General features: G+C 43.4%; 2 protein-coding genes across 4 annotated transcripts; one reads left to right on the top strand and one right to left on the bottom strand.

The window, feature by feature from the left end:
- The first annotated feature begins 9727 nt into the window (after positions 1 to 9727).
- On the top strand, positions 9728 to 20001 carry COMMD8 (COMM domain containing 8). Its single transcript, XM_074992715.1, has 5 exons — positions 9728 to 9836; positions 12490 to 12645; positions 14186 to 14338; positions 15988 to 16143; positions 19640 to 20001. The coding sequence occupies exons 1-5, from the start codon at positions 9792 to 9794 to the stop codon at positions 19658 to 19660; spliced, it is 531 nt and encodes a 176-aa protein (XP_074848816.1). The 5' UTR covers positions 9728 to 9791; the 3' UTR covers positions 19661 to 20001.
- Positions 20002 to 33016: 13015 nt separating this feature from the next.
- GABRB1 (gamma-aminobutyric acid type A receptor subunit beta1) lies at positions 33017 to 224487 on the bottom strand. Of its 3 annotated transcripts, XM_074991802.1 has the most exons (10): positions 224408 to 224487; positions 224192 to 224283; positions 223526 to 223593; positions 116437 to 116657; positions 68829 to 68911; positions 45613 to 45750; positions 45372 to 45524; positions 43895 to 44130; positions 35317 to 35340; positions 33017 to 33385 (listed from the first exon to the last, which is right to left on the bottom strand). In XM_074991802.1, the coding sequence occupies exons 1-10, from the start codon at positions 224485 to 224487 to the stop codon at positions 33017 to 33019; spliced, it is 1464 nt and encodes a 487-aa protein (XP_074847903.1). The 3 variants fall into 3 exon arrangements, with proteins under 3 accessions (XP_074847903.1, XP_074847904.1, XP_074847905.1); XM_074991803.1 differs by lacking the exon at positions 35317 to 35340 and having other exon boundaries at positions 33017 to 33364; positions 43889 to 44130; XM_074991804.1 differs by lacking the exon at positions 35317 to 35340 and having other exon boundaries at positions 33017 to 33364.
- Between the last annotated feature and the right edge of the window lie 33539 nt (positions 224488 to 258026).

The raw sequence follows: 258026 nt of genomic DNA, 5'->3' as shown, positions 1-258026 counted from the left end.
GAAGTTTCTCATCTCTTACTTAGTAGCCTACTAACTTGCCCTTCCTTACTCTATTTAGTTCACTTCACTGAGCCCAAGTAATTAGGCTTTAAAAGGGAAGCCTGGATTTCACTCTTACAGCTTATATTTCATATATTATATTGCATTCCTGATTCTCTACATCCCATTTAAATTAATTTACTAAGTAATATTACAGTTTTCATGCAAATTTATATTCAATTGCACCAAACTATTTTAATGCAAAGTTCTTAGTGGTACATCATTCCCCTGCAGAATGCTGGAGTTGAGCAAAACTCCAGCTTCTAAAAACTGGAGAAAATGCACAGTTAAAGTTCCTCATGCAATCTCAAATCTGCCCTTTTTCAGCAGTGCCATTATATACCTCATTAACACATGCACATCCTTATACTGCTGAACCCACAGTGGTTGAAATGTATAGGCCCTTCTTTTCCTTTTACAACCCATTCACTCTCACCCAGAGGAGTCCATCTACCACTACCGAAGGACAAAAGGAAGAAAAGTCGGGGGAGGGGGTTGATTTTTCAGGTTGCTGTCTTTGAGCAATCCAATGAAAGGGACAGCAATAGATCAGAATTCCAGGCATTAAGGACTGGAGCTTGTCCACAAGCTGCTGTACCTGACTCTTCTCCAAGCTATAACCCAGATAAGTTGTCTTATATTTGCTTATGTCAAATGTCGTTGGGCTTGCAGTTAATCTAGCCTTGGGACCAGAGTACTGGAGCTGCTTGCTTCAGGTGGTCCTCCCAGCTCTGGCTTTAGATCAGGACTGTATCGAGGTAAGCATTGGCACAAATATTCATAGAATCATAGAATGCTAGGACTGGGAGGGATCTTGAGAGGTCAGTGAGTCTGTGCTCACGAAAGCTCATGCTCAAAACTTTTCTGTTAGTCTATAAGGTGCCACAGGACCCTTCGCTGCTGCCCCTGCAGTGGTGGCTCTTGTGGCTTCTGTCCCACAGAGTTGGGCTTGGATTCCCACTGAAAGCACTGCAAGCTGACTCACAGAGTTGCAGCATCAGTCACTCACATTTGCCTCAGCCACCCCTTCCCACCATGGTGGAGGGCAACCTGGTCCAAACTTGAGTGGCCCAATCACTCCTTTTGTAAATGAAAACACAGTTATTTGCAGTAGTTAGGTTACCTCCCTTGCTCAAGATCCTTACTTCATAAGACTGATGAGGAGTTACAGTGTCCCCTTCTAGGGCTTCCCCTATAGCCCATCTATTGGAGCTTGTCAAAATAAAAGAATACACAATAGGCACACAAACAGACTGTGAAACAAAACTTTTATTAACTAAAGGTGGGGAAGAAGGGAAGTGGCAGGGAGGATTAATGTTATCAGAGAGTAGCTACAACACTCACTCCGAACACACATTCACATAGGTACAACAGAATCATAGAACACTAAAACTGGAAGGGACCTCATGAGCTCATCGAGTCCAGTCCCCTGCCCTCACAGCAGGACCACATATTATCCAGACCAGTCGTGTCCAAGAGAAATTTAACTGATCACCACAGCCCGCCCGCCTGCAGCCAGGTGCCACCCACCCAAGAGATGATGCCCTCCCCGGGCTCAGCAAGGAATCCCCTCCCCAGAAGATTACTCTTTGGCGCTGCACAAGCCACCCCAGGCTGAAGCTGTGCTCCAGTTGGAGCCGCCGCCATGTGAGGCACCCGGGGCTGCAGCTGTGCCGTGCTGACTTGCCCCACGATGTGGTGAGGCATGTGCATGGAGCGGCTGGAGTTGCGCCCCATATGCGTGGCTCTCCTGAGCCACATTTCACCACGCTATGCTGCCCTGTGTGCCACATACGGTGAACAGGGAGCGTATTGGACACTGCGGATCTCAACCATCCCTCATAGGTGTCTCTCTCTCTTTAATATCTCCAGTGATGGACAGTCCACAACCTCCCTAGGCAACATATTTCAGTGTTTAACCACCCTGACCGTTAGGAAGTTTTTCCTAATGTCCAACCTAAATCTCCCTTGCTGCAGAGTTTGAGCCCATTGCTTCTTGTCCTGTCCTCAGAGGCTAAGACAAACATTTTTTCTCCCTCCTCCTTTTAACACTCATTTAGGTACTTGTGAAACACTATCTTGTCCCCTCCCTGTCTTCTCTTTTCTAAACTAAACAAGCCCTATTCTTTCCGTCTTTCCCCATAGCTCATGTTCTCTAGACCTTTAATTATTCTCGTTGCTCTTCTCCCGACCATCTCCAATTTCTCCACATCCTGCTGGGAGCTATGAACCAGCTGGACAAAAGTCAACATGTATTAAAAGATGGATCAGCAGCAATGCAGCATAAAAGCAAAGGAACTGCAGCAAGCATATCACAAAATCAATTGCAACCCTGCCGCTTTTACAATGAACTGCGTGTTATACTCAGCATGCCTCCACTAGCACCCTACAGCCCACTACCTGGTTGGGAGCAGAGCAGCGTAAGCCCCGACACTCTGGCAGGAGCACAGGCAGGGCTGGAAGCAGGTGAGGTCCAGAGAACCCAGGTCCACTTGTGGCGATGCCCCTGTTCCAGGCCCCCACTGTGGATTTGCCAACTCTAAAATGATTTCCCAATGACAGGTAGCAAGCTGGCACAAAAAGCTTTCAGAAAACAATACCCATTGGTTCCTCAACTGCCAGTGTACTTTTAATTCTGGTGTGCCTGTGCAGAACAGCTGAGTCAAACTCAGCCCACAGATTTAGGAATATGGCCTTTTTCATCCAAAAGTTCTGCAGCCATTGCTACAGGCACCAATTCCATGTTCTATTTGTGTATGCAGTATCCCATATTTGAAGTTAAATATATGAAGCATAAATCTGTTTACACATCTAGGTGTGCTAATAAAGGCCATTAGTAATACTCGGGAAACTTAATGTCCCAGTGCTCATGACAATGATCTGTGGATAGTCTTGTTTTTCCTGTAAACCAGGATTATGGTTGATCCTGCCAAGAAATGTGGCCAGGTCACCTGATGCTGGAACACATTTTAGACATGGTAATTTTCCATGGGGATGTGAAAGGGTTGAAACTGAACACAGAGGATTCCCACCTTGGGCAAAATCTACTAATTGGCAATAAACGAAACAAAAGGCACAGTTGCCAGACACCAAGAAACCCCCTGCTTATCACCCAGATGACTGCTGATAACACCTAAGACTGAACAGGGAGAAAGCTCGAACCCAAGTGAGGAGGCTTCCTAGCTTGTGAGAAAAAATAATTAAAACTACTGGTAGGGTAAGAAATTGCATAACTAATTTCTTAAGAGCATGTTTTGTTTTATTTGGCTTAGTAACTTACTTTGATCTGTCTGTTATCATGGGCAACCACATCAATCCTACATTTTATATTTAATAAGATCACTTTTGTTTATTATTAAACCCAATGGCTGTGTCTACACTAAGACAAAACTTTGAAATGGCCATATCACAGAATATTAATGAGGCACTGAACTGAATATTCAGCACCTCATTAGCATTAGGATGCTTCCAGATGCAGCACTTCAAAAGCGTCGCTTGGCGCAGCTACACGAGGGTCCTTTTCGGAAGGACCCCGCACATTTTGAAATCCCTTCATTCCCCTCAGCTGAGAGGAATAAGGGGATTTCTAAATGTGCGAGGTCCTTTCAAAAAGGACTCCCATGTAGCCACATGGTGCTTTTGAAACGCTGCAGCCAGAAGCATCCTCATGCTAATGAGGCACTGAATATTCAATTCAGCACCTCATGAATATTCTTCGATATGGCCATTAGCATGGCCATTTTGAATGTTGTTTTACTGCACACACAGCCAATGTAAATAAATGTTACCTTGGGGGACAACAGCTGCTCATATCTGTCTTTCATTGAGAAAGGGAGCGAACAACTTGGGAACTTTCTCTGTGTAAAACTTTCACGTAGAGTAAGATGGATTTATCTGGGGTTCTGGTCCCATAGGACTGTGCACAAGGGTGTTGTGTCAAGCCCCTATGACTGAGCCTTTCCAGATCTGAGTTGCTCTCAGTGTCTATTTCGTTCTGCTGTGGGCTGTAACCCCAGCAACTCTGTGTCTTTGCTGGACGAGACCAGAAGTTCTGGCTCAGCAGAACAGAGTGGTGAGGCACCCCTCACGAGAGGACAGGTAGGCGGGCTCAATGCTATGATCAGCTTGTCAGGTGACAGCTCTGTGATCAAACTTGTCACACTGAGCATCCACTCTCAGACCCTCCCTTGGAAAATTGGTGCATGTGGCCACCGTTAACCTGAAATACAATGTAGCCTCACCAGTCAGTGCTCATTTCTACGGCCCAGAAACAGCAAACACACACCTGCAGCTGCTGTGTGACTATTACTAACAACTTTGAGTTGGTTATTGCAGGGTGATCAGGGATCTAGAGGGCGTAGTGGACCACAAACTAAACATGAGTCAATAGGCTCTCTATCTTTAGGACACTATGCTAAGGACTTTACAAGGGATCTTTAGGTAAGAAATTTCCTACTCTGCACAGGCACAGACCTTTGAAATAGCTATGCTAATGGCCATTTCGAAGATTACTAATGAGGTGCTGAATTGAATATTCAGCGCCTCATTAGCATTAGGATGCTTCCGGCCACGGTGCTTCAAAAGTGCCGCTTTCAAAAGTGCACGGCTTGGCACGGCTCCACAGGGGTCCTTTTTGAAAGGACACCACACCTTTCAAAATCCCCTTATCCCACTCACTGATCAGAATAAGGGGATTTCGAAAGATGTGGGTCCTTTCGAAAAGGACCCTGTGCAGCCACGCTGAGCCGCGCGCTTTTGAGAGCGGTGCTTTCAAAGCGCCATGGCCAGAAGCGTCCTCATGAGGCACTGAATATTCAGTTCAGCACCTTATTAGTAATCTTCGAAATATAGCTATTTTGAAGATTTGTGCCCATGTAGACACAGCCAACGGCTGCATCTATGCTTGCATTCTTCTTTCAAAAGAGCCATGCAAATGACAGTAATCAAAAAATGCAAATGAGTCACTGATTTACACATCTGGTGCCTCATTTGCATGTTCCTTCAAAAGAAAAAAAGCAGCGTAGAGGTGGGTCTTTCGAAAATAAACCCCATCTTTGAAAGAACCCTTCTTCCTGAAACAAAATAGAAAGAAGAGTTCTTTCGAAGACGGGGTTCACTTTTGAAAGAGCCACATCAACTCCACTTTATTCCCGTCCAAAAGAAGCTTTCGAAAGAATACGCAAATAAGTCACCAGAAATGTAAATCAGTGACTCGTTTACATTTTTTATTTCCCTCATTTACACACCTCTTTGGAAAGAGGAATACAACTATAGACACAGCCTAAAGCTATCTAGGAAAAGAGTCAAAAGGTATCTCTGAAGTCAGCTGAGTTTGGAAGGAAGAATAAATGGCTTTGCCCTATCCTTAATTAGCAAGAAAAGTAAGGGGCTGTAAGCATCCCTGGAAGATTAAGACCCATCCAAATATATTTTAAACTGCCAGATCTTTTCCCATTAAAAAAGAAAAGTCATGTGGTAAGAGAGAGGTGGTGCTAGTATATGTTGAGTGTACCAAGAAGGTTTCTGTGAGCTTTAAATTATTCATTGATATTGATACACACTCTGCAAGACATTTTTTCTAGTGTATCTACACTAGAAGACTAGTATGCGCAAATAGTTATAACAATTAATGACACATATTTAGCACTTATCCAGTGCTTTTACCCATGGCTCTTTGGCCTAGGTAGGTGCCAGACTGTCACAGCAAAATTTTATTGCCAGTGTGGGCGGGGGCGGGGGGGTGCGTTCCTAGAGCCACATTAGGAAACTAGAGTTTTAGTTTTGGTCTCAAAGAGCATAAACATTTTCTAGAGAATACTTAACTTACAACTGTAATGTATTAATATAACTGTTGCAACAATTTAAGGTGAGGTTTATGTTACAGAATATAGACTGTATGGACTACAGAGTAAACTGATAAAAATGCTGTGACCATCAGTTCAGTGCTGTTTAGTGAGCTTATTATAACCTGAAAGTATGTAAGAACAAATAAAGGTACAGTAAACATAATTTTTGACTGTCAGCTTTTTAGTACAAAAGAACAAGTTCATATTTAAGCTTTGTTGGATTCCTGGTCTAAATCAGATTGGTTCATTGATTGCCATTAGTGCCTCAGGCTTGGTCTACAAAATTTTATAAAGATGCAATCATACTGATATAAGGCACTGTCCGCCAGTACACCTATCCCTCAATTTACAAACATAAATCGTTCCATGAAAACTGTTAGGAAGAAGATGAAAATTCATAAATCAAAAATGAAACTCCCATTAATTTCAATGCAAAAAATTCTTACTGATTGCCAACTCCCAAAAAACACCCAATATTTTTTTCCACATAGGTTACAATACTATACAATCATAAAAATAACAGTGCTATTTTATTGCTTTTTATGACACTTGTTTCTACTAGTCTGTTCTTACATAGCGGTGAAGGTGGTGATGTTGACACGAGTTCCATGGGATCATACACATCATCATTGGAAACAGCTATGTAGTGGCTTCAACCTCCTTAACTGGGGTTTTATCTTCAGCTTTTGAAGCTGAGGATCAGTTGATGGTGATGAGGGGTTAGGAGGAGGTGATGAGGTTGAGGGTTGAAAAAATGATAGAACTGAAGATTATGTTGCAGCCCTATTTTTCCTGTCGGTACAACTCCTAATAGCATCAAACAACTTCATGAATTTGTTGCTTGCATGCTGAACTCTTCTAAGTTGGGGTTGTTGTCACTGAGAATTTGTGTAGCTGCCTCCAATGCACTGAACAATTTTGACTGTTTTAATGTCCTGAGTTTTTTTCTGGTTCATCCAGTTCTTCCTCCTCCTTTTCTGATAAGCTTTCTGTATTCAGCTGAATTAATTCTTCATCAGTCAATTCTTCACCATGTGACAATAATGGGTCTTGCACATCATCTGTGTCTACCTCATTGGATCCTGCTTGAGTTACCAGTTGCATCACAGAATTTCAATGTTTTTCACTTCACCCTCAAAACCACAGAAATAATAAACACATTTCAGCACTAGCTGTTTCCAAACACCATTTAGGATACTCTGACCAATTTTATTGCAGTCGGTTGTGACATTTTCTATAGCCATCTTGAAGCTGCAGTTCCACAACTGCTTAATTGCTGGTTTGTCTTCTCCATCTGGTGCAGATACGAAATACCTCATTACCAGTTGCAGACAGTAAGCTTTAAAGGTAGCAATGATGCCTTGATCGGAAGGATGGAAGTTGACTGAAGGATGTCAGTTGTATTTGGGGGTGAAAAAACCACTCAAAAATTATCACCATCGTCTTCAACATTGATAGGGTGAACGGTAGCATTATCAAGGATCAGCAGACATTTATTATCCAGATTATTTTCAGCACAATATTCGGAGATGAATAATGAAAGGTAGGTTGCTATGTAATCCACAAAAACCTGCTTTGTCACCCATGCCTCTCAATTAGAACACCACACCACAGCTAATGATGCCTTGTTTAAGCTCCTCAAGTGCCCTCAGACATTGCAAATGGTAAACAAGGAGAGGCTTCAATTTCATGTCTCCGTCCGAATTTCTACCAAGAAGTAATACTTGTGCAAACCTTCAAGGTGTTGAAGTCAGTGGAAGCACTCCTGGGTCGTTTCTACACAGGCCACTTTCTTCAAAAGTGGCATGGTAATACACGGCCCGAAATACACTAATGAGGCATGGATGCAAATACCCCACACCTCATTAGCATAACGTCACCTGATTTGGAGTCCAGAAGACCGTTCTTCCGGACTCCAAAACGCCGTGTAGAAGCGCGGCCCCGGGGGAGCTTCCAGAAGGAAGTGCTTCTTCTGGAGGCCCTTTCTTCCCAAAAATTTTTGGGAAGAAGGGGCCTCCAGAAGAAGGACTTCCTTCTGGAAGACCCCCTGGGGCCGCTCTTTTAAACGGCATTTTGGATTCTGGAAGAATGGTCTTCTGGACTCCAAATCATGTGATATTATGCTAATGAGGCACAGGGAACTTGCATCCACACCTCATTAGCATATTTCGGGCCATGTATTACCATGCCACTTTCGAAGAAAGTGGCCTGTGCAGAACCAGCCCTGTTGAGCAAGTGCACCACCAAGAGTAGGGTAGTATGGTCTAACTACTGCAAATAGCTGTCACAGCTGTAAGTGGAACATAGATTGACTGAAGTTTGTAGTGCAGACATACACTCTGGGTGTGCATTCATTGTCCCCTTATCTCCCCCCACCAGGTTTTCTTCTTCTCCCCAGATTGTCTTTTCTTCATCTGGACCCTTAATTTCACCCTGCTTTTAATCACCTGCAGTTTTGTTTTGTATCAACACTACCCCTGCTGTTCTGTTTTATTACATGTGAGACTGTAATAACAAGCTGACAAAACAGACCAAAATTTCCAAAGGTCAACAATGCATTCCTGAAAACACCATCCTGGTCACCCAGGGTGTACATTTGTTCAATCTGGCATGTACATTTAATTATCCCATCAAACACCATTTAGATTTAAATTTTGAAATTAAATGTATAATTTTTCAGAAGCCAGTATATTGTTTTGGAAACTGATAATGTAGCAAGAACAGCAAATGTACACTCTTAAACCCACAGACTTATTAATGTAGGAACTATCTCAGGTGGACAGACTGTTTCCCTTGATAAGAACAAACACCACAGTAGGCCATCCTAGCCCAACAGTAGTAATGTTGGTTGTCTGAGCTTTGTTTACACTCGAGCGTTTTGTAAACAAAACTGGGATTTTGTTGACAAAAGTCATGGAGCTGCTACACACAAAATGCATTTGTCCACAGAAAGCATCAACCAAAAAAACTGTGTAGATGCTCAGGAGGGGGCCCTTCTGTCAACAGGGGGGAGCCAAAAGATCAATCCACTTTTATGTCTAGACATCATCTGTCAACAGGAGTTTTATAGCAACATCTCATCCGACAGTAGCTTCCATAGACAGATGCTTCTAACACAGACATAGCCTGGGATTTTGCTGCACTTACTGCCTACACAAGTGAAACACAGGATCCTGCAGTAGGCCAGACTGAAAACGTGCCAGTTACAGAAGCTTACGCAGTTCAAAGTAAGAGCAGTTCCCAAGTCCCAATGCCACAACTCTTCACGCCCCGAGGCTGCCCTCTCCCGTCCCGTTTGCATGCTGAAGACAGCCTGCACTGGTCTCTGCTCGGGTAAGCGCCCCTTACTGGGGCTCTTAGCCCGGGCTCCCCGCCCACCAGCTGCTGCTGGGGGCAAAGCCCCGTGCACACCAGCCGCTAGTAGTGACGTGAGATCCTCGTCCACATGTGCCGTGCCCGGCGGCGGGGGGTTTCTCTTTCCAGCGCCCCGCAGCCCGGCTGGCAGCGCCACACCGAGAGGCCGGCCCCCTCCGGGCACGTGTAGCAGAAGCTGCCTGAAGGCGCCGCACACTCCCGCCCAAAACATCACATGCCCCGCCCCGCGCACCGTCTACCGGACCCACAGGCCGGCGCCATTCCCCTCACCTGCGCCGTACCACACCCCTCCCGGCACCGCCCATTGGCTGATGCGCCCAAACAAACTCCGCCCCCGCCGTTGCTCACGTGCGCCTCTGGCTCCGCTTCTTTCCGTCCCGCGTGCCGCGGTCTCTGCGCATGCGCTCTACAGCTTCCCTCCCCCCCCCCCGCTTATTGTCTCTCGCGGTATTTTGGGGGGAGGGGGAGGGGTAGTGAGGTCACATGTTCGCTCTAGCTCCGCCCCTGACTCGGGCCTAGGCGGACGGGAGGATGTTGCTGCTGTTGGAGAAGCTTCCGCCTGATCAGGTTCTGAAGGTGAGACCGGTCCCAGGTTCCCTCGCCCGCTCGTGACCTGGCGCCCGCCTGGCCTCATCTCGGGGCCGGTGCTCTGAGGCGCGTCACAGCCCCATTCTGCACCTCAGCGAGCTGGGTGCATGGCCAGGGCTGAGGCCGGACTGCTCCCCGGCGGGTAGCGCAGCACAGCCAGTAACGGGAGTCGGCGGGACGGCCGGTAAATACGGAGCAGGTGCCAGGGTGGCTCCCTGTGCGCGGCTGACAGGAACCGTCCTGCCCGGCGCCGAGGCCCGCCCAGGTGCTACAGTTGGGCTTTGAGGGTAGAAATGGGTCGTCGTTTCGGATTGCAAGTGGTTGGTGATTTGGGGAATGGCTGTAGTGACAGTGGCTGTGTCTACACTAGCACCCCCCCTTTCGAAAGGGGGATGCTAATGAGGTGTTGCAATGAATATGGAGCACCTCATTAGCATAACGGTGGCCTCGGCACTTCAAGGCCGTGTCTACACGTGCGCGCTACTTCGAGGTAGCAGCGCCAACTTCGAAATAGCGCCCGTCACGGCTACACGTGTTGGGTGCTATTTCGAAATTGAAATCGACATTAGGTGGTGAGACGTCGAAGTCGCTAACCCCATGAGAGGATGGGAATAGCGCCCTACTTCGAAGTTAAACGTCGAAGTAGGGCACGTGTAGACAATCCGCGTCCCGCAACATCGAAATAGCGGGGTCCACCATGGCGGCCATCAGCTGAGGGGTTGAGAGATGCTCTCTCTCCAGCCCCTGCGGGGCTCTATGGTCACCGTGTGCTGCAGCCCTTAGCCCAGGGCTTCTGGCTGGTGCTGCGGCAGCTGGGGATCCATGCTGCATGCGCAGGGTCTGCAACCAGTTGTCAGCTCTGTGGATCTTGTGTTGTTTAGTGCAACTGTGTCTGGGAGGGGCCCTTTAAGGGAGCGGCTTGCTGTTGAGTCCGCCCTGTGACCCTGTCTGCAGCTGTGCCTGGCACCCTTATTTCGATGTGTGCTACTTAGGCGTGCAGACGTTCCCTCGCAGCGCCTATTTCGATGTGGTGCTGCCCAACGTCGATGTTGAACGTCGACGTTGCCAGCTCTGGAGGACGTGTAGATGTTATTCATCGAAATAGCCTATTTCGATGTTGCTACATCGAAGTAAGCTATTTCAATGTAGCGTGCACGTGTAGACGTAGCCCAAAAGGGCTGCTTGCGATCACACGCGGCTCGTTGACACGGGGTTCTTTTCGAAAGGACCCCACACACTTTCAAATCCCCTTATTCCTATTTGGTTATAGGAATAAGGGGATGTCAACATTTGTGGGGTCCTTTCAAAAAAGACCCTGTGTAGACAAGATGCACATGATCAAAATGTGGCACTTTTGAAGTGCTGTGGCTGGCAGCATGCTAATGAGGTGCTGAATATTCATTTCAGCACCTCATTAGTATTCTCTGATTTGGCCATTAACATGGCCGTTTAGAAATTTTGTCCAAGTGTAGACAGAGCCCTGCTATTTATGTTGTACCTTCACAGAACAAAAACAGCTGTCAAGTAGCTCTTCAGGGACTAGCAGAATGGTTTATTAGGTGATAAGCTTTCGTGGGGCAGACCCAGTCCTTCAGAGCTGCAAATTCTGATGAAAGTAAACTGGCAGATTTCCAAATCTGAAGAAGTGGGTCTGTCCCAGGAAATCTTCTCATCTAATACATCATTTTGTTAGTCTTTGAAGTACTATTTGACTTCTTTTGTGTTTTGGGAAGATACAGCATAGCTCGGTTACCTCTCTGTGACTTAGGCTGTGCCTTTGATTTTGAAGATTCCAAAGTACTTTAGAGAGATCATTGTAGCTCACTCAGGTGGAACTCTGTGCTAGTTTAATAGCACATAACAAAAGATGGAAAATTGAAGGAAAAACACCTCTTCTGATGAAGAGGCATGATGTAAGTATCCTGTTTAATGCATGGGAATTAAACATATCCTCTGTAGAGTGTTGTGTGATGTTTGATAACTTGTAATCAGGACCACTTTATTTTTAATTTATTCTTAATCACCTTTTCCAAAATATACATCTAACTGCATGTTATCCCTTTACACCCTTCTAGGATGGCATTCATTCAGCATCCCGTTGCTGAGGCACAAGGGATATCTGAATTGTCTAATGAAGTTTTCTCCTCGGCTACGTTTACACCAGCCCCTTCCTTTTGAAGGGGCATGGTAATGAGGGAGTTGTGAAGATGCTAGTGGGGCACTGCCATGAATGCGCAGTGCCTTATTACCATAATGGTGGCTGCGCGTAATTCAAAAGTGCTGCTTTCAAATTGCGCACTTCCCATGTAGACTGGGGCCTTTTGAAAGGACTCCCCAGACTTCGAAAGCTCCTTCTTCCTAAAACCAAATAGGAGGAATGGGCTTTTGAAGTCCGGGGGATCCTTTTGAAAGGTCCCCATCTACGTGGGTGGCATGTGAATTGAGCACAGCTGCCATTATGCTAATGAAGTGCTGCATATTCATAGAAGTGCCTCATTAGCATCTTCCTGACTTGCTCATTACTATGCCCCTTCTGAAAGGAAGGAGCTGGTGTAGAGGTATCCCTTGTGTGGGGTAATAGTGTTGCCAATGCACTCTTAAAGCTTCAAGGGGGTTGTTTGTGTTTTTTTTTTCTCTCCAGTTCCTTCATCAAGTAGTTGATGGTATATGTGGCCGTGCATATTCTCGATATCAGGATTATAGCAACATTTGGAATTTGACAGAATGGATGGAGATTTTAGAAGAAATAACGGCATATTTCAAAACTACAGTTGGCAAAAATCTGTCAGATGAAGAGGTGAAACTCACACTTGATTAGATTTGGCTTTGTACAATAGAGCCTAGTGCTATTGTTATTCTCTCTTAAAACGCACACACACGAGAGAGTGGGAGTTTATATGTTAAATATAGGACCTGGATAGCAATAAAATAGAGGACAAATTTTAATCATCTGACTCTGTTCCCTGTCTACCATCCTTTCATCCCCCTTTATTTCAGGAATTCTGTTTCAGCTCCCCTAAGCCTCTCCCTGTTTGAGGTTCTGTGTTTCCCCCATTCTCACCTCTTCATGGTAGGGGCTCTGTGTGTGTCCTGGTTCTGTGGGGTTCATTCCTCCTCGTATGCTGGGGTTATGTATTCCTTTTCCCTTTAGGACCTATAGTTCCCTATGCTCCCCTTCAAGGGTTTGTCTGTATTCCTTGCCCCAGTGCCAACTTTATTCCATTCCAGGGTTCCCCATTCTCCCCACTCATGTCAGGAGATGTGTGTGCATCCCGTTTTTGTCTCCTCATGCCACGTGGCAGAGTTCCTCATGGTAAGGGCTCAACAAATTTTCCCTCTCCTACACCCTGTTAGGGCCTCTGGCTGCTCTTCCCACTTCCCCCCTTCCTCTTCAGTCTCTCTTTTTTTTTGTCTGCTTTCTCCCATCAACCAACTTTCCTCAGTTTCCTTCCTCCCTCATCCAGGGTTTTTGTGTGCCTCATTCCTTCCCCTCCTTTGCGCCTTGGATGTGCGTGTGTTCCCATTTCCTTTCCTTCCTCATTCACTGTGTAGGTGATAAGTCATCCAGAATGTCACTGAATTACTCTATTGTGACAGTGAGCAAAAATAAGATGGGGGTATTGATATTTTCGAAGGCCCAGTGTTCTTAATTTAGAGGAAGACCTGTAGGTTCTTATCAATACAAGTTAGGAATTTAATTATTTTATGGGTAGCAGGGAGAAAGCAGAATGCTAGCTCTAGAGTGCATGTGGACAGCTGAGTGAAATATAAATATATGTCCTTTCCAGCTGGCACTGGAAGAGTTACCTTTTTAAGGGCAGCTAAGTAAATTACAATTGGAACTTTGCTTTTAAGAAAGGCATCGAAACAGATAAATAGTGTCCCTTTGCGTCTAACATCTGAATTATATTGTATTCAGTCTACAATTATGATGCTAGTATAAAAGGAGATAAAAACAAATAGTCATGTTTGTGTGTGCATCATAGGCAATGCATGCATATGGGGGAAATCTGATAATCTGGCATTGATAAGGAAACTACCTTTGATAATTTTTTTAATGTATTTTTCCAAGCCACAAGGTTATTCATTCAGTTGAATCATTGTTAACAACAACAAGTAAACAATTCACAAACTTCCCTGGGTATAAACAAGGTTTGATGGTTGCTTATATCCATGGTCTGCTATTGTGGCTTGTTGGGAGAGGCAAGGGCACAACTGCTACATGGAGTTATATGCTGTTTACCTTGTTGGCTTTTTACCCATTACAACTATTTTCAATTGTAAATAAAACCTGTTTTGATTCAGAATTAAAATTCTCTTTTTACTGGTATTTGAAGGCTGTTCAGCAATTGAATGATTTGGGCTCAAGCTATCAAAAAGCAATCACAAAATGTTTGAGAGGCAGAAAAGAAGAAATAAGGCATGCACTAGTAGAAAATGTAAGTGCGATCTCTTCTGCTCAGCTACAGGATTTTGACTGGCAGTTAAAGGTAAGACTGACATTCTCCCCGTCCTGTGCTTTATGAAAATTGGCTTAATCTAAATAAGCATAACACAGAGGTGCTTAGGTTACACGAAAAAACAACAAGAAGTTCTGTGGCACCGTATAGACTGACCGATCATTTGGAGCATAAGCTTTCGTAGGCAAAGACCCATTTCATCAGATGCATGCAGTGGAAACATTCCTTTGGTTAAATGTTACTGTTAACAATTTCATAGGACAAGCTGCTTTCTCATAATTGTACACTACCAAAATCAAGTTGCAGGCTTTCTGTATCTGGTATATGGTACTTCTACCAAGTAAATGGAAAAATGTATGCTGTATTTGCTAGCCAGCATGAAAAATACCTGCACCGCTCCATATCATGCAATATAAAGGAATAAAGCTGTGTACCATATTTAGTCGCAAAATATCAATATATTTTACAAGTTAATTTAAAAAAAAGCTCATGCCAAGGCCAATCAAATAGTAGAAAAACATTGACGTGCCATTTGACCAATGTTACCAATATTTATAAAATTATTTCTTAAATAGTATTTGATCAGCTGCAGAGTTTGTTGGGAACTGGGGGGGAGGAAGGAGAGGGGGAAAAGTAAGAATGGCCATACTGGGCCAGACCAGTGGTCTGTCTAGCCCAGTGTCCTGTTTTCCAGCAGTGGCCAGTGCCAGGTGCTTCAGAGGGAATCAACCCAACAGCTAATCGTTGAGTGGTCCATCCTCTGTTGTCCACTCCCAGCTTCTTGCAAAGGTTAGGGATGCTTCAGAGCTTGATTTTTTTTTTTTTTTAAAACATCATCCTGGCTAATAGCCATTGATGGGCATATCTTCCATGAACTTATTCATTGTCCTGGTTTTCACAGTACCCTCTGGCAAAGAGCTTCACAGATTGGCTGTGCATCTTTGTGAATAAATACTTCCTTTTGTTTGTTTTTTAAACATGCTGCCTATTAATTTCTTTCAGTGACTGCAAGTTCTTGTATAATGAGATGGTGTAAATAATACTTCCTTATTTACATTTTCTACATCGGTCATATTTCCTGGTTCTCTCTCCTTTCTGGTACACTTACTCTGGTACTGGTTCAACAAGTACCAGTGTATTTGGGTCTTTTTGTAATTAATGTTCTCAGCTCTAGTGTCCCCCTTTTTACTTTTTATCCTTCATGCTCACTAACACTTTCTCAGCATATTGCCCTTTCTAATTTAATTCTGGCCCATGTTGGATGCATAGTTCAGCTGCAGTCCAGTGAATGACTTGCATGCAGGATTATTTGAAAAACTAAATAGGCAAACAAGCATGACAGGGTTGGACGGCCCAAACTGTGATCTGCTTTAAAAAATCCGATAGCAGAGTTCATGCAACCCAGGTTTAGAGGAATGATTTTGAAACACATGGTTCAGTGCTGTTTCCTGTAACAAAAATGCTAGCAGTCCATCAATTTTGTGTTAACAGACTTGTGCAATGGAAGGAAAAACAGTTGTTTGCTCAAGAAACAATGAAAGGTTGCAGCTTCAAAGATGATGGGTATAATTGACAAGAAAAACACTTAGCATTTATTCTGACTACAATTTCAAGATGAAGTGTAATATGGTGGATGTAACATTTAATTGTGATACTTTAAATCATTTTTAATTTTATAGCTTGCTCTCTCCAGTGATAAGATCTCCATGCTGCAAATGCCACTTCTTAACCTTGATCTGGATGTGAGAGAAAATGGTGAAATTAAGCCAGTCTCTGTGGAAATGAATAAGGAAGAACTGCAGAACCTAATAAACGCTCTTGAAGCGGCTAATAAGGTACTTACTAACTACAGACTTTTTATTACATCCTTTCTTAATTAAGATCTAAGTACTAAAATCACTTTTATACTTCAGTATTCCTGTTCTTTGGTGTTTTGTAAACATCGTATAGGAAGTGACTTGGTAGTGGAATATGCTTCTGTGTAGCTAGAGCTTATTACTGTATTTGTTTTTATGTTTTTAGTGGGCTTGCTGGCACAGATCTATAAAAAATTCTCTTTTTTTTTTTTTTATTGAACAGTTAATCTCTTTGCCATGAACGCTAGTTGATTTTTGATCAAAATGTTTTCCTTTTGATATTTTATCCCCACATGAAGCTCTTTGGCCTGGGACCAATATTTTGCATGCCACTTTTATATTATTTTGTTTCATGGTGTTTGATTGCTGTGGTTACCTGTCTGGTTCTATGTAGCAAGGCTGAGTCCTGGATATTGCTATTTAACAAAATATTCTTGATGCTGTGCATTAGAGTAAGTTCCATGTCAAAGTTCCTCATTCCTTATACAGAGGGGGGGAATGCTTTAATCACAACAGACAGTGGAGAGAAAGGATCAAAATGTCCTGAAAGTTGTAGAGAGCAGAAGAGAGTATGAGAAGAACAGTGATTTAGCTGAGAGTTGTATACAGAATGATTTGAAAACTTGAATTGTGTACTGAGGTTACCACTATATCTGATCATGAAAAATGTCATGTTAATGGAAACTAAATCCCCTGGAATAGTTCCAAATTGTATAACGGAAGGAAAAGAAAAAGGGAAAGGAAGTAACTTAAACAAGTTTTGAGCAATGTGATGATCGGGGAAGTGGTAGTATTGTCTGACTTGTACTTTTTATGAGGGTAACCTCCATGGATTTGGAGGCATCCTCAACCAAATTGCAGCTTTATTCAGAGTACTTTATAAGATAGAGTGGTTAGTTAGCACTGTTGATGAAGTACATGCTTCATATAAACAAATATAATAGTAATAAGAGCTAACTGCATAGAAGTATGTTCCACTACTAAGTCACTTCCGATGGGGTGAATAGTCAGACATCTGAATTGGAGTTTATTCTCAAGTTCGACAATTTATGCCTTTGTTTCAATAAAGGTAGCAATCACCTTAGGCATTACAAGGACAGTTTTCCCCATCTTTGATATTCGTTGTGACTTAACTTAATAGATGCTTGCAGTAAGTAATTTTCTTCCCCCTTTTCCCCCCATTTGTCACCCCTGTTCTGTCTTGTGTAGCTGACTTGTCGGTTTTCATTTATTTTTTTTCTATCTTTCTATTAAACTCTCGTTGTGCCAGCCTACTTCTATGAGCTTTTCCAGATCTGAAGAAGTGGGTCTGTCCCATGAAAGCTCAGCACCTAATCATTTTGTTAGTCTTTAAAATACTACAGGACTGCATTTTTATTTCCTATAAGGTGTTAGCAAAACATTAGAGAACAGGAGTAGTATAGTGTAGAAGTGACTTTTAGTACTTTTTAATCCGAGGAAGTGGGTTTTGCACACACAAGGTCATGATGTAATAAATTTGTCTTTAAGTTGCCACAGGACTGCTCATTGATTAATAATGATGGTTCACAAACTTCTGTCTACCAGTAGAATACATGGAGAAATCACAGAATTATAGAACACTAGAACTGGAAGGGACCTCAAGAAATCACTAAGTCAGGCCCCTGCCCTCGTGGCAGGACAGAGCACTATATAGACCATCCCTGATAGATGTCTATTTAACCTGATTTAATGAAATTTCAATGGTCTAGTTAGAAGGTTGCAATATCTTAGGTCAAGAATTTTTTTTAAAACTTAAAAGTGAATAGTTCTTTGGCTGTCTCTTCACAGTCTCTGTCTACAGAACCAGTTGAGCAATAAAATTTTTGTTCACAGGGACTTAACCTCCCTCTCCCCTTCCTCCCCCATGAACAAAAGCTTTGCCAGGGCATGTGCTAGTCACCTAATGTAAACTGTGTTTTATCAGCAGAAGTGCTCTGCTGCTGACAAAGCAAATGTTGCTGCTGGCTAGAAGAGGTAGAAACTTTTTATCAGCTACTCTGCCGAGCTTTTAGCAACAGACATGGTTATGTTCGTCTTCATCAAAGACTGTTGGTGTCTGATTCCTCTCTCTCACTATTCCTTTCCATCTCTCCCTGTCCAGTGAAGAGTGGCTTAGATTGGTGCCAAGCTGGTCTGCAGAAACTACTATATGATCTACCCATTCTCTGTGGGGTCTGCCTCTCCTGTTCAAACCGTCCATTATGCTGAACAGCAGGGTCTTGATTTTTCATTCGTCGTTCGTTCTGCAAATATGCCCAAATAGTTGTAGCTATGGTTATGTTGCTGAAAGTTTTATAATGTAGCCAAAGCCTTAGTGGCTCTGATTTGCAACCCAATATCTTGAATGACTTTTCAAGAGTGCTTGGCATTGGGGAAATCCTGGTATGTAATTGAGTACTTTTAGCATCAAATGTTAAATGAGGTAGAAGAATGACAGTGATAGTACAAGTGGAACATCTCTAATATAGCATTTTCTCATGTGGCAACATCCATAATCCAGCATGATTTTAGTTAGCTGGGCGACCACATATTATGTTTACAGCCACCATGTTTATGGTGTTTTGTGCTGTTACTTAGCTGTAATTTACCCCTAAATATCTTCTAAGAGCCCAGTAAGCAGTGAAAGTGTTGGTAATGTGCTAGACAATATTGACTTCCCATGGTCTGGCAGAGTCTCTTGTCTGGATTGAATCTGCAATGATTCAAATAAAAAAGGGCATATCGAGAGCCATAACAAATAAACCAGTAATTGAGAAGGTTCAGTCAGGTCCGAAGGTGCCAGAGAGAGAGGTTCAACCTGTGCTGGTTTTTTTTTTTTTTTTTTTTTTTTTTTTTTGTTAAGTGATGGCACAAACACATCTCAGTGTAGTAGGGCCAGGACTGGGCCACCAAGCAATCTGCCAGCTATTTGTTGGGCTGGTCATCTTAATCCCAGCTGAAGCAGATGTTCCCATGTGTGTCCTGCTGTGGCCAACAGCCTTTTCATGCTTTTAGAGGTAGTTTTGTGGCTACCTATAGGAACTGCTGCTTCTTGGCAGATCAGACTTCTTGTCAGTTCACAGATGTTCCTGTTTGAGTCTTCCCAGAGCTGATCACAGGAGCACTTTTCTGTCTCTGTGTACCCCACAAATTAAGCCAAAGGAGCAGCTGCTCTGCAAGATCTCGACTACCCAGCTAGGGCTCCTTTTGCCCAGGCTCCAGCAGACTCTAGCTTGCTTGGCTTCTCAAGGTTGCAGGGGAAGGTAAGGTAAAGATATGGTGTGGAGGGCACCCTCCCATATTTGAGTGCAAATATATCGGTAGGTTTCTGCCTCACACAGCAAACATAGGACACCATTCATAGCATTAATCCCCACTCCAAATGACTCTAAAGGTTTTTTCCAGATGTCTTGAATCTGTGACACTGGGCCTGTTTGTAGCTGAGCCTCCATCATCTTTGAATTTCTTTTTGAAGGTTGTTTTGCAGCTGAAATGATGAGATTCTGATTATCAGTGGCGTCTGTTGGAGACAGTTCCACAAGAGACTGCAAAGAGAATGAAGATATACTCTGTAAAGTGGGAGAGTGATGGTACTATTAAAATACTGGTTTAAGCAAGCAACACTGATGAGGACCAGAAGATTTATCACCAACTTGATGGAAAAAGAGCCTACTGTCCACTAGACTGAAAACACAATTGCCTTGTAGAAAATGCTGAAGTTGTGTTAGGCTTATGAAATGCTACAACAGCATTTATGAAAACTTTAAGTGCTTTGTTTGACTTTGGAGAAGAGATCTTATCAATGTACATAAACTTGTCTTTGTTCAGAATAAGAAATCTTGGCTACGCAGTTATTTATTATACAAGTGTCATATGCATTACTGTCCTGGCAAGGATAAGCATACCAGTGTCCTGGAACATAAATATTTGATACTTTGGAATTGCAAAATACTAAACAGTTTATGCTTCTGAATATTTACAGACCTGTAAACACTCAAAACCTTCTTACTTGTTTCTTGTGGTTTTCATTTAATTATCTTCTACTCTGAAAACTGGACCAATATCAGAGTTCTCAGTATAAGAAACACATGGCTTTTAACTGACAGGTGTGTCTCATAAAATAAATTTAAGCTAGTTGCGGAATAGTAGGTCAGCTATTTTTAAAGGTTATCTGGGAGCGTGAACACTGTATAGAGGCTATCAGAATAGTCTCCCAGCACAGCATAGACAGTTTTCTGCAGGGAGGTTTAGAGAATAAAACAGAATATTGTATTGCCTCTACGTAAATCCATGGTCCATCCACTTCTTGAATAATGCATGCAGATGGGGTTGCCAGATCTTAAAAAAAGGTACTTTGGCTTTGGAAAAAGTTCAGAAAAGGGCAACAAAAACACTTAGGGCTATGGAATGGCTGCCATATCAGGAGAGCTTAATAAAATTGGGACTTTGTAGCTTGGAGAAGAGACAACTTAAGGTGGGGGTCGGGGTGGTGGGGAAGGATATGACAGTAGTCTGTGAAATGACTGGTGTGGAGATAGGGTGTCACTATATGAAATTAACAGGTAACAGGTGTAAAATCAATAAAAAGAGGTACTTCACAGGGTACACAATAAACTTGCTGAGCTACTCGACAAAGGATCTTTGAAGACCAGGACTATAACAGGGCTCAAAAAAGAGCTAGACAAATTCATGGAGGATCGGTCTATCCGAGCCATTAGCCAGGATTGGCAAGGATGATGTCCCTAAATTCTGTTTGTCAGAAGCTGTGAATGAGTGATAGTGGATGGATTGCTTGATGACTTACCTGCTCATTCCCTTTGGGGCACCTGTCATTGGCTGAGGTCAGAAGACAGAATACTGGGCTTGGTGAACCTTTGATCTAACCCGTTCTGGCTTTTCTGATGAAACTGTTACACATCAGAGGTTGGTAGGATTTGGACTACACACAGAATTAGGTTAAAACTTACATTTCTGCGGAGAAATTATGACACCCAAACAGTCTCATTCAAATTATTTACTATTGAAACATGTTTACTTCTATTTATATAAAATATTAAAAAATCCATTAATTTTACTCACAATGAACTGTAGTGAGCCATGTTATCTGGCTTAACAAGTTTTTGTGACTGTCTTTCAGCAGGAAGATGCAGAAGTGATGTAAAGGGGCAGGATCCTGCTCTCATACTCTGATAACAGTGATTTATGACATAATAGGACCCAAGACTATCATTCATTATAATGGTGAGGTTCCCACTGATTTGCGGCTGTGGGGGAACAAGACCTGAGTTCAGTTTTACATCTCCGGGCTAAAACGATCAGTTGCTACAACATTCTGTAGGCCAAATCTTCACCTGGCATAATTTGATTGTAGCTTCGCTGTTAAAAGTCTAATGGAGCTTTGCCAACTTACATCTCTGAAGAAGGTGGCCCTCAAAGGAAACATTAGCCATGCCCGCAATGTTCCCTTTAATCTTTTCCATCCATGTGTGGATTTTTTTCCATCCAGGTTCAGAGTAAATTTTTGTGTGCACTGAGGCATGTGCAAATGTGTGCTTCAAACAGAAATACAAAATCTAGCCGTGGGCACTGTGCTAATCAAGTGAGTGGCATTTTAATTTTTCCTGAATGGACACACAAACACACAGCTTACAGGGAATGCAGCCTGCTTTAGGTGTCTTTAAGTTAGTAAAGTGAATTCCTTCATAAGTTACTTTAATTACTGAATCAAAATTTATATTTAAGTCAGAAAAAGAAAATATTTTTTCTTTCCACTATGGATAGTATTTGTAATTAAGTAAATGTGTAAATTACTTTTTTTTTTTTTGCATATGGCAAGCTAATGAAAAGCCATGAGTCTCCCCTAATAGTGTGGTCAGAATGCTACATAACAGTTTCAGAAATAATGGAAAATGAGTTAATTTTACTGTGTCAAGCAGTTTGTTTTTGATGCAGAGAGATGCGCTGGATTTTTCTGATTTGAAATATTACAATTTGTTATTTGCTCAAAAATATTAAGATTATTTTTGCTTTTTTAGCCTTGTTTTGTCTCTTTGTGAAATGAGTGAACAGGGTTGCTTATGGGGTTATCAATCCATTATTGATTTGAGTATATACATTTAATGGGTTAGGCTATCATATCAATAACCCTAAGGGTTGCACCTTTGGATCCTGCTGAAAGTATCAAGACTATCATTAAGTAAAAAACAGCTGCCATATAAATGTTTATATAAATGTATGCTAGTAAGTCAATTCTGCTCAGCAATTTGCAGAAGACAACCTAGCTTATGTTTTTCACAGTTTGTAAACGCCATGAATGCATTACAGAAAGTTTCTGAATGCTTACAAGATCTCTACTTCAAAGGATATAAAAATGAAACAGTTAAATTGGTACAGGAATATGCTTTGATACAAGTTTTCATGCTGATGCAGAGATCTGTTCAAAAAGATTGTAAATAAATGTGTCAAAACAAAGGTTTCCGTATTTTTAAATAGACTGCAAATGAGTGTATTGTTTGAGTGTACAATCTGAAATATGGAAGATCAGATGTTCAGCTGGTACAAAGTTAGTTTTAAAATCAAGCATTTATTTAAAAATAGTGCTTTTATTTGGTTGCTAGTAAGCTACACACTAATAAAGTTTGCATACTTACATTTTATATTACACGTTTTGAAGCTATGCAAAATGGCTTTATAATTACACTGCAGGTGTATGTTATTTCCTCTTCAGCATTTTCTTGTTTGTGTCCTGCCATTTACTGCAGCATTTAACAGGGAAGATTAAAAAAATCTTTTGTATAGTAGAACCTCAGCATAATGAACATCTTGATGCAGGTTGTAACTCTGAACATAATGTTACAGTTTTTCTGTCAGAAGTTTACAACTGAATATTGACGTAGTACAGTCTTGAAACTACTCTGCAGGAAAAAATGCTGCTTTTGAAACTCTGCAAATTTATCTATAACAAACACAGGAACAGTTTCTGTAGCATGTCATTTTTTTTTTTTATGTTGCCCCCTTATTTTTAGTAGTTTTGTTTTAACATTTCTGCTTCTGTCATGATGTACTCCCAGTTCCAAATGACATGTGGGGCTTTAGAGTTCAGGTCATACCTCTGGTGTTCTAAGCTGAGGTCTTATTTATATATTAAAAAAATGAAAAGCCAGCCTTGCTGCTAGGATGCAGCAATAATAAAAATGTGATAATTTTTTATATTAAATTCTGCTACATTTTGAAATTCATGGGAAATGTATTTCTTACACTCCTTAAGTATATGCTATATATATACAATTTTAAAAGCAGCAAAGTGTCAGTGTGATCAAAAAGCAGGGAATGAACACTTAACAGGGTTGAGTAAAGCCTAGACAGGACAATTGTTATAGTTGTATTTTGAAGGAAACATGGAAATCCTCACGTCCTTACAAAGGACAAAACCATCTGGTGTGTAAGGCACATAATGACCAATAGTAAACATAAAAAGAAATGCATCAAAAAGCAGCAGGAGAGAGAGCCTGATTTTATATAGCATACTTCTGGATGGCTGTAGCCACACTTGGCCAAAACTTTGAAATGGCCATGCAAACAGCCATTTCGAAGATTACCAATGAAGCGCTGAATTGAAATATTCGGCGCTTCATTAGCATTAGGATACTTCCAGCCATGGCACTTTGAAAGCACGTGGCTTGGTGTGGCTAAAGGGGGGTCCTTTTTGAAAGGACCCCACTCCTTTCGAAATCCTAGGGATTTCAAAAAGGACCCCTGTGTAGCCACACTGAGACGCGTGCTTTCGAAAGCAGCGCTTTTGAAGTGCTGTGTCCGGAAGTGTCCTAATGCTAATGAAGCGCTGAATATTCAATTCAGCGCTTCATTAGTAATCTTCAAAATGGCCATTTGCATGGCCATTTTGAAGTTTTGGCCAAGTGTGGCCACAGCCGATGTGTGATGGAAAGAAGGAGCTCCAGGTGAAAGTAGGGTTAAGAAAAGTTGTTTTCACAAAGTTGTGATTGGACATCTGGAAATTACATGTGAAGAAGACATCATACCGCCCAGCAGGTTTTCATATGGCATCGTACTGCACGTCATAATCCCTGCGTGAGCTGCAAAATGTGGCCAAAAGGGGCAAATCTGACAAATGTGCCTTGTCAAAGGAAAGCAATTACTTATTTTGTGGATTGTAATGTAAAGAGAAATAGTTTGTCATCGTCATCAAATTCAAGTGTCTGTACCCTGTGGGAGCAAAATAAAGAGCACTTTGGAAACATTTAATCCATTCTTAGCTCACAAGGAATGGTAGGAGAGCCCGCTAGTGTTAGCACAGAAACTGATGTATTTCCGTGTTTCTCTGTATGTTTTCAGGCCTTATATTCTTAATCTATTTAGCCAGTTGTACTGTTCTTATTGCTATGGTATTTGTGTGACCTAGAAAACCATAAATCCATTAATCTCAACAGAGGCTCACTTTGTTTCGCTCTCCCCATTTGCCAGCACACACATACATACAAACACATGAGATATATTAAAAATGATATTAATCTAGATTATTTTTCTAGCTGGATCCTACTTCTAGGGCCTGTATGTTCACATGAGGCATGTGGGCACCAGAAGTAGGATCTGTGTGGACAAACCATCTCAAAGAACAGTTATAATAACAATACATTATGTGGTTGACTAGATCAGTTAGAAAAGTTGTTCTTAGACTACAACAGAAGAGTCTAGCCCTTTGCAGATCTTGCTCTTTCTTTATTATTGTCTGTGCCACAGGGTTGGTTTTATGCACATTTGAAGACATGACTTCCCTTTGAGGTCACTTTTTCACATTGTTTTCTGGTTTTGGCAATTGCACAGCTACTTCTGCAATTTTACATGATTTGCCTCTCCAAATTTAGACAAAATTCCCATTTAAATCAGTGGAAGTGTAGTCTGAATAACAGCTGCACGATTTGGTCCATTTGAGCTGAGTTGAGTCATTGTATGTAACAGTCACAGTGTTGAAACTTGTATGGCAATTGTCATATATATCAAAATGTGGACTTTAGGAAAATAACTCAAATTCAGTACTGACATGGATATTTGTGGCAGCAAGATTTTCTAAAAGTACCTTGTACCGATCTTTTAAGCGTGTAATAAAAAAGTAACAAATATAACCATGTACAGTAGAATATTTGAACAAAAATCCCAAACAAAAAGGGTACGCATAGTGCATGTGTTGTATGAATAATTGATTTCAACATGAAAAAAGCATCTACACAGATTCACAGACAGACCTGCTATTTGAATCAGAAAATGCAGTGTATCTTGATACAAAGTAGAAAAGTAATGAAAATTCATGTCCTCCCTTGACATTAATTAGTTTTCTCCAAGTCTTCCCTGGATTTAAAGCAAAAACAAACAAATAAACAACTCCTCAACAAAAATAATGCTTTTCTTAATTAATCACTTAGGACTTGATACTGCTCTATTGAAGTTGAATGGGAGGTTTACTATTGATTTTATGGATACAGGGTCAGATCCTTAAGCTGCAGTTGCAGAAAAGTATTACCACAACAAATGTGTTTTTGTAACAAAGCAACTGAATTATCTTTATTATTAAATATTGCAATTTATTTGAGCCTTCAATTAAAATATAAATTTCTGGTGTTAGTCTGCCCCTGGTTCCCAGCTCCCCTTCGTTGGCTGGAGTCATGAAATTGACCAAGGCTGCTACCCTGGTCAGCTTGCTGGCTCTACAAGGGGAGGGGAGCTGGGAGCCAGGCTGCTGCCTGGTTCCCAGCTCCCTGTGGTTTGGGGGGGGCCCATGAAATTGACCAGCCATATGCTAGTCAGTTTCCTGGGTCTCCCAAGCAGTGGGGAGCTGGGAACCAGGCTACCACTTGGTAGCTGTCTCCCTGCTGCTGTGGGAGCTGGGAAACTGAGCAGTATGTGGCTGATCAGTTTTCTGGGTCTCATAAGCGGCTGGGAGATGAGAACCAGGCTGCCCCTTGGTTCTCAGCTCCCCACCACTCTGGGGTCTAGGAAACTGACCGGTCCTGGTGGACTCATCAGTTTTTCCTAGCTCCTACAAGCCCAGGGGAGCTGGATACCAGGCTGCAGCTTGGTTCCAGTCTCCCTGCAGCTTGTGCAAAACTTTGAGTTACATGGGAGTTGCAGGATTTACTGTATTTTGGTGGTTCCTGGGGTATGCCCACACAGGGATCAAACACCAGCAACTGGCCAGGGTCAGCTGATTCAGGGTCATAGGTCCCAGACACTGAAGCTGAAAAATCAGAGCACTGGAAGCTTCCAGCCTTGCAGGGTCCCAGAGCTTATGCTTCGGCCTGAGCCTGAACATCCAGTGCTTTTTTTATCTCTGCAGCCCAAGCCCCATGAGTGCAAGTCATGTTATTTGGGTCAATCATGGCCATGCTGCAGGTCTTTTATCACTGTGTAGATGTAGACCCATAGCATGATGCTAGTAGGCTTTTCAACACTACAAACCAATATGACTTCAATCAGGCTCTCTGGCTCTGTGGAGTCTTGGGACTAGGTCAGAACTCTCCATTAGCACAATTTGCATGTAGGTGGAAGGGGGCTAGCCTTACGCCTGAGTTCAAAATCTGAGCTTACATTGTGGTGTAAATAGTCAATCATACAGACAGTTAAATGCTGACTTTAGACTCAATCCTGAATTTTTTGCATATCCCAAACTCTCATTCAGGCCTTTTCTCAGCAGATAGTTGCAATAACAAATGTTTATCACTTCTGCTTTGTAAACCCACCACTTCTAAGTACTACTTTCCAATATCACTCTAGAAATCAGCTAACATTATTGTGCCTGCTAGATTGATGTTAGACAAATCAGATTTTCTTAGTTTATGAAAAAAAGAGATTTGAGAACTGGATCAAGTTCTCAAATGAGACTGTCTAGGGCTGGAGACCAGCTTTGTAGCCTTTTATCTCACCCCTTTATTTTAACCAGTTACTCAAGCCCCCCCTCTCACCACATAGTTTAAATGGGAAGCTGCTTCTTTTACAATATTGCATTCCTAATGCTAGAGGGCATTGTACAAAGGTATAAATAGCTGTTCTCACACATCCCCCTGTATGACCCAAAATGGAGTCCAACAACAGGCTGCAAATACTAGTCTACTCCTGGTTCCAGAAAACATGTCACCAAAATGGTGGCCCAAAGTAAGAATACCTGTTTCTGCTTTTAAAGATAAGGGTAGTTATGAAGTGTGAAACAAGCCAAATCTGCGCTATGTGCACTGTAGCTGGGTTTTGGTTTTCATTAAGACTATCCATTTCATAGACCTACTCCCTAGGTTTTCACAGTCTCAGTGATTGCTTTCTCCACCAGGTTTCCTCTCCCTTTGCATCATCCTTACGAGTCACAGTTGTGCACAAATGGCTTGTGATAGATGAAATGAGGGAAGGCAGAACTTTTATTATGAATTAATTCAGTCCATGCCCTGGCTAGGATAGAGGCAAACAATAGCTTCTTCTTCAACATTTAGCTCTGGAAAGTCCCAACAAATCAAGTTCTCCTAGCTGATAGATTGTTTGGAAAAAAAAAATTGGTTGCCTCTACTCAGGTGTAGAGCTTAGTGTTTCTCCTTGTAGGCTTTCTATCAGACATTTTGGTTAAAGCTGCTCACAGTGAAACTAGAGGCTAAACTTTCCTAAGCAGGTTACCACAGTGCTCTGTTTTGTCATCTGCCTATTTCAGTTTGTGACAGCGATCATTAGGGGAAATGGTTTGGTTTTGCAGTGCTTTCAATATGTTGTTGGCATCCTTCTTTGTGTCTCTTTTGGAACTCTGTGGTATGATTGATTTGTTTGGGAGTTGGATAAGAACTAGCTGGGTGAAACTTAATATAGATCAGGCATAGTCTGTAGTAGGAGTCTATAAGAAAGACATGTTGGTGGATGAGGTGAAAATATCTACCCTTTTAATTGAAGGCAAATGCTCACTTTTGTTACTCAAGTGTGCACCTTAGGAGTCACTCTGTATTTTTGTCTGCTTTTGGGTGTCCTGGATAAAAACAGTGACCCAGAGGCTGTTTTTTGAATTCTTCATTGGTTGGTAAGGAATTTGCACTTCCTTCCTAATAAGGACTTTGCTGCAGTAATTAATTTATTAGGTCTAGAAAGGATTTTTGGAATGTGGTCTAGCTGGGCCTATCCTTGAAGATTACTGGGTACTTCTGTTAGTTCAGAATCTGGTTGCCTGCTCACTTTAAATGTTTCATGCATGGAGCCCCAGATGCCTGAGTGCCACAGAATACATTGCCTTCATCTGGTTTATTTCCAGGTTCAACTTAAGATGTTGAGTTAGATTTATGATTTGAGTCCTTTGTATCCCACAAATGTTTTCTGTTCATGCTCTACCCACCCGCCCTCGGGTGCCCTGGACGTTCAGATCAGCTGAGTCACTTGACTGGATAGTACCTAGATCTGATTGAGGTTTTTGAAAGGGAGTCTTCAGGGTTGGGCTCTCCATTGGAATTAATTTTCTCTTCTTCATTTGAAAGATCCAAAAATGACCTTCAGAACATGTTACAAGGCCTAACTCAGGCCTTTTTTTTTTATTTTTTCAAGGGTGGATAGGTGTTGGAGTCTAATTTTTATGGTGGTTTGTTTTATAGTTGCTGGAACAATATATGTGAAGTTGTCATTATTTTGTACATGCAGTTGGAAGTCATGCTATCAACTGAGAAAATTCTGCTTTGTCCTTTTTAATATATATTTCACATGTAATATGGAATGTTTTCTTTGTTTGACATGTATTGGGACAAATTCTGCAATATTTACTACTCTTGCAAAACTGCTGGCCACCGTGAAAGTCGATGCGGTATTTGGCCAATTTAATGTAATACAAGATGGTGAACAGAGTATAGAGCCAGGCCTTGGTTGTCTTTTATTAACACAACTGCACCTGAGTTCTAGCATGGTGGTGTAACTGCCTATGAAGGAATGCAGTCATTGAGCTACCTTGTTATAAAGTCAAGGATGTGCATCCCCCCCTGCATGCGCCTAGCCATATGAGGCCTGCAATTGAGATGAATGGCTGTGGGTGCTAGTGTCACACATTCTTCTGTTCTTTATGGAATGCAAACACTGCAATCATGCCATCCGTAATGAGGGTAGATAGGCTTCTTGTGTGTGTGCCTGCATCCTTGCCCATCCACAGAGGATCAGGCACTAGCTGGTTCATAGCACACAGCTTACAGCTCCGTAAAACCACTCTAATTTATGTTGAACTACTCAGATGGGTAGCTGTGTTAGTCTGTAACTTCAAAAGCAACAAGCAGTCCTGTGGCACCTTAGAGGCTAAAACATTTATTAGATCATGAGCTTCTGGGGGTAAAACTCATTTCATCAAATGGGCTGGAGTGGAAATTACACAATCCAGGGTACATAGAGCAATGGAAGTTACCAGACATTAGTAGGGCTAGTTAATGAAGCAAATTAAGTTTGACATATTTCATTCATAACATGGGATCTACAAGAGAGAATATCAAAGGTGGGGAAGTTGCGCTTGTAATGCATCAGCCAGTTAAGATGTTAATTGAAGCCTAAATTAATGGTGTTAAATTTGTAAATGACTTCTAGTTCAGATGTCTCCTTCTGTAATCAGGTGATAGAGTTCTTTTGTAGATGAATGGCTACTTTTAAAATCCATTATTGAACGTTCTCGGAGGGTAGAGTGTTCCCCTATAGGTTTATATGTGCTATCAGACATCAGGAATGGTTTGTGTCCATTTATTCTTTGGCACAGAGACTGTCCGGTTTGGTCAATATACATGGCAGAGGGGTATTGCTGGCACTTGATGGCATATAACAGATTAATGTATGTGCAGGTGTATGAGCCTCTGATGTGTGGCTTATGGTGTTAGGTCCTGTAATGGTGTTGCTTGTATAGATATGTGGACAAAGTTGGCAACAGGGTTTGTTGTAGGGGTAGGTACCTGGGTTTGTTCTTTAGTGGTGTGGTGTGTGGCTGCTGGTATTTGCTTCAGGTTGCCGGGGCGGGGGGGGTCTGTCTGTAGGTGAGGACTCGCCTGTCTCCCAAGGTCTGTGAGGGATCATTTTCCAGGGTAGGCGGATTGTCAGTGTTGCGCTGGAGAGGTTTAAGCCGTGTTTTATTATTCTGTGTCTGTTTAACTCAAACATTTTCAAGACCGAAAAATGTCTTTATAGCACTTAATTTTTGTGTGCATTTTATATGCTGTGTTGACGGACTGTTATCACATCCCAAAGTATTCTTGTTATTTACTATGACAATCATCTATAGGAAAACATCCTGCAAACCCTGTGTTGGCTAAAGTCTGTAACTTTGGATGAAAGGTAGCACCATATGCTGATTTTCATTTCAAATTGCTATGGCAGTGCAAGCTTTCTCTGTTTAAAAAGATCTCACGTTATTTTAGGCTGGGATGCTGGCTTACAGGTTTCATATTTACGATCTGAAGTGATAGTTTGATATGGACTGTATATATTCTGAACAATATTGATTTGTATACATCCAGGTTTAACTGTATTAAAAAGATGCAGTCCTGTGTGTATTTTGTTTTAAAAACTGAAGTAAGTCAGCAAAGCTATTCTGTTGCAATTTCCACACCAACAGTTACTAGTCCAGGCCCTCCACAGTTATGTCTTTTTTTGCTTTCAGAAATTCTATTACATTTTCTGCCTTTTTTTTTTTTTCTTTGAGGTTGGTGGATAAGATGTAGGTTTGGGGTCTGATGCTGTGCTACACCTCTCAGAAGTCATAAGGAAGAAGGTGCAGTCTAGGAGGACTGATTACAAAGGTGACTTTAGGACACTGTGCTGTGAGTAGTTTCAAGGGCTACTCTAATTTATCACAGCCTTAAATGGCTGGCTGTGGGCTGCTCCACAGCCCAGAATAGGTGCAGCACAGCAGGCTTCAGCTATTCCTGCCTCTGATGTGGCCATTTTCCACCAGGTAGTCTAAGGCTGTGTATAAACCCATACCTCTTCTGTGGCTGGAGAATTCTCCAGAGGGTCCTCTATGAATTTTTTGTGCTGCTAGAGAGGAGGAACAGGAGCCTGTTTGCTGAGCTGGAAGAAGGGCCAAACCTTTGCATGAATATCAAAAAAGTACTATTTTTAGATTGCCTTGTCATAATAATAACAAAAGCATACCAAATGACAAAATGTCAACTAGTGGAAAGGCAACCAGATTAAGAATATTAATTCATTCCCTTCCATCAGAGATCATGTATAAAAGCTTTCAGATGGCTCCTGTTAAGGGTTATCTTTGTTAGTCACTTGCTTTTTAACCAACTGATATTTATCTCAGTATTTCTTTTCATGAATGGTAGTTGACTTAATCTCCATAGTTTTGCAGCATTGCTCAGTCTGTGTGTCTTGCTTTCTTAAAAACATGATGAACCTTTTCCATTACCAAATGAAGATAAAATGCTGAAGCAGAGCTGTTGTGCTAAGCAGCAAAGTTAAAACAATCGGGAACGTATGAAGTAGTGCCTAAAGAAAGGGAGAAACGAGGCAAAATCCCTCTCAGTTTAGACTGTTCCATAGTACAAATTGAATCTCTTTAATTTGGAACTCTGTCATTGGGCAACATCCATAATCTGGCATGATTTTAAGTGGCCGTTCAGCTAACTATCATGGGTCTGGACAAGTTTCCCTTGGTCCCATAAAGCTTGTTTCCAGCCACCAGTCCTGGCTCTTAGTATTCTGGGCTGTTTTTCAGCTGTAATTTACCACTAAATGTCTTCTAAGAGCCCAGTAAGCAGTGAACGTGTTGATAATGTGTTAAACCATATTGACCTCCTGTGGTCTGGCAAATTCTCTCATCTGACATCAGTCAGGTCCTGAGGGTGCCAGACGAGAGAGGTTCAACTTGTAGAATAGTTAGTAGCTAGCTGGAATTAATCCATTTAATATTTTAATACAAAATTCCAAATGATTAAACTTTGTTTTCAATTCCCTACTTCACTCCTTCAGGGAAATAACAGGCAGATCAGCTATTTTCTTGATGAACTTTCAAAGGGATTTGGGCCAGGAGTGATGGAAGCTCCCTAAAAGTGGGGGGTCATAGACCCTGATTCACATCACTGCCTGGAGCTTTCTCTTCTCCCCAAGGCCCTGCCCCCATACCACCTTTTCCCTCTGAGATCCCTCCCCTCATTGCTTGCTCTTACAGACAATAAAAAGTGGGAGAGTACTTTTAATAATATTGGAGCCAGGGGTCTCTGACCCCTCCTTTTTCTGGCAACTCTGCTTTGAGCACCTGGCATTCTTACACTCCTTTGAATATTCTAGCCTGAGGGTAATGATAGTTGAGATTTATGTGCCCTCAACTGGTACGTCCTGCAAACATTGTCAAAGGCCAGCCCTAGCAAAACTACTCAATTTTGAATAGTACGACATATAAATTAAACATAGTCATTAAAACAGGCATTTTTTCCACTTCAAGTCCTATTTATGTTGGGAAGCTGTAACTTGCCAAGTGCCCAATTTGAGACACTGTACTGTCTTGTCTGACAGGTGTTACTCTACCAGAATGTGGTGGAAAATAAGACAACTGTTCATTTAACTGAAAAAAACAAAAAAACCCAACACCACATAAAAGAAGGTATAAAAAATGTTGAAGTATAAGCAGAGTGCTTATTTCCTTGTTGAAGTTGCTCTGTAAGAGCAGATCTCAAATAATAGTAGGTCAGAGTAGACATGTACTCTTTTGAAATGAATATGGTTAAATAATTTTAAAACAAGCACTGTTCAATGACTGAGTATCTTACCTTGGAAATGTAGCATAATAGCAGTCCTTGAGGCTTAATAAAATGAAAGTAAGAAAATAAATCTGGAGATGAGATGATCAGTGCATAAATTAGTGGACGTAGTAAAGCCAGTAAATGACATTGAAAAGAATAAATGTGATAGGAAAGACCATCCTTGACCATTTGTCTATGGAATTTACATCTGTCAGATCTGGGATTTTGACTCTGAGCTGTGAGGCCCTTTTCCGTAAGCACCCCTTTTTATGAACCATGTGTCTGTCCAATGTATTTCTGCTATAGAGTTCTCTGCTTGAGACAGGTCTTCTGTACTGGATGCTGGCACTGTCATATGAATACATGGTGGCTCTTGGGTCACTGAGACCTGTGAATGCTTCTGAGCTGCTGACTTCATTTCTTAATTCTAGGGTTGTAAGAAGAATGTTTCCATGGGCATCAACCTGTGGCAAGAAAGGAATATACTTTAGAAAATTTATCCAGTTAGGTATCTTTGCATCAGCAAATTTGCAAAGCTCACTTGATTTTTACAAATGAGGAAGCTGCTTCAGGAGCATCAGCTAGTATCAGGAAGGATAGAACATCAATAGGGTAAAAGAGACTAAGCATTACCTGAAGGTATTGATACTGTTCCCCATCTGCCTGATGCTGAAGATGAAATGAATTGTTGAGTGGTTAAATATATTTAATCATGAGATTTGGGAATTGATTCTTTCCATTATTGGGCACAGTTGCTCCCCTTCCTAAAATTCTGCCAGCTTTACCCTTAAGGCTCAATCTTTGTTGTAAGAACGTGACAGCAACTTAGCAAAGTATGTCCGGTACTGCTGACACTGACATGTACTTTTGCTGAAAAATACAACATGCTGTCTTTTTTTTTTGTCTTTGTCTTTGTGCTCATTTCTAAAACTCTCTACCTTGCTGAAGTCATGCTTCATCTCAGCAGGCTCCCTGCCCAAGAAAAATGTCCAAGGCTATGGATGTGTCTTATCAGTGGATTTTTAACGGGCGTGCATTTCAATTTGTTCCCGAATTAGTTGTTTCAATTATTTCATATTCAATATTTATGCAGTTATGATTGATCGCCTGCAGCACATAGTTGTTGCTGCTCCCAGATTAGGTGACCAGAAATTTACAAAGGGTGGGCACTTCAGGAAAAAATAATAAATGCCGCAGCTGTATTTGTATCTCAGAAGCCTTGTTGATGTTGGTAATAGAGAATATGCCTACAAAAGAAGGTTTTTCTAGCAAAACTGGGCTTTTGATGAGAAAATCCCACAGGGCATCTACACGCAAAATGCATTTTGTTGACAGTTTGTTGACAAAACTCGGCATATCCACCGGGCAGCGTTATATCTCTCTGCATTCAGGTATAATACCTTTCTTGACAGTTTTCTGTTGGCAAAACAGCCTTATTGATGTGTTAAGGCCCTTTTGTTGACAGACAGGGCTTCCAGTTCACTGGGCACCCCTGTCTGCGAGCTTCTGGTCAGCCGTTCTGTTGAGACAGGGCTGGGCAATCTGGCTGCTCTCTGTTGAGAGAGCAGATTGCTCTTTCAATCTGCTTTTATGTGTAGATGCAATCTGTCAACAGAAGTTTTGCAGGGAAATCCTGTCCAACAGTCATGTCTGTCAACAGATGCTTCTTGTATAGACTTATCCCTAATCTTTTGCAAGCCACCTCACCACCTTGCTGTGAATGAAAAGCGAACAAAAAAGGGTGCAGCCTGGTCAAATCAAATAGTTGATTCTAAATTCAACTAAAATGGTCACAAATGATTTACCCCTCCACCACCTTACTTTTCACCCTTCTTGAGTTTGCATGTACTTCTGGGTGGTAAAACTTCTGTTAGGGTATGAATCCCTTTGGCATATCCAAGGCAATATCCTAGTTTTGGAAAATCTTAGGCATATAAATATCTGAGAAATCTATAATATTTCATACTGGACAAAGATTCATTCTAGGATTGTCAACTTTGTAATATTTAAAAACCAGACATTCCAGTACAGGTTGAATTTCTCTAATCTGGCAGTCTCAGCACCTGACTGGTGCTAAACCAGAGAATTTGCCAAACCACAGGTGGTTAATATTGTCTAGAAGTATTACCAATGCTTTCCCTGCTTCCTGGGCTCTTAAGAGATATTTAGGGGTAAAATAACAGCGCAGAATACTGAGAACCAGGACTGGTGGCTATAAACACACTTTTTGGGACTGAGGAAAACTTGGCCTTATCCACAATAAATAGACAGCCAGATACCTAAAATCATGCTGGACCACAGATGTTGCCTAACTTGAGAGCTCAACTTGTAAGAGTGCCAGAACCTCCTCTGCCCGGTCCCTTTACCCTGAGGACAAAACTTTGTTCCTGCCATGCCATGCCCTTCCCTCTGAGGCCCTGCTCCCATTCACTCTTCTTTCCTACTTCCTCCATCACTCACTGCCTTCTGCCTTTCCCCCTTCCCTGTGCCAGTTGGAAGGGAGATGCCTGCAGAGCCAGGGCTGTGAGCTGCAGGTACCCAGTGCAGATAGTAACCATGGCCTTATCTGCTAGTGTAAATGGTATCTCAGTCCCTCCCTCCTTCCCCTGCCTGCACTAAGTGGACATTGGGTGCCAATCAGTAGATCTGACCACTGTTGGGTCCCCTTTTCAAACAGACTTTCTGGTCAAAAACACACACACCTGGCCACCCTAATTCATTGAGGAAACAGACCTCAGTCATACCATTGTTGAAATCTGTCTATCAGCTTTGAGAATCAAAGCATTCCCACGGATTGAACAAGTACCCATCCTCTATGTTTCCTTGGAACACACAGAAACACATCTTGAATGCCTATAGGTCACTCTAGCCTTTGTAAAGATTAGAGCAGAGGCTCTCAAACTGGTCAGTGGACTTCAGTTAGTCTGTGGAGCAACAGTGAGTGGTCTGCAGAGAGCAGGTGGTCATTAAGGGCTTGACCCTCAGTGACACTCTTATCTTTTGATGCCAGTAGGTAATGGATTGGCTCCACAGCATTGGGTTTGCTTCTTTCCAGTCATTAAAAGATGACAAAATGCATGAAATGTATCCTTAATATTATTTTTCTGAGATAGGCATTGCTGTAGTTGCTATGGAAATGCCAAGCAGTTGTGAATCAGTGCAAAATCCGCAGAGTAATGAATGGGAAGGAAAGGTGTCCCCAAGAAAATCTTTTTTTAAGATGTGGGACTTGCAAGGGAAAGGCTCGTGAGCCTCTGTATTAGTGACATGAAATAACTCTTTTATTAAATACCAGTTGTACAAACAGGCGATTGGTTCTTGCATTGTTTGTAAGCAATGGAAGATAGTCTCAATTTTTTTCCTAGCTCCTCCCCTAGACTTTTATAACATTTTAAAATATAATTTTAAAGCTTATTCACTAGCTGATCCTGCTGCATGTGGCTGCAGCTTGATTTTATCGCTATTTGAAGAATGTTACCAGAGTGCAACTCTTTGCCAGTGCCATGCTAAATTATTTGTTCATGCTGTCACCTCAAGGCAAGGCTGTTTGGTTTCTAACACCCTCCAAGCTGGAGTGCAATATTTGATAAAGCCACAAGAGTGGAGTTATGGACAAATGATTACTTTCTAGCTCGAAATTGTTGCAGTACATCATCTCCAATCCCCCTCCTCTTCCTCCCATCATGTTTAATAGTAATCTTAAAACACTTGACTTTTTCAGAAGTCTCAAGGACTTGAGATCTTTGTATACAAGAAGGTTAGGGATCTTGAGAGTGCCATGTGTAGAGGGAGAACCATGTCAACATAGGTGGGCAAAGACCTGCTTCATCAGAGTGGGTCTTGGCCCACAAAAGCTTATGCTCCAAAGTATCTGTTGGCCTGTAAGGTGACACAGGGCTTCTTGTTGTTTTTGGAGATACAGACTAACTAGGCTACCCCTCTGATACGTAAACTTAGACTATCCCTGATGGGTGTTTATTCAACTAGTTCTTAACTTCTACTGGTGTGGATTCCATAATATTCTCTGGTAGCTATTCCACTGTTTAAGCACCTCAGAGTTTCCCTTGTTGCAAATGACGCTCATCACTCATTACTGACTTTGAAGCCATACAGTTAACACCCGTTATTGGAAAATTTAGGATTCTGTTTCTCATCATGAAAATTTTTGAAGGAGGTGAGATGCAAATGCCAGAGAAGGAAGAATCCACCAAAAGTGAAAAATGGTAATGCCTCAACTTAAGGAAATATTATCCAGAAATTACTTTATTCCAAGAAATCCATTACCAATGTGAAGGAGTAAAAGATTAAGATATAGATGGTTCAGGCAAGAATTCTGTGTATTCAGTCTGATTTTTTTTTAAATGATTACAATTTTGGAGCTCTGAAGAGAGACCATATAGTACAGATATAGGGGGGAAGAGGGAGGAAAGGGTGATACGATGATTCCACTAGACCACAGTGCTGTTACCTCAGGAGGTATTTAATTTTCTCTGCATTTTTTTTTTCTGATTGAGAAACAATATTTTGCTTGTTCTTCAAACATCAGCAAGAGGCTTTAGTTGCCATTAAGTTACTTATCAACATAGGTAGAGATGAAACCCAGGAGCAATCTCCACCATATTCTTTCAAGAAGGAATTATGAGAAAAATGCTATGACAGTTACTCCTGAGAATCTTCCATAAAAACTGTGAGCTTTCCTCTACAGGGCAACATGTTCTGGCTGTGTCAGATCAAGTGAAAAACTGGATTGCAAGTTCAGGCAGGCCCACTAATGGTGGGAGGGGGTTGCAGGGGAAGGAGGTTAAAGGGGACAGTTGCCCCTGGGCCCAGCCTTTCAATGGAGCCCAGAGCTCCAGCTGCCATCACTGCTTCTGTGGCAGCAACAGCTGGAGTTCTGGGCTCCTTGGAATTGCTGGGGCAGCGCAGCTGTGGTGACATGTGACCTGGAGTAAGTGGAGGGGAGGGGAACCCAGCACTGCAGTCCTGGTGACACTGATGGCCAAATGCCTTGAGCCATGCCTCTTCTGGGGCATGGAGCTGGGCCTCCCTACCACCTTGTTCCAGGGCCTGTGGTAGCTCTCAGTGGCACTGAGTTCAGGATGTGGAAGTGGTACGGCATGGAGACCGAAGCAGTCTTTCAAAGAGGTTCTAGGAAATTTAGGGCTTCGTTCTGGTAAGGCAAAACCCACACTTAACCTCCACCTAGAAGTCCATAAGAAGCTCATCCAGATAGTCTGGGTTAAGCAGGGTTTTACGTAGGATGTCCCATTCTACTCCATCTTCAGCTTTTGAGGGGTTTTAGAAATAGTCCCTAACTGAGCATATCACAGAAATCTAGCCTGGAGGTGATACAGTAACAAGATCTGTTTGAAGGATCGTAAGTTACACTCCGGGTCTGACGCAAACGAAAAGGCTGTTTCGGTTGCTGATCATCCAACCATAAAAGGAAGTTCAATCAGACATTCAAGTTGTGAAGACAAATAAAGAGTGGACAACTGCCCTAAATAAAAGGGGAAGGCCCAACCTTCACCCATCTTCTGCTTTCTTCCACAAGCCCTCTCTTTTCTGCTTTATTGGGTTTGAACATCATGCAGCTGTTTATCATCCATGCTCAGACTCAGCCAAACACTGAGGAAAGCAATTGGCATAATTTGAGTGAGAAAAGATACAGCCGAGTGTCAGCTGCAAATTGGTGCCACTAAAACCTATGCAAGGTGCATTCAGTCCAAAATGAAGATAAAGCCCTGTCCCAAGGAGATAACATTCTGATGGAGAACTAGATATGAGAGAGCCTTTGGAGGGAGGAAAAATGTTAAACTGTGAAATAAAACCTCCCAAAACTTGGTAAGGAGCTGAATATATCTCGTAGCTGTTTTGTTACTGTAAAATCCTCTGTGTACATTGAGGGCTTCTGAGTTGTGAAATATAGAATCAGTTGCAGCAGTAGGGTAAGCATCATTAAGTTACTCTATTATAGCTTCTTCTTATAAAGACCAATAAGTCTAAGTCCTTACAATTTAAATTGATTCATGAGGGTGCTTCCTTGTAAACCAATGTATGCTCATAGTTTACTGCAAGCCAAGTAGCATATGAATTGCTGCTTGAATTTGTGTTATGAATGAGCCTGTTACCTTTTTAAATGAGTTTTTAAATCATTGTAAGCTTGCTGAGTTGAATAAATCAGCAAAGCAATTCACCATCTTAGAATTATAGGTTGCACAATTCAGAGCAAAGTGTTTATGATGATGTCGAAGAAAAATACCCAAAAGACAAGCGAAAAAGTTCAGTCATAAATGTGGAACAAGGTCAGTAGCAGATTTGACCCTTGTGTTTTTCATAGTCGTTTCAGAGTGTACTAAACTTCAGCTTAAAGTATGATTTTTTTATTAAAAAAACAAACAAAACATTCCAAAGTATAGCAGAGGTTTAATTACTGAGGTAAAACAAGAATATTACCAAGCATACTGGCAACCACCCCTAAAAATCTCCAAATGAGGCTTGTTTGCAGAGAGACAATATAGGTGAGATAATCTTTTATTTGAAAGTGTCTTAGATCAGACACTCTGCTTTCCCCAGACATGAAGAAGAGCTCTGTGTAGCTTACAAGTTTGTACCTGCCACCTACAGAAGTTGGAACAGTAAAAGATATTTCTTCATCCACCATGCGTGTTTCACATTCTGGGACTAACATGGCCACAACAACACTGCAGACAATCTCTAGCTGGATTAATTTTAAATGGAAATATGTTAATTTCAAATTAAAGCTTTGTACATTTCGTGTTCCTTTAAAACACAAATATATATTTTATTTTTACCACCCTCAAGACCCAACCCAGGACTACATTTGGTTGTGCCTGTCTCAAGAGCAGCCTAAGAAACAGATTCTGATTTGGTCACAATTTGCCTTTTAGTTTTGTGGACTGTATTCCAGCCTTGTACGTAGCTCAGACCACATCCTCTGGTGCACAGCCACATTTGTGATGGTCAGCCCACTAGGGATTTGCGGGGGAGGGGGAAACACAACTAAGGCTCTGCTCACTCACCTATTTCTGTCTGTCCAGTCTTCACCCACCTGCAAGGGAGAATGTGTAACCCCCTTACTTTCCTGAATGGGCATGCAAAATGCCCCACAATGAGTATTACTAGTTTGGATTAACCCCTCAGCGTTACCTTTGAGAAATACTCCTGGTGAGCGATGAATAGAATAGTATCTAGAGAGACACACTGCCTTTATCCTTCGCAAACCTTTTGCCATCAGACATATTGAAACTTGAAATGTTAGCCAGGATCTTAAAGTGATGTTTGCCTTGCATAGAAGCCTCTTGTGGGAATTTCTTTAGGTAGGGTGACCATGTTTCCCTATACTGATTATGGGACACCTTGTAAAATTACTTGTATTCTAGTGAATTCAACAGCAATCATTTGTTAAAGCTTTCAAATGTGTATGAAATTGACTGAGCTCCTGTTAAAAAGAAGCACTGTGTAGCCAGATTCTTTTTATTTACTTATCAGTAAGATTTTAGAGGAGGATGACACATACCCCCTAATCTACACACACACACAGAGTCCCATACATCTCTCTCTCGTGTGTGTGAGAGAGAGAGACTGACTGACTGACAACTGACCTGACCCTCTCTGCCCAGCACACTCCATCATCCATGCCTGTCTAGGCCACTGGGAAAGGACCTAACTCTCCTGGTACCTGGCACCACATCTTCTCAAGGCAACGTGTGGGCAGGGGGAATGCAGGGTCACATTCTCCCTCCTCATTTTGGACCGGGGTCACATCTTTTGGCACTGTATGGGAGGGAAGGAAAAGGAGCTGATTCCAGGTGCAGGGAAAGAGGAGAAGGGAAGGGATGACGGGGCCCATGTCTCTGAAGAGCACTTCTATCCCTTCCCCACCACTCATGCCTCATGGGGCTAAAAACACCTTGTCCCTTCCTGCCCACACAGCGTTGAAAGGCAGTTAATGCATCCAGGCCCCCAACGTAACTCAGCTTCCTACCATCCTCCAGTTACAGCACAGGCAGCAAGGGGTTAAATCTTAAGCACTGTACACAAGGGCACAGGGAACCTGACTGTAGTGGGTACAGCAAACCCCATCAGGTAAGTGTCTCCACTGGGGAGGATGCCTGGGGGTGGAGCAGCCTTGTTCTCCATGGAGCACGACCCAGGGTTGGAGGGCAGGTGAAGAAAGTGCTAACTCCCTCTCCAGGAGGCTGTTGTGTAGCCTGCAGGAATTGGGACATGAATAGGCTGGAACTTGGTTCCCACTCCCACTCCAGAGCTTAGCTGAGGGGCAGAGAGGCTTCCCCATGTCAGCGGTATACAAGGCTTTAGAAGGTGCAGGCCTGGGCCCCTTCTGACCAACAACGCAGGCCAGGGGGCCTTGGCCTTTCCTGGGGTGCTGACCCAGCCAGAGGCAGTGGGTGAAGGAATGAGATTGTCAGCCAGGTCACTGGTGAGCTGAGCTTTCCTACCAGGGACTAGTTTTCCACACATCACCAGTAGTGGGATGCCCCATACCAGTGGGGCTGTGGGGTGTGTGCAAAGGGGTATAGCAGGGAGAGGACAGCAAGAGGGGAAGCATATAAAGGGCTGATAGCTGGGCAGCAGAGGTGATGTGTAATCGGCTGCCACCTGGCCATGCTCGCCAGCCAATGCAGTTCGCAGTGCGCAGCCAGACCTGTCTGGAAATGAGACACAGCAGGGCTCTGCTGGCCTGAGCCAGTGCACAGTGAGGGTTGCACTAACAGGCCAGCAGGTGAAGTGACTGACCATGCATGCTGCATCTTTGCTTTGTCACAAGCCTTGCACACCCACTTCCACTGTCAGCCACTGGACCCTCCACCTACCAACAGGGGTGGGCTTTGTGAGGGAAGAGGCTGGCAAGTAGGGGTCCACCCAGCAGTAGGACCTGTCTGTCCTGATGGAGGGAGGCTGAAAACATTGGACAATTTGCCTGTTTTCAAGACGATGTTGGGATACCTGCAGGAGGGCTTAAGTATGGGTCTGTCTCTTGAAAAACAATATATCTGGTCACACGTCTGTAAGCCATTTCAAACTGGGATATCTAAAACCACGGCAAGTCATGTCTGAATATCAAGCTGTTTAGAATGTTAAGCAAAATGTCAGAAATCCATCAATGTAGCCCTTTTAGGAATGAGTGTAATTTAATAGTCCCCTACAGTAGGGCAAGGACATTTACAGAACTACAAAGGGGAGATATGTTTTGAGAATTTTTCAACCATTATTCATGTACAAAGAGAAACGTACACTGGTGTATGGAGACACTACAACTGTGTTACTCCTTTGGCTGTTTTCCCAGATAACTAAAGCTATAATTAGCTCCCCATGAAAAGACAATAAGAGGACAGGAAGATATAAAAGATTTTAAAAATATTTTATCATCAGAAATAGAACCAAGAACAATGAGAGATTATCTGTAATGGAAAAAAAATCCTTCATGTCCAAAAATGTTAAAATAAATTACAAATGGAACATTGAAGTAGGACTATGGTGGTTCTATATTCCTCCTCTGTCAGAATGTGGAATCAAAAACACTAAAAGTGGAAGATCATAAGACCATTATCTGCATCCAGTTTGTTTTCCATATGGTGGTCCAATTTCATAATCAGTTTGTTGCCCATCTCTCAGTATATCTAATGGTCTAGTATCTACCCTAGGGTGCAACTCATCTTCTTTACCCAGGGCACATCTCAGGTAGAAGTAAGTAACACTGTTAACCTGGAGAGAAGGAGAAGAACTGTTATGTGTGAACAAGTTTTTAGGGTGGTGACTAACATGGGTATATGATATGGGTCCTTATTGTAGAGGAAGCCACATCTTGTGGTTGCACATACTTACTGCTGCTCTTCTCTCTCTGAAAGCAGCTTCCTGTATTTTGGTACTGACCATTAGGGCATTGCTGGAATGTGAAAGACATGACAATATTCTGCAGATTAGGGATCAGATGAACTACTGCAGCTCCACCAGTCCCATTAGCTTCCCACCTGCAGCTCTGATCCTGTATAAAATTGAAACACAAAGCCCACCTTAGAACATCTTTATCCTCCATATTGCAGGTCAAAATTATACTTATGAGGACCATGCATGCAGTATGTCTACAGTCAGCAATGCAATAACAAAATCATTAATCCACAGAACTCTTCAACAATTAATTTAAATGCTGTCTGTCACATGCATGGGTCGAGTGTGTGCAAAAGACAATTGTTCAATTAAGGAATTGTCTGATAACTGACATTCTTAATTCCTGCTATACCTCTGCTAGTTTATGATCAAAGTGAAAATTTTAATCTGGCTTTGGTGAACCTTGGCAAGATGTAACTTGTGTCGCCAAATCTGTTGGAAAAAAATGTATCTTACCTTCATTCTGTGGACCAGCTACAGTGTAATCTGCTCATGTACAGGTTCCACACAGCCAGGGCTGATGCTGGAGAATTGGTGCTTCGCTATTTTCTTCAGGGGCCCTCTCTGTTCATCTTCTGCCTGGATCAGAATAGCTTTGGGATGTTTGAGGAGAGGTGTGAGTGTTTGAAGCTGACTTCTGTTAGCTCATTTTCCCCCCATCTCATCTGAAAGCAATATGGGTATGGACAGAACCTCCAGCCAACAATCTGTAGGTGGGTGCCTTATGCCCTTAATGGAGCATGGGTAACACTTTATGGAGTACCTGGGAGGTGGCAGGGTCTTGAACTGTATTTCCATGTAGCATAATAGGTCAGTCTGTATGTTTTTGGATGAATGTAGATAAGTATTTTTCCTGGCCAACAATGAGGATGACGAGGTCACTGTCATCAAGGGCAATGTAGTGCTGTATTTCAGCTGAAGACTGGATAAATCATTGAAGTGATTCCTTTAGTATATACAAAGCTTTTTGGAAATTTTCTGTTAATGCTTTCACTTATGGGTGCATTTCCCTATTAGAAATAAAAATATAAGAAATAATATCATGAATCAATTACCTGGACTTTATTCATCTCTGGTTTGCCCTTCTCATCACTTGCCTTCTCAGCTGACTTTTTTTGACGTTGAGGGCCTTTTCCAAAGAATATGTAGTTTACAAAGGCATATTCCAGCAAGGCCAGAAACACAAACACAAAGCAGCCCATTAGGTAAATATCTATTGCCTTTACGTAGGGAATCTTTGGCAGTGTTTCCCTGAGGTGAGTGCTGATTGTGGTCATGGTCAATACAGTTGTGATTCCTGTGAAGTTTAAAAAAAATGTTGCTAAGGCAATGCTGATATGTTGTTCATCACACTGAAGGCATTAAAAGCTGTATCGTTGCTCAAACAAATTGGGGTTATGACATAATTAGCTTAATTATTTCATCAGATTCCTAACCACTTGAGGGAATGCATTTATCATCTAGCAAAAAATATTACTGAGCATCAAGACAGCATGTGTTATGTAGCGTATTAGGTTTATGTACATGATCTGGTAGGGAAGGGGACCAGTTAGGGGGAAAGGGGGACATTTGAAATAGGAGGTACCTTCATTAAATGATATTGAATTGCAAGCTTTGCAAGCTTTGGTGGGCCAACCCCTTTGCATTTTCCATGGCAAGAGGGACAATCAATTACCAAACACTTTGTTCTTCTCCAGTTGCCTGTCTCATTTGTACATTGCCCTGTTTTTTCACATTTAAGACCCTTTCCAAAGAATATGTGGTTTACAAAGGCACATTCCAGTGGTGTCTGGTGTCATCGCTACAGGGCAAGGATGTTATGGAGAAGACACTTGGTTTTGTCAGGTGAGGGAATGCTGCTATTTAGATTCTTAGAGTAGTAATCCTGCCTGTTTCACATAGAGTGGAATTATATTGATCATTATCCTTGAAGTCAGAGTAAGTGTCCTAGCCAGAGGAAAGGTACTTTTCAGTGAGAATAGAGAGTTGAGGGGACAAATGGAGACTCTGAATGGAATGGTGGACACAGGTATAGGGAGATAGCACTTTTCACTACTTTTAAAAAGAGATTTCGTTTTGTGAGGTGAAACTTTTCGAGCTCATGGCTTTGTAATTTATCAACCACATTGTGATTAATTTTTTTATTTTGGTCTATGAGAATAAAAACATTTTCTATTGTGTTCTAATCACAGGTCATTAATATAGCTAATGAGTAGCTCTAGATTTACTTGGTCATGAGTGCAGTTAAATGAAACTGGAAACATGTTTTACTGCAGTTAGCCTTTGAAAATATTATAGTCTTAAACCACAGACAGCCCTTATAAAGTATTCTAAGAGAACAAAGACTTCCGGTCAGACTGCTCAGGTAAAATTGTAGTGAATGGCATGGTGTCATCATATAAGTGGGTGTATGGGTGAAACACACAGTCAAGTTTTCAGGTGCTATACATCAACATAGTCCCACTGAACTCAAAGGGGCTATGTTGGCTTATACAAGTCAGTACTCCAGCCACTTTGATAGCTTTGAAAATAAATTACCTAGGGCAACTCTTGCAGCAGAGGCATCGTAGTTGATCCAAAAAGATACCCATGATAGAATAGTGATCAACGTGGAAGGCATGTAGGTTTGTAAAATGAAATAACCAATATTTCGTTTAAGCCGAAAACTAAGTGATAATCGAGGATATGCCCCTGAAAGAAAGATAGAAGTGACATTATGAAAACTTTAGCCATTGATACTTCTGTGTCAGGTGTAGTTTTTGCAATATCCAGTGCTTACCTGTTGTAAATTCCACTTTCTTTGATACCATTTTGTAATCAACAATTGAGAACTGTGGGAGCTCGATATTATTAACTCCTGTTACAGCAGATTCCCCTCCATTCCAGTAAAACTCAATATCGTCAGTCGTGTATCCATCTAGAACAAATAAACACAGTTTGACTCCTCTTTTATTTTTTGCTCAGTTGATTTTCTAAACCCTGCTTTTTAATGAGGTAGACGCCATCATGTATTTATTCCGGATTTGGAATGATTGACTTTAAAAATGTACCTCCTTGAATCAAGAGCTCAATGTGGCTTTACATGAGTTCCAAGTTGCACGAGTCATTCTTTCTTTTTAAATGAGAGGCAATATCTAAGAAAATGGATATGCAGAAGAATATAAATAAAAGTAAAAGAAATACCGTAAACCCTCAAAATACGTGGCTTCAAGTTGTGCATAACTTGCTTTAACATGAGTTAAGCAAAACTTGAAGCTGCTCTGTAGCCCCTTCCTCCTGCCTTCTCCGAGCCATGTGGCTGTCAGCCTGACAGCCATGCAGCTGGAGGATAGCAGGGAGAAGGCTTTTAGCTTGCCTAACTGCTTGCAGCTGTGAGCTGGGAACCAAGTGGCAGCCTGGTTCCTGGCTGCCCTGTGCTGGTGGAAATGGGAAACTGACCAGTCATGAGCTGGTCAGTTGCTTGGGTCCTGCAAGTGGCGGGGAGATGGGAACCCCTGGTTCCTGGCTCCCTGTCACTCTGGGAGCCAGGAAACTGACCAGTCCTAGTGGGCTGGTCTGTTTCCCAGTTCCTGCAAGTCCAGGAGAGCCAGGAACCAGGGGGTAGCCTGGTTCCCTCTCCCCACTCAGCTTGCGTGAAAATTTGAGTTATGTGGGGCTTGCAAGAATGCAACCCCCTTGTAGCTCAAGGTTTTACTGTACAGGACAAGCTGACAATACCACGTGAAATTAAGGTTGCCCAACACCTCCCATTAGAGCAGCAGTGGGCAACCTAGACTAGTGAGTGATAGTATTTGTGGAGTGTGCCGACTGAAGCATAGCAGCACTTGGATTGTTTGCAGAGGGAGTGCATGGCTCCTACAGTCAGTGTTGTGTGCAATCAGCATGCACATCACTTCACGTGTCCTTGGTTTATGTGCTTGCCCCTTGTAATAGGAAAAATAGGAAAAAAAAATTACACAAGCAGAAACCAGTGGTATCAGGCAACCTTGCACTTGAGCAACGGTAAGCAAAATGTCTGGCAGGCCACATGTAGAACCCTAATGAGCCATATGTGATTTAGTGTGGGCTAAACATGGCTCTAAAAATAAGCTAATTGTTCACTGAACTGTTCTACTGTACACTTTCCTTTGGCAGGTGTTCCTTTTCATGGTGTGATTTTCTTTCCCCCTCCAGGCACTTATACCTGTCACTGTTCATAATGGTTGAATTTTCTTTTGTCATAGAAAAAAGTACTCATAATCAGACAATGTTTATGCTGGTATCCAAACAATGTAATGAAATCCGTAATTTATTTCAAAACACGGTCAAAATCTGGGACTCTGAAGTCCTGAGTAATGTTTTTATTCATAAAAGTAGTGTGTGTGATGGGAGAGGAGAGTGAGAGAGAGAGAGCAGTAATATTTAACTACATTACACATAGTTTAATTGAATCCTACTTATTCAATTATGTTCTGCTCCCCACAACCAAAATATTCAGGTGTGATCATAAATCTTCATCCCAGCCCAGTCGTATTCTTTCAAACACGGAAGTAACATTATTTGAGCCAATATATAAACAAAAAGGATTTTTAAATGCATTTAAAGAACATTAGAGGTTTGCAAATATTTAACAGACTTTAGAAATCTTATTCCATCATTGTCATCTTTCTTCTCTTTGAGTAGATGAACATTATCAGAAGAAACAGCACAAGAGGGCACTCAAGATCTGTTATTTTTGTCTGCTGTCTGCATCCATGCAGTCCCTGAAGTTTTGGATCGAGTTTCATTTATCCTTCGGACTTAATCCAATATTGCATCCTATGTATGAATTTAGGATCACTCACCCATGCAAAGTTTCTACTTTAAGGAATTACTCTCACTAGTTAACTGTGCACAATAGCAGTTAGTATAGATTAGCAGATAGTAACATTTCAGGCTGAAAATTTAAGTAGTTTAATATTTGAAATTGTAACTAACTATTAGACTACATATAGGCATTTAATTTTGTGTTTAACAAATTTCCTAGATACTTTCATGGAGCATGTGGCGTGTTTTTTTCACCCTGGCACCAGCAACCTGCCGCTATTAATCAGTCAACTGATTCTCTTAAGCTGGGTCTACTCTACAAATGTGTTCTGTTGAGAATCTGTCAACAGAACGCAGCACTTTTTCCAGCAGAGCTCTGTCTTGACCATATGAGGCATAGAGCCTCTGTACACAGATAGTGTTGACGAAAAAATAGTGTAGATGCTCTGAGGGGACCTCTGTCGACAGGGGCTTCTGGTTCATCAGGCTGCCCTGTTTGCAGAGCTTCCGGTTGTCTGTCCTGTCAACAGAGGGCTGGACAGTCTGGCCACTCTCTGTCGACGGAGGGCATTGACAAGTGGAGCCTGTATTAGGTGTGGACGTGTTCTGTAGATAGAGGTTCTCTTGTGAAATATCTGTCGAGAGTGACTTCTGTCGGCAAAACTCTGTAGTGTAGACACAGCTTTAGTTTTGATATTTTTTTGTCCATTTAAAAGGTGTTAGGCAGTTCAGGCGGAAAAGTGCTATTACAGAAACAAATAGATATATTCAAACTTCTTGCCTTAATTGAGTTAGTTTGCTGAGAACAAAAGTCTTTTTCCAGCTCCCATATCTCTCTGGAAATAGTAGAATTGATATTCACTCACTTCAGTATTTTAAACTCAGCTATTTAGACAAAAGAAAATCTATTGTATAGGGACAATACAGCATCTTTATATTACATTGACAGTGCAGTGTTGCAAAGATGCTGCAATGACATCTTTTTAGATCAGCATATGACAGGATATTTTGCATGGATATAGACACAAGTTCCATATGTCTGAAAAGTAACTACACTTAAGTAGGTTGGGAAAGAAGTCATGGTACAAATCTTTGCTATTCCAAGAATAATTGCAACAGAAGTAGTTTTACTGTCATCATGAGACATTATATGAGTAATGTGAATCATAGAATGCTAGGACTGAAAGGGACCTTGAGAGGTTATTGTGTCCAGCCCCCTGCCCTGATGGCAGGACCAAGTACAGTCTAGACCATCCCTGATAGACATTTACTGAACCTGTTCTTAAATATCTCCAGAGATGGAGATTCCACAACCTCCCTAGGCAATTTATTCCAGTGTTTGACCACCCTGACAGTTAGGAACTTTTTCCTGATGTCCAACCTAAACCTCCCTTGCTGCAGTTTAAGCCCATTGCTTCTTGCTCTATACTCAGAGGCCAAGAAGAACAAGTTTTCTCCCTCCTTCTTATGACACCCTTTTAGAAATCTGAAAACCACTATCATGTCCCCCCCAATCTTCTTTTTTCCAAACTAAACAAACCCAGTTCTTTCAGCCTTTCTTCATAAGTCATGTTCTCTAGACCTTTGATCATTCTTCTTGTTCTTTTCTGGACCCTTTCCAATTTCTCCACATCTTTCTTGAAATGCGGCACTAGAGATTATTCCATTTCCTCATAGCTTCAGGCTCTCTCCACCCTCTCACCACTTACAACTATGACCCCTTCCATAATAAAATAATATTACATCTTACAGGTATGTCTACAGAGCAAAGTGATTTCGAATAACAGTCTTTATTTCAAAACAACTTTTAGTGCCTCCACAATACAACTGCTATTTTGAAATAATTTTGAAATAGCAGTTGGCTTATTTTGAAAGAGAGAAGCCTCATTCCATGAGGAACAGTGCCTATTTTGAAATCACTATTTCAAAATAGGTGCCGTTTAAACAGGGGTTAGAGCCTACTTTGAAATAAGCCATAGTGCGTTCAATGGCTCTATTTTGAACTAAGCTCTTTGTTTTTAGATGTTGTATTTCAAAATAGCTAAGTGTTATTTTGAAATGCATTTTTGTGTGCAGCAGCATGATTTTGAAATGAGTTATTTCAGAATAAGGCTGCTGTGTGGGCATACCCTACTCCACCATTCACATAGGCTATTTTTAACATAGGATCCCTGCCTCATTTAGTGCACTAGATGAATCTGCTCTGGAAATGGATGAGGTTGTACAGTGAAGGCTATGTATAGGACTCTCCCCCATAAGGTTCTTCAGTACGCAACCTTTCTACTGGCTCCTTTTTCCTTTACAAAGATGTGCACGAACATCAAATATTGTTTTTGCTGCAATTTAGTCTTTCCAAGAATACAGTCCTATGTGTACAGGATCGGTATGCAGTATCGTGACATGATTCATTGCTCAGCAGATTGATGACAGTTTTATCACTGGCCTTTATAAATCACGTTTGTACTATGACCGTGTCTAAGCTGAATTTTAACCCGGCCTCCAGTGCCCTGGATTCTTCAGTTATTCTGTGTAATTGATTTAAGTTTAAACTCTATTTCTAAAGCCCTGTTCTCAGATTTTGCTTATCAGTGAAGAGACTTGATTTTAATTATCATCATAATCCATCTGATGAAGATGACTGAAAATTTAGATTCCCCTCTTCTCACAAATTAACCTTTCTGAGACATTTTGGTTTTTTTACTCCTCCGATGATTGACAGCAGCGATATTGACAGCATTCTTTGGGTCTTTATTTTTTTAAACAAATCACGTGTGACATTTTTGCCCCTTGTTAGTAGAAACACCATTCCATGCTTGTACTAAGTGGATGTTGTGTGTGTAACTGAGGTAGTTGTGAACGTAATATTTGTACACAGATGCACATTTGACATTTAAAAATCAGCCCTTATGTGTGCAATGGTCACCCACTAGTTCCTACAGATTTTGAGCCAGCTGTTCAGCCGGTAATTTGATATAGCTCCAATGATTTCAATATGTACTTCCATGGAGTGGCGCCAGTTTATACCAGACAAAGTTCTAGTCCTTTGCTATCCCTTGTTTCAAAATCTTTTCTTTATATCAGGGGTTCTCAAACTGGGAGTCATGACTGCTCAAGGCATTGTGAGGTTAATATAGGGGTCCTGGGTTGCTAGCCTCCCCCCCAAACTCTCTGCTTTGCCTCCAGGATTTTAAGTGGTGTTAAGTACATAACTTGACTTATAAGGGTGGAGGGGTCAAACTCAGAGCCTTGTTATGTCAAAAGTTTGAGAAGCTTCAGGGGTCAGCAACCTTTCCAAGGCAGAGTGCCAAAATTTGACCTTTTGACCTTTATAGACGGTCTGAGGCTACGTCTACACGTGCACCCAACTTCGAAATAGCTTATTTCGATGTTGCGACATCGAAATAGGCTATTTCGATGAATAACGTCTACACGTCCTCCAGGGCTGGCAACGTCGATGTTCAACTTCGACGTTGCTCAGCCCAACATCGAAATAGGCACAGCGAGGGAACGTCTACACGGCAAAGTAGCACACATCGAAATAAGGGAGCCAGGCACAGCTGCAGACAGGGTCACGGGGCGGACTCAACAGCAAGTCGCTCCCTTAAAGGGCCCCTCCCAGACACACTTTCATTAAACAGTGCAAGATACACAGAGCCAACAACTAGTTGCAGACCCTGTATATGCAGCACGGACCCCCAGCTGCAGCAGCAGCAGCCAGAAGCCCTGGGCTAAGGGCTGCTGCCCACGGTGACCACAGAGCCCCGCAAGGGCTGGAGAGAGAGTATCTCTCAACCCCCCAGCTGATGGCCGCCATGGAGGACCCCGCTATTTCGATGTTGCGGGACGCGGATCGTCTACACGTCCCTACTTCGATGTTGAACGTCGAAGTAGGGTGCTATTCCCATCCGCTCATGGGGTTAGCGACTTCGACGTCTCGCCGCCTAACGTCGATTTCAACTTCGAAATAGCGCCCAACACGTGTAGACGTGACGGGCGCTATTTCGAAGTTACTGCCGCTACTTCGAAGTAGCGTGCACGTGTAGACGCAGCCTGAGTGCTGGTGAGACTTTTTAAAGTCACTAATAGTCCTACTTACAACTGCTTCATTAATAAATTAAGATGCGGATCTTTACTGTTTAGGTGGCAGTTGGTAGTATTAGCTGGTCTTTTGTTAATCCACAGCAGTATGGCTTTGAGCAAGCTTCTGACTGCATGCGGGAGGAGAGACAGGGCTGAGCTCCCACCTCATGTACCAATGAAAATAGGCTCATGTGCCACTCTTAGCACCCTTGCTGGGGTTGCTGCCCCCTGCCCTGCTTTACAGGGTATACATCAGATAGAAACCATTGTTTTTTTCACTGTCATTTGTCCTCTTAGTCCACATTTTGTTTCCCATTTTGGACTGCAGCACTCCCCTAGTATTTGTAATATGTGCTCATGTCACTGCAGGGCCATAATCCTGGATGAATCATAACTCAGTTTTGACCTCACTTTCATGGGGGGAGTTCTATAGCTAGTGGCTATTTATCTTTTTTTTATAGTATCGTAGAGAAACTTAGCCAGGGAGATCCTCTGTTGATTAGCCACTGCCATTTTCAACCCCTCTTTCCATTCCACTCTGTTCAGAGCAGGGATAAGAAGTGCAGTGCTTGAAGTGTGGGACACCATTTACATCTACCACCATTGTTAACAGTGGTGGGGCAGAGCTGGTGCTAACAGTGGTGGGGAAAGTTTTGCAAAATTACAGCAGAAAAGGAATAAAAACCCAGTTCTCTAGTCTACCATATGGTGTAGAGGAAATATGTCAAAATGCCTGCAAAATGCAGCAGAGGTTTGGCGGTGAGGGTGGAAATTTGGGGTATACTTCAGTGCTTATTTATTAGTTGTATGAGATGTTATGCTGTGTTTTTTTAAAGGGATATAGTCAAATATAAAGGGCAGAGTGGAGGAAAAGGAAGCTGAGGTGTCATGAAGTCTTTAGAATACAATATACTATCAATCTGAAGGAAAGTTTCACCCTGCAAAGTCAAAATGAGAAGACAATGAGAAGAAAGTGTTGTTATAATGGAAAATTGTAGTCCTTACTAACCTAATAGGTGTTACTCCTGTGTGGCCTATAACAGTGATTAAAATTAGAGAGACCTAATGCTGTTCGGAGCCATGTTACCTTTCAAACATTGGGTTCCATCTTATTAGAGACAGGAGCAGAGAGTGTCCATGCACTGAAAGGGTGCAGAGAGGACTACTGATATCATGTCCACCAAGCTGGCCATTGTGTTGTGGTGGCTTCTATCTTGTCCATCAACCAGGGATTGAAGTGGGGTCTTCAGAGCTAGCTACATACCCTCAGACAGCTTGAGCTAAAGCCCTTATACGGGGGGCTGCAGTAACTCTCTTTTTTCTGAGGATCAGAACAGCAACTTTGCTTACCAGTGGATTACACTACCAGATATCAGAATGATGGGTGGACTGAGAGGACTACAGAAGGGGAGGCATTCCACATAGAGAAGCTCCGAGATCTGCAGGACTTGGGCCAAATTTCCTTAGACTCTGCACAAGTTCCACCCTATCTCCCTAGCCCAGCAATGGGCAGCCTAAGCCAGTGAGTGGGCTGCGTGACTGCCCAAGACAGTCACCTGGAATAGGGTAGTTTTGCTAAGAGTGCTTGCATACTTAGAATCTGTAGTGTGTGCCAGTTGAACCATAGTAGCACTTTGGCTGTAGAGGGGGCACATGGCTCTCGCTGTCAGTTTAATGTATAATCAGCATGTGCCTCACTTCACGTGCCCTTGCTTTAAGAGCATGTCACTTAAGTAACATTGGTATGAAAAAAACCCTAGGTGTATGGAAAGCAGTGGGCTCTGGTAACACTGTGCATAGCCTGCAGTAAAAAAAAAATGTCTCTTGGGCAGAGTTCCCTGTAGTCTGAGGGCTTGGGCAGCCACTTAGGAGAGATTCAAATGCCACCCAGCTGGTTAGCAGAGTGCCAACAAAATGTCCACACAGAGAACCCCTGCCCTAGCCTGAATAATGTGAAACATGTCCATGTTGAAGCAAGTGAAGTGTTTGAATTAATATCCCTGTTGCATGGGATTTTCCATGAAATCCAAGATCCTTTGGTATGAAAATTTTGAATTCAAATACAGAAGTGATGCTGTGTATGGCTGGGAGTGGAAGGAAAGGGGATATTTTGAATAACACTGAATTTTTTTCTCTTCAGATAACAGTAGGATTTAGAAGAAGGCTTGTCCTTTCGGTAGCTGAGACATTCATATCTATTTTTAGACAGGAGTATGCAGGAACTAGATGGCTTGAGAGAGTGGGTCATAACTGTGTTGGTCAACATTCATTACCACCAGATGGTGGTAGAGTATATTCTATGAAATGAGCTGATATCTAGCTCAACTTTCACTTGGGCCCCCATAGTCCAGCGGTGGGTAAAATATGGCCCATGAACTGGATATGGGCCATGGACTGGATACAGCCTATGGCTCACTAGAACTCTGGCAGGCTCCCTGCCTGCTGCAACCCCAAGCTGGGCAAACCAGCTGGATTATGGGGCTGTGTGTCTCAGAAACTGGCCAATGGGATCTGTCTGGGCTGTGTTTGCATGTGCATACCATGTGCAGTGCCCCTCTCCCCCCGGGTACATTGTGCAGAGATGCACATGGCCCTAGCTGCTGGTTGCTTTGAGCAGCCTGAAACTATAGCAGGCAGGAAGCCAATGGTCCCAATGGACTGCTGGCTGGGGAGTCATCTAGGTAAGAGTCTTCCAGCCAGAGCCTACTTCTGGTAACCCATATCCTCCTGCACCTCTCCCCTGAGGTCCGAATACGGTCCTACACCCACCCCCTGCTGTAGCCCAATCCCCTGGCCCAGGTCACAACCCTCATCCTTTGCCCAAACTCCCCAGAGGCTTGAGTCTCTGGGGCTGACATTCAGATGCCTTTCACAAGTAACACTTTCAGTTAACAAAAAAGCAGTCATGTGGCACTTTAAAGACTGGCAATGATTTATTAGGTGGTGAGCTTTCATGGGGCAGATCCACTTCTTCTGATCTGGAAATGGTTTAACATTTAGCTAAAGATGCTGATGAGGGTAATAACATGATGAACCTTTTGTGAAGACTGAAATGGTCAATGCTTCCTTTTTAAAGTTTTCTATTCATTCTGGTTTGCTTATGCTCAGCGAAGTTTCTAATCCTTCTTGAAAATAAAGCTAGGAGAAGTAGCTGTATGTGGGGGAAGTACTAATACAACTTGTGCTTATGACTGATAACTCCCAAGTAAAAATGCTGTTCAAGTTATGACCCTTATAAGACAAGTTATTGTCTATACCTGGGAGAGTTGTATGTGAATATACCTGATCACTCAGGAACGTGAATTTATACTACATTCATATTTAACATGGATGTAGAAGGGTCATAAACAATCAACTGTGCTTTTGTCAAATAAATAATTGAGTCACGCGTGCTCAGATATTCTTGGCTTGGTCTCAGCTTTCACAACCTGAGCTGAATCTATAGATATCTGAATCTCTCGGTGTATCCTCCATTTTGATTACCTACCTAAACAGCACTTCACATCTTGGCAGAAAGCCAGTAAATGCATAAACCATGTTAAAGGGCATAAAATACCAAGATGATTGTATTATCTCTAAACAGTGCATGTCTGGTTTTCCAAAATGTGAAATGACAAGGTTCACAGCTTATTCTGGCTGCCTCTATCTAAAGAGATTTCATGTTTCCCCTTTCAACTAAAAAGTTGCCAAGAGGGATGACAACAGACCAGCAATCCTGAGTTCTGGTGACCTCAGTGTCTAAGGTTTGTTTTCCCTGTTTGTGGATGTGACTGTCAGAATCTGTATGTCAGAATGCTTGGGGAATGTAGGCACATCTGGCAAAGCTCTATCGCTCACAAGGATTTAATAGTCAGCTATCGTTTTGGTAACTAATGAGCAGTGGAACAAGATCAATTTAAACACCCTTTGAATGCCATTGGGTCATTATGCAGTCTGAAAAATATTGGTCAGATTTTTGCTTTCAAATGCCTATCTGCATCTCCAAATGAATGTAGTGAGAGTCTCGTAAGCTTATTTAGCAGCAGAATCTGGACCAATACCTTGAGATTCACAAATGGGCTTGTGCAAAGAGTTAGGCTACCTTTCCCATATGTAGTCTTTTATCTCCTGTGGAAGGGTCCGACTCATCTCTAGTTCAATTCCATACTTCCCTCCCTCCACCAGAGCTTCAGTTCAGAGAAATGGGCTGCGTTTTTCCTTTTGACCTAGCATTAGCCTGGTCACATGACATAACATCCTAATTCCCGGGCCTGACTGAGGTGGCATGGAAAAGTTTCTGTACAAGTTTTTGTTGCCTCTGTGGCTACCAAGAGACAGTGCAAGCCAGTGTAAATTAGAGCACTCCTGAAGGCTACTCTAACTTACACTAATAGTAAAAGGCATGGGACCATTAGCATACCAAGGGGCACTAGACCATTGCAGCAAAATGGCCAGGCCCCTTCCCTGGGACCCATTCCTACTATGCCTGTTATGCTTTGGTTACAGCCACTGCCTCAACTGACTAGTTAGGACAGATTACCAATCCATTTACACTGCTAAAGCAGGGCACAGAGAGTGCAGTGGGAGCAAGAGTGTCTAGTACTTTCCCTTTGAATCTGCTAACTTGGTTACAAATTACTTTTGCAGATGAAGGGTGAACACAATGATTATTTCAATTATTATTTCTCTGTTTCTATCGGCACCCAAGGATCAGGTAGTCACTTGCAGGGACAGAAAACTTGGTTGCTGCTTCAAGAAGCACAGAAGTTAAATTCCACATGATGTAACAAAAGTGGAGGGAGAAGATTCATGGACTTCAAAGCCGGAAGAGACCATCATGCTCATGTAGTCTGACCTGAACATTGGCAGGCTACAGAACCTTACCTACTCAGTCCTGCAAACCTCCAAAACCTCTGGCTGAGCCAAGTCCTCCAAATCATGGTTTAAATACTTCAAGTGACAGCGAATTCATTGTTTATATTAATGTAACCCTGCAAGTGACATGTGCTCCCTGCTACATAGGAAGGTAAAAACTCCCTCCGATCTCTACCAATCAAACCTGTGGGAAAATTCCTTCCTGACCTCAAATATAGAGATCAGCTAGATCCTGACCCACTAGACAGATACTCAGGAAATAATTCTCTGTAGTGACTCAGAGCCCTGCCCATCAAGTGTCCCATTTCACATAGGCACCAAGTGGACTATGTTTATTATATATCTCTTCACAATTTTTATGCATCTATATGTACAATATTTAAGTGAAAGGATCCATGAGTCTAAGATCCAAGCTTGTTGAGAAGCCAGCTGGCTGGCAGCTCCCTGCTGCCACTTCCTTTTGTTTAGTTTTAAACCTGCTGCCTCTTCATTTCCTCAGGTGATCCCTGTTTCTCGTGTTACGTGGAGGAGTAAATATTTACTTTATTCACTTTCTCCACACCGTTCACCATTTTATAGACTTCCATTATACCCTCTTACTGTCTTCTCTTTCTTAATGGTTCCTAACATTGTTAGCTTTTTCGACTGTAACTGCACATTTAGCAGATGTTTTCAGAGAACTATCTATGATAACTCCAAGATCTTTCATGTGTGGTAACAGCTAATTTAGATCTCATCATTCTGTGTACATAGTTAGGGTTATGTTTTTCTACATGCATTATTTTGCATTTATCAACAAAGAATTTCATCTGCCACTTTGTTGCTCTACCAACCAGTTTTGTGACATCTGTTTGTAGCATATTAGTCAGCTTTGGCCTTAATTTTCTTCAGTGATTTTTGTATTGCCTGCAAATTTTGCCACCTCACTGTTCACTGCATTTCCCATACCATTTTTCATGAATACATTGAATGGAACTGTCCCAGTACAGATCCTTGGGGGACACCACTATTTCTCTTTCTCCCTTCTGAAAACTGACCATTTATTCCCACCCTTTTGTGTGCTCTCTTTAACTAGTTACTGATCCAAGAGAGGACCTCTTAACCTATCACTGCTTACTTTGCTTATGAACTTTTGGCAAGGGACCGTGTCAAAGTCCAGATACACTATATTCATTGGATTGCCCTTGGTCATGTGTTTGACCCCTCAAATAATTCTACAGTTACAATTCTACCTCTTAAAACCCATGTCTGCCATTCGGCACACACAAGTTGATTTGCCTTTTGTATTAATAACTTATTGTTCCACTTTCCCCTGACTTCTGCCTGTTTTTCCTGTCTGGCCTTAGACTGGAAGCATAATAGAGCAGCGACTTGTCCTTGAGTGTTTGGAAAGTAGCTAACAGTTGATGGGATCTAAATAATAAATAGTTAAAATACTACACTCAGGTCTTAATAGCTCAGTTGAATTCATTCTGGCAAGATGTTTTCAGAGAGCTGATTGGTATTCCAAGAGTGTCCTCTCCAGCCATATACTATCTTGTGTGAAATATTGAGTGGAGTCTTAAAGGTGTGTGGATATTGTTTCAGTCCTGTTCCAGATACAAAAGAGATTTTTTTTCTAGGACAATGGAAAAGTTATTGTAAATATTGCCCATTTCTTAATATCCAAAAATAGGCTCATGCTGTATGTCTTACTCAATTTGTGTAGCAGGGTGTGAAGATGGTGCAAAATGAAAGACTTCTTCTCTGCATATATTCATAAATAGTACAGGTTGAACCTCTCTAATTCAAAACTGTCTTGTCCAGCAACATCTGTAATTTGGCATGATTTTAGTTAGCCAGATGACCACTTATCATGGGTGTGGCCAAGTTTCCTGTGGTTCCATAAAGTTTGTTTCCAGTCACCAGTCCTGGATCTCAATGTTCTGTGCTGTAATTTAGCTGTAATTTACCTTTAAATGTCTTCTAAGAGCCCGATAGTAACAGAGAGGTAGTAGTCCGTATTCTAACAAAGCAAAACAGCAGTCATGTAGCAATTTAAAGACTAACAAAATACTTTATTAGGTGATGAGCTTTTGTGGGAGGGACCCACTTCTTCAAACCTGAAGAAAGCTCATCACCTAATACATTATTTTTTTAGTCTGCAAAGTGCTACATGACTGCTGTTTTGCTTTCTAAGAGCCCACTAATCAGTGAAAGTGTTAGTAATGTGCTAGACAATATTGACTTCCTGCAGTCCAGCAAATTCTCTTTTCTGTCACCTGTCCAGGGTGCTAGATGAGAAAGGTTCAATTTGTATCATCCTTCTGGCATCATATGAAGAAAACACTTACATGGCAATCTCAAGTGAATAACTATTGTTAAGAGTAGAAATGGGGACACAACTGTTCCATCAGTTGTGAAATTTCACACTAGCCAAAGATGTTAACGAAAGGGACACTTCTGATACCAGGGCAATTTAAAAAGTTATATAAGTAAACTCCAATTCAGAGACAGACAGGTTTAAATTTTTTGCTTCAGGACCTGATGTAACAGCCATGGGATAATTGCATTTACCTCCTAAGCATCACTGCTCATTAGCAAGTAATACAAGTTTTGAACTGAAAGGCTAAGATCATAGCAACATTTACTGTGTTGACATATGCAGAAGAACTGGTCAGCTCTCAGTAGCTGATATGTGTAATATTTTGAGGACACAGAATACCTATGCAGGTTTTACACTGACTCTAGTGCATGGACCTCAGAGGCGAAATTGCACAAAGCTCCCCTCCTGGAGTTCTGTTCAGAGGGAGGATGGGGGAATGGGTGGGTTTCTCTTGAAAAGGATCGAGTAGTTAAGTCTCTCAGCCACTGAGATTTGTGTGAACCTCAGAGGCACTATCGAAGATCAGGGTCATCCAAACAGACATGTTACCTAACTTGCTTTGAGTTACACAGGTTAACACATATTTGAGACAATGCAACTCCCACGACTGGATGTCCACCTATTGCTCTTCTGACAAAGGCTTATTTGAGTTTACAGAAACGTTTACAACTGGTTACTGAATAAACAGACAAACCCAAATGCAAGAACATAACAATTGCCACTCAATGACAGTTTGAGGCAGTGGGAAATAAAAGGAAGTCTGCTCCACTAGGCTTTGCAGGACCCCAGGAGAAGTGATGCAAAATACATCTGGTGAGGGGAGAGTCTGACAATTGAATATGTCAGGGAGGCTTTTAATTAGTGGATGTAGAAAGATTTAAGCAACCAAGGAAAGGGGAAATGCTTGTCAGAGAGGTTTAGTCAATTAGCAGGCCGTGGACTTAGTTAGAGAGGCATTGGGCCTTGCAGTTGTATGAGTGGTGAGCAAAGAAGGGGTCACCAATTAATGGGTTGGGAATCACTGAGTATGTGCTCCCAGAGGTCTTAAGAACATAGGGCTGTCGGAGTGTCGAGTGTTGTGCAAACACAGGTTTGGCACATGTACAGGTTGGGCCTTAGCGGCCCTCTAGCTGTTAGGGTGACCATCTTTTCGAAAGGCAAAATCAGGACAGGAGCCCTGTCCTCCTTTGTGGCCCCAGTCATTGGCCAGGCTGTGAGTTGGGGCCAGGCTGTGGTAAGAGCTGCCCAGTGAGCTGAGGCCACTGTAGAGAGCTCTGGATTCTCCACCTGCCATAGGCAGAGGCTGAGGTGCCTGAGAGTAGCCCCTGCCCTGTGTTCTCTCACACTAGGGTGCACTGCACAGAGCTTCCCAGGGTGGCTCTTACGACTGCCTGTCTCTGGATTCTGGACTCGTCAGAGGAGATGAGGAGCAAGGGTGAGGCCTTGTGATGAGGGGAGGTAAGGCCTACTTCAGCACCCCCAGCACCACTGGGAAGAGATTGGCAGCACCCCTGAGCCTCGAGCAGCTGCAGAGTGTCGCCACAGAAAATCTGGCACAGATGCTATCCCAGAGTCATTTAGCCTGGGACTGGGAATTCTTCATCTTGGGGCTGTCCTGCCCCTTTCAGGGTGAATGCTCACTCAGCTAGGTGTGATAGTTGCATCAGGCACTTATGTACTAAATTTCTCATGTCTGCAGACAGGCAGGTCCCTTATCTAGGAAGGCTTGAATTTAAGACCGTTCTTCATCTCTAATAGGAAAACCTTTTACTCTGCAGCATAGGTTCCTACCACCCAGGTAGTTCAATTGCAATTCTATTCCAGATCAATGCAATCTTGTCTCAAGCATGGAGCTGTGATAAATCTGTTCAAATCTCATTCTGTCACAACTCTCTATGTCAACAGAAAAGATAATGAAGGTTTAGGTACGAACACAGTCCTTCTTTCCTGACAACAAACCACCTACGGAGTTCAGTGGAATACCTTATTGATTCACTCCAATATTACGTTAAATTGGTTGCTGTTTCATTCAAGTATTATGTGTATTTAGCGATATGGTTGCCTCTACATTGTACGGAAAAAGACATAAAAACCATGGAGAATAACAGTAGGGAATGCCTTTTGTCATGCTGTAGCTGGCTTAACGAAACACTACTCTCTAACTGCCACCTCTTTGTATTCAGATTTGGGGTACAGTTATCTTTGGATCTCCTCTATCCTAACTCATTGATTAGGATTACAAAAAAAGAAATCACCTGACATAGTTAAAAACCTGATTCAGTGTTACATAGACAAGTCTAAATAATTTTAAATTGCATTCTGAACCGTACTGCAGTCTTAAAGTTGTCACAGATTTGTAAGGGACTACTCCGATAATCTGCTCAGACTTGATGCATAGCAGGCCATAGAACGTCACCCCAAAATTTCTGCATCAAGTCCATAATTCTGCAGAGCTGGCATACAGTTTAGTCCCATCTGTCTTGCAGTAGTGAACCACATTTCAGCTGTGTTGCAGGGCTGCTGCAATATAACAGTCACTTCAGTAGAGTAGAGTTCATACAACTGAAGCAGAGCCTTTTCTCCACCCTTCACTTGGCTGAATGCAGGCTAGCTGAAATTTGGTCCTTAAGCTCCTGCCATGACAGTGACACTAGAAACCCCAAAGTGAATGGAAGGAGTAGGGCATTGGTATGTCAGCCTTAGGCCTGCCTTGCCTTATGCACTGGCTAGCAGAGCTGGGTCAAGGTCTACATTGTCAGTGCAGCACTATAAAGGAGTAACTGCAGCAGCTGGAGCTGCTGTGTGCTGTTATAACCCATTGCTGAGTTTAGGTTTCAAGGCGCCCTCTATGTCTGTCCACAGAAGAGTTGTTGCTGTTCCAAATAGGGAATACTGGCTTGATACTCACGCTGGAGCAGCTCATGGTCTTAGCTGTGGAGGTCCCCGATTTAATCCCTGGTGTGTAAACCAAGATGGTGGCTGTCACACACGGAGGCCTGGCTTTTCCCTTGAAAAAAACCTCAGGATTTAGAGAACAAATTGGGTGAAATCATGTAGTTCTGGGTACAGAAACAAGAATAAATTAATAATCTTTTCTATGCCAAAACAGACACATTTCTCTGGGTAACAATGCTTGTTATGGGGTAATGGAAGCGATGGCAATCCCTCATTGATGAGTATGATCATCTTCCAAGGGAGTTGTGGGTTCTCAGGTGGCTGATAAGGCCGAAGTTCTATTACAGTGAGGACAGATGTTTCCAGGTACAGCAGGAGGCTATTGACCTTGACTGAAAGCCAGTCTCTCGTTCCTCCTGTGTTTCTTGTCCCTCAGCTTGTCGGTGAGCAAGTTCAAAATGCTGGGGACTATCACATAGGACTTCTCTCCATTTTGAGTGGTCCTGGTCAAGTGTCTCAAGTGTCGATGTCAGTATTGCACATCTTTAATTTACCCTTCAGCAAGCTCTTATAGCGCTTTGGTTGTCGTCCTACATCATGGTACCTTTCTTCCAGCTGTGAGAACAGACCTGTTTTGGGAGGTGATGGTCTGGCATCTGGACAATGTCACCAGTCCAGCAGAGTTGCTGATAGATGGTCATTGCCTTGATATTGGTGAGATTTGCCTCTTCCAAAACACTAGTGTTGGTGTGTTTGTCTTCCCATTTGACCTTCAAGATCTTGTTGAGGCAGCATTGGTGAGGCCTTCAAGTGATGCCTGTAGGTTGTTGGGATTTCAGACTCATACGAAAATGTTGGGAGAATAACGGCTTGATAAATAAGAAGCATGGTATCAGAGAGGTAGCCGTGGTAGCCGTTAGTCTGAATCTTCAAAAATGTAAAGAAGTCCTGTGGCACCTTATAGACTAACAGATATTTTAGAGCATAAGCTTTTGTGGGCAAAGACCTGCTTCATCAGATGCATGAGTGGCATGGGGAAGCATGGTGAGTCTTTGAATGTTGTAATCTTCAAAAAGCCTGGGCCATAAATTTTTTTCTGACAAGGGCAGAAGATGAATTGCAACGATCCATGCCACAACGTTGCCTGCAGCAGAAAGGAGAGAGATACCACAATGGTTTTCACAATCTGCTTTCTTGAAGAGGGTAACAATCAGGGTGTTCCTCGTTTCACTGGGTATCTCTTCCTTTATCCAGATTTTAAGGATGAGCAGGTAAAGCTGCTGAATTAGCTCAGGTCCACCATCTTTAATGATTTCAGCAGGATCCCTTCTGGACCTCTGCCTTGTTTTTCTTCAACTGCCCAATGGCATTGTGTACCTCATACAAATTGGGAGGGTCTCCAAAATCATTCCTAGAAGGTCTTTGGGAGGTTCACTCAAGGACATCATCTGCAACCATGAAGTTAGGGTTAAGAAGATCTTCAAAATATTCCTTCCATTGAAAATTGATGGCTTTGCTGTCTTTCAAAAATATGGTTCCATCCTTAGAGTGAAGGGGGTTCATGTAGCCAGACATGAACACCCCATTTGGCCTTTTCTTCTTCTCCCCCCCCACTGGGAGAGACAGAGAGAGAGAGACAGAGAGGGAGACAGGCAGCCTTTGATGCCCTGGGAACGCAGGTGTGCTGTCTCACCCAGACAGTCTACCATACACAGAAACCAGACAGTGAATGGGCTAGCTAATGGCCGCCCTTCTGGCTGATATCGGTAATTGACACGCCTGATCACTGCCCCAGGAAGAACGGGGAACCTCCGCCCATCACCTCCAAGGTGCCCAATTGTCCACAATTCACAGGTGCAAACTGAGCCTTGCACCTTCCCTGGGAAACCTGAGGTTCAAACACATTCCTCCCCGATTGGCCACTTGAGACCAGGAAGAAGCCTACGTGACCGAAGGGGTATAAAGAGAGGTTTGGCAGCCCACCCCCTTTGAGCTCCAATCACCTACACCTGCTGGCCAGGTCCGGTATTAACTCCCGAGACTGGGGACGCCTGGTTCGTATCTACTTCTTCCCGAGGGATTGAGAGAGAGATTCTGGGTCACACCGGATCTATGAGGCAGGGGTAAGAATTACACCTGTATTACACTTCTTTCCTATAGGAATTGAGGGAAAGACTCTGGTTCCACCAGGTCTAAGAGGCAGGGGTGAAAATCACACCTGCAACGTGCCTTTCTTGTGTACACATTACTTGTATTAGTTTAAGCTAGCTAGTTTGTCTAAAACTTTTCTTAAGTTAAATTGTGTTGTTTCCCCTTTAAAAACTGCGAGTACTAACTTGTACTTTAATCATTTGTCTTAGTTAAATTGTTTCTATCTTTGTATAAATAAAAAGTAATTGTTAAAGCCTCTAATAAGTGTAATTTTCCTCTTACTGCTGTACCCGAACTAAACGCAAACCAAAGAACCCAGCCTGCCCTGGCTGCTTAGCGTAGCTGCCGGTGCGGCATCACCCCCTTTGCCCCACCGGACCTTTAGCTGGCACCTGGGCATCGGCTCACAGTTCATGCCATGACAAGCTGGCCCTTAAACAGTCTTAATGACACTGAAGAACCAAGTGTGTTGTGGATGTCTGCAGGATGGAACAGTGGAAATAGTGGTCTACACAATTAAAAAAACCACACCCTGACTTCAAAAAGCTTTATAAATAAATCAAAATAACGTATTGGCTGATTCTGTTCCATTAGCAAAATCTGCTAATTCTGTTCCTCTTCCTCCTCTCTGCCAGAGGCGTGATGCCAGATTAGATGATGGGTCCGTAGTCTGATCAGTATGTCAATTTCTGCTCCTATCAAGAGTGGCTGTCCTGACAGTTTTCTACAATATATTGAATTTACTGAATAGTAAAATCCTGAAGGTGAGAATTTTTCACTTTTATATAATGATTTATATGTTCAGAGCATTGTAATTAGCTGATTTTCTGACTCCCTCTGTGTGACAGAATGTCTGTTTATATTGACACAGTATAATGGGTTTGTCTTGTCTATGGATAACCTAGGAATAAATTGTACATTGTGCAGCCTGACTCCTATGGAATCTTGTAAATCAGGCATAGAGCAGCCCCAGGACTCAAAATGGCTCGCTGTGGTATGTATGGTGGGTCTGTATGGGCTGCAGCTATAGTTATCCCAAGGTGGGAAACGATTGCTCCAGAACCCTCCTCAAAGTGCACTCCTACATGCATCTCCCCGTCACAGTCTGATCCACACTGAAGAAGTAAATTATTAATCCAGGTGTACGACAAACATAAAAATATGGGAGTGGCAGAATGAAGTGTGAGACGTTTCTGGGACCTTCTTCTCTTAGCAGTCAGATGAGTTTTGCAGAATCACTCGTTTTTTAAGGAGCTGCCCAGCAGCACCCATTTCCCTGACCATGGGACTTGATGAGCATGTAAAAAAAAAAATCATGAATCAGTCACAAAGATCAATTTCCTTCTCTTTGTTGGCATTTAACATCTGTGAATAGCATGTGTGAGGAACAGATGCTATTTTCAGTGCCGGTCTAAAATAGTGATCTGACACCCAGCCATTAGTAAAGCAATCTCTCTGGCTTTTGTTTGTAATCATTGGCTCCTATTATATGTTTATATAACTGCATTTGTACGCATACTCCCTCACACCTTGTTTCATCTACAGGTAAACTTAGATCAGTTTAGCTGTTGCTCCTGTGGAAAAATGTCTCTCTAAATTGAAAATCTAGTTGTCTAACACATCCCTCAACAAGTTCTTTACATTCTTAATTGTCCTGCAAGTGTTCTGTTTAAATTTGGATGCTGCTGGATAATTTAGATGCTCGGTTAGGTAAATAGCAGTGCACAGGCTGTCCCAAGTACTTCTGTTCATATTTCACCCTGTTTCTAACATGGCTGTTACCATATTTCCTCTTGAGTCAGCCTATGAGGACAGGAGGTTGGGAACTAGTCCCCATTTGTGGCCCAGCAGTTACAGAGCATGCTAAAATGGGTGGGCAAAGAATACGAGGCCAGTCGTCAGCTGGTGTAAATTCTGTGAACATTGTTGAGGATCTGGTCTTCATGAATCTGGTCTTCACAACTTTCATGCTACTCAGAATATGCTACTGCTGTACACCTAGTGGTTCATTCTAGCACTGAGTGGTGATATTGGTCTCTTTGCTATCTGCATCTCTTTCATTAAGTTACGTGGTTTTCATGTGTTTGCTATCGGTGTGGAGGTTACACTGATGTATCAATAACACCAGGGATGATGGTGGTAACTCACAGTTTGGTGAAGCTGGACAAGAGATATTTTAGAAGTTATGGGATTTTCAAAAGCAGTCAGCAGTAGCCTAACTCTGCTACCACTGAAGGGAATGGGAGCTTTGATAGCAAAAGAAGAAAGATGATAATGACAATTGGGAATTTGTCATCCCAAAGTGGTGATAGCTTTTCAGTGAGGATTTCCATGATCCAACTTGTCTTTAAATTTGGTCCCAAATGTATAGATTCTTGCAATGGTAGAACAGAGTGTTGTAAAATTGAGATGAAATGTTTTCCAGTTGTCTGGATGGAACGGCTTGATACATTATGTAGTGTGTGATTTCTAAATGGTGGTTACTGCTGCAGGTCATTGGTGTTCAGGCTACTTCAACTTGCTTAATGCAGTTTGAAATTTAAGCCGTTTGCTTTTTGTCTAACCCTCAGAGGTTAAGGACAGTAATTTTTCTCTCACCTCCTTGTAACGACCTTTTGGGTACTTGAAAGCAGTTGTCATGTCCCCTCTTAGTCTTGTCTTTACCAAACTAAACAAACCTAATTGGTTCAATCATCCCTTTTAGTTCATGTTTATTAGACCTTTAATAATTTGTATTGCTCTTCTCTGGACCCTCTCCAGTTTCTCCACATCTTGCTTACAAAACAGATTATAAAGTGTACAGTGCTCACTTTATATTTATTTTTTTTCAAATATTTGCATTGTAAACAAGAAAAGAAACAGTCTTTTTTAAATTCACCTAATACAAGTACTGTAGCCACGGCGTCCTACCCAAGGTTTAACAACTGATGCGCCTTTCAATTTCTGAGAGGGATAAGGGGTGGAGCATGCTTTCAAATTTTTTTAAAGCCACATACTGATGCAGAAAACACAGAATCTGAACCACCAAAACAAAATTAACCTTCTGCTGGTGGCATTTGCTTTGGATGATGAAGATGAATATGCATCTTTTGTCCACGTTGCTTTGGATCGTCATTGAGCAGAATCCATCTTCAACATGGACTCATCTTCTGGAATGGTGGCTGAAGCATGAGGGGACGTATGAATCTTTTGAACATCTAGCATGTGAATTGCTCACGATGCCATCTACAACAATACCATTCAAATGCCTGTTCTCACTTTCAGGAGACATACTAAACTAGAAACAGGCAGCATAATCTCCTGCAAATGTAAACAAACTTGTTTGGCTGAACATGAAGTAAGACTGATTGGTCTTTAAGCTCTGAAGTTTTATATTATTTTGTCAGTGCAGTTATATAATAAAAATCTACTTTTGTAGGTTATGCTTTTACAATAAAAAGATTGCACTACAATACTTGTATGAGGTGAACTGAAAAGTACTATTTCTTTTGTCATTTTTACAATATTTGTAATCCAAAGTAATATGACATGAGCATAGTACACTTTGTAATAGAAATCAATATATTTGAAAATGTAGAAAAAGTCCAAAATAATTTTAAAAATTTTAGTTAGTATTCTATTGTTTAACCATGTGATTAATCACAATTAATTTTTTGCTTTAGTCAGGTAAGTTAACTGATTATTTAACAGTCCTAATTTTAATTAAACCTGTAGAGTGTTCATTGGCTTGAAATCATCTTAGTTAAAAAAGTTTTTTATTTCCAGGTAGACTATTTGTAAAATCAAAATAAACTGATCTTCCAGGGGAAGCAGCAACAGCAAAGTACTGGAAATTACTCCCCTCTCATCTGTCCTACATGCGTCTTTATAATATCAAAGTCATTCCCCTCTCTGCCTCAGTTTTCCCATCTATAAAACTGGAAGAAATCTAACTCATGAGCATGTTGCATTACTTATTTTTTATATCAGAGCTGATCGTGCCACATTTTTCCAATCTTCTATTGGAAAATGCAGTTGTGTCAAAACTGAAACGTTTTGAAGTTGTGCAGATTTTCACATTTTTTGCTGGGGAAGATGTAGAAACAAATGCTAGTTGCAGTAAGAGATTAATACACTATTACAGTCCTTTTACAAAACTTATAATGTGACAACTGGAACTATTTCATTGAAATTACTGCAACCTTTTGTTCGAGATCATCTACTTTGGTAGTTTTCAATTGGATTGGCTTAGATAAGGTGTTTTACGCAGCCAGCGGATTCCCTTCAGACTTAAGTAACATTGCAAATATACAAATGTCGTTCTATAAATCTCACCACAGAGTTTTTGTGATTCTGTTATCTGTAGAGAAACATTAAGTTGAAAGTAAAAAGAACTTAATTGCAAGGAGCTTGATCCTATGCTCATTGAAGTCAATGGCAAAGGTCCCACTGGATTTAAAGATGTAGTATCAGAACCTCATTTTTACAGTGACTTTCACCTAAGGTTCTAAAAGTGCTTTGCACATGTTTACTATTAGTATTACTTCCACAGATGAATAAATTGACTAGGGTAACTTTCCCAAGATACTATGACAATTAGATGATGGAGAAGAGAAAAATCCTGATTTCAGGGTTCTGATCTTACCATTACAGTGTATTCCCTCTATTGTGCCAGAGACTTTCACAGGAATTTGATAATCTTGGATCAGCAAAATAATGTGAATTAAATGTGGTTCATTTTATTCAATTCATTTTCAAAGCAAATAGCTAAGAATGCAGTAGGGCTGTCAAGTCTGTCCTAGACCATTGAAGAAGGTTACCAAAACAACAAATTATATTCAATCCAAAGATGAAGTGTGGTCAACCCTCTCCCTCCAATAACTTACAACTTTCAATCTCTAGTGTGCAGTTCTGTTCATCCAGGGGGTATCTGCGTAGATCCATCATGCAAGCAGCTGTAGTTGTGATCCTGTAAGATGGAAAAGAGATGGTGTTGTGAAACAAGTCCTGGACCTGGTTTCTGCAACCAAATATTTTACTTTTAGAAAGGGTAGCTTTTTTTTTTTTGGTAAAAAAAAACCCAAACACCTGCTAGCCACATTCACAGGCTCTTTGTGTCATACAGAATAGTGAATAATACACAGGGCTGGCAATGGGGGCTATTTTAAAGGGCCCAGGGTTTTCAGTTGCTGCTGCTGCTTCTGCTGTGGCCACAGCAGTGCCCATAACTCTGAGCCGTCCAAATTGCCATAGGAGCCTTGAAGAACACAGTCTGGACGGTGGTGATGGCTGGCTAGGTGATGCTAGTTTCCAGCCCCACCCTTTCCTCCCAAGGCTCCCACTTTTCCCAGGGGCCGTTGAAGTCTGTCATCAGCCCTGATAATATGTAATTGTATGTCTGGTAGCCATGTATTCCATTAAGAGAATCTATCAGATATTAAAATACACTAGCAAAATTCCTGTTGATAATTGCAGCTCAGTACATAAGAGAAGCTCTGATGTTTTAGTGAAAATGCCACTTGGATGTTTCCGTTTGAGATTAGTGGTTAAGATTTTTTCAAATTATATTGCGAATGTTTGTTTGTTTTTCTTTATAACCTTTGCATTAAGTACCACTTAAAATGAAAACTTTCTGATCTATCTTTCCTTACTGTTGCAGTACATTTATATTTAACACTTTCATATAACAATTTTCATCCATACTTTAAATATTAGTGAAGGCAGCGCTTTGAATAATAGGTGACCTAGCATATGCTTTCATAAATCAACCCCATCATTTATCTGTGATAAATACAGTAGACCTTTCTAAAATGGAACTATATGCTATCGAAGATGATGTACTATAACCTAGAGATCATATTCTCCTCCAAACAATGGTTTTCTGTGATGATAACCACAATATGGGCAACTTGCTCCTTCTTACTAATGAAAACAGTCCTGGAGAAGCAATTGTGGCATTTAAAATGAGACTGGACCTAGTACTAGTGATTCTGCTGGAGGGAACAATCCTGCACATACAGGGATATATATTGGATGATCGAGGAATCCTTTGTCATTTTTCACTTTTGTGATTCGATAGTTCAGAAAGGGTGAATTCTTATCTCTGAGCTGGGGAGATAGGTATCTCCCTATCGAACAGGAATTTGGAAGTTACTGAAATGGGTAAATAGCAAAAGGCAGCATTGAAATGAGGGACCATGGAAAACACTTGAGCTGTCTCTTTGTGGGGCCAAAAGTTTCTGGCAGGTAGACAAAAAATGGAATTGCCTATGTCAACATTTTCTTTAAGCAAATCAAACATTGATGTAGTATTTCTCTTTGCCTGGTGTTTGCCATTTGGGTTGTAATTCAGTAATTTATTCTTAGAATATGTTTGGTGGTTTCATTTTTATGATTGTAGTGGAACCAGCGTTCTTCCTTTTCTTTGGCTAGGCCCCAGTATTGCAGAGAACTTGAGCAGGTACCGAATTGTAAGCGTTCAAAACCAATAGGGATATTGTCAATGGGATGCAGGATAAGACACATCGCTAAGACACAAGAAATTGGTGTTCAAATCTGAATGTTACCTGTAGTCACTTGATGTTTTTAGCAAATGTTACCCATGTGAATTAGTAGCCTAAGTTCTATTAATTTTCAATGAAACTTCAGGTCCTAAATGGCTATGTCTCTTTTGGAATTGTGACTTAGGCACTTTTGAAAATTTTGCCCCAATCTCTCAATAGTTAGTTCCCCATCTGTAAAGTAGGGGATAATAGTTCCCCACCTAATGTGTATTGTGAGGATAAGATTAATTAATTAATAATTCTGAAGTACTCAAACATACAGAAGAAATTTACTACTCTATGCTGCATGTTGCACTGTGCTGAAAGTGAAACAATTAAAGTACTGTCCTGAACTGGAACAATTATCTGCCATAACTATAAATATGCTGCCTACCTTAGTGCCACAGTAGCTTTACATGTATATTTATATGTACACACACACACATACTTTTAAATATTATACTTAAGGACTAATTGCAGACAGCATTGAGCTGTGAGTCAGACCATTATGAAATTTTGGAATAGTTCAGATTGCCTATTGCTGGTGCAATTTGTTCGGAAGGTATGTTTGCATTGTAGTCTTTCTGGAGGGCTGGATTTGAGAGTCACTTGATTTTGCATTTTAAACTGAATTGCTGCCCTTAATAGGGGTGTGTTTGTTGTTGCATTCAAGGACTTTAATAGGAACTACTTTGTATCATCCTTGTGGCAGAGAAACATTTTACCAAAGGACACAATGAGAATGCACAGTAAAAGACATTCATTCTTTCCTATTTACTAATTCGATACGCAACTTCATATATTAACATTGCTCCTTTTAAATGTTTTTTATGAAGGTTACAAACAGCTTTTTTTGTTTTGTTCCTTGTTAATTAGCCTTACCTTAACCCAATCTACTGCAAATGACCAATGCAATCTTTCAGTCACCAATGTCCGTACGAGATTTCCTGGAGAAGAGTGCAGTAATCGCGGAACTATAGGGCCAGTTTGCTTGCCTATGATTACAAAGTGGGATTTTTCAAAACCACCCAAGTGACAAAAAAGAGTACATGTCCCATTGACTTATGATGGGGTTTGTCCTCCTGAGTCACTTGGGTGCTTTTGAAAATTCCAGCTGATAAGTAGTAGTAAATGTTATGCCTATTTACTTAATAGTTTCATGAATTTTATGTTGATGCAACTAACCCATTGTCAAGAATGAAATAATGATTTTTCGTTGATTATTTTATAAACCTTGGTTTTAAGTATTTCATTGAGCTTTTTTATACAATTACCATGTAAAGCAAAATTAACTCTTTTGGACAGGGACCATCTTTTCATTATGTGCATTTACAGTTCCTAACACAGCGAGGCCCAATCCTTAAAGGAGGTTTTAAGCACTACAATAACAGAAATAAAGCAATAGCAATGTCCTGCAGTTTTTGTGGTAAGACACTGTATATATTACTATTTGGAGCCTGAGTGCAGTTTGCAAGAAGAAGGTTTAATAGGTAGCTTTCCTCTACTGCATAAACCAAATTATTGGCTTCAGCTGTAATTTATGGCAGTGAGTGTCACAAGTTATATCTTTTTACCCAGTACATGTCTCCTTAAGTCAGCTTTAAATTTGGTGCTCTTAATGATCATTGCCTTTCCTCCTGCTCTTTTAATGTGGGAGAGGACAAATAGCAGTACTGGAGTTACAAAATGAATGGTGTAGAGACAGTAACTTCTATCATGCCTGCAAGATATGGTATCGCACACATCAGTTGGTGTATTTGAGGGCGAAAGGTTGATGAGTCCAAAGCACAGTGTAAAAACAAAAAAAAAAATAACACAACTCTAACAAAAAAGGTCTTCTGCTCTCTACCCCTTTTTCTTTTGTTTTGTTTCATCCTTTGTGCTATAACAGTAGAGCTGAATGCTAATGAGACAACCCTTCATGCAATACCAGGCAGTCATTTTCAAGTGATGAGTTGCGTACTGAACGCAGTGTAAATGGGCTCATTATTATTCATTTCTACTGAGGTCAAATGATTCATGAACCACTTTGTGAATCTTGAAAACAGTTAATGAATCAGAGGGTTACAACCAGGGCTGCTCACAGAATTGTGGAGCCTCTGAGCCAGGGCTGGTGGCAGGGCAGCTCTGCACCCCTGGAACGGGCAGAACCTCAGGCAGGAGGGACTGGGCTGGTGGCTAGCCTTCCCCAGCAGCCCGTTAGTGCTGCTTGGCCTGTGCCACCTGGCTCTGCAGCAGTGATTTAAAGGATTGGGAACTCCAGCTTTTCCCATAAGCTCCAGGCTTTTTAAAATCAATTCACCCTGCGGCAGCTGCTCCTTTTGTTGCTCCCCAGCCCTGACAACAGCCCTGGAAAAATGTCAAGATAAAGGTCAGCCATGGCTTAGCTCCCTCTCCTAGCTGCTCACTACGCAGCTGTGTTTGAACTCTCACATTGCATCAATGGGTCTCTCTACTCCCTTGCTCCTGGGCAGCCCCCAGCCTCTCTGACCCACTTTCTGGGCAGAAACCTTGTTTGGGGGCTTTTCTAAGGAATGGGCTCCAGGACCAGTACTGACCCTCCAGTGTACCATCATCAGAGTTCCACCCTGGTTTAGAGTTTAACCCTTCAGAGAACACTGCAACTGAAGCAGAATGCACACTTTTACAGAGGGTTTTCTAAAGCAGTAATTTATTACTCATAGACAAAGCACAGGACAGCATGGATCAAAGCAAAATAAAAAATGCCAATATGCACTTCCCTCCCCCAGAATCCTCACCATTCTGCAGCATTCTGGTGTGTATGTGTGCGGGCGGGAGTTGTTGGTGTTGTGAGTGCCCTCAGTTGGCCCATGTCCTCTCTTCTGGGTCTCACGCCTCCAGTTTCAGTCTTCTCTTCCTGTTCGTGATGCACCTTCTGATTCCTGCAACGAGCTTTCCGAAACTTGTTTGGATCCAGCAATGAAAATATCTTCCAGCTGCGAGATGTCCCTTTGTGTTGAGATTGTGTTGGTAAGAGTCAGTGCTCAAGGATTACACACACATGAGCTGTGTCTACACGTGCACGCTACTTCGAAGTAGCGGCAATAACTTCGAAATAGCGCCCGTCGCAGCTACATGCGTCAGGCGTTATTTCGAAGTTAACTTCGACGTTAGGCGGCGAGACGTCGAAGTCGCTAACCTCATGAGGGGATCGGAATAGCGCCCTACTTCGACGTTCAATGTTGAAGTAGGGACCGTGTAGACGATCTGCGTCCCGCAACGTCGAAATTGTGGGGTCCTCCATGGCAGCCATCAGCTGGGGGGTTGAGAGACGCTGTCTCTCCAGCCCATGCGGGGCTCTATGGTCACCGTGTGCAGCAGCCCTTAGCCCAGGGCTTCTGGCTGCTGCTGCTGCAGCGGGGGATTCATGCTGCATGCACAGGGTCTGCAACTCGTTGTCGGCTCTGTGTATCTTGTGCTGTTTAGTGCAAGTGTGTCTGGGAGGGGCCCTTTAAGGGAGCGGCTGGCTGTTGAGTCCGCCCTGTGACCCTGTCTGCAGCTGTGCCTGGCACCCTTATTTCGATGTGTGCTACTGTGGCATGTAGACGTTCCCTCGCTGCGCCTATTTCGACGTGGTGCTGCGCAACGTCGATGTTGAACATCGACGTTGCCAGCCCTGGAGGACGTGTAGACGTTATTCATCGAAATAGCCTATTTCGATGTCGCCACATCGAAATAGGCTACTTCGATGTAGGCTTCACGTGTAGACGTAGCCATGGATGTGTTTCTGTCTAACACCAAGTTGTATAACTTTATGCCAAAATCAGAGGCCTGTCTACCTGTTTAGTTTAATTCACTTTTAAGTTTTTTTTTTTCCTCCAACAATTTTCCACTGCTTCAGCCTCAGGCAGCCAACCTGTGTGAAACTGGGTTTTTCATAGGCTGCAAGGATCCCATTTCTTGAATGGAAGGCTGTTCAGGCTAATGGGCTGGGACATATGGGGTACCAGCCTTGTCAGGAAATGGCTGGTTCAGTCATTCATTCGAGCATTCGATGATACAGAAATTTTGTATTCTTTTCATCCTTTTTTCATATTTCAACCTTTAACTGGGTGTCTAGTTGACTTAATAGGAAAGAGAATATGCTCTGAACTTTGATGGTTTTAGTTTATTTTCCTCATAAGCAACAAGAATACATCTCTATTAGGTTAGACACGTAAAATTCCTTAATTACCAATTGACTAAAATAAACCTTAGGAAGCAAAGAACAAAGTCTGTTCAGCACAAGGTACACTGTCAACTCAAACTGGAACCAAAATTGGGTTTCTTAAAACGTGTTTTTACTAAACCCAAGACCCATATAAATATAGCTCTGATTTTTCTCTTAACTACAAAGGAAACAGCTGTTAGCATAAAGAGAAATAGGAATGTTTTTTTAACTAGCTAATATCTGGGAACTGCTATGGGGCAGTGTGTGTGATGACTTTTGAAAAATACAGTTTGGGACTGATACTGCTCTTGTTGACGTCAGTGGAAGCAGACTCAGATACTGTCTATGAGATTCTGTGCACAGCCTGTCTTGGGAACAGGTGTGTTCTAACAGCAGTGGGCTTGGAGTCTAGAGACCTGGGTTCCATTGTCAACTCTGTCAATAGCCTGCTGCAGGACATAGGTCAAGTGACTCCACCTTTCTGTGCTTGATTCCTCTTCTGTTCTCCTCCTCTTGTCAGCGGTGTCTGTTTAGCTCTTCAAGGAAGGGGCTGTCTCTTACTACATGTTTGTACAATGCCTAGCACACTGGGATCTCAGCTGAAGACTTTCGGTATTACCATAACAGAATTTCTCTGCATGTATTGTGATACAGTTTTAATTGATTTTTCCAAAACATTTCCCAACTTGTCTTCAGGAAGATTGTTGTTTAACAGACTGTATTGGAATTATGTAATTTTTTTGTATTTTTCAGGCAAAGGAAAAGGGCCAGCTGCAGGAATTTCGTAGGCAGGAAGGTTATCCCTAAAAATCTCACTGAACATTCATTCATCTCTTGTGACATTACTGAATTGTGGCAAGTTGCTGTGAACATTTACACGTGACTAGTCCTGTTATCTTCACTGGAACTATTTGTGTGTGTGAGAGTTGGCTTGATTTCCCCTTCCACCCTTTATCTGCTGTTTTTCCACTTACATGGCAAGTGGGACTCTCTCTTACTATGTGTATGTCTACACTGCAATTAAGAAGCCGCAGCCGGCCTTCGCCAGCTGGCTGGGGCTTCAGGGGTGTTTAATTGCAGTGTGTACTACTGGGGTTACAATAAACACAGAAACAATAACATGAAGTGTAGCTATTGCTTAATACTTGGTCAGAGCATTTCTTTACAAGACCGTTGCTAAAAAGTTGTTGTCTACTCTTCAGGGCCCTTTACAGAGGAAAAAGAAGCAATATTTAACATAGCATGAAAGATTAAATATGGAGCAGACCCAGAGTGTGTGGCTCAGGGGATGAAAAAAAGCCCCTAACCCTTTGAATTAATGGAGGTTGTGGGCCTCTCTTCCTTCCCTCACCCACACAGGCAGTTTAGCTACTGCACCTTTATCAGAAGAGGCAAGAGAATAACTGGTACTCACAGGCAAAATAATTCTTGAATGGGGTGAACAGATCTTGATTAACTGGAATGCTCCATGATGTTTCCTCATCTTTGCTATCCTCTACTACTTCCTCAACTTTGCCAGTCTGTGTCTGATGGGCTCCATGCCTCACGTTGGAGACTTCTGTGTAATGGATCAGGGAGCCAAAGCTCTCAAGGTTTCTACTTTCCTCAACTTTGCTATTGTTTACAACTTCCTCAACTTTGCCAGCCTATTGTGTTCTAGGCAGATGGGCACATACATAGCCAGCTCTGACAGTGGCAATAATCACAGGGTTGGACTCTAGGAAGCATCCTGAGTAGACTGGAAGCCAAATTTATAATGGTTTCCACTTTTCTCAACTTTGCTAGCCTAGCGTGCTCGAGGCAAATTGGCACGTAAATAGCCAGCTCTGATGGTGGCAATCACCAAAGCATCCTGATTCAGGGGCAGGCTTTGGAAAAACGGCCATTTGTTTTTAAAGGCAGAGGGAAGTGAGGGCAATGCACTCTGGGAAGATGACAACATACACCTACAACCACTTGTGGTGCATTTTTCTTTTCCCATAACACACTGGCAAAAAAGAAAACCCCAAAATGAAATGGGGCTGCAGGAACTGTGAGAGAGGTGCCCACAATGCACTGCTGTGACAGTCAAACTTAGGCAATTTATTGGGGACACACTAAATTGACTTTGAGAGCAGGTGTGGACACTCAACTTCGACTTCACAAAATTTAGTGTTGAAAAGTCGACTTTAACAAATTCAACTTTATTCCCAAGTGTAGACATCTGAGAGAAGCTAGAGGATGGGACGGGAGGGATTTGGTGTCAGCTAAACATCAGTTTGTCCTTTGGTATTGCAACACTATGGTGAAACATTCTAGTTTTCTTAGTCATGTCCCGTCCCAAGGCAAGAGTCAATGGGAAATATACAGGATTTTAAGTTGTGTGTTTTTTTTTTTAAAAGACAAAAACCCAGAGGCTCAGAAAACACTTAGTACAGAATCTAAACTATCTCTTGGTACCTAACAGAAATTATAGCCATTTACAGAAGTTTATTCCCAATTCTGATCCCCAAGTTCACTGGCATCATAGCTGAATGATGCCCCTGAAATGCCCAATCATGCAAATGGTTAATCATTTGAGTGGTCCCACTGAAGTCAGTAGAACTATTCTTGGGATCAGGGACTAGCTGCATTAGTAAGAGTTTGTAGGGCAGTGGCATCCGAAAGAAATTTCACAATCACCACAGCCCTCCCTGGCAGCCAGGTGCTGCCCTCCCTAAAGCCAGACCCCAATGTCAGAGATTACTCACCAGAGCTACACTGTGCCAGCTGTGGCTGGAGTTGTTGCTGCCTGCATGTGTGTAAGCCATGGCTGCAGCTGCTGCCATGTGCACAAGCGAGACGCGCCTGGAGCCGTGCGGCAGCCCACCAGGGCCATAGGAGCCTGTGGTGAGGAGCTGCCTCTCTGCTGCCGCCATGTGCTTGTCCCCCTGCAGTTTTGCTGATACCTGTTCTGCATTTTTAAAAAAATGGATGAATGCACTTGATCCTGAGCTGCCGTCTCACCTCATTGTGCCTCTTTGACATGGGCAGAGGGGGTATCAGGAGGGAGGGGAAAAGCGAGAAAGCACAGAGATTGGGAGTAGGCAATAATTTTTGATGGGGGACCAACCCAAGAATTTGGAAAGTGGTCAAGGGTCGCATTCTTCGGTGATATTAATGGAAGTGTGGGGTCCGGGATGGAAGTTGGGTGCAGAAGGGAGCGTGGGGGGTAAGGGACTGGGGTACAGGGGAAGGGTGTAGGATCTGGGATGGTGTTTGGGTGAAGGAGGGGGTTGTGACCTGGGGCAGGAGACTGGGGCACTAGAGGTGGTGCAGGCTCTGGGATGGTTTTGGGGCATGGGGTGCAGGAGAGGATTGTGAGGCAGGGTGTAGGAGGGGGTGTGGTGTCTGGGAGGTGATTGTGACCTGGGTCAGGGGTGCAAGGGCTGGCTGCAACCGGAGATTGGGATTCAGGGTCAGGGAGGGGGTATGGATGCAGGAGCAGGGGTGCGTAAGGTTTGGGCTGTGACTTGGGGCAAGGGTGCAGGGGGGATCGGGGGAAGGAAGAGGCTGTGGTATCAGGTGCAGGATCTGGTTGGGAGGTGTATAGTTAGGTGGTTCCCGGCCAGCAGCCCAGCAGGCTCCCCGCCTTCTGCACCCTCACATGCTGCTCAAAGCAGCCAGCTGCGGGACCCATGTGCTCTGCACACTGTGATCACCTTGGGGTGGGGTGGGGGAGAGGGATATCCCTTGCTGCCTGCTTCAGAAGCATGGTCCAGGCAGCTCCCATTGGCCAGTTTCTGCAACATTGTGCTAGGGCTGGGGGGCATTGCATGAAGCCCCCTGGGTGGGGTGGTCGACCTGATCCAGGGGATTGTCTGACTGGATCCAGCTTGCAGGCTGCATTTTGCCTGCCCTGACATAGACCTTCCTAGCTGAGGAATCAGTTACTGTCATTTATAATAAAGCTTCCTTACCCCATTTTGGCAAGGTGAAGGAAACTTAATTGACTAAGAATGGGAACAATTAAGGAACATTAGCAGCCTGCCTTTTTAGTTGTCACATTTCCGTTCTGCCTCAGGGATAGCACCTGCTTCATACAGCACTACACTTCCCCCGCCAAGGATGCAGCAACAGAGTGGGGGCCACAGAGAATCTCTCTCACTTGTCTTCGTACAGGCAGGTACCCAGAATTCCCCCATGCCTAAGCTTGTTCGTGGTAATGATTTCAAATCTGCTCTTTGGGATTTTACTGTTAATGTTAGAGGGAAATAATAAAGGTAATGCCTGTTAATGTGCCTGTATTGTATCTGAGATAATGTTCAGCCTATCTTTAGGACTTTGCAATTCACTGTGAAGGTGTAACATTCTCCAGTTAATACTCATCATTAGACACTTGCAGAAGTCCCTGATTCTGTATTCAGAGGGCCTGAAATTAGCTTTAGGATCTGGATTCCCTCTTACATAGGAACTTACTTAATTCAATTAAATAATTGGACACATGGAACCTAGTCTTGTGGCGGTTGGAGGGTAAATCCTGAAGCCAGTAAATGGAGATGAGGGATAACAAACCTGCCCCGGCAGCCAGCCACTCCTTGGCCATGCAGGAGATCTTTAGAATGAGAGGTTCTAGGCCAACACCACTAGGAGTGAGAAGTCTTGGAAAAACTCAGTCCTAGGGAGAATGAACTGTTAATACTGCACTGATCACCCATTATAACTGCTTGAGATTTGGGGAGCAAGTGATCATACCCTGATCTCCTACTTTATTGGGAGAAATCATGGATAGAGTTGTTTAGGGACTGCTTGGGTGTCATAAGACATGTCCCCTATTATTTGTGGTGATGGCTGCAGTGATACTAGGCTTGAGTTTATTTACATTGAAAGTCTGGAGATGTGTGTATACTGGAGACCCTCCTGACACCTTACAAAAGGAAAACAATATCTACACCATACACTTGAGAACTTCCAGTAACTCATCTCTCCTTGAGGCTTTCAACCTCCTTCCTCATACATACCTCATCTTCAGTATCAAGTTTTTTGTGAATTCCTGCCACCCTCTCTGCTGTTGTCTGCTCATCTTCCACTCTATCTTGGTGCACCTCCATATTCCCCTTCTATCTTTCAGTGCACAATATCAAGGCCTTTTTCCTCTTCTCTCCTGCACCCATTGTTGTTCGCTTCCCTCTTTCAAAGGCTCATCCCTTTCATCCAACTTCCCAGTACTAATCTGCTCTGGCCTCATCTTCCAGCTCAAGACAGTCCAAACTGGGTTTAAAAACCTGTGGCTGAAACCGTAAAAATAAGAATAGCTCTCCTAAGGGCATTTTGACCCTTTCTTTCAGTTAAGTGCTTTGCTGGATTGCATGCACTATACATAAGGTAGGAATATGTGGGGAAACTCAGTTACTTAACTACCTGCTTAACTTTAATCAAACCAAAAAAGCAGTCATGTAGTACTTTAAAGACTAACAAAATGATTTATTAGGTGATGAGCTTTTGTGGGATGGACCCACTTCTTCAGATCTATAGCCTTACCAAAACAGACTCAATATATAAAGCACAGAGGTCCAAAAGTTGTTAGACAAATCAGAAACATTGTTATCCAGGTTGGCAAATAAAATAGAAGAGCAGAAACGGGGCTGGGTGGGGAAGTTAAGTGAGAGGACAAGCATCAAAGTATGCGAAAGAGCCCTAATTATGGGTCAGATAATTGCCGTCCCTTTTCAAACCATATGTTAATGTGTTGAATTTGAATATGAATGTTAGTTCCAAACATTCTCTGTGTAGATGGTTGTTAAAATCTCTTCTCCAGAACACAAACTCTCAGGTCTTTAACAGAATGGCCCACTCCATTAAAGTGCTGGATGACAGGTTTGTGTATTTGCATATTTTTGATGTCTACTCTATGTCCATTCATTCTTTGGTGAAGAGTGTTTGCAGTTTGCTCAATATACAAAGTGTGTGGGCATTGCTGGCACATGACGGCATGTATGATGTTAGTTGATGAACAGCAGAATGTGCCCCTGATTCTGTGATTAATGTGGTTATGTCCAGTGATGGTGTCTCCATAATAGATATGTGGACAAAGTTGGCAACGGGGCTTGTTGCAAGGAAAAGTTCCAGGATTAATATTATTGTGATATAGCCTGTGGCTGCTAGTGAGAATCCTCATAAGGTTGGGAGGTTGTCTATAGAAGAGAACAGGCCTGTCACCTAGGGCCTTCTGGAGTGTGGCGTCCTGATTTAGGATAGGTTGTAGGTCTTTAATGATGTGTTGCAGTGGTTTGAGTTGGGGGCCATAGGTAGTAACAAGTGATGTTCTGTCATTGGCTTTTTTGGGCCTGTTTTGGAGTAGTTGATTTCTGCGTATTCATCTGGCCCTGTTGATTTGTTTTTTTACTTCTTCTGGTGGGTAATTCAGGTTTATGAATGTTTGGTAAAGATCTTGTAGTTTTTGTCCTCTGTCAGTAGGATCAGAGCAGATGTGATTGTATATCAGGGCTTGACTGTAAATGATGGATCTTGTGGTGTGTGCAGGATGGAAGCTAGAAGCATGTAAGTAAGTGTAGCTGTCAGGGGGTTTCCAGGAGACAGGGATATTGGTCCGGTCATCTGTGATTTGTACTGTAGTGTCCAGGAAGTGTATCTCTTGTGTAGAGTGGTGAAGGCTGAAGTTGATGGTGGGGTGCAGATTGTCAAAGTCTCTATGGAATTATTCTAGAGTCTCTTTATCGTCGGTCCAAATGATAAAGATGTCATCAATGTATTGTAAGTAAAGGGTGGGTAATAGCAGATGACAGCTGAGGAATTGTTGTAAGTATGCCTATAGTCCTACTGGCTTTGAGGGTGATTTGTATGTTGTTCATCACACTTGTATAGTCAGCCAATGTCCTTCCCCCAAGGAGTTTACAGTCTGGCAGAGACAAACCACTAGTGTGTGTAATTTTAGGTTTAAGAATGTGAGTCATGCCACTGAAACCATGTTTCTTGAATTATAAACTCCTTCAAGCCCAGGGCACTGATGCTGTATTTGTGGAGCTCCATACGGCTGACTCACAATGAGATGTAGGCCTTGAAGTTAGAAACTCCTGGAAACTCAGGCTTGTACGCAGGTTGCGTGTGCAAAGGGTGCAAACACCCTCACACAGGGGCCACCCCACACCTTCCTGCTATGCTTCCACCCTGACCCCTCCCCAACCAGCCCGGCCAGAGATTATCAGGATGGGGGGCAGGCAGTGGCAGCAGCAGGCACCATGAGCGATTGCCACCCAGTGGCCTCCTTCCTCCTGCAATCCCCACATGGCATTCTGTCACTGCATCCCAGCTTGCTGCGGCTCACTGGGTTAATTTGCTCGTAAATTATTCTCAAGATAGAAAATATTAAAATACCATTGCTATTCATGTTTAACATTTTAGAAATAAATAGCTTCTTAGGTTGTTACCTGTAAGATAAATTTCAGCACAGAGGGCATTTTTCCTATGAGACTATAAACCTATGAAAATAGAATTTATAATAAAAACCCTTACAGCGCTGACTATAGCATAACAAACAAGATACTATAAAAAAAACCACTCGAGGCACAATTTACTGCAAACAATGGTTTAGTCTGATAGAGAGAATCAAATGGAAAATGTTCAGGATAAAATGGTCCAAGAGAAAATAAAATTGGATGACTGGTTTTTCATCTTGAATTTAATAAAAAGAATGGTGATAAAAATCTTTATAATTATACAAAGAAACTGATATAAAGTGATCAAACGCAAGAAGTGATGTTTTTCTTGGAACAGCTGCAAGGAATGCTTTGCTTGCTGCTCCGAAGTTGCTCACAGGATGACAATGGCAACTTTTAAGGTTTCAAAAATTGCTTTGGGTCTTCATGAGAGCAAAACCTAAACCTTTTGTAGGCTTTTGTGAAAGCTGAATTATCAAAATTGGAGCTTTTAACCTCAGGAACTGGTAGGGTGTATATGTGACAGGGTGGTGAGGGAGCTCACCAGAGGACAGTGGCTACCAAGGTTCAAGACCTGCCTATTTCAAAGAAGAATTTTATCGTCTCAGTTCATTACATATCAGGCAGAACAGGGACTTGCATCTGGGTCTCCCACATCCTCAGGGCCCTAATCTCTGGGCTTTACAGTTCAAGAGAGGTTCTGTCACTCCCTCCCCTGATGAAAACGCCTCCAATGTCAATATCTCCAAAAAGTTTCAGCTACAGAAAAGCTTCATCTCACTAGAGCTGGTCAGATCATCTGTGATAAAGAGAGCCTTCATTTTCCACCTTCCCTTGCAACCTGTAGAAGATCATAGAATCATAGAACACTAAGACTGGAAGGGACCTCGAGAGGCCATTGAGTCCAGCCCCCTGCCCCAATGGCAGGACCAAGTACTATCTAAACCATCCCTGATAGACATCTATCTAACCTGTTCTTAAATATCTCCAGTGATGGAGATTCCACAACCTCCCTTGGCAATTTATTCCACTGTTTGACTGCCCTGACAGTTAGGAACTTTTTCCTAATGTCCAACCTAAACCTCCCTTGCTGCAGTTTAAGCCCGTTGCCTCTTGTTCTATCCTCAGAGGCCAAGAAGAACAAGTTTTCTCCTTCTTCCTTATGACTCCCTTTTAGCTACCTGAAAACCGCTATCATGTCTCCCCTCAATCTTCTCTTTTCCAAACTAAACAAGCCCAATTCTTTCAACCTTTTTTCATAGGTCACATTCTCTAGACCTTTAATCATTCTTGTCGCTCTTTTCTGGACCCTCTCTAGTTTCTCCACATCTTTTTTGAACTGCGGTGCCCAGAACTGGACACAATACTCCAGCTGAGGCCTAACCAGCGTAGAGTAGAGCGTAAGAGTGACTTCTCATGTCTTGTTCACAACACACCTGTTAATGCATCCCAGAATAATGTTTGCTTTTTTTGCAACAGCATCACACTGTTGACTCCCATTTAGCTTGTGGTCCACTATAATCCCTAGATCCCTTTCTGCTGTAGTCGTTCCTAGACAGTCTCTCCCCGTTCTGTATGTGTGAAACTGATTGTTTCTTCCCAAGTGGAGCACTTTGCATTTGTCCTTATTAAACTTCATCCTGTTTACCTCAGACCATTTCTTCAATTTATCCAGATCATTTTGAATTATGACCCTATCCTCCAAAGCAGTTGCAGCCCCTCCCAGCTTGGTATCATCTGCAAACTTACTAAGCGTACTTTCTATGCCAATATCTAAATCATTGATGAAGACATTGAACAGAACCGGTCCTAACACAGACCCCTGTGGAACCCCACTTGTTATACTTTTCCAGCAGGATTGAGAACCATTAAGAACTACTCTCTGGGTACGGTTATCCAGCCAGTTATGCACCCACCTTATAGTAGCCTCATCTAAATTGTATTTGCCTAGTTTTTTGATAAGAATATCATGAGAGACTGTATCAAATGGTTTGCTAAAGTGTAGGTATACCACATCTACCGCTTCTCCCCTATCCACAAGGCTCGTTATCCTATTGAAGAAAGCTATCAGATTAGTTTGACAAGATGTATTCTTTACAAACCCATGCTGGCTGTTTCCTATTACCTTACCACCTTCCAAGTGCTTGCAGATGATTTCTTTAATTACCTGCTCCATTATCTTTCCTGGCACTGAAGTTAAGCTGACTGGCCTGTAGTTTCCTGGGTTATTCTTATTCCCCTTTTTGTAGATGGGCATTATATTTGCCCTTTTCCAGTCTTCTGGAATCTCTCCTGTCTCCCATGATTTTGCAAAGATGATAGATAAAGGCTCAGATACCTCGTCTATCAGCTCCTTCAGTATTCTAGGGTGCATTTCATCAGGCCCTGGTGACTTGCAGACATCTAATTTTCCTAAGTGATTTTTAACTTGTTCTTTTTTTTATTTCAACTTCTAACCCTACCCCTTTCCCATTAGCATTCACTGTGTTGGGCATTCCTTCATCAGACTTCTCAGTGAAGACCAAAACAAAGAAGTCGTTAAGCATCTCTGCCATTTCCAAGTTCCCTGTTACTGTTTCTCCCTCCTCACTGAGCAATGGCCCTACCCTGTCCCTGGTCTTCCTCTTGTTTCTAATATAGTTATAAAAAGCCTTCTTGTTTCCCTTTATGCCTGGAGCTAGTTTGAGCTCATTTTGTGCCTTAGCCTTTCTAATCTTTCTCCTGCATTCTTGTGTTGTTTGCCTATATTCATCTGTAATTTTTCCTTGTTTCCATTTTTTATACAATTCCTTTTTTATTTTGAGATTATGCACGATCTCCTGGTTAAGCCAAGGCGGTCTTTTTTCATATTTTCTATCTTTCCTACACAGCGGGATAGCTTGCTTTTGGGCCCTGTAACCAACCAGGCTCAGGTTCCCCAGGAACGAGGCTGCACCCAGAAGGCGAGTGCTGTATTTGGTTTATTGAAAGCGCGTGACACCCGTGACGGCAGCCCTGGAGACGCCACAGTCACCAGTGGGGGAAAACCCAACACGTTGGAGCTTCGCTCGGGGAGAGGCTCTGTAACAGGCCTCCTAACACTAGCTGATAAAGCTCAACTCATTAACATAAGATTGCCTAAAATTGCCTATGCATTTCTTATCACTATCTCTTGTGGCCTACTGCCAGCGTAGCCTTGAAGTTTTGGCAAGCGTGCTTTGCTTTCAGTTGTTGCCATGGCAGGGTTAGTTGTTTTGCAGCTTTTCACCTTGCACAGACTGGTCTGTTTGGAATTTTCCTGAGGATTCACAGAGGAGTCGGACTGCACTCTCGACCGTTACAAAGTCTTCTCGCACCCTACAGGCCCTTAATAATGTCCCTTTGAAAAACCACCAGCTCTCCTCAGCTGTTTTTCCCCTCAGTTTTGCTTCCCATGGGACCTTACCTACCAGCTCTCTGAGTTTACCAAAATCTGCCCTCCTGAAATCCATTATCTCTATTTTGCTGTTTTCTGTTCTACCTTTCCTTAGGATTGTGAACTCTATGATTTCATGATCACTTTCACCCAAGCTGCCTTCCACCTTCAAGTTCTCTACCAATTTCTCCCTATTTGTTAAAATCAAATCTAAAACAGCTTCCCCCCGGTAGCTTTTTCAACCTTTTGGAATAAAAAATTGTCTCCAATATAATCCGAGAACTTACTGGATAGTCTGCGCCCTGCTGTATTAGTTTCCCAACATATATCTGGATAGTTCAAGTCCCCCATCATCACCAAATCTGGGGCCCTGCTTGACTTTGTTAGTTGTTTAAAAAAAGCCTCATCCACCTCTTCCACCTGGCTAGGTGGCCTGTAGTAGACACCTAGCAGGACATCGCCCTTGTTTTTTACCCCTCTTAGTCTTCTTACCCTTAGACTTCTTTGGGCTTTTAGGAGCAGAACAGGGTCTCCCCCCACATTTGAGAGAGATGAAATCAGATTGGAAAAGATCAGGGAAGGGCTACTAGGGTGGTCAAAGGAATGGAGAAGCTGTCTTATGAGAGGATACTTAAGGAGCTTGGCTAATTTAGCTTAACAAAGGTGGAGGTGAGATGCAGTTCTAATCTTTCAATATATCAGAGGGATAAACTCCAGAGAGGGAGCGAACTTGTTTAAGGGCCACTGTGGGCACAAGAACAAGTGGATATAAACTGGTCACCAGAAGTTTAAGCTTGAAATTAGATGAAGGTTTCTAAACATCAGGGGCGTGAAGTTCCTGAACAGCCATCCAGGGTGGCAAAGCACATAAACTGTTTCAAGACTGAATTTGATGGTATGATAAGATCACCTACCATGGAGTATGGCTTATTGGCAAATACTATTAGCACATAGCTCCAAGGGCTGAAAGTGGGAGGGCTCTGAGTTCCTGCAAAGAGTTCTTTCCAAAATGTCTGTCTGGTGGGTTTCATCTACTTCCTCAGGGTCTGAACTATTGCTATATTTGGGGTTAGGAAAGAATTTTTCCCCAGGTCAGGTGGTCAGAGACCCAGAGGCTATTTTTGCCTTCCTCTGCAGCATGATGCATGGAAATATGGGCTGCGTCTACACATGCACGTTACTTTGAAGTAGCGGCGCCAACTTCGAAATAGCGCCCGTCACGGCTACACGTGTGGGGCACTATTTCGAAGTTGAAGTCGACGTTAGGCGGCGAGACGTCGAAGTCGCTAACCCCATGAGGGGATGGGAATAGTGCCCTACTTCGAAGTTGAACGTCGAAGTAGGGCACGTGTAGACGATCTGCATCCCGCAACATCGAAATTGCGGGGTCCGCCATGGCGGCCATCAGCTGAGGGGTTGAGAGACGCTCTCTCTCCAGCCCTTGTGGGGCTCTATGGTCACCGTGTGCAGCAGCCCTTAGCCCAGGGCTTCTGGCTGCTGCTGCGGCAGCTGGGGATCCATGCTGCGTGCACAGGGTCTGCAACCAGTTGTCGGCTCTGTGGATCTTGTGTTGTTTAGTGCAACTGTGTCTGGGAGGGGCCCTTTAAGGGAGCGGCTTGCTGTTGAGTCCGCCCTGTGACCCTGTCTGCAGCTGTTCCTGGCACCCTTATTTCGATGTGTGCTACTTTGGTGTGTAGACGTTCCCTCGCAGCGCCTATTTCGATGTGGTGCTGCCCAACGTCGAAGTTGAACGTTGACCTTGCCAGCCCTGGAGGACGTGTAGACGTTATTCATCGAAATAAGCTATTTCGATGTAGTGTGCACGTGTAGACGTAGCCCTGCTGAACTGAACTAGAGGAAATCGAGAATTGTGTGTAACAATATTTTGAAAACATGCTTAGAGGATTTCATGAATTCAGCCGCAGGTTATGGACCTGTTGCAGGAGTGGACATGGCCTGAGAGGTGCAGGAGGTCAGACTTGTGATCAGGATGATCCTGGCTTTAAAGTCTGACTCTATGAGAGAGGCTAGAGTTGGGGGGTGTGATTGACAGTTTGAGGAGACATACTTTGGTTAGCTCAGTCCTTCCTGCTACTACCCATAGCTACATTCTATTTCTAGCACATTTGCTCAGCCAGAGTTAGCATGTATATGTCTTCGTCTCAAGCTGTGAATCACATCCACAGTTCCAACTATAGATACATATACATTATGGCTCCTGTGTAGCGCCCACAGGGTGTACTAGTTAGTAGTAGCTCAGCTTCTTCAGGAACCAGGCTGCCAGAGAGAAAGGGACCAGTGGAACACACTGAGCTAAGATTGCTGCTGTTTTGGTTTGCGCCGGCAGTATCGAAGGGTGAGCCAGTTTTCTAGCAGTTAGAAATGGTTTGGAAAGGGGAAATCCACTATTCCTAAGCCTTTATTGACCATTCAGAATGGTTATTTTTAAAGAGAAGTGAACTGAATGTTCCAGACTCTCATGGTTGCCATGGAAACCTTTCCAATAATTGAATCTCTGAGCACAATTTTTCACTACGCCCTGTCTGTCAAATATAAGTAGGAGACAGGATTATGGTTTTGGATTACTGGTCACAGAATATCTCATGACTAAGGTATTAAATAGTTACTGACTTATATGTTATTTAGCTTGTGTTTATTTCTAATAATTTATTGAAGGATACAGATGAAGGCAAGACTCTAAGTCTTACATTATATTCATAGCAATTTGCAGCATAAAAAATCACTCCCCTATGGACTTCATTATAGTGATTTTAAACTCTGTAGACAAAGGTCAAAATGCAATAGAAGATTAACACAGGCAGTTAGGCTTAAAATTGTTTGGCCTTTTAAAAGTATTTAAGATGAAGTTGATTTGAAACAGAATGTGTGGCCCTAGATGGTGGGGTGTGGTGGATCTTTACAGGCATGGCTCAAGTGCCTCTTACGCTCCTCACTGGTGGTCTCCAGTTGTGAAGGACATGGCTCTGAACTGTGTGGTGTTTTCAAAACCTCTGGAGGTGTGATGAGGCCAATTTGTGAAAGGGGAGATGTTGGTTTGGCAGCCACTGGCTGCCCAGCCTTGTGTGTAGCTTAGCAATGAGTTCCAGAGAAGCCATTATGAATAAGCGTAATGTCCTGCCACCAGAGCCTTTCCCAAAGGATGAAACAGTGAAGAAAGGCTCTGACAGCTTCCTCCTGCTGGATCTTCCTCTGGTGCAGAGAGCTGTTGGAACCTTTCCTTTGTGGCTTCCCTTGCCAGAGCCTTTCACTGCAATGTGTAGCTGTACACAGGACCATCATGAAGGGGTGTGTGTGGGGCCCCAGGAGTCTCCACCACCACAGCTCAGGCTTCAGCCTGCCCCCACTATGGCCTCCCACTGGGGATTACCTGGGGCAGGTGGCAGGGCAGAAGCTGCAGTGGATTGCCTCCTCCCCAGCCTCCCTCTCTTCCAGCACTGCACTGAGCATGAGGCACTCACCTGTAGCCTCCTGGTCTGCTGAGCCCCACTTCTGCATGGGAGGCTGAGTGGAGGCCTCACAGCCACAAAGAAGCTGGTCTTCTTCGGCTGGGAGGCCCTGGCCGAGCACCTTGTGGTGAGTGGGGAGGGAGAGGGAAGCCAGGGAGGAGGTGATCTGCTGTGGCTTTTGCTCTGCCAACTACCCCAGGTAATCCTACTCCTCACGACCAAAGGAGGAGGTGGGGTGGTTGCTGCGGGGCCCCTGAAAGTGTGGGTCCTGGGGTGGCCATACCACCTCGTCCTATGGACAGGACAGCTCTGGCTGTACATCACAGTGTGATGTGAACGTAGCCTGAGTTTTCACGGTGACATGTAGCTTACAGCTACAACATGTACCACCACCCATGTAGATGAAGCCTTACTCAGATTGAGCAGAACCTTATTCGGAGAAGTAGTCTCACTGATTCCAGTGGGATTAGTCATGGAATAGGGCATGCCTTAACACTAGTAACAGTGGTAAAATTTAACTCTCATCAGTGATTTTTGGTTTGTGAGGTTTCAAGTGAACCTTTTCTTTGGCTAGTATCAGAGGGGTAGCCAAGTTAGTTTGTATCTTCAAAAACAACAAGAAGTCCTGTGGCACCTTATAGATTAACAGATATTTTGGAGCATAAGATTTTGTGGGCAAAGACCTGTGTTGTCAGATGCTGTGTTCTTTGGCTGTGATTCACAGGAGTTTTTGCTTTTTAACTGCTGGGTTCATATCAACCCAAAAACTCAGACAAATTGAGTGACTTGTCTAAAACCAAACATTTTGCATGGTCTCCATGCTAGCCCACACCTGGACACAGGATTGCTAGAAAGGTTCACAAATCTTAGCAATGAATCTCAGTTGAGAGAGAGCTTTCATGGGCCATGCCTTATATCAAGGGTACACATATTAATAGGTTTTGAAGGGTTAAAATTCCTAATAGGTGTTCTAATGAATAGTTCATCGGTGGCTATTGCTATATCTTGGGTTAAATCTCATTGAAACTGGGGGGGTGCAACTGATGCCCTTCATTTAAAATTGTCGTAAGAAGCCATTACACTACTTTTTGGAGCCAGGTAGCTGAAACAATAGGGGCCACCAGCCAAAATACAGGCCGTGGCTAGACTTAACATGCTTTAGCAGCACCTTTACAGCAGATCTGTGCAGACACTGAATAAAGTGATGGAAGAAGTTCTCTCGTCAGTGCAGTTAAGCTGTCTCCTTAAGAGGCAGTAACTAGGTCAGCAGAGCTACATGTCTTGGGGCTGTGGATTTTTCACCTCCCTGAGAAATGTAGCTATATAAATGTACATTTTTCAGTGTATATCAATCTCTAGGCACGTTGTAGCCTGAAACAAAAACAAAATCACACCGGAACATCTGGGGAATTTGAACTGTGTGGATAGAGGAACTTCACTGGGTATTTTTAGAGGGGGTGGGTGAGTGTGCGAGAGGGGGAGAAAAAGGAAGAAAGATGTCTGAGCGGAAAGTTAAAGACACAGCTTGGAGAGAAGCGTTGGGAGAGTGTGACCTTGAGAAAAAGCATAGAAAGGTCATTTAGGCTCAGTGCTGGCTGAACAGGCTTGAGATTCATGAATTTAAAAGAAAACACAGACTACTTCTGTTGGATTCCTACTGTGTTCAGAGCAACAGAACTTTGTAAATGTACAGAACTGCTTCAAAGAAATGCTATTCTTTTCTTCCCTGGAAGAACCCTAGAACTTTTGGCTAACTGGTCAAGTCGAAAGGTGGGGAAGTATATGCAGACTGTTAGACTCCACAGTTTACTTAACAGTCTCAATGCACCTTCTGCTGATGTGTTTTTGACTGTCCATAATGCGTAATATTAATGTCAGGAATATGCATATTTTGTCTAGAAAATATTTATTAACCCTTTTCATTTAAGTGCATTTCATAAGATTTTTGGACAACTTTCTAATAGTCAGAAATCACAATTCAGTAAAAAGTTCCAAATCTGGTTCCAACTAATTACTTGAATGATGAGTCTCGCGATTGGATTTGGCTGCATAATTATGTCTTGCTATGTATATTGTGAGGATACTCAAGTGAACCTAAAGCGGCCAGCTGCTGCATCTAATCGACAACATGCTGTGATTAATTCCCCTAGCCAAATGAGAGTAAAATGAAAATCTTACATTAGGAATGTATGCAAAAGAGGTTTGTCTTTCCCAGAACATTGAGCTCCGTGGAAGCGAGAACAAGGAAAAGAGGCTGACTTGTCAGACAGCACCAAATTAGGAGGAATGTTGACATTACTCCCTATGGAAAATTACTCCCTACGGACAATGGAGTAAGATGCTCTATCAATTGACCTTAATTACAAAACAAGACCCATAAGAAATGGTGATTACTCTGCCCAAGAGAAACTGTATCATTATGTATATAATTAGCCCCTAGATACTGGTGGTAGGCTATCTATACATCTCTCATAGAGCTGCAAGGAACCTGGAAAGGTCCTCAAGTCCTGTCCCCTGCACTCACAGCAGGACCTATCACCATCCCACCCAGATGTTTTTTTTTTTTTTTTTTTTAAATCTAGCCTGCCCTAGAACCTTGCAAGCACCCCCCTCAAGAGCTGAACTCACAACACTGGGTTTATAGGGCCAATGTGCTAACCACTGCACTCTTCCTTCCCTCATGTATTAACTCTATTTAAAATAATAAAAAAGGAATATAGAATTAATAAGTACTATTTAGTTAACCATAGGGTGCTAGTTTTTATGTATATTATATCATGTCTTATGTATGTCTAATATACCATTTACTATGGCAAATCTCCATTCCTTTATATATTTTTAAGCATCATCCCGCTTAAATCCCAGTTTTATGCTGGTATTGTGAGATGCACAGAAATCAATGACTTTGTGGTGGCAAAAGAAGTGGTTTCATTGTGCCTTGAACCCTAGATCCTCCTGCCTGCCAGAAAACAGTCTCAGGTGAGGCATATGTATTGAGAGAATGGCATGGTTGTGTCTGAGGAAATCAATTCTTTGAGAAGAAAATGCTAGCACCCGCTTTTCTCAAAAAGCCGACCAAATGAAAAATGGCCTTTTTCACCATCATAATGCTTAGCCGTTCTGAGGCCCTTGAGTACTGAAAAGGCCATACGGCTGTTTCAGGCATTGCAGATCTGAAACATGTTCCAAATTTTCTGCGAAACTGATTTTCTGTTTTTGACTTGCTCTAATGTTGAGGTTTTGTTTTATTTCATTTGTTTTTGGGCTTCTGTTAGTGCTCATCAGCATGTTATCTCTCTTTACTTTTCTACCCTAAGCACTGCCCTGTGCTGTATTGCACTTCATATCCAAGAAACATCTAACTAGTTAGTTTATGTCTTACTGGTTCAAATAGTTAATGTATGTGCCGTGTATAGCACACATCTTCCCAACTATACTCGTGACTCATCATCTCTGAAACATAAACCTAAAGCAAGCATACTAGCTCACTGTGAAAAACAGTCTCTTCCAGAATGAAACAAATGTAAATCAAAAAGGAAAGACCCCTGTGCAGTCCATAAATATCTAGTTGCACTGCATGAATTCTTTCTGCTAGATATTAAGACCCCCTTATATTGTATGTGGACATTTATAACTACGTAAATGTGGATGTGTGCTTTTTAAACAGCATAAGAGAATAAAGAGCTCCACAAAGGGGCATGTAGTGTCGCCATTCAAATACCCCACAATCAGTTTTGGTTCCGTCTTGGCAACGTTAAAGCAGAATAAAACTTCTGAAATGCATGAAATGTGCGACAGCCTGGTGAGTGGATATGTTGCTACTGGGGCGTGTGAGGTTTTGTATGGGGCTGCAGGGTTGCGGGAATGCATCATGGTGAGGGGATGGCTCGAGAAAGGCAGTGAAAGGATAGATTGGGAGAAGGGGCTGGGTGGGAAAGGGATGAGAATTCAAGGGTGATGAGTTGGACTGGGATATGGATGGAGCAGGGGTTGCAATGGACAGACTGGGATGAATAGGCTGTGGATGTCATGGGAAAACATGCAAGGCTTGGAGGGGATGTTCTGCCGGAAGAATGCTGTGTTCCATCTGTTCCATCAATTGTGCCTGTACCAACTCCATTAACCTCCAGTGCACTTGAACAGGAGAACCAGAGGTTAATCTGAAAACAATGGTGTTACACAGATGTAAGGACTCAACCCTTCAAGGTGTTGCTAAATACTCTGGCCCTGCTCCAGCAAAACTACTTTCCTTTGAATCCATAAGGAGTCCCACAATCCCACTCAGTGCCCAGATGAATTCCCCTCTCACCAGCACTGCATGAATTCTCCGAGACTGAACGGGTATTTCGAATTACCAACATAGCTTGGAGCACACGTGTAATGTACATGTGTGTACAAGAAGCAAGTACTGTACCATCATATACAGAGACTTAGCCATGCCCTTTTCAGCCCCATTACAATCAAGTGGCCCCATAAGTAGTACTCATGTTTCTGTTGCTGCCTTGAACCTGATGTGCTTTCTCCATATTGGACTCTTGTTTTATTCTTTTCCAGGAAGGCGCTCTCTCCCTGTTCCTGGTCCTCTCCTTTCTCCTTCTCTGAGTGAGCTTGTAACTCAGCAGACTCAGAAAACTCTATTTTCCCATTCCCTGGGATTAAGTCTGTAGTTAATTTCAGATTTCTACAATCAAGATGTGGCTTTTTTTGTTAAAGATGCTTCGGGGCAGCCACTCTGCAGTTTCATTCTCCCCACCACCTCAATCAGCTCTCTGAGGGAGTGTTGTAAAAGCCAGTTAATGGCTACCTCTCTTATGTAATAGGTTCAGGGCTCCTTCAGAAAGGCTTCACTTCCATTGTGGTACTCCTTGGGATCTGCAAATATCGGCATCTTAAAGGCTTTTTTTCTCAGTATGGGATTTGAGTAAAATAATTCTTAATGGTGATCTCAGCAGCTCACCTGCACTGCTTGGTGTACCAGGGAAGCCTCAGCATGGACAAGACTTTGATGGCTTATGTGTCAAGTCAACCAGCTTCAGCTGAACCATTGCTAGCACAAACAGTAAGTTTTTCCTCAAACTTCCCATTGTAGACATATGTAATGTCTTCAAAGCCTTTTCTCCCAAGTCAAAATCTTAGGGATCTGGGAGGATCAGTAGCTTTGGAACAGAAGCTCCAACATCCAACACAGAAAAGAGAAAACTTTCAGCCAGAAAAATAAATTCATGTATATGTGTCTGGGGAGGGTTCACCTCACTGATCTCATGCTGTTTCTTCCCTCACTTTCCCTGAAGGCTATTTCAGCACAAGTGGTTTGTATACATTTTCTATTTTCAGGTGAATCTTTTCATTTTAATTAGCAGCTATTTCCACATTCCTTTCAGTGACAAGGTGAACCCTCATTTCACCAGCACTACACGATTTCTCAGAGATTGAATGGTAGTTTGAATTACCGAAGTCTCTGGTTCCACTTGCAGGCAAGGTGCTCCAGCTACAACCTCTGGCCCCACACTGCTGGCCACCACTCCATCCCTGTCTGGCCCTGCCATCACTGACTCTGACCAGGCTGTTGGACACTGGCCTGGGGATGCTGGTCCTGGCCCCGGCCCCATCCCCAGTCTCTCTGGTCCTAGAACATCCATGGTCCTGTTGAACCATGGATGTTGCTGGATGAGAGAATCCTGGACTTGAAAGGTGCAACCTGTACCATCAGGTATTCAGGGACACCAACATGTCCTTTACAACCCACTTATGATCAAAAACAGACCTTTGTTTTCAATGGAGTACTGCAGAACACGCTAAGATGAGGTAGTGAATAACAAGAGCAAATTGTCTCAGAAGGAATACATAAATGAGATGGAAATAATGCATTCAATTATTTCTCCTGAATTCTGTGACAGACAGTAATGTTTAGGTGATGAGCTGCTGTTTCTCAGAATGTTAAAACACTGAGTTCAGATTTAAACTCTATTAAGTTCTTACGAACAGCCTCATTTATTTTCCATTCAAAAGTTATCCATCACCCATCAGATAAAACCAACACAGAAGATGTTTACAATATTTAACTTCTTCTATGTTGTTCCACTCCCTCTCTGGTAATATTTCATGCCTCACCTAAGTATGGGGCGGTATTTAAAGGATTTCACTTGTTTATTCTTTGTGATAGGGAAGCATTGTGAAATGAGAAGCTGCTGCCTGGCCATGGAATATTATTGCCCTCTAGGTTTCAAGATTCAGCAATTCTGTTCCAGCCCCCTGCTTTTGAAGAGTTGAACCATAAAGGGGGATGTGATCATTGTATATGGGTATGCTTTCAATAAGACACACACATTTAAGAATTTCTGAAAGAAATCATTGCTAAAAAGCACTGCCATTTTTTTAGAATTTTTCATCTTTCCTCCTTCTCTTGTATACTTATGACCTCCCTACCTGTATGCAATTTAAATTAGGCTGTATTTTCTTAGGACAGGGAGTAACTTGTTTCTGTGAAGCACCTAACATGTTAGTGGGCATTCAAAATAGCACTTCTAGGAACTACCATAATAGTGCGTACCCTTTATAAGGAATTGTCTTCTGAACTGCATCTGTTTACTTCCCTTTCTGTGGAGAACAGTGTGGTTTATTTAAAACAATTAATTATTCCAGTTAGAACTTGAATACATGTTTTATAGACTGATTCACATTGACTTCCTTTGTCTGCCTCTGGAACATTTTTGAGACATTCATAATTTCTTCAAATAAACTTGTTCAAGATTGCTTGTAGATGTTGAGTTTTCCCATCTGCGTGTCTGCAAGCAGTTCACCATAAATGTCCATAAAATGGTACTGAAATTCTCTTTATTGATTGGATGTTGAATTCCTGTAATCAAGGAGAGGGTCTGGAATCTTTCTTGCACTGGGACCTGATAGCTCAGAATAGGATGTTTCTTACTGTCTAACCTCCTTTATTCTAGTTCACCCAATAAGCCTTAATTTCTGTTTGTCACTTTTGTACAGAATAACTGCGTGTGTGGCTTTGGCTGTGAAAACTGTGTTAATTTTTTTGCCTGGCACATTTAATTACCTTTTTGATAAGACTGATAAGGAAGTTTGAGTATCCTCACACCTTTATTGAATCAGGGAAACCAGTCCCATCAAGCATAATGTGTGCCCCTTCTATAAATAGTTGCACCTGAATGTTTAAAATTTATTCTGAGTACTTGGATATGCAAGCTTAACATATGATTTCCACATGGAAGCAAAACTCATTGATTTCAATGTTCATGACCAAAGGGCCCAGAATGGCTGCAAGCAAGTCAGAAGTGAGTTACTTGAGTGAAAACTTGTGAGGGAAGGGTGTGTAATAGTCAACTTCCTTCAGTTATAGTCTCTTAGGCATGCAAGAATGTAGTTTTCAACAAAAGGATCTTGCTATTTTCACTGATGCCTTTAAAATAAATCGTTTCACACTTAAATTGCAGAGCAGAAATTTGCAGTGGGTTATGGAGTCTTTCATGTCTATATTGATAGTTCAGATCCAGCTCAGGTCAGTCGTGATGAGAGAGGGGTTTTTATCTGACAGCAGCTTGGCACTCTTAGTCAGGTTCTCAGTGGACATGGGATCACCCCCACAAAACAGTCCCCAAGAATTTAAGTTAAGTGGCAACCTGGTAGAAAGACTAGGTAGACAGGCCAAGGACTAAGCTGGTCTGAAGATTATATTCTCCTCATAGTTTTAGAAAATGTCCTTACAATTATACCAGGTTTTACAGGAAATATGAGAAAATCCTAGTGGACGCTGACTGAATGGGGCCGGAAACCCAGACGTCATGCTGCTATGCTTTGTGCTGCAAGGTTAGATCACTTGCTGCGGGCTTCGTGTGGAAAGGTATCCTACTGTGGAGGATGGAATAAGGAAAGGCCTCCCCAGAAACCTTCTGAAAAGGATTAAAGGATACGTCTAATGAGAGCTTTGTAGAGATGTGCAGGGAGGAGTCCCACTCTATTTCCAAACATGTTAAACTTTTTCCGGGGAGCCCTGCTGTGCAGGCAGAATGGCCACTATTGTACCCCTCAGGGCAGCTCAAACAGACAAAACCCAATTACATTTACCCACAGTAGCATGACACTGCCTTGTGGCGAGAAAGGGGTTGGCCAACCCCAGTCCTCATGAGATTTCCTGAGAGATGCACACAGGGAGTGCCCTTTGCCCACTCTGCGTGTGCCCCCTTGCTTGGTGGGAGAAGTGCATGGAGGCAGTGGCTCATTGAATTAAAATAGGCGGGGCTGGAGGTGCCTGGCACTGGAGAAGGGCATTCAATTAGAGCTCAGGAGGGCTGGGAGGGCCTGGCTCTACAAAGTTTTGTATAATATAATGTGATGAATATGGAAAGACAACAACCACAAGTGTGGTGAGCTTTGAATTCCTATTGGACACCACTGCTCTAAAGGGTAGGACTATAACAGGGTTTAAAAAGGAGCTTGATAATTTCATGGAGGGTAGGTCCGTTAATGGCTGTTAGCCAGGATGGGTAGGGAATGGCATCCCAACTCTGTCAGAAGGTGGAGATGGATGGCAGGACAGAGATTGCTTGCTTGATCATTACCTGTTTGGTTCACTCCTTCTGGGGCACCAGGCACTGGCCACTGTTGGCAGACAGGATACTGAGCTGGATGGACCTTTGGTCTGACCCAGTATGACCGTTCTTATTCTAATGAGTATTTGTAGGAAATATTTAACTATATGCTCCAGTACTGTCAAATTAAAGCCAAAGACCCCCTTTTTAGCCTTATCTGATTTTTTTCAGGGTGACTGAACATTTTTCTTTCCCAGCTAGTGTGCCCTCATCATGTTTAGTGTGTCAATAAACTCCAGCAGATATGGTAGCTCATGGCGTATGACATCAATTGTCATCTGTTGGTCTGTGCTGCCAGATTAATCAGGATTACTGTGCATAGGCTTTTACAAAACAGGGAGCGATTTATCAGCGATCTTAGATGTTGCAATTTAAAGGTGTGATGAATTTAATATATGTATTCAAACCCCAAACAAATCAACAGCTAACCACAAAGAAAATCTAAACAAACGTGTATGTGATCTCCCAAACCTGCCAAATAAGAGACATTTTCACTGATATGTTTTTCAGAATAGTGTTAACACATTACAGATACGATCTCTGAACTACAGATACAACTGAGTCTTCTCAGAGTGTTGCAAGCAAAAGCAGAATCATCCAGTTGTTCCTAGACAGGATGTGATCTGTGTACATACATCAATAACCTCCTTCATGGTACTGTATTGCCTTTTACTTGTAAAATTATGTAGAGCTGTTTCCTTCAAAAGGAAACCATGGAGCATGACATCACTTAAACTGAGTCTATTCCAATCAAAATGATTTTTGTGAAGTCTGCGCCTGTTTTTACATAAAACCAATCATCTGATTTGTGTCCTTTGATCAGCATCTTACAGTTAGTACATATAAAAGATAACATAACCTGGGGAATAGTAGAGGCTGTTATTCAGATTAAGGTGTAAGGCTTTTTTAAAAAAGCCTGTAAGGCAGCTGACCTCAATTTGGCTACGTCTACACGAGCCCCAAACTTCGAAATGGCCACGCAAATGGCCATTTCGAAGTTTATTAATGAAGCGCTGAAATGCATATTCAGCGCTTCATTAGCATGCAGGCGGCCGCGGTGCTTCGAAATTGATGCGGCTCACCGCCGCGCGTCTCGTCCAGATGGGGCTCCTTTTCGAAAGGACCCCACTTACTTTGAAGTCCCCTTATTCCCATGAGCTGATGGGAATAAGGGGACTTCGAAGTAGGCGGGGTCCTTTCAAAAAGGAGCGCCGTCTGGACGAGATGCGTGGCGGCGAGCCGCATCAATTTCGAAGCGCCGCGGCCGCCTGCATGCTAATGAAGCGCTGAATATGCATTTCAGCGCTTCATTAGTAAACTTCGAAATGGCCATTTGCGTGGCCATTTCGAAGTTTGGGGCTCGTGTAGACACGGCCCTTATCTTGTGAGATGCTGCAGCTTGGATTCTGATGTTACAGTTAGGGTCACAGAGGCATAGAAAGTAAGGAGAAACTTTCAAAAGTGTGGTCTCCCTTTTCATGACTATAACTGAAGAGCAGGAGAAAATGTAACTATTTGTACTATGAATGAGCTGAATTGAGTTTTTATAAGGGAAAGGTGTGAATATTGATTTGAACACCAAAATTTATCTTGCAGATTCCAAATGCACCCAAAACATATTTACCCAGAGCCCACCCTTGGCCATAATTCTTCTCTCACATTTAACAATATTTGGGCTGACCCTTGAGAAATATGGAAAAATATTATGATTTATAGACTTGATACTTAGGTCCATATTTTGAAAGATGAGCACAGTCAGTGGCTGTGCCCACAGAATAACCTATAAAACCCATAAGTCATGTTTATGTACAGTTAGCTAATAGCATCCCTAAATACTATTTTTGTGTGCAAAACTACCCTGCTTTCCATGGAAGCTTTTAGGTATAAATACTCTGTAGCATGCATTTTGACACCAGGTGTGAGGAAATATTGAATGTTGTGAATGCCTTCAAATTGCCTCCCTTTGTCATGATTTATATAAGAAAACAGCTCACACTTTACATGCAACTTGTTTTCACAGACTGTAAATTGTGTTCCTGGCTGGTCTCTGGGCACGACCGTAGCATAACAAGAAAGTGGTCAACAAATCTTGGAAGATGTTCGGTGTCATAAAGGATCAAGTGTACAGTTGACCAAACGTTTCAAGAATTTGTCTTGGTTCTAATGGACTGTTTTACTTGTTCTCATTTTCTGTTACAAACACAAATCAGAATTAATTCATATGGTTTTTAAATATGCTACTCAAAGCCTGGAATGAGACTTGGCAATGGAGTTAGAGCAGGAACTGGTTTCAAAGAGGAAATTATTCTAGGTGGATTAGTAAAGGAGGCAGTCTTTCCACGTGAAGAAGATTCCTTGTCACTTCAGAACACTGGAATGTAATTAGCATACTCCAGTCTCTGAGGCTAAGGCTACACATTTGTATTCCAGAATAGAAAACCCCATGGGCAAACACCCTGCTCAAAATAGCAGGGCTAGTTTGGGCATGATATTTTGTTCCCCCTACCCCTTGTCGTACGAGGGGTAGTGGGAAGTCTGAAATAAGCACTTATTTCAAACTCCTGTGCAGTGCAGCCTGCACCAGGTTCGAAACCAGTTCACTCAGCATAAATTGTGCAATTTGCACAATGCAAATTGCGTGAGTTATTTCGAGATAGGGCTACTTTGTAGCCTTAGCCTGTGTATCTGCCTGGGGCATGGAACACCTGACGTCCTAGATGCTCACAGTGTGCACAGACTGATTGCTTCCAGAGAAATGGTACACACCAGCTTTCCACTTCCACCTCTGGTCACCACTGAGCTTGACGCACAGCACTTGGATAGGTTTATAGTGAAAACAGGAAAAGGTTTGTTTAGCAAAGTACAGAGAGTCAAGTGATAGCAAATAGAAGCATTGATAACAGAGTTACATATTAAATAAAGCCCCAGAAAGCATTCTAGAGAACAGATTTCATTACTAAGACATGGCTCACTGGTGCTTTCCAGACAGGCTGTGATATGTTTTTCGTAAGACAACACAGGCTCTCAGCTTGTCTCCTAGATGAAGGACACTGATGGGGGAGGGGCACTCAGCTACATAAGGGCTGTCGTGTGTTCTTAACCATAAGCATCTTTGGCTGATTGCTGTTTTTCTCCTGGCTTTGCCCTTTTCTCTATCTTTTCATTAGCAACAGGCTCAGTATTCAAAGAGCCTGCCACTGTGAAGTAGGCAGTATACTAAGACCGGACAGAGAATGGTCTGTTATCCCCTGTCTGAAAGGAACCCGTGTAAGGACTCTGATATCCTGGTGATCCATCTTCCCTAAAGCACGTACTTGCCAGGATAGATGGAAAACTTTTCAAACCCTATCCTTTCACACATTTCACCTGGATTATGATGACCAGCAGGGTGCTGCCCCTCCGTAGTGACCTTACATGCCACCCTTTGGTAAACGGATACGGACAAAGCTGACCCAGAGGATCCTGTAAAAGTCTCTATACCTGCTGTGCTCTGCCAGTTGGCATCAAAAGGTTCCAGAGACACAACTGCCCAACGAATTCCACTGTTGCCTGCCTCTTCTCGCCACCCCGACCTTTAGTGCTTCTGCTGTTGTTCTACTTTCTTCTTCTCCCTCAGAAGCCCAGGGAGCCCAGGGGCTGCCAAAGAGGAGATGACAGACTCTGAATAGGAGAGGGGTGAGGTGGGAACAAGCTGTGAGAGTGAGGGCCCATGGATGAGAAGGGAAGGCAGCAGAGAGGAACAGAAGGAGCAAAACCAGTACAAGGCTGGACCCGCTTCCTGTTGCGGATGTGTTGGCCCAGCAATGCCATCCTGTTCAGCCCTCCCCATCTCCTGTTGACATGGGGGCAGCTGTTCCTTACCAGCCTCTTTTTGGTGCTTGGACAGGAGTAAGGGTGATGACCAGAAAGATCAGACCTACAGGAGGGGCATCTTTTTCTGTTCCAGCCAGCCATTGACCCTTCTCCTGCAGGATGCTTGTGTCTATGGTAGCACGCATAGCTTTTAATACCAGTGTAGCTGAGAGCTCTGACGCCAACCAGCTGAAACATTTAAACTCTCCCTCAACAGCTTTCCTACTCTCTTGCAGTTATGGACAACAAATGGAGCTTGTAACATACCTTAAACCCTCATTAGACCATACTTCTTGTGTTCAGGGGCTATACTGGTCACTCAGCAGATAAATTGGTTCATTTAAAGGTGGGCAGCTGAGACACAGCTTGCAGCAACCCTAATACCATAGCTGTGAATGGGAAAGCCCCACTTCCCAAACCATAAATGGGGGCAGGGAGGCAGAGTAGTCACCCGATTCTTGGGCTCCACTATAATAGGGGCCATTAATAACCTGTGAGCTGTAGGAAAAACAGTGGCAAATATTCAGCCCTAGGAACTGATTTATATGTTTAAGGCTATTTTAACGTTTATAGGCTTTCAGAATAAAGGAATCCTGAAACCAACTTTTATGGGCCCCAGACAACAGGTGACATGAGCCTACTAAATGGAAGAATGTAAATCTTTCCTGTTTCAAGTAATAGTTCTTGTTCCACCTGGGGTGCTGTACTCCAACATGATTCTTAATTATATGAAGCTGCCTGCAACCACTACAGCTGTTGGCAGTGACATATGGAAGATGGGAGATAGCTTCTTGGCTTGTTTGCAAAGCTACTTTACCACCCCCATGAATGAATACACTGCATGTTGCCCTGTGTTTTTCTACAGAGTGAAGTAAAAGAAGCTTTTTATATATTACTTTCACCTTTGCTAAACTACAGTCTCTATTGACTAGAATTATCTGGTGGCACAAAAGGAAATCTTTTGTACTTGCATATTAGCAATAGCAGATTATGCTAGCCTGCTCTCAGCAAGGCGCAACAGCTCCTATCCCTCAAAGACATCCAGGGAATCCACAAAAAACCAACCAACCAACAAACAAACAAACAGGAAAAGCAATGAAATACCAAGTGGGGAATAACTGGCAAGGGAGTGGTACTCCAGAAAAGGATATGGGGGTTATAGTGAATCACAAATTGAATATGTTTCAGCAATTTTGCTGTTGTGATAAGTACAAGTGTCCTTCTGGAATGTAAGAACAGGCGTGTCATGTGTAAGACACAAGAGGAAATTGTTCCACTCTGCTTTGCATGGCTGAGACCTCAACTGGCGTCTTGTATGCAGTCTTGGGCACCATGTTTTAAAAATAATGTAAACAAATTCGAGGGAGTCCAGAGTAGAACAACAAAAATAAGAAGTTTAGAAAACCAGACCTATAAGTAAAGGATGAAAGAAACGGGCATGTTTAGTTTAGAGATGACTGCAGGGGGTGGGGTTATAACAGGCTTCAATGAAGTAAAAAGTTGCTCTAAAGAGGATGGAGATCCATTGTTCTCCAGGGTAGACCAGAAGTAATTGGCTTAATTTACAGCAAGAGAAATTCAGGTTGATATTAGGATAAAACCTTTCCAACTATAAGGACAGTTGAACACTGGAACAGGTTATTCAAGGAGTGTAAGAATCTCCATGTTTAATAAGAGGTCAGCCAGATACATGTGAGGGATGGCAGAGCCACACAGCATCCTGCCAGCCCCACATTTCCAGGTCTGTGAATATGTTTATTGTATCTGCCGACAAAACTACTTTCACATCTTAAAAAAAGCAGCACTTGTGCTCAGAAAATACTACAAAATACTCCTAACATGTGACAAGTAGCAGAGAGGTAGCTGTGTTAGTCTGTGTCTTCGAGAACAACAAGAAGTCCTGTGGCACCTTATAGACTAACAGATATTTTGGAGCATAAGCTTCGTGGGCAGCGGGTCTTTGCCCGTGAAAGCTCATGCTCCAAAATATCTGATAGTCCATAAGGTGTCACAGGACTTCTTGTTGTTCCTAAAATGTGAGTTCACTTACTGCCAGCCCAGCTCTGGCTCATTTTGGCTCGGCTGTTCTGGTCTAAATTCAGTTGCAATGGAGCGAAGAAGTGAATAGCACAATGAGATCTGTGGCCTAATCTAAACTTTTGTATACAAAAAACTGATAGCTGCAGGCTTTGTTGGTGCAGCTGGAAGAGGCCATGTGCAAACATGGCCATGAGATACATGGAGAAAAGACTTTGAAATCCATGGGATCGTTATTTCTATTTACTGGTCTGCTTAGCATTCCAGCAATATTCAGACTACCAACATGTCATATACAGTGTGTGGATAGAAAACAGGTGGACTTGTTTGACTTCCCTCCAGAGGTTTTTGCTCCAGGGCCCCTCCATAAATAAAACTCTATGGAACTATGACTTCCTTGAGACCAGGACCATTTTTTCATTTATGTTGCACAGCGCCTTGCACAATGGGGCTGGAGTCTCTGTGTTACCACAGTACAAGTAATAAATAAGAATACAATGGGATGTCTAGAAGCAAACCCTAGAGAACTGTAATGGATCTGAGTCATCCCCCTTGTATCTGTCCTGCTGTGGCCTGGCCAACTGTACTGATGTCAGCTGAAAGACTCCCACTGATATCAACATAAGTTAGCTCAGGAGGACCAATGAAAACACTGCTAGAAAGTGATCATGCAGTTTCAGTGGTAATTGCCTTGCACTTCTCAAATGAAAACAAACTTTTAACCAGAAGGTGACACTTCTGAAGTATGTGGAGTATGTTAATTCTTACAACACACTGGACAAAACGCTGTTCTCATTTATCAGTGACAGTCAGAGCTGTGATGGGCAACACTAAACACATTTGGAAGTTCACTTCAGACGCATTTATCCAAACATCTTTGCTCTGTAAATCTCGCGAATCAGAATAATGACATGTGCTGCTACAGGTTGCACCTCCCTGGTCTGGCACCTTCAGGACCTGTGTGGTCCCCATTTTTGGGGGGCTGTCTGTGGCTCTAGCCCTGGCCCCATGGGGCTGCCGGGACCCCGCTCTGGTTTGCCTCCTGCTCAGCTCTCTGGCCCTGCCGGAGCAGGGACACTGCCAGATCAAAGAGTGCTGGTGTAAGGTGGTACAACCTGTACTTCTCTGGGTGGACCAGATGGAGAATCTACTTTCTAGTGCAGGGGTCAGCAAGCTTTCTGAGGCGGAGTGCTGAAATTTGACCTTTTTGACCTCTATGAATGATCCAAGTGCCATTGATACTTTCTGAAGTCACTAACAGTCCTACTTACAACAGCTTCATTAATAAATACATTGAGATGCAGAGCTTCACTGTGTAGGTGGTGGTTGGTGGCATTCACTGGTCTTTTGTTGATTCACAGGCAGCTCGGCTTCGAGCAAGCTCCCAGCTACATGAGGGTCGGGGCTGAGCTCCCACATCGCATGCTGATGAAAATGAGCTTGCACGCCACTCTTAGCACCCTTGCTCGGGGGTATCTGATCCCTGCACTGGTGGCTGGGTTGTATTTGCTCCCAAGAAGTACAGAGGGGTTTGCGTGAGAGGGTGTACACGTACGTACACAAAATCCAGGTTCATCTCATCAGGGGCTTGAGCCTATTTTCCTTTTCGTTATCTGAACTGGTTCATATGTCCACAGACTGTAGCGTAAACCAAACCTGCATACTTCCCCGTAAAGAGCTGGCTCTTGATATAATGGTGAAAGAATAACAGGTACGAGTAGCAAGTGAAGCCATGTGATAGATGCTAGACAGTAACAACGTGGTCTGGTAGCTCTGCATTTGACAGGGAGTACTAGGAGGCAGAACTGCTGAGTAGAGACAGCTCTCAGACACCAGCTCATACGAGAGACCCTCTCCTGGGAGAGTCAGCCTGTTGGGGATCTGCCCACAGACAGGTTCAGTGTACGTGTTGTCTTGTTTTTTGCACTAGAGCGGGAAAGGAGAGTCAGTCCATCTTGGATGTTTTCCTAATGCATTTGGGAGAAAGCCTGCGACAAGCCTTTTGCTCTTTCTATTCATTCAGAAGGTGGTGAAGAAGATAAGGCAGGGCAAAGCACAGTTGATTCTGGAATATGGCTGTTGCCAACTTTCATGCTGTGAAATAAGCAACTCTTGTTTTCAAGATGAGCCAAAAAGAAAACTAATCCCATTTCAACACACAGCCAAAACCAAGCCCCATCTCTCTCAAAATCCTAATCTATGTGCCTGGATCCCTGAGCTGCATTCTGTAGCAACGCTGCACTCCCCTGAGGTCTATCCAGCTGCTGCTGGTGCCTTTGCCTGGCCGTCACCAATGTGTATTGCAGATGAAGACAGTTGTTCCTTGCCCCACATAGACTACGGTCTAAACAGACAAGACCAAGACAGGATTGCCATCCCCATTTTACAGACAGAAAATTGATGCCCAGAGCAATTTACCCAATGTGGACTGTTCTCCCTTCTCCTGAACTAGCCCACAAGTAGCCAGGGGGTTTCCCTGCCCTGGGCACTGCATTGTGCCATCAGAGGCAGCCCTACACTAGCCCCACTGTAACTCCAGCACAGAGCTCCTACTGTAATACGCCCCCAGGGCCAGACAGGGTCATCCCTCACCTCTGTGTTTAAAAAATAAAAAAAAATTCTTCCCAGAAATAACTATGAACTCCCAAGAAATGAGAATAAATAAAGTGAAAGTGTTTGATCCATTCCTTAAACCTACCAGGCAGATGGTGGTGGTGGGGAGAGGACCTCAGGCCAAGCTCTCTGTTCGGGTACAGCCCTGCAGCAGCTTCTGTCACTAGAATGGCCCTGGCTGGAGCTCCAGAGCTGGGGGCTTCAGCCACACATCTTCAGTCAGGGTCAGGGGCTTCTCCCTCCCTCTCTCTCCTGGTGCGGCTTCTTCTGGAGTCATGAATGGGGGAAGGTGGCTTTTTCTCCCTCTCTTCCCCGATGTGGCTCCTGCCAGGCTCAGGGCTTTTCCAGAATTTTTAATACACTCCAGAATAGTATCCTTTTCCTTAACGGCATCACACTGTTGACTCATTCAGTTTGATATCCAGTAATAATCAGATCCTTTTCTTCTGTACTGCCTCCTAGCTTGTTGTTTACCTTTTTGTAGCTGTGTATTGGAATTTTTCCTTTGTGACAATCAAAGCAAGTTGATTTCTATGAGCAGGTGCTGTATCACTTTTCATGGCTAATTGTCCTGTATTCCGTATGGGGTAGAGAAAAACAAATAATCCCAGCGACTTTGCGCTTAATTGACTTTCGTCTTGTTGATTTCAGAACAATGCTCTCTAAATTGTCAAACTTATTTTGAAGTCTAATCCTGATCCTCAAAGTGCTTTCAACCTTACCAGTTTGGAACCATCTGCCAATTTCATACTCCTGCAGTGCACTCAGTTAGCCAAGTCATCAGTGAAAATGTTGAATAGTACTGGACTCAGGACTGGCCCTGTGTTAATCTTGAGGCACATAAACACTTCCATGCATCTGGCACGTCATGGGTTAAAATGCTTACCATGCTCTTGGCTGATATAACTTGCAGGCTGCGTCTACACGTGCACGCTACTTCGAAGTAGCGGCACCAACTTCGAAATAGCGCCCGTCACGTCTACACGCGTCGGGTGCTATTTCGAAGTTAACTTCGACGTTAGGCGGCGAGACGTCGAAGTCGCTAACCTCATGAGGAGATAGGAATAGCGCCCTACTTCGAAGTTCAACGTCGAAGTAGGGACCGTGTAGACGATCCGCGTCCCGCAACGTCGAAATTGCTGGGTCCTCCATGGCGGCCATCAGCTGGGGGGTTGAGAGATGCTCTCTCTCCAGCCCCTGCGGGGCTCTATGGTCACTGTGGGCAGCAGCCCTTAGCCCAGGGCTTCTGGCTGCTTCTGCGGCAGCTGGGGATCTATGCTGCAGGCACAGGGTCTGCAACCAGTTGTCAGCTCTGTGTATCTTGTGTTGTTTAGTGCAACTGTGTCTGGGAGGGGCCCTTTAAGGGAGCGGCTGGCTGTTGAGTCCGCCCTGTGACCCTGTCTGCAGCTGTGCCTGGCATCCCTATTTCGATGTGTGCTACTTTAACGTGTAGACGTTCCCTCGCTGCGCCTATTTCGATGTTGGGCTGAGCAACGTCGAAGTTGAACATCGACGTTGCCAGCCCTGGAGGACGTGTAGACGTTATTCATCGAAATAGACTATTTCGATGTCGCAACATTGAAATAAGCTATTTCGATGTTGGCTGCACGTGTAGACGTAGCCGCAGTTTTGTGCAAGTCTGTTTAGAGCAGCCAAGGACCTGGCCCCTAATGAGTTTAAAAGCTCCTGAAAATCAACGTTTGAAAACATTTTTGTTCAAGTATGTAAAAGTGGTTCTCTGTGACTGTCTGTTCTCCTCCCTATCCCTCAAGTTTTGAAGTTCAAGCTTCATGTGTCTTTCCTTTCCCTGCCCCAGCCAACGAACTGAGTGCTTCCCCCCTGCCAGACATCTTCAGAATGAGATGATTACCTGGTGCTTCTCACATGGCACTTTCTTATGATTTCAACAGCACTCCCTGGCTTTTACCTTGTAAACAGTCAGATGTTTTCTGTCAGTTCTGCAGCTCCAACAGAAGCCTTTATGTGGCTCAGTGCCAAAGCAGTATTTTATTAGAGGAAAATCTCTTCAGGAGCTCACAGGTGAACGACTGAGGATGTATCTTCTGTGCAGGAGAGCCAACCCAGTCAGTGTCAATCTTCCAGGGTTTGCTTTCATGTACCTTGTAGGCATGCACAAAATCAAACTATCAGGGGTCAGCAGTTGACCCCTGTTCTCCTCAATCTCACAAGGATTAAGGGAGGCTGAAAAGAGAGTTTCCCCTGTTGACCTCCCTCTGGGAGGACAGCCAGATAAGACACGTGTAGATAAGTTGATTCTAGCTATACAATTGCTGTAGCTAGAATTGCGTACCTACAGTCAACTTTAATGTCTAGTATAGACATGCTCTCAGGCTTGTCAAAAGGAGGCTGCCTCTCCCACTTGATAAAACAGGAGAGCTTATTTGAATAAGCGAAGTATGAGACTTTTATATAGATGCATTATTGAGATGAAGAATAAAAAGAACAATCAAGAGAGTTTATTGTTCTGAGAAGGTGTTATATGACACTTCAGCCGCGTCTACACGTGCACGCTACTTCGAAGTAGCGGCACTAACTTCGAAATAGCACCCGTCGCGGCTACACGCGTCGGGCGCTATTTTGAAGTTAACTTTGACGTTAGGCGGCGAGACGTCGAAGTCGCTAACCTCATGAGGGGATCAGAATAGCGCCCTACTTCGATGTTCAACGTCGAAGTAGGGCACGTGTAGACGATCCACGTCCCGCAACGTCGAAATTGCCGGGTCCTCCATGGCGGCCATCAGCTGGGGGGTTGAGAGACGCTGTCTCCAGCCCCTCAGCTCACTGGTGGCTGCGTGGAGCGGCCCCTTAAAGGTCCCCTCCTCCTCTCTTCCTGTGCAGGAAGCTGAGGGAACGTGCAGGCTGCAGCCTGCACACGCGGCCAGCCTGCACCACCCTCAGCCCCCCCCACAGCTGCGATGGCTGGCCAGCAGCCCCCCCAGCGCCCCCAGGGGACCCCCCCCAAGGGGAGCCAGGGCAGCCAGGCTGGCAAGCGGCAGCTGGGCCCCTCCTGGACGGAGGCCGAGCTGCGGGACCTGCTGGGGCTCTGGAGCGAGGAGGAGGTGCTCCAGGTAATGGGGAGCAAGAGGCGGAACGCGGATGCGTTTGCTCGGCTGGCCGACGGCCTGGCTGCCCGGGGTCACCCTGCCCGCACTCCTGACCACGTCAGGAGTAAGGTCAAGGAGCTGCGGCAGGGTTACTCCCGGGCCCGGGATGCGGCCAGCCAATCTGGGGCCGCCCCTGTCACTTGCCCCTTTTACAGGGAGCTCAGGGACATCCTGGGCCCCCAGCACACCTCCTCCCCTCCGGCCACCCTTGACACCTTGGCCGATGAGCCCCAGCAGGCCCTGCAGACGGAGTCCGCCCCGGAGGCAAGCCTCGCACCCCGGGGGCCCCCCCCGGAGGCCACCCCCGGGACATCGCAGCAGGAGGAGGAGGAGGAGGAGGAGGGGGGCTCCTCCTCCGCAGAATCCGGGCTGCAGATCCTGCTCCTGCCATCCCGGAGCAGGAGCAGGGCCTCCGCCCCCTGGGGATCTCCGGACCATGGGAGCGGACTGACAGGTAGGTACCCCCCTCAGGTGGACACCCCTGGGCTTGAGGGGCGGGGGTAAGAGATATGTGTCCAGGGCCCCCCACATGCTCACATGGCCATGGCCCCAAGGACACCAGGGCCATGGCCCTCACAGCACTGCATCCATCAGCCCCTGCCCCCCCGACCTCGCATGACAATGCCATGCCCCATCCCCGGGCCAGGGGGGAGCGGAACCTCGAGGGGCCCCTGGGAGGAGGGGGTGGGACACCCCGCAGCAGCAGCAGCATGTGATGGAGTGGGGGGAGTGCCAAAGGGAGACTCAGGCTACATATGAGCAACAACAGCCGAATAGCTCCCGGGGCAAAGGAGGATCCTGGGGCTACAGCTGGCAGGTGACACCTCTGCCCTGAACAAACAGGAGGGAGGAGCCGAGCTGGCTTGGACTTGGGGGGCGAGGGCGGGGCCCACAGGTAGAGGCTAGGGGAAGGGAGAGCTGGAAGGCAGCCAGTCTGAGGAGGGGGAAAGCTGCATCCCAGAGGGGCACCCCTTGGGGTCTTCTCCCCAGGATGGGTTGGAAGGACTGTCTCTTCCGACAGCTGGTGCTGTCACTCCTGGGAGAAACTGGGCATCTGTGGCCTAAGAAACCTCTCCTGCTGTCAGACCCTGCGGGGTTAAGTGAGAGTCGCTCCCACCAGGGGACGGGGTGCAGGGCAGGGGGACCCCTGAACCCCATCCATCACAGCAGCATCTCCCGGGGACGGGGATGGGGAACCTGCAGCACAGGGCTGGGGGGACAAAGGCCACGGCTCGGGGCCCACACTAACGCCTGTCTCCATTCTTCTTCCCCCCCTCCTCTCCTGTGTCCTGCACCTGCACCATCAGAAGGACCGGAAGAGAGCGCCGGCGAGGCGTCAGTCGTCCCGGAGAGCCCTCCGGGACCATTGCTCCAGGCCAGCCCCTCGGCCGAAGACCGACCGGCCCCCACGGTGGGCTAGACGGCAGACCCCGTGCCACCAACCGCTGATGGCGACGGACCCCCAGCTGCTGGCCATCCACCGTCGGCAGCTGGAGGTTGCGGAGCAGCACCTCCAGCTGCAGGAGCGGGCGCTGGCCTGGCGCCAGGAGGCATGGGGGGCCTACATGGAGACATTTAACCGCTTGGTGGACTACCTGGCCCCCCATGCCGCGCCGGCTGCCACATCGCCCGCCCTGCCTGCTCCTGCAGCCCCACCACCAGCTGCTCCGCCCGTCGCCGTCCCGTCCGCCGTCGCCCCACCACCCACCGGCGAGGGCCAGAGCACCGAGGGACCCCTGGAGCCACCTGACACTCGCCGGCCACCGTACCTTCCGGTCCAGCCCGCTCCCACCCAGCCACGGACCAGGCTGCGACCGCGGGAGGGCTCCCGGCCGCCAACGCCCGGTGCCGGGCTATAGGGGCGAGGGGCCTGGGACGTGGCCCCCCCCCTTGTATATAGTTGGACCCTCTTCTTTTCGGCCCCCGGTTTGCCCCGTCCCCCCCATGTAAATAGTTCTCCCCTTTATCCTCCCTGGTTTTCTTTTGATTATTGAGGACTGTTGTTTCTTTGTATTGTTTTATTTTTGTACATATTGCTTTTGTTCAACATGTTTGTACATAGTTTTTGGTTTTTGGTTCAAATATTTATTTACAGTTCCAAAAAAAAGGTTCGGAAAGAAAAAAAAAGTTTAAGTTCAGCCACAAGTGCGTGCTGTCATTTGTCCAGGACAAGTGGGAGGGGGGTGCGGTGGGGTGCTCCATGGTGTAGGCGTTGGGGCAGGAGTGTGGTGGAGGAAGGGACGGGCAGTAGGGGGCCTGAGCAGAGTTCACCCCGCGGCCTGTTCATCAAAGTGGGCCCGCAGGGCCTCCCGGACCCGGGTCCCCTCGGGGTCCACCTGCCGACTGGGGGCAGCAGGTGGCTGGACGTCTGCCCTGCCGGCCTCCGCAGCCCAGCCCTGGAAAAAGGTGTCCCCCTTGCTCTCCACCAAATTGTGCAGGGCGCAGCAGGCACCCACAATCAGGGGGATGTTGTTGGGGCTGGCATCCAGGCGGTCAGGAAACATCTCCAGTGTCCCTTCAGGTGGCCAAATGAGCTCTCCACCACCTGGCGCGCATGGTTCAGGTGCTGGTTGAAGCGCTCCTGGCTAGCGGAGAGATGGCCCGTGTAGGGGTGCATGAGCCACGGCCGGAGGGGGTAGGCCGCATCTGCGATGATGCAGAAGGGCATGGTGGTGTCCCCCACAGGGATCTCCCGCTGGGGGATGTAGGTCCCTGCCTCCAGCCGGCGGCACAGGCCCGAGTTCCGGAAAACCCGGGCGTCGTGGGTGCTGCCAGGCCAGCCCACATAAATGTCCTGGAAACAGCCCTGGCTGTCCACCAAGGCCTGGAGGATGACAGAATGGTAGCCCTTGCGATTGAGGTATCGTCCGCCACTGTGATGCGGGGCGCGGATGGGGATGTGAGTCCCATCCAGAGCCCCGAAGCAGTTGGGGAAGCCCAGGGTGGCAAAGGCGGAGATGGTGGCATCTAGGTCCCCCAGCCTCACGAGCCTGTGCAGGAGCATGGCATTGATGGCACGCACAACCTGCAGAGAAAGCACACGGGACAGCACCAATGAGGGGTGAGCAGGGTGTGCGTGGCCCTGCCCTGCCCTGGCCCCCCTGGCCTGCCCTGCCCTGCCCTCCCCTGCTCTGGCCTCCCCTGCCCTGCCCTGCCCTCCCCCCGTGGGTTCGCTTACCTCCATGAAGACAGCCCCGACGGTGGCCTTGCCGACACCGAACTGCTGGCCCACAGATCGGTAGCTGTCTGGAGTGGCCAGCTTCCAGACAGCGATGCCGACCCGTTTCTGCACTGTGAGGGCACGCCGCATGGCGGTGTCCTGGTGCTTGAGTGCGGGGGTGAGCCACTGGCACAGCTCTAGAAATGTCTGCCGGCTCATCCTGAAGTTCCTGAGCCAGTGGTCGTCGTCCCACTCCCCAAGCACCAGCCGCTCCCACCAGTCGGTGCTGGTGGGGTAGCTCCACAGCCGCCGGCGTGTGAGGCGGGGGGGGCGGGGTGCTGCAGGGGTAGGGGTTGAGCCCTGCTGCCCTGGGGGCATATCCTCCTCTGGGGCAAGGAGGTGCTTAGCTGCCTCCTGCATGGCACGGAGCAGGGCAAGCCCTGCTCCTGCCGGGAGGGCTGGGTGGACCTCTAGCTGCTGCTACTGCTGCTGCTGCTGCTGCTGGGGGTCCATAACTGCAGCGCCTGGGGTCTGTGTGCCTATGGCTCCTCAGACCGCGTGCTGTGCAGGCTGAGTGTGTCTGGGAGGGGCCCTATAAGAAAGCGGCTAGCTGTTGCCCCGGAAGCGCTAGTCCGCCCGGTAACCCTGTCTGCAGCTGTGCCTGGCATCCCTATTTCGATGTGTGCTACTTGGGCGTGTAGACGTTCCCTCGCTGCGCCTATTTCGATGTTGGGCTGCGCAACGTCGAGGTTGAACATCGACGTTGCCGGCCCTGGAGGACGTGTAGATGCTATTCATCGAAATGGGCTATTTCGATGTCGCTACTTCGAAATTAGCTACTTCGATGTAGCGTGCACGTGTAGACGTAGCCTTCATGTCCAGTTGTCTTATGTTCAGTGTGTGGGAGAGGAAAATAAATAATGCAAAAGAAGTGAAGCTGCTGTTGACAGTGCCAACATTTGAAGTATCTTGATGCTCTATACACCATTATCACATAGTAGAGTCTCTTGGAAATAATTGCTTTCAAATAGGGCATTACCATTTCTATCTCTGTAAAAAGACATTTGTGTGTGCGCCTATTTCTACATGCCTAGAAGCTGCATTTCTAAGTACAGTTGTACTCAACAATTTACAATTTGTGCATGCACTGACTGCTCGGTTGCCTGTTATGTTGTTGTGGACTGCGTTGGTCCCAGGATGTTTGAAGACAAATTTTGAGGAAATACAATTTATTGGATCAGCTCATGCTGGTAAAAGAGACAAGCTTTTTAGTTAACACATAGCTGCTTCTTCAGATATGGGACAGGCACAATGTCACAGCTACATGCAAGGGAGGAACGTATAAGGAATTAACACCAGATACAAGTACCAAGCTGAAGCAGACATAGGAGAAAGGAGGGTTAATGGCTTACATTGTGGCAATGAGCCATACATCTACTAACTTTACGAGGTCTATTATTTTGGGTGTCTAGCAGAATTATGAATTAAAGCCCCAAGACTATCTTTTCGAAGCATTGTGCAGGTTTACATTGAAGATGAGGAGTCAGATCTAGAGTGATCAGTGCTTTTGGAGTTTAGCTGAGAGTGTGGTCATTCTCATTTCACCCAGATGGTTGATTTGGGGCCACTTAATGGATGCGGTCTACCACTGGTTGTAATAGGCATGTAGGACCATGTTGTCTTGAAAGGTGTGTGGTCAGGGGCTATTCATCATTGTGACCTTAGAGGGATATCTGCAGGTTTTACATCTATTTAGACAAATACCCAAAGTCCTCAAGTTCATCATCAGAAGAAAGCTCCCCACAAACCAGGAAACACCAGTTCAGAGCTATGTCAGACTCAGCCATAACAACTAATGCAACACTTGTAGGTGTGTCTTCACCATTATGATGTACAGTATTCCTCACTGTGCTTCTTTCAAAATCCATGGGTCCTACTCATGCCTAAGATAACGTGGTGAACCTCATCCAGTGCATTAAATGTCCAGATGGCTATAATGGCTAAATCCAGCCAGCCACTCCACTCATGAACGAACTTGCACGGGAACGTAAAGCAAAACCACTCTGAAATATAACTGCATGTCTGCTTTGTTGCCCTCTACCTGCAGTGTGTCCATTATCTCCTGCAGTAAACAGATCTCTGTCAATGGGAGAGATTCTATGCTGTATCTTCTGAGAGAGTCAATACAGTAGGTGTATCTTAGGAGGAATAGGACAACAGTGGCTTAATGCCACTTCCGTACAATATGGAAGCCAGGATGCTGCAGGGACTGAAAGAGTTGCTTGCATCCTTTGGAGCAGCCGCCAGGGCTTCCCCAAGGCTGCCTGTGCCGTGCAGAATCCCTATAGAACCAGCTCAACAGGCAGAACTCCTTTCCCTGGACATGTCCCAATGGCCGGGCAAGTGCGTCAGCCCGATGCCACTCTATACCAAGAGATTCTCATCTAATCAGCTGTGACACCCTAAAATTGCTGGAATAGAGTGTGGGGGAAAGCAGGGGACAGAACCTATTCCAATCTGCCAACTAGCATAGAAAATATATTTAGACAGCACCATATTAATAAAAATCCTTAGGGCGCTTACTAGTTACAAGTTAAAATAATCTCAGTATGGTAAATGGTTCATACCTAAATACATCCAGGTTTCCAAACATATATTTACAAATAATTGAAAATGTCCTGTGATGTGTCCGTAGGATGGTTGTACTTTAACAGCCCTCAGACCTCTTTATTTACTGATTTTTTTGATGGATTTTATCCATGTCTTCCAAAGCCAGTTCTTTGGAAGTTGTGAAGTCAAAATGCCCATTACCTTCCTCCTCTCTCAGTGCTTGCAGGATACTGATAACTCCATTTGATATTTATGCTTGTAGTTCATTAAGGGTAGGTCTACACAAAACAGTTACTTGAAAATAACAGTCTTTATTTCAAAATAACCATCCTAGCCTGTACACAACACAAATGCTATTTCAAAATAATTGTGAAATAACGGTTGGCTTAATTCAACGTAGGTAAAACTCAGTCTGTGAGAAACAGAACCTATTTCTCAATAAGCCATAGCACGTCCAATGGCTCTATTTCAAAGTATGCTCTATGCGTGTAGATGCTCTATTTTGAAATCGCTAAGTGCTATTTCAAAATTCATTTTTGTATGTAGCAGTGTTATTTTGAAACAAGCTCTTCCGGAATAACTTACTTTGAAATAAGGCTGCTGTGTTGACATACCCTAAGACCATAGTCTGGTGAGGCTGGACAAATGGGTCAGGAGATCTAAATCAGCCACGTGAAAGGATGAAGCCAAACACACACTAAAAATTCCATCACTGGAGAGCACAGAAGAGTGCCTCTGTGGATTAGATATTTTATTGTACATTTCAACTGCTTCTTGGTTTTAGATCAGTGCACCCTTACTGTGCAATGCTCAGCTCTAAAAGTCATTCCACTTCATATCTCTTCACTGCTTGACTAACACCGTAATACCAGACTCCACAGGAACACCAACATGCCCTGAAGAGCCAAGAGATATGCAGGTATTAGACTTTCACGACAGTCAGGCCGTGTCTACGCTTGGTCAAAATTTCGAAAGGGCCATGCTTAATGGTCAAATCAGAGAATATTAATCAGGCACTGAAATGAATATTCAGCGCCTCATTAGCATGCTACCATCTGCGGCACTTCAAAAGTGTCGTGTTTCGATCATGCGCGGCTTGTCTACATGGGGCCGTTTTCGAAAGGACCTCGCAAACGTTGAAATCAGTGGCTGGCAGCATGCTAATGAGGCGCTGAATATTCATTTCGGTACCTCATTAGTATTTGCCGATTTGGCCATTAGCATGGCCCTTTCGAAATTTTGGCCAAGTGTAGACACGGCTCAATAGTTAAATACATAAATTGTAGTGTTGTGAAAAAATACCTGGAGGTTAGCTATTGTTCCTGTGCTGTAGGTGGATATTTTAGTTACTTAAACCAGTGAACTGCAGTAAAATTTTCAGAATAAGTCAAAGTAATGGAAAATATGTTGATCATAAATCATGCTGTAGATCTACTACCAAATACATGTATGTAATTATTCCAAAAACATGAAACATAAGGTGAAATACTACATACCGTAGGCCATAAAGGACTGTTCCATCAGGATGTAGTCGAATCATTCGATTTTTCACTGTAACCCCGTGAACAAATGACTTCTTGTCATTTTGGAAGTAAGTGTCTGGCACCCAGAGCTGGTCAGCTACTCTGTTGTCCAAAGTTAGGTTCAAAGGTATTCCAGAGTAAGACAACCTTTTGTCTCTCCAAGACTGCTGGAAATACATTGTGAGTGTATAGTCCTGGAAGCAAAAAAGAAAAAGGGTCTTTGAATAGTTATGCATTGAAGTTTTGTAGCAAATGCATATCTGTATTCAGTAATCACATCTTTGACTCTTGAATGTTGAGTTTCCGTCTGCTTACAGATGGTAAACTGAAATATCCTTCCAGTCGCTGCAAACTGAGAGACGCCTCAGTATATTCTTCCGCATCAAATAGAGCAGGGGTTTTTAACCAGGGCATGGGCACTCTACGGGTATATGTAGGTCTTCCAGAGGGTACATAGATATTTGCCTGGCTTTGCCTAATAAAAATCACTAGCAAGGTCAGCACAAACTAAACTTTCAATGACTTGTTATAATGCTCCATATACTATTCACTGAAATGTAAGTACAGTAAACCCTGGAGACACGCAACCAAGTTGCACGTCTCAGGTTAATGTGACTGCCATCCCTGACAAGAGCAGGAAAACTGCTCCTGTTAAGGGTGGCAGCTTGACTCTTGTCTGCTGCCCCTGACAGGAGCAGTTTCCTGGTTCCTGGAGTGCCAAGGAGCTGGGAACCAGGTGGCCGCCTAGCTCCTGGCTTCCCTCTGCTTACAATGATGAGAAACTGACCAGGACAGCAGCCTTGGTCAGTTTCCTGGCTCCAAGGAGTGGAGGGGAGCCGGGAGCCAGGCTGCCTCTGGTTCCCAGCTCTCCACCATTCCTGGGAGCCAAGATATTGACTAGCCCAGGTGCACTGGTCAGTTTCCCGGCTCCTGCCCATCTAGGGGATCCCATCCCATCTCTCTTTGACTTGAGCGAAAATGTGAGTTACGCGGGGGTTGCAAGAACGTAATCCCTGTTTAACTTGAGGGTTTACTGAACGCTATTTGTAATCTAGTTGATTTTTATAATTATATATAAAATAAGAAAGTAAGCAATTTTTCAGTAACAGTGTTGACTGACATAATTGTATGTTTGTCTGATTTTATAAGAAAGTAACAGCAACGAAGGGTCCTGTGGCACCTTATAGACTAACAGAAAAGTTTTGAGCATGAGCTTTCGTGAGCACAGACTCACTTCATCAGATGCTGCTCTTCATCTCACTTTATCTCACTTCATCAGATGCTGATCATCAGATCCAGCATCTGATGAAGTGAGTCTGTGCTCACGAAAGCTCATGCTCAAAACTTTTCTGCTAGTCTATAAGGTGCCACAGGACTCTTCGTTGCTGTTACAGATCCAGACTAACATGGCTACTCCTCCAATATAAGAAAGTAGTTATGAAGTGAGGTTAACTTGTGGGGTACACAAGACCCATTAGCCTCCTGAAAGGGGTACAAGAGTCTGGAAAGGTTGAAAGCCACTGAAATTTCTCCCTGCCTCTGACTCTGCTGATTTTTTTTAAGGGTAGCTAGTTTTTAAAGTAGAAAATGCCAAGAATTTCATACTCCATGGGGTTCTTAAAAGATAACTACAGCTGCAACATATGAACTGTCAAAGTTTCCACCCACCCCACCCCCTGCCCCATTCCAAGTACCAGGTTGTTTTTCACTCTGCCATAACTGTGTAGCAAAATTATTGACTGTGCCAAATGTACTTCCAGAGGAGAGTTTTCTCTGCCGAGGGAGAGGGCTTTATGCTTGTCAGACTACCAAATCCTAACTTGGACTGTAATTTTGTTTGAAGAAATAAGACACCATAAACTCTTTGATGTGATGTTTTGCATTCTTCACCTACCAGGACCACTCACTGTACAGTTATAAGGAACGTATGGTTAACCTGAAAACCATGTTTTCTCTCTGATAATGATGTGCCTGCTATAGCTATGAATGATAAGATCATACCAGCATCCCACTTGTGCACCATTCTGTGGGGAACTCACATTCATGTTGTTCCCAAAGCCGTGTAAGACTGCTGCTTAGATATAGCAAAAGAAAACCACTACAGATTTTGATCTTGAGGACAAGAGGGTTTCCTGGTTCCTTTTTTTTTTATCCCCTGGGTCCTGTCCACAAAACCAGGGAGCAACAGGAGACGGAGGAAGTCAGTAGAGCATCTTTTACTTCCCAGACTTCTGTCCAAGGCTTATGATTGAAAGGTATGGCAGGGTAGAAAGACCTATTTGTCCTTGAATCCTCCTCTGTAGGTCTTTAGGAGTGACTGAAAGCTGGTGGTGGGGGAGGGCAGGATAAACCCAGTTTTCCCCCTCTCTGTCCTTTGTCTGGCACAGTGGAGAGGGAGCTAATGAAACCTGCTTCACTTTCTGCAGCCCTGCTTTGTCAGGAAGAAATGGGAGTCTGCGACAGAGGGAGTAATAGGAGAGGACCTTCTTCATGTCCCAAGGCTTCTGTGTGAAGTCTGAGGACGTATTTAAGAGGGGCAGGCAGAGGTGAAAGTAAAGCGGTGCACCTCAGTGCGGAGCCCTGGGAAGACCTGTCTGGGGGAGGAGGTGGTGTGCACTCCCAGAAGGGGCTCTGCTGCCATGCTAAGCGGCAAGCAGATGAACAGGCTGGTGGAAATGTTTCCCACATCAGTCCAGGGACTGCTGTAGACCTGAGCTCTCCCCTCCCAAGGACAACCTTTTGGGCAGGGCAGGGGTGCAGAAGGCTCACCCGCATTCCTACCAGTGTTGGTTGTTGCTTGCTGTTTCCCTCCCTATCACTGTCAGGGAGCAAGAGGTCAGCACACAGAGTCCCTGCATCCCTCTCCCTCCAGGCTGGTGTGGGGAGGAGGCAGAGGAGGGAGTCATCCATGCTGTGTGCTGTCCCCTCAGTCCCTGACAGTGATGGGAAGGGATACAGTAAGCAACGGTGGGGGGACGGGAGGCTGTCATATTGCACCTCCCTAGCCCCCTGCCTTGAGGCCCCACAGGGCAATAGAAAAGTACCTGCTACAGAAGAGACCCACAAGCAGGCAGAAGTATATGATGGAAGGGTCGGGGTAAGGATGAGCATCTGGTGGTGCTGCTCCTGAACTCATCCACTGTCCCTTGCTGACAAGACATTTGAAAGCGTTGCAAACAAGCCAATTATCTGTGAAAACTCCGTTGCAAAAACTCAGGCCACCCCATGTAAAGGGGGTTGTATCAGAAACTTAATTTAAAAATATTCAACTTAGAAAAACAAAGATGTCCTTGAAAAATAGTCCAGAGGAGGGAAGGCAAACTTGTTTTCTTTGTTTCACACCCAATCTAAATTGCGGGCTCAAAAGCCCAACTTGAATTGCAATCTTAAGTTCATATTTATTTATGAATTACTATTATCCTCTGAAAGGGCATAGGGGAAAAAACCCTGAAGATTTAAAATTATGTGAAAATGGAGCAGAAAATGAACTTAGAACAGTTGAGGCAGGTGTTTGGACAGGGGAAGAGGGAGAAGGAATAATTAGAAGTTCAAGACATAGGGTTTCTAATTTTGGCAGCCTTTTTCTTGGTGGAGGTCACAGAGGAATAATGAAAAGTGGTTCAAACTGTCAGTTTAGTCATATGGGTTATTTTATTTAGGTAATTGTCTTTGTTTTGCCTCTGTGGTAGTCTTGGTAATGCCACTGGAAGTAAAGTACCATGACACTGAGAAAGAAGCCTGGAGTTTTAAATATAAGAATGGACAAGATAGACCTTTTCAGATCAGTAAAAACCCTACATGCCATAAACCTCGGTCCTAATCATATTGAATGGGCTACCACAGATGCACTAAAGTTAAACACATCTGATGAAGTGGGTCTTTGCCCACGAAAGCTTATGCTCCAAAATAGCTGTTAGTCTATAAGGTGACACAGGACTTCTTGTTGTTCTTGAAGATACAGACTAACATGGCTACCCCTCTGATAAAGTTAAACACATTGCTCTGTATTTCCAGTTGCTTTCTCAGAACTTAATTTAAAATCCCCCTGAAGTCAATGGAAAGATTCCAGGGGAGTGCAAAGAGCTTTGGATGAGGCCCTTTAAGCTGTAGCACACTGAATGAGAACTTTCTGTTAAGCCTACATTGCAGTCTGACTGTTTGCTCAGAATTGTGGCCTTCTGGCAGTATTAAAAGACTTCAGGCACCAATGTTTCTGAGAATGCAAAATGAATGGTTCCATCTGCACTTACACAAGAATAGCTAGAACTCCCGGGTTTATTTTGTTTAATAAGCCCTTTGGTTGCCAAGATAAAGATGTCAAGAATATTCTGTGCTTCACAGCTGCATGAATAGTATTAATTCCATCTTGTATGCATATTAAAGTTTAATTAAATTGCATTTGTGATAATAAAATTGTGACTTAGTCTGCCAGTGGTCAACAAATTGTAATTAGATGTTAACGCTTCAATATTTCAACAATCATTTAGTTGATGAAGTTAAAAACATCCATTTCTTACACTGCTTACATGTTATCTATGCCTCAGTAGGAATGGAAATAACTTGAAGTGTACACTGAACTCCAGCCAACTGTGTTGTTATATGCCATAAGAAACCATGTATAAAGATGATTAAAACCCAGTCTACTGAGCTTAATAGAATGTTTTGTTTCATATGGAGCAGGGACTTAGTGGATTAGTCATTCTCCCAGGATTTGCTTTTCCAGATATCCGATTTATGGCAATTGACCAATACCATGCTACAGGATGTGGGATATGTTTTGCTTGCGAGTTTTCAGGAGTGTCTCTTGACAAGAACTGTGTGATTAGTCAATTTTTTGGTTCACTGGCCAAACCAAAACATCCTCAACCTGAAACATTTTTTCCATTTTCTTGGCAAAACAAAAGCTGAAAAAAATGCTGGTTGAACATAATGTTTTGTTTAGAGCTGAGGCATTTTAAATGACTTCAAGAAAAGCAAAGGAAATTTGGAAATGTCGTTCGTAAAACTGACACCAGAGGAGGTATTCTCCCCTCCAACGGTCTGCAGCCCCAGGGCTACAGTGCTTACCTGAAATGTGAGAGATTGGTGTTCAAATCCCCACTATTTCTGATTTAGAGGAGAAATTTGATCTTGGGTTTCCCACATCCTGGCAGAGTACTCTTAACATGTATCAAGGTGCATCACTTCTTCCTCCACTGGTCAGTGGTTTTCTAAAAGGTGCTTAAGCCTCTTTGAATCTATCCCAAATATTTGGGATGTGGGGAGGGGAGCTTGTGGTTCACCCCAGACCAACGTGGAATAGGATTAGTGGTCTGAGGAGCCAGTTACCCTTAGGCTGCCTTGGTGGGGAGAAAAGGTGCCGTAAGATTGACTGAGAATGAAGCTCACCTGGGCAGGAAGAGGCTGGAGTTCTACAAAGCCCAGGTGCTGAGGACTGTAGTGACGTTAGCCTGCAGCCACGCTTCCTGATGTAAGGGGTGGGAAGTAGGAACCTGAGAGCAGCAAGATTGGAAGCATCTGGAAAAGGAGCAATAAGATCTGAAATAGATAGACCTGAACTGCTGTGGGTTCAAGAGTCTCTGGATTGGAACCCTGGGAAGAGAATGAGCTCATGTTCCCCTACCCATTACTGTGTAAATAGCGCAGTCCATACAGTGGAGATGAAGACTGCCTGAGACTTTGAGGATGGCTAAGCTGCAAAGGAGAGGCGGTACAGCTCCAGACTAGCAGGGAGGCAGCCATGGTGAGCAACCACCCGATGAGATGTGGGATTGGTGAGCTAAATCTCCAGATGAGCCAGAAAGGGACATTACCAAATGCTGAACAGCGAACCCCCAAACAGCTGAAGCTGTTCAGTACATTCATATTGATTCCCCTGAAACTGTGTTTTTCAGTGAATAATTTATTAATCTAACAAAGTTTGTTCAGCAGTGGTCATCGTGTCAATCCTCCCAGTTCTTATGTGTAGATGGGAGGAGAATCCTGAAACTTTTCCATTTTAACATAGGCTCATAGTTCTGAAAAAGTCAAGAAGAAAAATTTTGGAACAGTTATTATACCTCTCCATGATATTTCTTGTATGATAAGTTCAAATATTAAGATAAAAACCCATGAAAGTTATAAAGTGAATTAAGTCGAGTAATTTCTGCAGCATTGATCATTCATGTCTTGAACCATTTCTCTTGTAGGATGAAGAACTATTTATTTAGCAGGCTAGGTTTAATTTCAAATGATGTTGAATATCATAATTGCAAGGGCCTGTCAGATTTCTGTGAGATTATGGCATTCTAGTTCTTGTTTGCACTCACACAGGAAAGATTCCCTGCTTCCCAGATTTTTCTATATTGGTATCTCTGAATGATGATCATTAATGGATGCTGCTTCTGTATGGGGGGGAAGCTTATTGGCCAAAGTTCCCAAAATGTGTTGCTGCAAAAGAATGCTAAAAAAGAAAATAAAAAATTACATGTGTGTGTATATATTTGCTCTATAAGCAGTATCAAAGATCATGACACACTTTCACAGCCTATTTTTAAAGCTGAAAATAGAGCTTGTGATTGGCAAATTAAACTATGATGGAAACCAAATCTCTGCAACAAACCTTGCTGCCAACTCTGCTCACATTTCTACATCAGCAATATCATCGCAGGACCTAACATCAACCATACCATCAGGAGCTCCTTTACCTGCACATCTACTAACATAATTTATGCCATCATGCGCCAGCAATACCCCACTGCGATTTACATTGGCCAAACTGAACTGTCTCTATGTAAAAGAATAAATGGACATAAATCAGACATCAGGAATGGCAACATACAGAAAGCTGTAGGAGAACACTTCAATCTCCCTGGACACTCAGTAACAGATTTAAAAGTAGCAGTCCTACAACAAAAAGAAATTCAAAAATCAAATGGAGAGAGAAATCTCTGAGCTGCAATTCATTTGCAAATTTGACTCCATCAACCAAGGATTAAACAGAGACTGGGAGTGGCTGGCCCCTTACAAAAGCAGCTTCTCTGCTCTGGAAGTTCACACCTCCACATTAGAATCTGACAATGGGCCACATCCCCCTCGTCTTTCTCCTCTCTTGGGCTACGTCTACACTATCCTCATTTACTAATGAAGTGCTGAAATACATATCCAGCGCCTCATTAGAATGCTGGCGGCTGCGGCACTTCGAAATTGCTGTTGCTCACCGCCACGCGGCTCATCCAGACAGAAAGGACCCCACCAACTTTGAAATCCCCTTATTCCTATCAGCAGACTAACACAGCTACCTCTCTGACACCTGAAAGGGTGTATATAATGGAAATCTGCAAAGGAACATGATTCTCTTCATAGGTGCATAACCTCAATATGTCACTAACATACGATTGGATAATACATGCAATGTAATCAATGGCAAAAGGCAAAATTAAATGATTGGTTAATAAGTGTTACTTGTAACCTAGTGTTGGCTCTTTCGTTGAATAGCCCACAACTGACCTTTTGTACTTCAGAAGTTTGGAATAAATTGGGGTATAATTGAATAGATAACCATCAAGGTGATTGATCTCAAGGATGACATCTGGTGATGACTGGTGGTGATAGGCATATAAAAACCTATGAAATAATTACCAAGTTGGACCTAAGAAATACTGCAACCTGGATTCTCAGGAAGGGTGACTATAACATTACTTTTCCTTTCTGTGCTTGTGCTGATTAATCCTAGATGCCTAATCTTTCGAGTAATCAAAACCTGTTGAGCATAATCATTGGATGTCTCATAAATTAATGAACTGAACAGAATCCTTTGCAAAGTGTACATCCATATTTCCTAATAATGTGTAATTAATCAAGTCACAAAAAGATAACAGTGACTGGTATATGTTCGTGTAATAAGAATGGTTCATAATAAATACAAGCAGAGCAGGATGAATGTCAATGTTTAGGATAATTGTGTGACTCATGTTTTGTGGCTTGGGAGCCAGGGACATTTCCCTTTTCTAATAAAACAGGTTTCTGTAGACTCTTTGTAGCTGTCTGGCCCAATCAGTTATTTTGTTTTGCATCATTTCACAAAGGTTAATCTCTGGATTTCCCAGCTAAGCAAAGTGCCCAATAAGGATGACATCAAATGATTATTCTGTAACTATTAAAACTTTACAGTACCTGAGTAAGACAACAAATAATTCAGCCAAAAATATTGAGAAATATTAACAAATGATGTCACAGACAGGTTCCATGGTAGGAAATGGGGACTTTGTAGACTTCCAGTTCATGGTCCAGAACATCTCTTCCTCCCTCCTCCTCACTACTCAGGAATCTGGACTTTCAAGCATTAACTAACAAAACCCACCGTAACCTAGTTTTAAGGCAATAAAATGATATAGCACCTATACTAGAATTTCTTGGGTAGACTAAAGCTTTGCATAAGACACCAATGAAATGCTATCAAACCATATGACTAAACTTGTGTTTTTTAAATGGCACGTTTGAAGTGAAAGTTTAATGATGACCTGCGTCCTAGCCAGAAGAGTTCCCATGGGCCAATACAGCTTCAAACTCAAGAGCATTTGATGAATTTCAAAACTTTCATGATTTTAGCAGGGACTTCTAGGGGGTCTCTAACTTTGTTTTGACAGTATCCCAAAATCTCAGCTCTCTGAATAGAAAAGAATAAAACAAGCTATTTAACTTTTGTTTTTAAGAACTTCTGATCCTGAGTTAGAACAGCAGAGTATCAAATGCAGAGTTTTTTAAAGTCTTTTTCAAAATAGATTGAAAGGATGTATTAGAAAACTCCCACGCTTCCAAAGCCTTTTCCTTTATTTTTATCAGGTTTTATTCAACACAGTACTGAACTATATTTACATTTTGAGGGGTGGTGGTGGTCTCTGCTGCTCTCTGATTTCCAGTTTCAAATGAATTATGTGGTTGACTCATCAATTTGGTGTTTGTAATTCTCTGTATTAAAATAAAATAAAAATAAAAGCAGGTAACCCAGGAGGTTCCATTTAAAATTTCAAAAAGGTTTGCCAGGTTTAACATGCCTCTTACTGGGAACTGATGATGTTATTCCGTTCAGTAACAAACGTCTGCAATCAAAGATTTTAAACCCTCTGAACTCTTTTTAGATTTTAAATTCTGTGTATGCATATTTTGGTTGATGGGCTCAGACTCTCTTAATTTTTTGGTTGGAAGAGAGACATAGGGAGTTGATTAGGTATTTTTTGGTGGTGTTAATGTTTGGCTTACAGTGTTGATAGGCTCAGGTCAGAGACAAGAGAATTACACTATGTAGATATGTAGATATACCTGTGTCCTGCCACCTATAATATGATTAGAATGTGTTGCATCAAGTGATGAATATTGGGGATAGGAAGAAACATTCTCTGGACTGAAGACTAAAGCAAGAAATTTATTTCTCTTCTCAGTGCTGACCTTTTCCATTCTGTGCTGGAATAGTTGGGCCATTGAGCTAATCAAATTCACAGTTTTTGTGCTTTCTGACTAGTTAGAAACCACACTGAGCAGTAGTGTGCACAATAAATACTCAAATCACTGCATTTGGCAATTCATTTCAAACTCTCACCTTAGTCCAGATTCATAGAAAGGTTCACTAAAAAACATTTTTGAAAGACACTGACACTGTTTTTTTGAATTAAGCTAGGCTAGTTTATGATTTTTTTTAGTGAAATCAGTACTTTTGAATAGTTTCAAGACCAAACCTGCTTTAAATAACTGGAGATTGGCAGAAACAGAGAGCTCTCATTGGCTTGTTTCTTAGGTGACATTTGAGCAAAATGCACCAGTAAACGTCAGCCCAGTAGCCTGATGTGGCAGTAAATGGAAGACAATCCTGTAGTAAAATGCAAATTGCTTTCATTTTTCAATAAGTAGCATCTTTGAAAATGTAGGGCCTCTTGATTAATAGAGTGAAAGAAATACGGATTTTCACATATTCCTGCTGAAGTACAAACATCAGTGATCAATACAAAGGAAAATAGGACACATTCTGTATGACATCAGTTCTGTTAAAATGGTAACACTGGCACAGATATAATTCTGATCCTCCTATCCATTTCATGCTATTTATATCAATCTGCTCATTTCTTTCAAATCAGCTTTTTGAAAATGAGGAAAAAAAGTTATTTTTAGTTCAAATAAGCTCCAACACACAATAAAATTCATTTGGCATCATTTCATGGAATGTCATCCTTTTGAAATGAGAAAAATAGCTACAGTTTGGACTGGTTTTGAATGCCATCTGTGGTAGAACACTGCAGAGCAGACGTTTTGTATAATCAACATCTGAAAGAGGATTGCAGTATTTTGTGGCATGTAGCATGGACAGTAGTTACAAACAGGATAAATAAGCCCCACTTAGGTTAAAAAATTAGGCAAGTGAAAACCAAGGACACGACTTCCATTTCTCTGAACTAACATGTATTCACAAACTTCTTGAACTCCTTCTTGTCTGAATCCTAATCTGTAGGTCAGCTGTTCCCAAAGGGTGGGTTGAGACCCCAGAGTGGGTCATGACCCTCAAATGGCATTGCCAGAACTGGCATTAGACGTGCTGAGGCCCAAGGCTGAAGAGAGAGCCTGAGCATGACTGCCTAGGGCTGAGGGCTTTAGCCCTGGGACTCACATTACAAACTCCTCCCCCATCAATCAATCAACACTGATTGATTCCACAGCCAGATCTGCACAGCAACCTGTGTGTGTGCACATGTGGGTATTCAAAAAAATTGTTAGGAGAACATCTCAATATTAGAATTTGACCCTGGCTCCAAATCCTGGCTTTGATTAATAGCACAAAAATCATGAGGACATAATATATATGTTAGGGAGGCGAGGAGGGAGTGGTAATATCTGTTATTGAACCATCTTCTGTTAGTGAAGATGCAGGCTCTGTGAGTTATACGCAGCTCTTCTTCAGGGCTGGGACAGCTTCATAGTTACATACAAGGTGAAACAAATGGTTTAGCATAAATAACTACAACACATTTTAAGATTTCATTCAGAATGATGTGTCCCATTAACACCTCTGCAGCCATAGAACAAAAAAGGGGGATGTGTGGATTACAGATTGTTGTAATATTCAGAGTGTCTAGGAAACGTGCCTATTTTTTCAAAATACTGGTTGTGCTATTTCAGCATCCCACTGCCCCTCATTGCTGGAAGGATAAGGGATGCCTCAAAATAGCCCATTTTTAAAAAATGTGTGGCTGACAGCAAAAGTAATTGTTGCATGAATTAGTAATTGTTTAATGCATGTATAACTAATGTTAAAAAAGTAACATAAATCAAGCATCTTCTCAGAGTCTTACCAGGTGAAAGGTGATGTTGTGAAGTTAGTTATTACTAGAAGTTGGTAAATGTAAGAATCTTTATCTTTACTTGGTGAAAACATTGTAAGCTGTTAGTTTCAGCTGAGTCTAAAGACAGCTACCGTTGCACCACTGACATGTAAAAAGCAATGGGTAAACATTTCATCATGTAAAATGTGTACCACATTAATTTGGTAAAGATGTCATTTGTCCTGTTTCACTTTCACTTGCCCTTGCTCAAGGTCCTGGTGAAGTCACCAATGTGCTGCTTCAGTGTGCAAATGAGACTTAACTGCGTTAATCAGGTTGCTAAAAATTCCTTCACTGTGGGGAAATACTTGCTGGCGTTTATAAATATTTATTCAGGAATCAAGTGCACGGTAAAAACAAACCCGCAAACTCTCATAATGCAATAAATAGGAGGCAGCAGGCATCATGCTCTTCAATTATTAGAGCTCTAATATCAAGACTGTACTGTGCTATATAATATCTAGGACATCAGTAAAATATTTTAATAGTTCACAGTACCTTATGTACCTACGTATACTTGAGGCATGTGTGCTTCATACAAAAACTGTCTGAAATTCAAATATCCTTTAGGAACATCCAATAATGAAATATGAGGAGATGCTGCAGAAAATGAGATGCAATGCAACTCAAATATAGGTATAACTTGAGTGCAAACATAATTGAAATGACAGTTTAAGATGAAATATAGAGTGATGTGAATACTAATACTGACAGAAATGAAGCCATACGCTCTGGTACACCAAGCTATGTAAATCCTGCCTTGATTGCAAACTATGATTAACTGGAAAAAAGATTATTTTTCAAATTTATTGGACATGAAGCAGGATGGGAAAGGTAAAGGTTTGAGCAGATGTTGTTATAGCTGGAAGTGCACATGTTAAAAAGGCATAATAACTTGTGAGTTATTGGCTTGCGTGGATGTTTTGAAAACAAAACAACCCAAAAACAAATGATGCCAAGCTGGCAACAGAATCGCATTGATCTTACTACTGATCTACCTGGGAAGTTCTGTGGGCTATCTGAAATTATATACTAATCTACCAATAATAGACCTTGAGAATGGGCTGTTGCCTAGAATTAAATCTTGTGCTTCCCAGTAACCCCCACCTATTTCCCCAGAAGAAATTTGCCTTAACACAGGGTTTTAGATAGGGCTTTGGGACAATAATGTTGTCACACTGTGGAACAAAGTTCACAGACCTACTCCAAGGCCTTTACGGTCATATTCCTCAGCACTTGGAGTGCCTTCCTTGTTGGTTTGCAGCAATCCCTGTGCTTCAGGGACTCAGAGTGAGTTCATGGATATAATGAAACCACAGCTCATGCAGATAGGTAACTAGACTCTGAGCTAGCAGACCCTAAGTGGGTCTTCATTACATAGGATACCCCATGCTTTGAGTATGCTTGACTCATTTTAAAGGGACAGCCCACTTTCCTCTGCCACCTAAAGATTTAGTCCAACAGGGAGAATAAGGCTGTATGTATCAGCTTTCTGGGTGTATACCCTGGGGAATCTGAAGCCCCATGGCAGCGACAGGTACCAAACCCCAGGGAGGTAGGAAGAAGGCTGGAGCAGTCAGCAACTGACCAGCTGCAAGGCTGATAGCCTCTCGGTTAGTTTTGCAGCTGGATCCCCACTGACCCAGTGGCAGACCATTCTGCTAGCACCCTGGCTGGAATGCAGTGGAGTAGGGTGAGTGGCCTGCTTCCCCCGCACCCTCACCACTTTGCCTCTGGGAGCCCTCCCGCTAGCACCTTAGACTGCCTGCCAGGTGTGCAAAGCCCTTGTAGAGCTCCTAGACAGTCTGAGGGCTGCTTGAGCTCACAAGCCCAGGCTAAAGCCTGCTCTTTTCTCGACCCCACTCAAGGGCTAGAGCTAACTGACGGACGAGTTGATAACCCTATTGTGGGCATTGCTCAGGGGCAGGGACACAGGCCCCAGATTGTTACTGTGAGTTTGCCTCTATCTAATGGGCCTAGAACCATAGACTGCTGATGCCTCCACCTCACCATAATGAGCTGAGGTCAACAACTAAACCCCTGTGATAACACAGCAGAGCAGCCTCAGTCCCCACTGGAGAGGAGGTAGCCCTACAAGGCCCAACTACAACTCCCACAAGGCAATGTGCTGATAGGGAAATGCAATTTAAAGTTTTTTTTGTTGAATTAATTTGATTAGGATCAAATTGACTCAATAATTCATTTTGATTTTCTTGAGAGAAAACTGAAAACTTTCGATAGAATAATCTTTTGCCCCATAAAATCTAATATTTTGCGGAAACTGTTTTTCATTCTGACAGAAAATTTATGGCCATCTCTACAAATGAGAGAGATTTCTGTGAAAGAAGATCTGTAGGATTTTTAAAGTTTTATTTTTTTTAATGTCTGTATGGTGTATTTGATGGGTGTAGTAATTCTGATATTTAATCAAGTGTTCTGCGTTGAACAGAAACCTTGTTCCCTTTTCTAAGAAACATTAACAACTTTTATTCAAAATTACTACTCAGGAAAAAAAATGCTGATTACATATTCTCCAGAGAAATGAATTATAAACATTGTTGGCACTTGCAACTTCACAATTAAATTAAGTGCACAGCTTGGAGTCAGGCCTTTAAAAAAAAATCTGTCAGGAGTCACAGGGGCCATAAAGGTGCTCTTTATTGCTCCGAGCACAGTCAGAAATTAAGTAAGACTCATTACAAATGTATAAGGATGAGGTGAATGAAAAAGGCCTAATCATTACCGTATTGGGACCCAGTATTGCTCCCGTATCAGCCAAAGGAAGAATTCCCATTGAGTGCGATGGGAACAGGCGTTCACCCCATTGTCTTTAATTGTTATTAACAAAATAGAAATTCAGGCCTGTTAATAGAATACTATGTACGTGGTTGCGTTTTGCACAATGTTTTAGTGCATACATGCATCTAGATTGGTTACGATTTTGTATTTTCATTGTTAAAGCAGGACAGGTTGAACATCTCTAGTCCGGCATGCTCTTGTCCAGCAATATCCATCACCGGGCATGTTTTTAGTCATCTGGGTGTCCACTTATCATAGTACGGCCAAGTTTCCCGTGGTCCCATAAAGTCTATTTACAGCCGTGAGTCCTGGCTCTCAGGGTTCTGTATTGTTGTCTTTGTCTCTAAATGTCTTCTAACAGCCAGATAAACAAAGGAAGTGTTGGTAACTCTGCTAGACAATATTGATTTTCCATGGTTTGGCAAATTCTCTCATTCGGCACCATTCTGGCCCCAACGGTTCCCGACTAGAGAGGTTCAACCTGTAGTAACATTCCCTGGGTTGAGCATTTTTGGAATTTTGTGGGTTATGGTCTGACTTAATCTCAGGTCCTTTTTTTCCCCCATCTGGTCTACAAGAGTGTGAAGAGATATCACAGGGCTTTGAATCAAGCTCTAATTGCTAGGTATTACCTTTCTTGCCCTTTGTTGTTGCTTAGCTGTTTGAGCTGTCCTACAAAGTGGATTAAAGTCCAAACAGACTTTTTGTTTGTTTGCATTGGGCAGTCTAGGAGTACCATGTCCGCTAAAATGCAATTTTAAGAGTTGCTTATGTGGAATTTTGTTGATTGGGCTGTGGCTTCAATAAATTAATAAAGTAAGGTTCAAACACATTGGCTTGTGAATATTACTGGCAGTTTCTCAAAGGGACGTTATTAAGGGCCCAAAAGCAAGCTATTCCTCTGCATAGGAAAGATAGAAAATATGGCAAAAGACCACCTTGGCTTAATCAGGAGATCTTGCGTGATCTCAAAATAAAAAAGGAATCATATAAAAATGATAAAAATATAAAAATGGAAACGAGGAGAAATTAGGAAGGATGAATACAGGCAAACAACACAGGAATGCAGGGACAAGATTAGAAAGGCAAAGGCACAAAATGAGCTCAAATTATCTATGGGCATAAAGGGAAACAAGAAGACTTCTTATAATCACACTAAAAGCAAAAGGAAGAGCAAGGATAGGGTAGGCCCATTGCTCAGTGAGGAAGGAGAAAAAGTAATGGGAAACTTGGAAAAGGCAGAGATGCTTACTGACTTCTTTGTTTCAGTCTTCACTGAGACGTCTGATGAAGGAATGCTAGTGGAAAAGGGGTAGGGTTAGAAGATAAAATAAAAAAAGAGCAAGCTAAAAATCACTTAGGAAAGTTAGGTGTCTGCAAGTCACCAGGGCCTGATGAAATGCATCCTAGAATACTCAAGGAGCTGATAGAGGAGGTATCTGAGCCATTAGCTGTCATCTTTGGAAAATCATAGGAAACAGGAGAGATTCCAGAAGACTGGAAAAAGGCAAATATAGTGCCCATCTATAAAAAGGGGAATAGGAACAACTCAGGAAATTACAGACTGGTCAGTTTAACTTCTGTGCCAGGAACGATAATGGAACAGGTAATTAAGGAAATCATCTGCAAACACTTGGAAGGTGGTAAGCTGATAGGGAACAGCCAGCATGGATTTGCAAAGAACAAATCATGTCAAATGAATCTGATAGCTTTCTTTGATAGGATAACGAGCCTTGTGGATAAGGGAGAAGCAGTGGGTGTGGTATACCTAGATTTTAGTAAGGCATTTGATAGGGTCTTGCATGATATTCTTATAAAATAAACTAGGCAAATACAGCTTAGATGGGGTTACTATAAGGTGGGTGCAAAACTGGCTGGATAACTGTACTCAGAGAGTAGTTATTAATGGTTCTCAATCCTGCTGAAAAGGTATAACAAGTGGCATTCTGCAGGGGTCTGTACTGGGACCGGTTCTGTTCAATATCTTCATCAACAATTTAGATATTGGCATAGACAGTACACCTATTAAGTTTGCAGATGATCCCAATCTAGGAGGGATTGCAGCTGCTTTGGAGGATAGGGTCAAAATTCAAAATGATCTGGACAAATTGGACAAATGGTCTGAAATAAACAGGATGAAGTTTAATAAAGACAAATGCAAAGTGATCCACTTAGGAAGCAACAATCAGTTTCACACATACGGAATGGGAAGCAACTGTCTAGGAAGGAGTTGGAAGAAAGGGATCTAGGGGTTATAGTGGACCACAAGTTAAATATGAGTCAACAGTGTGATGCTGTCGCAAAAAAATCAAACATGATTCTGGGATGCATTAACAGGTGTGTCATGAACGAGACACGAGAATTCATTGTTCTGCTCTACTCTGTGCTGGTTAGGCCTCAGTTGGAGTATTGTGTCCAGTTCTGGGCTCTGCATTTCAAGAAAGATGTGGAGAAATTGGAAAAGGTCCAGAAAGAGCAACAAGAATGATCAAAGGTCTAGAAAACATGACCCATGAAGAAAGACCGAAAGAAATGGGCTTGTTTGGTTTGGAAAAAAGAAGATTAAGGGGGGACATGATAGTGGTTCTCAAGTATCTAAAAGGGTGTCACAAGGAGGAGGGAGAAAACTTGTTCTTCTTGGCCACTGAGGATAGAATAAGAAGCAATAGGCTTAAACTGCAGCAAGGGAGGTTCAGGTTGGACATTAGGAAAAAGGTCCTAACTGTCAGGGTGGTCAAACACTGGAATAAATTGCCTAGGGAAGTTGTGGAATCTCCATCTCTGGAGGTATTTAAGAACAGGTTAGATAAATGTCTATCAGGGATGGTCTAGACAGTACTTGGTCCTGCCATGAGGTCAGGGGGCTGGACTCGATGACCTCTCAAGGTCCCTTCCAGTTCTAGCATTCTATGATTCTATGATTAATATTCCCTGCTTTTGATAATATTCTTCTTGAAGCCTTTTTTAAACAATTCATTTTCTTTTACATACACAATTGATACTACTGCAGCATTCCCAGCTTCACTTAACTTTCATAGTATCTAGTTGCTGTATGGCTAGATATGAGTAAACAACACGGGAGTAGGGTATGTTATGCAAATGATATAATGAAAAATATGTATGAGACATGACTGATATCTGCATTGACTTTGAATGATCCCAACATGAACTAGGTGTATGCATGAGCCTGAGAGGCATGAAAGTGATGAGTGCTGGTCTAGTGAGTGAAAATCATAATCATCATCAACCATGGGCTCAGCACCCATTGGTGTCCAATGTCTCCCTCACTATTTCCTTCTATCTTTCTCTGTCCAGTGCACAGTGGCTTAGTTTCTTTTGACTAATTCTGCACCAATCTACTATACAATCTACCCATTCTCTGTCGGGTCTGCCTCTTCTGTTCAAACTGTCCATTATGCTGAATACCAGGGTCTTGATTTTTCATTTGTTGTTCATTCCGCAGATATGCCTGAATAGCTGTAACTTCCATTGTATAACCTTCTGCAGTAGGTTCTCTTTCAGCTATATCTTCCGATATAATTCCTCACTGATGACCTTCTGTATCCATCCTATTCTCAGGATCTTTCTGTAACAACTCCTCTTGAACACCAATATCTTTCTTTTTGAATCTTTCATTATCACCCATGTCTCACATCCGTACAACATGCTGCTAAATATACACGATTTCAAGGCACTCGGGTTCATTCCTAAACTAGTCGCTCAACTTTTCCAGATCTTATCTGTTGCCTAAAAACTCGCTCTTGCTTTAGCTATTCTAGTCATTAATTGTTTCTTACAGTCTAGATCATATGTCATATTGCTCCCCAGATATGTGAACTTCTCTACGTTCTCTAGTTCAATCCCATCTACACTGATCTTTCCTATTTCCTTATCTCCAAATACCATTGTTTTTATTGATGTTCATAATCAGCCTGTACTGCTTCCCTTCCTCATTTAGCACCTGCACTGTTCTCTCTAGCTTTTCTTTGCCTTCCTTGATGATAACTCTATCATCCACAAACCTCAAGTTGTTAATTCTCATCCTGTGCACTGATATCCCTTCTACCTCTTCCTTGATCATGTCCATTGCTCTTTCTAGGTGTGTGATGAAGATACACGGCGATACCGGCTCTCCTTGTCTTGTGCCTCTACTCATTCTAAACCAACTTCCCAACACTCAGCACATTCTCACCATAGCCTCCGCATTGTCGTTGATATCCTGCAACGACGGTATCAGTCTGCTATCCACTCTGTACAACTCCAATACCGCCCAAGTCACTTTCTGATTTATATTGTCAAATGCCTTTGGAAAATCAACAAAGCAATTATAGATGTTTGTTTTCTTTCACCGAGCTTTCTCTGCTATCAATCTCAGTGCCAATATCTGGTACTTCTATCTTTCTTGAATCCCACTTGCTTATCGTTAGATGTTCTTCTATTTGCAATCTCAGTCTGTCCATCAGCACCTTGCCTAGATGATTGGGGCAATTGTTCTATAGTTCATGCATTCCAACACTCTTCCTTTCTTGTGTCTTGTCACTAGCACAGCTCTTGTTCATTCCTTAGGTGCCCGTTCCATTCCAGTCCCAAGCCTGGCTGAAGGAGGAAGGTTGGTCAGATGAATGATGATGTGCTGATTGTAAAACAACAATACAAATGAAATCTGATACCAGTACGACGAACTGATCAAAGGTGCTGGCTTGGATGGTGCCCGATTAAACAAGGTCCGCAGTACCAATCGAGCAATCAGGGTTGGGTCATTAAGTTGGTTACCAAAAGAAAATTACAGCTAACACGTATACTATCAGTTGGAATGTGGAACATCCTAGCACTGTGGGTGACTGGAAAGTTAGAGCCACTTCGAAAGGAGGTGGAGAGATACTGATGAAATATACTTGGACTGGTGGAGATGTGCTGGACAGCATCGGGATAAATGTGTGGTTGTGAATAAAAAATGCAGGTCTTTAAAACTCTAGGCTCAAATGAAGGAAATGGATATGGCCCGTAGTGGGTGAATACTGTGTCGTACATAAGGGAAGTCATACTACAGTGCATGCCTGGGGAAACGAATGCATTGAAGCATAAAAATATATATGGTATGAATACATCCTTCTGGTCCTCTTATACAGGGCTAAACATTACTCTATATTTTTGATCTGTCTGGGACTGAACACAGGCCAAAGCAGCAACTGAAGCAGGTTGATCCAGACCTAAATATATTTGATAGGTCAAATGTTAAGCATAAATCAGAAAGAGAGATGCTCCCTGGTAATTGTTGTGATTTGAGAAGCCTTGGAGGGTTTCTTCACTGTCATGTTAGCTGGGGTGATCCAGACTTGGGTCTCAGCACGTAAGTCTCAGCACATAAGTAGGTCTAACCTGGATTGAGCAGTCACCCTGCAGAGCTGTCCCGCTGGAGGAGTTGTCCTGGCTGGTGCTGTTCATCCCTGTGTGGTAGGACTTGTGGGGGCACAGCCCATGGTTCTTTGTGCTGCAATAAGTTACTGCGATTCATTCCGAGTGACTTATGGCAGGACTTCTGTGCCATTCTGAGGACTGGGTGAGGGTGGTTGTGGGAAGGTGCTGGAGGCTCTGCTGCACTGAGATGATTTAGCCTGCCTCCTCACAGCATATTGGCCCAGTTGAACCAGGGAGAAAGCAGAACCTGGACTCTAAACCACACCCCAGCCAGGTGAGACACAGTCTGGGTCGAAAGCACCATTTCACCAAGGGTGATGCTTTTGGGTCAGGGAGGAAGGATGTGGCGGTGGACATGAAGCCGTCTGTGCCCCCCAGGAGCGAGGCACCAGGGAAGTGCCCACCACATCCCCCACGTGCACAAACTACACTGCTTCCCTCCTGCCCAGCAAAATCTTTAATTCAACATGAGCTGTTTCTCAGGATTGCCACATTAAACCAGTTCAAGTGTACCAGAGATGCCAGTATTGCTTCAGAACTATCTATTTTTACCAGTTTGTTTTTCACATAGGACAAGGGTTGTTTTTTATTTTGTGAGGGATGCTGATTGAGATAGATATAACTGAGAAAATTCGGCTTAATTCCACTTCTGACTTTTAGTTAGCTTCTTAATTTTACCCACTATTTTCTTGTGGGTTTGAAAGAGGTCACAGAGGTGACAGTGATTTGCCTAGAGCTAAACAGTGAATCAATGCCTTTTCCTGGAATAGAAACAGCTGTCTGCATGCCTGCCACTTCTTTACTCTAGACAACACAAACATCTTATTTAGGCGTTTCTGTGGTTTTCACCATTGTTTCAATTTTTTATTTTGTTCTGATCCCTCTTGGACTTTGTGATGTTTTTGCTGATATATTACATATGAATATATGATGGTGAAGATGTATCTAGTCATTCTGCTTTTGAGCTTTCTTGTCTAACATACTATTGGCATCATGGGTATGTCTCATAATGCTAAGCTGTAAATCATCAGAATGGGGGCTTCTTTTCTGCACACAGATAGGAAGAGCCATAACATCTTGTTCTGTACTAATCCCAATGTGGAAGAAAGGAGCATTAGCAAATTCACTCACACATAATACCTTTCATACTTCAGAGCCAAAAGCACTTTACATTAGTGGGACAGATATCTAAGCTATCAATCATTCTTTGAGAGGGGGTTATACTGTTCAGGAGTGCAAGGTCATCCCTATTGCTTGTTTTAGGAATATCTGCATATCTTTAATTTCCATCCCTTCAGCCATGAGTGTCCAAAAGAAATACAGGCCGTGGGACCAAAGCCCACACATTCCTCACTGGGGGCAAAACTCTCCAAAACAAATATCTGATACAAAATGTTACAGCATGCAGTAGAGTTCCCAAAGAACCCAGTCAGGCAGTGCATACTCAGACAAAGCTCGTCCTGATGCATTTGGGATTTTTTGTCTTAATGAGGATTTCAGTATTTGGCTCACAGGGTTTTGAGAATTATAATTCTTTATTTGTATCATGGTAGCATGTCTCCAATCAAGGATCAGGGCCTCATTCTGCTAGGGGCTATACAGATATGTAGCAAGTAGCTGGGGTCTGCCCCAGAAAGTTCACAATCGAGGCCTATCTGTTCAAGAACTCCTACTAAAGGGTCAGAGCTAGCGTACCACTTTTGGTGTACCGCTTCCTCTTATCATAACTTAAAGCAGGGAGAGGGTTTGGTTGTGCAGGGGAAAATAGGATATGTTTGGAATGGGATGGCTTCTGATAAGTCCATACAGAAGGAGACACCATCACCAGGCAGGTGAAAGGGGCTGGCAGGGGAAACCCCGCCCACCAGTCAGGGACAGCCGCAGCCCTGATCCTACCACCCTCCCTGTGCTTTTTCTGGGAGGGAGCTGAAGCTCCAGCCCCCTCCCGCCCCCAGGTCATTCACATGGGGAACATTGCTGGCTGTTCCCCTTCCTCTGGGAAAGAGGGGAAAGTGCACAGTTTGCTGCATTCCTCACTTTGGCCTGAGAGTGCAGGGGGCCCACGAACCTGAACTGACACCAGTGGGGGGACAAGTACCCCTCCCTGACTGTGCCTACAGGAGCTGCAGAGGCTATGGAGAGGTGCCTCTCACCTGGCTCCAAGTTGCCGCAGTGAGAAAGGACTGGAGTAGTCCTCTCTCCCCAGGGTAGTCTGCATACTGAGCCCACCCTCTCCAGCCCCACCCCAGAGCAATGCCTTAAATGAAGCATGTGCATTTTCATTTTATTTCCCCCAAAGCAAAAATTAATTGTGTTAAGGACTCAAGCAACCCCAGGTAAATCTTCTAGTGAAACTTAACAATGAGAGCATAGAGGCAAGGTAATAGTAAAATGAGACTTTCATGTAGTGGCAATTAGCCATCTGCTATTGTTATAGAATACTCAAATATAAAAGGATCAACAGTATCTAGGTGTGAAAATAAGCTGTAAAGAAGTTTAGCTGGTGTATTTTATTGAACATGGGCATGATGTACTCTTACTGGCTTTTCTTGCTTAAAGGATGGGCTGTTGTACATTGCATTGGTGAGGCCCAAGAATTTCCAAGCTTTTGAATACTATCCAATGTGATTTCAGTGCTTTATCAAGCTCTTTGTGGTGAGTGTGGAGCTGGTGTTTCACTTAACTTGTTGCTGAACAGTATGTCCCCTTATTAAAAGAATCCTCCAGCAACATCTCTCTCCCAGCATTTTTAAGAGAATCATGTTTGAGTGATTCAGCCTTTGGGTTGGTTTGGTGATATATTTTAATTGCTTACGAGGTAGTGCCCTCGTGGTGTCACCGCTGAAGTACAACAATTCCAGAAGGCTATTGAAGTCATTTTCCATTAAAATCTTCTGGAAAATACATGCAACAGTTTTCATTTTTTTCCACAGCTTCAGGGGGCTATGAGCTGCTTTCTTTTTCATTCTTATTTTGTAAAGACACTATAAATAGCCATTTTGCATCTGGTCTGTTTTTATCTGAGTAGAAAAGACAATTCCAGAAAGAGCTTACCCTGGCGACTTCCCACAAGCAGTCTGATTTAAATATTAATCTTCTTACATAACGATTTAACATGATACATAATGAGTTTACATGCCTAATGCAGATTTTCTATTGAAAGTGTGCTGTAGGCTTCCACAAGCAAACCAATTTGCCTTAAGGAGTCATGATTCATGTGTAACGTGTATCACTGCAAACTCAAGTTATTTTTAGAGCAGTGATAATATGACATTGTTTTATTTTCACCTTTTGAGATAGCATAGACTAATGGAGTAACTAATTGGCATTGGTCTATTTAATAACATGAATCTGATTTAAAACACTGAAAGGCCAGCATTGTTACTAGTGTAACAGAATTTTACATATCAGAGAATTTTTCAAGGTACTTGGGCATTATAAGAAGGACAAGAAGAACAAAGAAGTGACCATGTTGAAAAGCATGTGGCTAATGCTTTTGATTCCAACCCAGGCATGAAAAGGTATTATGTCTGTTTTGTGTAGTTCCAGCGTACATGATGCTTTATCATGGATCAGGGCTTCATATGCTCAGTTATTTTAATGTTAGGGTGAATGTCTACAAGAAATAGTAGCCAAGCTAACAGTTGAGCTAATATAATGAAGGCACTAGCCATGGTAACTTTTCTAGGTGGATGAACTTTGGTCTCCTACAGCATTTTTCCGGTGCACATCTGTTCTGTCATTTGCATACAAAGGGTCAAATTATGGCTTAGAGCTACAGGATGGTGAAAGGGGGTGATCTGGAAAGGACAGGTCTTTGGGAGACTCCATTCCTCCAAGATCTTCCAGGAAGATCAGGGGAGTGTGTCTGCTGAGCAGTCCATTAGCATCATGTGCTCTGCTTCCCCAGTAATAGTCAGGCCTCTGTCCTGTGCTCTTATGTTGATAAGTGAATCATGCATGGGATAACCTATCTATTTGACTCATAGTTATAATATGATATAATCAATTGTGACACTGAGCCAGTGAGGGCTAAGCAACCAACAGGCTAAAGTGAACCAAATTGGCCTTTAAGAGCATATTAGAGAAGTACTGAAATGGTAACCAGGGCCATTTCTTTTAGATAGCTATCAAAGCCCTGTGAGGTAGGCCAGAGCAGGGGTCAGCAACCCGTGGCACGCATCCCAAGAGTGGCACCTGAGCCGATTTTCATCGGAGCATGAGGTGGGAGTTCAGCTCCTCCCCTTCTCCCCCAGGCAGCTGGGAGCTTGCTGAAAGCCCTGCTGCCTATGGATTAACAAAAGACCAGCTATGTTACCAACCACCATCTAAATGGTAAAGCTCTGCATCTTAATTTATTATTAAAGCTTTGTAAGTAGGGCTGTTAGCGACTTTAAAAGGTATTGCCGGCACCCGAGGGGTATATAGAGGTCAAAAGGTCAAATTTCAGCACTCTGCCTTGGAAAGGTTGCTGATGCTTGGCCTAGAGTTTTTGAAATGCAAGTTTGTATTGACACAGAATTAGAAGTAAACGCTAATTGTGTTTGTCAGAGTTTACCTATTAGAAGCTAGAAGCTTCACAATATGATCTCATTAACTGTGAACTTATCCTCTTCCTGTCTGTCACTATATTTTATTGATTTAGAGATCAAAAGGGAATATTAACATTTAGCTGAAACTTGGGTGGAATAATATCATTGTCTATATTTCTCTTTGAAGTTTTGAGTGAATGGTGAACTGCTTGAATGGATAATTATCTTAGTTGCATTTGTCAGCATCATCACCAGTGTATTCTTTGGAAAGAGGATGGTTTTAAAGTAACAATGTACGTTACTTTCTCTTCATCCAAGACACCTGCTGTGTTACTTGCTGACAAGAGGCTATCATAGTTCACCAGAGATCTGTAAAAGAACTCTAGGGCCTGATCCTGTTATGTCAGATCTGGTTAAACTTTATGAGGGGAAGTTCAAGCTGCAAGACTGAATTCTGCGGGTTCCCTGAACTCTTCAGGCAAATTCTCATGGAAGGATTTAAACCAACTCTATACCTGGATGGTCTATTGGATTATAATGTATGGAACCGATTCTGGAAGAACTTTCTAAAAATCAGCAGCCCATCTTTTCAGGCACCATGCTTGTAATGTAAATGCAATGTTGATTCTGCTTCTAATACAGGCTGGCTATATTTACCATCTCATGTCTGTGCTACAAACATCTGCTGGCATCGTTGCCAGTCAGAGTGGGAAGAGGTATGATTCCTTGCTGACAGGTAGCCCCAGAGTATACCTGAAAAACTGCACATTTACCTATATAGCTTATTTTGCTTCGAGGTGGGCTTAGGTGTGAGGGGTCAGGGTGGCTAGAATAAGCTGTACCAGCAGAAGTGTAATCTTACCATGATAAAACTGCATCCGCAGTAGGTGTGCTTTGGTGGTGTAGTATACCAGTATAGCTAACAGTGCTTCTAGCATAGACTCGACCTCCACTTCTGTGACTGGTTTGAGTGTGAGAGTCAAGCTAGGCTGCCTGGCACTGCACAGAGCCCTGAAGTATGTGAGGCAACATTAATCTTCCTGTTCAAGTGTAACCTTTCCTAATACACTCCTGCTCCTGGTTGCGGGTGGTTTGTACGTCAAGCAGTGCCAAGGGACAGCCTTCTCTACAGCTGGGCGACATAAACACTGAAACTGTGAAAGATTGCTTGCAATCTTCTCCCTTGCACAGCCAAGAAAAGACCATTCACAGTTTGGTCCATTCTCCTAGTGGGGCACCATCTCTGCTTTAGACAAGTTTTAGCAACTCTTTCTGTTCACAGATTGCCTTTTGTAATTGCTCTAAATTCTCCACGCTTTTCTGGATTGTCTTGAGATTTTCTGTGCCCAGTAGTGGTCTTGGGTAATGTTAATAGTCCAAATTTTGTGGCATTTGAGCAAAGGTTTTCTGAGATACAGCCCTCTAAAAAGCATCACCTGTACAAAATCATCTGTTTCTCATCATGGTGTTTGTGCACAGAGCTGGGGCTCTAATAATACCTCTGCTTCTCCCCTGACTGATCTCTGTCACTTACCGTTTATTTTAGGTTGTGCATGGCACCCACTGCCCCTTTGGGAAACGCTATTTTAAAAGTTAACGGCAGTTGAGTTTGCTTCTGAACAATGAGATTTGCTAAAACTCGCAATCAAAGAGAGACTAAGGCTGGGGACCAGACTGTGGTCATTATATCAAACTACACCCATGTACTGTGAATGCCAGCCAGACCCTTGGCAGAAATGTCAGAAGTACCTATAGGTGTGTTACTGGTATCTGCATATGGAGGCCGTATGGTTTTGTGAAATGTACCTTGCTGGCGTAGAAAAGGTTCAGCTATTTTTCCCTCCTCCTACTGAAAGATAACACCCATGATTAATCAGTTAGCATTGGTTAACTAGAGGGGAGGTGAAAGCCAGTTAGGATAATGTAATTCTGAACAATAGAGTTGACTTTACTTAGAGGTCAAGGTGTCTCTGATACACAGACCTCAAACCTGACATGCTCTTACCACTTGTAGGTGCTTACCATGCATTTACACAGAGCTAGGGAAAATCGGGGTGGGGTAGGGCATAGAGGAGAAATGTGGGAGCTGTGCTGGAGGTGCTGGAGAGGGGGAATTGGGATAAAAGAGTAGGAGGGTCATAAGGGGGAGGGGACTGGGCCTATAGGAAAGGAAGGCAAGATTGGTGGGATGTAGATGGAAGGTTGGGGTGGGGAGATGGCCCAAGCCAGAGTGAGAGAGTGGGGATTAAGGGTGCTTGTGTGCTTGTGTTTGTGCTCAGATCTGGAGAGAGGGCTCTGGCCCTCTGTGGGGCTTATATATCTGCCATGCGAGTCATCAGAGCAATTTCTGGCTGATAGGTTGGCTGGAACCTGGCGCAAGAGTGTCTCACTCCCTTACATTTGGGTGTACAGCTGAGAACAGGATTGCTTGGAGTTTGCACCAAGGATTGGCTCAAGGGAACATGTTGTGGTCATTGAGTGTCCGCTACAACCATGTACTGAGATCAGGATGGGAACATAAGAGCTGTGAGAGTGGATTGCACCATGGTCCACCTTGCTCAATACCCTGTCCCTGGCAGTGGCTGATGCAGAGCTTCAGGGGGAGGTTACAGAACAGGGAAATTAAGGAGTGACAATTCCCACCTCTCATTCCTCACTTCTGGTAGTCACTGGTTTAGGATTGTCCTGAGCATAGGGTTTTATTCCTAGCCATCTTGGTTAATATCCCTTGATTGACCTATCCTTCAAGACTTACCTAGTTCTGTTCTGAAACAGTTTTACTTTTGGCTTTCACAACATCCCATGGCTATGAGTTCCACAGGGCTTTTTGTGCATTGTGTGAAAAGGTACTTCTTGTTTATACTAAACCTACTGTCTGTTAATGTCATCAGATGTCCCCTGGGTTTTGTATTGTGTGAAAGGGTAAATAACACTTCTCCATTCACTTTTTCCACACCATTAATGATTTTATAGACCTTTAGCATATCCGCCCATACAAGTCAAACAGTTCTAATCTGTTTAGTTTCTCCTTGTTCAAAAGCCATTCCAAATCCTTGATCATCTCTGATGATTTCCTCTGAATATTTTCCAGTTGCATTATATCCTTTGTGAGTTGGGGAGACAAGAACAAATGCATATAGGGGCATTATTGTATTTTCTGTCTCACCTCCTGTCTCTGTCTTGATAATTTTCAACATATTGTTAGTCTTTTGACCAGTGCTATTCATACTGAGTGCAAGTTTCAGAGAACTGTCCACAGTGACTTGTGGCAATTGCCAATTCAGAAGCCATCAGCATATATGTATAGGTTTCCAATGTCCATTATTTTGCTCTTGTCAATGTCAAATATCATCTGCCCTTTTCTTGTCCCATCATCCAATTTTGTGAGATCCCTCTGTACCGCCTCACACTCTGCTTGGAGACTTAACTATTTTGAATAATTTCGTATAATCTCTAGTCATCTGTCCAAGTTTCTACTTCTTGTAGTATTCCTTTTTGTGTTTAAGATTACCAAAGATTCCTGAACTGAGCCAAGCTGGTCACTTACCATATTTGCTTTTCTTACTGCACACTGGGATGGTGTGTTCCTGTGTCTTCTGAAGGGGTTCTTAAAACTACAGCCAGTTCTCTTGGCTTCCTTTCCCCTTCATGTTAGCTTCCCCGTGGATCCTGCCCATCAGTTCCCTGAGGATGTCAGTGTCTGCTTTCCTGAAGTCCAGGATCTGTATTCTGATGTTCTCTTTTCTTCCGTTGGTCAGGACTGTGAACTTGACCATCTCACGATCACGGCTGCTTAGGCTGCCACCCACATTTACTTCCCTTACCAATTCCTCCCTGTTTTTGAACAGCATATTACAACTGTGGCTTTATCAAGCTGCTCCAGCTAATATTGCCTCTGATCCATACAGCTAAAAATATTGATCAACTGCTTGCAGTCCAAGAGTAAAGTGCATCTGACTCCAGCCCATAGAGAGTGACTGGCTCCTGTCACTTCACCCATACATATGAGTTCATTTGCATGCTCATCTCAATATACTGTTATGTCATTCAAATAAGCATATCAGAGAAGCTGAGAAGCATGTGCAGTAGATGAAAAGGACTACGTTGGTGTGATGCAAGAAACAGCCACTGGGGATCCATGCTGCATGCACAGGGTCTGCAACCAGTTGTCGGCTCTGTGGATCTTGTGCTGTTTAGTGCAAGTGTGTCTGGGAAGGGCCCTTTCAGGGAGCGGCTTGCTGTTGCCCCGGAAGTGCTAGTCCGCCCTGTGACCCTGTCTGCAGCTGTTCCTTGCACCCTTATTTCGATGTGGGCCGCTTTGGTGTGTAGACGCTCCCCTGCAGCATGTACTTCGATGTAGTGCTGCCCAACATCGACGGCACCAGCCCTGGAGGACGTGTAGACGCTATTCATCAAAATAGCTTATTTCGATTTCGCTACATCGAAATAAGCTATTTCGGTGTAGCATCCCCGTGTAGATGTAGCTTATGAGGACAGAGTGGCAGCCTTTCCAGTAGATATTTTTACTAGTTTTCTTGTTCTGGTTATCAACAGTCTGTCCTAGAGTTTTCAGTAGAAGTACATGTAGCAATGTCTGGTCTGCTCTTGGATACAAAGCTTCATTGTACCTCATTGCAGCTTAAAAGTACTGTGATGTGGAGGGAAAATTATAATTAAAAATCTCTCAGCAACCCACTTCCTGGTGATCAGTAAAATGGATTAAGTGTGTTCTTCACACGGAGTATTGACATTATACAGGCTAAAGGCACTATTAAGATATATCAAAAACAACAAGGAATCCTGTGGCATCTTATAGACTAACTGATATTTTGGAGCAAAAGCTTTCATGGGCAAAGACTCACTTCATCAGATGTATGAGTCATGTGTGAGTGTGGGGGTGGGCGGGGGTTCAGAGGAGGATTTAAAGAGGGAGTCTCAGTCAAGGGGAGGGCCAGAGTTGACAAGCTCTATTCAGTCAGGATGGATGTGGCCCATTATCAGCAGTTAATGAGGAATTGTGAACATCAAGAGCGGAGAAACTGCTTTTGTAATGGGCCAACCACTCCCAATCTCTGTTCAGTCCTTGGTGGATGGAGTCAAATTTACAAATGAATTGCAGCTCTGAAATGTCTCTTTGCAGTTCATTTTTGTATTTTTGGATCATGGTCCTGTCACTGTTTGCTTGAGGGCTCTTTAATCCTGTGATCACAGCATGTGTTCTGTTTGACTACTAAAAAAATTTTATGGTATTTTTTATGCAAAATACTTGCAGCCCATGAACATGATTGCTTGGAAAAGGAAGGTAGCGTACAGGGATTCTAATTCCATGTGCTCACAAGGCATACCAGACTCTTCAAACTGCTTCTGCATTTTTACTCTCTCAGGTGCACTCCAGTCAAACATGACAGTTTCAATTTGTTTTTCTCAGGATGCCTCCTTTCTGGCTGTACCTCTTTCTGAGTATGCCCTGTCTTGCTCTACAGCAGGGGCAACCAATTATCTTTAGTCATAGTCCAAATTTCTTGGTCAAGATATAATCAAGATCCAGACTGCAGAGAAATATTTTTCACATCAGAATAACTTTAATGCTAATAAATAACAAGGCTTTGAAGTCCATACAGAAGCACTTGGCGGTATGGGTTTGGCCTGTAATCTGCCTATTGACTCCCCCTGTTCTATAGTGACTTCTCAGTTGGACAGAAAGGCTTTGGACAAACTATTTGAAGCGTAGGTCTTTGCCACTTTCTTCAGGGAGTTTTAACACTCTTCTAGAAAGCCAACTATGGATTGTGTTGGTTCTGGCTCAAAGTATTTAGAATTCCTCTCCCCCTCCCGGCCAAAACCTAGGAGCAGAACTCTTGAGACAGAGTGAAGGCCTTAGGTTTGACTTCTCAAAAGATGACCATGATAAATAGGATGACAAGGGAAATCAGAGCAGAGAGCAGTCCATCAGTCATTGGCACAGCTAGAGCCATTCTTCTCCTAACTCTGACATAGCAAGTGGCCTGGGGAGAGTTGTTGAGCTGCGGTCATTGGAAAGAGAACTCATCTGGTCTGAGCAGTTCTGACTCCCAGCAAAACTGCTCCTGGAGCTGCAGTCATTTGAGATTGTCCTACTTCCCCCTTGTTGCGATGGGGAGGCGACTCAAACACTCCAGTTTAATTGTCACAGGGATTGTATTTTTAGTCCATAATCAAATATGAATAATTTCCTAAGGCAGTAACTATTGAGGGCCACAGTTAAGAACTTCAAGGGCTTCAGGCTTTTCTTCAGCTCCAGCTTGGGCAGCACTGATATATACAAAGAAACCTTGCATGAAAATAGCAAAATTATCAATAAAATGGACTGCAAATTGGCTATGTCGGTGCTACTCTACTTGCAAATGTATTCTATTAGCCTACCACAGCCCAGTCAAACTCTGTATGTGTATGTGTTTCTGCGCATGCAAATATCTTTATTTAACATGCTATCTATAGGTATATATCAAAAGCATATTCAAGAATCAAAGTTTAGATGTTGACCAATAAGGTCCTCTACCTCCATACACTCCCTCATCATCCTTTTTTTGTATTATCTTCATCAGGGAAAGGACTGGTGGTTTGTTACCCTCCTGAGACCATTGACAGATGTATCTGCCTGGTGGCCTCAGAAGTGGTGCTTTGGGAGGCCACCAGATATAGGCTTTGCTCCCTTGAAAGCTTAAAGGTGACCAGATGTGTGATCCCCCATAATGCAACACAAAACAGCACATGACATTGCTCTAGGGCTGGTAGGAATGCAACAGGTCCATTTTAGTGAAAAACTGAGATTTTGACATTTATTTTGAAGTGGAATGGAAATGAGACCTTTCAACATTTTTATGGGGACATAAAAGACCCACCCTGGGATGTAGGGAATAAAAGGTTTAAGTTCCCACTCTGCCTCATTTAGAGAAGGGAATTGAACCCAGGTCTCCCATGTCTCAGCTGTACACACAAACACTGGGCTACTAGTTAAATTGCATCCTGTAACTGACGAAAACTTTTTTTTTAAAATAAACCGCACCTACTCCACTCCTAACTGTGTGACAGCAACTTTTGAAGAAATGTGGCAACAGGCTTCTGTTAAAACTCCTAACCGAACAATCACCATAAAAAAATACAATGTAAATCATGACCAATCTCAACCAGCCAGCCAACTGGATCTCAGAATGTGAAAATTCAGGTCAAAATATTTTTAGCGTTTCTAACAGCAAACTTTTTTTGGCAATTAATTGAAAAAAATCCCTTTGTCTTTTAGGATTTGTTTCTCCTTTGTGAACATCTATTGACCCTGGAAAACCATACGTGTTTCAAATGCCCCTCCTTTATTTTCAAGATTTTTCAGTGTGATTCTTTGTACAGTGAACTCTTTCGTATCTGGCAGCCCCGGGACTGGGAGGTTGCTGGATATTCAAATATTCTGGATAATAGAAAGGTATACCTTATAATGCATAACAATGAAGAAAGACAAGATTAGCTATTAAGAAACAAACAAAAATGTATGCAGAGTATGTTACTTACCAACAACAATAGTATTGTACACTGTAAACTTATACAGCATTTGCTATATTTATTTGTATTTACTTTCACTATACTGTACTTACGGAAAACCTAAATAAAATTTACTGATGGTTAAAGTGCTGGCTATTTGAGTGTTCTGAGTATTAGAATGCCAACTATGAAAGAGTTTACTGTATGTGGATATGTATTTAGTTTTTTATGCATTTGGTATGAAAACTTTTTGTAGCTGTTGCAGGAAGGTAATACACCTACCAAACTACCAAGTACTATAGTTCCATGGTTGCTTTCAGCTAATTACATCTCTATATAGCTCTGAAAATACAAACGTAATCTCTCTGGAGACTGACAGCTAACAACCAACAAACAGAGGACCTGAGAGTCCTGTTAAGATGGTAATTAGTGACAATTCTACTTCCTTAAACTAACTTTCATCCTAACACTTTAGGATTGAGTGTTTGTAGTCACTAGTTACATCTTTTGACAGGCACTTGAGATTGTCGCCCTATTTCTTCCTTGTAGTGATGGGGGAGGGTGGGGTGTGCATCAAACACTCCCACTTAAAAGGTGCAAGGAATGTATTTTCAGTACATGCTCACATATGAATAATTTCTTAAGGCAGTGAGGTTTGAGGGCCACTGGATTGACATTTTTTAATCTATGCTGAGTCAGGGGCAGTATGTTGTGGAGTCGCAGGAGTAGGGCAGGGGACCAGAATGTTACTCGGGGACCTGTACAGATTGCAATGGCAATTCCTATGAGCACTGTCTGTGTGATCATAGTGGATGGAGTAAATTTCACAGCCCGTCCTTGACAAGGTGCCCTGGGAGAGGTGCCCACAGCTTCTTAGAATATTGAAGATGTATGAAGTCACTGCATTTGCTGACATTAACTTCAGTTTGTTTATATTTTATATACAAATGGGTCAGCCACACAATTTCTACATGTTGAAACTAACTTGAGAAAACACCATAAACCAGTTATAGGTGTCATATATTTATGAGAAAGCACCATAAACAAGTTATAGGTGTCGTATATTTATGAGACCCCCAGCTATTTGAGCTGGTGTTTTCAAGTGCAAAACAGCCAACGCTTTTGAAAGGAATATTAAAGTGCCAAGCTTCAGGGCTTAACCAATCTCAAAACGTTAAGTATCAGGTTGAGAACTAATGGTGGAGACAGATTATCCTTCCTCTTCCTTTGAAACCCTTACACTCTTCTCTGAAGCATCCGGCCACTGTTGGAGACAGGCTACTGGGTTGAATGGATGTTGGGTCTAATCCAGCTGAGTAGTTCCTCTATTACAAAGATGGCCAGATGCCTGTTAATACCTGGATCTCCTTGGATGATATGCATGATAAAATGAAACAACACCACCTCCTCACCTCCTGACACTGTGCAAGGAATTCAACCAGAAGCAGATCATTTTGAAGAGCATTGCAGTTTCTGCCTGAATCATGGTTTTATGGGTTGAACCTCTCTAGTCCAGCACCTTCTGCATCTGACCAGTGCTGCATGAGAGAGTTTGCCAGATGAAGGGTGGTCAATATTGTCTAGCAGCATTGCCAACACTTCCACTGCTCACAGGACTCTTAGAACACACTTAGGAGTAAATTTGCAACTAAGTAACAGCACAGAACACTGAGAGCCAGGACTGGTAGCTGTAAACAAACTTTATGGGACCATGGGAAACTTGGCCACACCCATGATAAATGGATGTCTGGCTAACTAAAATCATGCTGGATTATGGATGTTGCTGGATGAGAGCATTCTGGATTAGAGAGGTTCATCCTGTAGTTGTAACATTTGGCCTGAAACATCATCTAAGGCTGTGTCTATACTTCTGGCACTATGTACAGTACAAACACTACACTGCATGTTTTGCAGTGAAAGGTGGAGTTGGGGCTGGTCCAGAGTGGTCCAAGGGACAGAGGGAAAAAATTCTTGCAGTGGGGAAGGGCTCCAGGAGGGAAAGGTAGCATGGAATGACTCCACCAATGAAGAAGCAGTGGGACACATTTTGCTAAATATAGCACCATATCTGGAGGAGGCACTTCTTGGGTGTATAGAGATGCGCAGGGTTCATGCCCTTGCGGCCAGGCATGTGGAGTGCTCTACTGATCCCTGATCACCTAAGCTGTGCCTGAACATCTACGCTGCTATTTACATACCTGTGCCAACTGTTGGGCCTGAGGTCCCAGGTTCTCAGCTGCTGGTCCTGGGAGCTCTGCTGCTGCTGTCAGCCGTCAGTCCCAGGCACCCAGGCTCTGCAGCCGCCTCCAGGTGTGGCCCCAGCCTGGGGTAGTTGAGGGGCTTGGACAGGAGTAAAGGGGGGCACAGCTGAATGTTCCCCCCACAACTTGAAAATTTGTTCCAGTGCCACTGTCTGCCTTTGTGCTTACTAAGAACTGGGCTTTCTGCATGTGTTTTTTCGTGATAAGGGGAAGAACATGGTTTATTATGGGCCTGTTTTCTAATGGTGATCGAGGTCTCTGTACTTTTTGTCACCCAAGTGCTCCAGCATTGTCCTAGGTCATGTGTCAAAGTGACTCTGACTGTAAATAATAAATATATACCAGTATTTTCATCTCATGTTCTGAATGAAGTGAGGAAAGATTTTAAAAATATTATAAACTGTTATAACAGAGGTATGGAAGAATAGAGCATAGGTATAGATCTTGGAGGTTGGGAATCTATGCAACGGGAAGGCTCAGTCTGGCTTCTTTACAGCTAAGATCCCAAAGATCTCCCGAGCTCCACAGGTGCAGAGTTTCTGGAGATCCACTCACAAGAAGCTGTTTTATCTCTGAGGTGTTTAGAAGATGTGTAGGACAAGCATGAACTCTGGATTGTCATCTTGTCATGGTGAGGGGGCTCGTGTGTGCCAGTGAACCCACGAGTGAAGCCGTAGGGAGTCTCAGACTCCCAGCAGGGTCACCCATGGCAGCAAGGTCAAGGGGGAGGGTCCAGACAAAGAATGATCCTAAAAGTCCTCAATGGCAGAACAGGCAGAGGATAGCAGGGGCAATGCTACAATGGCTGTGAAGGTGGATAAAGGCTGCAGTGGACATGAGATGCCCAATTGTCATGGATCCCATACCATTGGACCTGAGCCTTCTACCTATCAAGAAGTCATGCACAGGCTTCTTGCTTTGCTCACTTCTCTGTGAAACTCAAGCCCTACGGCAACCGGCAAATGGCAATAGGAGCAGGATTGTGAAATCTGGAAGATTTTAGTCAGGGACCAGCATGTGGGTGGTGGGCGTATATATCAATTGTTCCGTTTTAAGGACAGAGGTGGTAGAACGGTCCAGCTGGTACATCCACAACCGAGCAGCCCTATTTAGGATCCACTTTGCTCACCTCCCATGAGGTGGGGGCTAGAAAATGTGCCTTAAACACAATCTACCTCAATCCCCCTGACTGGATAACTGTGTCCAGTGGGTTTAAGTGTATGCGGTTGCAATTGAACAGTAAACTTTTCAGTGTTGACACTTTGGAGAACCTTTCCCAGGACTGTTCTCGGTGGAGAATGGCAATTGATGAGGATGCGGTGCAATCTGAGAGGTGAGGCAGAGAAGAAGAAAAGAGTATCAAAGACTACCCTGCACCCCTCCAACAGCTACCAACACCTGCCCCTTCTATGGTAAGACTTGCAGCTCCAAAATTGGGCTGATTGGCCATTAACAGACTCACAAATAGGAGGGTGACATGAAGACATCCTACTTGTTATTGGGTGATCGCCAAGAAGAAGGTTCATGTTGAAGCTGTAGTGCAAACTGAGTCAGTGCAATCCTTTCAGGACATGAGCAAATTCTAGCTTACAAAGAGTTTTGGTTAACTTCAATTTGCAAATTCAGGGTTCCACTTCACCATGTTGCAAACTCTTATCCGTGTGAGCAATTTCATTTGAGTTGCTGAGACTACTTACAGAAGCAAGGATTTAATGCATCAGCCCCCATCACTTTTTAACTTGACGGGATCTCTTCAAATATTAAAGTGAACAGGCCATTAAAATAGTCTAACATTTGTTTTTAATTTGTTGTGCAATTAAAATTAATCTTATTATTGAGGAGGACTTGTTGTAGTGAGACACTTTCATGTTTTCAGTCATAACAGTCTGCTGCATGTGCTGTGTTTTACTGTAAACATTCTGGCTACAGCTGGGTGAATTTAGGATTCCCTGTTCTAAAGCTATAGGCTAATATAGTTTCAGATGAAACAAAGCAGCAGGAATGTAGCACTTTGAAGACTTAAAAAAATGATATGGTGTCAGCCTTAGGCATGTTCCCCAATTTAATAAGGGATCTTTTATATTTCATAACTGCTGAAATCTGAATTCAGGTTTTTATATATATTAGATCAGTGTTTTAATGAAGGGAACCCTGTACAAACCAGCCTTCTAGAATATTGAGTATTGCATGTTAGCTTTCTGCTTTCCTACTACAAATGCCATCCAAACTGCTTAGTGAGTGCCAGGACTGGGCAGCCTCTCTGGGATATTGTTAGACTATGGTGTCCAATACGATCCTCATTTGCCACATGTGGTGACTGGGAAAGCATATTGTGGCGAATGGGGCCTGGCGGGCTGGTGCCGTGGCTCAGGCGGCAGTATGGCAGTTCCTGGGCTCACATGGCAACTCCTTAGGAGCCACACAGTGGCAGCGGCTCGGGTGCCACGTGGCTATCAGGTCTGAGTGGCTTGAGGCTGGGCAGCTGTGGTGGCGGCTCTGGCAAGTCATTGGGGGCAGGAGGGTAGGGTTCCTGGCTGTGGGGATGTGGAGGAAGGGTGCTGGGGCGGTTAGCGTCTGGCTGGGGTGTGGGGGCATGTGGCGATCAGGTGTCTTGCTTTGGGACACCACTGTTGTTAGAGAATCCAAGTCTAAGGCCTGGTCTACACTAGGATGTTAGGTTGAGCTTAGCTGACTTAGGTTGATTTTTCTAAGCCATCAGGCCATGCTACAGGGTCCATTCCATCAACTTCAAGGGCTCCTAAGCTCAACTTTTGTACTCCTACTTTTCATGAGGAGTAACACCAAAATGAGCCTTGCATGGTTGACTTTAGTGCAGATGGAGCATAGTGAAATTCAATATTTTTGACCTGCTGGAGGTGTCCCACAGTGCCCCAGCATGACCACTCTGGCCACCACTTTCAGCTCCACTGCTCTCAAGGTGTGCAGAAAACAACCTGGTGAAGTTTGAATTTAATTTCCTGTTTGGCCAGCATGGAGAGCAGAGCAGGCAGCACATCTCAGCAGCCCACCACAGCAGCTCATGTGGCCAGGAATTTCCAGGGTCATAGGTGGGCTCCAGCATGGAGCATGTAGGAGATCCAGGACCTCACTGCTGTGTGGGGAGATGAGACTGTGCTGACAGAACTACAAAGCAGCAAAAGAAATGACAAGATATCACAGGGAATGGTGGAAACAGGATACACTAGGGATGCCCACTGGTGCCTCATGAAAATAAAGGTGCTCAGGCTGATATACCAGAAGACAAAGGAAGCAGACGAACATTCTAGGTCATCTCTGCAAACATGCTGCTCCTATGAGGTTGTAGGAGGGGGATCCAACCACTGTCCCCAAATGGTCTGTGGACACCTCCTAAGAGATTCCTCAGGCAGCCCCCAGCAACAGCAGGGAAGACATGGAGGAGGAGGACGACAATGGTCAGCAGGCAAACGAAACAGCTGATCTTACCAAAAGTCAGGAACTGTTTGTAACTTTTTGGATGTCACCCTTTCCTTCCAGGATGTTTCACAGCCAGGCCCTGAAATCAGGGAGGGCATCTGGTGAGTTCTCATCTTTAGTCATGCTACAAGTGGTTAAGGCAATTGGTTGATCGGTGGTAGACATTCTACCTACACAGTCCAGGTGACCCAGAAGAACATGTTAATGTTGTCTGGGGACTGAGAACCAACCCTCCCTGCACATCTTCAAAAAACTCTCCGACAGGCACTCTGTAATTCTTTTCATTAAATTTCTGGGGAGGTCTGCCTTATTCCGACCTCCACGATAGGACGCTTTTCCATGCCAAGCCAGCAGTAAGTATTCTGATGTTGTTGCACCACAGAGCAGTGCAACATACCAAACAGATTTCTGACCAGGTTTAGTCTGCATCCATTCCTTATCAACGTACGTTACTTTAAGCAGGTTGATATCTCTCACTGCAACCTAGAGGAAGCAGGGCAGGAGCATTAACCTATGATTGCACAAGCCACTCCATGATGCCTGGACCTCATTTCCTTTCTCCATTCTCCTGGTGGGGAGGGAAACTTTCACTGTCCCAGCTGGTGGTGGGGAAGCAGCAACCACAAGAGCCACCCACACACAGCCCCCAAGGAGAAAACCACAAGCCACAATGTCATACCTGCCCCCACTCCTTTCCCTTCTCTGGGCTCCTGGCTGAAGGGAAACTTTCCCTGTCCCAGCACAGCAGTGGGGAGAAGTACACGGCAACCGTGAGATCCACACAGCCCTGACAGCACAGGCCACACTGCCATGCCTTGCAGGCCCCCCCCACCCAGGTTCTTCTGGGAAGGGAAATGCTCAGTGTCTCAGCAAAACAGGGAGGAGAAGCATGTGGTGACCACCACTGCAAAAGCCCCCAAAGTCATTATGCACCTCCCCTCCTGCCCCCCGACTTGCAGCATGCAGAGCCGCAGAAACTGCTTTTTGGACTCACAGGCTCGAAAGTATGCCCCAGTCTGTGCCTTACTATGACTGGAAGTGAACCAAGTCAAGCGAGTCCCTTAAGATCTCTGAGTAGTACCTGCTGCAAAGAGGACACTTAAAAGCCAAAATTTGTCCTTGTACATAACACATCCCTGTTGTTTCCCACTGAGGCTCTTTCATGAAATTCCTTTGTGTGTGGTAAAACGTCTCATTTACAGTAAATGTACCTCCCTAATGTCTGGCCTTCAGCTATGTTTGGTTGCAGTGTGTTCAACAGTGGGCTCGTTGACCGCTGCTCCCCTCCCCCAACCCTTCAGCTGTTAGTCTGGCACAGATCTGAAGGAGAAAATGAATGCAGGAAAATATGTTCCTAGACCACATGCAGGCCACCTGCACAGTTAAATGAATGGTGAAGAACTGCACTGAAAGAGAGGAGGGAAGACTGGGAAGACAAGAGAGCACTCAGAGTAAAGTCCAGGTCAAGGAGGAGATTTTGCAGCTGACGAGGCAGCAAACAGAGCACCAGAGGTGCCTGGTACGGGAGAACAGAGCCCCACGGCAGATCATGATGAACCATGTGCCCTCCTCACCATGTTCCCTAGCCTCTCCCCATTGGCACCCAGAATGCAGGGATGGGAGGGAAGACAATGGCAGTCTTGCACTCTAATCCCAGGGATGCTCCTGAGAGTAGAAGGCTGACATTCTGCCACCTGTGATGGCAAAATGCCCTTGCTTACCTACCCCTGAAGCCCCTGCCATGGACGACTTTACTGTCCCCTGAATAAAAATGATGAAGCTCACAGGGTAGGGAGAGGGAAGGGGGTTTACAGGCCAGCACACATCATACAGGGGGACTACCTTAAGAGCAATGGACTTGACTGTTATGTTGCTGTCTTGTCATTCATAAAGTTGTTTTCAAAGTGTTCGTGATTAACAGTGTCCCTTGCTGTGCTCTCCTTAGTGCTCTGGTGTCTCGCTGTTCATAATTAGTGGCCAGGTGATGCACCTTGTTCCTCCATTCTGGCATGAAATGTTTCCTCTTACTCTCCTGTAAGTTATGGAGCACACAGGAGACTACCACTGTGAGGGGAAATGTTGCTTTCACTGAGGCCTAACTGAGTCAGGAGGCTCCTGAATCTGGCTTTTAAATGGCCAACTGCACCACATTCTACGGCCATTCTGCACTTGCCCCTCATCCCCACTCCATGCAACACGCGCAGTAAAGACCCTGTAGTTGAACTGTTCCTTACTGCAGTCCAGGCTGCCTGTGCATACAGCTTCATGAGCAAAGGGAGCAAGGGGTAAGCTGGATCTCTCATGATCGCTATTGGAATCTCCATATCTCCAATGGTGATTTTCTGGTCTGGGAAGAAATTTTCATTCTGCAGCTTTCTGAACAGACCAGACTTCCTAAAGATGTGTGCATCATGCGTCTTTCCCAACTGTTCCCCACCTTTCCCAACCATGCACCTTTCCCAACCATATCAATGAAATGATGTTTGTGGTCTTGCAATGCCATCGAGAAGTATCCTTTGCAGTTTATGGCATCTGGCAAGGTGGTCTGGTGCCAAGAGAGGGATGTGCATTCCATGTATCGCTCTGCTGCAGCTGAGGAACCCCATCATGGCAAAACCGTCCACTATGTCCCACACATTGCCCAGAGTCACTATCTTTCATGGCAGAAGGTTACTGACTTCCTTGTCTACCTGGATGACAGCAGCCCCCACTGAAAATTTGCCCACTCCAAATTGCCCCCTCACTGGTAGCTGTCTGGCATTGCAAGCTTGCACAGAGATATTACTAATTGCTTCTAAACTGTTAGAGCAGGTCTTATTTTGAGATTGCTGCACTTCAGGGCAGGGGAAAGCCATTCTCAAAGTTCCATGAAAATGGCCTTATGTATGTGGAACTTCTGTAGCCATTGCTAATCATCGCATACCTGCAGAACGATGCGGCCTCACCAGTCTGAGCTTGTTTCATGGCACCAGAACTGGTGCTGCACTGTGTATAAAGCATCACGTGCAGCCAGCATTTCCCTGTTCCTCCATTCCAGTGTTTCATATTCATCTATGTCTGTGTCCTTCTCAGAGTCTGCACTGGTCTGAAGGCTGCTTAGGCTCTTCACATACTGCAGCACAATGTGTGAGGTACTCATAATATTTACCATAACAGTTTGAAGCTGGACGGCTTCCATACTAGCCTTGCAATGGTGTCTGCATGGATGTGAAAAAAGGGAGGGAAATGCATTATGGGAGGCTGACAACAGGCACCCAGAACCACACATGGTACTCTTTTTTGTCCTGTCGGACACTGGGAGCTTAATCCACAATGCAAGGGGGCAGCAGAAACTGTGGGATAGGTACCCATGGCGCATTGCTGACAGACTGAAAGCTGCTTACCCTAATGGAGATGCACTCTATGGACTTCGCATGCCAGTGTGTATACACACCCTCAACTTTACAAAATTCGGTGCTACAAAATCAACCTTAAAAATTCAACCTAATTTTGTGGTGCAGACATACCCTAGTCCTTGTAATTCCTAGTGTTAGCCATCTGACAAGTTGGTGTTCATTTTCCTTCTGAAATATTCCCCTCATAACTTCAAATTTAGTTAAAATTTGGGGATAAAAGTTGATGCCAATTCTGAGCACTTCTGAAAAATCTCACTTTGTGCGACCTCAATGTCTAATCAAAACTACTCTTCCAACCCAACTATATACACAGATCAATGTTAGGCCAAAATTAGACAGTGAGTATCTTTTTAGTAATGAATACACCAGAAAAAAATGTAACCTGCTTAGGTACAATATGTGAGAGAATGAGGCAGAAGACTTTGAATATTTTGTTCACTGTATATTATATGTTTATCTGTGACAATCACATATGGCTGCTAATGAACTGTAAAGCAAAAATAAAAACTATGATCAGTGCACCTCTCCACTAAACAGACTGTGAAGGAGACAGCAAAAATCTATTTTTGGTAACCTTTTTTAAAATCCTTTCTGCTCCTTCCTTTGTAAATGGAACATGTTACAGAAGAGAAGTGGTTCTTAACCTTTCCAGGCTCCTGTATCCAGCTCTGTCTTGTATGACTTCACAGCTGGGCAGTTGGGAGAGCAGTGGCTGCTGGCTAAAATGTTCATGCTCTGTCTGGATTCTTTGGTGAACTATTTTTCATCCTGCTCCTGTCTCCCTTTCACTCATTCCCACAATAGTTGCTGAATTTTTATTTCTTTTCTGCTGTTATAGTAGTGGGCTCTATAGGTTTCCCGCTTTGCTGCAAGGCACTAGAGCCTACTGAGAACTAAGCAAATACAATGTGTTCACGTACCCTCTGGAAGACCTGTGTGTGCCCCCAGATTTGCTTACCTCTGGTTGAGTTCCACTGATGTATAGCGTGTAATTTAACAAAACTCTTGTGACCCTGGCAGTTCAAGCTGGGTGTGAAGTCTCACCAAAAGTGTTCAACATCTTGAATAAACCATGCAATTCAAGAGGAAAAATATACAAAAAGTTCTCTCCTAAACTCATGTCATCGCAGTTTTATTGTTTGTGTGGTCACAGCAAAAACTGGAGCCCACAAATTTCTGTGCTGAATTTCCCAACAGCCTTGTTTGTGGTGGGAGTTGGCCTACATTTCTGGGTTAAACTCATTTGTCATTAGTTTGCTTTCAGTCGGGCCTCGTAACTCATTATCATTCTTTCATAGAAATGACTTTTCATTTCAGTGAAATGTGCTTATAAATAGACTGAACTGTTACAGTGCTAGGAAAGGGAAAAACCCTCCAAATCACCCTGTAGTAGATGCATGTGTTTTAACAAAAGCAGAACTCAATAGGCTTTGTTTTCTTGGGTTAAAATAGTATGCTTGGTTGACTAAAAGGGCCCCAGATGGGCTATTGCTCTTCATTGCAACATAAATCATTTTTTCTGTTAGTCCAGCAGTTCCTTCTTGTTTTATATTGCCTCATAAAAATTACCTCCATTTAAAAATGAATTGGAGCTTAAAGAGAACCTAAAATCTGCTTACTGTAGATAATTTTGCCATGAACACATTTGAGGCATAAGGGACTAGCAACAAAGGGGGGGTTTAGCTGGCACAGCCATGTCCACACAACCCCTGCAGTGCCAGCAAGCCCTTCTGCAAATGCCGAACCCTCGCAGGTCTATGGTAATGAGCTTCAGGAGGATGCAAATGGCATGCCATTTACAATCCCAAGAAGCTCATTTTGCATAGCTCTGCCAGCAGCAGGCTGGGCGCGGCACCCCATAGATCCAGCCTAATTGTTTAAAGCATGGGTGCTGTAACATTTATTAATGTATTTTTAATTGTTATTTCATGTGAGTTATGTAAAATTTCAGTATGTTAGAAAAGGAAGACAGCTGAGTTCTGATGAGATTTGACTGGACATTGAGTGGAGCTGGTTAAAGAGTTAAACAATTGAACTTTTCAACAAAAAGGCACATGATTTTTCATCAGATTTTTCATGAGAGTTTTTTTCCCTTCTTTTGACCCTCAATAGATAATATTTATCCCCCTTTGTTGTGATTGCCTCTTCAAGCAAGGTCTAAGAAGCTGTATGAGACCTTTGTGGCTGCTAATGACAATCAGCAATGGCTACCTCTGCCTTTGAGAGGAACTAGAGCAAGCCGATGAAGTTCAGTGGATTTGATTACATAAGAATGGCCATATGGGGTCAGAGCAAAGGCCCACCTAGCTCAGCATCCTGTCTCCTGACAGTGGCCTGCACCAGAGGGAATGAACAGAGCAGGTAATTGTCAAGTAATCCATCACCAGTTGCCATTTCCCAGATTCTCGCAAACAGAGGCTGGGGCACTATCCCTGCCCATCACGGCTAATAGCCATTGAAGGATCTATCCTCCATGGACTTATGTAATTCTTTTTTGAGCCCTGTTTATAGTCTTGGCCTTCACAACAGTCGCTGGCAAGGAGTTCCACAGCTTCACTATTCATTGTATGTAAACATGTTTCCCTTTATTTGTTTGAAATCTGTTGTCTATTAAATTCATTCGGTGACCCCTAGTTCTTATGTTATGAGGGGCAGTAAACAATACTTCTTTATTTACTTTGTCCAAGCCAGTCATGATTTTATAGATCTCACTCATATCCCCCGCTTAGTCCCAGTCTTATTAATCTCTCCTAAAACGGAAACCATTCCATACCCCTAATAATTTTTTGTTGTCCTTTTCTGAACCTTTTCAGGTTCTGATGTACCTTTTTTGAGATGAGGTGACCACAACCGCACACAGTAGTAAAGATATGAGCATACCACAGATTTATATAGAGGCAATATTTTCTGTATTATTATCTATCCCTTGCTTAATGATTCCAAATGTTGTGTCAGCTTTTCTTGACTGACGCTGCATGCTGAGCGGGTATTTTTTGGAGAACTACCACAGTGACTTTCTTGAGTGGTAAGAGTTAATTTAAAGCCCATTGTTTTACATATATAGTTAGGGTTGAGTTTTCCAATCCACATTACTTTGGATTTATCGGCATTGAGCTCTGCCCTCCATTTTGTTGCCTGCTCGCCCAGTTTCATGAGATCCCTCCATAGCTCTTTACAGTCTACTTGGAACTTAAGCTTGTTTGCTCCTGGGCTGGGGCTAGCATTTTCTCCATTTAGTGGCCTGTAGTACCTTCTTGAGTGCATAGAAATTCAAAATGCCTGTGTCATCAGAAGCCTATGACTTAAAACAGATACTTAACTGACTCTACCACTTCAGCCTAGGGCGGTTGTGGAATCTCCATCTCTGGAGATATTTAAGGATAGGTTAGATAAATGTCTATCAGGGATGGTCTAGACCATACTTGGTCCTGCCACGAGGGCAGGGGCCTTGACTCGATGACCTCTCAAGGTCCCTTCTCGTCCTAGCATTCTATGATTCTAAGAACCTCAGAGAATTTGAACTACCATCTTTTTCTTCTTGCTTCTGCTCTGACCCCTCACAAACACTTTACTTCTAGCATGATTTTAATAGCCAGTGTTCTCATGAGCACATAGATTAAGGTCTAATATCAATGATTTGGCTTCCAGTTAATTTTATTTGGAATTCCAGGTGTTAGTTTTAATCTCTAAAACCAAACCCAAAGTGGTTTGAGCCCTGAGAAGCTGCCTTTCTCCACATGACCTACGGCCACCCCTGAATGCAGCTCAGGCTGAAGCCTCCTTGAAATAAATGGCAGGACCTTCTTGGTGAGGAGTCCTCAGTCTGGGACTTGGTTCACCTGGTTCCCAATTTGTTAGCTTCCTGGGCATAGGGCAAAATGCATAATTTCTTGGGCTACTGGGGAGGCAGTGGTCTTAGGGCTGGAGTGTATATTCTTAGCTAGCCTTTCACAAGCTACTGAAATGTAGGGATGGGAATGTATTTAATAAACTGTAATACATAAATAACGAAAGCAGCAGATTTGAGCTGTGCAGTTTTTGCAGCCATGTGGAGGTTGTGTGAGTCACTGTTTTCTTGCTTGCTGGGCTCCCATATGGCACTGGGCTAGCTCTGCTTACACATTTACTTTGGTATCGTTCAGCGCTTTCCATGAGAGTTTTCATTTTTCTTCTTGACTAAAGCTGTTTGCACCTATATTTATGGCTTTGATTTATTTTACACAGAACTGAAATGTTACTTAAATAACAGCATTGTTTAAAAAATGAAATCAGCGTCTGTGTTGATTTTTTTCCTCTACCTTCTCTTGTCCCTTTTCCATCTGCTCCACTGAATCCTTCTTTATCATTCCCAGCAGAAGACAACTAATAAGTACTTGCTTCAGATGTCCAGGCCTACAACAGATCTTTCAGCTGGCATATCTGAGTTTGCACCTAGCTTGTTTCTTGGCAAGTTGGTTAAGTTCCTGTCTTTACAGGATGAAGTGGATGCTGCATAAATGTCATGTAAGTTTCACCCTGGAGGATTCTGAGCATGTTGATTTCTTGATTTACCTTTGATCCTTAAGACACTGTTAGTGCTGGGTTTGGGGGGACGTTTGATACCAAGTGACAGGAAGAAATAAGTCTTTCTAGTATCTTATATTTTAAAAACATTTCATGTGAAGATTCATCAATACAGCAGTAGTTGGCTGTTTGAGTAGTTATATATATCGAGTCTTAAAGTCACAGTATAATAAGAACATCAGTCAGAATAACTTAACTTTCAAAGAGGCCCAACTATGAGGTCACTTAATGACATTGTCTTGCATGCTCTTAACCTCACCCTGTGATTTTGTAGGACAATTACTTCTCATATTATATGGTCTATGAGTTCTGTGCATCAATATTTCTCTGGCTTACATGTATATTTAACCATGCAAAAAAAACAAGGGCTTGATTCCACCACTCTTGGTCACACTGAACAGATTACTTCACAAACAGTCCACTAAAATCCTGCCTCAATGGCACTACACATGGAGTGAGGCCCAGTTCCAGAGAACTAAGGATGCCTGAGCTGTATCAGGAAAGAGATACTCCATTTTGGGGGTAAGCTGTGCGTTTAAGGAGCAACAATGCCTTGGAATAGGATGAAGCTACACTGTATCCAGTAAGGCAGAGGGCAAACAAAATCCCTTCTGAAGAGCTCTCTAGTACCTATGAGAACTACAGCTTCTGCTGACTCTTTTATGAGGTTCACCGTTCTCTATATCTCCAGATAGGTGTCCAGGGTGCTATGTGGAGGGAAGGTTGAAGCTGTTCTTCTCTTTGCACTTTCTGTCCTTTTGTGGCTGTTTGCATCTCTGAGGGAGAACAGGGTCTGCAAATGTGCCTGGCCCTTGCACCTGTCATGCTGGAGAGTATGAAAGGCTCTTTGCACCTTCCCACCACTGTGCACACCTGTTCCGGTGACAGGCACAATCTGGTCTTTCATGAGAGCAAGGATAACAGATGCGAGTGTGAACAGCTACGGTTCATCTAGTAGTAAACTCTTTATTAACGTGTTTGCTAGAAGGAAAATTAGCTATGCACTGCACTCTCAACCTGCCAGCAATAGCTTGAGCCTTGATAAAATACTTTCAAGTGGGTGAAATTTAGTAGGTCCCCACGTCTCATGAGGACAAAAGAAATTGAAACAAGGCGCGGAACTAGATGTGTTGTCATCTAGCCTCAGTTTTAAGGTAATTTAGAAATTACTGCTGATGGTTCCATGGAGCTAACTCAGTGGATCTTCCATGTACCTAGGGGCTGAACCCTGCAGTTACAAGCATTGATATTTGTTTTTGCCATTGTGTGCTTCTCTCCTTCCTAGGGTGATCATCCTTCCCATACGGGGAACAACAAGGTGTCCTGACTTATTGTTTAAAGGGGACCAATTGTCCAGTATTTAGGCCCTTGGGCGCTTGGGATGGGAGTGGGAGTGCCTGCAGCTGCTGCTTCCCCAGGGCTCTGGGGCCAGGAGTGCCCATGGCTACTGCTTCCCCAGAGATCCAGGCTGGGAGTGCCCACGGCTGCCGCTTCCTCAGGGCTGGAAGTGGGGGCAGCTCCCCAGGGCTAGATGCAGCTGGGCGGAGCTGCCCCTCCCCACCATATCTCTCTGTCCCATATTTGGTCACCCTGCTTCTTCCTCTTCCCTCTGTGCGAGCAGCAGGTGTGGCCTCAGAAGGAAGAGACCAAGTGGGGGTGGAGCCTTGGGGGGAAAGCCCAAGCAGGAATAAAGCCTTGGGGTAGAGCATGGGTGGAATGGTGAGGCAGGGCCGCCGTCTAGATGCTGAGGTCCACAAAAGATTAATCCCACAACCTATATTTTTGGGGAACGAGGAAAAAATCTCTGTATGCAGTGGAATAAAGGCTCTCTTTATTTGGCTAGTTGTAGAATACGATGGAATTTTAATCTTTTGATTAGCTAACCAAACTGACAATTTAGCCCTGATATGCAAATATATGTTACATTCTTTCAAAGGGATAACATTTTTAAATACATCTTCACAACAATCACCCCAGAGATCTGGCACAGGCTTAGTAACAGACAAAGAGTTTGATATTGATAACTTTCTAATCCAAAGATAAACAAACCTTCTTCCAACCTCTTTAGTTTGAAAAGACAGAATTTAAAATAATAATATTCCCCTCTGCTCCAGCAACAGCCTTGTTTTTGTTCAAGTTAAAATTCTTTTCACTGCTGTGCTGCAGAACATTACGGGATTTCACTGTAGTGTTTGATTGTTGTTCTTCTGAATCACCAGATCATTAACATTTACTTCTGCCCCATCCAAAACAGCAAAGATCCAGGATGTTATGCTCTGAGGTGCTGATATAATCCTAAAGTGAAGTTGCTTAAATATATACTTACTGAAAGGGGAGTTGGATGAAAGTACAGATTTTTTTTTTTGAGTTGGACTTACCAGAATCTTTATCTGGCAGCCAAAACTGAATACTCTCTTGCAAGCTATAGTGCCAGGCAGCAGGCAGTGGGCATGCTGAAGTTTAATCATCATGACAGTGACTTAAATCCAATGTCAGCAGAATCAATGGATGGATATTAGCGGAGCTTATGTGGTTTTAAAATCACATTATGTTGTGTGCGTCCAAGGATGACAGGAAGTGGTTGCATTTGAGACCATTTGCAATTTGCATTGAAACCATGCCTAATAATGAATATAAAATATTTCCCTTTAGATAAAAAAGAATACAACATAATTGAGCTTCTGAATTTTGGTCGTAACTGATAAATGCTGAGAAAATACTGCAAGTACAAAAAAAAAAACAACCCAACACAAACAAAAAACCCTGCCTCCCCCCAAAAAAAAAACCCAACAAAAAACCCTAAATAAAACTGAAACAAACACCGTTTTCTTTGTCTTTTTGTTGTTATCTAATGATCTCTGGAAAAATACCTGGAATAGTTATTCTTTTTCCACTGACTTCACCCATCTTCCAGTTCATTTTGCTTATATAGGCAAGGTCCCTACTTCCAGTGGCTTGTGTCTAAAGGCTCATCTACATAGAGCAGTAATGAAGAGTAAGGTGGTGTGATTGCTAGCACACATTGTGTTGCAGAGTAACTGGGCTGTGTAGGCGCTGCTGGAATGCTGTGAGTGTTCTGTAGTGCACTTTAACAGTGCTATTTTGAACACTATTGTGTACCCACAAAGAGAGGGGTCCAATTCTTGAACATTCACATGGAATTCAAAATTTGCTATCCCCCGCAATACAAAAACCTTGTAAAATGAGGTTAATAACCTTAAAAAAAAACCAAAACAAAACCAAAAACCAGCAGATCTGAGCATATTTGTACATTGCACAGAAACTTCCGTACAAATGCCTTCTCAAGATTAAAAGCAAGCAGTGATACTGATATTTGGATGGTAATATCTAGCACAATGGGGGTCTTGGTCCATACTACCAGACACTGTGTTAATACCGTAAAAATAATGATGATGATGACGACCCACATCAAAATGCACTACAGGTTGAACCTCTCTTGTCTGGCACCCTTGGGATCTGACTAGTGTCAGACAAGAGAATTTGTGGGATGACGGGAGGTCAATATGGTCTAGCCCATTACCAACACTTTCACTGCTTACCGGGCTCTTGGAACACATTTAGGGGTCAATTAGAGATAAATAACAGCACACAACACTGAAAGCCGGGACTGGGGGCTATAAACAAACTTTATGGGACCATGGGAAACTTGGCCACACCTATGATAACTGGTTGCCTGGCTAATTAAAATCATTCTGGATTACAGAGTTTGCCATATGAGAGAGTTCTGGATTAGATGGGTTTAACTGGTACTATGAACACATCATACAGTCTCAAGGAAATTCATGGGGTCCATGCTTCTGGATCCTTGTGCTGGGTCATGGATTTAATAAATAGTGAGCGGAGTGAAATGAACCTGAAAAGAGAGATTTCTAAATGTGATTTAGAAAAGGCAGAGGCACATTGAGGGGTCTTCTAGATGGCAGAAGGCCAGGTTCGTACGTTAAGTAGAAGGAGAATGTGAGAGGAGACCAAGAAAGCTGATTACTCCAGATGAGCAATACAGAGAGAGAGGCTCCATAAGGCAAGCTGCAGCAGCTCCTCTGAAGGTTTTACAAATGAAGCCATTTTTGGATATGCCTGTGATATATTTTGTTTCATTACAATCAAATGCAAAAATCAAGGGTGAGAAAGACGGCTACTAAATAGGTTATAATTGAACAAAGCAGCATTTGAAATAACAAATTGCCTAAGAGGCAGAATTGACTATGTGTGACATTCTTCTTAACCTTTGAATGTATCTGTTTAATAGTAGATATGGCTTATGCCAGAATCCCAAAAAGAAGCCCCTTTTTACCTATTTCTGAGCTTTGGAAAAGTCGAGATCTAATTGACTTCAGGGGGAGCTGCTGGGTTGTCAGCACTTTTGAAAATCAGGTCACTTATTTCAAGACCTAAATATAAACTTAGAAGCTGAATTTTAGACACTGAGTTTTAAACATCCTGGTCCCACTTTTAATCTAAAGTCTGTATCAGTATTTTGTATAAAAATACCTTTTGTGTCCTGTAATTGCTACTAGAGTTAGAGACATAGACTATATTTTGCACTGAATGTGTGTAGAGTGTCTCGGTAATCCCTTGTAAATGCTGCCTCAATACAAATAAATAATAATTCATATGTTTGGTGTGGTGCTCGTTGCCAAAATAGTGGAGCCCCTCATAGAAAGTGGCATTGGATTTAACCTCACAACACAAGGGAAGTTGCCTTAGAAACACTGGTTGCCATATCAACCTGAGGCTGATGATGCTATTGGCATTGCAAAGCAGTTTTGTGAAAGGGCATTAATGGATTTTATTCTTTCTCTCTAATTCTTAGAAATATCCTCTGTGATGTTACATTTAACCCCCACTATTTAGTTGGTAAATACTTGTCACTTCACTGTGTGAATATTCTTTGTAGATCAGACTTTCTACTGGCATTGTGTTTGCTATGCAAATGAGGGACAAAGAGGAGCTGTCAGACTCATAGAGGATGGGCCAAATCCTGAAACTCATGTTTCAGTCCCCTCAAAAAGGTTGCTCTTGTGAATAAGGGCTGTAGGATTGATGTCCATGTTGGCAAGTCCTGTAGACACTTCTCCAGACAGACCTTCAGCTACATGAACACTTTTGCTTGTATGTCTCTGCCATTGTAATCCTGTATCTTTTACGAATAGACATTGAAAACCGAGAGTGTGTAAGAGAGGAGGAGAGGGAACAATAAGCAAACCTGCAAAACCTAGAAAAGGCAAAGAGCAGAAGTGGACACTGATATGCTGGTCTTAATTACTCTGGGTCTGTTCCAAAGCCCTCTGAAGTTGGTGACCCCCAAGGGCTTTGGATCAGGAACTGTGAGCTAAATCATAATCCTTAGATCCCTCCAAACTAAGACACTCTTTCCGATGTGGAAAAGGGGCTCAGCGACCTCCCATGGCAGTACAATTCCTCCCAGACCGTATGAGAGGCAGTTTGCTTGGGTCTGAGGAGCTACATTGGGACAGGGTTGGGCTGTGAGCCAGCCAGAACATAGCCAGGTAAGGTGCACACATTCCCCATGTCAGCTTCATAGAGCTTAGTATGGAAATGCAATACACCTGTTCTAATGCAGAAACTAAGGATCTACTCTAATAATAAAACAGAATGAATTTCTAGAGTTATGGAGCTTGTGACAGTCAGATGTTCTGATCTGCAGCTATGAGACAGCATGCAGCTGTTAGTTTTTATTGAAGTGGGAGTTTTGTTTAGTTGGAGCACACAGTGTTTTGGGGTATCTGTTGGAGACTGAGGTGAATGCCTTGTGGAATATTGGAGTGTGATGGTGCTAGCACTGAAAACAATGGGAAAAGGGCAAGGAACGCTGGAGGATTTTCCCTTCACTTCTTATTTTCCTGCTGTTGAGAAGTTGGAGAGATGGAGCATGTCCTTTAGCAACCTTAACTTGCCAAACCAAAGGACTTTGTGCTAATACAGGGTAAGAGAAATGATGGTGATGCTCATTAGGAACTTTTACCCAAATTCAAATTTGAATCTAAGGGTGACACCCTTGCCCCTTTGAAGCCCACATCAGAACACCCACTGATGCAAATAGCATGAAGATTTCATCCCGAACCTAACAGGAAAAAACCAGCCAAACAAAAATCAAACCTCAGGGCCAACTCACTATGCCACCCTCCATTCATTGAACAAAGATTCATAGCTGGGTTGCTCTAGTTTTTCTTCTCTTTTTGTCAGGTTTTAGCGCTAAGCAACAGTTCAGTTTTAAATCTTCTTATAGAGTTAACAAAACTGGATTTCTAACATATTGTTTCATTTTACACCTTAACCATTGTGTGTATCAGGTAGGAAATAAACCACCGTCATGAATGATTCCATTTAATTGAAATACCTAATTAAAACAAATAAAATGAAGAAAGTAACTGATACAAGTGGTTATTACTTCATGTACCCAAAGGTCATTACATGCATCATGGTGGCAGATGGGCCACTTCAGGATGCATCATTACTGCTTGGCAACAGTTTCTGACCCCAGTTCAGAGAGGCACCTGGGATCAGGCTTAAACCCCACTGATTTTAGCGGGACTTAAACTTGTATGAGAGTTAAGTGCTTGGAAAAGGATTGTCCCTCACTTGGAACCTGTAACAATAATACTCTTTTAAATCTCCCCTCAGAACCCACTTGACAGGTGAGGGAAAGTTAGCTGCAGGAGACATGTCTTTAACCACAAAAATGAATAAAATTTAACAAATCTCCCAATGCTTGTAAAACTGTACATGTTTTGTTTGTACATAGATCTGTGATAAGTTGCTTGTCTCCTTTGAGATAAAACTGTGGGGCAGGATCTTCCTGTGAATGTGGATGGTGCCAAACATTTTAGGGGTGCTACAAGAATACAAATAAATGGCGATTAAAATTATAAGCCATGGCACCTAAACCTCCTTCTGTCTGAAAATCTCAAGGTGTTCTACAGAAATTAAGAAACTCTCAAAGCTTCTCTGGTGGTGGCATTTTCCTTGCTTTCACATGGCCTAAATGAAAACACAGAGATTAAAGGCACAGCAATACTGGAAAAAATACCCCAACCCTGTGATAGCAAGTCTTACTGACCCAGGCTCATTGGGCTTGTGCTGTAGGGCTAAAATATCAGTATAGATGTTTCTGACTGGGCTGGAGTCTGGTTCCTTAGTCAAGTTTCCAGATCCTGGGCTCCAGCCCTAAGGGGATGTCTATGCTGCTATTTTTAGTAATGTAGCTCAAATCAGTTGACCTGGGTTCTAAGACTCACCACCAAAGTAGTTTTTTTCCTTATGCTTACATGAAGAGGTCTGTGGCAGAGCCTGTGCTATAGACTTATCTCCTCCCAGCAATGTCAGACTTCCTTGTACATGCTTCATGCAGTCCTTGGTTGCTGGTAATATATTTTTTGCTGGGGTGAAGAAGCCCAGGACAGTGTCTTCTAGAGTAGTCAGGAGTTTTGCTACTTCATTGCTGCAAATGGTTCCTTTTTACAATGACTTTTGATTCTGATCTGCCCATCAGTGAGCTACTGCAAAATCTAGGTCCCTTGATATGCAGTCAGGGACTATGTCTACAAAATTATCTTTCCTCTCTTTCATAAATAGAGGAAATTTAATGGTAGACAGTTCCTCTGTAGCAAAAAGGTGTTATTACCTGCTACTTAAGGGCAGAGGTGAGCACACTTTCTGACACACTGAAATGAAGAAAGTTCTTTCTTGTAACCTTGCAGCTAATGGACTGTGCTTTTGTGAAAAGGTGCAGATGAAATTGAATGTTCCTGTATCACAAAAAAACCTTTAACTGGATGAAATTCATACCATAATGGGATAAATAAGAATCCAATCTTGTTTTCTATATAAATTCCACAACCACTATTCAGGTTATAATCTCCATCCATTTTCAATGTATTGGGAAACTGAACTGGCTTTTTGCTGATTCCTAATCTCATGTAGTTAATCATTCTTGAGCGAGGCCTAGTATGAATCAAATAGTCTCTTACATTACAGTGGGAGAAACTTCAGCAACTAACTAACTAACGATGAATTATCTTGGTAAATTTTCATCTGCCCTAAGAGGGTCCATTGGGTGTGCACACATAGCTTATTGACTCATTGATTCCCTGATATTTCACAAATTCAATCGAGCTGCCATTATTTCCTCTTCATGGTATTCTATTTATACTAGGGGTAGTCAAACTTACTGAGCCTCTGAGTCGCATGTGACAATCTTCGGAAGTTTGAGAACTGGAGTGCATCTGCCAGGGATCAGGGCTTCAGCCATGTAGGGGGCACCTGGTGGGGTTCAGGGCTTCAGCTATGCTCCTGCTGACACCCTGTGCCCTGGCAGGTCCCTCCCATGGGGCTGAAGCCCTGAGACTCCACTCTCTGCTAGGCAGAAGGCCCTACACCATTGCCCTTGCTGCAGTTTGGTAGATAGAGAAGCAGGGGAACCCGGGGGGCTATGTGAACATTACTTGTTACTGAGTCTTTGTCATTCTGTGCTTGCGCTCACATATTATGGGAAAAGGAGACATGCTGATGATTAAGGCTGGTGACACTACCACAGCTGAATACTGATACCCAAAGAGAATGTGTTATCTGTGGGGGAAAAAAATCAATGAACCCTTCAGCCTTTACAGAATTACTTTTCAAGTGCTTGTGGAAACTTGTCTGGAGGGACTTTGAGATACAGAGGCAGCAGTGGAGAAGCATAAAAGATTGATAGCATGAGGTGAATATGCAATTAGGCAAACATGACATGTTCCAAATGGAGTAATTTAAAGTGGGAAAGGAAAGGGTAGTGATCTTGGATCACATCAAATGAAATAATTGGTTTCCAAGTTATGGAAAACAAGCCAAGCATTTGGCATCAGCCTTCAGGAAATTCCATTAGCCTCTATCTGTTTCCTTCATCATTCTTAAGTGCCAAACGTTAATTAAAATTTATGAAGCCCTTTTAGCTTGCCCTGAAATACCAAGAGGTTTTAAGCTATGGTACATTGGCAGCAGTGTCCAGTGAATCCCATTGTTCCACCCCTAGCTTTTGCTGTTCCACTTATTAACTTCACTGGCTGTAATCACCTCTTTTTTCCTTTAAAAAACTCCTCCAGAAAAAAAAAAGCTCAGATGTGATATTGAATTCAGAAAAAAATACCAACATTGGGAAAACATCAGAATCATTTTTTTAATTGTACAAGATTTGGGCCAGGAGTGAGTCATAGTCTCATTTTTCTCTGTGGCTAGCATTTTTGTAAGTGTTACTTTTGTGTGCCTCATTTTCTGAGTACCTGACATATTGTGCCTAGTATCCACAGAAACAAAGGTCCCAGACCTCTTCCCCAGTTGGAGTGATGGGTCAAAAACAACTTCGAAAAATTGCACTTGGTATCTACTCTATTCTATATTGCTTTTATATTACCCTTATCACATCTGAGCTCCTTTTAATAGTTCAGAAGCATGATGACTGCATAACGATATATGCTGGGGAGTTTTGTTATGTTTTGCTTTTGTTTTAATATGCATACATATTACTTCATGACTATGTTATAGAATGGAAGACCAGAGCAATGCACCTTACACTTGGAGCAGGAGTGGTGAGTGTGATGATCCCAAGTTCCTCAGGGAGTTTATTGCACTCTCTTGGACCACCCCTTGAGGAATTTGTTTCCCTGCGGATGAGCTTTGCTGTTATTGGTGTTAGTCTGACTGGGCCATAGGAATGTAGTTCTGTAGGTCTGTCTTCTGGAGCTTTAAATGGTCTTCTAGTAGCTGGGCTGAGAGCATGGAGCACTTTGAAGGTAAAGACTGAGACTTTGAACTTGATGTTCAATGTGTCTCCAGTTGAGTATCCAAAAATGAAGAGGCCCACAAAATTAGTGCACACTTCTTAACATCTTGCTGCAAATTAACAGTAGATGGCAGCCAAATGAAAGAACTTTACAATATTCATGCAAAAGCAATGATGGTTGTAAACTTGGTATTCAATATTCTTATTTGCTTTTCCCTGACACTGTCTCTGTGCCTTAGTTTATTCACTAGAAGAGATGGATAATAATAGCCTTAACGATCTCATAGGGGTCCTGTGCGTCTTTAATTAATTAATGGCACAGAAAGAGCTGTTCTTTTTACAGTCTGTACCTATAAAATATCACAGCAATACTTAAAAAAGAATACAAGTAGTACCTCTCTTCTAGATAGGAGGAGAGAGGTGTTTGTTTATAGTGCCTATTGTACAAAGTTCCTTTAACTCTCTTGTAAATTATTGTTGTTGTTATTAATAATTTTGTTCTGTGCCTGTGTAAATTCATTGTTGTTTTATTTAGAATTTTGCACAAATCATTTCAAGGAAGTGTATTAAAAATAAAATATAAATCTGTCTCTCTGTCTGTCGCCAGATAGTACCAGACTGTCATTAGCATTAATATGAAGGAAGGGAATTTCAGTACTGGAACCATGTAGCTAATTCATAATCTAACTAAAATCGATGTACTGAATCCATTAGGAAACAGCAGCTTTGGGACTTGACAACAACACCTTTTTGAAGAGTATCCTTTTGGTAGACCATTAAAAGAAAGATATGGAGTATTTGACATTAGCTGAGGAGCTGAATTCACGTGATTCTATAACTTTAATTGGGGCCTTGGGTTCTAGCAGATTTTCACTTGGAACTTCTTCAGATATTTGAAATCTCAAGAGATTTATAGCTTGGTTAGAAAGGCAATTGCCTTTTCATTCATTACCTTAGTTCAAAAATGTAAAGATGACTCACAAACCCATTGTCATCAGTTATTTAAGACACATCCTGACACCTCCCCCACAAAATTATGCTACCAATTTAGCATTAGCTAAGAAATTTGCCATTCCTTGATATACAATAAAAAAGGGAACCTAATTTTAGTAAGAAGCTTTTAGGTACTTTTAATAATACATTACAAATGAAATTATTTTGTTTAAATTAATGAGTGCTCATTTGGAGCTAAGTGCCTCAGAAGACTCTGAACAAATCGTATCTGACATTATTCCATGACACAGAAAGAAGTAAGGCAAAGAAGCCATGAAGGGAGTCGTTGCAGCTCAAGGGTTACAGTGTATAGCTTTACAGTGGTTGCCACTGAAGGCCTATGGTGAAAACACTAAGGCTACATCTTCCAGAAGATCTTTTCCAAAAAAATTGTTTAGAAAGAGCACATCCACACACAAAAAAGCAGACTGAAAAAGTGATCTGCTCTTTCAATAGAGAGCATCCAGACAGTCCTGCGCTTTCAAAAGTAGCTTTCGAAAGAAGGCCCTCTTCCTGATCTGGAGGTGGAAGAGGGTTTCTGGAAGAACAGCCACGTTCTTTCAATTTTGGATCGAAACAGCGCATTTTGTGTGTAGATGCTCCATGTGTTCTTTCGAAAACAAGCCAGATTTTTTGAAAGAACTTGCTAGTGTAGACACGGCCTAAGGGTACATCTACACTTTCCAGAAGATTGATGTGGTGCCAGTTGAATGTCTAAGGTTCAATTTAGTGCACATAGTAGGGACATGCTAAATTGAATGATCAGGGCTCCACCGTTGACCCTGGTACTCCTTGCAGTTGCAAGGAGTAAGGACAGTTGATGGGGGAGTTCTCTCGTTGACCTCCCTCTGTAGGGGTGGGCAGAAGAATCAGTTTAGGATATATCAACTCCAACTATACAATTCAGAAAGCTGTATTTGTGCATCTTAAATCAATTTTTCCCTGTAGTTTGGATATGGCTTTAGAGAGGCTGCCAGGAAAACAACACGGAGGGTAGACATACTGAAGCTAACTTTAATCTGGTTAGCTCAGATACTAATAGTAGTGAAATTGAAGCAAAGTGGACTTCTCCATGGAGTTAGTAAGAGCTGTACAAGTTCACCCAAGGCCAGGGTATATACTGAGCTTGGCTGTGCTGAAGTTCATTGTGCTAGAAGGTGAAGAAAGCTGCTATGAGGAAGATTGTTCTTGATTTGATTTCCACAAAGAGGAAGGAACTGAGAGGCTGAGAATTTGAAAGTGGAAGGCAGCTTGAGTAAAAGTAATAATGAAATGATAGAGTTCATGTTTCTTGGGAATGGTAGGAAGAAAAACAGCAACATAAAGGCAATGGATTTTGAGAAGCCTGACTTCAGCAAACGCAGGGAGCTGGTAGGTAAGGACACATGGGAAGCAAGTCTACGAGGAAAAACAATTGAAGACTGCTGTCAATATTTCACAGAGACATTACCAAGGATGTAAGAGCAAAGTATTCCACTGCATAAGAAAGATCAGAAGTACAGCTCGAAATCACCCTGGCTTACACAGGAAATCTTGAATTTTCTAAAAATCAACAAGGAATCCTACAGAAAGGGACAACTAGGGCAAGTTACAAATGATGAATACAAAGAATTAACAAGAATATTTTGGGACAAAATTAGAAAGGCCAAGGCACAAAAGAAGCTCAAATTAGCTAGAGACAAAGGTTAACAAGAAAATCTTCTACAGATATATTAGAATCAAAGGAAGACCAAGGACCAGGAAGCCCTGTTACTCAGTGAAGAGGGAAAAGTGAACAGAAAATGTGGAAATGATAGAGGTACTTAATGACTTCTTTGTCTTAGTTTTCACTAAGAAGATTGGTGGTGATTGGAAGCCCAGCATATGAATACTGATGAAAATGAGAAGGTTTAGAAGTTAAAACAGGAAAAGAACAAATTAAAAATTATTTAGACAAACTGTTTCTTTTCAAGTCACCAGGGCCTGATGAAATGCATCCTAGAATATTCAAGGAGCTGATTGGGAAGATATCTGAGCCATTAGCTCTTATCTTTGAAAAGTAAAGGAAGACAGCAGAGATTACAGAAGACTGGAAACGAGCAAGTATAGTGCTCATCTATTAAAAGGAAATAAGAACAACATAGGAAATTACAGCCCAGTCATCTTAATTTCTATGTCAGGAAAGATAATTTAGCAAATAATTAAGGAAACAATTTGCAAACACCTGGAAGATAATAAGGTGATAAGTAATAGTCAGCATGGATTTGTCAAGAACAAACCTTGTCAAAACAACCAGATAGCTTTCTTTGATAGGATAGCAAGCTTTGTGGCTAAGGGGGAAGCAGTAGGTGTAGCTAGACTTCAGTAAAGCATTTGATACATGTTCATTGGCATCTCTTGGTTTAAAAAGAGTCACCCAGTGCTTAAAAAGAGAAACCAGCTAAGGCGAAGAAAAATTATAATTGCTGTCTACTGTAATTGTATTATATCTATTTCTATTCCTGTATTTTACAAAGTCATATTTTTACATAACATTTATATTATTTCTGGATTTACTATGCAAACATTGCCACACTATATTAGTGGCCAACATCCCCAGTACTGCAAACTTCACCCATATAAAGACTTTGCACATTCCATATTAAATTCAGCCATGTAAAGAAAACAAGGTCAAGTTCCTGAACTTGGCAATATCACATGACCCTAAGCCTTGGCACTTTTGGATTTAATTACACATATAAAATGTAGACTATTACCAATCAATGTCAATTTTTAAATCCAGATAAGATGTTTTTCTGGAAGATATGTTTTAGGAATTATTCTGGGGGATTTCTCTGACTTGTGTTATACAGTAGATCAGACTATCAAAATGGTCCCTTCTGAATTTGGAATTTGAATGCATATTCTACAAACACATCATCCAACAATGTGAGACCATTTCCTCCTTTTATGTGTTCAACAACTTACTGCATTGTTAACCAGTATTCTCATAAGATGCAATTAAATATTAGCATTTTGTAAATGAATAGAAAACAAGCTGATCATGTATTGCAGCAAGCAAAGGAGGGCATGTTCCATTTTGCACTTCATTTAGAGCCACCCATCTGGAACATAAGACTGAAAGTAATTTGTTATAAACCTATTTTCCTTTGGTGCTAAATATTTATGAGTTATGCTTTAAAAGCTGGTGTATACAACTTTGTGTACATTTGTGACCTGACATGCAGATCAGAGGGCACCTCTGCATCTGCTGGAGGGAATCACAGTACCATTGGAATCAATACCTCCATGTAAATTCACACCAGTTGAGGCTCTGTCTCCAGTTATTTGTGCAGAGACTTTGGCATTTGGGTCCCTGACTGGCCACATGCACAGATACATGTGAGAGACGTCAGTATGGTGCAGCAAATGAAAAGTGTATTAGCAGGTAGTGGTAAATCTTCAGACTGGCCAGTCATGGATTCTGACAAGACAATGAAAGCCAGTCTCACTGAATTATTACAAAACACTGCAGTGTTTATTATATGTACTGGAAGACTTCTACTGATCAATAATCAGTCCCTAGAGAGATGCACACAAGCTAATGTTTCATTTTGGGAGACATTCTTACAGCGCATGAGCCTGCTTCTTTCGAAGTCCGTGAGCATTTTGAGATTGATTGCATGGAGAGCAAGACTGGACCAAGAATCTTCTGCAATTCTCTCCCCTCTTAAAATTCTGAAAGCTTTTTCTGTACGTCTCTTTGGCTATTTGTTGACCAATATGTCTGAATTGCTTCTAAAGCTTTTTTTTTCACTCTGTTCCAGTATACTTCACCATATCAGTTTGTGTATTTCTAATTTAACAATCCTCTACTATGAATGTATCAGTTTCCCTGGATGATCACACAGTTATCAAATCATTTTCCCCATTGATGAATGTGGTTTTGTTGATATTTCCTAAGGGAAAAATGTAGAATTTGATGATTGCTTTTCAGTTCCCCAGTCGAGTAAATTTAAATAACAACTTTCAAAATATTGATACAAAAATAGAACATATAATTTCATTCCAAACCAGCGAACTTTCCCGTTTTGACATTTCTCATCCAAAACTCTTAAGATTTTTTTATTTCACAAAGCTGTAGTACTGGTCTGAATAAACAAATAGTGAAGATGTAGCCTGTAGGTCAAAAAGCATATACAGGGGGGTTAAGCATGGGGTGGGTTAGGGCAACAGGGGAGGTGGGAGGGTGCAGTTGAGCTGGGACTTGCAGGGGGCTGGACCCAGCCAGCAGGGGGTTGGGGCGGGGTTGAGCCCAGCCAGGGGGTTGGAGCAGGGGATGCAGGGGTGGTGAGTAGAGGGGGTTGGAGCTAGAGCTCTGGGAGTTGAGGGTTGGAAGCCCCAGGCACAGGTTGAAGCCGGAACCCTGCAAACCGGGGACTGTGAGCTGGGGCTGTGGGGCACTGGAGGGGTTGAATGGGGTGAACCGGGGCAGAGGGTTAGCTGGGGGGTACAGTCTTATGCGCCCGCAGTGTCTGACAGCTGGAGCCTCATGCTTACTGGTGGCTGACAGAGCAGGGCAGCTACATGTTGCCCTTTAATCTGCTCTGTGTTCCATTTGTTCAGTTCTTGGTGCTGCGAAGTGGTACCTGATCCACAGGGTTGGGACAGTCAAAGGCAGCTGGATGTGATGCTGGTGACTTACATTCTGTCTGTGTTTAGGCACCAGAAATGGAATAGGTCCATTGACTCTAATTACAGGTGCTTATCCTTTGAGAAGGGATACTATTGACTTAAAAACCACACTTCTGCCTGCAATCTGTTTCACTTGCAGTCGTGTGAGGCACTACTTGAAACAGTAGCAAGTAACCAGAATAGAGAATACAATTTCATTTTTTTAGTTCACATAGTTTTTTGCATTTGGCAGTAACCTGGATCTCCTCTCTCTCTTTCCCGCATGTAGTCTTCTGAGTTCTGATTCTGTCAGCTGCTCTACAATTGGCAGCAATTCAATGGAGCTTAGTGCAGAGCTCTGCCTGCGTAGAACAGCCTGCAGGACTTTCTAGTCATTTCCCCATCATGCCAGAGTGGGTTTTTCACAGACCAACAGGATAAAGAAAAACTTTTGTAAAGATAAGAAAATATGATTAGAAAGCCCCAGTGATTGTCAGGGGAATACCTGAAAGTACTTTGAAAGTATTTTGAACTCTTCCTTTGAAGCTGAGAACATTTCAAACTGACAGTGTCTCTAAAGACACCCCGGTTTAAAGATAAACCAACTGCGCCTCTCCTTCAGGCCTCTTCTCCTTGCTGCTAGTGTTGCTGTAGTTGTCTCTCAGCCAATTGACTTTCTGCTGAATGCTTCTTGTCCCCACTGCAGCAGTAAGTGTCTGCTAAAGGCTCCCTATAGGAGTGGAGGACACAGTGGGCATGTTTACACTGCAATTTGTCATCCACTGCTGGCTTGTGCTCTGGGACTGTTCTGCCTTGCAGAGTCCTATAGCCCAGGCTTGGTAGTCTCCACTGTGTTTAAACAGGCACTCTAGCTCCCAGTCCTGGAAGTAACAGCAGCACAAGATGCAGAGCCCTTGATAGTACACATGTGGCTTAATTAAAAAAAAAACACACACACACACACTCCAAAACACATGGACGTATTGATTGTCTCGTCTCCCTTCCACTGCCAAATTCTCTTGCTTTCCCTATGAACCTTTCCTGGCTCCGCAGGCGACCATGGCTCACAGTCTAAGTAGCATTGTTGTAAGACTATGTCACAAATGTACGTAGCAGGGTAGAATCAATGCAACAGTTGGGAGGGTCCAAGGTTCTCCTGCAACCTCCAAGGTTATCCCAATGGGTATCACAAATGGGTTGTTTGCATGGATCAAGGGCAGATTTAATGGTCAACTTGCACTGGACATAGGTTGTATGGCTGAGCATCTCCAAACCCCAGGGGCCCTCCAGGTACAGGGGCCCTGAGCACCTGTAACAATAGCTGTGCCACTACCCTCTGTCCCCACTCGATTCTGTCCGCCCCACCCCCCAAGGAATCGAGTCTGTCACCATCACAAGTTGTTTCAGCGCTGATGCAATTGTGTGCGTCACACGCTGCCCCAGCCTTCAGCCCCCAGGCCACGAGCCTTATTTTTGATAGGGGTCCCACTGGACCCACACTCACCTATCTTGAAATGCTTTGGCAAAATCCCACAACAATTAAGCATTTTCTGCAGTGGCTGATAGTTGTAGATGTTTCCCACACTGCAGGGGTCTCAGCCTTGCGTGTGCTTCAGTGCTGAAGGGGCTATTGCAGAGATAGGTGCCTAGTTTTCACAGCCACTGTCTCCTCCTTGGTTTTGGCCACTGAGAGATGTGTGGCTGCCTGCTCTGGTCTTTCCCCATCCCATAGCACTCTCCCTAGCTTGCTCCACTCTAGTTTTGCCTGTGTCTGCTATATTCTGCACAGAAAAATCAATTTTTCAAAGATTTACCTCACTATTGAACGATAAAATAAGCAGCACAAAAATGCACTCTATTTAAGCCTATACTTTCAACTTATTCTCATGCTAGAAGTTCTATGAAAATGAAAATCTGAAATACAAATCTAGGTTTTAGAAAAGAAAAAGATGTTTTGTTTTTATATATTGCCTCCAAAGATCCTAAGCAGCAGAACTTGTCATTTTGTAAACTTCCTGATCAACTCCTGCAGTCATGAAGTGCTTCTCAGTTCAACAAGTGTGAATCTATCACTGTGTCAAGATTTAAAAAAAACTAATTAGGCGATGAGCTTTTGTACTACAGACCCACTTCTTCAGAGCCAACAATTATTTGCAAAAAGTAACTAATTCTTGTTGCTAAGCCCAAACAATTAATAGATTTTGAGAGCTCATTCTCTATTGCCTGTTCCCTTGTGTAATTTTTTTTTACATTTGCATAAAATATGTGTAAATTGCTGCTATTCTTGCTTCCACAGGGCACAGATGTAAATGACTCGGCAAAGGAGCGGATGCAGGGAAATGGGAACCTTAGTTTGTGCGCGTGATTCTGTGACAAAAATCACACAAGCTTATAACATTGGAAGGAGAATTCTCTTTTAGGCTCAGTTTTCTTTATTCATCCACTCTCCTCAAAGGGGAAATACCACCCTATAGCACCACGAGATAGGGAATTAAAATATGGTTGGAAGGTTGGCCACAACTGCCCCCAGTGAGAGAAACTTTGAAGATAGATGTAAGTTTACAGTAGAACTCGCTTATAACACCTATAAATCTGAGTGCTTGGACATAGCCAACAATATAATTCCACATTTATCCTGTCTGGAATAAGACAGTAAATACTGGTGTTCTGAGCTAGGTTCAGATTTTCAGTGAGTGCTTACCTTGGCTGCGTCTACACGTGCACGCTACTTCGAAGTAGCGGCACCAACTTCGAAATAGCGCCCGTCACGTCTACACGCGTCGGGCGCTATTTCGAAGTTAACTTCGACGTTAGGCGGCGAGACGTCGAAGCCGCTAACCTCATGAGGAGATAGGAATAGCGCCCTACTTCGACGTTCAACGTCGAAGTAGGGACAGTGTAGACGATCCGCGTCCCGCAACGTCGAAATTGCCGGGTCCTCCATGGCGGCCATCAGCTGGGGGGTTGAGAGATGCTCTCTCTCCAGCCCCTGCGGGGCTCTATGGTCACCGTGGGCAGCAGCCCTTAGCCCAGGGCTTCTGGCTGCTTCTGCGGCAGCTGGGGATCTATGCTGCAGGCACAGGGTCTGCAACCAGTTGTCAGCTCTGTGTATCTTGTGTTGTTTAGTGCAACTGTGTCTGGGAGGGGCCCTTTAAGGGAGCGGCTTGCTGTCGAGTCCGCCCTGTGACCCTGTCTGCAGCTGTGCCTGGCATCCCTATTTCGATGTGTGCTACTTTGACGTGTAGACGTTCCCTCGCTGCGCCTATTTCGATGTTGGGCTGAGCAACGTCTAAGTTGAACATCGACGTTGCCGGCCCTGGAGGACGTGTAGACGTTATTCATCGAAATAGCCTATTTCGATGTCGCAACATCGAAATAAGCTATTTCGATGTTGGCTGCACGTGTAGACGTAGCCCTTATGTAATGTCCTCCTTAAATGTCCATAGCTATTCTGTTCTGAATTCACCATTCCCTTGGACTGAATACATATATATTTATACCAATGCAACATAAATGCAAAATACTACCATTCCAGTTTGGGGGAAATAACTAAACTTAGTCTGTTTAGAATGACATACTATAGAATATATATATCTATTTTCAAAGATGCCTTAAATAGCATGGCTGTCCTCATAAGTGTCATTAAACTGTTTGAATTAGTAGAATTACTGCTGGCAGGCTATGGTAATACACTGGGCCAATTCTAATCTATTCCATTAGAGGAATTCTTGGCAGTGTGACCATACTGAGGAGTCTGATGGGTTTACAACACAACTGTTCCATTGAAAGAAACTTGGAATATAAATTCTCAACCCATCATAACTTTCTCTTTTCTTTTCAGTCACATCTATATGATTACTTTTAGGCAGCCATAAAACTGCTCTTCAGCTGTTGTTGGTTTTTTACTGGTTTGCAATATTGAAATTGGTTAAAGTTAACATGTTATTTTAAAACCACGTAGGAATTTGGTCACTGAGTTCCAATAAAGGAAAACAGGATCCCAAATTTGAATAACTCTACTTTATTCAGTGCTGTATTGTAGACTCTGTAATAATTATGCTGTCACTGCAGACTTTGCTGCCTAATGTACAGCACAAATAGTATGCAAACCATCAAATGCTCTAAGGAAGCCAGTATTATGCCACTATAGTTATTGCACCTGATTCTGATTTAGTTTATACCGGTTTAACTCTATTGACTTCAGTGGAATTATTCCTGATATACACTGAAGAATTAGGTCCAGCTGGTCTGTTGTGCTGTTGCCCTGGAAGTGGCAGGGCCTAGGGAAGTAGGGACAGGGCCCAGGGCATTGAGCCACCACAGCCACCCACACCATGGCACTGCCCCACACCTCAGGTCCTCCCAGCCATGTGCGGCAGCACAGCTGTGCTGCTGCGGCGCTTCAAAGTAACTGGAGCTCCAGACGCCACTGCTGCCCAAGTAGCAGTGGCTGGAGCTCTGGGCCCCTTTGAAGCCTTGTGGCAACTATTCTCCTGGACCCCACCCTACTGGCAGGACTGCTTGCATAAGACATATTCAGGGTAGGGAAGGCAGGGGGGCTTTCATGGTGGTCTAAAACCCAAAGAGAACCCTGAAATAGAATATTGTCCTGGAAAAAACTAGATAGAAGCATCTGCTCAAAAGACTTGTTTCTGGATACAGCATTTCACACCTGTGGCATCTCACTCACTCTTGCACACACACACACGCACGCAGAGAGCGAGAGTAATCTCAGTCATTCCCTGGGAAATACTAAGTAGATAGGATAAATCCGAGGGATCCAGAGAGGTCCCTCTTATTTTTCCATATATGTCCCATCAATAAAAGGAGATCTGATATTTCACCTTGCTGGCATCTCAAAACAGTGCAATTGAAAAACTGCAGCTGCTACACCTGACTACATATGCAGCTGCAGTTATGGTCAAGCATAGTCTCGCCGATGCAGACAAACTCAGCTTCCTCATTCTGACGGACCACAAGGGAAGATCGAGAAAAGAGGGCTACTGCAGTGTGAAGGATGGGGCAAGAGAGCTTTCCTCGAAAGCCTGAAGAAAGCAAACTGAACTATAGGGACTCCTAGGTCCCCAGCTCATTTCTTTTGTCATGACACTGTCTGAAACTACTTTCCTTTATTCCTGTTCCACAAAACCAACCCAAAAGTGAACAATATACAGTGCCAAGGGAGATGATCTAACAGAAATAATGTAGACCAGTGTTTCTCAACTGGGGTACATGTACCCTTAGGGGTACACCGTGGTCTTCCAGGGGGTACCTCAAATCATCTAGATATTTGCTAAGTTTTACAACAGGCTACCTAAGAAACACTGGTAAAGTGAGTACAATGTAAAAGTTTCTACTGCTTCATATACTTTGCACTGAAATATAAGTACAATATTTCTATTCCAATTCATTTATTTGGTAAGATGGTGGAAAGTCAGCAAATTTTCACTAGTAGTGTTCTGTGGTATTTTTGCATGCTTTTGTCGCTGTAAAGTACTGGCCAATAATGTTACATGCATTGCACAAGATGCTAGCCAAAGAGGTGTGCTTACAACCTTTCATAAGACAATGAAACCACTAATAGGAAACTTTATTGGTACTGGTGCCTGAATTAAAAATGCAAATACAAAGACTCTTAGCACAGAAGAAGGGCAAAGAAAAAGATGGGCAGAACATTTTCAGGCTTTTTAAATAGACCAAGTCTGAGTCAACTATTAGAAACACATGATCAGAGGTACACTAGAGCTTGGTTTAGGAGATATTACAATGCAGCACAGCACATGGAGAAATGGAAAACCCCCTTATTTTCTGTAAACATTTGAAAAGGTATTTTTTTGGGAGAAATTAGTGACTTGAATTAAGTGTCTCAGAAGGCGTATCAAAAGAAATTCTTCATTGATCTGAAAAAGTTAGAAGCAAGTATTCCTCTTACCTGGTAGTATACAGGTATATGCACACACACAGTACACATCTCTAAATCACACTACATGACATGTTTGTACCAATTTTGTTAGGTTAGCCTAGTTATAAAAAGAAATCACTTGTCATAGTTGTGAGCCCAGACAAGCTCAGAGAGCACAGAATGTAAAGAAACAGAATGTGTTTCCACAAAGAGATGTTAGAACTGGACAAAGATAAGTGTCATGTTGTGTTCTTTCATGGATTAATTTTTGATGGTTCATTTGCTATGACTGAGTGACTTTTAAATAATCTAATTAAAAGTGGAGCAATTGAAACCAACCATATATGTTAAGTTTAGTTCATGATTTAAACTATTTTACCAAATAGGCTTTTTTTTTTCTTTTTACCCCCTTTCTAATATTGCTGTGCCTCCTTGCTACCCTGGTACATTAATGCCTTATTTGTACTATGGTAAATGATTCCATTTGTGGCACTCAATGGCAACTAGCCATTTTGAGGCACAATGTGGGAGTGGAGAAATAGTGGGAAGTGAAAATCTGAACAATGATGGCAGTCCAGTGTTCTGACTCTGATAGGGCTTGGTTTTAAGACTTTCTTCTGGGTATCACCAGCTTTTAATTATTCACATGGAAGCAGTTTTTCACACACACTCTAAATTGAATCCATGCATTGTGATGATTTAGTTCACAAACAGAATAGACCAAATTCTGATCTCTGTTGTACCTGTTAAATGTTTGTGTGGTGCTTCTGGATGGTTAACAAAGCAAGGCCTGGAAGCATACTCTACTAGTGGGATCTCTTCTAACATCAACTCTATCAATCAGTGGAGTTATATCAGGAAAGAATTTGATCCTGTGTATTTTAGCTGTTTGATGAGTTGTACAGGCATTTATCTGAGTGAAAAGTGTGTGTAAAAGTCTGCTATTCTGGTTTCATATCTTTTTACACCCACTTTGCTTTCACTTTGCACTGGTCAAAGCAAGGATGAATAGAACCTGTACAGAGTGAATATACAAGAAACCTTAGCTTGATGTTATATTCAAACATGGTTAAAAACAAACAGTACTGCACCTCTGTAATGTGTTAATTTCTCTCTCTCTAAATAAGCCCACAAAGACTAATCCTACTCTCACATCCATGTTACTTCAGAATAGTCCTCCTGTCATCTCTAGAACTAATTAGTGTGAGTGGAGAATCAAACTCTTGAAATTCAAAGCTGAGAGAAATCGTGACCCCACCATGTGAAAACAGTTTGGGTTAAAGCATGAAACTTCAGAGAACAATTTTCTAATGAAGTTGCTTTCTTTAGGAGCAGCCCTGGTTGAAAATTTTCCAGTGGAACATTGTTTCATGAGATAACGCTGAAACTGCATGCGATGAACCATCAGTGACACATTTCAGTGTGTTATGTGAATGCTGACAAAATTTAATTAAGATAGTTGGGGGGGGAAGCATTCTGATAATATCAGAACTTTCAGTTTCTACTTGTTCAGAATGGAATAGTTTGATTTTTAATTTCAAAACTGCTTTTTGGTGAGACAATTTATCTTATTTAAATATTAAAAGACAAAATTGAAATGAATTGCACCCAACATCACTAAATATTTTGGAAAAAATTGTTTCATAAAAATGTCACAGTTCTTTGTTTCTATTCTGATTCTGAACAAAAACAAAATTTAAAAGTGTGGAAACTTTAAAATGGAAATTCCAGTTCCTGCAGAGCTCTACTGATGAGTACAGTGTGGTTTGTGCTAATTATATTCTGGTAGTTGTGCTTCAAAACTTAGGATGAACAAAATCGATCGCATATTCAACATGCAAGGCACTACATTTAGCCGTTTGGAATGGAGATCCATCAACTACATCAAAAAACTCGCCCAGATCCAGACGGACATCATCTTTAAATATTGAGTCTGTTCTAGTATGGCTATGGTCTGAAGAAGTGGGTCTGTCTCATGACAGCTCACCTAATAAATTATTTTGCTAGTCTTTAAAGTGCTACTTGACGGCTTTTTGTTTTGATTTGGGGACCAAGTTAACTTTCTGGGACAGGGACCCTGAATGTGACATGTCAGGGAACAGCTGTAATGTTCTCATCTCACAGAGTGAATCAGCAAATCTCTTTTGCCAAAGGAGGTGGTGTTTATAAAGAGATATTACACTGTGATGTACTAACATCTTTAGTATAACTCTGGATGTTACAAAATATATGTAGGTATTGTCAATGGTACCAGACAAAAGGAAATATGCATAACTGTCATGTGGGGAGGCAGTGGGGAGAAAAGGAAGTTATGGCTTGTCAACTGCCCATCTATAAAAGACTGCAAATTGGGATTATTGGTTGAACCAGATGGTGACTTGCTCAGAACTGGGATCAGACTATAAATGGCAGCTGGGTTTGATTCCATAAGGATTGTGTATTGTATTTCTATTTTTAATATGTATTATTCTTAAATAATAGAGGTGCCTTTATTCATTAAGCTTGGCTATGCCTGTCTAACTATTTTATTGTTGCCAGTTCATAGTGAAATGCTAGTACAGGTAAGGTTGAACCTCTCTGATCTGGGACTCTCTTGTCTGGCAACATCTGTAATCTAGCATAATTTTAGTTACTTGGACAACCACTTATCTTGGATGTGACTGAGTTTCCTGTCGTCCCACAAAGTTTGTTTAGAGCCCCCAGTCCTGGCTCTCAGTGTTCTGTGCTGTTATTTAGCTGTAGTTTACCCCTAAATGTCTTCTAAGGGTCCAGTAAGCAGTGGAAGTGTTGATAATGTGCTCGACAATATTGAACTTCCATGGTCCCACAAAGTCTCTCTTCTGACACTGGTTAGGTCCCGAGGGAACAGGATGAGGGAGGTTCAACCTATAATTAAATTTTAATCTATACATGGGGCCGTCTTTAGGATTAATGGGCCCCCTAGGCAATATTGGTAAATTGGTGCCCCATACCCAATGGCAGCCCAGGCTGGAAGAGCAACTTTTAGAGATGTGATTTTTATAATCTTCAACAACACAGTCTAATTGTAAGAAGAAATGACAACAGGTGAATACCACAAATAGACAAGCGGAGCAAAGGATAACAAATATAGGAATTTGAATTAAGTCTTTAGGGCTAACATGGCTCTTTTCAAAGCTTAACATCAATTAAGTATTTCAAAGTCTGTTTGATTTAACTTTCTCTCCAGAGACCATGCTACCCAGTGTTCAGTGTGTTCTATTCTGGGATGCCGACATATTCAATGGACCCCTTGTTATTTCTTGTGTTTCCATGTTCTCTGTGAAATATTTTTCATTAATTGCTGTACTAACATCATTTTGCGAATGGAGCTCTCTCTATGACTGGTTGTCTAAAGGGTGTGAAATAACTGAGAAATTGCCTGAGTACCTTACCAAGTCAGTAGGTCAACTCCCGCTGCAGAGAGAAACATACGCTTTTTAATAGAGATGATTTGCTTGTAAACCATTCTCCCTTCTCCCAAAACTTTGAAACATGCTGGACGTGAGGCAGTGCTTTCATTTATTAGTTTGGAGCTATATTGTGCTCGGTCTGTGGGCTTAAAGCTGATTCTCCATTTGTCTTCTCTGCATGCGCTGTCATTTTAAAATGTCATAGTTTTCTCTCTGGGGCTGGATAAAGCCCTTGAATGGCATCCAGAATGTCTTTCTGAGTGCATGCCAGCTGTAGCAAACCCATCACATCCAGCTGGATCCTTTCTTACACCCTGCCAGGGATCTTCTCATTTGCTGTGCAGGTGTTGCATTCTCCCTCCTGTGCTAATGGGCCAGCCACCTGGAGAAGCCCTGTCTCCCAGACCCCTCTCCCATCATGCAGAGCTGAGAAGTAGGAAGCACAAGATATTGAATGATAAGTTCAATGGTCTGAAAAACAAATTTCATCTGATAACTGCCTGTGGCTATAAACACAGTGCACAGTCAGTCCCACACCAGGAAACTGAACGGAATTGCTCACTTTAAAAAGTGTGAGATTCCTTAAGCTTTATTACATACTTTGCACTCCTGTTTCCTTGAAAATGCATTTGCATCTGACTGTTTTCCACATAGAAAGCACTACGGAAAATGCCATATACCTGAAGGCACACTGTGAAATATATGACATATTCATGGAGAACATATTTCATTTATGTCAGCAATAAAGTGTAAGAAGAGTGGCAGAAGATTTTAATCCCTTTTCTTATCTCACGACATTTGTTCAAATAGCTCCTTAACGAAAGTGACAGGAAATCTCATGGGAATCATTTAGACCTGTAAAACATCTTGTGTGATTCAACCCTAACTGGTCCCAGCTCTGTTCTTTGAGGGACTTCATATAAATCGTGTATTATCATCCCTTGGGTTCAACTGCTCTTTATGAATACAATCCTGCAAGGTACTGAATGACCACACTGACTTCAGTGGAAGCTGGAGGCATGAAGCACCTTGCTGGAGATGTTTAGCTTACAGTGGGGTTGGAGGAAGTGTTATGTGGGGTCTCCCAGGAAGAGAGCAGGACCAGAACTAGTCAATATATTAATTAATGACCTAAGAGAAGGTTACTTCGACACAGACCAACCCATAGGACAATACAAATGCGTGAGCCACTCCAGAATGTTATTCCAGTGCTTTTTCTGGGAGCCAGAATGGCTTATTGTGGTATGTGTTCCAGCGCTTCCCAAGCACTGCACTGACCCCTTGGATGCAACGCAGCTTGGGGGGTTGGTGAATGCTACAAGCTACTCTTTGGAAACGGAGGTCTTGCTTGATGACTTAGGTGACTGCTTGGACCCAAGTGAGAGTTCTTTGGGGGAAGAAATACATGCTGTTGTAGCTGGGGAAATAGAACCCATGGATTAAATGTAAATTGGGGATGTGTTGTACAAGTTGTAGTCATTCATTTTGTAGTAGATATAAAATTTCAAGGATAGGTAACCAAAATGGCACTCCTCGTGGAGTTTAAGAATGTGATTTATGACAAAGTTTGTGTGAATTGAATGTCTTTAGTTTATAAGGGTACCAAATGAAGGGATATCACATTCACCCAAAAGGTGTGAGTACTGGGGTGAGGGTGTAATTATTTAGGATGACACATAAAGGTGTAGTAGGGGTAAATGCTTTCCCTAAGTTTAACACTTAAGTTAAATTTGAGAGAGAGAGGAAACATCCCAACAGTTAGATGCATTAAGATGTGTAATCCTCTTCCAATCCCATCTCTTGGGTTGTTTTAAACTATCCTGGAGACAACAGTAGAAGATATGCAGTGGGGAAAGCCCTGTACTGGATTCAGGAGGAATGGCTAGGAGACTTAAAGGGGGCTCTAGTTTCAATGTTTTTATTCTTCTCTGTTTATGGATATAACAGATCTTCTCTGGTTATGGTAATTCTTATTACATCTTGGGTAGATCCCTACTAAATTCACATCCATAAAAAATGCATCATGAGCTGTGAAACGTAGTCTCTCACCATGAAATCTGGCCTTGTGTGTGCTTTCACCTATATCATGCACACTTCATGGGGAGGCCAGCACTGTTCCCTCTAATTTTGCCCATGTGTCGGTGGAATAAGTTGTGTTATGTTGGCCCAGGCATGTGTAGATATGCACCACCAGTAGAAATGCATGCTGCTGGCTGTGGGTGCTCTGTTAATCAGCTGGGTGGCACCTGAATCTGTCCTGGATCGCCAACCAAGCGCTCAGCTTACAGGGAACACTGGAGACCAGCGTTTCTCAAACGGGGTATTCTCACCCTCAAGCGACTTGCAGGGGATTGTAAGGATATTTTAGGGGGTTTGCAGTAGCGCCACCTTCACTTCAGTGCTTCCTTCAGAGCTGGGCAGCAGCAGCTGTTGGCCAGGCCCCCAGCTTTGAAGGTGGCCCCCACCAGCAGCAGTGTAGAAGTGAGCTTGGCAATACCGTACCATGCCACCCTTTCTTCTGTGCTGCTGCTTTCTGAGCTGAGCGGCTGGATAGTGGTGGCTGCTGAGGGCACAGATCTGCAGGCAGCCATTCTGCCTTCAGAGCCGCTATCTCCTTTAGCAGATGAAGCTCTCCAGCTCTAAAGGCAGCGCTGCTGCCTGCAGCAGCTCAGAAGTAAGGGTTGCAGTACGTCATACGAATGGAGGAGTCAAGAATCCCTAAGCAACTCCTCTACGGTGACTCTCCCAGGGCAAAAGGAATCAAGGTCGGCCTCGCAAGAGATATAAAGACTGCGTGAAGGCCAGCATTGCTCATGCTGGTTTAAAACCAGATCAGCCAGAGCAGCATGCAAAAGACCGAACAGGCTGGTGTGCTCTCGTACGACACGCGTATGACAACTTTGAAGAGCAGCGATGCGTACGCCTCATTGATGCTCATGAGAGGAAGAAAGCAACACCAGCAGCCTCCAATGAATATGAAATTAACCAAAACTGACCACAAATTTTATAGGGTCCTCATCAAGGGCTAGGATCTCATCCTTGCAAGGCTACTTAGTACTGGTCCCATGTAAGGCGGCTACAGATCCAATGGATTCAGCTACCCAAGGATTCCCCCACCATGAGAACTCCCAGATGGCATAGGCCTGGTGTAATATCTCATGGCTTCAAGGCTGGCAATACAGTCAAGAGAAAGGAAGTCTGGCTGAAGAGTAACAACAGCCAGTCAATCCCCAGCTATTAGCTATACAACATAGAGTAGCCCTTAGGTTGCTCAAAGTGGTATTCTGGGGTCAGTCTAGTGATTGTAGGACTGGGGGCAGAGGAGTACCTTTGTGCTAATACAGCTGAGTTGCACAGGGCAAATAAAGTGAAATTCTTAATATTTACAAGGTAATGTGAAGCAAGGCACATGGCTACTCACGCAGGCCCCACACCATGATCTTCAACAAGCATTTAGGTGCCTAACTCCTGATGAAATCAATACCTTTGAGTATCTGCGACTATGTGCCCAGTTCTGATGCTGAAAGTTAATGGGAATTGAGGGTGCTCAGCACATCTCAGGATGAGGTTTCCTGAGACTTGCCTTCTTGAACTGTACAGGTGCGCACCTGTAGTTAGCGATGGTTCAACTCTACTGGGGCTAGACGTCAACACTGTTGCTCCCAGAGTAAGGTATAACTCAGAGGAGTGGCATGGCAGGCCAGGACCGCTGCATTTGTGAAGATCCATTTTCTTAAATGCTCCGTATTGGCAGGAGAAAGGGCACAAGAAGACACTAGGCGCTACAGCTATTTAAATAAATACATAATAGAAATCTTTCACACACTAACTCCTCTGCCCTGCAGGAAAGGAAGGGAAAACAAAACAAAACATGCTTTGCACCAGTCTTTTGTTCTCTTTAATATTTTGCCACTCCGTATAACCATGGTAATATGGACTGTCAGGAAGCCGAGGACAGATAGACCATGGAGGGATACAAATCAGTCTAAATGTTAACCATCAGCAAGACTTTCTGTCCTTGCTGCCACCACAATGATCATATATGTTATTTTTGTTGTGTCCATCCATCTGTGTGGCCGGGCAAGGCTCTACCATGTTCCCACCCCCAGCCACTGTGCCAGCCCCAGCTCTTCCACTGGCCGGTGTGGGGCATTGCTCTGCCCCCCGCCCCCAAACATACCCCCTGCACCGTGCCAGCTCTAGTCACTCCTGTAGCCAGCATGCAGCCTCTCCCAGCCCCCCCGACTGAGCCTCCCTGCACTGTGCCAGCCCCTTGCCCACCCAGTGCAGGGCCCAGTCTACACCCCCTCCAATGGAGGCCCCCCCTGCACTGTGCCAGCCCTACCCTCCTCCAGCCAGCAGGGCCCATACACTTTGGATGTGTATTACAACAAGTTTCTGTCTAAAACTTTCTTCCAGCGCAACTTCTGCTTGCAAGTGGAGCTGTTTCCAGGCCTCTAGGATTCTATAATTTATGCAAATAGGACCCGATCTTTGATGAAACACTTTAGTCCTTCTACAGCCATATCTATCATATTTGTTTCCTTGACTGTTTGGATCTTCACCAGAACTACTCTCTGGCAGTTGAATGGCATCAGGTTTAAAGAGCAAAAAGAAAGAAATGGCATGTTTTATACAACGGTGTATTGGAATCATATCTCAGATGTGTCATTGCTGCATTCTCCTGTGAATCTGTGCTGAAAACAGTGGGGCCTTAAATATTAAAACCGGGCTATAAACAGATGCCCTAAGCCAGAGAAAAGAGTGAGTATGCTTGCTCTGAAGGCTAATACTGACAGAGAACGCATGATACTGTGATCTGGCAAGCAACTACCTTTTATCTCCACGCTCATACTGTGTTCAACTGTAGACATACCGCAATGGACAAAGACACAACTGTGGTGATTCAAGCTTACTTCCGAGCCGCTGCTTGATGTGTCACAACATGTCACTCCCTAAGCCCACTGAGTAAAGTGTAATTACCACGGAACATCTTGTGCTGTTTGGGGATTTCGCACAGGGTAAGTAAAACATGAATTCTTGCCAGTGCTGCAGGAACAGACTGGCTGGGTCACAGATCAGGATGTTCCCTTACAAGAACAGGGCATGGGGGATGTGCTTTCTTGGAGTGCTGGCAGACAACCACCCTCCAGCCTCGTTCAGGGAAATATGCACCTGCTCTATATATAGGGATATATGTGGCCCCATCTCTGTCATAGCTGAGTGAAGCAAAAATGATGATGAATTAATCCCCTGGATATCCCCCTGAACAGTGTTCCCTGTAAGAAGAACACTTGGGTGGCCATGCAGGAGTGATTCAAATGCTGTCCAACTGATCATCAGAGCGCCCTCAGCTGGCAGCATGTGTTTCTACTGGTGGTGCGCATCTACACATGGCTCAGTGCACGAAACAAAATTTATTCCATGCTTGGATGGATTAGTGGGAACATTGCCTTTGAGGTAAGGCAATAATAATATCCACTTCCTAAGAGCTGAGGCTCCGAAGCACAGGGGAGATGTTATTTTTATGCAATTGTATCGAAAATCTGTGGAAATACTGGCACTTGAAGCCAGGTCTCCAAACAGCGCTTCAGCCCAACCAAAAGCATATCCTTTAATCCTTCTCCAGTCCAGTCTTTCAAAATGCCATTATATACAACCTCTTTGATTGGTGGTGGGTGGTTTATGGGCGATTGCACCCCCTGACCTCCCACTGAATGCAAAATCTGATTTTAAGTCTCTGTGTTGCTTTTCAAAGCCCTTCATGGGGCTGGCCCAAACCATCTGAAACGCTGCCTCTGCCTTTGTGACTGTAGCCTCCTATGTTTTGTTGCACTGTGACCATGAAAGGGTTAACTACTGAAGGGTGACATGATCACAGGAGGCTAAGGAATTTACTGACCTGAGAGAAAAGAGGTACCACCACCAAGTCTCATGATGTTCAGAACTACATGCAAAACTCCTATTGTTGGCTTAACTTTACTATTCATTTAAAAACAAAAATACTAATGAACTCCTGCCAATTACTCACACCAATGGATCACTCAGTGACTGGTTGTTCTGTTCATTCCCTGTAAATCACCTGGAATTGGCCACTATCAGAAGACAGGCTACTGGGCTAGATGGACCATTGATTTGACCCATTATGGTCGTTCTTATGCTCTTAAGGACCAGGGAGAGAGAGAGCGTTACCATGTCTTTTAAAGATCATAGGGCACTGATATTGCAATTGCGGGCATGATGTAAAAAGGACGAATAAGTCGATATCTGGTTATCTGGGCTTCAAAAATGGTTGCTTGTGCAGAGTGTTGAGAGAATGAGGCACCAGATTACTGTCAGGAGGGGTGATAGAGTCTTAAACCAACATTTAAATTTATATTAGGATGGATCAATGGATGTAGCAGCAGGGTAATTGTAAAATAGCTGTAGAAAAACCAAGCTATCTGCGACCCGAGTGAGTGTAATGGAGGAGTGTGTGTGCTTGAGAGGACAAAGTAGGAGTTCTTCATTTTTCATACAGTCCCCTGTTTCTTCATCTGCATTTGAATTCTCATTACGCTCTTCACAGAAGTTCTGGCACTGAAATTCACTATGAAAAAATCTCCTTAATAATGCTGTACATTCAGAGCAGGTCAACTTTTTTTCAAGTTTCTAGGTATTGAAAGCCATCTATTATTGCCATACAATATAATCAGCTTAAATACAATTGGCCAGATTCACTCCTGGTAGAACTCCATTAAATTCAGTGAAGCTGTATCAGGGACCATTTCATCCCAGCATTTCTAGCTGCAATTAAGCAAGAAGAGAATCTGGGGAATGATATATTTTCAGTGAGAGAACAGGAGAACTGAAAATAACATATTTTCCCATCTACACATCAAGTATAACTCTTTTTCTTGAGATGGGTGTTATAAAATTACATGACCCAAGTGCAGCTGGATAAACATTAATGAATATCTTGTTTCTAAATGTGCATCACCGTGAAGTTGTCTTGTATTTCTGTGACCTGATATTACAATGCAGTGTAATACTAATTTATATATGTGGAAAGCATTTGAAACTCTGACTTACAATTTGTCTGGGTATAAGCAATGCAAAATTAAGCAGCCCACTGGCCATGGTTGATTCATGGTATTTTCAATTCAGTATGTTACACTCTTCCAATAAAATCCCGCTGAACTATCCATTATTTAAACTTCTGAATGGAAAAAGGGGAACTAATAGGGCTGCAGATCTCCTGCCTTTCCTTCGCACAAACACCCACCTACAACCCCGAAGCTTGTATCCCCCAAGGAAAACAACCTGTAAGCCTGATCAGAAGGGTCACAGTGCACGTCCTGTCTGTATTTGCAGGTAAATGATTCCTAGTTATACTCAAGGGCTGTATCTACGCTATAGCGATCTGTCAACAGAAGTTACTTTCGGAAGAGATCCGCTGACAAAACGTTTGTCAAGAGATTGCGGCCAGGCGTTAAAGTGGATCGAAAGAGCAATCTGCTGTCAACAGAGAACAGCTGCACTGCCTGGCTCCTGTCTCAACAAAACAGCTAACCAGAAGCGCAGCAGACAGGGCTGCCTGGTGTCCCCCCGCCAGAATGTCAAGGCCAGCTTTCTGTTGACAGATTTCTGTCGACAGAGGTGTTCTGCCATGTCAGGGAGTGGCACAATGCTGTTGACAAAATATCATGTTCTGTCAATTTACTGTCAACAGAACGACTTGGGAATGTGGATTCTCCATGGGTTTTCCCTAGTGTAGACACAACCATGTATATCTAGAGACAGCCCACAGAGTCAAAACCAAGAGAAGAATTTGGCCCTATATGTTCTTTTGTTTTAAGTATGGTGAGACAAGGTAGGTCCTGATCCTGTCTACTGAATTGCATGGGCTGACTATGAAGGTCACCACTCACATTGATTGGGTTCCATGTGAGCCCAGGATTTCACCCATGCAAAGCAATTTGTGGGACTGGGACTTCAGACTGTTTCCTGTGTGACAGGAGCATTGTTGTAGAAAAATTCTGGGGAGATGGGACACAACAGTGTAGATATATAGAACATTCTAGCTGTGTCTACACGTGCATGCTACTTCGAAGTAGCGGCACTAACTTCGAAATAGCGCCCGTCGTGGCTACACGCGTCGGGCACTATTTCGAAGTTAACTTCGACGTTAGGCGGCGAGACGTCGAAGTCGCTAACCTCATGAGGGGATCGGAATAGCGCCCTACTTCGACGTTCAACGTCGAAGTAGGGACCGTGTAGACGATCCGCCTCCTGCAACGTCGAAATTGTGGGGTCCTCCATGGCAGCCATCAGCTGGGGGGTTGAGAGACGCTGTCTCTCCAGCCCGTGCGGGGCTCTATGGTCACCGTGGGCAGCAGCCCTTAGCCCAGGGCTTCTGGCTGCTGCTGCTGCAGCAGGGGATTCATGCTGCATGCACAGGGTCTGCAACTCGTTGTCGGCTCTGTGGATCTTGTGGTGTTTAGTGCAAGTGTGTCTGGGAGGGGCCCTTTAAGGGAGCGGCTTGCTGTTGAGTCCGCCGTGTGACCCTGTCTGCAGCTGTGCCTGGCACCCTTATTTCGATGTGTGCTACTGTGGCGTGTAGACGTTCCCTCGCTGCGCCTATTTCGATGTGGTGCTGTGCAACGTCGATGTTGAACATCGACGTTGCCAGCCCTGGAGGACGTGTAGACGTTATTCATCGAAATAGCCTATTTCGATGTCGCCACATCGAAATAGGCTACTTCGATGTAGGCTTCACGTGTAGACGTAGCCTCTATGTGATTATATTACATCCTGCAATGCCGGGTAGTGGTAGCAGAGAAATGGAGGAAGAAAAAAAAGGGGGGGAAATTGAATGTATAGACTGATGAACAGTCTGAGAGGAGGCAACTGACCATTTTACTCCACAAAAAACAATGCTTTTGCCTATCTTGTACTTGGTGGTTGGTCCCTCCAGCCTCTATTGCCTTTAGTTGCCCTCCAGGTAGAATTTCAGAATACAACCTGCATGGCAATCACTGAACCCCCCAAGTCTTGTAAAGGAAGTGAAGGCATCGTCCATGGAACAATTTTGTCCAAATAATTCATGTCTGCATCATCTTCAGACTACCAATTGAGCATTTTAAAAAAAGAAACACTTGTTTTAAATCAATCAGTAGCTTAATAGATGGCATTTTGTGGGGAGGGACTGGGTGAGGAAAGTGGCTGTAGGAAGGAAAATGTTTTACTGGGGAAATTAAATGTATTTATTCTTTTTTGTTTGTTTGTTTTTGTTTCCACATCATGATTTTGAGGAAAATCTCAGCCTTCATGCTTTATGCAGAGCTCCCTGAGCCTGGATTTGGGTTTAGCATGAAAATGAAACTTTCGCAAGTGTGACAACTTCATAGTAGAATTCGTACCAGGATCCCCCTCTTACTTGATTTTCTATTTAGGGAGAGGCTGCTGCCCATATTTTGACCTGACATTTTGAAGACTGGGTGCAAGTTAACACCTGGAACTGGGAACACAGCTAGCTGTGCAGCTGCTTTTTGCCTGTGCAATGCATGCTGTTTTCACCATCTGGTGGAATGAGGACTGATTGTCTTGTGAATGGGAACTATCTTTACCAGGAGGCCAGGAGCTGTCCTTATCTCGAGAAAATTCCTAACAAGAATGCTGGCTTTTAAAAGAATATTATGGCTCTGTAAAACCCTGTTCTCTTTCTGATCTCTGCTGAAGGCCTACATCTCCTCCAGCTACAATAGATGAAGAAAAGAAGGGTTCCTAGGGACTGTTGATCTACATCTCTCGGTAGTGGCTTGCACTGGTAGGATCAAGCCTTGCAAGGTGAAGCAAAAATTTTAGCTCGATATTTTGAAATGACCCGATATTAAAATTGGGTCCATGTGTTAAAGTTGCCATCATAGTGCAAATTTCAGGTGGTGAAATGATACGTTGACTCTCTGGACCATAAGAACAAGGCTAAATGTGTTACAGATACCATATAGACAGGCCAGATGATACAGTAGGGCTGGGCATAAGGGAGGCAATTGCTCCGGGTCCTGGCAATTGAACAGGATTCAGGGTTCGTGGCTGATGGTGCAGCTACCATAGAAACAGTGGTGTCTGGGAGCCCTTGGCCCCTTAAATTGCCACTGGAACCTGTGGGCTCTTGGTGGCTCTGAGGGCTGAAGGAGTGGGGCCAGGGCGCTTGGCATGGTATGCTATGGGAGGTATTGAGGGCTAGCTGCCCCAGCTTCACCCCTTCTAACTGAGACTGTGCCCCTTCTGAGAGTGTGGAGCTAGTTGGAATTTTTTTTTGTAAAAATGGTTTCCATTGCAAAATGCCACTTTGGCCGTCGTGAACATTTTCTTGAAATTGCATAGATTTTGATGATATTTTCCGTGAAAATAATGGAAATGGAAAATGATTCCAGGCTAACACAAAGATAATGAAAACAACCACTCATCTAATTAGTACACTGAGTGCTTTATCTTCTTTTTCTAAATTAAAATGTCAGCCTACTTAAAGACAATACAAACAGGAGATCTTTGGATCTAGAAATAAAGATGTTTCAATCAGTATTATGTACAGCTGCCCTTAATAATTTTAAAAACAGAATAACAGAATAATAAAATAGTAACAGAGAGGGAGCCGTGCTAGTCTATACACTATCAAAACAAAAAGCAGTCAAGTAGCACTTTAAAGACGAGCAAAATAGTTTATTAGGTGAGCTTTTGTGGGACAGACCCACTTCTTCAGACCATAGCCAGGCCGGAACAGACTCAATATTTAAGACACAGAGAACCAAAAACAGTAATCAAGGAGGACAAATCAGAAAAAAATGATCAAGGTGAGAAAATCAGAGAGTGGAGGGTTGGGGGGAAGGTCAAGAATTAGATTAAGCCAAGTACGCAGACGAGCCCCTATAGTGACTCAGAAAGTTCCCATCCCGGTTTAAACCACGTGTTAATGTGCCGAATTTGAATATAAAAGCCAGCTCAGCTGTTTCTCTCTGAAGAATGGTGCGAAAGTTTTTTTTCAGTAACACACATACCTTTAGGTCATTAATAGAATGCCCCATTCCATTAAAATGTTGACTGACTGGTTTGTGGATCTGGAGTGTTTTGATGTCTGTTTTGTGCCCATTAACCCTTTGTCTAAGGGAGTTAGAAGTCTGTCCAATATACAAAGCATCTGGGCATTGTTGGCACATGATGGCATATGTGATGTTAGTGGAGGAGCATGAGAAAGTGCCCGTGATTCTGTGAGTAACCTGGCTGGGTCCAGTGATGGTATTTCCAGAGAAGATATGTGGACAAAGCTGGCAGCGGTCTTTGTTGCAAGGAAAGGTTCCAGGACTGGTATTCCTGGGGTATATACTATGGCTGTATGTGAGGATCCTCATAAGGTTGGGAGGTTGTCTGTAGGAGAGAACAGGCCTGTCACCCAGGGCCTTCTGGAGTGTGGCATCCTGATTAAGGATAGGTTGTAGGTCTTTAATAATTTGTTGCAGTGGTTTGAGTTGGGGGCTGTAGGTGATGACCAGCGGTGTTCTGTTCTTGGCTTTTTTGGGCCCATCTTGGAGTAGCTGGTCTCTGGGTATTCGTCTGGCCCTTTCAATTTTTTTTACTTCTCCTGGTGAGTAATTCCGGTTTATGAATATTTGGTAAAGATCTTGTAGTTTTTGGTTTCTGTCAGTTGGATCAGAGCAAATGCGATTGTATCTAAGAGCTTGACTGTAAACAATGGATCTAGTTATGTGTGCAGGATGGAAGCTAGAAGGGTGTAGGTAAGTATAGTGATCAGTAGGTTTTTGTGTACGGTGTGGTACTGATCAGGCCATCCTTGATAAGTACTGTAGTGTCCAGGAAATGTATCTCTTGCATGTTGTAATCGAGGCATAAATTGATGGTGGGGTGTAGATTGTTAAAGTCTCTGTGGAATTCTTCTAGAGTCTCTATACCGTGGGTCCAAATCATAAAGATGTCATCAATGTATCCTAAGTAGAGGAGTGGTAATAGGGGATGAGAGCTGAGGAATCGTTGTTCCAGGTCAGCATGGCCCCACAATATGCTAATATATTTATGGCTGACCTGGAACAACGAAGAAGTGGGTCTGTCCCACGAAAGCTCACCTAATAAACTATTTTGCTAGTCTTTAAAGTGCTACTTGACTGCTCTTTGTTTTGATAGAATAATAGAATATTTGTCATGACATGTCATAACAGTGTAAAAGTAACTTAATAATGAACAATTTTGAAATGAAATGAAATTTAAAAACATTCAAAATAGAATGTCTTTAGTCTCTCCATATCCTGGGAAATTTCAAAAGTGTTTGTTTTGCTTCAAAGCAGAATCAAAACCTATCTAGAAATATGTAAGTTTCCCAGCTGTCTAGCCTTAAGCCACTAGTTTCTGGGATACATCCATTTGTACTATTACCTGGGGCGTGAAAATTAATGCTAACGATAATCAGAGTAAATTGTTTAAGTGTGGGCCAAAGAAGTCCTCTGCTGTTAGGGTTTAAAAAGTGGATATGTTTGGGCTGGTGAGCCTATGGTTGAGCAGGAGCAGGGGTGTTAGATAGGGCCTCATATTTTCCTCTCACGTTCAGGCCTGCTGATGAAGAAGGAGGGGTAAAGGGCAACTGCTTAAGGGCCTGACATTTTAAAGCAGTGACGGCAGCTGGGAGCTCTGGTCCATTTTGAAATGCTGCGGGAGCATCACTGCCAGTCCATGTGGCTTCTGAGGGCCTGGGACCGCCCCAGCCATGCTCCAGACCACACTAAGGGGCTTTTGGCTCCACTTCTTCTTCCTGAGGCTCCATCTCTTTTGTGGGCAAGGAGCCAGGACCTCACTGGCTGTCAGCTCACACTGATGTAAATCCAGCAATGAGTAACTCCACCACTGTTGATGATGTTACAGAACTATAAAGCTAATGTAAGACAAAGAGGCTTGACCCTGCAAGTTGCTGAGGATGCTGGCCCTGATCCAGTAAAACAACGAAGCATGAGCAGTACAGGTAAAATTCACATGCATAGTGCTAAGCACATATTTAAGAGCTCTCCTGGACTGAGGCCAGAGAGCTCACCATCTTACAGGAGCAGCCTATAGTTAATAATTCAGTTCCTTTTTATACATCTGTGATCATATGTCTGCAGGTGACTAACATTCACTTTTCTCCTGATGCTGTTAAGAGACTCATCAGACTGAAACCCAGGAAGCTACAAATCATTGTTACTTTCATACAATTAAGATGCTGAACAATATTTAGCCATAGTGTTAATCTCTTTCAACGATCTCAACTTTGTTGCCAGTTGAGTGCTTTCTCTTCTAACACAGATAATTAAAAAAGACACTACCGAGAGCCTTCAAGCCCAACTGATTCATGTATTTCAATGGAGAGCATTTATTCCAACTGGTAATTATATGTGGCAATCTGAAATAATTCATTCTTTCCTTTGAAGTCATGCACTCTTTCTTGAACACTTTATTAAAAGAAAAATAAAGGGGGGAATCACCTTTCCAGTCCTCTCCCTGACTTGTTACATGGAGAACATGCACATGCTATTGGAGGTTTGTGCAAAATCACAATACAGTAGTTCAAGAAGCTGCAGCTGTGTCATCGTCATTCTTTGTTCATGACACAGTGCAAGCCATCAAAGCTGGAGAATACTACATCTCTGACATTACTTACGCCAAACAATCTTTTAAACTGATACTTTTAAACTTTCAAGGTTGAGGGAATGAAATTTGATGTATTTACCTAGTTCATGTAAATTCTTTACAAGGGACTACTTCTTGGAAAAAATATGGAAAAAACTGAATTAGTTGACCATATGCCACCATAACACAGAGTAGCTGACATTGTGGAGTTCTTTGTGGCCATATTTTAAGCTTTAAAACCTGTGGGGGTGAAGAAGTTTAGATTTAAAATGACTTTTTGAGCAATGGCCACACAGGAGAAGGAATTTTACATGAGAGAAATTTTAAGAGCTTGAGTGTACCTAGATGAGTGCCAGATTTTTTTCCCCCCCAGAAAAAGAAAAATCGTCCTTACTGAGCTTTAAAAGTCTCTGCAAGGTGTCTCTGTTGCCTACAATCTTGGACTCTTTCACCCAGTAAGAGAGGCCCCTGCTGGCTACATTTCATGCTTTGCTGTCACTTTAAAAGTGTGGCATACTCAGGGTCCCACAAGAGTAACATCCTGGGAACCAAGAAATCTTACAAAATAGTCCTCAGCACCAACTGTCTCAAACTCCCCCATTAGCAAGCTGGCCTCAGCAGTGGGCACTTTTTGAAACCTGAAAATCGTTGGTTTTAATTTAACAAATCAATTACAGCTGTTGCCATAGTGTAGTCAGTGCACTGAGGAGGGTGCATTTGAGTTGAGTGTGGTGTTTGCATTTTGGTGGGAACTTCAGGGGTTCTACAGTAGTAAGAGGTCCTGGTCAAAACACAGTAAGTGTGGTTCGCAAAATACAAAACATCGGAAGTCTTCAGACGTTACTAGAATTGAAGTTTCCATTTTCCTCCTTTTTTAAGCGATCAAATGGAAAGAGATTTGGGGAGGAGAGGAAAAAGGCAGAGAGAATGGGAAAATAAATCTGTTCCCAAATCTTCAAATTTTTCTGTTTGACAACTAAGAACACTTTAAAAAAAAACCCTGAAAATTATTTTAGAAAAAAAGACCACTTTTGCTGGGAAAATTTTTGAATAAAAAATGTTGATCAGCTGTAATATTAAAGGATCAGGAGGGGTCTTGAAAGGACTGTGTCACTAAATTTGTCAGTTTTGTGTGTACAGCAGCAGAGACAAGTTCTGTTTGAGCCAGCTGACATTTTTCAGAGGCAATGCCCATGGGTGCACATACTGGAGGAGACAGGCAGACTGGGGGAATGCCAAGGACAAGGTGTTGCAACTCTGGAGGTGATCCTCTAATGTAATTACAAGGCAAACACTTTCTTGTTTCTCTCCCACCCTCCCGCCCCTACCAAAGTCAATGGTAAAACTCCTGTCAACACTAAGATTTCACGTCATGTTTTATATACACTTGCATCTCTGGGCACATCTGTGATGGAAGCAGCTGTAGCCACCAAGAATTTCACTTGGCTGAAGAAGTGTGCTAGTAATGGGACCCAGAAATTGTGCCTGCATTGGCATGTTTCTTAGAGTTGCCAGAAAGAGGGAGACTGTCCCTTTGCATCAGACTTTTGGCTGTGTGGCACAGCAATAACAACAAGGTTCCCTATCCATTCATCCATCCTCAGGTTCAGACAAAACAAAGGCGTGAACAATGAGGACATAAACCCCGCCCCCCAATCAATCCACTCCAGGATGAAAAACTTCCTTTCTAGTCTCATTATCAAAAGGAGTTGTGGTTCTTATGCTATTTAGCAGCATTGTCAACACACTTTTTATACAAAGTGGTGGGGGGCAGGGACCGGGCCTTTAATCATTTTATACTTCCTTCAGCACTACACACTGTGGCAGGCTATATTATTTAGTGGAAGCCTGAGAGTGTTGGGAACCTCTGAGACTTCAGAGCTAAGACCCTGTGCTGGAAGATGAGGAGTCAATATGCAGGGACCAGAAGCAGCTGGAAGCCAAAACCCACCAATGAAACCAAACCAGAAATCAAGCGCAGGCTGATAGGCCCAGCTGAAGAGCCAACCAGTTACTCCCAGGTTGGGAGCCCTCAAGTAACTGAGTTTTATTTGCCTCACACCTTATTGAAAAGGTGTTGGTGACTTTTGTTTGCTTTAAAACATGAAGTCAGGGAATTTGCACCTGCTTGCATGGCTCAGAATTTGGAACACCATTTGCTTTAACCATGAAGCCAGAGAGCTCTGGGACTAGGGCTATGTTTACACTAGGGATTTTTGTGGACAAAACCCAGGGAGCATCCAGATTCCCAAGGAGTTCTGTTGACAGTAAATAGACAGAATGCAGTACTCTCTTGTCAACAGTCTTATCCTGCTCCCATGAGGTATGACACCTCTGTCAACAGAAAGCCATTCTGGACGTTCTGGGGAGCCCCTCTGTTGACAGAAGAGGACTCCAGGGTGCTGCGTGAGTGCCCCAGGGGACACCCTGTCCACAGCAATCAGCACTCTATGGCGTGTATCTCTGGCCCTTCTTGAAGCTGCAGGGAGCCTGGGAAACCCTGTGGCAGGAAGCTGAGAGTGTGGAAGCAGCAGAGGTACCATCTGCAGTCACCCACGCCCTCACGGCTACTCCTTGCCTGAGAGCTTTCGCAGATGGCAGCCAGCCAGCCACCCTGAGCAACCCCCCACGCCAGGCCCTTGAGGGAGTAGTCCGGGGGTCCCAGGAGCCGCCCTGGGGCACCATGAGGTGGGCCCCACCCTGGACCTGTGGGGTGAGGAGGAGCTACTCTGGGACCCCAAAGTGAAGCATCTTAATGCCCCCTCCCATGCCTGTATGGCCACCTCTGTGGCAGAGTGGGGCCACCCCCTGCAGCACAGAGCAGGTCTGTGTGAAGATAAAGGAGCTCCCGCACGGATACTCCACGACAGGGACACTGGTCAACACTCCAGAGTGGGACTCACCACCTGCCCCATTACAAGGAGCTGCATGACATCGTGGTGCGGGACACATCACCTCCAACCCACACTGGTGACATGGTACTGGAGCCCCTGGATGAGGAGGAGCAGACCTCTGAGTCCCAACCCTGCCAGAACAGACACGGCCTCGCAGCCCACCAGCAGCACTCTAGTCATAAGCCTGGAGCTGGTCCCCACTATCCAGGCCACCTCCTGGGTGTCTCTGGAGCTGGGTGAGGGTGTCTCCAGGGAGTACACCATGCATTGCATACCCCAGGGGATGGGAGGCAGGTGCAGATGGGATGTGCTGTGAGCCTCGCCCGGTCGACTCGTGCGACCTTGAACTGCAGTCCCAGCACATGGAACCATGTGCACTACCCAGACACAGCAGACCAGCCCCCAAGCATGTGTGCCAGCCTGCTGCCAGTCTTATGGGAGGCCAGATAAGCCCCAGGCTCCAGGGGTGGGATGCCAGCACTTGCCACGGCTGGAAGTGGGCTGACCACAAGGGCACCAGCCTGACCCCCGTCATACCAAGGAGTGTGGCTCCTGGCACGCATGCACGGATAGTGCTGTGGGCCACAGCTGTGTGTGGAGACTGGGGAGGGCCAGGCTGCTCCTGGCTCACATAAGGAGAGGAACCCTATGGGGCCAGACACCCTCTTGGCAACTAGTCCATTCCCCAGGAACGGGGCTACAGCAGTCAGCATGGTCCTGGAGGCGCTGCAGAGTCCCTGTGTGGCAGGGCCCATTATGCAGGCCATACATGGCTTCGCTCCCGAGATATGCCCATCCCTTGGCCCAGTGGGTGTTGGTTGCAGCTCATGGTCAGGGGCAAGGCCTTAGGATTGTGGTGCATGAATAATAAACTGTCCCCGCCCCCTCCTCATCTCCCTTACAGCTGGACCTGTACTGTCTGAGGACTGGGCCACCCTAGCCCAGCACCAGCATGGGCCCGCAGCCAGAGGGGCCATTGACACATAGAGAAGGACCTCCAGAGGGACCATTCCTCCCTGCCCTAACCCCCTCCCCCACTGGTCATCCTGCAGGGCATCCTGGACCTTCTGCAATGGCTGAGGGCCATACCTGTCCCCCTCACTCCCCAGGTCCCTGCCAGCTCCTCCTGCCCACCCAGACTCCACTGCAGCCCCACCACCTCCATACCTTCCCCGGTCCCAGCCCCAACCCAACCTTAACAGGGTGCCCAAACCCATGGCAGGAGGTGATCCTGAGGTCAATGCTGCTTGGTGTCCTGCTCTCCCACGGGTTTGTGGCCTCCGCCCACTCCATGGACTGAGGCCCCCCTCACTCCCTTTCCCAAGCCCCTCCCCTCACAGTACATAGTTTGAGGATTTTTACACTTTGCTTTATTGTAAATAGTTTGTAATTACACTGTTTTTTTCAACATTTTTCTTTGCTTCAGTAAAATAGTTGTTCACCCTGCTGCACCCCTTTTTATTGGGCATGAGTTGGGGGACTGAGCGGGTGAAGGGAGGAGTTGTAGTGGGGATGGGGTAGGGCTGTGGGCCCAAGGCCCCCAGTAGGGGACCCTGGGGAGGGTTATTGGGGGCTGTGGGAGAAGCTGTCCCTCAGGGCCACCAGGATCTGCACCTGATCCCAGTGGGCCTGGCAGATAGGACCTGTGCCAGGTTGCTTGTATTCATGTCTGGCATTTGCCCTTCAACCCTGGAGAAAGGCCTTCCCCTTCCCCTCGATCATATTGTGCAGAGCAAAGCATGTAGTCACAACTTGGGGGCGTTGTGCTCCCCCGCATCCAGGCAAGTGAGCAGGTACCAAAAGCATGCCTTGAGGCAGCTGAAGGCATACTTGACTTCCATCCAGTCCTGGCTGAGGTGGGCATTAAACAGTTCCTGGCTTGCATCCAGCAGGATGGAGTAAGGCTGCATGATGGTGTAGGCTGCATCCCCCATGATGCACAGTGGCATGTGCATGTCCCCCACTGCTGGCTCATTGTGGGGGATGAACAAGCCCACCTTCATCCTCCGGCATAGCCTGGAGTTGCGGAACACCCATGCATCATGTGCTCAGCCCAAACACCCCCACATAAATGTCCGTGAATTGTCCATGGTGGTCAACCAGGGCCTGCAGTGCTATGGAAAAATATCTCTTTTTTGTTGATATACTTGGCCACGCTATTGTCTGAGGCATGGATCAGGATGTGGGTCCCATCAATGGCCCCAGTGCAGTTCGGGAACCCCAGAGTGGCAAGTCTGGCTGCAACTGCATCCACATTTCCCATATAGATGACCTTCTGCAGCAGGATGGTGTTGATGGCTGTCATGACCTGCAGGGGAAGGGGACCAAACACATGTCAGGGCCTGAGGGAGGGGGTCCCTGTCCCCTCTCATCCTCTTCTCCCTGAGTCCTTCTTGAGAGCCTCTGCCATGAGGCCACCCACCCTGGCAGCTGGGCTGTGTGAAGTGGGACAGCACAGTCCCCAGGGACGGGGCTCTGCGACACCCTGCCCCCAGCCCTGTTTTCTGAGGGTTCCCCTTTGGCAGGACACCCCACCCACCCTGTGCAGGGACTGCAGCCTGAGAGTGCCTTACCTCCATGAGGGGGGCCTTGATGGTGGACTTCCCCACACCAAACTGGTTTTCCACTGAGCGGTAGCTGTCGGGGATAGCGAGCTTCCAGAGGGTGCCTGTGACCCGCTTCTCCACAGGGGTGGTGGGCCATAGTCTGGTGTCCTGTCTCCAGAGGGTGGGGACAAGCCTGACACAGAGATCCAGAGAGGTGTCCTTCTGCATTTGGAAGTTCTGGAGCCACTGCTGTTGATCCCACTGCCCCATGACCAGCCGGTCCCACCAGTCAGAACTGTATACCTAGGGCAGGGCAGGCACAGGTGTGACTGTCTGGTAGCCACGATGAGTTTCTTGAAAGTGGTGTCAGGCTCACCCTCCATGAAGAACAGGAGGACGGCCGTGAGAAGATGCAGCAGGTGCTGAAGCACCTCTGTGTGGGGTCAGCGCAAGCCTAGGGGCTGGTCTGTCACCATGGCTTGCCAGAAAGAGCTGGTGGAAGACCAGCTCCAGGAAGTGTGGAAGACCTGCTCTAGCAGCTGTGCTGTCCCTCATGGAGGTAGGCAGGCCTCAGCACAGGCAAGGAACGGGCATCTGGGGAGGGCACTTGAAGCCTTGCTGTGGCTCCCAGAAGGGATTGCCGGCGATGTGATCCTGTCTGATGTTCTGGATGGCCATTTTCTCGAGAGAATGGCTGGGCAGTTCAGCTGCCCTCTGTTGACAGAGCAATCCGCTTTGCTGTCTGGCCATGACCTGTTGACAGAAGTTTTGTCAGAAGAGATCTTCTAAAAAAAAAAAAGTTTCTGTCAACAGCTTGCTCTAATCTAGACATAGCCTAAGTGTTTGTCTACATGGGGAAATGTACCAATTTAGCCATTCTAGTGTAATGATGTCAGCACAGCTATAATGGTAAATTTTCTTGTGTAGCCAAGCCTTCAGTTTATTCAAATTCTGAGAAAACCTGGGTTAAGTCCCATTTCAGGGCATACAGAAGAACCCTTTCTTGGGTTTTTCTTATTCATTTTTGCCGGTATTCTGTTTTGTAGAAAGCCCACTTGTCCGTATAGACAAATAAAAAATAAGATGAAAAGTTTTCCAGTAATGGTGCACTCAGTGCTTTAGCTTCAAGCTGATTATTTAAGAATGCACCTGAACTGTGTCTCACTCTTAATATAATTCTCCGTTTTTGAATGGACAGTGATAAAAGGATTTGCCCTTCATGAATAATTGCTTGATTTGCTTTTCTGTATTTGCTGGAAAAATTAAAATCAGATGCTGAACTTTCTCATTAATATTCATATCAAATATTCTTTCATGTCCTTCATTCCTTTCAATACAGAGTTGCAGTATGATATAAATGTGTCTCTGTGTACGTTATCTGCACTAGAGCTGGGAGGACTTTTCATCATGACTGGCTTGTTTGATGAATTTTGTCTCTCAGTTTCGAACAATTTTTTGATCTTCATGAATTTGTTTCTGCAAGCACATTTCAGCCTGTGACACGCTTATAATCTGTTGCTACCTGCAAATACTATCATTACCAGTTTGTGACTACTCATGGTATTGTTTCTGTACCTTTGGATGAGTAACAGTTTAGGGAATTTTTAGACGATATTAAATCTTCCTCTTTTTGGGAAATGTTACGTTATGCTGAGTCAGCACATCTATAAATTTAGGCTATTGTAGTATTGGTTGAGTAATGCTGAGATTAACTTTCTTTAGCTGCATTCACCTTTAGAAGTCATGTGTTAATTCTGCGCACAGAAGGAATGGCCAGATTGTTTTGTGATATTCTTCCTCACTGTTCCTCACAGAGCTTTTCTCTCTTTCTTCCACTTCCAATATTCACTAAACAGGATGTTGGGTGATCTGCTTCTTTTGTAGGTACTGAGGCATAATAATTAGGTTGCTTCAGGGATAACACCTTCCATTGCCATAGTAATGTCATTTGAATGAGTCTCCCTGATGGCAAATGATAGACATGGTCTCATTATAGTTGTAGTGCATATTCACTCTGGTGCACTTTCAGTGAGCTAAGAGATAAATATGCACAAGGGTCACTTTTTTTTTTTTTTAGAAGTTTGACTATACTAGGGTATTTGCTGAGGTACTAATGACAATTTTCATATCAGCCCTTCTTTTTTGCTTCTTTCTTCCTTCCAGCTCATTGTTTATGATTTGTTAAGCATGTTGAGTGTACTTGGCACTAGATGTGATAACTGAATTATTCTGTCCCCAGCAGCTTGCAATCAGAGCGGGTTGAGATGTTTTGGCATGGGAAGTGGTATGAAAATTTAAAATAAGATAACTAACTAATCATCGTAGAAAAGTAGATACTTATTCAATCTTGTTAGAAGTACTACACCGGTAATATTATAAAAACACCCAAAACGGTAAATCAGACCTATTCGCTGTTATTTTAATTTCATTTGCAGCTCAAATCATTTATAGATTAATAGAATGGCTTTGGTTTTTTTTTTAATCTGCTGAGAGTTGGTTGCAGGTTCTCAGTAATGAGGCTGATAGCCTGGGACTCAGAAAACTTGGATTCAGTTTCTTGCTCTGTCACATGCTTCTTGTGTGACCTTGGACAAATGACCTGTCTCCCTGTGTTCCAGATGTTGTGCTGGATGCAATCGCTTCACTAGCCTGCAGATGTTTTCGAGGCTAAAATACATAAAAGATGATGCAGTGCTTAGATCACACCGTGGTGCTGGGCGTGGAAGGGAGGGAGATAAGTATCACATAAAAAGTGCTGTTAATCTCCTGAAAAATCTCAGACACTGAAAGTCTCTATTTTGTGGCCTTATTGGGCATGTAGAACTCTGAACATCTCTTAACTCCATTGCACATAAGGGCCAGCTATTACACAGAAAAGGACAGCCTGAGGTACCAGGGTAAACATCCACTCCGCAGGTGAAAATTTGAGCTATACATTGTAACAAGACATGCAAAGAGTAATACATCATGGTCCCGGAACTTTTCTCCTCATCAGGTCCACACTATCTGTGATAGTTACCACAGCCACGGTGCGGTATGAATTACTCCTGTGTGGTTCCAGACCGTGTTTTCATTTTTTTAAAAATAAGTAACAGTGTAATGGTTGGGAGAAGTACCTTTGCCAAATTCTGCCTGGGGAGACTAGTAGTTGGCTCAGATTCCTCGTCCTTGGATAAGGCCATGTCTCCTTTGCAGGAGAAGAGTATTCCAACTTCTTAATCAGTGATATAGTTAAAAAGGGAAGGATGTGGTGGAATTTCAACCCAATGAGCCTCATCTCTGCGCTAACAGCATCTGCTCCGTACTAAAATTTTCAACCAGGATACTTCCATTTCAGAAATTCAACTTTAGATTGCTATTATCAACAGTAAAAAGACTAAAGAAATGGCCACTTCACAGATTTTAAGGCTGGAAGCAGCCATTACTGTCATCTACCCTGGTTTACTGTATAACATAGGCTCAAAGATTTTTGCCATGATAATTCTGTATCAAGAGTCCCTCTTTCTTCAACAGATTGGCTCCTTGCTCAAATTTAGTCATATCTGTGTAATTTTCTGAGAGAGATTTTTTTTTATTCCACTTTGATCATCTGAGCTACTGTACCACTGAGAATTCAATTCTGCTTAAGTACATAGGATGAAAGAGCCAGAAAGAACTTGTTTGGAATTCAGGCTGAGTTTGCATGACTGGCAGCTATGGAAAACATCTTTTTAGTTGTGTAAACTGAGCACATTTGGTACGGAGTCACTTAAAGATAAAAATCATGAGAGCTCCCAATGTTATCATCACATCCACTTTTCAGGACAGAGCCAAACTTTAAAAATCACTCCTTACGGTCAGCCCTGGCAGGACTCCTCTTCTTGCAGGGCATCAGGGAATGTAATGTGTGTGCTTGCTACATCTGTCAAGTGATTCTCTATGATTCACTAACAATGTAGAGCACTGAGACAGATCGAGTCTGTAACCCTGCCTCTGGAGATGTAGGTCAGGCAATAGGGCTGAAGGGGAACGATGCACATCGTAAAATAAGGAGTATCATCTGTAGCTGCAGAACCCAGGAATCTTAAAGAACGCCCCCCCAAGATTCATAGCTGTGAATGTTAATTTGGCTGAATGAGCACTACAAGCATATGGGAAGTTTGTGGCACTATCTGCATTCTTTATGCTGCTAAAGCATTAACAAAGCAGGGATAAATGAACATAGCTAATAGTGGGGATAATTTTCTGGAGGATTTTTTTTAAAATAAAGTGATTTTTAATGCTAATTACATGCAATTTCAGGGCTCAGTTGCTGTGTCTTTAAGATGCAAGTGTGCTTCTCCAGAGGAACTCCTGGAAAGGGAGCTCTCATGCTATCCTTGGGGTGGAGTGAGCTGGGAGGTAGCTCTGCTAGCCCAAGTGCTCTCAACTTCCTTGACAGAGTCCAGCGGTGGTAGCAGACCTGCCATCACATTTACTGAATACAAAGGCTGTTAATGTGGCTACCCTCTGCAGAGAGACGAAGAGTTCCTCTTCTGTCTAGCCCATCCTCCCTTTCTACCACCTCTGGGGAAGCAGGCTAAGCCCAGCTGAGCTCTTACAGAATATATATAAAGTGCTTCTGTGACTGATACTGGTTCTTAAATAGTTAATTGATGTCAGAGCATCTCTGCTTAGCTGAAAGAGCTACAATTGGCTGCCATTCCACCGTTCTGTTAAATTTTTCTTTCAATCGTCAACAAACGAGTCATAAATATTTGTTGAAAAGTGCTAAAAAGGATGCTAATCTGCATAATTGTATCTGATATTATGTAGCAGAAATTGAAACACAGTAAATACTTAAAAACTTGGGGAGTTGTCTAAAAGGCCATGGGAGGGTGTGTTTTTGTATTTCTGAGGTAGAACATAGAGAGGCAAGGTGACTGAAGTAGTGACTGTTATTGGGCCAATTTCTCTTGGTGAAAGAGATGAGCCTTCCAGCATCACAGAGCTCTTCTTGAGGTAGAATATTTCACTTAATGTATTTGCTGCTAAGGTAACCATTTAATTTTCCACCCCATGGGCCTCATCTCTCTGCTCATGGCATCAGCTCCATACTGAAATTCTAGAGCACCAGCTCCATATTGAAATTTAAGAATACTAAGAAAAAAAGTACCAGTTATAAAGCTGGCCTGCTCTTGGCTGCTTTAATTTATGAAACTACACTACAAATCCCTCAGTGCTGTTGTTTTCAGTTTACTGGAGATTTTTATCTGTCCAGAATAATTTAATCAGCTGCTATAAAATGACTGTATCTGCATCTTGCAGGTAGAAAGGTGTATCTTTCTGATCACTAGAGGCCCTGTCTGCCTCCAGGAGAGGCTTTCCATTGATTTCGTTGTGAGTTGCACTAGTCCTCGGAAGAATATCTATCTATGACTCAGACATGGTACACAGTCGGGGACATTTTTATAAGAAGTTTGAAAATGTGTAGAATTCTAATTATCTTTGAATAAATAAATATACACTTTGTGGATCAGTTCCTTCCCTAGGGTGTGATCCAAATCCCACTCAAATCCATGGTATCTTTTACCTGACTCCAGAATGCTTGGTCTAATTAATGCCTATCCAAGTATGTATGGTTGTGTTCACTTATGTGGGCATATATCTCTGCATACACATGTAAGTTTGTTTATACGATTTTGCTCTAATGGTCATTGCTTATAGAGCTGAGTCAATGCATCAGCATGTTCTCTTCACCTTCTTGTATACATGAGTCTTTTATTTCTTTTTCTAAAGGAAAACAGGCAAGTTTGTAATGAAAAATGTTCAAGATTATTCTTGCAGAGATATTTAAATACTTAAAAGTCAGGAAACCTGTTATTCGGGTTTCCACAGTAGTTATAACTCAGCCAAAATGTGTACACACTTCAAGAGAGACAAGATGGATGAGGTAATATCTTTCTTTGAACCAATTCCAAAAAACTCTAATAAAGTTGGCCTAATAAAAATTACGCCACCCATCTTGTCTGTCTAATGCCCTGAAACCAACTAAGCTACAACAACAGTTCAGACTACGGATTCAGTGCATATAGTTTTAACAACATATTCAATAACAATGTTTACTGTATGGTAAATAGGGCACTCCTGGTGACTATAAAAAATGCATGTCTGGACTTTCCAGACTTGTGAATTTATGACCTCAGCTGGAACATTGTGTTAAAGCAATTGTTTGTCTATATTAAAAAATTAACAACTGGTCCCAAATGATTATGAGGGATGCTACCTATAATGCAAACTAAGCATGGAATGATGCTAATTCTTTTTTCAACTACATGAATAGAAAATTATTATTAACTTTTTGTGTTACCAATGGGTCCAGTCAAGATTGATACCTCTCATGATAAGTGCTGTGCATGTGCACAGGTATTGACAATCCCTTCCCTGAAGGGTTCCCAGTCTAACTTGAAAGAAAATGCAGCAAGTGAATGAGACAAACAAAAGACTAGATAAGACAATTACACAAGTTAGTTATTGCAAAAATGAACTGTTCCGTACCTATGCAAGGTGTTTTGGTTATTTTAATTAGATTAAATCAGTGATCAGTTATTGTGGCATTACCTTGTCACCATCGGTTGGCAGATTTCTCATGGGTATCTCAGTACAAGTGGGTCTTGAGGACTTCTCTGAAGAATGATTAATTGACCAGCTAATTCAATAGCAGCTGTTTGGGAATTGTGCAGCTGCTGATCCAGTTTCATACTTTGCTGGGTCTGATGTAACTAAAGATAATGGGGATGCTGAAAAATTGAACCTTAGTGGGATTATTGTGAGAGGAGAGGGAGAGTTGTAGAGAGACAAGAACTCCTTTATGGGAGGGACCCTGAGAAGGAGGTGGGTGGTTTTGTGCCCTGGATATACAGGATTAAAAGCTCAGAATGCAGAGCAAAGAGCAGATAAATAACTGAATTCCATGGAAATGGCTTCAATCCAGGAATTCACCAGAGGAAATGGAATTCAGAAGTGTGACCACATTTTCATTCTGAAGTTACAATTCAGAATGATTTCACTGGATGAGACCAATGGTCCATCTAGCCCATTGGTGACAGATGTTTTAGAGGGAACGAACAAAACAGGGCAACTTGTTGAGTAATCTACCCCTTGTTGTCCAGTTCCAGTCCCTGGCAATCAGAGTCTTAGGCACACCAGGACCATGGAATTAGCTATCGCTATGATGGCTAATAACCACTGATGGATCTATCCTCCACGAATCTATATAATTGTCTTTTGAACCCAGTTGTCCTTTTGGCCCTCATAACTTTCCCTGAAAACAAATTCTACAGGTTGGCAGTAGATTAGGGGAAGAAGTACTTGCTGGTGTTCGTTCTGAACCTAATGTAGGCCTGTGGAACTCCATGCCAGAGAATACTGTGAAGACCAGGACTTAAGCAGGATTCAGAAAAAAACACTAGATAAATTCATGGAGGTTAGGTCCATCAATGGCAATTAGCCAGGATGGGTAGGAATGGTGTCCCCTAGCCTCTGTTTGTGACAACGGAGGGATCACTTGAAGATTACTTGTTTTGTTTACTCCTTCTGGGGCAGCAGGCATTGGATTCTATTGGAAGACAGGATACTGGGTAAAATACATCTTTGGTGTGACTCGTAGCCATTCTTATGTTCTTAGTTCCACTGGGTGACCCCCATTCTTGTGATATTTGAAGGGCTCAAACATTTTCTTACTTTGGCCACCTCCATTCAAGATTTTTAGACCTCTAGCTTCTCATTCATTAGGCATCTGCTTTCTAAGCTGAACAATGTCATTCATGATATGAAAGCAGTTTCATGCCTCTAATAATTTTTATTGCCCTCTTTATGCCTTTTCCAGTTCTGCTAGATTTTTTTTTGAGATGGGGCAACTAGATTTACACACAGTATTTGAGGTGTGGGTGTACCACAGGTTTATGTAGTAGCATTGCAATGGTTAAATCTTATTATCTGTCCCTTTCTGATTCATTGCTAATGTTCTGTAAGATAGTGTATAGTATGCCTTTGAGGAGTATCTCCTGCCAACTGATAAGGCCAGGCCAGTTTTAAGCCACAGGAATCCACTTATTGGATAAAGTTAGTCACAATGGCTCGAGTTTGGTCATTTTGACCCTGACACAGCAAAGTTAAGTGTGCGCCTAACGTAATAGCCCTGAAAGCTTCCTCATTCATTCCGATGGCACAGTTCCCTTTATGGGTACTGCAAAGGCTTAAAGAGGACCACTCCTGTCCTTATGTGCTTTGCTAAATCAGGGCCATATCCCAGTGTAGAAACTCTAGAATGAAAGTATTTTCAATTTTATAGATCAGGAACTGAACCCTACAATAAGGAAACAGGTTATATATGGTTGCTGTATAAACAATTCCATATTTGTTTTATATAGCACACATGAGTTTTCAGGTCATGTATCTAAGATTTTAGCTACTTTTGTAATGCTTTGACCTGTGCACCATTGAATGGAGATTGTTGGGTAAAGCTTTTAGAAGTAACATTTTAACTCATTTATTGCACCTAAAAGGGATGGTGTCTCCAGGAGCGCTTTGGCTTCCTTGATTAGGATGCTATTCCAAGAAGGACTGCTAAGCAGGGATGGGGTTCACCTTTCAAGGAATGGGAAGACTGTATTTGGATCCAGACTGGCTAACCTAGTGAGGAGGGCTTTAAACTAGGTTTGATGGGGACAAGTGGCTAAAGCCCAAAGCTAAGTAAAAAAAAAAAAAAAAAGCTTGGAGACCTGGGTTGGAAATAGGAGGGAACATGGGCTATAGAACTGGAAGAGACCTTCAGAGGTCATTGACTCCAATCCCCTGCCCTCTCAGGGGGACCTATCAGAATCCCTCACAGATTTTTTTTTAGGTTTATTTGCTCTAAATGGACCCTCTAAGGATTGGACTTACAATCCTGGGTGTAGCAGGCCAATTTTCAAACCTTTCAGTTATCACTACCACCTGTCTGTTTGCCCCAGACCCCTAAAGGGCTACCTCAGGGATTGAGCTCACCCCTCAGGCTTCACAAGGCCAGAGCTCAAACCACTGAGCTGTCCCTCCTCCAGGCTATGACAGCAAAGAAAAAAGAGTGACGAGGCAGATCTGGTAGGCAAAAGCAAATCGGTATCTTAGATGCCTATATACAAATGTTAGAAGTATGGGTAATAAGCAGGAAGACACTGAAGTCCTAATAAATATATACATCATAACTGGTATCACAGACATGTGGTGGGATAACACACACGATTGAAATATTGGTATAGAAGGGTATAGCTTACTCAGGAAGGATAGGCTGGGTAAACAGGGAGGAGATCTTGCCTTACATATTAAAATTGTGCACACCTGGACTGAGGTGGAGATGGATGCAGGAGCCACATGTTGAGAGTCTCTGGGTTAGGTTAAAAGTGGTGAAAAACAAGGGTTATGTCATGCTAGGATTCTACTACAGACCACCTAGCCAGGTAGAAGAGGTGGGCAAGGCTTTTTCTAAGCAATTAACAAAATCATCTAAAGCACAGGATTCGGTGGTGATGAGGGACCTAAACTATCCAGACATATGTTGAGAAACTAACACATTGAGGCACAGACTATCCAGAAAGTTCTTGGACTGCACTGATGGCAATTTTTTTATTTCAGAAGGTGGAAAAAGATTCTAGAAGGAGCAGTTCTAGATTGGATTTTAACAAATAAGAAGGAACTGAGTGAGAATTTAAAAGTTTAAGGTAGCTTGGGAAAAAGTGACCATGAAATTATAGAGTTCATTATTCTATGAAATGGTGAGAGAGAGAACAGCAAAATTTAGACAAAGGATTTGAGGAAGGCAGATTTTGATACATGCAGAGAGGTGGTAAATAAAATCCCATGGGAAGCAAGACTAAGAGGAAAAACAACTGAAGAGAGTTGCAGTTTTTCAAAGGGACGTTCTGGCCCTGTCTGCATGGGCCTTTACCACAGCACTGCTGCCAGCAGCGCTATGCTAATGATGGTTCTAGAAATTGCAAATGGAGGTCAATTTGCAAACTTGCACAGCTAATTAGCATAGCTGCACTAGATTTCACTCTCAGCAGTGGGTGGAACCAGCAGTACAGAGGCTGTGTGGATGTGCCTCTGCTGGCTAAACCCCCTCTGTTGCCAGCCCCTTATGGCTGAAAAAATTCAGTGTTAAGTGACTGGTGACAGAGAGGGTTTAGCCGACAGAGGCACGTCCACATGGCCTCTGTTCTGCTGGCACCACCCAGTGCCGAGAGCAAAAGCTCGTGTAGCTCTGCTAATGAACTGTGTGAGTTTGCAAATGGACTTCCATTTACAATTTCTAGAACCATCATTAGCATAGTGCTGCCAGCTGCAGTGCTATGCTAAAGGGTCATGTAGACAAGGCCTGTTAAGGGCCCAAAAGCAAGCTATACTGCTGCATAGAAAAGGTAGAAGATATGGCAAAAGATTGCCTTGGCTTGGCCAAGAGATCTTGCATGATCTCAAAATCAAAAAGGAGTCATACAAAAAATGAAAATTAGGAGAAATTACAAAGGATGAATATAAGCAGACAATACATGCATGCAGGGGCAAGATTAGAAAGGCAAAGGCACAAAATGAGCTCAAACTAGCCAGAGACACAAAGAGGAACAAGAAGACTTTCTATGAATATATTAGACGCAAGAGGAAGACCAAGGATAGGGTAGGTCCACTACTCAGTGAGGAGGAATAAACAATATTAGGAAACTTGCAAATGGCAGAGATGCTTAATGACTTCTTTGTTTTGGTTTTCACCAGGAAGTCTGATGCAGAAATGCTTAACATAGTGAATGTTAGTGGGAAGGGGGTAAGTTTAAAGGATAAAATAAAAAAGAGCAAGTTAAAAATTGCTTGGAAAAATTAGATGTTTTCAAGTGACCAGGGCCTGATGAAATGCATGCTAGAATACTCAAGGAGCTGATAGAGGAGGTATCATAATCTTTAGTTATCGTCTTTGAAAAGGCCAGGAAGTCAGGAGAGATTCCAGAAGACTGGAAAAGGGCCCACATATAAAAAGGGAAAAAAGAATAACCCAGGAAACTACAGACCAGTCAGTTTAACTTCTGTGCCAGGAAGGTAACGGGGCAAGTAATTAAAGAATTCATCTGCAAATATATGGAAGAAAATAAGGTGATAGGTTCTAGCCAGCATGGACTTGTGAAGAACAAAGCACACCAGACCAATCTGATAGTTTTCTTTGACAGGATAACAAGTCTTATGGATAAGGGAAAGGTGGTGGATGTGGTATACCTAGATTTTCGTAAGGCATTTGATATGGTCTTGCATGATCTTATCAATAAACTAAGGACATACAACTTAGAAGGGGCTACTATAACGTGGGTGCATGACTGTCTGGATAACAATTCTCAGAGAATAGTTATTAATGGTTAGCTGTCATGCTCCAAGGGCATAAAAAGTGGGGTTCAGCAGGGTCTGTTTTGAGACTGGTTCTGTTCAATATCTTCATCAATGGTTTAGCTATTGGCATAGAAAGTACGCTTATTAAGTTTGCAGATGATAACAAGCTGGGAGGAGTTGCAGCTGCTTTGGAGGATAGGGTCATAATTCAAAATGGTCTGGACAAACTGGAGAAATGGTCTGAGGTAAACAGGATGAAGTTTAATAAGGACAAATGCACAGTGCTCCACTTAGGAAAAAACAATCAGCTTCATACACACAAAATGGGAAGCAACAGTCTCGCAAGGAATGCTACAGACTTAGGGGTTGTAGTGGACCACAAACTAAATATAAGTCAATGGTGTGATGCTGTTGCCAAAAAATCAAACATGATTCTGGAATGCATTAACAGGAGTGTTGAGAGCAAGACATGGGAAGTCCTTCTCCCACTCTAATCAGTGCTCATTAGGCCTCATCTGGAGCAATGTGTCCAGTTTTGGGCACCACATTTCAAGAAAGATGTGGAGAAATTGGAGAAAGTCCAGAGAAGAGCAACAAGAATGATTAAAGGTCTAGAGAACGTGAGCTATGCAGAGAGACTGAAAGAACTGGACTTGTTTAGTTTAGAAAAGAGAAGACTTAGAGGGATCATGATAGAGGTTTTTGAGTATGTAAGAGGGTTACAAGGAGGAGGGAGAAACATTTTTCTCCTTGGCCTCTGAGGACAATGAGCAATGGGCTTGAATTGCAGCAAGAGAGGTTTAGGATGGACATTAGGAAAAACTTCCTAACTGTCAGTGTGGTTCAACACTGGAATAAACTGCCTAGAGTCGTTATGGAATCTCCATTGCTGGAGATTTTTAAGAACAAGTCAGATAGACATCTATCCAGGATGGTCTAGACAGTGTTTGGTGGGGGACTGGACTCAATGATCTCTCAAGTTCCCTTCCAGATCTAGTGTTCTATGATTTTATGTAAATGATTCTTTTCTGAAGCCCACTTCTTAGGGATCATTTACTAGCAGATACAGCTTGTAAACTATAGGCTGAACACAACTGCCATGCTTCACACTACACAAACATATTCTTCAGTATCCTCTGTAAGCAGCCTCTTTTGTTAACTTGGGTCAAGATATTGCAGTAAACCAGACAAATCATGTCACAGAAACTTAATAGATTTTGTCATCACATGGTTCTTAATGAACACATTTCATATTCTAATACACTTCCATAAGAATTATGCCATTGTGGAAAATTAGTCAAACATCATTAGCTGAGACAAAGCAAAAAGGTCACCTTGTAGTTTTGAAAGGAAACACTTAATTTCAATTACTATAACAAAGATGCAAAAATAACCAATAAAAAAGTCTCATGGTACATTAGGGCTGGAGGGAGTAGATACAGTGACTAGAACTGAGGAATGGGGGCCAGTATTAATAGGTCCTGCTTCAGGTTCTGCCCTTGATTTGCTGATTTATATAAGGCAAGTTAGATGTTCTCCCAGTGCCTGAGTTTACCCACCTGTACATGAGAACATGCAGAGAGATCATGCGATTGAATGCTTGGATTAATCCTTTACATGGAAGTCACTTTAGAAGGTCAGTGTAATTTTATTATTAAACTACTAAACGCACTAACTATAAAACAAAGCAGAATAATCTGAATAAAGCAAGTAATTTGAGGAAACTACCAGCAGGGTTCATTTCAAAGCCAGGTGAGTTTTAATACAACAACAAATGGCTTCATTACCGAAGAAGTGATAGTGTTCACAGTAGTCCTTTTTTCAGAGTCTAAGTTAAAATTACCACAAAGGTCTGAGAACAGAATTCATGTAGGTACAGCAAGCAGGCTGTTAATCTCACAGTAATGGTAAGTCCACCTGGGGTGAATTCACAGCACTGCCAGCTGTCCATACACTGCTGCACTAAGGCTAGACAGTCAAAAGAACTTCATTCTTCTTTAAGTGCCAAAGTAAGCATCCAAGTTGAAAATCTGACCTCACTGGAGGTGCTGAGTGCTCCAAAACTTGGCTCTTTGGGTGTGAAAGTATGGCTTTATGTGGAGAAAATCAGCCAGATGATATACTGCTTTAGCGCATTTCCTGGAGACACTCCTTCAACAGGGAATGCGTGGAGTCCAGCCAAACAAAAAGCTGCTTGCACCTGGCACATTGCTCTCACCTGTGTGGGTGCAAGGGAAGAGATGGGACTGGCTGTGCTGCCACCTGTCCACCTATGCAAATGAAAGCTTCCAGCAGCAGAAGGCATAACTTGCATTCTCTGGTGTCTCTTGTTATTGTGGCCTGGAACTTCTAAGAGAGCAATGGCCCCACTTTTACGACAGTGTGACATAATATTCAGCCTACCATGGCTGTGATTCATAGAGCCAAACTTCAAATGGTGCTACGATGTTGATTGGCAGAAGTGCTGAGTGCCAGGCTAGTGCTGTAACCATTGGACCATCTAAGTTTATTTCACTGTAGTAAGCTAGATTGTAGTAAGCTCTGTGATGATAAGGCAGGACAGAAATAGAAAAGAAGTAAAGCTAACATTCGAGTTCAAAGTCTCTATTCTTCTGTTTTTTTTAGTGCTTATGAATCTGAGCCAGTGATTCCAAGGTCACAAGAGCACATTGTGACTATTAGTCTAAGCTGCTGTATAACGCAGGCCAGAGAATTTCTCCAGAGCTGATATAAAAAACATCCAGTCTTGATTTAAATTGTCAGTGATGGAGAATCCACCAGGACCTTTGGTAAATTGTTCCAAAAGCTAATTACACTCACTTGTAAGAAGTTACACCTTATTTCCAGTTGAATAGTAACAGAGAGTAAGCCGTGCTAGTCTGTACACTATCAAAACAAAAAGCAGTCAAGTAGCACTTTAAAGACTAGCAAAATAGTTTAGGTGAGCTTTCGTGGGACAGACCCACTTCTTCAGACCACAGCCAGACCAGAACAGACTCAATATTTAAGACACAGAGAACCAAAAACAGTAAGCAAGGAGGACAAATCAGAAAAAGATAATCAAGGTGGGCAAATCAGAGAGTGGAGGGGTGGGGGAATGGGAACTTTCTGAGTCACTATAGGGGCTCATCTGCATACTTGGCTCAATCTAATTCTTGATCTTCCCCCTCCACCCCTCCACTCTCTGATTTGCTCACCTTGATTATCTTTTTCTGATTTGTCCTCCTTGCTTACTGTTTTTGGTTCTCTGTGTCTTAAATATTGAGTCTGTTCTGGTCTGGCTATGGTCTGAAGAAGTGGGTCTGTCCCACAAAAGCTCACCTAATAAACTATTTTGCTAGTCTTTAAAGTGGTTCTTATTTCCAGTTTGAATTTGTGTAGCTTCAGTTTCCAGATGTTTGATCATATTCGACCTCTCTCTCTGCTAGATTAAAGAGCCCATTTGTTAAGTATTTTTCCACATGTAGCAACTTACAGAGTGTAAACAAGTCTCCCCTTAATCTTATCTTTGTTAGAATAACTAGATAGATCGCAAAAACTCAGTCAGTAGAAGGTACTTTTTCTAACCCTTTAATCATTCTCATGACACATAACTGATTCCTTTCCAATTTAGCAATCTCCCTTTTTTGACTCGAGAGCACCAGAACAGGGCACAGTATCCAGCACTGGTTGTGTCAGTGCCATCCCCTCAATGTTTATGTCATCTTCAGACTTTGTTGAACTGATGTGGGAAGGGAGAGGAGCTGGGTGAGGGCAGACACAATATGGATCATGCTTTATCCAGCCCCAAGTGACAATACTGCTGGAAGATACAATGTAATTAACACTACACGGCAATGAGTGCTGTCTGTGGCAAGGCCCCCTCAAATCCCATTTGAGGATCCCACATGTTCTGCACATTGGTCCTGCACTCCTGGAAAGGAGGTCAACACAAAGTCAGGGCAGGGGTAGACAGACATCATCTAAAGCAGCCATTATGTTAGAAGGGAATAGTGTGGTGAGGCTCACCCTGCTCCCAGGGAATGAGGATAGGGTTTGTTCTCCTTGCTTGTGCTCAACATATATAAGCTTTATGTGCTCTTTCTTTCACTCCTTCCTTACAGTCATTAATACATTTAAGTAGGTGGGTTGTGAAGCACTGGAATGGGTTACCTAAGGAGTTGGTGGAATCTCTGTTCCTAGACGCTTTTAAGTCCTGCCTTGACAAAGCCCTGTTTGCGGTGACTGAGTGGGATTGGTGCTGCTTGTAACAGTGGGCAGGACTCAATGACCTTCTAAGGTTTCTTATAACACTATGATTTTGTTCTCATTGACAAGAAAGTTCAGCATGAACTCTGCACGTTAGAATTTGCAAAGTCTGTCCATTGTGCTTCCTCTTCTCCCACCTACTTATTACTACTTAACATTTGTATTTAAATATAACTTTTATAAACCATTCATGACCCCATTGTGGTTCAAGCTAAAAATACGTACAGTATGGCAAAATAATTCCCTGCCTCCAAAGAACTTACAATGTAACTGTGACAGAAAAAAACAACAACTATATTTATGCTACATCAAAAAACTTGACATACAACTGAGTAGCAAAAATAAATCTGAAGAGAGAAAAAATACTTCCTTTTAAGTGTTCCAGTGATAAATATCAGACTGTAGTAATATTAGGAAAAGGGAAGTTAATTGAAGACTGATAAATGTCTGTTTGCTTCATGAAATTTCAGTAAACTGACAGCTGGTATAAAAACAAAGCACAGCTATCTAGTTCCATTTAGTTGCATAGTTATTCCTCTTCAGATGAAATGAAAATTACCTTAGATTTTCATATGCGATTGCCCCGCACATACCAAAATACCCAGGAAGTCTTTTAGTCAGAAATGTTTTTGATAGGATTAAAAGTTATAACTGATTTTAATTTTTCTGTCTTGGAGGAAGAGAATGTGAAACCAGACCCTCACTAGATTTTTTTGTGCCTTACCTTATGCATTCATAAACATTATAATGCAATCAGCTCAGCAATGAAATTAACACAATCAAGTACAATGTTATATACATCTTCATCTGAAGTAGCATTTTACTTGACCCTCAACCAGTTTTCATTTCTCTAATTAGCTGTGGAGCTATCTTCAAGCATATGCTTTATTTCTTTTTCCTTGTGAAAAAGTGCTTTCCAGCCTCTGTTTTCTTTTTTCTTCTGCTTATGTGCTGTGAAGCTGCTATTCTTTCTTTATATCTCCATTATCTGATCCAATTAACTTAGAAATTCAGTCTTAAACATTTCTGAATATTTCTAGTATTTCAAATATGTGCAGTCGATTGGGGGTGAAAACATCAAGAGCAAAACAAAAATCTTATATATTATCTACCTTTTAAATATAAGCAGTGAACAGTTTCAAACATCTGAATGAAGTATATTCAAATTATAGACATATTCTAGATTACTTTTCTTCTTAGCAGCTCTGAATTGCTTTACACAGACATATGCTATTAACTATTACTTCAAAGTGTGTGATGCAATCTGCAACATCAAACTGTTTTTACCAGGGAATTTATGAGAGATCAGATGTCTAACTAAAATGTGATGGAAGCCCTCTCCCCTCCTATTGCTGTTAAAATCCCCACAGCCATGTTCCCTCCTGGAGAGGTAGAGCACCTCGCATTAGAGCTAAGGTCTGTCAGTCAATCAGCAATTACAATTCACCCAGGCAAGTGACCTCTGAAATATTAGAGAAAAATCAACAGGCTTCTGCTGTGTCTCGAGCAGCCCCAAATCTGCTAGCTCTGAGTCTCAGCATTCTCTCTTAGGCGGAACGTAAGACAACGCCACAGCAACTACTGTTGTTTTGACTGTTTCCTCCACACCAAACACAAGGGCTGGGAATATCACCAAACTGTAGATTGCCTTCGAACTTTCTAAGACAAGGATCTCTGTATTCCCTGTCCCTCCCCTTCCCACAGGCGCCTTTGGATTCCAAGAGAAAGGGGAGGCTCAGCTAGCGCTGATTGCGGCTACTGCAGTGGGAATGTGTGGCTCTACAAGTTGCACGTGGAGACACGCGAATCCACAACGCTCCTTTGGCGTTCTTTGCCCCTTTCAACCCAGTTGACAGTGGTCATGGCTAAGGATCTCTGTCTCCTGACCCGGCACCAGGCAGCTTGCCATTCCCTTCGAGGAAAGCAGGGCTGCCTCTCTGCCCCTTATCCTAGCCACCCTGCATGCAGCCTTGGCGTTGTTTCAAACAGGCCCTGTCCATTCCCGGCTCCTGGCAAAGCGAGCGAGAGAGAGGGGAGCTGTCCGTGGTGCTGAACTGCAGCAAGGCGCAGCGGTCGGCAGGTGGCGCCGCGGCCCGTTGGAAAAGGACGTGGCTGGAGGTACCGGGCAAGCTCGTCCCACGCCTGTTTCCCCAGCCAAGGGGGTGCACGAGGCTCATCCGCCCTTGCTTTGGCATGACAGAAAAAGCTTTCCAGACACGATCCCGAGACCCCTCTCCCCCGCAAGTGAAGCCTCAGGAGCAGGCGGGCACGCACCGTGCCAAGGGCAGCGCCGTGCGTTCCTTCCGAGCGTGTACTCACCATGTTGACCTCCGAGACCATGTCTATGCTGGCGATGTCTATTCTCATCCCCACGTCCACAGGAGCACCTGCACGCGGAAACGGGGGGTCGTTATGCAGCGTCAGGCTATTTCAAAGCACCATCCCCGTGCCTGGTTGTGTAGTGGCAGCTATATGTGTGTCTCTGTGTTTGTGTGCGTGAGTTGGGCACGTCAAGGGTGTGTGTTTGTGTGTGTGTTTGCATGCCTGAGTTGGGGACGTCAGGTGTGTGTGTGTGTGCGTGTGTGTGTTTTGCATGCGTGAGTTGGGCACATCAGGTGTGTGTGTGTGTCTGCATACGTGGGTTGGGCACCTCAGGGGTGTGTGTGTGTGTGTGTGTGTTTGCATGCGTGAGTTGGGCACATCGCGGTGTGCGTGTGTGTGTCTGCATACGTGAGTTAGGCACCTCAGGGGTGTGTGTGTGTGTGTGTACGCGCGTGCGTGCATGAGTTGGGCACCTCAGGGGTGTGTGTGTGTGTGTGTGTGTGTTTTCTTGCTCAGAAACTGGTCCCCAGCCGCTTACAAAGCCCAATGTGCCTATGAAGTGACTTCTCTCAGCCGCCCGGCTTTGCTTTACGCAGCTAGTGCCTGGGAACCCAAGGGCAGCGCAGCGCGGTTCGGCCACAGGTGGGAAAAGACTGACATTACCCCCAAAGTCTGGCCTCAAGCGGATGTCGTAGCCATGGAGCAGTCTATCCACGGTCTCCTTCACGTAGGACATGTTGCTCGGCTCGTTCACGCTGAAGGGAGGAAGGGCGGGATTGAGACTCCAGGCTGGCGGCCCCCACCGCCCCCACCCCTGCCCAGAGCCGGAGAGCGACACCCCGCGCGCACCCGGAGAGCCCCCCAGGGGCCGCGGCTCACCTCTGCGCGCAGCAGACCATGGCTAGCATGACGGGGAGCGACCGAAGCCCGACGTACTCTCGGCCCTGAGCTGCCCACATGCCGGCCTCGGCTTTCCGGCGGAGGTCCGAGGACTGCCACTTAGCACGACCACAGCAGTTAAGTCCCCACAGACCAACGCATGCGCGGAGCGGGCGGCGGCTCCAAAGACACCTTTCGCCTCGCAATCAGTCCCCGGAGCCGGAGCTGAGCGAGTCCCCGATGGCTCCAGCCAGGCTGCTGGCAGCCGCTCCGCTAAGCCTCCGCCGCGGCAGACAGGGCTTCGCTCCCCTCCCCAGCCGGGCCCAGCGAGGAGGGCTCAGCCGGCCCCGGGCGCGGCTCGCCTTCTCGTGTGGACACACCCCGACTGCACGTTGCGCCTGGAGACTGGGGGGCCGCCTGGAGCGCAGCGCGCCCGGAGCTGCGCCGGGCAGAGCACGCGCTTCCCACCAGGGCCCGCTCCCGTGGCCGGGGTCCTGGGACAGCCCTGGTTACCGCAGGGAGCCGCAGCGGACCGATCCCTGCCCCGCCGGGGTGTGGGGCTGGAGCAAACGCCTCTCTTGTAACTGACATGGACCATCAGCCGCTCACAAAGCCGAGAGCCCCTCGGCTCTCACAGCTGCAGCCAGGAAGAAATGGGCACGTACGCGGCCCCCCTCCCACACCTGTAGCTCCTGCCTGTCTCCCTAGCGGCTGTCCGCCTACAGCCTCCTTGCAGCCTGCGTCGGCTTTGTTCCTTTGCTGTGTGGCCAGCCGCTTTTGTGGCCCCCCAGGGGCTGGCAGGAACATCAGGGAAGGAACCCTGTGGGCGCATCCTGGAGGGCCATACGAGGTTGCAACAGGCACCGCTGGGCACAGGAGGTGCACGTCCTACATGGGACTCAGCCCAGCTCTCCTCTCCCCTCGCGGGTTTGCAGCGACTGAGGCCGCCGAGGGGAAGGGAAGAGCCACCTAGGCCTGACATTTCCCTCCCAGCCAGCCCTTGACTGTTGATGAAGAGGAATGTGACAGCGCCAAGCCTCCCCCTTTCTCCACAGCAGAAAGCTGCGCTAGTGCCCGGCGATCCCAGGCTGCTCACACCTAGATGTTTGGCTGTGTTCCCTCCCCAGTGGGAAGTGCAGAAATAGGTGCAGTAGGGCACCAAGTAGCACTGGAGTTTCCTAGGTGAGCTTTACACTGGCAATAACAAGGCCAATCTTCTGAGAATTTGGATGTTTGATACCCAAGGCAGAAGCTTCAAGGATGCCAAGCCCCAGGGCACATGAATGGGCAGACTTACAAGCACGTGCTCAGTTGGGACCTCGGGCCCAACCAGACAATGAGAGCACTGAGGTTAAAGAGTTCCAAGCAGGTCAAACGCTGAGCAAATCCTTCCAGCTAGAGGGCCAGTCACAACTGATGGGGGTTGGGGCATGGCAAAGTACAAGGTCCGCCTTACATTAAAACCACTGCAAATCCATAGGCTGTGTCTACACTGGAGAGTGTTTGTAGACAAAACTGGTGTTTTGTTGACAAACCGTGCAGTACATCTACACGCAAAATGCATTTTACTGACAGACAAAGTCTACAAAAAAGCCACGTAGCTGCTCGGGGGGCCCTTTTTGCCGACAAAGTGGATCAAAAGATGGATCCAATTTTATGTGTAGATGAGATCTGTTGACAGAAGTTTTGTCCGAACAGCTTTTCCGACTGTAACTTCTGTAGACAGATGCTTCTAGTGTAGACATGGCCACAGGGAGTGGGAAGAGGGGACAGCTTCGTTGAGCCAGATACTTAGCAAGGTCCCCCTGGCAAATTGTGTGCAAAGGGGAGGTTGGCTATTTGGTTTATTTCCTCCCTCTTAAAAGAGAAAACTAATTTTTTTCAAGTACTAACACTCCCAAACCAAACACCCTGCCGTTGAGCATTCCTAGACTTTGGGGAATGTGTAGATCACCAGGCAAATGGACCCTATTCCTGTAAGGGGCTGAGCCAAAAATTCTAGATCCAAACACCATGGACTTGGGGGCAGTCAGGGCATGATTTCAACTTGGGGTACAGACCCATCTCTGCTTAAAAGTAGTAGTAGTTTTTATTTGATGTGTTAGGGCCAGTGAAGCCAAAAGCCAACCCAGACCCTGGGTGCAGTTCTGAACCCAGGAAGGGGTGGGACCTAGAGTAGTCATCCCTTAGTGCCACTTGGGCTACACCATGGCCCACCTTCCTCAGAGCCATGTGGAGTGGTTGGCAGAGCTGCTGCAGTGTTTCTACTGGTAGCAGAGCACCAGCTTTCACCACAGCTGGAGTAGCAGTGGTGGTAGCCCAGAGCTGTGGGCACTTTTGAAACAACCACCCTGGGTCACGTTCCTCCTTTGCCCCCCGCACCTGCTAGCAGACCTGGCTATGGCTCAGTGTCTTGATAATTGGTGCGGGTGATGGCTCGTTGGAGGCAGCTGATGGTTTTCACGGGCATCCAGGGGCGCTGGAACAATTTTTGTAGTGGGGATGCTGATAATGGAAACCATATATTTGGTGTTTATTATTCAAGCCCCTGGGTTGCATCAGAGCACCCCCCTAAACGCACAACAGTTCCAGCTGCACTGTGGTCATCATGACAAGCAAAAGACTATTGTGTGTGGTGGTTGGCTCAATCTATTAAGCTGGGTATAGTCATAGGCTGAGGTTGGAGCTGCCGTGGATTGATCATTACTGCCGGCGGTTTATGGGATGGATACACTTTTCCCATTGCAGTAAGGCCCATGCTAAGTTGATCTTCACATACAGGCCTTGCCTAATGGCTTCCAGGCTTCTGAAGGAGCATGGTGTCTTTTCAACAACTCACTCTATTGCAGGGTTAGAAGACTTCATTATGATATTTTGGTCACAACCATTCTAAAGGGTGGTGAAGTGCTACTGGGAAACAAATCTTATTTAAGGATAATCTGTGCTCCAGCTGGACTTTCACATATTGATAATACTGGTCTGTGACAATTTGAAGTATTTTGCTATGTACAGCTTATGAATTCTGGCTGATTTAATGAAATTGCTATATCATTGAATGCCTCAGTGTCTGGGGAATACACCATCTTCCACCTGAGGAGCATTGAAATTAGGATAATGATGTGGCCACATACTAGGTGAAACCACTTTTCTTAAACTTCTCCATGGGAGGCTGGGATTTGGAAAGTGGACTATCTCTAAACAAGAGAACAGAGATATCAAATGTTAATGCCAGCTTTTAAAAACCTAGATCTGGGAACATGGAGGTGTGTGTGTGGTGGGGGAGGTGGGTGGTGGTGATGGGGGACTTAAATGGACTCCCAAATTAGAAAGTTTGGGGAAGAGAGAGGAATAGATGTGTCTGATTTTTTAGCAAAGGGGTTCTTTGTAATGGCTGGATCACTCAAAGAAGAAGAAACTGACTGCTGAGAAGATGGAAGAAGAGGAAGATAGAGCAAGTGAGAAAATGACCATGGTTTGGAGAAACCATGAGCAGGGTATGGAAATCCTAGACGTTTTGGATGATTTTTACCCAAGAATAAACACTAATGGAGAGGAAACTGAGGCAGGGAAATTTGTGGAGATGTTTTATCATTTTGTCTATGTATCACTATATATAATTTCATCATTTTGTCAGTATATTTCTCTTTCTAGGTAAAGAGTGATTGATGTTGAAACCCCTTGCAAAGTCCATATGTCTGTTTGCTTCCACTATCATCTGCTCATGAAGAACTGTAAACCCAGAGTTCCCACATGGTTGGAACTCTGCAAAAAGGTGTGCTTAAGGTACTGGAGAGAAGGGGTTGTGGAGATCAGCACCAGTTCTGGGGCTCTAAGACAGGTAGTCCATTTTTGTGAAGGGGTAGCACATTGCCTGTGCCTAAGAAAGCTGACAGAGAAGCCAAGGAAAGAGACAGAGCTGCAACTTACGCAGACCAAAGGAAGCTTAACCCAGGGGTTCTAAGGTTGAGGTCCAAACAGAGTGACCTGGTTAACGTCCAGGTGGAGAGAGCTTTACCAGGGATGTGATTGGCCCATTGGAAGGATCAGTAAGGAAAAATATGCTTATACTTATGACTTTCAGGCTAATGTCTGTTTCTTCTAACACTGCTGAAGTATCCAAATGACGTATTTGGAATATGGTAGAGTCTAGGACTGAAAATTTGAGGCCTACTTTGGACAAAATGGAAGTAATACTTGTAGGTTGGGAAAAGTACTCCTTTGATAGAAGGTTTGTGCCATTTATCACTAGAATTTAGTCTTAGAAGACTGTTAGGTTCCCAGCTTTGTTGTATGTTCATGTTGTATGTATGTACTAATAGAGAGTGGCTTTTACTACCTTATTTTGGCCAGAGCTGTTTCACAAGCTCTGGCCAAAACTGAGAGGTCAATGCAGCAGTGATGGTGTTGATAACACTTTGGAATTTAACAAACAAACAAACAGTAAAGTGTTCTAAAGACCTGGGGCGGGGGGGGGGGGGGGGGGGGGGCTGTGAAAAAAGAGTTTTTGTTTTTTTGCTTAATTTGCTTAATTTGCTTAATCCCCTCCTTTTTTTCACTTAAAAAATACCACCAGGTCTAATGGCAACCATAAGATTAGAGGTTAATGCTGGGGACACATGAATGACACCTGGAAACAAGCTAGAACAGAATGCAGCAGATCACTTCCTAAGCGAGGTTTCTGACTGTGAACGTGGTATACCAGTATTTTTTGATTTACACTGATGTCTCCAGTTTGTGCGAGAAGTTTAAATGGATTGTTTTTAGCCAATGAAGTCTGCATCTGTGCTGGTAATTTGAGGGAACTCTTCCACTATTGCTAGCAAAGGTGGGAATGCTAGTTTAAACCAGCTACAGAGAGTTTTGGTACTTTGTTAGATAGCCCTACTTAGAATTGGACTAGATGAGATGGGATAGCTTTATCTAAATTGCAAGTACAGACATGGCCCTGCTGGCTTTTTCCTTTCTTGTCTGAAGAATGAACACTCTCCCTCTGCTATATAACAACTGCTTCACTCAGAAGAGATACTAGAGCAGAACTCCATTGACACAAGAGAGGGGAGCTGCTGGCAAGATGTTCTCTGTGAAGAGCTGTGGAGAACTGGCAAGTATTTATTAATATTTTTGTAAATATCATATGTGCCTCAGTCTGTCTGTGTAATCTTATGCTGGAGTTAAACCAGGGGTTGGGTAGGAAATTAAACTGTGGCAGAGATAAGGCTTCTGGAAGAAACAATGGGGAAGCTCTTAGCTGGAGAATATCCTTTTTCCAGGTCTATCCAAGCTGACCCCAGGATCAAAGGCTGTACTAAACCTTAGAGGTGCTAGGCTAGGAAGAAGGAAAACTGGGCGTGGGCAGTCAGCATGCTGAGAGACTCAAAAAGAGCATCCCAGAAGGTGTGGGCAGGGCAGTCTGGTTTTCACTGCCAGCAGTGGCAGTTAGCTGGGCTGAGAGCTACTTCTGAAAACTAACAAGCACGGTTTACATTGCAAGACCCAGGCATACAGACCACTTATTGTTTAATCCTTTGCACTGTGTGCTTTGTAACTTTGTGGGTTAATAAATAATGCTTTGTTTCAAATACCAGTTTTGGGACTATCCGATTCTGTGTACACTATACAAAGCTTAATGCTCTCACAGTATGTGATGTGTACCCATGTCTGGAATGAATGAGCTACTGGACAAGCTGGGAGTGTGCACAATACCTTCTTATCACAGTTTACTTCACAGAAGGTAACTGATGGGTACCTTTGGAGTCTGAGGTTAGACTTAGATCCACATTTATCACCTCTTGACTCTGTGGTTTTACCATTTGTGGTTAAGGAAGCTCCAGCCACCTTGCAGCACCTGGTGGATGAGCTACTGAAACTGACTGAGGGGGTTACATTTGCATATATTGATGATATTTATATTTTAGCCAATCCTTGGATGACCTTGTGGCTCAGGTTGAAAAAGTGCTTAAATACCAGTGGATATAGGGTATTTAGATTTTCAGAAAGCCTTTGACGAGATCCCTCAACAAAGTCTCTTAAGCAAAATGAGCTGTCATGGGATAAGAGGGAAGATCTGCTCATGGATTGGTAACTGATTAAAAGATAGGATACAAAAGGTAGGAATAAATGGTCAGTTTTTGGAATGGAGAGAGGTAAACAATGGTGTCTCCCAAGGGTTTGTACTGGGACCAATCCTATTCTACACATTCATAAATGATTTGGAGAAAGGCGTAAACAGGTGGCAAAATTTGTTGCTACAAAACTACTCAAGCTCTTAAGTCCCAGGCAGGCTATGAAGAGCTACAAAAAGAGCTCACAAAACTGAGTGACTGGGAAACAAAACCACAGATGAAATTCATTGTTCATAAATGCAAAGTAATACGCATTGGAAAACATAATCCCAACCATACATACATACATAATTAGGGTCTAAATTACCTGTTACCACTCAAGAAAGAGACCTTGACCTCATTGTGGATAGATCACTGAAAACATCCACTCAATGTACAGTGGCACTCAGCAAACAGAATGTTGGGAAAAATTAAGAAAGGGGCAGATAGTGTTCATGGTGTGGACCTACCATGCATTTCTATAAAGGCAATATATTTTCTGTCTTACTATGTGCAGATGTGGTAACCTCATCGAAAAAAAGATATTTTGGACTTGAAAAAAATTCAGAAATGGGCAAGAAATGATTAGAGATACGTAACATTTTCTGTATAAGGAGAAACTGGAAAAGAGAAAATTAAAGTGGAAGGATATGACTAAAATCTATAAAATCATGATTGCAGTAGAGGAAGTAGACAGGGAAATGGTGTTTACTCCTGCCCATAACACAAGAACTAAGGGGGCATCAAAATGTAGTTAATAGACAGCAGGTTAAAAAAACCCAAAAAACAAGGAAGCATTTCTTAACACAACACTCACTCAACCTTGTAACTCTGCCAGAGGATCATGTGTAGGGCAACAGGGTTCAAAAAAGAACTACAGGTTGAACTTCTTTAATCTGTAACTCTCTCATCTGGCAACATTTGTAATCTGGTATGGTTTTAGTTAGCTAGAGAACCACTTATCATGGGTGTGGCCAAGTTTCCTGTGGTCCCATAAAGTTTGTTTGAGAGTCAGGACTGATGGCTATAATGTTCTGTGCTGTTTTTTAGCTGTAATTTAGCCCTAAATGTCTTCTAAGAGCCGAGTAAGTGGTGGAAGTATAGGTAATATGCTGCAAAATATTGACCTCCCATGATCTGGCAATTGTCTCCTTTGGCACCGATCAGGTCCTGAGGGTGCCAGATGAGAGAGGTTCAACCTGCAGAAAATTCCTGGAGGATAAGTCCATTAATGGCTATTAGCTAGGATGGGCAAGGATGGTATCCATGGCCTCTTTTTGCCAGAAGCTGGGAATGAGTGACAGGGAATAGATCACTTGCTGATTACTTACTTATTCTGTTCATTTCCTCTGGGGCAACTGGTACTGGCCACTGTCAGAAGACAGAATACTGGGCTAGATGGACCTTTGGTCTGACCAGTATGGCCATTCTTATGTTTTTTAACTGGCAAAGATGGATGCTCTTTCAGGATTGGCCTGTCCTCTAAACCACAAAACAAGCCCTGTTATGAGGATGGCTACATTTCACAGGAGCTTTGTTCTCCATGTTAGCACTTTAGCTATATTCATCACTGAACTGTGAAAAGAATGTAAGTCAGACAATGAGGTCTGGACTGAACAGTGTCAGAAGGCCTTCTGGCAACTGAAACAAGTCATAATAAAGTCTTAGTTCTGGCAAACACAGACTTGGACAAACTCTTTGTGGTTGTCACAGCAGCTTCAGACAGCTACTGAGCTAATACAGATCAATGTTAATAAGGCAGAGAGTCACCATGCCACTTATCTGAAAAAGAAATCTCTGGGCCAGAAATAAAACTATGCCACTATTGAAATGAAATGCTTTGTTATTGTGTGGCCACTTAAAATGCCAAAGCTGTTCTGGCAAAATTTTACCATGGGTCTTTCAGCTGGCAACATCAAAATGAAAGGATCTCAGGCCATGCTGTAAGAGTGAGCTCACCCTGACTTATGATAGGAGTCCTTAATTTTGATATTCACTTTCCCTCTTGGTGTAAAATAACCTACATTTGTGACCTCTGTTGGCAATAAAATATACGTATTGGCAAGCTCCACCACCATACAGTTAGGTCAATGACTATATCATCAGGAAACGCTACTGCGGTTCTGTGAACTGTAACTAAGTCCATCCTTCTGGCCATGGGCATAATCATTTCCAGGGATGGAGCCATGTACCATTTGTAATGTCAAGCTTGTCAAACGACTTCTATAACTACAGGGCATTGTAACGTTCTGCTTTCAAAGCAACTTCCTGTACCAGCCAGAGGATTAATGCTGCTTCTGCAGCTGCTATGGAAAGCAGGGCTAGTGACAGTGGGTATTGTTAATCTGACCTTGCAAATTCATTTACTCTGAGCAAATGACTTGATCACCTACAGGAAATGAGCAAAGATTTCTCAGTGAATTCTTTACTCAGTATGTCACAGGGTTAGCTGGTCTCTGAGCCCACATCTACAAGTGTCAGTGTAACCCACACACCTAGGGGTGTGGTTCACTGTCCCATATAGTGGCATCTAGACCACTTACAGGAAGAAGGATGAAACTCCTCTACAGCAAAATAAAACAGCAGAAATGTAGAACTTTAAAGACTTTCCCACTTTGTGGGAAAGCTCATCATCGAATAAATTATTTTGTTCGTCTTTAAAGTGCTACATTTCTGCTGTTTTATTTTGTTGGAGTACAGACTAACACGGCTACCTCTCTGTTACTCTCCTCTACAGCCTTAGCTGAGCCCCAGCTGGCTTTTAGCTCAAACTGTAGAGGCTCCGGCAGTGAGCTCAAAAGGGCTCAGATCTGAGTCCACCTGTGGGTGGTTATATCAGGCTTTGTGCCTTTACCTATCTTGAGGTGGACTTTCACAATTCCAGCTCTAATAGAGCAGGTTGTGAGCTATAGTCTACTGTATATCAACTAGTCTTAATGCAGCAAGTTTTAGTTTGGACACCTAAAACACAGTGAGGAGCTCACTGGTTTCATAAAGACTAATAGATTTATCTGAGCATAAGCTTTTATGGGAAAAGATCCAGTTTGTCAGATGCATGGCAGGGAGATTTGGAGGCAGGCATAAATATACTAACATATGAAAAGGAGTTACCTTCTCAAGTGGACACCTGCAATTCTTCTCATCAGGAGTCTGTGACCAGTGGTGTAAGTTGTTACCAGACAAACATCTTAAAACAAAGGTATTATTTATCTGATTAGCTGAAACAAAGCACTGTTAGAAAATGTGTACATTAGGTGTAGTGTACACCACATTAATAGGTGTTATGCAGATTATATTAGTTGTGTGTGTGTGTGTGTGAGAGAGAGAGAGAGAAAGAGATGTTGAGATGGTATATTAACGGACTGTGTTATTCTCTCTCCACAATTCTGATCAACCATATCAACCATCCCACAACACTTGCAAAGCTAAAGTCAGCTTTGGTATTAGAGAATAGGAAACATGTCAAATGCAAAATGCATTAATATTCTTCCTGAGTGAAAGCTTTCACATATTAGTACTTGGAATGTTGGCATCCATAAAATTGATAAACAGGGAACAGACCAAGTGAAGAATGGGAACAGACTGGTGGGTTAGATTTTAGTGATGTTTGTTGAGATCTGTAACTCAGAAGCTCCCCCTATACATACTGAAATGTGGATCTTTGACGCCCGCGTTTGGTGTAAGGCGAACATGCTGAGATCAGTTGCCCCTTGGAGAATGGGTATGTGCATTCCCTTTTCATTTTCAACTGTTTTGTCTTTAGATAATAAATTTGGCTAAGTTCAGTGATTTGGTGTCTTGAACATTTTTAAGAATGAACTGTAAATGTAGAAAACCTTGTATTCAATATAATTTAGAGACAAAGGATTCAAAGCAATGCACAGTCTGTGCACATGTATTTCTTATCTAAAGCTCAGGCCTGCCGATGGGGTGGGAAAGGGTGCAGCTGCCCTGGAGCCTGGTGTTTCAAAGGGGCCTGGAGCTTTGGCACCTTGGAATTGCTGCAGCAGTGCTGCTCTGCTGGTCTGTGCTGCCGGGAGGGAACAGGGCCCAGGACCACAATCTGAGTGATGCTAAAAGCTGACTGTTCTAGGCCACTCCCCTTCCACCCTTGGCCCTACCCCTTCTGGGGCATGGAGCTGCCCTGCAACCTTGCCCTGTGGTAGCTGTCAGCCCTGCTGCTAAAGCTCTATCATCTTTTGATGTTAACGTAGGTAGGCCTTGCTGCTTCAGACACCCCTCTAAATACCTGTGTTTCTGGTACCCATAAACAACAGTGACCTCTCATTGGAGAGAGGGGTCCTTTTAAAGCCTATTATAGCTCTTTCTGTGAACATTTGCGGCAGGAAAAAATTTTTTTTCAGTGATAATGGTAAAAGGGGTGTGAACATGGTCAAAACAAATCAATTAAAACCGTTGAAAGGCTAGCTGCTGGAAACATACCACATTATTTACCAGATCTAGAATTTTGAGCTTTGATGATAAATGTATGTACCGCTCTGCTTCTTGGAGTAATTTGTCACTGGAGCTGTCTTTTACTCAAAAGTACTAATTATTTGTTTTTAGCACATTAACTAGGCATTAATATGCTAAAAGATATTAACATATTTCCACTTACTATTGCTCAGGCAAAGTAACTGATCTTGCATGCAGGAGAGGATTTTTTAACCTTATATGGGTTTATGCTATTAATTATCCTGAGCTACTCCAAGAAATTTTACAGTGACTAATTAGGACCTGTACTACAATCTGTTAAATCACTGATGCTTTTCTAAATATTTCCCTGATCAGTAACTCAGCAGAGATAGCACTTATGTGTCTCAAATTTCAACCCCCTCATTTGTGCTCTATATGATGTTAGTGCAGTGACCTCAGCATGCATAACTGATGTTTCTGAGGTCCCACAGTGTGGAGTCAGCTCATTTAGCAAAAAAGCCACATTATTTATTTTAATGGAAATATTTCACAGTATTTGGAAAAAAAACCCAGCTATAGTGAAATGTAACATAAGTCATATAAACACTAGTGCCAATTTCAGTGATCTTAGCTGTCTCACTAATGGAATTTCTTACTTTTGGAGAAAAAGGAGATGATGAGTATTAGAGAGATGAGAACATTCTCATGACTACCTCTAAAACTCAGAGCAAGTGTAGTTTATGAGAAAGAATGACAGTTTGAAAGAATATTGAAAACAAATTAATCCTGCCTGCTTTCTATTTTCTTGCTGTCTCTGTTTTTTGGATTTTTCTATTCAACTCATTTCTTTTGCTCATGTTTCTTTTTCTGTATTACTTTCTGTAGTATTTCATCCTGTGGTAATTTATTTTTTAACCTGACCTTCAGCTCTGCTATTTTGAAAGAATTTTGAACATATGTTGATCAAGTTGAGCATGTTTCAAAACTATTCCTATAACTTTGGGAACGTATGTAATTCATGCTGACTGAATGTAACTCTTTATGAAAATCCTTCCGACTGAGGGCTAATAGTGTTCATACTCATTACTATGTCAGGCAAATACATGATAAGCTGACATTACTCATTTGAAGTGTCAAAAAAGGGATCTTCCTTGGAGTGGGTATATGGTCTTCTGCGTGCCCAGCTTTTGACAGACTCCTTATTTACCAGGCGGCTTCAGATGACTGTGTCTTGCTTGATGATCATTTCAAATATGCCACTGAATGTACCACAGGTCATCAATTAATTATTTCCCACAAATGGAAGACAACTTTCATTACTGGAAATAGAGAACCATTACTGTGCAGACATCCTCTCCAGACCCTTAATCAGAATTACGGAATGACCAACTCCAGAGAATGCATTTCAGGGCCTAACCTTAGCCCCATGCATGCTGAGGCAGGACTTTGGAAGCTTAGTCAGTAGTGGGGGATTACTCACAGTGCAGATATGTTCAATGAAACTCCTAATTTGTTACTTCACTATCAAGGATCTCCATAGTAACCTGGGAGTGATATAATTGCTAGTCGGTGCATATTTAGTAGCACTGACTCCTTCTGCCCAACTCCCCCCAGCCCCCCGCCCCTCCAAACTTAACGATGTGCCCAGTTCATGCTGGGACTTGGGATCTCCAAAGACAAAAATATGTCGGGGGTGTGTGGGATTTTCAAAGACACAAAAGTAAAAAAAAAATAAAACCTTTCCACTGGTTTCTTATCAAGCTGTGTCCTTTGGTCTACAAGTAGGTAGGTGTGCGTTTTGTGCATCCTGTGGCTTTGTCTATATTTGTATATGTGGCTGTGCTCCTTTGCACGATATCTACCAGTCCATCTGACTGGAGGTCATGAATTGTTTGTATTTCCTGGGGCACGGGGTTTCCAGCTGCACACACAGAGTGCATCTTGCTCGTTAACTGTCTGGCTGAGTAGTTTGCATTTGGTATACACAGAAAAGACCATTCTATACTCAGAAGCCGGTACATTATGATTTATATGGTGCTTTGAGCAGTTTTCCCCAAGGAGAAGCAAGGTGCAATTATTCCGCCTCAGCAGGAGTTCTAAGAAGGATCTTGTTCCACCCCAGTGTGAACACTGCAGGCAGGACTGATCCCACAAGTAAGCTTCCATCCTTTCTGGAGGCCTGGAAAAGGTAACCAATAATACCAGAACTCAGTCTTATCTATGGTGTTTTCTCGTGAAAGGCTCAGTTGCTCTTTTGGCAATTTTTGAGAACATTTAAACTTTGTTTTCCTTTTAACAAATAGGTTTCTCAGGAAATCTAGTATACATTTTCCAAGTCATTACTGTGGGACTACCTGTGCTCTTCCATTTCAACAAAAACTATTCTTTTGCTAGTCATTGGTGTCACTGCTAGCTGCTCTTAGTTAAGGCACACATGAAAAAGTGCAGCATCAGTGCTGACACTTGGGAGAACCTTGCCCAGGACTGTCCCGACTGCAGTGTGGTAATCCATAAGGGGGCAGCACAATTTGAGCGGTCTCGCCACAGTGCAAACAAGGAGAGGCAGAAAGGAGTGGCAAAAACTCCCTTGCGCCCCTCCAACACCTGCTCTTTCTGTGATAAGACCTGCAGCTCCAGAACTGGGCTGGTCAGCCATCAGTGGGCTCACAAATAGGAGGGTGACAGGAGGACATCCTACTCATTATTGAGTGACTGCCAAGAGTGATTTGTTAGCTTATGTGTGGGTGCAAAGATCCCCTAAAATCTCTGAGGCTACGTCTACACGTGCAGCCAACATTGAAATAGTCTATTTCGATGAATAACGTCTACACGTCCTCCAGGGCCGGCAACGTCGATGTTCAACTTCGACGTTGCTCAGCCCAACATCGAAATAGGCGCAGCGAGGGAACGTCTACACGTCAAAGTAGCACACATCGAAATAGGGATGCCAGGCACAGCTGCAGACAGGGTCATAGGGCGGACTCAACAGCAAGCCGCTCCCTTAAAGGGCCCCTCCCAGACACAGTTGCACTAAACAACACAAGATCCACAGAGCTGACAACTGGTTGCAGACCCTGTGCCTGCAGCATAGATCCCCAGCTGCCGCAGAAGCAGCCAGAAGCCCTGGGCTAAGGGCTGCTGCCCACGGTGACCATAGAGCCCCGCAGGGGCTGGAGAGAAAGCATCTCTCAACCCCCCAGCTGATGGCCGCCATAGAGGACCCAGCAATTTCGACGTTGCGGGACGCGGATCGTCTACACGGTCCCTACTTCGACGTTGAATGTCGAAGTAGGGCGCTATTCCTATCTCCTCATGAGGTTAGCGACTTCGACGTCTCGCCGCCTAACGTCGAAGTTGGTGCCGCTACTTCAAAGTAGCGTGCACGTGTAGACGCAGCCTGAATGTGGTTGAGACCTAAGTTTTATGGCAACTCATAGACATGGTGTTGCATCCCCAGCATTTCTCTGAGGTAGTGACTTTTTGATCAAGATATTTGAAACAGCGATAGGTTCCTAAATTCCTATTTAGGCACCTGAATAAGTAGCCTGACTGGAAAAGTGTTGAGCCCTGCAGGAGGAGTCAAGAAGCTTGATCCAGACCCCACTAAAGTAAGGGAGAGTCTTTTCATTAACATAAATAATCTTTGGATTAAGTCTCATGAAATCTCTGTATGCTAGTGGTTTTTAAAAGTTTGGCCATTTATTTAGGTGTCTACATTTGGACCCAAGACTTGAAAATCATTGCCTTTCATTTTCAAAGTCTGTAAAAGTGAATTTAACTTTTGTTGCTTTGATTTTGAATCACATAGGTCTTCGCCTTGTGCTAGAGGTAGCTTTTATTCCATTCCTATCAATCTTTTCCATTGGATCATCACCAACGTTAATTTTTAATTCCTTTCTCAGCCCTCTGTTTCACTCTGTTTAACATTTATAAGATCTATTAGACATAAATCTTGGAGGCAAAATGTCTTTCTAGAATTTAAAAATATATGTGTGTTTATGGCTTTGTTTTTAAATGAGTGTCGTAAATTTGTCTATCACAAAAATGAAGCTCAGAATGCTGCAAGAAAATTAATGGACTGTAAAGTTTAAAAAATGATTTATCATTGAGATGCTGGGATAAGCCAAGGTTGGGCTAGATATTATTAAGCAAGTTTAATGAGTCTGTGGCAGAGGGACTGACAGAGTTGCTGGGCCCCTAGGCAAGGTGTGGGAGGTGAGGTGGGGATGGCTCTGCACTCCTGGAAGGGGTGTTGCCTCAAGCAGAAGAGGTGGGTCTGAAGGGATGAGACAGTCTTCAGCACCGCCTGGGGTGCGCCATGCTGTCCCCTCACCCCAGCCCTCAGTGCCAGCCATAGCATGCTGCTTGGTGCTCCAGCAGCAATGTAAAGGGCCTGGGACTACAACAGCTGCTACTAATGTAGCAGTGATGGCTGGGAGCCCCGGGCCATTTGAATTGTTGAGCCTCAGGGCAAATGCCCCTCACCGACATTGGTGGACCTGGTCAGTGGCACTGGAATTAGTATTTCTCAGCTGAAAATGTTCCTCTTTCTATCCAGGAGATATTATTTTTCATTTTACATCAGTCTTTTATTTCTCTACCACCTTTTGGGTGTCGTGCAAGGTGCAGCTTTAAAAATTAGCGACCCCGTTCACTATCTCAGGCCTGCTGGAGCCCTGAGCACAGGATTCCCTTTTGCAGGAAGTCCAACAGGAACACTGACACAGCACTGCAAACTACCTTCATCCCCTCCTCCATTGGAAAGCATATGCTGGGATGGTCACCATAGCCGTAAAATCAATGGAGCCTGGCAGAAAGGAGATAGGTTCAGGACACCTGAGGGATTTGGCTGTTTCAGACATCTCTCCCAAACAGATTCAACCCATGTTCTAGATAGCTTCTGCCATCGAGACTTAGGATGATCTGCCTCCTACAGAGAGTGGTCATTAGGTGTCAGGACAGCCCTGTCACAAGGGCAGCTTCTTGAGGATTTGAGTGGTCTTACGTACAGAGATGGAGGAGATACTGAAAGAGAGAGAGAGAGAGAGAGGAAATAGTCCCAGGAATAAGAAGAGTTTGGGAGGAATGCTGGTTATCTGTGTTTAAGGAGGTGGGATCACTCCACTGTCCCAGCCAACTGGGGTGAGCTCCAGTAAGTGGACCAGCATAAATACCTTCCCCATCCCTCACCACATTGGGTACCAGCAGGAGAAAGCTGGCCTGCTGAAACCTCCAAAGTGGAAGGTTCATTGGGGCAAAGGGTGCAGTTCTCACACACAAAAAGCTGTGACTAGGTTTTACAGCTGGCTTAAGCCACAGCGTGGAGGGAGAGAGTTGGGGGAACTCTTGTTAGAAGGAGGGAGATGCTGAAAGCCACAAGGCAGAAGTCAGAGATACTGCTTGAAAAACTACCCCAACTGCTTGAAAAAGTACCCCAACCCCTGAAAGAGGTCAGGGGAGACAGATGCCTACCTGAAGGAGAAAGATACCAACTGCCTTCAGGTCAGATACGGGAATGTTTGAAATACACCTCACTGCTGTTAGAGACGCTGGGAATGGTTTTGAGGAAGCATCCCTGTAACCGACTCGGAAGAAGCCATGAGGAATCACAACTCCAAGGTGGGGAAAGTGGAGTCAGCAGACCTGGTGAAGACACAGACAAGCAGGACAAAGGGAGGAGTGGCAAAGGGACTGAAGGAACAGTCTGTAGGTGCCTAAAACAAAGTCTCTGGGATGGATCCCAGAGTAGAGGGCAGGCCTGGGTTTCTCTAACTCTTTCCTAAACCATGACAGAAAGTACAGGGGTGAAAGGTAATGAGACCCACGGGTCCCCGATAAAGGCTGAGGGCTGGGTTTAGAGGGCACTCAACTCTGTGTTTTCTTATTTTTAATCTTTTTGTTAAGCCTGGAAGAGGAGTGGACCTGAAAGTAACCTGGCTGCAGGTCTAGGCTGCAGAAGGGGCGGGCTGTTGTGGAACCACCAAGTGAAAGATCCTCATCAGCCCTGTATCTTGGGATCTCTGGTTGTGAGTGACTGTTACAACAGGGCTCCTGTGAAATCCTGGATGTAGTTTGGTCCAAGAAACATCTGATTTCACTTGCAGCCTGTGAATCGCCAGAAGAATATTCGACTTGACCACATCACCAAATCAAGATTGCCAAGCATCTTCAACAGTGGTTCAGTCAAGAACATCTGAACTCTGTATAAATTGAGGGAAACTTGTGTGTCACAGAGGAAGTGCTCCTGATTTTAACCAACTCACTTAACAACAGGGCTTCTCCCAAAATTTCAGAGAACAGAGAGCAGGGAGGAGGAAGAGTTGTCCAATATATAATTTCCAAATTTACCTTGCTAATTCTCATAATGAAAAAGAGTTTTGCAGACAATTTTGGTAAAATTTAGTTTGCCCAAATCAGAATTGATTTAGGTGTGCTGGAGTTTCCACTTTCTGTTGTATTTTTGCCAGTTTCTGGGCAAAAAGTAGTACAATTTGGTTGAACCTGAGATAAAATGAAGTTTATCAAAATAAAAGATCAAGAGGGGACTTGACTGATTGTAGTGTTTACGTGTCTTCACAAAGGAGAAAATACCAAGTACTCAAGGGCTCTTTAATTTCGAAAAGAGAGGCATAATAAGAAGCAAATGGCTGGAAGTTAAAAACAAATTCACTTACAAATTAGGGTGCACACAATTTTAACAATGAGGGCAATTAACTTTGGAACAAACTGCCAAGAGAAGCAGTGGATTCTCCACCTCTTGCTATCTTCAGATCAAGACTGGATGCCTTTCTGGAAATACGCTTTTGTCAGATACAAAATACTGGGCTCAATATGGACATACGGTATAAAATTCTATGTCCTGTACTTGATAGGAAGTCAGACCTAGATAATGTAATGGTCCCTTCTTGCCTTAAAGATCCATGAAGGTCCAAGAAGAAACACATAGTTGTGGGGAAACTAGAAAAAAAAAGTCTTTAAAAAGATTTCTGCATATTATGTGCAGATATTACTAACTGAACCTCTAAATTCTGTGATTCTACAGTCCAGCATTACTATGGATATTGCTGGTCTAGAGAGCCGTGGAGCCCTTAGAGTTGGGGGCTAGGAAATGGGAGGGGGGCAGTGTCTGACATGGACAGCAGCCCATGGCCAGAGACTGGTGGCCCACAGTGGGGCCAGAGAGTGGTGGACCACAGCTGGAGTGGGGAGCTTAGGCCTGTATCGGGGTCCAGGAAGCTGCAGCTTACAGTGATTCAGGGAGCTGGTGCCCTATGCCTGGGTCCAAGGAGCCAGGGCCAGAGCCAGAGAGCAGAGGCTAAGGCTGGGAAATGGCTGGAAGCAGGGAAGAGAGCCTGGTAGTGGGGCTGGAGGCCAGCAGGGGATTGATTTACTCAGGTTTGGCAAAATCTCTGGTCCAGGAACTCTCACGCTCCGAGTGTGCCAGACCAGGGAGGTGTAATCTGTAGTGGAGAGCACAGTGAGTGAAGGAGGAACTATAAGACTGGGGAGTGAATATCTTCGGCATATGTCAAGAAAGTTCAAAAGCAATTAAAGCATACTTGTTCTAAAGGTTTTGTGTCCTTATTTTGAAGTGTATTGCATATGTCCCAGATGCAAAAACATTATAAAAACTAACAGCTTGATTCATAAAATTGTCTTAGGCCAATTATGTATTCATTTTTCATCTTAATTATGCAGAAGTTACTGGGAAAACCTTTTTTTAGCAGAGGGTGCTTTTCAGTTTATTAAAGCTTTTTTTTTTCCTCAGTGCCCATTTCAGTTCTAAATCAAGAGCTTGCGTAACTCAAAATAAAAAGGATAATATTCTGCTCAAACAGCACCTGCTCTTTAGAAGAAGTGCAGACTCCACCATGCAGCATTGAACTGCTCCCGTTTCCTGCTAGCTGATCTATGCAATATTGAGAACCACAAAAGTTAGCTCCTTCCAATACAGGGAAAAGTTATTGTGGAGGGAGTCATTACAGTTGGTGACGAAGATGAAGGTTTTGCATTTGGGAGAGTACAGCCCCAATTAGAGCTGGTTAACATCTTTTCCCTCCTCTCAACAGTGGAAAATATCCACAACAAATCTTATTATTTGCCATTTTTCTGTTTTTCACAAGAAATTTTTCATGCTTATTATTTCCCCCAAAGTTGTGTCAAAAATGTTATCAATTGCCTCATTTTTGGACAAAAAAACTTCAGTAACTACTTCGATAATGTTGATGTTAATGACGTCAATATTTTTTAACGTAATGGGACTCTCTTGAATACTTTGGAATGAAAATAACTATAACCTTTCATTTCTTTTTCCAAACAGGTGTATTCGGATGAAAGGGACGAGTAACAGATTAAGCTATATTTCACCGCTCACCAGCTGGTACCATTCTTGCCACTTCATGAGTGGGTATACACCTTTCTATGATAACGTTGCATGTTTAAATCATTTGTGAGCACACAGTATACATAGGCATCCTTGTCCACCGCTAAGCCAAGAAAAGTTGTGTTTTAATTTTCAAAGAGGTCTCTTTTCTCCCATGTAATTATCACAGTTGCTGTGGCTTTGAGTTTTCTGTTTTGGGAACTTCAGTGTTTCCCATCCTCCTCCTGACTCAGCTATGGTGCTTTCCATTTCCTCTCAAATGGAGCGTGGTTCCTTTGGCCACATGCACACATTCCTGAGCTGCATTCAGTTCTTTCTCCTTTTGCCCCCTTAAAGTGATCTGCTAAGCAGAGGGGCAATGGGAAAACACTGAAGTGTGGGCTGTGCTTATGCAAACAATTTGCTCTATCAGCCATAGTATGAAATGTATATAATGTGGAGAACACTTTACGGATGTGTAATTATTTGGGACCTATGGTTACTAAGATCCAAAACTTACATAGTAAAGAATACCTGCTTACCCTTAGGTGCCTAGATTTCTGCCAGTGGGCATGGGCTATTCCTCCTTGTGTGAAATACTTAACTATGACTTGGAGCAGAGCCTGCTGACCGGACAATAGAGAGTCATTCTGTTTCCTGCCCAGGGCCTGCTTAAATATTTTACATTAAGATGGTCTCCTGAGATAAGTCTGCTGGTCTGTGAGCCTTCTGACAACATCCTGGTTTTCCTCGTTCCACGAGGAAGAAGGGATGCATTGGCAGAGGGGGTTTTCCCAACCTTTGGGCCCGTGTGGATAGGCCCAATGTTGGAAAGCCTCTTCCGACAGAGCTGTCGGCAGGAGATATACAAATGCTTTGTGCAATTTGCATTTTTTTTGCCTACAATTCTCGGCAATCTAGATATAGCCTAAGTGGGGTAGTTGAAACAAGGGAGATGCAGAGTCATCCACTTTGCAATACCCTGTGGCCCAGTGGTTAAACCAGTCATCTGGAACATGAGAGACTGGGCTGTTAGCCAGTGGCCGGGTAATGTGCGGTGAGATACCAACTATGCCCTTGTTACCATCCGAGTCTTTAACTGCTAAAGCGCAGGGCTCCTTCGCAGCGGGCAGCCTGGGCCAGGCTGACGGATGCCCCAGGGTCCTAAACACCCGAGTCTTTTACTGCTAGAGCAGGGAGCTCCTAGCACTCTCACCTATGTCCAGGCTGTGGTAACCAAACAGTTAAAGTTCTTTTTATTGTGACAGAGAGTAACAGCAGTCAGGCTTAGATCTTAACTAGTTACAAGTTTATTAAGCTACAGTTATAAGCGTGCGGTTACAAAAGGCTATTGTCTACTTCTTATATGCTAGCAGAGTACAGCTACGTCTGCACGTGAAGCCTACATCGAAGTAGCTTATTTCGATGTAGCGACATCGAAATAGGCTATTTCGATGAATAACGTCTACACGTCCTCCACGGCTGGCAACGTCAACGTTCAACATCGACGTTGGGCAGCACCACATCGAAATAGGCGCTGCGAGGGAACATCTACACGCCAAAGTAGCACACATCGAAATAAGGGTGCCAGGCACAGCTGCAGACAGGGTCACAGGGCGGACTCAACAGCAAGCCGCTCCCTTAAAGGGCCCCTCCCAGACACAGTTGCTCTAAACAACACAAGATCCACAGAGCCGACAACTGGTTGCAGACCCTGTGCATGCAGCATGGATCCCCAGCTGCCGCAGCAGCAGCCAGAAGCCCTGGGCTAAGGGCTGCTGCACACAGTGACCATAGAGCCCCGCAGGGGCTGGAGAGAGAGCGTCTCTCAACCCCTCAGCTGATGGCCACCATGGCGGACCCCGCTATTTCGATGTTGCGGGATGCGGATCGTCTACACGTGCCCTACTTCGACGTTCAACTTCGAAGAAGGGCACTATTCCCATCCCCTCATGGGGTTAGCGGCTTCGACGTCTCGCCGCCTAACGTCGATGTTAACATCGAAATAGCGCCCAACACGTGTAGCCGTGATGGGTGCTATTTCGAAGTTAGTGCCGCTACTTCGAAGTAGCGTGCACGTGTAGACACGGCTTACAGGTGTTAACAGGTTACATTACAATTCAATACCACGATGTCTTAATGCAACAGCATCTATCTATAGAGCTCTAATTCTTTAACTGTGCGCACCAAAAGGAGACCTTAATATGGGTACATCTTACTCTCCTTAATATGGGTATATCTTACTCTCCTTGCGTCTCTTGATACCAGCGTAGCCAAGCCAGGATCGGTCACTCAAGTCCGCGGAAAGACGAATACGAGGTTGGGCGTCCCCAGTTGCGGACCTTGGGAGGCAATCACCTGACCCAACCAGCACGTAGTTGGTGGGAATGCACTCAGAGTCAGAGTGCTGCTGGGCCCATCTTTATACCCCCTGGGTCACGTGTTCTCTTTCTTATCTATGGTGCCAGATCACACTGGTCTGTCTTTTGTGATGCCAGTTCTTACAAGGACAATTCTTACTTAATTTGCACTTGTAAGACAGGAGATAAAGAATCTGGGAGTACAGGACATTCTTTTACAACAGTGGAGATTTCTCTTCTAGGATGGCTGTGTGGGCGCATCAAATCCATCAATGCCAGCTGGGGTAGTTTCCTGGTGCCCCCTTATTGACAGTTGGCCTGTTAGCCTTTTATCTGTACTTTCTGTTTCTCAGGGTCACGATGAGCTAGCACATCTGGGCCTCTGTGGGAGACATCGAAGACAGTGCTGTCAGCAGCTGTTCTGTGCCCTGTGTGCTTGTGAGGCACCTCAGGAGGGGCAGCAAGCTGGCTTGTAAGGGGGAGACCTTTGTCTGGCTACATGGGTTCAATTCCTTCTTCCCAACAAGCTAGATAAGGGTTTGAGCCCTGTTCTCTCACATCCCAGATGAATATTTAACCATTGGGTTTAAGTATACTGGCTAAGAGGTACTGCCACCAACTGGTTTCTGAGTATGGATCTTGAGCTGAGAGAGGTGCTTGCCTCTCTTTAGGGCTGAGGCCCAGTGAGGCTAACTCCTGAATGCAAAAAAAGTTGGGTATAAAATGTTGAGCATCACCTAATCTCCTATGCATGGAGAGAGATGGGAGTAAGAGTCATAAAGGCCAACACTTGAAGCAGGGAGTGGCCGAACACAGCACAAACCCTCTTCATCAGACACTCCCACTGACTAAGCCCTGGCCCTGCCTCAGCAATAGGCAACTGAGTCTTGGTACTGATCTCTGCTTGGAAGTCTGCCCTTCAAACCCTCTTTTGGCATTAGGCATCTACAGCACTTTAGCAAGAAACCAGGGATACTATGACATGCTGGTCAGTTCCAGGAGCTGCCTGAGGTAAGTGCCACCCCGCCAGAGCCTGTACCCAAGCTGCCTCACACACCCCGACTGCCTTCTCCAGGTTGGAACATCTTCCCATGTCTTACATACCCCCTAACGACCACATCCCAATCTCCTTTCATAGCTAAGCCCCCTCCCCCATTCTCCAATGCCTCGTTGCAGCCCTGAGCCTCCTCCTGTACTGTGAGCTCTGCAGCCCCAGCACAGAAACAGTCTGCTACCCCACCCCCTTGCCCCAGCCTGGGGACAGTGAATGGGAGGGGGAGAGTGGGTGACAGAGGGAGTGGGGATGGAGTGGGTGGTGGCACAGCAGGGGCAGGGTCTTGCAACAAGGGTTAAGGGTATTTGGTTTTCTGCAGTTAGAAAGTTGGCAACCTTACCCTGCACTCGACTCAGGTGGCTGGATATCTATCTCCCCCTAAATTGTGAATTGCTCTGAGTCTTAGGGCATGTCTATACTTATGGGAGTGTTTGATGCACTGTGATCAATCTTCTGAACATCAGTTTTGCCACATCAATGAAGATGCAGCAAAATCATTCTCTCTGGGCTCAGCCGTCAACCCTGGACTCTACGTGGTAGGGACATTGGCATGAGCCCAAAGAGCCCCGATCTACAGCAGGGAACAAAGTCAATCCTGATACATCGATTCTAGCTATGCTAATGGGGTGGCTAGAATTGGATATCTGGGATTGACTTTGATCTCTAGTATAGACCAAGACTTAGGTAGTTGGAAAGTGAGGCAGCAGTTCATATGCCCCACGGCAGAAATACAATCACCTAGGGAACATTCACAGTAAAAAACTTAGGCACTCACAGTATGTCTCTGTGCCATCTGACTTGGACTCATTCATCTGTTTCATTACTGCATAGATTTCCCAGCTTCAGCTGGATCTTGAGCTCTGAGATCCTTCTACCCTATAGGGTTTAGAGCCCAGGTGTCAGCTCAAGATCAAAAGTCTACATAGCAATGAAAGAACCCTGCAGACTGAGTCTTGTGAGCTCAAGTTATCTGATGCAGGCCACCCAGGAGTTTTTTTTTTTTTTTGTGTGCTGTGCAGAAATAGCACAGTGAGTTTAGGCACCTAGAGGATTCAGAGAGTGTTTTGTGAATTGCAGTGGTTCAAAAAAGTGGGATTTAGAACTCTAGCTCCTTTTGTGCACTTAGGCCCAAGTGGCTTATCTAGGGTTATACAGGAAGTCTGTAGGGGAGTAGGGACTCAATTCAAGACTCCCAAGTCCTAGATTAGTGGCCTGGTAACTGGACCCTCTTTTCCTTTCAGAGTACCCCTGCTGAAGACCTAGATGCTAGTGGAACTCAAGTGGTAGCAGATTCTGTTGAAATGATGGAAGCCGTGGGGCTATGTTTAGACTGCGTGTGCTGTTTTGTGACACAGACGTATCCTCAAATAGCAACACTGCGACTTTTCCCCCTGCTCAAAATAGTGCTGCTGTTTTGAGCGTGGTATTCAGTTCTGCAACCCCTCATCGTGAGGGGGTAACACAACTTTCGGAACAGGCCCACAGTTTGAACTTCAGTGCCGTTTGGATGGCACCAAGTTTGAAATAAGGTATTTGTGTAAATTATTTTGAACTGTACAAGGGATGTTAATGCCGTCTTGGGGCCTTGTCTGCATTAGGTTCTGTCTGAGTATGCCACCAGTGATCTATTGGAAGCACAGTGGTGGTAGCATTCGTTGTAACCTTCAACTAAAATTCCCTTGTGAAGCCAAGGCCATAGATGTTTTGTCATGGGCTGCGTGTATATTGTCCCTTCTAATTTCAGGCAATGTGACTTTCTCAACATATCACAGCACAAAGTCCCAACATAATTCTTGCTTTTTCTTGTAGTACCTGGCTCCAGCTTTCATTGTTCAGATCAGGAGTATCAGAATTTTCTTCTACACGCCTTCTCTATGTCACTTGAACAGCTGTCCCATTAAGGTGAGGTTACAGAAAAGCACTTGCTCATTTTGTTCTAACCAAGCTGATTGCTTAATGAACTCCTTTGCCACCATTTGACTCAGGGTCTTTCAAGAGTGAGTCTTACACCTAGAATTCACTCCCTAGTTCAGTCCTCTTTCATGCTCTTGCTATACATCCTAACTCTCAGGAAAGGAAAAAGCAGTGGCACAACTAACAATTCATGGGCCATTCTTTACAGATCATTCAAGTTACTTTTTATGCCCTCCCTTCCTCATCATTTTATTCATATGTTGCCAAGCTAGATTGTAAGCTTTGTGGTGCAGGTGCTGTGTAAACCTGTAAAACATCCAGTACAGTGTTGACTCTATAGCAAGGAATAATAAATTGCGTGTTGAAGTTGGGCTCTGTTTATTACTTAAAGTGAGATGACAAATAAAATAAAAGCTACACCCTCCTTCTTCTCTGTCTTCCAGTTTCTACAACCTGAATGACTTAGTGCGTCTTTAATAATTCCATATCTAGAGAGAGCAGTAGTCTTTCCAAACCATATTAGATCTTAAAACATTTTGCCTATACTACAAATCCCACAGCTATTCACTTTACTACAAAGTTTGCTTTATCTCTCGACACTAGTCTAAGGCTGAATGCATAATAGCTCTAAAATCACATACTACTAAAAATCAGACTACAATCACAATCTATACAACAGGAACATCAGTCCTGGAACTTTTTCTTGCAACAAAGCCCGTTGCCAACTTTGTCTGTATCATGGATTGTGAAGGGATTCAACAGTTATAGAAACAGGAAATAGGGTAACAAGTTTGTGCATGATTTATTAGCCACATGATTGTCACAGGGGTCAGTCAGGCTAAATTGGTACACATTACTAATGCTTTGTAGGCATTTGGGGGAAGTAGGCTGTAAGAAATGATTTAGAAAAGAAAATAAATAGTAAAGATTCAAGTTGTTATTCTGATAAAATTATCTCTCTTTTTACCATGATTCTACATAGCTGATATTGCCTACAGTGTGGAAGATGTTTCAGTCAGCATGGGAAAACAGCGTGAAGGAGTGTACCAATCCCTACTCTAGGCCAGAACGAGAGCCTGTGGGCTCGATTAGCCTCAGCTTGTTACATTTGCAGGAGATGTCAGGCTTGGAGGGACAAGTTAAGAGGAGTGAACCAGGGTGGGGTGGAGCTGCTCCTTACACAGTGAGAAGCCTGGTTGGAGTCAGGGAGCTGCAACATGGAACACAAACTAGTTGTGAAGGAAAGATTGGGGAAGGGAACCTGCACAGCATTCTCAGTGCTGGCACAGAGGCCTATAGGGAGTAGGACAATTTTGGTGGGGTCAGGGACTATCCTCTGAGGAGGAAACACTCCTTAAGCAGAACCCCCCAGGCAGGGGAAAGTGTTAAGAAACTCTGCAGTCAGCCTAGAAAAGATGTATGGAATGCTGATGCAGAGTTAGTCTGGAAAAGGCTCTGAGAAAGATCTAAGACAGGTTATAGTAGGAAGTTGTCCAGGGAGTTGTCAAGGAAGGGGTCTGCATAGTCAGCCTATGGCTTTTTATTAAGAGATATCTGGACTGGAACCCTGAGGTGAGAGGAGGCTTGTGTTCCACTAGAAGCCAAGTAGGGAAGGTGGGTTGGAAACCTCTAGAGACAAGAGATGTGAAGTGTTAAAACCCCCAACACAAGTAACTAGTAATTTACTTTCCTTAAATAGAGCTATTTCTGTTTTAAGATGTCCCAGGGTTATGTTATGGCTATAGGCCTGGGTTATCTTATTTCATACCGGCTTTATAAATTAATACATAGGCATTGGCATAGTGGATCAGACCAGGGTTCCACCTGGACCTGTCTCCTGTCTGGTAATAGCCAAAACCAGATCTTCAGTGTATGCTATAATGTAAAATGATAGAATAAACTGGCTACATGAAGAAGGTTCTTCTGAATCCCTCTCATTTAGGCGTTGACATGTCCTGAAGCATGAGCATAAACTATTCTAATAATGTAGGGAGTAATGTAATTTACTCTTCTTAGCCTAAGAACAAATTACCCCTGCCCATTACAAACCCAATGATGATATCCAGAAAATTGTGAGAATCTCCTCATGGCATTTCTTTAGAAGCATTCCCTCAGAAGTGAAGGATGTAAGGGACATCAGAGGAGGGGGCAATGACCTTCCAATTCCATCTGTGCAGAGGATTTGCAGAAAAGGGCACCCTCAGGTGCAAGCTGGGACAACTTACCCTGACCTGAACTGGGGGAGAGCTTTATCTGAATTAGTGTTACTTCAAGTAACCTTAACGTCTGACTTCTGAGTGAACATTGCAACTGTACACTTTAGAACAGCTGATCTCTCTGCTCTCAACTCCTCGCCAAAATCCCATAATGCTCCTCTTGCATGAGTCTCAGGTGGAGATGTCACTTCCCTGTTGTTAACCACAAGGGAAATTCTGCCCAGCTGAAGTGGGGAGGGTGATGCGAGATTTAATTATTAGAAATGGTTACTAGTGTGGTTAATATTGCAAGATGCTGAGTGCCCTTATTTTCTGTTGATTTCAGAGGGAACTGATGGTGCTCAAACTTCCCCAGGAGGAACTCAGAATCTTTAACTTCCTTTTAGAGATGTGTGCAATGCCACTCTGAACAGCAACCAGCAGATGCTAATGAAGGGCAGACTGGATTGTGTGTCCTCTGAGAATTTAGTGTATTGCACCTGTGGCATACTTACTCTTTGCTACTGTGATTACGTGAGTTTAGTTCTAAAAGCTAAACCACTTGATTTTTTTTTAATTGCTCATTGGGCCACAACGGAAGTCAAACGTACAGAGTCTGTTTGCATTGCAGACTCTTGAAACATTTTTTTCTTTAGAAATGAAGATGAAGTATTTTTACATCTAGTGTCAAAGCAATTGTGGTGCTATTAAGTGAGTCTATTGTCCTTTAGAACAATGAGGGTATAATTCAAAAGAAGATTTGGTTTAATAATATTTGATCTATATATTTACCCATTTATATGCAGGTAGATTTACATGTGTCTTTTAATAATTAAACCACAACACACCTCCTGACTTTTGCTTCAAGACCTGTAAACATTTATAAGCATTACAATAAGGAATCTCAATTTTTTTGCACAGCTTCTATTGTAATGCTTTGCTAAACTTTACAGTTTTGAATCTGCAGTAGCTTGAAAATTTGGAAGTAATGAGTCTCATTGTCAGATCAGATTGAGCCCTGATTGGGGCTGGAGAGAGGAAGCAGTGGCTTAAACACACTTTTGTGTCTCCCCACATTTCAAGCAGCACCAGACCACAAGGAAAATGCCAGCAGCAGTGAATAACTAAGCTGCAGTGGCAGGGAGGGTACTTCCCTTTCCTGCTGGCTACAGACCACCATACCCTGTGGATCAAAGCCGGTGGGGGGGGTACAGAAAAATAATCTTTGTCGGGATCATGCCCATTGGTTTTATGGTCTTTTTATGCCATCAGGGCACTGTAACAAAATGGCCCTGCTGCCTGGGTGAGGGATATTTCTTGACATGTCATATCCAGAGACACAGCCCTTTCAGGAGGTGGCTTCTCTCAGATGGGAAAGGCCCTAGTTACAGAGTGAAATGGAAAGCAGGAGGGGAACTGCCCATGTAATAAATAGATGTAGCTCTGTTATTCACTCTGGCTACAGTTACACCAGTGAGTTTTGTAAATAAACCTGGGGTTTTGTTGAGAAAGCTTGCAGAACATCTACAGGCAAAATTAGATTTTTTTTAACAAAAATTGTTGACAAAAAAACTGTGTACACACTTGAGGGGGGACTTTGTTGACAGAGTGGATCAAAAGATCAATCTGCCTTTAAGTGTAGACATGATCTGTCAATAGAAATTTTGTCGGAACATCTCTTCCGACAGTAACTTCTGTAGACAGATCACTGTAGTGTAACCATAGCCTAAGTGTATGTCTACACAGAAAAGTTATTTTGAAATAACACGTGCTATTTTTGAAATAACTTTGTGAGCATCTACATAATGCAACCACCATTTTGAAATAGCGGTTGGCTTATTTCAAAATTGGTAAACCTCATTCCATGAAGAATAGCATCTTTTTTGAAGTACGTATTTCATAACTGGGCTGTGTAGAGATGGGAATAGGGGATATTTTGAAATAAGAGAGTCCAGAATAGCTTAATTCAAAATAAACTGCTGTGTAGACACAGTGTTTCAGATTAGAGCCCCTGGATGCATTGCTTCCAGGGGCTCTAATCCAAAATAGACTATTGTGTGTGCTCGCCCTATTTCAGAATAAGTTTTGCTTATTTTGGGACTTGACTGTAATGTAGATGTGTTATTCCGCAATAGCTTATTTTGGAATAATAACTCTGGAATAAACTCTTCTGGAATAACTTTGAAGTGTAGACATACTCTAAGGCTGGGTCTCCACTACAGAGTTTTGTTGACAGAAGGGGCCTTCTGCTGACATAACTCAGGGAGCGTCCACATACTTAAAGCATTCTGTCAACAAAGTCTCTACAGAATGCTGCATTTTCCTCGACAGTGTCATCCTCCAAAAATTCGAGGCATACCAATCTCTGGACAGAGTACTGTCGACACAACTGCAGTGTGCACGCGTCTATCGACAGAGAGGACTTCCTGTTGCCTACTGGCCCTCTTTGCAGAGCTGCCATTCTGCTTCCTGGCACCAGAGGGCAGTGCAGCCTGGCAGTTCTCTGTAGACAGAGCAAGTTGTGTGTAGGTGCAATCTGTTTACAGTCGTTCTGTCGAGATTGCCCTATCGACAGTATCTTCGAGCTGATGGGAATAAGGGGACTTCGAAGTAGGCGGCATCTTTTGAAAAGGAGCCCTGTCTGGATGTGCCGCATGGTGGCAAGGCACATCAATTTTGAAGCGCCGCGGCAGCCCGCATGCTAATGAAGCGCTGAATATGCATTTCAGCGCTTCATTAGTAAACTTCAAAATGGCCATTTGCGTGGCCATTTCGAAGTTTGGGGCACATGGAGACATGGCCCAAGAGGCATTTGCAGATCATAGTTTGTCTCTTCTCTCCAACTATGAGGAATAAAATCTTTCTGTTTTAATGAAAGCTGCGATTCTTATGTAATCACTTGCCTCCAGAAGCTGAGGCTTTACGAAGAAAAAAATCATCTTGCAATAAAACCACAAGAGTAGGCAATACTGCAGAATGCAGCAATTTGGTCTAAGGTTTCCATGGCAAGTTGAATTGTTCTCCCATGGCTATACTCATTATACCTTGTGGAATCACTAAGAGCCAATCAATACCAATGCACAGTGCCCCTTCTGTACCGCTGTTCTATCATTCTCTCTGGGTGCCAGAGCCAGAAAAGCTGGGGCTGGAAATTCTACCAGAATGCTTAGGTGGGCAAATTCTCAGCCCATCCACGCTCACTGTCAGATTTGCTAAGGCAGCCACAGCATGGGCTTGTCCCTGAAGAGCTGTTCTGTCTTCGAGCTGTCAGCCACCTACCCCTAGCCTACTGCAACGTGAAAAGCTGCAAAGCGATTGTTACCGTTGCTCAGGGCAACAGAAATTTGTGATATGTCTTGGTTGGTAACTTAGCAGCCCTCAAAGGGGAACGAGGGTTTGAGCAGTTGTTCCCTGATTCTTCTTCCTCATCCTGTGTTCCCCAGCTCAGGCTAAATGAAAACTTCGTGATAGAGTTTGCATTATCTGGGGAGAATCTTTTCTGTTTACTCTCATATGACATGGTTAATCATAGAATCATAGGGCTGGAATGGATCTCAGGAGGTCATTGAGTCCAGCCCCCTGCTTCAAGCAGGATCAAACCCAACTAACTCATCCCAGCCAGGACTTTGTAAAGCCGGGACTTAAAAACCTCTAGGGATGGAGATTCCACCATCTCTCTAGGCAACGCATTCCAGTGCTTCCTGATAAAGTAGTTTTTCCTAATATCCAACCTATTCCTCTTCTTCTGTAACTGCAGCCCATTACTCCTTATTCTGTTGTCTGTCACCACTGAGAACAGTCTCTCTCCATCTTCTTTAGAGCTCTCCTTCAGGAAGTTGAAGGCTGCTGTTAAATCACCCCTCAGTCTTCTCTTCTGCAAACTAAATAAGGCCAAATCCCTCAGCCTCTCCTCATAGGGAATGTGCTCCAGCCCCTTAATCATTTTTGTTGTCCTCTGCTGTACCTGCTCCAGCACATCCACATCCTTTCTATACTGGGGGACCCACTGCTGGGCACAATACTTGAGATGTTGCCTCACCAGTGCTGAATAGAGTGCAACAACAACTTCTCTAGATCTGTTCAAAATGCTCCTCCTAATGCACCCCAACATGCCATTAACCTGCAAGATTTTCAGGGAAGCCCAGGGGCAGGAGATTTGACTTCCAATTTTTTTCTTCTGCTGAGGACAAAGATGTGAGCTGTCCCTGCACAGATGAAGAGGGGCTGTGCTACCCTTGCTCCTTCCAAGGAACAAATTGTGTAAAGGGAGTGGATAGGTGATGACTGAAAGTGCGGGACACATGCCTAACTCTTGTGTAAAAATTAACCTGAAGGTATAAAATGATATAAGAAGTGAAGATGGAGGAGAGACAACAACGGAAGCTAGGCAGTGGAGACAAGGAATGGAGGTCCTCAAGTCTTTTATGGTTTGAGAACTACTTTTTTTTCCTCTGGAAACTGGCAATCCCTAACTGATTTCCATCATGTGTCTTGTTCCAGCTGCACTTGTGGCTTTAACAGCACTTATGCACAAAGCTCACAGTTCTCCTTAAACAGTCACATTTTCACTGCTGGCAAGAACCACAGAAACCCAATTAAAGTCAGCAACACTGGAGCTGTTTGCATTTGCACTAAAAGGGATTCCCTGTCACTGCTAGAGGGTGTTCAAGAAGTGTGTGTTACAATAAGTGATACTACAAAACACTCTTGTTAGTATCACACTTCAAAGTAAGATATCATGGGTTGACTTCCTTCCTGGTGTCAGTGCCCTGAATTAAGTGGAAAGTATGAATGAGGCAAAAATCTGGTTCCATTTTCACACAGAGATTTTTGCTGTGCATTAGGAAGAAAGGATGAGCTTGTGGGTAAAGTCATGGAGGGGAACTCAAGAGATCTGAGTTAAATTCCTGGTTACGATGCAAACACAGTGCAACTCCTAGCTGTCTGAACCAGGTCAAATCATTCACATTTCCTGGATCTCAGTTTTCATCTGTAAAATGGGGATAATAATCATACTTTCTCCCACTTCGTAATCTGTCTTGTCTATTTAGCTTTTGTGAGCTTTTCATGGAGGCCAAATTGCTAGTTCCTTATAATGTGTAATAATATTTAACTTAATTTACAAAGTCTATTATATATTATACAAAATATGGTATATGAAGAAAAAAAATCCTGAAGGGAAGCTTCTTGCATTTCACCCTTTGAAACTGCCAGAAAGTAAATTAAGAATTAGCACAACCCTGAACAGGGCCTGCCTAGATGGAGTCTTTTGAAAGATAAACAGCATATGCACTAAATAGATTTGAAGCACAGCTTTAATTGTTTTCCAAAGAAGTAAGAAAGGGCAGCTGCCTTGGAGCAAATTCTGAAGTACAGTCATGACAATTTTGAGTGCAGAGCAGTTCTGAAGATAATCAGGTGTTCTTTCAATGGCAATAGAATCTGTAGCAAGACATAAATAAAACCTTTCTTGGACAAGGCTGGCAGTACGATAGAACAAGAGAAGTATTGTACAATAGAAGTATAGTACCTGCTCCATGTGACAGAAAAAGTAGGAGGAGGGGACCTCCCAATAACCTCTGAGTAGTAGCATTTCAAAAAGGAGCTCTCCCGAATTGGTGCATAATCCAATTGGATTTAATATAACGGAAATGACGTAGGTCATCATGATTGTTTTCCTCATTTGGGGGAAACACAACCAAAGCCAACCCCCCAGCCTCTCAATATGCAGGCAATCTGCTCTCCTTAGCTGTATCTACACTTGCATTCCTTTGGAAGAAGAATATGCAAATGAGGCACCAGATATGAAAATATGCACCTCATTTGCATTTTTCTTTTCCCTCATTTGCATGTCTCTTTTGAAAGAGAAATGCAAGTGTAGACACAGCCACTGACTGTGTCTACACTAGCAACTCTTTTGAAAGATTTTTTTGAAAGAAGGGGGCTCTTTTGAAAGAGCCCATGGAGCATCTACACATAAAAAGTGTTCTTTCGAAAGTAAATTGGAAGAATGTGGTGCTCCTTTTGAAATCACTCTTCCTTTCCTGTTTCAGGAAGAGAGCCCCCTTTCAAAAGAACAGTCTCCATTTTTGATCCCTGGTCTGTTCTTTCAAAACAGCAGGGGCTGTGTGGACACTCTCTTTTGAAAGAGCAGATCACTCTTTTGATCCATTTTTGTGTGTGTGGACACACTCTTTCGAAAGAAGCTCTTTCAAAAGAGATCTTCCCAAAGAGCTTCTTTTGAAAGATCTCTGTAGTGTAGACATACCCCTGTCTCTACACTTGCATTCCTCTTTTGAAAGAGGTATGCAAAGAAGGGAAATTGAAAATGCAAGTGAGGTACTGATTTACATATATTGTGCTTCATTTGCATGATCTTTTGGGAAGAGATTCTTTTGAAAGAAAAAAAGCAGTGTGGATGGGGCTCCTTCAAAAATAAACCCCTTCTTCGAAAGAACCCTTCTTTCTATTTTGCTTCAGGAAGAAGAGTTCTTTCGAAGATGGTGTTTATTTTCAAAAGTGCCCCCTCTAACCCCTTTTTTCCATTTCAAAGAATCTCTTTGGAAAAGAGATTATGCAAATGAACCATAATGTATGTAAATCAGTGCCTCATTTGCATTTTCCACCTCCTTCCTTTGCATGTCTCTTTCAAAGAGGACAGCTAGTGTAGAGGTAGCCAATGAGGCAGTATCCCAGGCTAATGAGTTCCATTGCATCCATTTTGAGTGCAACACTTCTCTTCCTCCCCCCCTTATTTCGTACCACCATCGTTGGGGGGGGGGCTGGGAGGGAAAGTCTCCTTCTTTCGAACCTCCCACGCCCGGGACAGGCGCGCGCCAGGCTCCCCCAACCCCCCTAAGGCTGGAGGGACCAGTGAAGCCTTCAGCACCAGGCCAGCTGGGGAGAGCGCCACCCGAGGAGCCGAAGTCTGCCCCCGCGCCTGCGCCATGCCGGACAGGGGGCTGCAGAGGGTGTCCCCCCAGCAGGCAGCGAGGCAGACGCGCCCCAGGAAGGGGTCCCGGGGGTGGGCTTTTGGCGGGGGAGGGGGAGCTGGGGAGCGTTCTTCGAACCCCTCACCCTTGATGATTAATGGGCCCCTCGCTAAGTGACAGTTCCTGTCGCCAATTAGTGGCGGAGCCCCGCCCCTCTCCGGTATAAAATTAACACTCGGCGGGGGAAGCGAGGCGTTAACCCTCTCGCGCCCGGGAGCCGGGCTG

This window comes from Carettochelys insculpta, chromosome 4, assembly GCF_033958435.1.
Source record: "Carettochelys insculpta isolate YL-2023 chromosome 4, ASM3395843v1, whole genome shotgun sequence".
NCBI classification, from domain to species: Eukaryota; Metazoa; Chordata; order Testudines; family Carettochelyidae; genus Carettochelys; species Carettochelys insculpta.
This window is presented reverse-complemented; position numbering and strand designations above follow the sequence as displayed.

Bases quoted from the DNA above. Each gene is read 5' to 3' on its own strand.
- COMMD8 (XM_074992715.1), top strand. From the start codon at position 9,792: ATGTTGCTGCTGTTGGAGAAGCTTCCGCCTGATCAGGTTCTGAAG. The intron at 9,837-12,489 runs GTGAGACCGGTC...TTTTCTCTCCAG, and splicing joins CGCCTGATCAGGTTCTGAAG to TTCCTTCATCAAGTAGTTGA. The intron at 14,339-15,987 runs GTAAGACTGACA...TTAATTTTATAG, and splicing joins ATTTTGACTGGCAGTTAAAG to CTTGCTCTCTCCAGTGATAA.
- GABRB1 (XM_074991802.1), bottom strand. From the start codon at position 224,487: ATGTGGGCAGCTCAGGGCCGAGAGTACGTCGGGCTTCGGTCGCTCCCC. The intron at 68,912-116,436 runs GTATGTAGTATT...TCCATCTTACAG, and splicing joins ACAGTCCTTTATGGCCTACG to GATCACAACTACAGCTGCTT. The intron at 45,525-45,612 runs GTAAGCACTGGA...TCTTTCTTTCAG, and splicing joins GAAAGTGGAATTTACAACAG to GGGCATATCCTCGATTATCA.